Source organism: Pinus tabuliformis, chromosome X, assembly GCF_031772625.1.
Source record: "Pinus tabuliformis cultivar Carrire ecotype Pingquan chromosome X, CPIR1, whole genome shotgun sequence".
Lineage (NCBI taxonomy): Eukaryota > Viridiplantae > Streptophyta > Pinopsida > Pinales > Pinaceae > Pinus > Pinus tabuliformis.
This window is the reverse complement of record NC_142308.1, coordinates 674,812,649-675,101,006: the sequence shown is the minus strand read 5'-3', so window position 1 is coordinate 675,101,006 and position 288,358 is coordinate 674,812,649. Positions and strand designations below refer to the sequence as shown.

At 39.0% G+C, this 288,358-nt stretch overlaps 1 protein-coding gene across 1 annotated transcript; it reads left to right on the top strand.

The window, feature by feature from the left end:
- Positions 1-80,803: 80,803 nt before the first annotated feature.
- On the top strand, positions 80,804-242,099 carry LOC149141783 (adenine phosphoribosyltransferase 3-like). The gene is made up of 6 exons (XM_089446205.1): positions 80,804-81,357; positions 82,254-82,364; positions 160,566-160,658; positions 187,323-187,472; positions 240,344-240,402; positions 241,780-242,099. The coding sequence occupies exons 1-6, from the start codon at positions 81,276-81,278 to the stop codon at positions 241,831-241,833; spliced, it is 549 nt and encodes a 182-aa protein (XP_089302331.1). The 5' UTR covers positions 80,804-81,275; the 3' UTR covers positions 241,834-242,099.
- Positions 242,100-288,358: the final 46,259 nt, after the last annotated feature.

Here is a 288,358-nt window from a genome sequence, read left to right as displayed (position 1 = left end):
CCTTCGTAATCTCTATGTAATTTACGATAAATATCCACAAGAAGTTATCTTTTCCTTCGAGACTTTGAAGTTGATGTCTGTTGGATGGGGGAGGCAATTGAAGTATTACCTCAACCTTAAGAGGATCAAGTATGATCCTTTCGTTCGATACAAAGAATCCCAAAAGTTTACCAAAACTCACAGTGAAAATGCACTTGTCAAGATTCAACTGGATCTTATAATATCGACATCGCTAAAAAATGTATCGAAGATGACTTGGGAAATCCACTCTCATTTGAGAGAAAGAAACAAGTGCATCCAAATCTGTGAGAAATTCTTGATGAGCCTCCTGTAATAACCTGCCAATCCCATGAAGGATCTCACCTGATCTACATTTCTAGGAGTTTCCCACTCCATGATAGCTCTTTTTTTTTTCTGGATATACTCCTATGCCCTCCTTGGAGACAACATGTCCCAAGTAATGTACCTCAGTATGAAAGAAACTGCACTTGCTAAGCTTAGCATACAACTGATGCTCTCTTAACAACCTCAACACTGCTGCCAAATGCTCGACATGCTCTTCCTCATTTTTAGAATATACCAATATGTCATCAATGAACAAAATAAAAAACTTATCCAAATATGGATGCAACACACTATTCATCAAGCACGTAAAGGTAGTTGGAGCATTAATCAAACCGAATGGAACTACAACAAACTCATAATGCCCATACTTGGTCCGAAAAGTTGTCTTGTAAATGTCCTCCTCTTTAATGCATACCTGATGATGTCTGAATCTCAGATCAATCTTCGAGAACATTGTTACTCCCTTCATCTCACCAAACAAGTCATCAATCCTCGACAATGGATACCTATTATTGATGGTCACTTTATTCAACTGCATGTGGTTAATGCAAAATATGAGAGTACCATCCTTATTCTTTACAAACAATACTGGTGCGCCCCAAGGCGATACACTTGGCCTAATGTATCCCTTGTTAAGCATCTCTTTTAGCTACAATTTTAACTCTACCAACTCAGGTGTGCTCATCCTGTAAGGCGCCCTTGATGTTGGTGCTTCCCCTGGTACCAACTCCATAGAAAAGTCTACTTCTCTGTGAGGTGGAAACTCTAAAACCTTTGTGGGAAACACATCCTGAAACTGTTGTAGAACTAGGTAACTTCTTAAAACATTTGCATCCTCAACTTCCTTACCTTTATCATTAGATATATGCACTACAAATAACACAAACCCTTTTCTGCAACCGCGCTTGGCCTGCATAGTTTCCCCCATCCTAACTGATGTGGATTTCTTCTTTCCTTGTAAGACTCTAGGTTCCCCATTGTCATCCAAGCAATCAATAGCTTGTCATAAAAATCCACCTTGGTCATGTGAAGGTCTATCCATTCCATACCCAATAGCATACTATATGATCCCAATAGCAATATGTTCAACTGCACTGTTGTAGACATGTCATTCAACTCAAATGCACAAACTCTTAACCAATGATGAACTATTTTATTTGTACCTAAAGCCAACTGCACTAACCAAGATTTTGCATGCACATAATTCAGGACTAACATAACTATAGTTAGATCCAGGGTCAATTAAAATATAAATAACTTGATCACAAAGCTTATCATCCATCTCAATGATAGATGCTTGATGGTCTGCCTTCCTATTATCCAGTGCTGCATAGATATGAGGACACTCTGACCAACATCCCCAACAGTCTGTGCCTCCTGTGCAGTATATATATAAGACCTGCCACCCTGATTCTATGGACAATCTCTCTTAAGGTGTTCCTTACTGCATGTCCAACATTCCAACCATCCAGTACCATCACCTCTATGTTGTTGTTATGATCCATGTCCCTGTTTAGCTGCATTGAACTTCTTTTGTGGTGCCACATTTTATTTCTCTTCTGCATTCTGAGGCCTTGTTCTTTTCGACTGCCATTTACCTTTACCTTTATCTTTCCCTTTCCATCCTTGCTAAGATTCATTCTTACGCTTCGACTACTAATAGAAGTGCTTTAATTTCCCAATAACTTCCTCAAGTGACCGAGGCTCATCATACTCAATATGATCTCTAAATGCTAATGGAAAACCACTGAAAAATCACTGAACTTTAGCCTTCTCATATTTAAGATATGGTACATATCTCAATAGCTCCAGAAACTTGGTCGTGTATTCTTCATCTATCATTGATCCCATATTTAGCTCATAGAATTATTTGGCCTTACTATTGTAGTACCTTTCTGACAAGTACTTCTTCCTAAAAAGCCTCTTGAAATCATGTCAATTCAAGTCCTCTATCCTAATGTCTCTGACCCACTTCACATCTTCCCACCAGATATTTGCTTTACCTTTCAGGCTGAAGATAGAAATTATGGCCTTCATGTTTTTTGTGTACTCATGCAACTCAAAGAACTTGTTCATCCAAAGTATCCAAGCCTATGCATCTTCTAGTTTCTTCAAGTCTCCATCAAAAGTAGGTTTCATTTCTTTCTTAAACTCATCTGGCAAGTATGCCTTATCACCCCTCCTGTAAGGATGATAATGGTGATGGTCATGATGCCTATCAAAACCATAACTAGAATAATACCTGTATCCATCACCTCTCCTATCTGGAGTATCCAAAAATCTTTCATCTCTAACTGTTTCATCTCTTTCTGACTTGTGACCACCATGATACCTACTGCCATATGCCCCATTAGTTTTATCCTCCTTTCCGTGGTTGATTTGAAGTGGCCTCTGTCGCTACAATTCTAACAAACTCTAAAGGAGTGTTGCATTAACCTCTACTTGTTTCTCTTGTGCATGTATTATTTTTCATTGTCTGCCTTACAACTCCTTATTTCTTCCTTTAAGCTTCTCAATGTGTCTGCTAAATCAGAAGAGTGCCCAACACCACGCTGCTCATATGATTCATAGCGAGAATCTTTGATGTCTACCATCTTGCTAGTCATTTTGAACCACAATAAACCAACATACCTTAGCAAAATTCGGGGAGGATATCTCATCTGCAAGATCAACCAATCAACGTAGTACATGTATAAGATAACCATGACAACAACATATATACATTTAATACATAAGCATATAACCATGTGACCATCATTCTAGCTAGACTCCAATCATCAATGCATGACAATATCAACTACACATACCATGACCTTGTGCATGGAAACAACAACCATACCAATGTAAACTGACAATACGCAAGCATAAACAACATGTAAGCACAGACACACATAGCAATTCATAACCAATCATAGACTCATGATGACACACTTCACAACAACAACATCCTCTTTCACAGGGCGACATCACTACAATCAGGACTGACACCATGCATATGCAACAACCATATAGACCACAAGGATGATTAACACACATGCAACATACATGAATGCATAACCAAGACACACCACCCATCTAGTCCAAGGCGTGAACCATGCTCTGATACCACTCTGTAACACCCTCCTCCCACATCTACCTAAGTATTCGACAAACCAAGGAAAACATGTGATGAGAGGCTACTATGATTGGATTCAACCTCCTAGGTGACCTTAAGAAAGTGGAATCGATGGAAACACACTATACAGACCTTCCACATCAGCAACAGAACTCCCAAGGGAAATCCCAACCACTGAGTTAACCAACCCCTAATACCAACTGAAGTTTTAGACCATCAAACCCCCGGAAACTCCCTTGATATGGCCATGCATGTGTCCGAGAGGCTCTAGAAGCTCCCACAACATGGGTATGCATGCATTCAGGGACTTTTCTGCCCAATGTTGTGTCTACGTCTCCAGGATTTGAGCCACTTTTTTAGGCCCAAAGCCTAGGGCACTGCCCAAAACTCAATGACACTTTCGGAAATGAATTTACACAACATAACAATGATGCATTTGCAAAAACAAGGACAAGGTCTAGACTGGATCCCTACTAGCCATGACAGGAATTTTGTCAAACATGTCACAAATATGTAATCTACAAATTTAAGCAATAGACATGAGCATATAGGTCTCATACTTATCTAAGAATCATTGAGAATAATTGTTCCCTTATATCATTAGATGCATTATCATCTATTAGGTCATAGATACATTGTTCATTCATTTATAGATCAAAACATAATGAGAGCCATACATAGCCACTATCATAATACATATTCATAACTATCATAATACCAACATAAATACCAAGGATACATCAGCCATAAAAATCAAATATAAACCAATGCATTTACACATAAGATGTCAAGGAAAGAACCTCTTGTTAATTAATGAAAAATCCAACCTCATATGGGACTAACATGTTCCACCTGACCATAGAATGGTTGAGCTAATTCTCTCTTCAGCCATTCACCCCTGTGCCATATTCCAAGCATGAATGTGGGACTCAAACCAAAAGAACCAACCAGGGCATCCCGAGGCTAAACCACCTCACCCTCATCAATAGAAACCAAGATTTACCACAATCCATCCAAGATCACTAGGCCAACCAATAAACATGTAATAACAGGTTTTACCATGATCTCCACTAGATCACTAGGCAAAAGCAAGCATGGATGCCATTAGATTTCTCCACCTACACCGTGAGGAATTTTCCTGTCTCTCAAGATTTACCTCAATCCACAGTCTGATCCAGGGATCACTAGGCCCTAAACTGATACTCCTCCCTCTAGGCTTTGAGGTATATCCCTCCATTAACCGACAAGGATTGCTAGGCCTAATCAAGGGCAACCACCTCTAGGCTTTACCATATATCCCACCATTCAGTGGTCGAGGATTCCTAGGTCCACTGAGGCAACACAAAATCCACCTTTACTGCAACCCACAATTCGGTTCAGGGGTTACTAGGCCATGTGTTCTATTATTCATAGATCCACCTCACTCAGCTTCAAATCCATCTGAAAATCCAAGTCAACCAAAATAGGAGAACCCCATCACACCATGGCTATCTGGAAATGGAAAGGCTAGGCTGAAAACACTGTCACACCTACAAAGATTCATGTTGTAGCTACTTGATCCTGATCTTCCTCGCTTAATCCTTCCTTCCTCTTGCCTTCTTTTACTTTTTTGATCCAATACCAAAGTTCTCCTAGCAAAAACTAAGTGTCCAAGAATGAGAGAGAGAGAGAGAGAGAGAGAGAGAGAATAATGAAAGAGCTCTAAAACTGAACTAAAAAAAGGTTACAAACTGATCCTCATAAGACTTTTTATCAATTGAGCCTCTATTTTATTCATTTTCCATTATTTTCCTTCATTTTCCTCCTCACATGCAACTTGTGACCTTTCGCCTTCCTTTTCTCCTAATTTCCATTATTTTCATAAATAAATGTGCCAAAAATGCCATTTTTCCTATTCAAAGCCTTAGCCATTTCCTTTTCCAATTTCCTTAGCCATAATAATCGAAATGAACAGCCACTATGATGTTTTTCCCAACATTTGTCTTGGAATAAGTGTCCCATTATCCGTGGTCATTATCTTTGCCTTTATTAACTTTTATTACACAGAATTTTCACCAAGGATATTACACACAAGTTCCCTTGATGAGATCCTTTTGACAACGACAGCCAACCTTCTACTCCTTCCCTTTTCTCAACTTCTCTTCCACTTCAACCTCCTTTTGCTTCAAATATTTGGCTTCCTTGAATTAGGTCTGCAATCCTAATTCATAAACCATATCTCATGCACAAGACCTTATCCTATGCTTTCACTTTCTTCGGTTTGGATAGGATCTTGTTCTAGCTTTCCTCGACCTCCCTTATGACTTGAACTTATCCCAATTCGGTTACCTTGAATCTCGACCTTATTGTAGCTTCTTATTCGCACATGTGACATAAAAAGAACCCTATAAGCAAACCTAAATATGAAGCTAAGAACTTCGCTCTACCTCCTTCCTTCGTTGATGATTAGGCTTCCTTCTAGGTGATTTTCGCACTTATAGATTTCATAACTGCTTGATTGAAAATATGATCCTGAAATGATGTTGAGTTTCCCTATTTATAGTTGTTTCCCATGCTAATTATCTGACATGACATGTAGGTGAGCCGACATGTCCTTTGGTGATGATATTATTTTCCTTCTTGAAGCTGACTTGTAGGAGGAGACTTTGCTTGGTCTTGGAGGGCCTTCCTATACATTTAATGACTTATACAAAAATGTAACATGCCCAAGAAGGATCCTTCATACATGAAATTTACTCTCTTTGACTTTATGACCAATCCTAAGGGCCCACAATTGGAGCCGTTACTAAAAATAAAATTCCTTGCTCATGAAACCCATAAGACAAGCCTTACAAAAATAGTTTTATTTTTCTTCTTTACATCAATTACATAAAATCACATTTACACATGTCATTATGGAGACCAAAACTAGTTACACTTTTCAACAAATGGCGGAAAGTGTTAAAGGCCCCTCCTATCACTACCAGATTGATATAGGAAACAAGTTATAAGGAGGAGAATACCTCATCATGAGAACAACCTATATCTCAACAAATTCCATTGCACCCTGAAAGGCTAGATACCTAGAAGACCTACGAAGGTGTTTAAATAATCTATTAGGAGAGATTTAAGAATCTATGTGTCAAAATCCATCTCCTTTAAGACATGAAGAATGTTCCTATATATAGCAAATTTATCAATGAGGAATACCTTAGGAAACCTAGAAGGAAGAAAAAGGACTCTCCTGTAATCAATGTGATAGGCCAACTAGTAGACCTCATGCTAGGTAGAATGTTTTTCCCTAAGTACTTGGATCCAAGTAGCCTATCACGAATGTCTACATAAACGAAATTATCATCCAAAACACTTTGATAGAACTAAGGTTTTCCATCAATTTTATTACAAAGGATACCATGGTTAGATTAAAATTTCAAGGATTGTTAAGACATATGCCTATTATACTCTAACTAGCAATTATACACTATGAACCTTGAAGGAGTATTGGAGGATTTAATGGTCTCTATTGATTCATGGGAGTACCTAATTGATTTCTTAGTCTCTCAAACAAAGTCCAAATTGAATGGATACCCTCTCATCCTAGGAAGACCATGGTTGGATATAACAAACTGATATATTAGCTATATGATAAGAAATGAATATTAAAATATCCAATCTCAAAAATAGCTTGTCTAATACCCCCCTACCAAGACATTAATTGAAGAAAAAATTCCTATGTAGGTAGAAGAAGAAGAAGACATACTTGAAACCTATTCTTAGCCTTTCCTAGCTATTAAAACAACCTTCATATCCAATTGTATACAAAATCTATACCCTATGTCTGTAAAAAAAAAAATTATGGTTTTGATGAACAAAATCAATTGTAATAAATTGAAAATTATACTAGTTTAAAAGATAAATTTTGGATATAATCATTCATTTCTAATATCCACAAAAAAAAATCAAGATAATATATCTCTACCCTTTGAAGACACTAAAAATTAGCACCAGTTTGACTAAATAACAAGTGCAAAATTTGATGGTTGTCCTTAAATATCATACTACAACTTTTGTGTGGGATTAGTGAGACATAAAAGGAACCCATCTAGGCATTTTTGTTCATCATAACTACATTAAGGATTAATATATACCCATTAGGAAACCTCAAAGGAGAATGAATCCTTCTTTAAAGGCTTTGAAAGTTACAAGAACTATTAGATGTATGATTCATTTATCATATTTCTGATAACGAATGGGTCTCACCTTTGGTTATTGTGCCTAAGAAGAATGAAAAGTGGAGAGTATGTGTGCATTACAGAGAGCTCAACAAAGCAAATAGGAAATGCCATTTCCCATACCTTTCGTTAACTAAGTACTAGATGTCCTATCAAGTAAAAGTACTTCTCATTCTCATATGGGTTTAGTGAATACAATCATATTCAAATCATCCCTAAGGAATAAGATAAAATTGCCTTCACTTATCCTTGGGGTATATTTTCCTACAATTCCCTTCCCTTTGCCCCTTGTAATACTCCTTCACCCTTCCAAGGAGTTGTGTTAATCTTCTTTTCAAATTTATCCATGAAATTATAGAAATTTACATGGATGACTTTACACTCTATGGAAATTCCTTTCAAAAATCCTTGAACAACTTTGAAAAAGTGTTGAATAGGTGTGAAGAAACGATATTCTCACACATTTGTGAGAAATTCAACATCGTTATGAGTGAATGTGTTACCTTGGGCCACCATATCTCCTCCCGGGAGATTGAAGTGAACCAAATCAAAGTGAACATTAAGTACATGCCTCCACTCTGAAAGAAAAAGGATAAAAGGAATTCCCTTTTCCATGCAAGATATTGTAGGAAATTCATAAAGGACTTCATCAAACTAGCCTCCCATTTGTTCACTTTGTTTTCTAAGGACCTTGAATTTTGTTGGACAATAGAATTCCAAAAATCATTTGAATGTATCAACTACAAGCTCATAACAACCCCTATTTTGCAACACCCTGGGTGTAACACTCACTTCAACCCCCTTGAATGATCTCAGGCCATGGGAAGTGTTACTTTATAATTTAACCCTACCTCCAAGTATGCTATAAAGATTGGGTTAAAAAATTCCTTTTTTCAACTTCTTTAAACTCAAACATAATATTACCATCACATTTAGATCATGGAGAGTTTCCAGTGATATAAATTTCATCTCAATTTGACCCCCAAATCAAAAGTTATGACCATTTGAAATTTGATCCATTAAATTTTGCACATCAGCAAGGAATTGCCACATGGCATCCACATAGACATTGTCTTAACCTATCATCACTTACCACGTAAACTTAGGGTTATGGGTCCCACTAAGGCCTACCCCATCATGTTTTATGACTACTCTCCATTATATCTAGTTCCAAGGGAAATATGGGGTGCACACAAAAATTACCTTATTGACACACCCCTAGATCCCATGGACCTTTGGATCTCCTGCAACTCCATAGAATATTTGGTCCCATTCTAATCGAAGACTTGGAAAATGTTAATAACTAAAACTCTACCCGACATCTCAAATTCCAGATACAACATCCGCTTATGTGGAAATCCAACCTCGATCAAGTATTCACCTAAGTGGATCCCACCCTGGATAAAATGCACTTTCCGCGAAGTATGAATCAATAGAAATCTGGCTCAATTCTAAAGTGCACAAGCCTCTATCTACCATAGGTCCCGAAATATTGAATACATCTGCGAGATAACTTGACATTCGAACCTTCGTGCATCTGGATGAAATGGATTCTTAAGAAATAAAAAGGGTATCTAACCCAAATATAATGTTCATGAAGAAGTAAATATGAACCTAGATACAAAATTCATCAAGGGACCATCCGGTCCTGGATACAAGCCAATACTTTTTTCAAACTATAAGAAGGGAAAATTCAAAGAGTTTTAATAGAATTCCTTAAGCAAAGCTCTTGCCCGAAATACTAAATTGCAGGGACAAGAACCTAGATTCTAAAACTTGACCTCCAAAGGTATTGTTCCATAACCATAGAAGAGTTTGATAGCACTAAAAAACCTAACTTACACCAGATATTAAGAAAAGGATTAAATGGCTCCAAAGGTCAAATTTCTCAGGAAACACCGTAGACCTTGCTTACTTTATGAAGCTCCAAACATTGCAACATTATACAAGTGTGCATAGCCATGCCATTCCCACATTTCTCTCAAAACGAGTAACTATCAGTTTTTAAGTTTATTCAACATACAGGTCATGGATTATCTCCTTATCCCGTGAAATAGTTTACAATCTTAACAAGGTAGTGGACCACCAAATTTATAACATATCAGATAATTGAGATCACATGATAGAACAGATTAACAGGGGACTTCAAATAACCATTCATATTCATGTAAATATCTTTGTAGTTCATGAAGATAATAACAAACACATAGATACATAAGTTCAACATAACCATGAAGGCATATAAAGCAAATCATTCACCATGAACATACAAGAATCTCAACAACATTCCATAGTTAGTGTTGATCCATACATTTACATACCACGTATCAGACATCTTCATCATCCATGGTTCAAATAGATATAAGTAATTTCACTTCTTTGTTTAACTTGAAATGATTGGCAACTAAAGGAGGGAGTTCAACTATCCACCCAACCATAGGCCAACTACATTGCAATCTTTCCTGCAATTGACCATCCCCAAGCTAGATTCAAGTCAAAGGAGTCACTTGCTTAAGGGAATTTCACATTGAGATTCATTTAAATTAAAAAACAAGAGAGGGAGTCCATTATGCAGATGGTTTGTCAAATTCTCTTTGGAAGTAAGAACCACAATGACTCTCTGCCTCTCAGAAATCAATCACAGGGATTCACCCAAGGCTCAGTTGAAGCACTACTCAGTTCCAAGAGATTGAATACATTATAAAGGTGGTTTATCAAGTGGATTTTCAATGAATGCACTATAGGAATCTATATCCCACTATCCAGGTGGTTTATCAACTTACTTAGCAAGCACAAATTAGTTTATCAGTAGCCTCAACAAACACTTAGTGGTTTATCAACTATTTTCTGCAAGCACCACAAGGGATCAACTCACCTTCCGACTAGTTTACCAACTTTCCAAAAAACACCCAAGTGGTTTATTAGCCCATTCAACAAGCACTAAGTGGTTTATCAACTTATGTAACAAGCACTTAGTGGTTTATCAGCTTTCTCGACAAGCACTAAGGGATTCAAATCTCCGCCAAGTCTTCAATGGCCAATCAAACGTAAGCACACAACCCAGACCTCAACATAGTCACAAGGAACACTTTCCCTAATCACATAGAACTAGATCTAGAATATTTCTCCTTCCTCCGCAACCGCTCAAGCATCTTTCTCCTGTGTGCATTTTTCTCCTAGTTGCATATTTTTTCTCTTCACGTCCACTTGCATTTTCCCTTCATGTTCTCCTGTTGCATTCTACATGTCCTACTTCTTTTCTTCCCCCCTATTTGCATGTTGATTTCCTCCTTTATGGGTTTTCGTCCTCTCTCCATCACGTCTCATGAAGAAGGGGATAGTATGGGCACCATGCTCCTCTCAAGATTCCCACGCCAAAACTTTACTTCATGTTTATGTGAGGCATTCAATTCGTTAGGGTGATAGGTAGAATGAAAATAAATGAGGTGGGTGTGGCATTCATTTTAACACATCACTAGAAACCTATCCTCCTCAAATCTATGAATATGTGTCCTTTCTTTCAGTTCATCGATCAATTTCATTTTTACATGATTTACATAAACTATTCACATATTGATATTTACATGGGGTGTAGCAAAAAGGGTTGTTACACTAGTTGGGACATCCATTTTCAAATTCATATTTATGTATATGACAAGGTCAATGTTATGAATAATGCACCTTAAAAATGATAAGAAGCTAATATTTATATTCCACTTCATGAGGGAAACTGATCCAGGTGGATATTGGTGGCCACCTGCCAGGTCCACCTGGACCCCCACCATGGTCTTTCTCAGCACTTTCAGTTTCCTTAATTGTAGCACAGTTTACTATTTTTAGCAGTTTTTCGGGTCCTGAACTTCCGGAGCCGTTTTGAGGCCATAAACGACATTTTTTTGGAATTCTGGGGCGACCGAGCCCTATGTTGCCTCCCAAAGTGGTAGTACTCGGATAGATCTTTCTAACGAGCTATTGTACGCGTCAAACGGAGATCGTATGCCAAAGTTACGACCCCGAGAAATTGATGTACCAATTTACCCAAACGGGGCCCACAATTTGGCGTTTCATCTTCTAGGGTTAGGTTTCGGTATGTGAAGGGTTTTCCATTGTTTCTCAACAATAAATAGGCCTTTGAGCCTCATTGTAATAGAGTTCAGAACAGTTCAGAGGCATGTAGCCATCACATCTCTTCTCAGAGATAAGCTACCATCGCCCTAGCTAGTTTATTGCCATTTCTGTTTGTAAGCATATGTCAGTATTTTCCATTAATGAAATGAAGTATTATTTCCGCTGCATCTTTGTGTATATGGTTATCTCTGTAATTTGTTGCGTTCCTGTTTAAATCTGGATCAGTGGTATCAGAGCGGTCTGCTTTTTCTCTGTTTTTCTTTGCATGTCCCCAACAAGGTCGGGATATAAGGAGTTAGGGCTTGAACTGGTTGAACCTTTGCAAGACCAGCCTCGCAAATCCCGACGGCCTCCCATGGCGGACGAGAAGAAAGACGAGGGGGCAGGAGATCCCATCAAAATCTTGCTCGAAGAAGCGCTCGAGCGACAACGGAACGCGATGATGGACAGCTTTGCGCAGATCCTTCAGCGGCTACCCAGAAGCGGCGCATCGGCTTCCAGCAGCTCCTCTGGAAACGCCACACCCTTTAAGGTACAAGTTAATTTTGAAATCCCCATATTCGAGGGTCAGATAGACGCCGATGCCGTAGATAAATGGTTAAATCTGCTAGAGGGTTATTTTTCTGTTCATGAATTTTCGAGTCGGGAAAAGATTGTTTTTGCTCTTCTCAAAGCAGCCCCCCACGTCAAGGACTGGTGGGAAACCTACTGCGAGCAGAAGGATGAAAGTACTGGCTCACTATTTTCAGCCGCACCCACCTGGGATTCGTTCCGGGATGCCATCAAGGAGCAGTACTACCCTGTCGGAAGCTATGAGGATGAATACATCAAGTGGACCACGCTGCGGCAGGGAAGGGACCAAGATGTGCCGGAGTTCACCAATATTTTCCATACCCTTCGCACAAAGTTGGGTATCAAGGATTCGGAGCAACATTTGATACTCAAATACCGTGGCTACCTGCACAAGTACATCCAGGAAGAAATACAGTTCCTAAACATCCCCTCGCTCGGCGCAGCATACCGGTATGCCGTCAAAGTCGAGCAGAAGTTTAAACAAAATAAGCGAGACTTTGGATCTGCGAATCCAAAGCAGGGGAAAGGTGCCCCTAAACCACAGAACAAAGGACAAAGCCAAGGCGGGACAGCCCAAGACAACCAGCTGAAGCTGCAAGCAAAGAGCAACGCCGCGAAGCCGAGAAAGGACACTGGAAAATGGTGCGAGTTCCATAAGAGCTCCACTCACAACACAAGTGAGTGTCGGGCCAAACAGTCACTGGTGGCTGAGCTAAAGGTTTCAGAATCAGATGCATGTTCCGACTCTGAGTCAGAACCCGATAAGGGGTATGAAAAAGGGAAGCAGATCATTGATGCGGATCCCAGCGCCACTGTTGCTACCGCAAAGATCCAGAAAAATGAACCCGAAGATCCAGAGGAGGAGGAGCGTCTCTTCCACTCCCAGATGTGGGTCAAGGGCTCCCCGATACAGTTCATTGTTGATAGCGGGAGTCAAAAGAACCTCATTTCGGCAGAGGTCGTGAAGCGGTTGGGCTTACCGACCACAGCACATCCACAACCATACACCATTGGGTGGCTTTACCAAGGGCGAGATCTTCGCGTGAGCCAGCAGTGTCGCCTTCCATACAACATCAAGCCCTTCACGGATGAGGTATTGTGTGACATTGCTCCCCTTGAAGTTTGTGATGTATTACTAGGACAACCATACTTGTGGAAGTGACATGCTGTGTATGAATCAAGGCCCCGTGCTGTTATTATTACATTGGGAAATAAGTTGTTCAGGATACCAGAGGTACCACCACCTGCCGCCATCTCTTTGATTACTGCAAAACAATGCAGTAAGATCATTTCCAAAACCAAGAAATTTGTTTTCCTGATGATACGCCCTCAAGGGAAGAAGAAGACAGTGGCCGCGGCCTCCAAACGAGGTCCCTCGGCACGGCAGCTACAAATGGACAAGATTGTGGAGGAGTACAAAGACATCTTCACCTCCCCGGCAGGGGTTCCTCTGCACTGTCAAGTCAAGCACTCCATTGATCTGACCCCAGGTGCGCCGCTACCCAATGGACCAATTTATCGGCGCTCCGTTCTGGAGAACAATGAAATCAAGAGGCAGATTCAGGAGCTCCTACAGAAAGGTCACATCCGTCCGAGTTCTTCGCCCTGTGGGAGCCCGATAGTGTTGGTACAGAAGAAGGATGGGACGTGGAGACTCTGTATTGACTATCGGGCGCTGAACAAGATCACTGTCCGTAATAGGTACCCGATCTCGCGGATTGATGACCTCCTAGACCAACTAAAGGGGGCGAAATATTTCAGCAAGATCGATCTGAAGTCAGGATATCACCAGGTACCAATTGAACCCTCAGATGTGTGGAAGACTGCCTTCAAATCCAAGGAGGGCCTCTTCGAATGGTTGGTCATGCCTTTCGGATTGACGAATGCTCCTGCAACCTTTATGAGGCTAATGGATGACATCTTGCGGCCATTCACCAACTCCTTTGTAGTAGTATACTTGGATGACATTCTGATCTTCAGCCAGAGTTGGGAAGAGCACCTCCACCACATCCGACAGGTTCTCCAAACACTGCGGCAACACAAGCTATGTGCCAATTTGGAGAAATGCACTTTTGGCATGACCGAGGTCCAGTATCTGGGATACATCATTGATGAACAGGGGGTGCATGTCGATCCAGCCAAGGTCCAAGTCATTCGGGATTGGCCCTCTCCAACCACTCTAACAGAGCTCCGCAGCTTTCTAGGTCTTGCCAACTTCTACCGCAGGTTTGTGTTGGGATTTTCTCATATTTCTTGGCCCTTGAGTCAAGTCACCAAGGGCGGGGCGAAAGCAAAATTCTTTTGGTCTGAATCTCAACAGAAGGCATTCAGGGAGTTGAAGGATCGCCTCTGCACGGCACCAGTGCTCGCGTTACCAGATTTACAACAACCATTTGAGGTCGAGACAGATGCCTCTGACTATGCTATTGGGGCAGTCCTTACTCAACATGGACATCCAGTGGCATATCACAGTGAAACACTTTCAGACACAGTCCGGAAGTACCCCACTTATGATAAAGAGATGTATTCCATTGTACAGGCCTGCCGACAATGGAAGCATTACATTTTGGGGAAGGAAACGGTCATCCACACAGACCACCGACCTCTGCAATTCATACAGACCCAAGGGAAATTGCAGAATGATCGCCATCAGAAGTGGTCTACATACCTGCAACAGTTTCACTTGAATATCAAGTATAAAAAGGGCAGCACCAATAATGTTGCAGATTGCCTCAGTCGACCACCGATCATGGCGCTAACCACCGTGCTCAACTCTTGCGGGCACGAGACTTCTGATTGGCCACTTCTCTACAAAAGCGACCCAGAATTCGGCCACACATACCAGACACTCTTGGAGGGTCGGCAGGTTGCAGATTTTCACCTCCAGGATGCCCTATTATGCCACCTCGGTCACCTTTGTGTTCCTTCAAGCGAGCGTGCCAAGATGATTTGGGAAGCACACTACAGTCGGGCTGCTGGGCATTTCGGGGTCGAGAAAACAGTGGCAGTACTGCAAAACTATTTCTATTGGCCGAATCTTCGACAGGATGTTGGGAAGTACATCCGATCATGTACTGCCTGTGCCATTGCCAAACCGACCATTAAGAAGCAAGGCCTCTATACCCCGTTGCCTACCCCTAGTCGACCTTGGGAATCCATCTCCATGGATTACATGTCAGGCCTTCCTTCCACTAAGCATGGAAATGACTGTGTTTTTGTGGTCGTCGACAGGTTCTCAAAGATGGCCATTATGATGGCCTGCGAGAAGAATATCACAGCAGAAGCCACTGCTAAACTCTTCTTTGAACGAGTGTGGGTGCACTTTGGGATCCCACAGTCTATCATCTCAGATCCCAGATTATAAAAGGAGAACATATAATGAAAAAAATTGCAATTGCACCATGGTGTCCATTTTTTATCAAGTTTGTCATGCTAATAGAGGTTATCACTTTAGATGTCTTCCCTTGGATACCTCTAAGGTAATATTCCTTTCCTTCTGAGGGAGATCTTATAAAAATATCTTTAGAATTAAGGGCCATTGTTCACAATGATTATAACCATTGGATCCTTAATAAAACATCAAAAACACCCATTTGGATTGCAATAATGGGACCATCCAATAAGTACTCCCCCATATTCAAATTAATATTATGGCACTTCCTTAAACTATTTATGGTATCTCCATGTGCAATCATTACTTCAAATTTTGATGCTGGATATACAAAGAAGTTAAGAAGTTTTGTCGATTTGTAATGAATTTATGGGTAATACCTACATCAATAAATAATATTACCTTTTTCTTTTTTTATACGTCCTTCTATCTTGAGGGTTTGTGGAGTATTTACACTAGCCAATGCATGAAAATATATCGATGGAGTGACCTCTTCTATCTCTAGATCGTGTGATAATTCCAATTCTTGATCTTCTTCATCTTCATAGTCTATGTAGAATAATTTATTCTCACCACATTTATGGCCCTTAATATACTTGTTGTTGCAGTTGAAAAATAGTCCCTCTGCTCTTGTTTCATCCATTTGTTGAGGTGTCAACCTTATCGATTTAGGAGAGGGAGCACGATGTTCTCTATGGTTATTGGTGACTAATTTTCTAGTAGCTATATTTTTACTTTCAATTTTCCTTGCTAGACTAAAAGGATGCTTTAGAGATTTAGGTTCAAAGAGATGCACCTAATGTTGGAAACTTTCCTTTAGCCCATAAAGGGGTCTAACAAATTATCTTGTAAACCAATTTACTAATGAATGTATTTCTCTTAATATCCCCATAAGTTTCTATTAATCCCTACACTAAAATAGACCAAGATACAAAATAATCCTTTTTCTTTTCACATTGCCATTGATACCATACAAATTGATCTTGTTTTAAATACAAAAATGCCTTATTTACCTTTTGTAAGGCAACCACTAGTTGTAGATCAAAGTATTGCTCCATTTCGAATATCCATGTTATACGATCATTAAAATCAAACTTCTTCATATCAATCTTTGAAATTTTGTAGTTCCTTATTGTTGAAATGAAGCCTTGATGATGCAGACATTGGATTGAAAATTCATCATTATGGTTTTTTAATTCAATGTTTTTCCTCTCCAATTGTGTTAAAATACTCCACATATATGATTGAGTTCAACACAACTTTTATCCTTATTTTCATGATTTGCTTGGATCTCTATATCAATTTTTGGAAGCTTCTCTAAGAGAAGCTTTTCGATGGAACTTATCAATTTTTCTATTTCTCTCTTCGATTTTTGTATTTCTTCATCGACAATTTTTGTATTTTTTCCTTAACATATTTTTGCATTTCTTCCTTGACAAAGTTTCATATCTCTTCTTTGATGGATTTTTGTATTTCTTCCTTGTTTCCTCCATATTTTGTTCCATGTTTTTTTAATGATCCCTACAATTGTGACAACTAACTCTCCAACTTGGTAACCTAGTCGTGTACATATTCTACTGCTTCATAAGTCACGTATCGACTTTATGGAGGTTTGATTGATGTAGTAGTTTTTCGATATTTCTTTGGACCCTTGTGAAAAAATAATAATAATACTACTCTTTATCAAAAGTTCCAATCACCCAAAAAAAATTGATCTTATAATCAAAATTTATGTCACTTGTAAGTTACACACCTTGAAAACCTTAAATTGGAGAGTATATGGATGGCCAACTTTTGTCTTGATATATCTCTGATATTTGAGTCCTGATGAATCTGAAAATGTAACCTGTAATACTCTAATATGTCTTCTCTATAGTTGTTCAAGTTTGACCAAAATTTGATGTGCCAAGTGAAAGTTATTGTAATTTTCCCAAAACTTCTTTAAATTTTACCTTTTCCCAAAAGTGAACCCGTAAGGTGTGCCACGTGTCCAATTCTTCAAATCTGATTATGAAATTTTTACTAAAGTACCTAGGTATCTCTCCTTAGATAATTGAAAATTTCACATTCTAAACTTCCCTAGAAAAAATTATAGTGAAAATGCCAAAATCACTTGTTCGAAATTGAATTCAAGATCATTAACAAACCCTATGTTCCATAAGGAATATCTACAAAACTATAGAAAGCTAGAATATAAATTTTTTACAAGATGTACCTTGAGATGATTTTTCAATATGCTCGAACTTTCACATGTTGAATCCATCTACTTATTTAATTAAAAAATAAAATAAAATATACTAAAAATTCTAAAATCACTTGTTTGAAACTGATTTCAAGGCCATTCACAAACCTTAGCAGAGTATATCTTGGAAAACATAGCAAACTAAAATCTAATTTTTTTAGAAAATGTACCATATTATGTATTCTTTGTTTTATCAATATTTCATTGTCTAAAACATTCTCGAAAAAAGTTATAGAAAAATTCCAAGATGATTCGTGAAAAAACAAAGCTCTAGGATCATAGTTCTAATACCAAATGTTATGAACCATGCACCTTTAAAATGATAAGAAGCTAATAATTACATTCCACTTTGAGGGGTAAACCTAGTTAAGCCGAAGGCTTTTTATGATGAGGCTTTTCCTCACGACACTATAGCTAGATTCGTCGGCCACCAGAATCTAGCTATAATGTCGATGCAGATGCATAGCAAGATATATAAAGATTTATTTTTAATTTGAAAAGAGGTGACAATCGTGATACAATGAATACATATAGTCCATATATTTCTTGTCCGTCAGAGTCTTGTGTTGGGGACAACATCGATACTTATATCACATGCACACGTCGACAGGAAGAGATTTGTACAGAGGAAGAGGCATGCTTTGGATTTTCTTTTCATGCATATGTGAAAATACTAGTTTTACAATCAATACAATGTATAAGACAAGATTTGATGACCATAAGGTTAGATATACTTAGTATATATATATGAGACAAAGGGTACAATTATAATAAAGTAGTAGAATGAAAGGTTCTAGCTAACATAACAACAGAAATGTCATAATTCAATATCTAGGGATCAATAGAGGGTTTTAGGGTTAACATGGAGCTTATATATGGATTAAAAACCATGAGGTTGTTTTGGGTTAGTAAGAAGATAAAAAATTATTTGCAATTTTCTTTATTAGAAAAAAATTGTTTGGTTTAGAGATAAACTATATAACCATAGAGAAACATTTCCTTAAATTACTTTTTGTTGTTAATAACTTTAAGAATTGTGTCATTGGATATGTAGTCTTTGTGCATATAGATCATGTTTTCATTTGGTATTTAATGAACAAACATGAAATCAATGATAGAATTATTCGATCTCTTTTATTGTCGCAAGAATTTGATCTCACCATACTTTGACAAGCTTGGCAAATAGAATGTTATTGCAATTTTTTTTATCAAGGCTAATGAATATTGTAGATGATTAAGTGGTTGATGACAACTTTCTAGATAAGCATATCTTTGCGATATCAGTGGAAACCCATTGAATTGTTAAGATAGCCAACTATCTAGCAACAAGGAGGTTTTCTCAACATTTCTCCTACAAAAAATTGTATGAGATAGTCAAGAAAAGTTCCACCTAGACTTGGATCAATGGTTACTTGTTAAAATTTGGGCTTGATAAAATATTGAGAAGATCCATGAGACGAGACAATATTCATGGCATCTTACATGCATGCCATGATGAGTCCTTGTGGAGGTCACAATGCAACAAAGAGGATAGCTTATAAAATCTTGCAAGTTGGCTACTATTATCCTACCCGCCATATGGCTGTTGAGCAATATGTCTCTTACTAGGATTGCATAAAGCATAAAAAAAAACATACCAAAAGATATGCAATGCCATTACAAACTCAAATTTCACTAGAAACCATTAACAAGTGGGGCGTATATTTTGTAGGGCCCATTGACCCTCCTTTGGACCAAAAGAAGAACATCATGGTGTGCACTAATTATTTAACTGAATGGTTGAAGAAAAGCTAATGAAGGTTGCAAGAGAAGAAAAAGTAGCTCAATTCAAGGTTTGGAGTTCTAAGGGAAATAGTCACATATAAAGGAACAAGTTTCACCTCAAATCTCACTAAAAATCTCATGTGGTTGAACAAGATACACCATAAAAAAAAATATATGCTACATACGATCCTTGAACAAATGGATTGGTAGAAGTGACAAACAAGGAGTTACCAAGATGATCACCATGCATAAAAAGGATTGGTAAAATAGGTTGATGAAACTTGTATGGGCATACAAAACCACTTGCAAGACCACCATAATATTTACACCCTATGAGTAGGTCTATGGTAAGAAAACTATGTTCCTTATATAGTTTTAAATTACCACACTTGGGATAGATTCTAGCCTTAACCTAGACCATTTTGTTGAAAATGTAGTGAGAAAGGTCTTATGGCTTGTGCCTTAGTTAGTGAAGACCTTGAATTGTCTTCATGAGTTAGAATTAAGTGATGGTGAGCTTATTTCCAGTTTATGAGAATAATCATCAAGATTTCATGCATGGTGTTGGAAGTCTAATTAAGTGGAATTCTTCATTAGTTTGACTACAAGATTGGTTGGAAGTTAGCAGTTCAGTTAGAGCGAGTTAGTCTTCAATCTTGATTGAAGGAATAGAAATTTGGATCTCTAGTGTTGATTGGATACATAATGAGTTAACAACTCCATTGTTCATTGGAAGGATAGTGAGTAACACTCCCAGTTAACTTGCTATCATAGCACGAGTTCTAAATTTGAACTAGCCTAATTTAGCATGGATCAAATCTATAAAGGTAGGACAATGCCACAAGTAATTTCAATTGATTTCAACACGAGGTTGTGAGGCAAATCAAGCTCAAGATATTGTGAGAGATAGATCCTTGATTGTGGAGCATAGGAATTTTGTCTTAAAGAATAGGACCACAAGTGCGCTATAATTTAGGAGCATTTATTGTGCGCAGGTGTGTGGAGTTGGGGTCCTAAATAATAGGATTTGAAGTGAGCATAAAAATAGGGTTCAAGTGCACTACAAAATAGGATATTTTGTGTGCAAGGAGATAGGCCCAAGTGCACTAAGAAATAGGGCAAGAAATGCATTAGAGAATATGAGATTAGTGCAAGGATTAAGGAGGTTCAAGTGCACAAGGAAGGAGGAGCAGAATTGAAGCAAGACAACAGGGTTTGCAGAGCAAGTCAAGTAGGCAACAGAGGATCAATTGTGTGCAGGAACCAAGATCAAGTAGTGATCAAGGAAGGAAAACATCAGTTGCATTAGCTGAGATTTGTGTGAGAAGCAAAACACTTACTTAAGAGAGACGCATTTCTATGTAATATATTCAATTGCTCCAAGGAAAATAATTAAAATAACCATATTAAGCAAGCAGGTTTTCCGTGTTGGGTTCCTGAGAAAAGTGTGTCAATTTGTGCATGTGTTTTTATTCTGGTGCATATGAATTTTTAAGAAACTTTGTATCTTGGTGAAAGTAAACTAGTTTTAGTTTTCAGTTATTCATCTAAGTAGTTGCAGTGTTTCATAGAAGTTTAACACATTCATCAAATACAAGAGGAAATATTGCAATAGTTAGATGCCTTGGATGAGTATAGACAGTAAGCCTTGTTCCATATATAGGTGGTTCAACTATAGAGGAATAGATGGCATGACAAGTTGATCAAGCCTATAAATTTTGAAGAAGAGGATTAGGAACTTTTATGTCTCAAGATTCAAATATTTCAAGGGGAATTTGAGAACTAGATGCCTAAGCTCTTATAAGATTGAAACATGTTATGATAATGGCTTAGTGAATATCAAAACAATACATGAGGAAAGCATTCCCCTCCTAGTTAATGGTTTTCTGCTCAAGATATACAAAAGACCTTTGTCCAAAGAAGAACTCACACCCACATTCAAGATACAATAGCTAAATGTAATAGATAGTAGCAGTGCTCTCAAACCATCCTAATGAGAAAATATCTTTAAAAAAAAAAGGGAAAAAACATAAATAATAAATATCCAATTGAAAACCTCACTAAGGAACATGGCTAAAAATCCTTCTCAAAAGAAACCTTAAGTTTGCAGTAAAACATCCCCCAGCATGAAAAAATCAATACGCTTGATGGTGCAAAGCATTGATGAAAACTAGAAATGGCACCAATGCTTTAAGTTGGAGATAAAAATAAATAAATAATAGTGTTTCTTTAGGCGTTTCCAGGTATATAGGATCAACAATTCACATTAGCTTGAGCATTCCAAGTATCTTCAACAAGAAAAAGTTCAACATGTTTACCCAGAAAGCCACATGAGATATCAATGGGCACACTATTACAAAGCCCATTCAAAATGATCAAAATCATTATCATCGTATCTCAACGCCTCAATATATCTTCATATCTTCATTTTTTTCGTGTTTTTCACTTCATCCTCATCCTTACCTAGTACCATACCACACCATTAGTTTTTAACTTTACCTTCATCAACCATGCATAAAAAATTCACATCTTCATTCAAAGTTTACTAACCCGCAAGAACAAATATTTCATGTTTCTATTCGAATTTTGAAATTGGCATGTTGTCTATGGAAAACAAGCAAAGAATTTTACAATGGAAAGTAACATTTCGAAACATCTCCAAACAACTACTAGGATGTAAGTTTCCACACAAAATACAAATCCCACAACATCTTAAGTTAAGCAATCAACATGTAAATGCTCTAACCAAAGGTTTGGACTCATCAATCTAAAGAAATAATACTTCTACTGAGCATTAAAAACTTCAACCAAAACAAGGATCAAAATGTAAATCTTAGTTTGTCTAGGAATCTCTTGTTTTACAACCATTAAGAAGCTCAATTTCATTACAACATTCTCTAATGGTCAACTTGAATAATTACTCATATGAGAGGATTTCACTAACAAATTTTGCAACATGCAAATATCGTTATACATCAGCCTATGTATCCTTATAGAAACAAGGAGATCAACATCAATTGCATGCAAAACAACATGGTTTTCTACATACTTTTTTCAAAATGATACTACTACATGTTTAAAGGTACCAACATTAAAAGCTCCAAAATAACAACATTATTATGTGTCTTAGAATACTTCAACACAAGAAATAAAGAGCAACCTTTTGGCCTTATTCCACTAGTGACAACAACACCATTAACATATTTAGACAAAAACACCTTCAACATATTCAAATAACATTAGGTCATAAAGAATGTTTATGAACAAGTCTTCAACACTAGGGATACATAATATTCCCAGGTACAATAATTAGGCATTCTACAACAATTATGAGTTATTACATGCAATGTACAACAATTATGCATTAGATTGTTTGTGTTTTTGTAGGTCTACATTGGTGAAGGTTGGAATCCTACATGGGAGTTAAGCAATCTTGGAACTCCTCATGATGATGGGTTGTGATACTTAGCGCAAAATGTTGATTACATAACTCCCGCACAATATTCCAACCTTTGTCAATTATGCATTATTTAACAATAAATATAGGTTATTCTACATAAATTGTGCAAGAAAATTTTTCCTCAAACAACCACTTATGCAAAAGAAAAACAAGTCCCAACACTATCTAAACGATGATAAAACAACTTGCACAGCTATGAGAAGAGGAGATTCCATGCCCATAAACCAACCAACAAAGGGTAAGATAGTAAAGTTCAAAAATGCAACCTATATGTATTTGTATGGAAATAAAGATTTTACAATTTATTGCCATCATTTTCAAGATTTTCATGGGTTAGAAGATGATAGATTTGGAAAACTATAAAACATACAAAAGTTGATACGTGATCAATTTTAGACTTCAAATCATACCTTTCATGTCATGTCCCTTCTCAAACACATTTGTAACAGGGTGTTGCTACACAACTTTGCACAATTTTGGCTAAGGAAGAGAGCCCATCATTTTCAACTTAGGGACATAGGAGGCAATTCGACTTAATTTGGTTGATAATGGAATGTGGGGGCCACCCACATGGGAATCCGAATTGTCCCATTCCAATAGCTTGGAGGAAAGCCGAATAGTTGGATGGACGAGCCCACATGAGGCAAGGGAGGCCTAAGGAGTTATAAGGAGGGAACAAATTTCATTTTTGGATTCATTCATACATCTTGCAAACAAAATCACTTGATTGTTCACTCTGTTGTTTAGCTAAGTCAACTGGCTGTTTAGACACGAATCTCTCAAGCTGGAGATTCAACCTCTACTTCGGGGGCCCATCCGTGTCCGCCCTAGAGAGGTCGTTCTACAAGGATTTCAGGAGTTCCGGGGCAGAGACATAGCACTACCAAACAATGCAAAGCATGGAGTGCGTATTTTTGGGCAGCCAGTGAATACCTAGAGGGAGAGAGAGGCCAGCAGAGATCATATTTTTTTGCGAGGGAGTTAGAGAGTTGAGATAGCAGCAACAGACCAACATTCTTGCTGAGTTTTACAGCCACTAGAGCCAACATTCCATCAGTTCGAATTGCTAGGCTAGGGGACAACGCAAATGCCACTCAGCAGTTTTTCGTGGAGCTTAGGAGCAGGTGTCTTAGGCCAAGAGCTCACCCGAGAAGTCGGGGATTGGATAGAAAGGGTCAGCGCAGCACTTTGTGGGCATTTCTGGGAGGATTTACAGGCAGTTTCCAGCAAGCCGAGTTTTGCAGTTGCAACTAAGATTGGGCTCCAAGGGGATCAAATTTCAAAAGTATAAACCAGATAAAACCCTTTTTGGGTTTATCTAGGTTTTTGACAAGGATCACAAATATGAAGTTTCATTATTTTTTGAGCACGGGAGGTGGGGTTTTAAGCCGTATCTTTGCAGCAGACAATGTAGAATTATTGGGGATTGAATATTGCCTTTGGAGGTCGATTTTGGGAAGTCCAAATCGGGCCAAACCATTTTTGGGTTTTTGTGGGTTTTGGCCAAAGAGTTTGTGGCTGAAATTTCCTCATTTTATGAGCACCGAAGGAGGATTTTCTTGCAGTCCCTTTCCTAGTAGCAGTAAAGTTTTATGGGTAGCGCAAAGCATTAGAGGAGCAAACATTTCCAGCATTTGAGATCATTATATTATCACCTAGGTTCTGTCACGCTTGCCATTGAGGAAGCCCGGGTGCATTCCTCCAAACTATTGGAATTGCTCCATTGATTAATAAAATGGCCCAGTTGGTTCTTAATTCCAGAGTTTTTATGAGCATTTGTTGATTGTTTAAAAATTTTGTGTTGTAAATCGTTTTTGTTTTGCATATCACTATTTATTTAAGTTTGGAACATTAGAGTGGCATTAGAGCATGATCTTAGCCCAGCTATGGGAAATTAGCCAAAAGATCATGGAAGCTTTGTTTATGAGTGCACAGTGACAGGTGAAACCGGAGACAAACCCATGGCTCAAGGGAAATCCAGTATGCAGAAATTTTGGGGTATAATTCATTGGGATGATGATAGGTTGGCCCAGTTGAGGAGGGTGACAAACCAAACCCATCCTCACCCTTACAACAAAGACGTAAGAGGTGAGAAGGTCGTGGAGGTGCAGCCATCTACATTGTGTGGGAAAAGTCAACCAGATGAGGGCACTAGATCTCCTTAAAAGGCGCAGACAGGACAAAGATGATTAGAGGGCGAGACCAGGGGGCGCTTTTGCAGGTGGAGACATGGCTTTATATATCAGGATCCTGAGGAGGAGGTTGAGCATGATGCTAAGAGCCCACAGGATGGTGAGGAGCACATCGATATACTCGGTGTGGCGCGGGAGTCACCTTTATTAGAGACCTCTTTGATAGCCCCAGTTGACACCCTGGTGGAGAGGATAGAGCCTAATCGCATAGAGCCATTTGTTGAGGGGTGTCATCCCTGGACGAGATGCCAGTAGTTGCTGAGGTATCTGGAGTCGTGACCGAGTTTACAGGTGATAGATGCCCACGACAGTTCCATCAATCTTAGGCCGACCTTCTTGCATTAAAAACGAAGGTTGCTTTAGTGCGAGAGGCGATTCGCAGCAGAATGAGGAGCTGGAGGGCATGAGAGTGGTTTGTCCCGACTCCACGGCCAAATTGACTCACTTTGGGGAGCAGTTGGATTCCTTACTGGTGCAAATAGAGTGCAATTTGGAGCGTAATAGTAGCCCTCTTCGAGCATACATAGACGGGCTTAGCAGCACTATTAGGTTACCTTGGCCCATTGGACAGAGGGAGACAAAGCTACCTAGTCAAATTGTATGTATTGACCAGGATAGCGAAATGAGACGACCTGAGTTGCACAGGGTGCAACACCCGCATGCTAGGGTTGTTCTATGTGTGGGAGTTCATGCATTTGATCCCTCTCTTGGGGTTGGGTGGCGAGAGATTCTGAGTTGGTACCCGGTGGAGTGGACTATGGAGATGGTAGTGGACCCAGGTGGAGCTCAGCAGGAGTTTCCAGGCACTGGGGATGCTGGAAGCCCCAACTGGCATTGGGATCTGGGAGGGACTACCTATCATTTCCCATGTATGTTGGTTGACTACAACCGGGATGGTGCAGTTGACCTAGCAATTGAGCATGCACTTTCGCTAGGGGAGTCTTGGTCAGCACCAGTGGCCGACCAGTTTATGGACAAACTCTTTTGGTTTTCTTGGTATGGCATTTGTACACGGGATCACTGGGTGATCAACATACTCTGGTAGGAGTTTGTCGGAGGAGGTGGCATTGGCAGGCCACCAGATGGTGCCTTGCATGGAGCTGGGGGCTCTTCACTTTTATGCAGGGCATAGAGGATGCAGAGGAGCAGAGAAATGGTGGCATCACTGTTGACACATAGGGAGTGTCACTTGTCGGATCCCTTAAGGGGGATTTGGAGGGAAGATCCATTCATCGACGTGGATAATGATGTGATGGTGGAGGTGATGATACTGATCGGATGTGGCCTAACATGTAGAGACATAGCTCTAGGCCATCATATCCAAGGATGTGTGGGAGCATCTAGCGTTGAGCAATGGTCTACAGGTGGGCATGGAGATGCATGGTGGTGTGTTGTAGTGTGTTGGACTGCATTGCGGAGTGGGAGTGCCTCACATTGCAATGAGTACATGCGGGGAGTGATAGGTGCAGTGACACAGGTAGGAAGCAGGACGGTACATGATGGCATAGTTGTAGCCGAGGGTATCCAGTAGTGTACAGGGGTAGGCCGTGGTGTACAGTGGCATGTCCAGGAGTACTGGGATGATCGGTGGTATGCAGAGGCATATGGTGTTGCACAACGAGGTCTTGGAGTGTTGCCTCCAAGGACACCCATGGATGGAGATACCAGGCATACCTTTGGGTGTAGTTCACCTAAGATTGATGGGGACACAAATGAGCAATACTTAATGGTATTTGTGGGGACTTACACTCCTGACCCTCTTCTACATCACTTACAAGAACTGGCGATCTAGTTGTTGTCCTTTGATACTCTAGGCACGAGCAGAAGGGGATGGGGAGCTCACCCAATATATTTGGATGACACTTGGTGTGATAGAGGGGAGAATTCTCAGCGGGGACATCGATTCGATACGCGAGTTGACAACCACAAGTCGAGGGATGAGGTGATCACCGGCAGGGATGGCATATCATTCATCACTGATCCTATGCCTGGGGAGTTGGTCACAGGGGAGACATGTTTCAGTCTTTCAACAGGGCATGTCTGGACCATGCATGAGCAAAGGATATCGTGTACAACTGAGATAGTTATCCAATGTGTATTCAAGTTCCCGACATTCTATCAACACATTCTTCAGGGGGCGGGTAGCAAAACCAGTGGCAATGGTTGGAAGGAGCAAGATGGATCCACATACACTTAGTCGATTGCACGTATCAAATACCCATCTATTGGTTGCATTCAGGGGGTAGATATTTGGCACACGTGGTTTCCAGTGGTCATCAGTACTACATAGTGGTAAGCACCAGACAGTTCATGATGTATGGAGCCTATATATGGGTGGCATGCAGGGACTAGAGATGAGGGCCAAAGGGATTCCATCAGTTGTCAGGGTTATGCCATAGCAAGTCTGCCTATGGGATGCAGGGATTTAGTTGATCGATAGATCACTCGTGATGAGCTGAGTCATGGCAGAGAGTGATATAGTTCGCTCTTGGGATGACACATGGGGGTTCACAAAGGGTTACATCATATGGGGAGGAAGACATTCTCTATTGTTGCACATGTTCAGATTTAGATTTGGATGGGTAGGCCTTGGTTCCATGGAGATACCCAAGCAGGATATGTCTCGCCTCTTTCAATATTCCACCATCAAGTTCCAGGAGAGAAGGATATTGTCTGCGCATGATGGGGAGTATTTCATAGTTAGTGTAGTGTAGCGCCAGCATGGTTGCACCACTCTAGGACTAGCAGGGAACTGGGGCATTATAGCTCTTTACATCATAATAACCTTTATGGATGCGTCGGCTACTGTAGGAGGAGATCATACAGATCTTCCATTGGGATTTAGCGAGTCACTGATGGAGCAAGGGACTTCTAGTACTTGCACCGGACAAGATAGTGAGTGGAGCAAGGGGAGCTTCATGTTGGAAAGGATGGCCTGGGATCCTGGTATTGAAGGATTCATTCATATTAAGACAGTGTTGAGGTCAAGGATGATTCAGTGGCAAATTTGGGACCTTGACACATGTTGCAGTGATAGTGGGGAGCAATAGTTAGAGAGGATGCTTGTTCAGGAATTGCTTAAGGACAAGTGAGTTTTAGAGCGTTGGAAGAACTTGTCGGATGAAGATGCCACCTAGGAGGGTGAGCACATATTGGAGCACCCAACTTTGAGGTTGCTTGAGGGCAATGAACATTTGGGAGGGGAGGGTTGTCATGTCCCTTCTCAAACACATTTGTAACATGGTGTTGTTACACAATTTTTCACAATTTTGGCTAAGGAAGAGAACCCATCATTTTTTACTTAGGGACTTAGAAGGCAATTTGACTTAATTTGGTTGCTAGTGGAATGTGGGGGCCACCCACATGGGAATTCGAATTGGTGAATTCCAATAGCTTGGAGGGAAAGTTGAATAGGTAGATGGAGGGGCCCACATGAGGAAAGGGAGGCCCAAGGAGTTATAAGGAGGGAGGAACTTTCATTTTGGGATTCATTCATACATCTTGCAAACAAAATCACTTGACTGTTCACTTTGTAGTTTAGTTGAGTCAACTGGTTGTTTAGCCACGAATCTCTCAAGTGGAAGATTCAACCTCTACTTCGGGGGACCATCTGTGCCCGCCCTAGAGAAGCAGTTCTACAAGGATTTCAGGAGTTTTGGGGCAGTGACATAGCACCACCAACCAGCGCAGAGTAGGGAGTGTGTATTTCTGGGCAGCCAGAGAATACGCAGAGGGAGATAGAGGCCAACAAAGATCAGATTGTTTGTCGAAGAGTTAGAGAGTTGAGATAGCAGCAATAGACCAGCATTCTTGCTAAGTTTTACAGCCAGCAGAGCCAACATTCCAGCAGTTTGAATTGATGGGCTAGGGGAAAATATAGTAGCAATAGACCAGCATTCTTGCTGATTTTTACAGCTAAGAGAGCCAACATTCCAGCAGTTCGAATTGCTGGGCTAGGGGACAGTGCAGAGGCCACTCAACAGTTTTTCGTGGAGCTTAGGAGCAAGTGTCTTAGGCCAAGATCTCACCCAGGAAGTCAGGGATTGGATAGCAAGGGTCATCCCAGCACTTTGGGGGCATTTCCGAGAGGATTTACAGGCAGTTTCTAGCAGGCTAAGTTTTGCAGTTGCGGCTGAGGTTGGGCTCCAAGGGGGTTGAATTTCAGAAGTCTAAACCAGCCAAATCCTTTCTGGGTTTTTCTGGGTTTTTGATAGGGATCACAAATATAAAGTTTCATAATGTTTTGAGCACCAGAGGTGGGGTTTTAAACCGTATCTTTTCATAAGACATTGTAGAATTGTCAGGGATTGAATAATGCCTTTGGGGGTCGATTTTGGAAGTCCAAATCGGGCCAAACAATTTGTGGGTTTTTGTGGGTTTTGGCCAAGGAGTTTGTGGCTGAAGTTTCATCATTTTCTAAGCACCGAAGGAGTAGTTTCTTGCAGTCCCTTTCCAGACAACAGTGAAGTTTTTTGGAAAGCGTAGAGCATTAGAGGAGCAGTTATTTCCAGCATTTGAGATCATTGTATTATCACCTGGGTTCTGTCACGCTTGTCATTGAGGCAAGCCCAGGTGCATTCCTCCATACTATTGTACTTACTCCATTGATTAATAAAATGGTAGCTGGTTCAGAATTCCAAAGTTTTTATGAGCATTTGTTGATTGTTTAAATTTTTTGCGTTGTAAATCGTTTTTGCTTTGCATATCACTATTTATTTAAGTTTGGAACATTACATTTCACGACAGTTTCCATCATATTAAACATAAACCTTATCATTCTTGCAAAAACCTAGAATCCACCCAATGTTCAGACTTCATACATTACATTCCATCTCATTTTAACAACCACTTGATATTTTCTACATAATTTCATACCATTAACATTTATTCTAATGCACTAAGAAAATTCAAAACTCAAAAGTGTGCATGCCATTATTGTGTACCCCTTCCCCTTTATATTCATGGCTCTTAAACTTGGTGCTTTGAATGGTTTATGGTTCATGGGAGATGACACAGTTTAGGATTCCCCCCCATCAATTCTTGACAATCCTACATGGAGAATGATCACTTCATTATCTTTTTCATCTACTAGTATGTTGTTGTATATCTGAGATTGATAGAATTAATGGAGTTGAAGCTTTCTACTAACTTTTGAGCTCTATGATTAGTCTTTTCAATTGAGAATCATGAGGCGATGGGAGGTAATGCATATGTCAAATAATTATGGATAAGCCACTAATCACTGTGACCTTCCTTATTTCCTTTTGTTTTGATTCAAGATTTGGAGAATTTAAATTAATTCTAGCACTTCAACTTCATTGTTTGTGGCCTCACCTAACCCTAAGCAAAGTCAAATCCTTGTTATCCTTTAGGAGCAAGAATGAGCCTCATACACCTACCGCCTCACATTTTATTTAAGAAAAACAGAAAGAACAACAATGACAAACACATACTACACGAATATTTATCTTGAAAATCCTTCATCAAAAAAACCAACAAACTTTAGAGTCAAACTTTTATCTTCTTCATCTTATTAGCTTGACTATACATAATATAATATCTATATATCCTGCAACATTTAAAACCTTAATCCATTAACCCAAATTAAATTATAATCATAATCTATGTTCTCTTAATTAAAATTAGATTACAATAAACTCAAAAACATCTAAAAAAAACCTTTTTTTTTCCAAAAACATAACTAAACACAATATATATAAAAAATAAAAATAAAATAAAAACATTCCTATCCATTATTTTAACAAAAATCACTAAATTTATTAAAAGTAACTTTGACCATATTTTAATTTATTAAATATTAGATAATTTCATTTATAAATAACCAAAAAAACCATTTGTATTCTTTCTTCATTAAAAGTAACATTTTTAATAAATTGAAAAAAAAATCATAATTAAAACATTATTTCTAATCATCATTTAGAAATCAAAAGATGTTTGATTCACAATGTACAAATAATAAACCTAAGGGAACCCCAAGAAGTAATTATTCCACTGCATATAAAATTAGTTATGAAAAATGGATTATTTAATTCAATTCGTTATGGTAAGTGAGTTATAAAACTGGTTACTCTAAGTGGTTATGATAAGCAAATTATTTACTTTTCAAAACTTTTAGAAAAAGTATCATAATTAAAACTTTATTTTAGATCTGTTTTTAGATATGAAATGATGGTTGATTGATAATGAGACAATAATGAGGTTAATATTTATTCTTTAAACCTACCCTCATCCTCACAAGCATGGTTGTGGATCAAATTGTAAAAAAGGTTCATAATTATTTCAGGAAATAGATGGTCCTTTAGTCATCACCGAGGGGACAAGCCTAAGTTTCCGAGGCGGCGGGTCTTTTCTTTAATACCTTACCATTGAGTATTTATCACTCATTATGAAGTGAGACATGGTTTACAATGTGAGGCGTAAGCTTATTTTATTTTATTTAATGATTTGGTGCATTTACCATTTTTGGAGAAAACTTACATATAACATCCCACTTTTACCAAGTTGGTTTTTTCAATTATATGACTTCTTATAAATAATTAATAAAAATGGGATTTATAGTTTTTATGTTATGGGAATATAGATTTTTTTTAAATGTAATTTGATTTTTATTTTTGGAATTATATAATGATCTTTGATTCTTCAAATGAATTTTAAAAATTTTGTTTTAGATGTAATTTTGAGTGGGAAAAAATTTATTCATTATTTTAATGGATATGAATAACTTAGTTTTTATTTTTATTTCAAGATTTTGTATATAATTTCATGATGAATGTTTTTATGAGTATAATGTGCAATGTTGTTTGCAATATTTAATATCTTTTTTTCCCTTTTTTCCTCAGATTAAAAGTCTGATAAAAGATAAGTCCATCATTGTCACATAGAAAAACATCATAGAGAGGTGAATATATGTAATTTCACACCATATCTAAATTACAAATCATTGATAATTAGATTGTGGTCTTTGGTTATGTTTTGATCCATTTTTATATTTGTTATGATTTCAATTGCCAATTGAACGGCATTACTCAAAATCTCTTTTTGCTAGATCCGTAAGCATTTTAATTTGATTGTTGACACATGTGATATGTGTGTATGTGTACGCACAAGTATATATATTTTTTGTGAAAAGAAAAGATAAAGATCGTAACATTATTTAGAAAAAAAACAAATGAACATTTTGTAGAATGCTTGAAAACATTTCAATCTCCTTTCATGATTACAACTAGAATCCAATTCCACAAGAAAGTACACTCAAAATATAATCCATAAATGTTCCAATTATTTATTGACTAACCCATACTAACAACTTAAGTCTTTTAGATATCATGATATAAACAATATAGTGAAACTTGTAAATTGTTTTCCTAACATCCAATGTCAAAAGTAATTTATTACATCAATCTTGTCGCAAATCGATCACCATAAAATTAGTAGTAACTTGATGACATAAAGAAAAAAGATGTTAAAATAAATAAAGTGTGAATAAATAAATCTCTCACTATTTTTTATTAATCCAAGTATAAGCTTAAATAGCTATACAAAAATAAAACAAAATCAACAAATATAGGAGAGAAATACTCACTAGGTCATAAGAACTAAAAATAAATCACAAGAATTGAAATAGTTGGAGAAATGCTTTCAACTACTCCATGGACTAGTAAATTGAAGGGATTTGTCACACAAATCCACAACAATAATCTTCTAATATCGATAATAATATGATGTGTGTGTGTATGCGTGTCTTCATTATGTTAAGACTAAGTAATAATATCCCTATCATTCCTCCCCATAACAGGAGCATTGGCCTCCAAATATTTCAGAAGAGAGGGATAATGTTGTAGTGGATTTTAAATGGGCATGATGTGAATTTTAACGTTATGTAGTAATAAAGTAGCTACTGGTATATTTTAATAAATCTAATGAGATAAAGACCTACAAGAGAAATTGTGGAAACCAAACTCTATCTTGATGACGTGGATCAACATGATTGAACCCAAATTTGAATAGTATTAGAAGGATGCTCAAATCCTGTTAAATTCTCCTAGGAAACAAGATACTAAACAACTATAACACCATACAAAATGGTGTAATCCAAAATACAAAGTGATCTAAATAGAAAATGGCATCAACCCATGGTATTCTTTCACCCATAGAATTTACCCATGGTATTGTAAGTGGCATCCACCCATGGTATTGTAAGTGACATCCAATGATCCGAATAGAAAATGGCATCAACCCATGGTATTCATCCACCCGTGGAATTTACCCATGGTATTGTAAGTGGCATCCAATGATCTGAATAGAAAATGACATCAACCCATGGTATTCATCCACCCTTGGAATTTACCCATGGTACTGTAAGTGGCATCCATCCATGGTATTGTAAGTGACATCCACCCATGGTATTCATTCACCCATCGTATTTTCCCATGGTATTGTGACATCCACCCATGGTATTCATTCACCCATCGTATTTTCCCATGGTATTGTAACTAAAAAATACTATAAGTAACAAGTCACATTTTGTAAAAGGACATATTGTCCACCACAATGTAGCTTTCACAGTTATTCTTCGTTTTAATAAAAAGTTTCTTGTGGTTTTATTTACTATGTTCTCTCATTTTCTTTCTGGCATTATTACATTTTTTCAAATCTTGGGGGCTCGCCCCCAAGATCCATTTCAATTTTTAGATCTTGGGGCTTCCCACCAAGATCTGGATCAGTGGGATCGAAGCAGGTTATGGTTCCATGGGAATGAGGGTTTGATGCATATTTCAATTTCAAAATTTTCAGCAATATTCAACAAAATTCAAGCATGTGCTACGTCCTCCACAAAGCATTTTCTTGGGCCAAGCGGGAAGAATTTTTCTTTTTTCATTTTTTTGCAGGAATGTTTTTGGGCAGCGAGTTTGCAAATCAGATCTGAAAATTTTGGTGCAAAATTTACAAAAACAAATAACAGATCTGGATTCCTTGTGAAAAAAATACCCAAATTCAAAAAAAAATCGGCCGAATCGGAGTCCGAATGAGGGAGATATTGCTGATTTAAAATCAGCTACGTTGCCAAAATGTTTTTTACGGCAATTCGTGGATGGCAGCTATCCTACCTTTGTTTTCAATTGTGGTGAATAATTTTAGAAAATTGATTGTAGAACTGAGCTCCTCTCGAAAAATCACTCAATTTCAAAAAAAAATGGGTCGAATCAGAGTTCGGATGTGGGAGATATCACTGATTTAAAATCAGCTATTGTTTCATAACTTGTGTGACGACGGAAAAGTTGCAGTGTGAATATGAGATTCTAGAGTGTCGAGATAAAGATTTCCAACACATGGGAAGATGCAAAATGGTCCTTTTGTTTCCAAAAACAGGTTATAATAAATATTCTGAGTTATGTCCATTTTAATTCTGGAGCAGCATTCAGAGCGGGTTTGCTTTGGAGACATGCCCTCCCACCCCGCTTAGTCGGCACCTACTTCACATTCATCAGTTTCAACATAGCAGCATTTGATGTGGGTTCTTTGGAGACGTGCCCTCCTACCCCACGCTATGTAGGCACTTGCTACTTCATCAACAACCAACATCACGATTATGGGTCAACTGCATAAAATCCTTGTCATTGAATTCCATTTGCTAGGCTGCACACTGTTAGTATCACAGTTGGTCACAAACATTACAGGGTATCTCTACCCTCGGATCTTCGTTTGTCATGGTTATGGGTCATCCACAATCCCACACTTCATCGAAGTCCATTTCCTAGGCCACACACTGTTAGTATCACAGTTGGTCACAAGCATTACAACGTATCTATATCCTCGGATCTTCATTCATCATGGTTATGGGTCATCCACAAACCCACAATTCATCGAAGTCCATTTGCTAGGCCGCACACTGTCAGTATCACAGTTGGTCACAATTACATAGTATCTCTATCATTAGATCTCCGTTCATCATGGTTATGGGTTAACCACATAAAACCCTTCTCTTTAGTGGCTCTTCATATTCAACAAAGGCTTTGCAGGAGGGAACTTCACGCCATGGGGGCCATTGCTTCTTAAGGAGGGAGGAATGATTCGAATAGAAAATGGCATCCACCCATGTTATTCATCCACCCATTGTATTCATCCACCCATGTAATTTACCTATGGTATTGTAAGTGGCATGCACCCATGGTATTGTAAGTGACATCCAATGATCCAAATAGAAAATAGCATCAACCCATGGTATTCATCCACCCATGGAATTTACCCATGGTATTGTAAGTGGCATGCACCCATGGTATTGTAAGTGACATCCACCCATGGTATTCATTCACCCATGGAATTGACTCGTGGTATTGTAACTATAAAATACTATAAGTAACAAGTCACATTTTGTAAAAGGATAGATTGTCAACCACAATGTAGCTTTGACAGTTATTCTCCATTTTAATAAAAAGTTTCTTGTGGTTTTATTTACTGTGTTCTCTCATTTTCTTTCTGGCATTATTACATTTTTCAGATCTTGGGGGCCTGCCCCCAAGACCCATTTCAATTTTTTAGATCTTGGGGGCCTGCCCCCAAGACCCATTTCAATTTTTTAGATCTCGGGGGCCTCCCAGCAAGATCTGGATCACAAAGTTATCGAAGTGGAACAAAGTGATTGCAAGCCTCCAAAAGATACTCTAATGAAAACTTGGTATGCAGGGTTTGAGTCCTTAAGTAACTAACAAAATGAGGCACATAAACTCACAGTGTCACAAATACAAAAGCATGTTTTTGGAAAATTCATAAAGGAGTGGAAAATCTCATCACCCATGGAAATGTTACAAAGAATCCAAAAATCTTAATTTTGAATAAAATTAACAATGCCAAGTTTTAAATAGAAATCTTCAAATATCAACATTGAAACTATGGGTTGGATTGAAGTTAGTTGAAAGAAAACTAAACTATCTATTTTATCTTAAACTAATATAAAGGTACTCTATTTCGGTAAATATAATACCACCCACCCCCTTAATACCTTTTAAGGGAACTAGGTGTCTAGATGCAACCTTGAAGTTAATTTTTTGAGATGGGGTTATCGAAATTCCTCTTCCTTCAACCAATTTAAAGCACTTATTTTAGATCATTGCCATCTTCAGTTCATCGAGAGATTTCAAGTGATATACATTTCAACCAAATCTAAGCTCTGGACACAAAATTATGCCCATTTGAATATTTTCCCTTCCAAGCACCACAGCAGTATCTCTACCATTGACACGTGGAAATCATTTTACCTACATGTATCCATCATACAATGGCACATCATCTAACATGTGGCAAATATGTGACAATCCTTTCCCACATGTCACCACTACATAGGACCATGTGCTCACATGACATTTCAACGTACCACTCACATCCAAATTTAGGATTCCATAAATCCTTATTACATTGATTTTTTTTTTCCAATTCAAATTTAAAATCTCTCGGTTGCATCTAGAGCTTCACAAACTTTCAAATTCATTTGAATTAGGGAAAAATTCTCGGTCGACTAGGTTAACATTTGGATCTAGGAAAATTTAAAAGGAAATATTCTATTTTTAGATTTAGGCTAACTAAAACATCTATCATCCATGTCATTTCCATGGGGTTTCCACCTAGCCTTCGCCTCAATTCCCCTACATCACTCTAATCCACATCACCTCATGCCTCATCATGACCAATTAGTGTGGCAAAACCTATGGTCATCTGAAATATCTAAGTTTCTAACTTTTTTGGATTCATCTAGATCTATGTGAATCTAGAAAACCCCAAAAAGCCTCATTTCACAAACTCTATATTTTCAGACTTATGAATTCCATGTCACTTTCCATGATAGGTGACATGTCAACCACCATACCAACTATTTTGTAACCCTTGCCACACCATCATCCACATAAATATGTCATGTAAGTGATACATTGAGATGACACATCACCAAAAACTATATTATGTGCCACATAAACATGAAATGTCAACACCTTCCTACCCGTAGGGTCTATGAGTGCCCACATGGGATTCATGTGACATCCACATGGCCTATTGAATTGGCATCCAGATACAAGTGTTTTTTAATAACTTCCTATCTTTAATTTTTCTTGATGCTCGAACTTTCGCCCTTTGACAGACTCTAATGCCTATCTTTGTCACTCGACATATCTCGGTTCCCATCTTATCCACTAAATAAAATGTGGATGGCATCCCTTTTTTTTGGTCTAGTTGATGAATCACTAGGCCACCAAAAAATCTAAAGAAGTGTCTCCAATGACCTAAGCCATAATTGTTAGCAGACCATTAGGCCACTAGAAGAACTAAGAATGCCTCTGATGACTTACAGTTGGTCTGGTTAATGAATCTCCATGCTACGCACCCTTTTACAACGAAGCACTTGGTCACAACATCCACCAACCTATTTGACTAGAGGCTAAGGCTAAAAGCCTCCATTCCCCAAATTTCAAACTCTATCCCCATTTTTTTCCAAATAAAAACATGCGTTCAAAAGAGATTTTCTCAGCCCATCCCAAGCATTGAAAAATGACTTCGACAGGATAGATATCTACTCAAAATACTTATGAATATACAAATGCCTTTACCAATGTATAAAGGAATCCAAAACACTACCCACGATTAAGCATATGCTTAGAAAAAGGACACACAAAAGTCTAATGGCCAAATCCACAACTTCACCCAAGTAAAATGAGATTCTCTCGCTCCTTTGTGATGCAAAATTCAAACTCCAAAACCTTACAAATAGAGATGCTAGCATTTTTGCTTATCCATTGAGGAAACATGGTCTCTCATCACTGAACAACTATCAAGTCTTCTCATTTTAAATACAAGTATGACATAGGTATTATATCCCATAATTGGCCTAGTAAAGGTAATTCACGTTACATAATGAAAGAAGAGACTTAGGTTCAAATCAACATAGGCATCATCCTTCACAAACCATACATCACATATTTATTAGAGGTATTATATTTTAATAAATGTTCTCTATTTATAGAGTTCTTTTCTGAAAGAGATATAAGCTAGAAATTAAACATAATCTAGCTTTACTTTTAACTCATTGTCCATGCATACTCAGTAACCAACCATGACAACATTCACAAAGCTTTGAATCAAATCAATCCACTTCATTAAAATGAATATATACACTTATTTGAGTCATGTAAGCCTTATTAGAAATTGAAGAAGTGAAAGCCACTCTCCACCCATCCATAGGCTTAGCTACACTAAATGTTTTCTTTTAGTTGGCCACCCCAATCTAGATTCAATGTCTAGAGAGGAGGTTCACTAAGGGAATTAACAGGGTTCAAACATGGTAGAGAACATGAATGACACTCTCCTTTGCATATAGGAATCACTATTCTACCTTTCAACCACTGAACTGGGGCTTGTTAAACTCATGGTATAGCTACCATGGATATGCATAGCACAAAGGGAGTCCTTCACTTATCCAATAGTTCTTCGGTATTTCCTTTGTCTTAGTTCCTTCCATGCTTAGTTAAGATAAAATATTTGGATAATTGTGTTGACCCTCCAACTCTTGTTGAAGGCTTCCACACTAACTTCCATATCTAAATTCAATTAAAATCATTATTCCTAAAAGGATTGTTGTGACTCAGAATGAATTTTGTCTCCTTCTATTTTGAGTCATAGCCTCAGCACACGTGTGATTCTATTTCATTCCATAGGTTTTCTTTGGTTCACACACCCTTCTCTACAATCATTCTACTCATTTGCATGCCACCACATTGCACAACTACCTACATGATAATTCAAGGTCTCTCTTGGGATTTGTCGTGAATTCAAAAGTTTTCAAATTGTGTACATTGCCCATACCTCTGAAGAAATTCAATGCCACTCTCAATTCCTTCCTATAACTACTAGTAGTTAGGTAGTTTATAGCTTCCTCTTAGATATCAGGATTTCTATTGTTTGCTCCTTTCGTCATCTTTTAGCAATCTATTAAATAAAATGCATATTACATCAACTAAAGTATGTCAAGATATACATGATGGCCCCAACATTATAAGTCTTGATTACAACTACAAAACTTAGGGTTTTAAAAATCAATGTTATGGTAAAGCATATTTCACAACCTCTTGTAAAGTGAAAATAAGTAATTCGAAATCAAGCAATGAACGTAGTATTCTAACCTAGGTCAAAACCCACATTAGATCCATTCAATGGGTGAAATGGAATATAAAACTGAATAACATCGTAAAAGTACCTATATGTTGGTTCCTCCAAATATGTTGGAGGCATTTCAAGACCAATGATATAACCTCCATCTCCTCGAATATTGCACACATGTCTCTATTTGCAATATGTCACAACCCTTGAAGATGTTTATTATACTCAAAATGATAAAATAATACCCAATAGATTAATGGTATACATTCCAATATTTCCGAAACTTCTAGCCCTTATTTGATCACAAAAATAGTGTAGATACTTGCAAAGTTCTAAGGAAAAGCAATACAATCTAAATTCTCTTGTGCAATTTTTGCTTAACACCTAGAGAATTGCTCCCGATTTAAAACTAGTTGCCTAACCAAATGCCCTAAGAATATAAAATGAGGATTGACAAAAGGCATGCAGGTAAAATCATGCAAGGTCCATAGGTTCAAATATTCTCAAATATCTAGCAATCATCACTTCAATAGGAATCACTATGCCCAAACCCACAACATTAATTACGTTGTGCCTATCTTTCAAAGTCTCGTGAAAAAAAAAAACACTACCCAAATATACTCAAGCTTTGAAACCTATTATTGTGGCACTCTTCAAATTAGGTATATTAAAGGTTTGGGCCCGAGGAATCAAGCTACTCATTGCACTACTAACTTGGTACACGTGGTTGACAATGGTTTCATTTAAAGGAAGCATGAATGTTGTAAATGTTGTGATATGACTGGTGCTCTCATATATGGAAATCTTGTTGCTCACTATGATGCTAATAATATAGGGTCATCGAGCACTTGGAGATGCAACATCATAAGTATCAACTACTATTGCATCATTGTCGGCTTTGAAGGAAGTCAAATCTCGTGTGCTCACAATTTTTGAACCATTCAGTTTGTGCCTCCACCCACCCATTCAACATTGGTTTTGAAGGTGATGTTGATTAACCCATTCACATAAAAATAATTCCATGAGAGAGAAGCATTTAATGTAGATGGATCATTTCAACTAATATATGATTTAGTCATGCTCACACTTATGAAATATTTAAGGAAAGTATGTGCCAATGCTTCCCCAACCAAGCCTTAATGATAGTCTACTTGTATGCTCTGGTAACCAATCACAACGAATAGTAGTATTCTAACCAATTAATGAAAAATACCCAAATTTGATTTAGACAGAAAAGTAAAAAAATAAAGAGTGAATACTTAGACTCAAAGGATAAAAAAATTTGCTCTAATACCAATGATGTAAGATTTCCTAACAAGATACAAGAATCCTACTCATGAGAAACATTTTACATTGAAGTGTAAGTAAACCAATCTTTGACTAATTTTTATTAATCCAAATAGGAGATTAATTAGCTTTACAAAAAGAAAACTAAATAAAGAAATCCAGGAGAGAACTACATATTGGATCTTAAGAACTAGCAATAAATCAAAAGAATAGAGATAATTGGAGAAATGATCTCAACTACTCCATGAGACTAGGAAACCCAAAGGATTCATCACACAAACCCTTAATATTAATCTCCTAATATGAATAATAATGTGATATGCATATGCTCATTATGCTAAGGCTAAGTAGTAACATCCTCATTATTAAGATGCGAGAAATCCCACTTGTGACTAGAGTTCTACACTGAAGTGTGAATAAACAAGTCTCCAACTATTTTTTATTAAGCCAAACAAAATCTTAAATATCTTTATCGAAAAAACCAAATCAACAAATCTAGGAGAGAATATTTACTAGATTATAAGAAGTAACAACAAATCACAAGAATAGAGGTAGTTGGAAAAATTCCATCGGCTACTCCATGAGACTAGGAAACCAAAAGGATTTGCCACACAAATCCATAATTATAATCTCCTAATATGAATATAATTTGATATACATATGCACATTGTGTTAATACTAAGTAGTAACATCCCTATCATGTACCCAAGCCTCAATGTATACACTCGAGATGGGTTTAAAGACCCAATTAAACTCTTGTTCTCATCCCTCAACACCACATGGCTCATTCTAATTTTTTCAGTGTATAGATCCCATAAGCTAGATTGCAAATCTTTGAATCCTATATCCTCATCTAAAATCCAAGCTTGTACCTAGATGGTGGCATTTTCTTGGTCTACATCTTAATTAAGATTAAAAAATCCTCTCGCTCTCAAATGTTGCAACATAATCTTATATAGTTAATTTAAATTTGTAAAACCCATATAGGGATCTTCTCCAAATATCAACTCATTCCCCTTCCCAACTTTCCATACCAAATGTTCACAGATAACTGGAAAATACCATAATACAACTTTCCATGTGGCTAAGATATTATCACTGTATGCTTTCTACTTTTTTATCCAATCCTCAATTGATTCATACATAATATATTTTTGAGCGATAGCTTTACACTAAAGACCTTTATCCCTAATTTGTGTCCATACACTCTTTGCAACAATATCTTTTGAAAAGAGAAATGGATTCTTCCAACCTAGCCTCCTATATCCTTTGGCCTTGCTAATCTTTGGCATTTAACCAAGTGGATGCCTCTCTTCTTCTTGCAACCCAACCATAAAAATCTATGCCTAAGCCTTATAATCCATTCAAGCACTCCTTTTGGAATCCAAGACAATGGCATCTAGTGAATTGGAGATGCCTTAATCACATATTTTACCAAAACCAACATCCCTTCTTCAGAGAGCTACCTATTACACCAAACACAGAGCCTTTGCTTAATTTTTTGAGCTAACCAAACTTAATCCTTCTTTTGATAATCATTTGCTTTAAGAACAAACCCTAAGTATTTAATATTATCTTCCAAATCTACCTAAATACGGGGAAATATTTGAGCAAAATAAAATTTATCACCAACATAAAATATTGTAAAAGAAATAGAGGGCTTTCCTAAATTAATGATCATCCAAATGGATAAACAACAGAGATAAAAAATTCCCTTCAACTTGTCCACATCACTTCTTGAGCTAATACATGAAATGAAAATATCATCAACAAATAACAAATGTATAAGAAAAAAGGAGTTATCAATTTTTATCCCTCTAAAAGACCCATCCCTTTTGCTTCCACTATCACTTTTCTCAATCATTTTGCAACAATTAAGAAGAAAAGCGGGGGAGAGCACACCCTTGCCTCAATCCTTTCTATAGTTTGAAGAGCTCAATAACAAATTTATTAATCTAGACTGAAATATGACGAAGTTACAAAGTTACGACCCCGTTTAAAAAATGAACATAGGAACCTAAATGGATGAGTAGAAACCTCAAATAGAACTAGTTGACCATGTTAGAAGCTTTGGATAAATCAAGCTTAGCCACCATGCATTTTAATTTCTTATCTTGATTTAGTGAATACCCTCCCAAATCACTCCAAAATCTTCATGAATTTGCCTTTCTTCCATAAAGCTAAACAGTTTACTAGATATTGTGGAGGAGAGTAGCCATTTTACCCTTCTTGCACTCACTTTTGCAATTATCTTATAAATGCAATTACATAGTGATATGGGTCTATATTCCTCAAAAGTGTTGGGATTTTTATTTTTAGGGATTAGAGCTATAAATGTAGCATTGAAAGTAGTTTTTTTCCTCTGATATAATCTAGAGTTCTCTACCACTCAAAGTAGGTCTTCCATAATAATATTAATCGAGCCTAAGATGAATTATATTAGCCAAACATCAATGTTAGTCTTATCTTTTTTAAATATATTAAGGACTACAAATAATTCTTCTTTAGACACCTCTTCCATCAACACAACATTCTCATCATCTTCTACAAACATGGGAAAAAAGGAGATCATTTTTCAACTTCTATAACTATCAACTTTATAGTTCCCTTCAAAGTGGGCCACCGTCAACCTGATAATGTCTTCAAATCTTATAGCCTCTGAAACATCATCCATTTGGAAGTTCCATACAATATTATAGATTTTCCTAAATTTAGCGTGCTAATGAAATTTTTTTGAGTTCTCATCCCCGCTAGAGAACCATGAACTTTGCTTTTTAATATTTGAGCCTATTCCCTTTTAGTTAAAAGTTTTCTCTTCCTATCCTCTAACAAATTCACTTCCAACTTTGAATATTAGTTTAAACGAACCAAAACCATCTATGTTATACCAATAATCCAACTTTTCCTCAACCTCCAACAAAGATTTTCATCATTTAACTTATTTTCATGTACCCATCCTATAGTGGCTCATTTGAGCCTTTTTAGGTTGTAATGTAGTTGACACCCTTAAATTCTCCTCCAAAGGTACCTGAATATTTTTACCATATTAATGTAAGCTTCCTTAGGAAACCACCTATGATTAAATTTGTATGGACTACGTGGTCTTTTTGCAATTTAAAACAATTGCAAAACCATAAGAAAATGATTAGAGTCCCCTTTGGAACTCACCCATTTCCTAACTCAAAAAGAGTCATTAAGATTATAAAATTAGCAATATATCCAATTGTTTGGAAATTTTATAAGTAAAAACTATTTATTTCTCCAAGTTGGTTTCAACTTAATTGGAGCTACATCTTAAAGCCCTACATCTCCAAGCTAAGTGAACCTACTTGTGCAACAGGTCCCCAAATTTTTGAACTATTTGTTGACAAGTTCAAATCCTCCCCTAGAATAATGTTAATTTGACTCATCTAAACCCACCTAAAAATCTTCTCCTAATACTCTAACGTATTCTAATATGACCCACAAATTTTTAAAAAGGTGTTCTTTTTCCCAAAGTCTTGAGATTAAAGTTCAACTTTGAAACTTGAGTCAAAATATCCATAGCTTATTAGAAACAAATATTTAGCCTTCCAACTAGTTATAAGCTCCCCAAACCTTACAACAGAGTCAAATTAGGTAAATTCCCAACTCCTAAAGATATTTTCTAGCTCAGTAACTATCCTCCAACCCGCACACATTAGTTTTATAAGCGTCAAAATACTAAGATTATGGACCTCCATAACGCTCTCAAGGGTCTATTTCTTTGCAGGTGACTCCAACCCATGACAATACAACCATTAACCTTCCTCCCTTGGTGTTAATCCTACTTTAAGAACCCCTAAAAATTAGAGTTGTCTCCTCTTCTTCACTTTATTTTTAGATCTCCCCTAAGCCTTAGAAATATGGGATTTTTTACCTCTCTCCCCACGTCTAGAAACCTTCCCTTCATTCCATCCAAGGCCCCATAAAGTCCCCCCAACTTCGTTGCAAGAGCCTTCCTTCCAAGGCCTTAGGTTGTACCTACTAGAGCTTTCTCCTTCATCAACAAGTAGGTTGTTCTCCTTTAAGGTGTCACAAAAATCTCAAGTAAAATTATTTCCACCCAACCCATGGGTGTATCTAAATCAATTAGAGGAAGTTAATAGTTCTCATTAAATCCAAACAATCCATAGAGAAAGTCCCTACCCAACCAATCACATTTAGATGATATTGTCACAATGGGCCAAGAACCAAAACCCACTAATTTATGAAAAAGGGACATTGAATGTAAAGGTAGAACATGATCCAAGACCTTATGTGAAGATGACTTTCTAAGGGTGAGTTGGTTATTACATATCCATTGTAGGAACAACCTCTTTCTCTGGCACAAATACCTCTAGCCTCAAATCTCCATTACTGCATAAGATCATATCAGTCTCCAGTGGATATTTATAATGAGCGTTCACTTCATCTTGCTTCTTATAACTAAGAATCATATCATCAAAAGTTCCCTCTCCTTTTCCAATAACTCGTGCTTATTTTTCTTCTATCCATGCCTTTTTTCTTGAAGGGGAGTCTAGAGTGAATGGCCAGGTGGCCATACTTAGGACAACACAAACATTTGAAGGGTATACTTGCATAATAAAGGATTTTTTTAGTGACAACAATACCTCAATTAAGTATAATTTCCTTTACTAGACCTTTGCAAAGATCCAACTCCCATTAGAGGAATTTTCAACCTAAAAGTGCCCATGAATTTTTCATGTAATTTCCATGTCATAATATATAAACCAATCAAAATCATTTAAATTGAAAATGAGATACATGTAAATATTTTGGAGGGAAAAGAATAAAACTAATTTTTTTAATTGTATTTTTGGTGTATCTCCTTACATGTTTACTCAAATTTCAAGTGTAGATGCTCGTTGGATGCAAAAATAAATTCCACCAAATTTCAAGTGTAAACACTCATTGAATGCAGAATTAAATTCCACATCCAACGAGTACCCATTACACATAATTTTGAGATGACCCACATTGCTAAAAGTTGAAGATACATTAAAAAAGTGTGTCAATCAAAATCCTTTAAATTTAAAAAGAGATACATGTAAATATTTTGGAGGGAAAAGAAAAACTACTTTTTTTAATTGTATTTTTGGCTTATCTCCTTGTAGGCTTATACAAATTTAGAGTGTAAACACTCTTTGGATGTGGAATTAAATTCCACATCCAACGAGTACCCATTATGCATACTTTTGAGAAGACTCACATTGTTGCACTAAAAAAATGTGTTTGAACATGTTTTTTTAATGTATCTTCATTTTTTAACAATGTGGGTATTCTCAAAAGTATGCATCCAACGAGTGTGTACACTCGAAATTTGAGTAAACCTATAAGGATACAAGCCAAAGATACAATTAAAAAAAAAAACATTTTTTTCTTTTCCCTCTAAAATTCATAACTCTTATTTTATTATTTTAACTATTATTTTATTATTTTTTCTTAGGAGGCCACTTTTAGGCTGAAATTCCCTCTAATGACCAAGATGCACCCAATAATCATATTTTCTAATTCACATAAAGACATGTTTGCATCTAGAAAATGGCTCAAGATATTTTCAATAGTCTTGAATATACCAAAGGAATGATATTCAAAGGGTAGACTAGGGCACCTCACCCAAGTTGGTGTGAGCTCCACCTTCTCCATCCTTGCATCAAAGGAGGTTGTATAGAGCTTTAGATATATTAGAGAAGATTCACACCTCTAGTGAGAGCTAGGATGCCCCCTCGTATCCTCCCCTAACCATATAACAAAATCCATACAATCTTGATAGAGGATGAATTGCCAAGGAGAGTAACCAAGCTTAGGTTCCTAGTAAAATTTTGTCTAATCCTTTAACAAGGTTTGTCTCATGGAACCTCCTTTCCATAACATTTTGGACATGATTTATGACCTCATTCATTTTTACTTCCTTTCCAAGGACTAGATTCATCAAACCCACTATCTTTTTATGTACTTCTTGATCTTTTAGTACGAGAAGGAAGTTCCAGCACCAGTGGACATCTCTAGTGTTGTATTCTCCTTTCATTCTTCATACGTTCTTCTATACCCTGGGTTTCCATATATAAAACTTACCTGAACCCCATTACCCACCAAACAAAGGAAACTAAGAACTTTGAATGTTAACTGGGTTCATAATGCCACCTTTGTAAAGGGTTTCAAGATCCAAGATTCGTACACTAAATCCAACATTTGAATCACTTCAACCACCAAACAAAGGAAACTATGGACATAGAATGAATTTGGGATACTTGACTTGGGAAACAACTCTTCAATCAAGGGATCAACACCTAAATTCCTTTTTACTTGATAAATGGAGGCTTGTTCATTGATAGGTTGACTCTTTTGTGTACCCTCGATCATCATCTTCCCTCCTTGAAATGTCAATCTAATAAAATCCTTCTTTCCTTAACAAGTTGACTTGTCATTTATTTGCAAAACAATGATTAATGAAGCCTTCTTATCTCGAAAGTCCCTTATCATCTATATTCTTTCGTACTTCTACCAAGATTTATAATATCTCCTTCTCCAAAAGAAATGCCCCTAGAAGAGCTATACTTGGAGGAAAGACCCAAATTGAAGCCCCTTCCATTGGATCTAGTGACTAGTCCAACAACCTTCCCTCGTGATTGTCTCTCTCTACTTCTCTCTCTCATGCACACACACCAACCTTCCCTCTTGATTTTATCTCTCTCTCTCAAGCACACACACGAACCTTCGCTCGTGATTTTCTCTCTCTCTCTCTCACGCACACGCACCAACCTTCCCTCATGATTATCTCTCTTTATCTCTCTCTCACACACACACACACCAACCATTATTAAATTGACAATTAATCAAATTTCTTAAGTTGTCTGTACAAACCAACAATTCTAATTCTTAACACTAAATGAATTTGCAATGGTAGCATTCTCATGCAATTTCTTTTGAATGTTTATTGGATCAATCTTACAATAAAGACAACAATCAAGTGATGGTTATTTGTAAGTGAAGTGGGATGCAAGAATGTTTCTTTAGAGTATGGAAGTGAGACATAACAAAATTGTCATATTAGAAATGTATTAAAGAGAAGTGAATGGATACAACATTATGTTGGTTGTAATGCACTTGTAGTGTTACATTTCCTATAGAATTCCTATTGGAAGGCATGAGAAAAATAACCGAATAAAAAATGAACTATATCACTTTAGCATCAATGAAGTTAACCAACGGTTTCCATAATGTTATGCTACTCAACTTTAACAAATGTATCTTCAAATATAGAGCAACAAACTAACTAGTAAACCACTCTTTAGGTGTACTAATAGAGGGATGTTTCAATCTAACGTCAAGACAATTTTCTTTACTGTAATTTCTTGCCATCCCCTACAACATAGTATTGTAAACATGTTCATACATTTTGAATTGTCTGTGTATGGCTATAGCATGAAAGAATTAGTGACCAATATGGGTTTCCTTGACCACATGAATAATTAAAGAGAATGAAAAAATGATTAAACCATTGCACCATATTCCCAATGTAATTCACCATAGAATACCAAGCATCCAAAAGGTTGAGAGGTTAACTTATCCATTAAAGGCATCAAAGGGGCCATGGAACCAAAATTGACAGTTTCACTAAGGAATAACAACTGTAAAAACAATTGTTTTACCTCAACCCTTGATCTCATTACTCAATTAGAATAATTGTTTGAGTCTTTCATCTATTGTAATTAACCAAGTAGTTGATAGGATCTGAATTCAAACAAGAATTAAAAATCATAAATTACATTATTGATACATACACAAATTACGTAGTTATAAGCAATGAGTTATTTAACTCAATGAATAAAGGAATTGATTTAAATTGATGATGAATTAAAATGTCTAATTAATTTAGCATACAAGTAGATTGATTAATAACATGGAAATGTCAAAATGCATAAAAATCAATCTAAAAATCACACATTAGAAACAACATTTTATTATTTTTTTAAAACTAAAATTGAAATTTTTATTCATTCAAAAGATGGTTGTGTCAAATCTAGCAGTGATTACATTTAATAGAGTTGAGAAATTACACCAAAACTATACAATTTTTTATATATATAATTATAATGAGTGATTCCTTCTCCAAATAGGAGTTCCATGTATCTCTACTAGTGGCCTACTTAACATATTGACACAAAATGCAAACAACTCGAAAGAACATTCAAACTCAGTTAGAATTAGGCATTGTCTTGTGCTTCTTACCCCTCTCTTAGATGAGGGCAGTTTGGGTCTCCAATGTTTGTAGGACCACAATTTTGGTGAATTGTTTCATCTTCCAATAACCCTACATGAAGTGAATTCCCAATGCCATGGTTGTTGGAGGTAAAGGAGAGAGAGTCGATATATTAGGACATAATTAAAGAGCATTTTGTTGCAGTTAACCTCTAGAGGATAATTTTTTTGTTTATGAAGAAGAAGAAGACTCGTAATATTGCATTATGAGTGGCATTGGCCTACTCAATCTTTGTAGTTTTGGAGGAAATTAGCATAAGAGAAACATTGTTGGCTTGGTTTATATCTTTGTTCCAATAGAAGACCCATCTAACTTCTCTAATATCACTATTATCCATGATAAACATGATGATTCCTTCTACACTTACTCAACCAAGGAATAAATTGGATGGGCTAGATAAGACAACTAACCAAATAATCAATGTAACCAAAAAACCAATTCCCAAACCACTAAAAGAAAAGAAACTCCAAATTTGCTTTCCTTCAACTATTCCATATTATAACTCCACAGACACTAACGATAATTAAAAATTAAAGAGAAAGATTGAATTATTGGGGCTTTCTTGGCCATTATTAGCACAAGAAGTTACTAACATTAGAGGCTCAATGCAATCCAAAACTACTATGCTCAAACAACTATATATAGAATTTAGCCAACCAAGAGTCTTGTTGCATCCACACTAATACTCCTAATGTGCCATTATTACAACATTGAACTTGCCTCCAATTCCTAAATATGGAAAAACCCAATATGAATTGCCTAGAAAACATCCCAAGGTGGGTTGCAAGGTTAGCATAGTCCCACATCTCATGCAAGGGTTCATACCTATGCATTAAATTAACGAAGGCGAGACAAACCAAAGCTTATGGTAATGAGGAGAAGACGACCTTACATCATCCTTCCCAAATCACCTACCATTATTGATTAATGATTCATGCATATTAGTTTGGGTGTTAATAAATATCCACTAACAAAATAATTCATGGATTAAGGTATAACTTAATACCTCATTTCACTTAGGACACCGAAACCTAAGGAGGTGGTGACCTTTACCATATCGTTCGCGTCTCCATTCATTCCCTCTTTATGCATGATTAAATGAGACTTGTCAAAATGTGGATGGCTTTGTTTGATTTGATAGATGATAGATTTCAACTTGCCCCCCACCCCCCAAGCTAGCTAGATTAACCAATGCTTTCATAATCAACATTAAGTCCCCAAACACTATCATAATCCTAAAACCTTTGACCTTTACAATGGAGAGACCTTGCCATAATGCGTAAGCCTTTAAGTAAATTGTTTAAGATGCTCCCAATCCCTTACGAATAATAGACAACCTTGTTTCCTCCAAGATCATGGAGACTCCATCCCATACCTTCCACCACTTCAATAAACACAACATTTAACCACATTGAATAACATAGATGTTACATTGGAAACCCAAATAGGAAAACTAGCTATGAATAATTGCTCAATATTTATTTGTGACAATTTCAGGATTACAATGCAGGCTTGTGGATCTTTGGGTGATTCAACAATTTAGAAATATAGCTTCTTCTTTGCATTCTATTCTCTTGATTGAAATGTCAATTTTGGGTTGATTTACAAGAAGATATACATGAATTTGGGGTAAAGGGAAGGACCAACATCCTTAACCTTTCATTTATTGTTTCCCAACATTCTCCTCTCCTATTTTGTCCCTTTTCTCATTCATTTTGTTTTCCTTATGTTTGATTTAATTTGTAATGCAAAGATTGTCCTTTCTTTGTTCCAACTCTCAATTATTGTTAATTACTTGTGTGTCCTAAGTCTCCTAACATTTATTTTGTTTTGGATCACACCTTCCCATTGATGATCTCCAAAAGCTACTATGAGACGTCTCATGATCAATGTGCCTCCTATTTTATTCTCTGCAAGATGCTTCTCAAATTTCCCTCTTAGATATATCTCTAACTTTGTCTTTGGCTCTAGCTCTTTGCTTTCGTTCCAAATTTGGTTTCTTGCATTACTTGTTCACAAGAAACAAGTTTGCTCATTGTTATGAAACTAGCTCACAAAAATATCGAAAATATAGATGAACGCCTTAGAAATAAGCCTCTTCAAGGGGGCAACCTCCTTTATATTACACAAATGAACAATTATTGGATGATTCAAATGACAAAACCTCCTTTCTATATATAGGAGTCTAAGGGGTCACAATATAACCAAGCCGACCTAACAATAATAGTATAAAGGCACAAAAATAACAACAGAGGGATTCTATGTGGCACAATAGTAACAATATGGGGACAATAGGGGCACAACAATAATAATAAGGGATACAACAACAATAGTAATGGGGGAATCAGTAGTATTATAGGGACCTAACATGCCCCTATCCTTCAAAAAATTGTTGTCCTCAACACTTGAGTAGTTCTGGATGCTTGTGTATAAAATTCTCGTCCTCCCATGTGGAATTTTCAACGGGTAAGTTCTTCCACTTGATGAGATACTCTGGAATTGATCAATTTTGTAGCTGTTGATTTCTTGTTTCTTTGACTGCTTCAGGTTCTAATATGATTTTCCCTTCCTCATCAAGTTATGGCAATATTGTTTGAACTGGAAGCTTGTCACCTATAACCTTCTTTAAGCATGAAACATGGAAAACTGGGTGCACTCGGGAAGCTGCAGGAAGCTCCAATTTGTATGCCATAGTACCTATATTTTGCAACACCTTATACGGACCATAATACTTTGGTGATAATTTATTATCCTTCTTAGCTTGCTTGAGGGACATTTGTTTATATGGTTGTAGCCATAGGAATACCCAATCACCTACATAAAAACTTCTTTCGCTGCGATGTTGATCCCCCTGCTGTTTCATTCTATTATGTGCCAGGGTGAGGTTATCCTTTAAGAGTTGGAGAACTTGTTGTTGGTGCTCGATGTGATCTTCCACTGCTTGAACTTTAAAATTTTCTCTTAAATATGATGTGATGGATGGTAGATGATATCCATAAAGTGCCATAAATGGGGTCATTTTTGTTGCAGTATGGAAGGAAGTGTTATACCACCATTCAGCCAGAGGCAACCATTTGACTCATTGTGCCTGTTTATCAGATACAAAGCAACGAAGATATCCTTCCAAACATTTGTTTACTATCTCAGTTTGCCCATCAAATTGAGGATGATAACATGAGCTATGAGCTAACTGAGTACCAAGACAAGAAAATAATTCTGTCAAAATATTTCCTGTGAAAATGGGATCTCTGTCACTTACAATAATCTTTGGGTTTCCATGTAGCTTTTGAATTGTTTCCATAAATGCAGTAGAAACTGTACTCGCTTTAAATGGATGAGATAATGCACAAAAGTGTGCATACTTGGTAAGTCTGTCAACTACCACCATGATAACACTCTTTCCTTCGGACTTGGGTAAACCTATGATAAAATCCATTGAAACCTCCTCCCAACGTTGGCTTGGAATGGATAAAGGTTGTAATAGTCCTGGGATCTTAATTGTTTCAACTTTATTTTGTTGGAAAACCAAACATTCCGCCACAAACTTTTGAATATCCGATTTAAGGCCATCCCAAAAAAAATCCTTCTTAACCCTGTGGTAGGTTTTTAGAAATCCTGAGTGCCCTCCTAAGGGAGAGGTGTGCAATTCCCTAAGAATCTTTTGTTTGAGTTGGGAATTCTTACATAGGTATAACCGATCCTTGTACCATAACGAATCATTTTTCCAGCTAAATGTATCAGATGTACTGGTATCTTGTTATATCTTTTGAATGAGTGCCCACACTCCCTCGTCATTCTTCTATTCATTCTTTGCTCCGTTTATCCAATCTGGTTGGATAATAGAAATGGCGCAAAGAAATGCTTCCACATCCTCATCCTTTCTTGAGAGTGCATCTGCCACAACATTTTGCTTCTCTTTTTTGTAGATGATTTCAAAGTCATAACCCAACATCTTTGTGACCCATTTTTGTTGCTCTTTTGAAGATAATCTTTGTTCTAAAAAGTATTTAAGACTATCATGATCTGTTTTTACCTTGAAGTGTCTTCCCATTAGGTAGGGTCATCATTTCTTAAGTGCATGTAGTATTGCCAACATTTCCTTCTCATAAATAGCTTTGTGTAAATACTTTCCTTTGATTGGACGACTTTCGAAAGCAATGGGTCTTTCTTCTTGCATTAAAACAGCACCAATTCCATTTCTCGAGGCATCACATTACACAATAAAGGTTTTTGTGAAGTCCGATGTAGCTAAGACTAGTGCTTGGCACATTCCCTGCTTAAGATGTTCAAAGACCTTCGTTGCTTCTGGAATCCATGAAAATGCATCTTTCTTCAATAATGTTGTTAGAGGTGCTGCTATCCTTCCATAATTCTTAACAAACTTGCGATAATACCCTGTCAACCTGAGAAATCCTCGTAGATGCTTTATTGATGTGGGGATTTTCCATTCCTTAATGGTTTTAATTTTGCTAGGGTCTACCTTAACACCTTCATGAGATACAATATGACTCAAATATTCCACCTATTGTACTCCAAAGAAACATTTGGAGATTTTTGCATATAATTGTTTTTCCTCCAATAGTTTGAGCACCATGTCAACATGTTGGAAATGATCCTTCCAAGACTTGATGTAGATTAGTATATCATCAAAAAATACTAACACAAATTTTCTAAGGAAGGGTTTGAAAATGGAATTCATCAAACCTTGAAATGTAGAAGGTGCATTAGTAAGGCCAAAAGGCATGACCAAAAATTTATAATGACTCTCATGAGTTCTAAATGTTGTTTTTGGAATGCCTTCAGTCTTCATTCTGATTTGATGATATCCTAAATGAAGATCCAACTTGGTGAAGTAAATTGATCTATGCAATTCATCCAATAATTCATCAATGACAGGAATGGGAAATTTATCTTTAATAGTGAGCTTGTTGAGCTCCCTATAATCTGGACACATGCGCCATGATCCATCCTTCTTGTGAACCAATACTACTAGAGCAGAGAAAGAATTTTGACTAGGTTGAATTATACCAACCCCTAGCATTTCTGCAACCATATGTTCAATTTCACTCTTTTGGACATAGGGATATCTATACGGCCTGATGTTTGGAAGAACACTTCCTGGAATCAAATTAATAGCATGATCATGATTACGAATAGGTGGGAGACCTTTGGGAGTCTCAAATACCTTGGAATGATTGTCCAAGACTTTTTGGAGATATGGAGAAATGGATGATTTTGATGTGGGAACCTCTAGTGAACATTATTGTGCAATTATGCCTCGTTTTTATTTCTTTAGAAGCTTTGTCATTCTGTTAGAGCTAATTATCTTTCCTGGTTTCTCTGCAATACCCCTTAATTCAACTTCCTTTCCTTCTGAAGAGAATTTCGTGAAAAGTTCTTGAAAATTAAAAGCTATTGTACCCAAAGATTGTAGCCATTGAACTCCTACTACAACCTCAACACCACCCATTGGAATGGAAAGCATGGGGCTATTCAATACATATTCTCCCATGGATAGCTTGATATTATGGCACTTTCCTGAGCAATTTATGGTTCCTCCACTTGCAACCATCACTTGACACTCTGGTGCTGGATATAGGAATCAATTCAATTCCTTGGCTATCTTACAATGAATAAAATTATGGGTACTTCCTGAATCAATCAACACTATTACCTTTTTATTCTTGATATGCCCTTCTATCTTGATAGTTTGAGGAGTGGTAATTTCAGCCAATGCATTACAAGATATGGTCGAATTCATTTCTTCTTTTGCTAAGGTTTGTTCCTGGTGTATATCTTCTTCTTTTGACATTTCTTATTCATTTTCTTCCTCCTCTTCACAATCTATGTAAAATAATTTATTCTCTGCACACTTATGACCTTTAGTGTATTTGCTATCACAACTGTAACAAAGCCCTTTTGCTCTTTTTTCTTCCAATTGTTGTGGTGTCAACCTTGTAGGTTGTGGATGGCTAGGGGCAGTAGCACTTCCATCTTTATGATTGTGAGTGGTAGGCTTCCTTGTTGCCATAATTTTGCTTTCCATTTTTCTTGCCAACCTGAATGCCTTCTCTAATGAATCTAGTTCCCAAAGGCGGACCTCATGTTGGATGTTATCTTTTAAAGTCCCTATGAACACATCAATCCTATGCTCCTCTAGAATATCTTTTACCCTTATATTCAATTTTTTGAAGTCCTCAATGTGCTCCATCATTGAACCCTTTTGTTTGAGATTTATCAACTGGCTAAAAAAATTGTTGCTTTTTGTATCCTCATAATGTGCTAACATTTCATCTATAAAAATAGCCCAAGTGACAATTTGTTTACGACAGCAAAGCCATCGATACCATACAAACTGATTTGGTTCCAAATGTAAAGTTGCAATGCGTACCTTTTGTGTGTTTTGCACATTATGGAGATCGAAAAATTGCTCCATCTGTAGTATCCATGTTCCAGGGTCCTTGCCATCAAACTTCCTCATATCGATCTTTGGAACATGGTGGTTCTTCGATCCAACTTTAGAGTCTATGAAATCATTATTAACATTTATTTTGTTCTCATCATGAGTTCCCTTTCCTACCCTTTTCCCATTAGTAAGCATTTCTTGTAGAAAATTTGTCAAATCTGTCTTCAAATTTGTCTGCAAATCTTCCATAGCTTTCTTTAAATCGTCCATCTTAGCTTCCACGCCGTCCATCTTAGCTTCCATGTCCTTCATCTTAGCTTCTATGTTAGGCCCCTATACTACTAGTGTAACCCCTTATTGTTATTATTACAACCCACTTATTATATTGATGTACCCATGTAGTGCCCATATTGTTACTATTGTGCCACATAGAAGCCCACTATTGTTACTGTTGTGCCCTACAATATTATTGTTATGTAGGCTTTGATTGTATTGGGACCACTTAGACTCCTATATATAAAAGGAGGTATTTTCATTTGTATCATCCAAGAATTGTTCATTTATGTAATGTAAAGGAGGTTGCCCCCTTGAAGAGGCTGAATTCTAAGGCGTTGATCTTTTTTTTCTATCTTTTCTTGAGCTGGTTTCATAACATTTGGTATCAGAGCTTTGGATTCTAGGGTTTCGCTGCTACAAACAGGTCATCGTGGAATTTTCGCTATAACTTTTTTTCTGTGATGTTTCAGAAGTCGCAAAAAAAAACCCATTTGAGAAGAAATCGCGTTGAACCTTGGGTCCGAATTTCAGAGCTTTTCGCGCGATATTTTCGGAGATATGATCTGAGGAAGTTGGTCTTTTTGCAGACTCCTGAATTACACTCAAAACAGGGAACCTGGGGAAAATCGTCATAACTTTCTTTCTGAGCATCGGATTGAAATTTCGTAAAAAGGTACAAAAAGAGGACAAACTGTAGTTTTAGTTTATATATTTTTCAGAGTGAAAGGTGGAAACAGTGGCACGTGGCACTTCGTACAAGTTCGCTCTTCTGAACTAGTCTATAATCAGGGCACTGCGGGAGATTGTGCATAACTCTTTCTTGGAGAATTCAATTTGGATCAGACTAGTGGCATTGGAAAGAGGACATAGAAGGCTACTACAGGTCAAAATTTCAGAAATGGATGATTCGAAATTACAGAGATACATTAGATTCAATATCAGGCTTCTACAAAGAAAAAAAAGGTGTGTAGTTTTTTTTTAAATTTTTGCATAAGCTTGGTTTGAAGGAATTCAAAGGGCATAGTAAAGCATTATTATCGGTAACTGATGCCCCGAGGAAAGAAAATGCAAACACCTAGTAAGGAACCTGAAAGCTCTAGCATGACTCATGAAGAAGAGGAAGAAATGCTACATGATATATCAAAATTACAAGAACAAGTGCAACAAATGTCACGCTCACAAAAGCTAACAGATGCTAAGATAAGTGGCGTGGAATCTAAGATAAAGGGCATGGAAGCTAAGATGGATGGCATGGAAGCTAAGGTGAATGGAATGGATGGTAAAATTGATGGCATGGATGATAAGATGGAAGAATTGAAGATAAATATGAATAAGTTGCTACAAGAAATGGTCACTAAGGGTGAAAGAAATGTTAATCATGATTACATAGACTCCAATGTTGGATCGAAGACTCACCATGTTCCAAAGGAAACTCATGATGAGAACAAAAGAAATGTTAATCATGATTCCATAGACTCTAATGTGGGATCGAAGACTCACCATGTTCCAAAAATTGATATGAGGAAGTTTGATGGCAAGGATCCTGCCACATGGATATTACAGATGGAGCAATTCTTCGATCTCAATAATGTGCAAAACACACAAAAGGTACGCATGGCAACTTTATATTTGGAACCAAATTAGTTTGTATGGTATCAATGGCTTTGTTCTCGTAAACAGTTTATCACTTGGGCAATTTTTACGGAAGAATTGATAGCACATTATGAGGATACAAAAAGCAACACTTTTTTTAGCCAATTGATAAGTCTCAAACAAAAGGGTTCAATAATGGAGCACATTGAGGAGTTCCAAAAATTGAACATAAGGGTAAAAGATATTCCAGAGGAGCATAGGATTGATGTGTTCATAGGGTCTTTAAAGGATAATATCCAACATGATGTGCGCCTTTGGGAACCTGATTCATTAGAGAAGGCATTCAGGTTAGCAAGAAAAATGGAAAGCAAAATTATGGCAACTAGGAAGCATACCATTCACAACTATAAAGACGGAAGTGTTTTTGCCCATAGTCTTCCACAACCTACAAGGTTGACACCACAACAATTGGAAGAAAAAAGAGCAAAAGGGCTTTGTTACAATTGTGATAGCAAATACACAAAAGGTCATAAGTGTGCTGAGAAGAAATTATTCTACATAGATTGTGAAGAGGAAGAAGAAAAGGAGCAAGAAAGGTCCAAAGAAGAGGATATATTCCAGGAACAAAGCCTAGATGAAGAAAAAATAAATCCGACCATATCTTGTAATGCATTGGCGGGAATTACCACTCCTCAAACCATCAAGATAGAAGGACAAATCAAGAAGAAAAAGGTAATAGTGTTGATTGATTCAGGAAGCACCCACAATTTTATTCATTGTAGGGTAGCAAAAGAATTGAATTGCTTCCTATATCCAGCACCAGAATGTCAAGTGATGATTGCAAATGGAGGAACAATAAATTGTTCTGGAAAGTGCCATAATATCAAGCTATCCATGGGAGAATATGTATTGACTAGCCCAATGCTTTCCATTCCAATGGGAGGTGCAGATGTTGTACTAGGAGTCCAATGGCTACAATCCTTGGGTACAATAGCTTTTAATTTTCAAGAACTTTTCATGAAATTTTCTGTGGAAGGAAAGGAATTTGAATTAAGGGGTATTGTAGGGAAACCAGGAAAGATAATCAGCTCTAATGGCATGACAAAGCTTCTAAAAAAGGAGCAAAGAGGTGTAATTGCACAATTATGTTCGCTAGATGTTTCCACATTGGAATCATCTATTTCTACAGATCTCCAAAAAGTCCTGGACAATCATTCCAAGGTATTTGAGACTCCCAAAGGTCTCCCACCTATGCGTGATCATGATCATGCTATTCATCTGATTCCAGGAAGTGTTCCTCCAAACATCAGGCCATACAGATATCCATATGTCCAAAAAAGTGAAATTGAACGTATGGTTGCAGAAATGCTAGAGGCTGGTATAATTCAACCAAGTCAAAGTTCTTTCTCTGCTCTAGTAGTATTGGTGCACAAGAGGGATGGATCATGGCACATGTGTCTGGATTATAGGGAGCTCAACAAGCTCACTATTAAAGATAAATTCCCCATTCCTGTCATTGATGAATTACTGGATGAATTGCATGGATCAATTTACTTCACCAAGTTGGATCTTCGTTCAGGATATCATCAAATCAGAATGAAGATTGAAGACATTCCGAAAACGGAATTTAGAACTCATGAGGGTCATTATGAATTTTTGGTCATGCCTTTTGGCCTTACCAATGCACCTTCAACATTTCAAGGTTTGATGAATTCAATTTTCAAACCATTCCTTAGAAAATTTGTGTTAGTATTTTTTGATGATATACTTATCTACAGCAAGTCTTGGAAGGATCATGTTGAACATGTTGACAGGGTGCTACAACTATTAGAGGAGAAACAATTATATGCCAAAAGATCCAAATGTTCTTTTGGAGTCCAGGAGGTGGAATATTTGGGTCATATTGTATCTCATGAAGGAGTTAAGGTAGACCCTAGCAAAATTAAAGCCATTAAGGAATGGAAAATCCCCACATCCATAAAGCATTTGCGCAGATTTCTTGGGTTGACAGGGTATTATCGCAAGTTTGTTAAGAATTATGGGAGAATAGCAGCACCTCTAACGACATTATTGAAGAAAGATGCATTTTCATGGACTCTGGAAGCAACAAAGGCCTTTGAACATCTTAAAGAGGCAATGTGCCAAGCACCGGTCTTAGCTACACCAGACTTCACAAAAACCTTTATTGTGGAATGTGATGCTTCAGGAAATGGAATTGGTGTTGTTCTAATGCAAGATGAAAGACCCATTGCTTTTGAAAGTCGTCCAATCAAGGGAAAGTTTCTAAGAAAAGCTATTTATGAGAAGGAAATGTTGGCAATACTCCATGCACTTAAGAAATGACGACCCTACCTAATGGGGAGACACTTCAAGGTAAAAACGGATCATGATAGCCTTAAATACTTTTTAGAACAAAGATTATCCTCTGAAGAGCAACAAAAGTGGGTCACAAAGATGTTGGGTTATGACTTTGAAATCATATACAAAAAAGGGAAGCAAAATGTGGTGGCAGATGCACTCTCAAGAAAGGATGAGGATGTGGAAGCATTGTTGTGCGCTATTTCTATCATCCAACCAGATTGGATAAATGAAGCAAGGGAGGAATGGAAGAATGACGAAGAAGTGTGGGCTCTTATTCGAAAGCTACAACAAGATTACAGTACGTCTGATACATTTAGCTGGAAAAATGATTCGTTATGGTACAAAGATCGCTTATACCTCTGTAAGAATTCCCAGCTAAAACAAAAGATTCTTATGGAATTGCACACTTCTCCCTTAGGAGGGCACTCAGGATTTTTAAAAACTTACCACAGGGTTAAGAAGGAATTTTTTTGGGATGGCCTTAAATCAGATATTCAAAAGTTTGTGGCAGAATGTTTGGTTTGCCAACAAAATAAAGTTGAAACAATTAAGACACCAGGTCTATTACAACCTTTATCCATTCCAAGCCAACGTTGGGAGGAGGTATCAATGGATTTTATCACAGGTTTACCCAAGTCTGAGGGAAAGAGTGTCATCATGGTGGTAGTTGACAGACTTACCAAGTATGCACACTTTTGTGCATTATCACATCCATTTAGAGCCAGTACAGTTTCTACTGCATTTATGGAAACAATTCAAAAGCTACATGGAAACCCAAAGATTATTGTAAGTGACAGAGATCCCATTTTCACTGGAAATTTTTGGACAAAATTATTTTCTCGTCTTGGTACTCAGTTAGCTCATAGCTCATCTTATCATCCTCAATCTGATGGGCAAACTGAGATAGTAAACAAATGTTTGGAAGGATATCTTCGTTGCTTTGTATCTGATAAACAGACACAATGGGTCAAATGGTTGCCTCTGGCTGAATGGTGGTATAACACTTCCTTTCATACAGCAACAAAAATGACCCCATTTATGGCACTTTATGGGTATCAACCAGCATCCATCACATCATATTTAAGAGAAAATTCTAAGGTTCGGGCAGTGGAACATCACATCGAACATCAACAACAAGTCCTCCAACTCTTAAAGGATAACCTTGTGTTGGCACAGAATAGAATGAAACAACAGGCAGATCAACATCGCAGTGAAAGAAGTTTTGATATAGGTGATTGGGTATTCCTACGACTACAACCATATAAGCAAATGTCCCTCAAGCAAGCTAAGAAGGATAATAAATTATCACCAAAGTATTATGGTCCGTACAAGGTGTTGCAAAAGATTGGTACTATGGCATACAAATTGGAGCTTCCTGCAGCTTCTCGATTGCACCCAGTTTTCCATGTTTCATGCTTAAAGAAGGTTATAGGCGACAAGCTCCCAGTTCAAACAATATTGCCAGAACTTGACGAGGAAGGAAAAATTATATTGGAACCAGAAGCAGTTATAGAAACAAGAACTCGACAGCTACGAAATCGATCAATTTCAGAGTACCTTATCAAGTGGAAGAACTTATCCGCTGAAGATTCCACATGGGAGGATGAGAATTTTATGCAGAAATATCCAGAACTACTCAAGCGTTGAGGACAACTCTTTTTGAAGGAGAGGGGCATGTTAGGCCCCTATATACTAGTGTAACCCCTTATTGTTATTAGTACAACCCACTTATTATATTGATGTACCCATGTAGTGCCCATATTGTTACTATTGTGCCACATAGAAGCCCACTATTGTTACTGTTGTGCCCTACAATATTATTGTTATGTAGGCTTTGATTGTATTGGGACCACTTAGACTCCTATATATAAAAGGAGGTATTTTCATTTGTATCATCCAAGAATTGTTCATTTATGTAATGTAAAGGAGGTTGCCCCCTCGAAGAGGCTGAATTCTAAGGCGTTGATCTTTCTTTTCTATCTTTTCTTGAGCTGGTTTCATAACATTCTACGCCTTTCTTTAAACCATCCATCATAGCTTCTACGCCCTTCTTTAAACCATTCATCTTAGCTTCTACGCCTTTCTTTAAACCATCCATCTTATTTTCTGTTACTTTTTGTGCGAGTGAAATTTGTTGCACTTGGCCTTATAATTTTGATATATCATGTTGCATTTCTTCCTCTTCTTTATGAGTCATGCTAGAGCTTTTAGGTTGCTTACTAGGTGTTTCCATTTTCTTTCTTCAGGGCATCAATTACCGATAATAATGCTTTAATATTCCCTTTGATTTCCTTCAAACTAAATTTTCAAACCAAGCTTATGCAAAAATTAAAAAAAAAAACTACACACATTTTTTCACTTTGTAGGAGCTCGATATTGAATTTGATGTATCTGTTATGAAACCAGCTCAAGAAAAAGATAGAAAAGATAGATCAACGCCTTAAAATTCAGCCTCTTCGAGGGGGCAACCCCCTTTACATTACATAAATGAACAATTCTTGGATGATACAAATGACAAAACCTCCTTTCTATATATAGGAGTCTAAGGAGTCACAATATAATCCAGCCGACCTAACAATAATAATATAAAGCCACAAAAATAACAATAGAGGGATTCTATGGGGCACAGTAATAGCAATATGGGGGCAATAGGGGCACAACAATATCAATAAGGGGTATAACTACAATAGTAATGGGGTAATCACTAGTATTATAGGGACCCAACATGCCCCTCTCCTTCAAAAAAGTGTTGTCCTCAACGCTTGAGTAGTTCTGGATACTTCTGCATAAAATTCTCATCCTCCCATGTGGAATCTTCAGCGGATAAGTTCTTCCACTTGATAAGATACTCTGAAATTGATCGATTTCGTAGCTGTTGAGTTCTTGTTTCTGTGACTGCTTCCGGTTCCAATATAATTTTTCCTTCCTCGTCAAGTTTTGGCAATATTGTTTGAAATGGGAGCTTGTCGCCTATAACCTTCTTTAAACATGAAACATGGAAAACTGGGTGCAATCGAGAAGCTGCAGGAAGCTCCAATTTGTATGCCATAGTACCAATCTTTTGCAACACCTTGTACGGACCATAATACTTTGGTGATAATTTATTATCCTTCTTAGCTTGATTGAGGGACATTTGCTTATATGGTTGTAGCCGTAGGAATACCCAATCACCTACATCAAAACTTCTTTCACTGCGATGTTGATCTGCCTGTTGTTTCATTCTATTATGTGCCAACACGAGGTTATCCTTTAAGAGTTGGAGGACTTGTTGTTGATGTTCGATGTGATGTTCCACTGCCTGAACCTTAGAATTTTCTCTTAAATATGATGTGATGGATGGTGGTTGATACCCATAAAGTGCCATAAATGGGGTCATTTTTGTTGCTGTATGGAAGGAAGTGTTATACCACCATTCAGCCAAAGGCAACCATTTGACCCATTGTGTCTGTTTATCAGATACAAAGCAACGAAGATATCCTTCCAAACATTTGTTTACTATCTCAGTTTGCCCATCAGATTGAGGATGATAAGATGAGCTATGAGCTAACTGAGTACCAAGACAAGAAAATAATTCTGTCCAAAAATTTCCAGTGAAAATGGGATCTCTGTCACTTACAATAATCTTTGGGTTTCCATGTAGCTTTTGAATTGTTTCCATAAATGCAGTAGAAACTGTACTGGCTTTAAATGGATGTGATAATGCACAAAAGTGTGCATACTTGGTAAGTCTGTCAACTACCACCATGATGACACTCTTTCCCTCAGACTTTGGTAAACCTGTGATAAAATCCATTGAAACCTCCTCCCAACGTTGGCTTGGAATGGATAAAGGTTGTAATAGACCTGGTGTCTTAATTGTTTCAACTTTATTTTGTTGGCAAACCAAACATTCCGCCACAAACTTTTGAATATCTGATTTAAGGCCATCCCAAAAAAATTCCTTCTTAACCCTGTGGTAAGTTTTTAAAAATCCTGAGTGCCCTCCTAAGGGAGAAGTGTGCAATTCCATAAGAATCTTTTGTTTTAGCTGGGAATTCTTACAGAGGTATAAGCGATCTTTGTACCATAACGAATCATTTTGCCAGCTAAATGTATCAGACATACTGGAATCTTGTTGTAACTTTCGAATAAGTGCCCACACTTCTTCGTCATTCTTCCATTCCTCCCTTGCTTCGTTTATCCAATCTGGTTGGATAATAGAAATGGCGCACAACAATGCTTCCACATCCTCATCCTTTCTTGAGAGTGCATCTGCCACCACATTTTGCTTCCCTTTTTTGTAGATGATTTCAAAGTCATAACCCAACATCTTTGTGACCCACTTTTGTTGCTCTTCAGAGGATAATCTTTGTTCTAAAAAGTATTTAAGGCTATCATGATCCGTTTTTACCTTGAAGTGTCTTCCCATTAGGTAGGGTCGCCATTTCTTAAGTGCATGGAGTATTGCCAACATTTCCTTCTCATAAATAGCTTTGTGTAAAAACTTTCCCTTGATTGGACGACTTTCAAAAGCAATGGGTCTTTCATCTTGCATTAAACAGCACCAATTCCATTTCCTGAAGCATCACATTCCACAATAAAGGTTTTTGTGAAGTTCGGTGTAGCTAAGACCGGTGCTTGGCACATTGCCTCTTTAAGATGTTCAAAGGCCTTTGTTGCTTCTGGAGTCCATGAAAATGCATCTTTCTTCAATAATGTTGTTAGAGGTGCTGCTATTCTCCCATAATTCTTAACAAACTTGCGATAATACCCTGTCAACCCAAGAAATCCTCGCAGATGCTTTATGGATGTGGGGATTTTCCATTCCTTAATGGCTTTAATTTTTCTAGGGTCTACCTTAACTCCTTCATGAGATACAATATGACCCAGATATTCCACTCCAAAGAAACATTTGGATCTTTTTGCATATAATTGTTTCTCCTCCAATAGTTGTAGCACCCTGTCAACATGTTCAACATGATCCTTCCAAGACTTGCTGTAGATTAGTATATCATCAAAAAATACTAACACAAATTTTCTAAGGAATGGTTTGAAAATTGAATTCATCAAACCTTGAAATGTTGAAGGTGCATTGGTAAGGCCAAAAGGCATGACCAAAAATTCATAATGACCCTCATGAGTTCTAAATGCTGTTTTCGGAATGTCTTCAATCTTCATTCTGATTTGATGATATCCCGAACGAAGATCCAACTTGGTGAAGTAAATTGATCCATGCAATTCATCCAGTAATTCATCAATGACAGGAATGGGAAACTTATCTTTAATAGTGAGCTTGTTGAGCTCCCTATAATCCGGACACATGCGCCATGATCCATCCTTCTTGTGCACCAATACTACTGGAGCAGAGAAAGAACTTTGACTTGGTTGAATTATACCAGCCTCTAGCATTTCTGCAACCATACGTTCAATTTCACTCTTTTGGACATAGGGATATCTGTACGGCCTGATGTTTGGAGGAACACTTCCTGGAATCAGATGAATAGCATGATCATGATCACGAATAGGTGGGAGACCTTTGGGAGTCTCAAATACCTTGGAATGATTGTCCAAGACTTTTTGGAGATCTGGAGAAATAGATGATTCCAATGTGGAAACATCTAGCGAACATAATTGTGCAATTACACCTCTTTGTTCCTTTTTTAGAAGCTTTGTCATACCATTAGAGCTGATTATCTTTCCTGGTTTCCCTGCAATACCCCTTAATTCAACTTCCTTTCCTTCCACAGAAAATTTCATGAAAAGTTCTTGAAAATTAAAAGCTATTGTACCCAAGGATTGTAGCCATTGGACTCCTAGTACAACATCAGCACCTCCCATTGGAATGGAAAGCATTGGGCTAGTCAATACATATTCTCCCATGGATAGCTTGATATTATGGCACTTTCCAGAGCAATTTATTGTTCCTCCATTTGCAACCATCACTTGACACTCTGGTGCTGGATATAGGAAGCAATTCAATTCTTTTGCTACCTTACAATGAATAAAATTGTGGGTACTTCCTGAATCAATCAACACTATTACCTTTTTCTTCTTGATTTGTCCTTCTATCTTGATGGTTTGAGGAGTGGTAATTCCCGCCAATGCATTACAAGATATGGTCGGATTTCATTTCTTCTTCATCTAGGCTTTGTTCCTGGAGTATATCCTCTTCTTTTGACCTTTCTTGCTCCTTTTCTTCTTCCTCTTCACAATCTATGTAGAATAATTTCTTCTCAGCACACTTATGACCTTTAGTGTATTTGCTATCACAACTGTAACAAAGCCCTTTTGCTCTTTTTTCTTCCAATTGTTGTGGTGTCAACCTTATAGGTTGTGGAAGACTAGGGGCAACAACACTTCCGTCTTTATAGTTGTGAGTGGTATGCTTCCTGGTTGCCATAATTTTGCTTTCCATTTTTCTTGCTAACCTGAATGCCTTCTCTAATGAATCAGGTTCCCAAAGGCGAACATCATGTTGGATATTATCCTTTAAAGACCCTATGAACACATCAATCCTATGCTCCTCTGGAATATCTTTTACCCTTATGTTCAATTTTTGGAACTCCTCAATGTGCTCCATTATTGAACCCTTTTGTTTGAGACTTATCAATTGGCTAAAAAAAGTGTTGCTTTTTGTATCCTCATAATGTGCTATCAATTCTTCCGTAAAAATTGCCCAAGTGATAAATTGTTTACGAGAGCAAAGCCATTGATACCATACAAACTGATTTGGTTCCAAATATAAAGTTGCCATACGTACCTTTTGTGTGTTTTGCACATTATTGAGATCGAAGAATTGCTCCATCTGTAATATCCATGTGGCGGGATCCTTGCCATCAAACTTCCTCATATCGATTTTTGGAATATGGTGAGTCTTCGATCCAAAATTAGAGTCTATGGAATCATGATTAACATTTCTTTTGTTCTCATCATGAGTTTCCTTTAGTACCCTTTCACCATTAGTGACCATTTCTTGTAGCAACTTATTCATATTTATCTTCAATTCTTCCATCTTATCATCCATGCCATCAATTTTAGCGTCCATGCCATTCACCTTAGCTTCCATGCCATCCATCTTAGCTTCTACGCCTTTCTTTAAACAATCCATCTTAGCTTCTACACCCTTCTTTAAACCATCCATCTTAGCTTCTACATCTTTCCTTAAACCATCCATCTTAGATTCTGTTGCTTTTTGTGCAAGTGACACTTGTTGCACTTGTTCTTGTAATTTTGATATATCATATAGCATTTCCTTCTTCTTCTTCATGAGTCATGCTAGAGCTTTCAGGTTCCTTACTAGGTGTTTGCATTTTCTTTCCTCGGGGCATCAGTTACCGATAATAATTCTCTAATATGCCCTTTGAATTCCTTCAAAATAAATTTTCAAACCAAGCTTAAGCAAAAATTAAAGAAAATCTACACACCTTTTTTCACTTTGTAGGAGCTCGATATTGCCTCTGATGTATCTCTGTACTTTCCGATTATCTAGTTCTGAATTTATGACCTGTAGTAGCCCTTTGTGTCCTCTTTCCAATGCCACAAGTCTGACCCAAATTGGATTCTCCAAGGAAGAGTTATGCGAAATCTCCCACAGTGACTTGATTATAGACTAGTTCAGTAGAGCGAACTTGTACGACGTGCTACGAGTCACTGTTTAACCCTTTGGATCTGAAAAACACCCACAAAAAACTACAGTCCGTCCTCTTTCTGTACCTTCTTACGAAACTTCAATCTGATCCCCAGAGAGAAAGTTATGACGATTTTCCCCAGGTCACCTGTTTTGAATGTAATTCAGGAGTCTGCAAAAAGACCAACTTCTTCAGATCATATCTCCGCAAATATCGAGTGAAAAGCTCTGAAATTTGGACCCAAGGTTCAGCGCGATTTCTTCTCAAATGGGTTTTTTTTGCGACTTCTGAAACGTCACAAAAAAAAAGTTATAGCGAGAATGCCACGATGACCTGTTTGGAGTAGCGAAACCCTAGAATCCAAAGCTCTGATACCAAATGTTATGAAACCAACTCAAGAAAAAGATAGAAAAGATAGATCAACGCCTTAAAATTCAGCCTCTTCGAGGGGGCAACCTCCTTTACATTACATAAATGAACAATTCTTGGATGATACAAATGACAAAACCTCCTTTACATTACATAAATGAACAATTCTTGGATGATACAAATGACAAAACCTCCTTTCTATATATAGGAGTCTAAGGAGTCACAATATAATCCAGCCGACCTAACAATAATAATATAAAGCCACAAAAATAACAATAGAGGGATTCTATGGGGCACAGTAATAACAATATGGGGGCAATAGGGGCACAACAATATCAATAAGGGGTATAACTACAATAGTAATGGGGTAATCACTAGTATTATAGGGACCCAACAGTATCTCTGTAATTTTGGATCTCCCAGGTCTGAAATTTCTTCTTGTCGTAACCCTTTGAGTAATCTTTCTAACCCCGCAAGTTTGATCAAGATTGGATTCTCCAATGAAGAGTTATGCCAAATCTCCCACGATGACCTGAGTATAGACTGGTTCAATAGAGCGAACTTGTATGACGTGCCGCGGGTCACTGTTTCAAACTTAGGTTTTGAAAATAATACCCAAAAAAGCTATAGTTCGTCCTCTTTCTGTAACTTCTTACGAAAACTCAATCTGATGCTCAGAGCGAAAGTTATGATGATTTTCCCAAGGTGACCTGTTTGGCATGTAATTAGGAGATTTGAAAAAACCCTAATTTCCTCAGATTATATCTCCGAAAATATAGCGAGACAAGATCTGAAATTCGGACCAAGGTTTCGCGTGATTTCGTCTCAAATGGATTTTTTTTAGCTTCTGAAACGTCGCAGAAAAAAGTTATAGCAAAAATGCCATGATGACCTGTTTGGAGCAGCGAAACCCTAGAATCCAAAGCTCTGATACCAAATGTTATGAAACCTGCTCACAAAAAGATAGATGAATGCCTTATAAATAAGCCTCTTTGGGGGCAACCTCCTTTACATTACACAAATGAACAATTCTTGGATGATTCAAATGACAAAACCTCCTTTCTATATATAGGAGTCTAAGGGGTCACAATATAACCAAGTCGACCTAACAATAATAATAGAAAGGCACAAAAATAACAATAGAGGGATTCTATGGGGCACAATAGTAACAATATGGGGGCAATAGGGGCACAACAATAATAATAAGGGATACAATGACAATAGTAATGGGGGAATCACTAGTATTATAGGGACCTAACACTCATTGATTTAATGCTTTGAGTATCATACTTTGCAATTTCAATAACAAGTATAGTACATCAATATTAATCTATTACCATTTCAACTTGTAAGTACCTTTCATTCTTGGACTTGGAGACTATTTTTCCTAGCAGCCAATGCAAGGCAAGTTGAGTTTTTGTCTTGCTTGTTATTACTAAATGCATAAAACATTCATTCAACAATGAGATCCCAACAATCACATGCCATCACACAAGAAATAAAGAAAAGGAAGTGTGAGTTGACTTCTCTTGTTGAGATCCATTGGTTTCCAGCATGAAAATAACTCTTTTTGTTTTTTTCCACGTGCTTACACCAATCTATATTTGCAGCAATGTCAAATAAATGATCTCTATTTTCTGTCGACACAACATCTTCTTCTATCTAAAATAATTTACAATTCCTAAACTTGTATTATTATTGGTTACAATCATCAATAGGCTATTTTGTGGCTTAAAATAACATTCAAATAAAAATAATGAATGCAAAAACTAGTTATCTCACTAGTATTGTAGCTACAACTCCACACAACTCTCAAGAATTCATTCAACAAATTCATGAAAAGAACCAAGCACATGATATAATGATTATTTCATTGCCTATAATGGAGTTTTATGGAACCACCAATTTCATTAACCTCTAAGCACCAATCCTCGACACATCTCTAAGAGGGGATTCTCCTATTGCAATATTGAAGGTAACAACTTGATCATGGTTGTATTTGATATTAACATCAACCCATTGTCTAATTCATTAATGCAACTGACCTCCCATGCCACTGTGACTCCTTGGACAATCTCTTCTCCTTAGGTCAGAGATCAGGGAGTTATTCATTCCATTTATACTCCACTCTTGACACTCTTCTCTTAGTTGTTTGGTTCCATAGGATGAAGCCTATGACACTTGGCTTCCTAAAGTTTGCTCGATTTGCAATGTTGGAAAAAATTGTTGGTGTTGTATGGATTGCATGACATTCTTCTTTCCTCCACATGCATTTGAGTTTCTTATTGTACTGAGAAAGCCTTATTTCCATTATTCCTTTGAAACCAATTGAGCTCATGCATGTTGGTTTCTTCTCCTAGCAAAATGCCTCAAGACAACCTTTCTTCCCATAAAAGGAAGATAGCTTGGAATACTGATAATTAATAGCTTTGTGGCCTTTCTTTTCACAACAATAACAAATAAGGGATGTCCTTCCTGGTGCATACCTATTGCTATTTTTTATATTGTCCTATATGATCTTCTAACCACTTCTTATGAGTCCTAATTTAAACCAAGTCTTTGAACTTGCCTCATTGTTGTCCTTCTGCAATCTACCATGAGAAGGATGGAGTGGAGTGCTACCATCTTCATTTATGAATTTTTTTTATGAGAAGGGTAGCTCTACAACACTTCTTACCTTCACAAATGTGATCTTGGTGGTTACCATAGAATCTTGACCCTTCATGCTTGATCTTTTGTTCAACTATAATGGGGCTTATGATTCCTTGACTCCTCTTGCCTAGTCCTTGACCATTGTAGCCCATGTATCTTAATATATTGGGACTAATTCCTCTATCATGCTTTTCAAAATCACCCAAGTGCTCTTGAGAAAAGTCTAAAAAATGTGAACTTACCATGCTTGTCTTTCCCATGGTTTTTTCTTCTTCAAAAACAATGATTTGTTTCCTTGGTCTCTTGGATAACTTCTTATAACTTGGTCAATGCCTCCTTCTCTGCCAAATCTTGGTGCAACTAAGCCATTATTTAAGTGAACCTCTACTCTTGTCAATTATCTATCTAATTACCTTCTCTCCTAATTGCACCAATTGAAATTTGCTCTTGTCCCAATTTGCCATCACAATGATGTGGGAGTCTTGATATTCAACAAAACAACTCTTTAATTAGGACATAACTTTTGTAGCTATCTCAAGGTCCTTTTCTAACTTTCTTATCATCTAGTCAAACATTTGTACCTTCTCCTTCAAGTGATTTTTCTCTTCTTGAATTTACAAATTGATGGCCCTTACTTTCTCCTAATATCTCTCTTTTTAATGCTCCACCCATGCTAGGCCCACTTATCTTCAAAGTAATGGAAACTTCTTTAAGGTTTATGATTCATTTGCTTCGTGACCAATACGATTCATAAATGTTGGACTTATATCCCTTTGGTCTCACCAACATAAATCCTCCGCGAAAATGTAATTTGGTCTTTGTTCTTTAAAATGAATTCCAAGGTCCTTTATTCCTTGTGTATTATTGAGTGCAAATGTCTCTACTCACTATTCTGTAATAGAAATAGATGGCTTGGTTCTTTAAGACTTGATATATAGTGGCAAGAACGATGTTCCTTTGTGGAGATTGTGTTTTGCAATATTCAATATGTATAGAGAAATGGATATATGCGACTTTACACTACACCCATATTATATATCATTGCATTATGATTTTTGGTCATTATTAGGTCAATTTTCAATTGTTCTTTGATCTTAATTGCCAATTAAATGACACACTTTCTAAATTTGTCTGTGGAAGATTTGTTAAGCAATTTAATTCAATTGCCTGCACATTTAACACATACATACACACATATTTATGAGCACTATTTAATTGACAATTAATCAAGCCACTTATACCCTCCATATAGTTCAATAATTCTAATTGTCAACAATAAATGAATGAGTAGTGATGATCTCATGCAATTGCTTCCTAACATTTATTGGATAAAATCCTACAAACTCTAAATTGATTTCATGACATTCGAGATGACAATCAATTGATAGTTATTCATAAATGAACTAGGATGTAAGAGCCACAACATGGTCTATGTAGGCAAAACTAGCGTAGTTACCATCTTAGCAATGTGTTAAAATGAAGTGAAGGGTAATACCACTACATTAGTTGTAGAACTCCTATTGGAACATATGAGACAAATAACCCAACAATAAATAAATTATATTGCTTCAATATAAATGAAAACCAACCATTGTTTTCCATAATGCTAGATTGTCAATATTAACACCTCGATCTTCGAATGCATGATAGAAAACTAAATGATAAGGTAAAACACTCTTCACATTTATCAATAAAGAATGTTTAAATCTCACCTCAAGACAAAGTTCTTTAAGGCCACTCATTGTCATTGCTTACAACATAGTATTGAAAATATATTCAAACATTTAAAATGTCTATGTATTAAGATAGGATGGAAGAATTAGTGGTGACAGTGGGCTTTCTTGACCACACAAACTATCAAAGGGAATGGAAAAATGCTTAGACCATTACACCATATTCCCAATTCAATTTACCATAGATTACTAAGTATTTGAAGGATTAAGAGGTTAACTTGTCCATTGAAAGAATCAAAGGGGCCAAGAAAATCAAAATTGGTTATATCGTTGAGGAGTAACAACTATGACATCAACACTTTTACTAAGTCCCTTATCTCATTTACTTATTTTGATGATTGCTTATAGTATTTTCTTTGTTGCAACTAATAAAGTGGTTGACATGAATATAATTCATGTAGGAATTAAGAATCACATATTGATACATATGTGAATTACGTGGTGTGAGACAATGAATTATCTAACTCAATAGCTATAATCATTGTTTTGGATATACCAATAATTAAAAGACTCATTAATACATAATTATCATATACTGAGTATTTAATAGAATGAACAACATATATTTATCCTAAAAGTCCAAATGGGGAAACCAACTTCTAATAGTTGTTTAATTTTTATTTTTAACAATTACATAGTTACAATATAGTCTCATGGTTTTATGCACTATTTAACAATTTACATAGCTTTTACGTCGTCTCCTCTTCGCCAAAAGCCTCTCCATAAATTGAAAGAAAGAAAGAAAGAAAGAAAATTATTTTAAGGTGCATGAGGCTAAAGATAGCCCATGGGACATATTTCTTCTTCATCTGGTTGATGTATTCGACCCTCTTCCTATGAAACACTCCCAGCTTCTCGACAAACCCTTTGCTAAATAGATTATCCCAAGAGCTAGCTGCTAGAATATCTGCATAACTTTCCCTGTTGTCTTTGAAGGCCTCACATTATAAAATTAAGTGCTTTTTTGTTTCCACTTTTCCAAAAGAACATAAAATACATACTCTTTCCTCCCACACTTCATTTGGCCTTTTCCAATGCCCTGTTTCACAACAGAGTTGATGATAATTAGTCCTTAATTAAGCAATAAGAATTTTGGCTCTCCAAGAAATATTGGCCTCTATGTACGCTTTTTGTTGATGATTATGAGTGGGATTAAACACTTTTATATAGTATTTTTTCTTTCTCCCTAGCTCCTTATCCCAAGTACGCTTATGGAACTTATCCATAACAAAATATTTTATCTCTTTACTGTTTATGGGACACATGTTCAAGAAAATACCCCATTTACTAAACTATTTGTTATTTTGCTACATCCAAGTCTTCTTTCTTTTGCACAATATGTCATTAAAGACAACCTTAGGCCATCTGTCCTCTTCCATTTGCTCATTTTTTTTTAAATACCTTATGACTCGCACCATAGCAATTGCTTCAATAGGAACAACCCATGTTTCACTTAACAAGATAACATAAAGAACTGCACTTTTAATTTTGAATTTCTTTGTAATCAAACGCTTCTAAATTTTCTCAATTTGTTTCCACTGCATGTCAGATGTATTGTTGGCCCATTGTTCACAACCATAAAGAATCACCAGAATCACTAGAAGCCCAAAAAGAGTTTGAGTGGTTTTCCAGTCCCATAACTCTGCCTCTCTACACCTATTTTGAAAAGCATAAAATGCTTTCCAATCCCCCAAAGTTATTTTCTTTCTACAACCATCCCAACTTAGATTTTTTGTTGAAGTCAATTCCAAGGTATTTGTAATCCACAACTTCTTCCAAAATCTTGCCTTCAAAATAGAGCTTATGTTGGTTATGTTTTCTTTTTTTAGAGAAAACCACAACTTTGATTTTGCTAATATTAACTTGCATCCCCACCCTTCTACAAAAATGCTCAAGGGAGAGTAAGTGCTCTTGCAAACCAAGAGAAAATTTAACAATTAGAATAAGGTCATCTGCATACAAAAGAATCCTTATAACAAACTTGCCCAAATGGATACCATCACCCCCTTGCGAATTTAACCACTCCTCAAGCTTGTCGATATATAAACCAAAAAGGGTAGGAGACAATGGGCAACCTTGCTTGACCCCGATATCGCTTCTAAAACTTTCAGAAATGCCTGCTGAAGTTCTAATTTTGAATTTCACCTTTTCATACAGCCTATGCACAACTGCTCTCAAATGTTTAGGAACCCCAAGTTCCTCCATTCTGTGCCAAAGCTTATCCCTAGGAACTGTGTCAAACACTTTTCTAAAATCAACAAAGAAACAAAAAACTTCTTCCTTTTTCTCCCAAAATTTTTCAATGACGTGCCTTAAAATTATACAATGATCAACTGTGGAATGTTTAGGTCTAAAACCTGCTTGCCCTTTAGCACGCTTATCTCTTTCTTTTGCCCACTTGCTGATTTTATTTTCTAGCATGCTTCCAAATAACTTTGCAAACAAGGGGTTTATCATTATGGTCCTATAATTGGAGGGATTATTGACGCCACCACTCTTGAAACGAGGTATTTCCAGACTAGTTGTCCAATCTGTGGGGAGCCCCTATTGTATGATGTTATTGAAAATTTCTTTAATGTGACGTGCAACAATATTTGAGCCCCACTTTAGATACTTTGCTTGGAGTTCAGCTAAGTCTTTTTCTTTTCCAACACCCAACTTCTTGATACCCATCTCTACCTCTTGCACCGTGAAGCGTTTATTAGTGTTGACCAAGAGGTGAGGGTCAACCTTGGGATCCTGCTCATAGAGTTTTCTTGCATAGTCAAACCACTTAGAAGCTGTAATATTATTTTCAGTTTTCATCTTTCTCGGTTAGAGCTCCTTCCAAAATAATTTGGGATTATTTTTCCCAAGGAAGATTAGTTCTTCCCTCCTTGAAACCATGAAATCGACCTTTTTCTTTCTTAAGATATTCTTGTAAGCTTTGATATTTATGTTATCCTTGTTTGACTCTTTCCACATTCTCCTTGCCTTTTTGCATTCCTTGTCAAACCAAGCATTAACCAGAAAGAAATTTGTTTTAGACTTCTTAATTTTTTCTCTTTTGCACTCTGCAAGTGCGTTTTGAATTAAATGTATTAATTCGTGGCTATAAAGGTCGTGAATGGGATTTTCTCCTTCCCGAAGATCCTCTCTAGCTTCATTTTGAAGGTATTGCAATTTTCTAGAGTCAAAAGAATTCTTCCATTTGGAATATTTTGTTGAACACACTTTGTTTTTTACTCTAATTGCTTCTTTCCAGTCCAAGAGAAACTTAAATAAATTGGCTTGTGATCTGATTTAAAATCCCAAAGCTGATCTCCAATCAAAACTTCCTCCATTTTCTCACACAAACCATGCGAGCACATTACATAATTTAGTACACTTGCTCCATTGTAAGTATTGCAAGTGAAATTACCAGACTTTTCCCATCTAGTCAAGCCATTACAAATGACTAAATCGAAGGCCCCACATAAAGTAAACAATTTTTCACCAAAGAGGTTGCAACCCTTGTCCTCTGAAATTCTTTCTCACTGATGATTACTCCCTTTTGTAAGCCAGATAGGGTCACAATCTTCTTTACAACAAAGAATGCTAGCTTGCTCACTTGCAGTCCTAGCATTGAAATCACCCACTATAAGCACTTCACCTAGCTGAGAATATGTTGCAATATCTGCTTTTAAGGCTGCAAAGGGATCTTTGTGGTCAAGCCCTCTACTTTTGTAGATTTTTTAAACTTGCGGCGCAAAATAACATGTTGCAATTCTGATGTGATTTCCATTTTCTGATATTTTAAACCAAATGAATTGTTTATTTGAGTCTTCTTTTTCTAACTGAATGAGACGACCTTCTTTTTCCTTTGCCATTCCTTGCTGCCTTGTTCCACACTGCCATCTCAAAATATCCTTCAAACAAAGGTGTTTTCACTCGTCCATGCTCATGTGTTTCTATGTGGAAAATTATGTCTTTATCTTCCGCAATAGGCCCTAACCCAGGTCCTCGTCTCCATGGGTAACCTTTGCAATTCCAACAAACTAATCTCAAGGAAACCTAGGTATGACTTGATTGCTATTTATTTTGACATGCAAGACTCACAATTGAGTCTTTGTCCCTGTTTTCCCATACTGACCTTGCTTCCTAATTTCCTGTTGAAGAGTTTGTCGCTTCTTCTTTATTACAACTTTACCTTTATAAATCCATGCTCTCTTGCCTTCATCGCTTGCTACCCTAACCTTTGACATTTCCTCCCTGCTTTCCTCCTGTTGTCTTATAGTTAAATCTTGTTCTAGAAAAAAGTGAGAACTCCTCAAGAGATGCTTTTTGCTTAGAATGATATATTTATCAAGTAAGCTAGGCATTATGAATGTTACGGGCCTTGCTTTTTCACCGTTAAACTTGCCCACCCTCCATGCTTGGCATGCTTGTCCTTGCCATAGTAACTTGTTTTTCAAGAAGTCCCTTGCAAGGTCAAAAGTACATTCATTTTTCCCAGTCTTTCACCCCTTTAATAATTATGTTAGCTGCTCTATTTTGTCTTTCCTTGCTTTCTCTATCTTACATGTTGTCAACCTGAATGTTTGTTTCTCCTTCCCTATTAGCAGAATTGCTAATAACTTGAGCTCAAGTTTTGAAAACTTCTTGGAATCTCCTTTCCTTTATTCTATGGCTTTCTCTTCATGGTTGTTTATTTGGGCAACTGCTTTCCCTTTATCCTGGGATGGTTTCACCTTCACCACCTTTGTACTGTACACTATAGATTTCTTTATGTTTTTCACATCTGCATTCATGTGCTGCCATTTTGTCTTCCCTATCAGAAGAGCTTCCTGTAGCAATGTCACTCGTTCTTTCAAAAATTTATTGCTTTCTGCTAAAACCTTCTTTTTAGCTGTTATTATATGAATTTTATGATCTCTTTCCTGCTCTTTAGCTTCTAAAACCTCTAACCTTTGTTTTGCATTTAACAATTCTTTCACATAAAGATTAGATGACCAAGTGAGAGGTGTGGATGTGGGACTATAGAAGGCTGAATAATCAATGACTTTTCCTCTAGACTTCTTGTTGCCACATGCTTGCATAGGGGGCTTGTTTGAATGCTTATTGCGAAGGGCTCGAGTACTTTCCCTTTGAGACCGTTTTTTCCTTGTTTGCTCCCATTTTAGATGGGCTAGTCTTTGTTTTAAAATGCCCCGATATTGTTTGGCATTGACCCAAACCCACTTCCCAAATTTGGCGGATGAGACAATTTTCACTTGTCCTAGATCATTTGTTTCCACAGGTTCTGAAATTTCTTGCCCCGTTGTCCCTTGTTTGTTCACTTGTCCATAAAACGTGAGTTTCTTCATGTTAAAAATTCAAAAAACCGTCATTCCAAAACCCTATGGACCCAATCAAACTCAATGATGCCCCTGGGCTCCATGTTTCCTTCGGTCTCGAGCGGTGAAAGGGAGAAAATTAAATTGATTGCCAAAGAGATTGCAACCTCAAATAACAAACCCTCGAAGTTGCTTTGGTTTCCTATGGATTCAATAACAAACCCTCGAAGTTGCTTTGGTTCTTTAACACGACCTGGACTGGACTTCTTAAAGGAGTGGGCTGAAAAACACATTTTTTCAAGAAGATACAAGAGTAAATGGAAGGCCAAACATCGTTGTGCTTCCATTTCTCATTCCTTTACATTGTTCTTTCCTATTTCTTCTTATTGTTCATTCATTTATTTACTTCTTGTTTTATTTAATTTTTAATGCTTACATTGTTCGCTTAAGTGTAATTTAATTTTTAATGGTTACATTGTTTGTTTAAGTGTACTGAGTCTCATTACAATTTGTTTTGGATCCATTTAAGATCAATAACTTCCAAAACTTCATTCTTCTTTTTATTCTATTTATCATAATTTGGTTGTCAAACCAATAGTGGGGACATCCAATGCATGTGACTCATCATGGTTCCTAAAGGAAAAGCACACCAGCGATCCCTAAGGAAGTAGTCTCTTGGGTAGTTAACTTGTTTACTTAAGTCTGAAGAAGACAAGCTCAAGCTCTTAGGCAAATAAAAGTGGTTTATCAGTGTCTTGGGTAGTTAACTTGTTTACTTAAGTTTGAAGAAGACAAGCTCAAGCTCTTAGGCAAATAAAAGTGGTTTATCATTGTCTTGGGCAGTTAACTTGTTTACTTAAGTTTGAAGAAGACAAGCTCTTAGGCAAATAAAAGTGGTTTTAGAATATACTCCACACATGCTTGTATTCAAAACTTTCTTATTAGAAAAAAATTCATTGCTAACTAACTATGATAAAACTTTTTTTTAATTGAAAGTGTTTTAAAAGTTAAGGTTTTAATTGAAAGTGTTTTAAAAGTAAAGGTTTTAATTGAAAGTGTTTTAAAAGTAAAGGCTGCATGAAAGAAGGGGACTTTTGTTAATTCCAATAAATATATATTTTAAATGAAAATATTCAAAAATCAAATAAATTATAATTTTTGCTTGTTTGTTTGAGTTTTCCAGAGATTACATCAGGCTTGATTTGTGTCTTGAAAAACTGTGACTCAGGGAAGTCTAAGCTGTCAAAATCACTCGAGGATCACACCTGGGGTGAGCCACACCAACCCTTAACATCGCTAGATTTTTGCCTACTAAGTTTTGAACCGTTGTTTATGTATTTTTTTTTAATAAATTATTTTGTTAATATTTTTTATATTAATGATTAAATATTTGTGAAACATATTATATATTAATTGTTATATTTTTTTTCAATTGAAGAAATCTCACTGAGTAGCTCTATACATTTTTGTCAGGGACTGGAGTGTAGGACTTGTGGGGACCAAACCTCCACACGTAACCATAGTCTTGTCAGGGATTGGAGTGTAGGACTTGTGGGGACCAAACAAACCTCCACACGTAACCATAGTCTTGTCAAGGATTGGAGTTTGTCTTGTCAGGGATTAGGAATTGGAGTGTAAGACTTGTGGGACCAAACCTCCATACGTAACCATAATCTTGTCATGGATTGGAGTGTCGAACTTGTGGGGACCAAATCTCCACCACTAAAATTTCCTTAAAAAATATATTTAAAAAATAATAAAACTTTATTAAATTACTAGTATATTTTCTTTTTAAATTATTAATAAACATTGTAAACTTTTCAGAGGTTATAGTTTTATAATAAATATGTAATTCTGGCATATTTTCCTTTTAAATTATTAATAAACAATGTAAACTTTTCACGGTTATTTTTTATAATAAATATGTAATTGAGGTGAAATCATGGAAAAAGGTGTGATTAGTTAATAAAGGTTATTGTTGTAGTTAAGCATAAGAGATATGATCACGGGATGATGAGGTATTTATTTGTCTGTTTAGGGGAAAAAAGAGAAATAAATGATGGAGGAGGAACTGTTTAGGGATAATAAAGTGGAATCATATCATGCGTAACATAATGGAATGATAAGGGCACAGTGTTGCATGTACATAAAATGTTGAAAATGTGACCTCTTTGACTTGTTCCACACGATACATTAATATGGTTGTACAATAAAGTGAAAAGATTTTGTGATCTTTGATGGTTGTTGGAGGGTAAAAGAGATTTTGTAATCTTTCATGCTTCTTGGAGTGCATTATTTATAATGTTAATTACAAGCAGATATGATTTGAGAGAGGAGAGGGAATCACATTAACATCAACTCCAAGGTGTGGCCAAGGTTGAGAAAAGTGCAGCATGCATGTTCTGTGGGGGAGCCCGGATCTCTCGACGACAAACGAAAAAGATCTCCTTATCATTTCACAAACTTGGTTTTGGTTATTTTCTCATGTGTATATCCTCTTTTCCATAATATATGTGTGTGTATATCCTCTTTTTGAAATAATATACCCAATGTCAATTGGAAAAGGTAAAGTTGGAGGAGTGATTTAGGCACAAGAAAGTCAGGGAGTCACTCATGAGGGGGGAAGGGTAAGGTGTGGTGTCATGTCATGATGAAGGGGACGACGACGTAGGTAGTGCCAAAAAGAAAGTTATTTCACTTGACAAAATACAAGGACGGGATAATGTCACATCATAATCATAATCAGTTTTTAGCACCAGAGCGGGAAGGCGGGATTGGAAATCCCAAATTCCCCATTTATTTATATTATCCGTTGTTTTAAAACGGAAAATACGCATCTGATTATTTTATTATAAGGAGCCTCCCCGCCGCAAAAGCCCCCTGGAACCCCACCTGGCGATGGTAAACCATGCCCCTCTGTTGCCCACACCATCCAATCCCCGTCACAACCGTACGGAGGAGGATACCAATTGTGATCTCGTGAAATCCAGGCCGTCTACGTAGGCCGACTATAAAAACAAAGTACCTCGGAACACGTGGCAGGATGCGGTAGCGTGTTCCAGATGTAGAGGTGCCAGTAGTGGCGGCGGTAGTAGGGAAATGCTATAAATACAACGCCGCTGCTGGTAACTTCCGGCTAAATTCGAGTGGGCTTTTTAGCGGAGGTCCCTTTCGCAAGGACAGACCACTAAAATTTGCAAGGGATTCGCCTCGCAGTGGTCCCCACACTGCATCGGACTCAACGCGTCTATTCAAATCCGATTTATATACATCCGGTGTTGTTCTTTTTCCCTTTTTTGGTTTTTTCGGTTCTTGAAAAAAAAAAAAAACATTAAATACTCTATATTAGATGCACGCCCCTTTCCATTTTCGAGCATGGAGGGGCTGAGCGGGGTATTCGAAAGGTAGCAGAGCACGCGCTGAAGATTTGGAGGTGGCACCATCGATCCCATTGGCTGTGTAAGGAATCCCGATCCTACTTGTGCCAGGACGATATCCTCCATTTCTCGGGCCAAATTCATGCTTCTGCCTCTGCCTTCGCCCTCGCCCTTCTGCTGTCCCCCGTCTCGTGCAGAGCGCACTGTTCCGTGCCCCGGCCCCTGCCCCTGCCAAGCCACCATATAATAACCAGAACAAGGAAAAGAAAGAAAGAACAAGAAGATATTATGCATGTGATAATATCTCCTGTTGGCGCAAGCAATTAAATTCTTTTCTGCTGATTACCTCAACCCCAACCCCTGCAGCCCCTTCAATGCTGAACGCTGAGGCCAGGAAGAAGTAAAGATCATCAATAATATACACAGTTCGTGTTGCAGGTGTATTGTATTGTATAATGGCCGCATGTAAAGATGGCGATCTTCGAGTCCGCGGCATCTCCTCGGCCATCCGAGTGGTGCCAAATTTCCCCAAGCCTGGTTAGTACTTCCGCTTCTGCAATATTATCCCCTTTCTTTACTCCCTATCCAGCATTATTTACTCTCAGTGCTCTACGTTACCATCGGAATGTCGTTAGCCGTGTCCAGTTTAAATTATCAAGGTAACTGGTTTACTTTAAATTATCGCGTTACCGTATTGAGTCGGCTCTTTTATTTATTTATTACCTCCATGCTGAACCGTATAGTGATAAGTCGTCCGGATGTTTTTCTTGGGATGGGCTCATACTTTGGTGACGCTTGCAGTCCCTCATCCCTCATTCTATATAGCCACTTGTTAAAATAAAGAATCTAAAGAGTCCTTATTATAAGGCATATTTTCCTTGACAATGCTTATCGTCATTTAATGCATTTTTCATAAATTATTAGTACTGACGTAAAGAACTGTTCCTGCAATTAAATTCCGCTTCTTGTTCCGAAAGTTGGAACTCGCGAGTTTCGTGTCTAACGCGTATTTGTTTATTAAGATTAAGAAGAGAAAAATCACCCCATCCGTGCATTTCGTTTTTATTTACTGAAACATTTAAGAGTCAGGCACAACCGTTCAGAGCAAAAATAAAATGGAAAGACGTACTGACTCTTTCTATTTCACGCAAAAAATGCGTTGGCGTGAAAACTGCTCTGTATGACCTGCGAAAGTTACGGATGCAGTAAAAAAGTAAGCGTTGATAATTTTGGTGACATAAACTCTCAGCGGACCATAGCAGATGGAATTTCATGGATGTTAGCTTTAAATTTTACAAATGTTGAAGGTTTTAAAGGGTTAGCTACCGTATGTGTGTTTGCGTAGGAGACAAGTGTTGTTTAATGTTATTCTGATTAAATTAAAGGTAAGGCAAACGAAGTGCGAAGCTTATCTAACTCAGGCATGTGGACAGGAATTATGTTTCAAGATGTAACGACGCTACTTCTTGACCCCAAGGCATTCCGGGACGCCATTGACATATTCGTCGACAGATACAAGGACAAGGAAATTTCAGTTGTGGCAGGTAATCACTTCTGCATTATTCGGTTGAACCGTCATCATTTCTTTACACCAATGGCGGGGGAATGCATTTATCATTGATGTGCTGCTACTGCAGAATTAAACTGGTTGTCAGAGTTTCAATTAAATAGATTTATCTTTAGCCCATGTTTTTCTGGTATATTAATCACTTGCGCTTTATACCCTAACCTTCTAATTCATGGGTTTTCTCATAAATATAAGAAAATGATTTCCTTTGTCCAACTTTTAAATTAAAATACTCGAGTATAATAATGTGAAATGTTTATTTCTTAAATTAAAATATTGGGTAAGGTTGCTTATTTCGAACTGAAAATTTCGATTTTTTTAATTGACTTATTTATAACCGAAGATAACTTAGTGACTGAAATTTCTCCCAAATTCAGACAAATTTCTAGAACCTATCACCTTTCTTAGCATTGGCATTCCCAAGCCTATGCCAGAATCCAAAACAGGTACAAATAGTATTCATTTACTTCCATTGTCAGCACATCACCTAAAATCCGAACATAGAAAACTTTACTTTCTTTTAAAGTTGTAGCCTCGTGGAGACTTCATTTCCCTGTATTGGTTTTTAACTCCCGGCTTGAGGCTATTTTGATCACTATAGGCCAGCGATTGTGCACGTCAACATGACATCGCAATGGATTCATCATCGCCGTGTAATGAACGGCTAGTATCACGGCTTTTAATAAGCGAGCCGATGCGGTCTAAAACCCCATCATTCTCTTCTCTCGTCAAAATTAGTTTGCCATTGGGCGACTAGTTCAATCCTTTCACCAGTGATTTCTTCGAGTTGGGGAAGATATTTTCGTTGATTGAGAGTATTTGGGCAGGGCAGTATTTCCTTTGCCTTGGTTGACTATAAAATTACTGAATCGGTCCTGAGAGTGGATTCTATCTTGCATCTCTACCGAAGCTTTGGTTCTTGGGCAGAGACTGTTATCGGTCCTGAGAGTGGATTCTATGTCGCATCTCTACCGAAGCTTTGGTTCGTGGGCAGACTGTTCTGTTCTCCCCTGCTTTAAGAGTGTTGACCATAAAATTATTGCATCGGTCTCAAGACTGGATTCCTTTCCGCATTTTTGTCGAAGCTTTGGCCCGTGGGCAAACTGTTCTCCCCTGCTTTTAGAGTTCCGTCGGCTTGTACTATGCTGCCCAAGTCCCGTGTGTAATGACGTGAAGCGTCATTGATTCCTCGGTGGATTCCACGTTTCCATTCAACATTACCATAATAAAATGGCCAATGAGGCCACAATTTCGCCTTAATGGCTATTTTTTACCAGTTAATTTTTTTTGAGAAATAATCTTTAACATTTAATTTTTTGAAGAAATTTACTAGTGTTTAAATTGTTATTTTTGAAGAACATGGATTTAACATTATCAAAAATCCGCGGCGTTCAAAATTTTAAAAACTTGGGGCGTTTAAAATTTTGAAAACTCGGGGCGTTCAAAATTTTGAAAACTTGGACCTTTCAAAATTTTGAAATATAATAATCGTAGCTTTTATTTTTTCTAAAATTTTTTTTTTTTTTTTTTTTTCTGTTATTTTTAAAACAAAATTTTGAACTTAATAGGGTTTGTTCGCTCTCTTGGAAGGTTCCCATCCTAGGGGATTTGTTTACCTCTTTTGAAAGGTTAGTAAATTTAATATGAACAGTTTGCTAAATATATTGATTGCATTTTGTTATTAATATTTAATAATGCGAAGGTTCCCATCCTAGGGATTTGTTTTACCTCTTTTGAAAGTTTAGTAAATTTAATATGAACAGTTTACTAAATATATTGATTGCATTTTGTTATTAATATTTAATAATGCTTAGGATTTTATTTATTATCATAATTTTAAAAAAGTTTACCAACTCTATTAATTGCATTACGTTATTAACATTTAATAATATTTAGTATTGAACGCTCACTAAGGCTTTTATTTATTATGTTAATTTTACGTTGATTAGATATTTCATTCCTCATCAGTTTGATATCACGATTGTATTGCATATTTACACTATTTACACTAGCCATACCTTGAACACATTTCATAGATAATATTTAATAATACTCAGCCTTGAATACTCACGAAGTCTTTTATTTATTCTGTTAATTTTATGTTGATTAGATATTTTATTTTACATCAGTTTGATATCATGTTTGGATTGCATATTTACACGAGCCATATCTTGAACAAATTTCTAGCAAAATGGTTTTATTGAAAGGGTTTTGTTGGTTATTTTTAATTATGGGGAATGGGATATTGTTTGTTTGTTTTTTTCAATGGCGGTGAAGGGTAATTCATTATTAGTAATTTGTGTTAAGTTTGAGATTAAGATTATACGCTGTGAGGGTGAGGAGTCTAAATTTTAAGTTTTATTACACGGAAAAATATTTATGAAATTTTATTTGAATATAACATTTTATTTTATCAATATTATGTTGTTTTATTAAAAATAGTTAAAAATATTATTAAATAAAAATTAAGCAACCTAACTCTTCCATTTAAATTGAAAAAATAAATTATACATGATTGCAAAAAGAGATCAAAAAAATTCAAGGATTTTTTTTTTAGAGATACTAGTTCAAAATTTTGATGTGCACAAACTCACTCACCCAAAAAAAAAAATATATATATATATATTCAAAAAAATACACTGTTTCCCCCACAAAAAAAAATAAAACGAAAAAACATTTTATACTATCAATTACATAACACATTTATATTACTCACACCAATATCATATCATATCAATTGCGTCATATCATATCATATAAATTGCGTGGAATTTCCCGGGGAAAATTTTATGTACATATATTTGTATCATTTTAGTAATGGATAATGTGTACATAAAGCAACTTCAAGCACATTCTCCACCGAGATCTTAGTAATGGATAATGTGTACATAAAGCAACTTCAAGCACATTCTCCACCGAGATCGTCGGGCAATAGTATATTTTTTTCATAAAAACCAAAATTTTGATATTATGTTACGAATATAAATAATTATGTTTTAAATTTATTAAATTCAATTAATTAATTAAATAAGTTATGGTTTAAAAAATAATTTATGTGTATAAATTTATTTAAAAAATAATTTGTGTATAAATTTATATTATTTTAGCAATAAATAATGTATAGTTTTAGTAAATTTAATGGTTAAAAATACGATATATTTTTTAAAAAGTTATAGATTCAAATCAAAAAAGAGTAAAGTAGAGTGTATTTTTAAGTTGACTTTAAAATTTAATTATTATTGTTATCATTTACTTTATAATTAAATTATTATTATTATCTCCAACATTACAATTAGATTACAATTAATACATTAAATATAAAATCATAAACAATATATTTGTATGATTTGAGTCAAGTACAATAATGAGACTTAGGACTCTATAAGATGGTATTAGGGTGAGGTGTGGTATTCCAATGGGTATCCACAACACCATTATGGTCTATAATCAGCCACTAATGGTGGATAATGAGTGATGTTTAGGGGCCATTTTGGTCACAAGTCAAAATTAGTCAACATGTTTCCAACATATTATTGAATTACACATGAAAAAACTTCTTAAACAAAATTTTGTCTTTTAATCTTTTTGGTATAGTTGTTTTGCAATCCATTCTATGGGAGCTAAGGCATGATAGTGAAAAGCTATTGATGGAAGCCTTTCTTTTATATATATTTTAATTCCCAAATTGGATAGTTTATTTATGTTGGATCAAAACATATGACTAATTTGATTCACTACTAAAATGTAATTTTTAACACTTTGGCTACAATTCACAAAACTAGTGAGGGTTTAGTCTATGGGAACAACAACTAAAGTAGCTTGCACCTTTGTGCCTTGAGGGACAACTTGGGGATCTATGTCCTTGAAAAATCACATGTTCTTTAAAGTCACATCCTTCAAGGAAGCATGCTTATCAACCAGATGACTCTAAAGTGATGATCATGATATGATATATGGTGAGTTAAGGGGTCAAATATAGCTTAGAGGAGGGACACACTAGATATTGGGGGTCAAGAACATGAAGGAGAGTAAGCACCCTAGCTTAGAGGATGCTTAGAACATGATAGGTGACAAAGGAGCTAATGAGGAATGTGCTAGGTTGGAGCACTATTTTGGTTAAAGGATGTTACTTGAGGCCTTTTCCACATATTTGGAGGCATGTTTCACCCTTGAGACATTTGATTTAAGGCGTGTTCTATGATTCCTTTGCATGAAGAATTGACATGTGGCATCATTGACTTGGTCCAAGCTCTTAAATAAAGAATTAATGCATAGACTAAAGAAATGCAAAGATGATAAGTGGGAAGGTGTCTTCCACTGAAATTGTCCTTTAATGTTTGTTGAGAATGGTGTAAGCTTCACTTTTAGCCATGATCGATCTTGCAATATTAATATATTTTTAGTTTTGGTTTAGGTTAGTCAAGTCAACCCTCCTTTATCATATTTCTAAGTTGGCTAAGTTTTACCTAGTCATTGTGGGCCCATAACCCTCTCTGGGTAAAGTGTTTTGCCTTTAGAGATGTGTATAAATACATACCCAACTATCATTTGTAACATTAACTTGATATATTGATCTTATTATTCAAGAGATTCATTCTTTAGCCTAAGGGTGCTTATACTCTATTGAATATATGTGTGTGTGTGTGTATGCGTGCATTCATGTGAATCCAAACTGTTTTGCACAAATATGCAAAGTTTCTCTTGTATATAGCAAGGATGCATATAATCAAAATAGCACGTAGTACAATCCATATTTGAACCAAAAAACTTCAACAAAGAGGATGTAAATGTCTTCTAGAGTTTAAAAATAAGCATAATACTAATTATTTAGTTCAACTTTTTAATTAACTCTCCAAATTAGCCTAAGAACTCAATTGAAAAATTCCAAATTGTTCAAATGAATTGTGAGTCAATTGGAGGGTGAGGACCTTTTTACATTGCATTATGGGAGGTCTAGAGTTAGGTTTAGTGTTTACTTTTATTTATTTTGTTTTATTGATCTTTGTTTTAAAATCAGTTTAAGTGGTCCCCATTATTTGTTGTATGGTTTTGTATGAAATTGGTCAGTTTTCATTGATTCGCAATGGATCATTATATAATTTGTTATCATTGTATTTTCTGGTTGGAAAAAATGGAGAAATTGGCTTGCATGACCCATTTTAGTGGTAGGCCCCAATTTGGAAGTTTGAGGTACAAAACCTTCTCAAGCCATTTAAAGCCATAAAACAAGAAATTTTGGGGTCAAAACTTTGCAGACATAGCTCTTAGCCCATCAATGTTGTTCTACACATTGAGACCTTTCTAATGGTGCAAAATCCCCTCAACTGGAGCTTGTATGCAAAAGTTATGTCTCTCATAAGTTGACCTATCTTGTTGACCACAATGGTACATGTGGGTGCCATGATAGTCCCCATTACTCACACATGTGGGGCTAGCCAGAGTTATACCTTTCACAAGTTGACCTATCTTGTTGATCACCATGGTACACATGGATGCCACGATAGCCCCCATTACTCGGGCTAGCCAAGCATGGACTGCTAAGAAGATTCTAGAAGCTCCAAAACCTTACCACTAATTGAGGGTTGAGGATGCAAAAATCTTAACCCTAGATGGCTATTGGGCTATGCTAAATACAAAGTTGTTAGGAAGAGAGGTGATTATCTATTTATCATTGTGCTTGTTCCACAATTGAGCTGAGCATCTAGGAGTTGGATATAAGAATATAATAAAGGAGTAAGTAGATTCTATAGAATCCATTTAGGCCATAGTGTCAAAGATAACTCCATTAGAAGTACCGCTTTCTTTCTACTTGCATCTCATAACTTAAGAAAAGAGAGCAGAGCACTTGCCTCACCTTCTAGCTGGTTTTCTACCATATTTGGTTTTCCAGGCATGTTGTGTCCATTTGTGTGGATGATGTGTTCTTTTGCTCATTCTTTCATTTTCATATTTCATTTATTTTCATAACTATGAGCAATAACCCAATAATAATTAATCTAAGATCTAAGGAAATAAATTGCATAATCTAAGATTTTAGATTGTTGTAAGATCTGTTGTGATGAATTGTTCCAATGGAATATATGTTGTAGTTCACAAATCATATAGGTATCAGAGCAATTTTCTTTAGGGTGCTTGTGGAAATTTTAAAGATCTAGGAATTTATTTTAAAAAGAATTTGTAGAACGCATGGCGGGTGAGTGCAACACCATGTTTTCTCCTAGTCTGTAATCATAATTATGACCTAGTGTTTCTATAAAAAATGACACAGATGCTTTGGTGATTTTTTAATTACTATGGACACATTTTTAAGTATGCAAGTATATTTCACAAAGTAATGGAGAATCATTGTCTAACTGATTAAAGGGTGGAACATTGGTACTAAAAATGATACAACGAGCAAGAATCAGTGCGGGGATTGTGAAATCACCTCACCTATTAAGAAAATAGCCATAGCAAAAAATCCATGTTTCCAAAATGCCAAATTTTGAATTTGAAATTATTTCCTTCCCATTTCCCTAAAAATCATTTATTGAAAAAAGTTGAGTAGTTGAGCAACCAACCACCCACAATTATGGAAGCATGGATATGGAGTGGGTAGTTGAAAATGGCTAGAGATGGGTAGTTGTTGGAAATTTTTAGTAGATAGAACTTCCTAGGGTAGCTGAAATACATGCCCAAATGGTGTTGAATCCAATTGGGGACCATTCTCGAGTGCTTTGGCATGTTAAATCTCAAATTTGATTGCCAATTCGGGGCAAGAAAACCTAACTCGAGTTGGGAAAAAGGGGGTTGTGAATTCGATGTTGGTTAGGTTGTATAGCAAACATTGAGAGGGGAGGCTACTGAGGGACTGCATTGGCATAGAAGGGAATACCTCATATAATAACAACTATTTGGTAAGGCATCTGGGCATTTTGTGGAAGTCTTGGCCTAGTGGGTAGAGGGTGATTGCTTGAGTTACCTTGGTGGTATCATGGGTTGGACTAGTCCAGTTGAGCCTATGGTTAGGTTGAAAGGCGCACACCCTTCTTAAGTTACGAGAAAAATATTTCATATAATTCTATGCACTTGTTTTTAATTTGAAGTCCTTTAGTTGTAAATGTATAGGGTATATTATGTGGAAGTTTCACTACTGAGATCCTATTGCAACAACTAGAATTATTTCTTCTAAATGTAAATTAATTTAACAGTTTATTGCTATGGCAACAACGAAATAATCACACTGCAATCTTCACAAAAATACCGTGGAAAATAAAAGCGCTGGAAATTGAGAAATACTAGCACATGCACAAAAATTGAGACAATTATTTTTGGACAAAAGTCCTTGGAAAAACCCAACTTGGGAAAATTGGTGCAATCACTGAGGGATTTTATTATTAAATAGTAGTGGGAAATTCTGAGTACAATTTATTGATGCCCAACTGGCTATCCAATCAACAAGTATTTGAAAAAGTTAATTAGAGAGAAAATTCTCTCATTCCACGAGCAATCCCCGCATTGGTTCGTCTAGAAAAATTGCCTATCCAAACCCTTGAGTAGGCCTTCTGCATAGTCCTCGCGCTACCTCTCACACGTGTGGCTCTGTTCAGCCTCTGATCAAGCCGTCCTGCCTGTCTCTGCTGCTGGAAGTGACTCTCTGGGCCTCTAGAAGACTCTCCTAGCCTCTGGAAGTTGAATCAACTTCCTCTCCAGCTAAATCAAACTGCTTTGTTGAAGCTTTTGTGCAACTCTAGTGCAACTTCTACGTGGAATACTTCTGTCACTTGTTGTTGCCTCTCTGGATTTGGAAAATGCCATTTGGATTACTGTCCCTGCCCCTCTCTATCTCTGCTTCCCTTCTCTGGCTCGAACTCTTTCGACTGCTGCTCTCTAAAAAGTCAAACCACCTAAGGAAATCGATCTCTTGTGCCTCAAGTGTGTATCCTTTATCTACCCATCGACCTCCTCTTATAATCTCCTGTTGGGACTCCAATGATCGAGATTAAAACATAATCGATTGTTGAGATCATTTTTGGATAGATCTATGTGAGTTTCTAGATGATTCACACCTTTCTCAATTAATATTGATTAATTAACCCCTTTTCTTAAGTTTAGACTTAGGAAGTATTTAAAAATAGGCTAATCATCTAATTGAGACACTTCTAGGTGGAATTTCCAGAAACGATTTATGGGTTATGAAGAACTCATGTCTTAGCCTCTCCACAAAGTTTCGAGACTAGAACACCTCCAATGCTACAAAAACTAACACTCTCTCTTAACGAGGAAGGTGTTCGAGTGTTGCACTACTGCTACAATGCCCTGTCTTTGTATCACCCTCTGTACGCTGCTAATGTCTGGCCACTGTGACTGCCTGCCGCTACCCACCAACCCCTGTACAACTCTGATGTGGCATCTGTGTTGTTTCTGACACTGCTATATTGCTACCAACTTTGCATCGGCATTGCAATTCCCTCTCATCTAATGTAATTGCAACTGTAACCACTGCAATTGAGAATCATCCAAAACACTGAATCAATTGTCTCTATGCTACATCAGTCTCTTGAGCATCTGATTGCTACTAGTCTCTGCATTATCCATAGAAGAATTTGCGCTGAGCCATTTGCTTTGTTGTCAACACTGCATTTTCACTCCTCAGCACTTGATTGCAACTAGTTTGCAACTGTCACTCCAGAATCTGACTACATCAACTGATACTAATCCATCCTGCTACTGAATATTGTGGTCCCCTGTATCAAGTTAATGATCCATGAGGAGGGCACCTCAATGGACCTTTCCCAATCCTCTGCGTTGCTCTGGGACTATAACTTCATATTGTCCCACCACTCTCTTGGAGGTATAGCTGCAAACATGGCGAAGTCTTCCTCTAGCTTGGAGGACAACTTGTTTATCTCTACGAACGCTGTCGCCTGGTCACGTTTCTCTTGCTTGTCCTTCTTCATGAGAGGACATTGTGTACTGTAGTGGCCAAACTCGCCACCCCTTAAGGACTTGACCTTAGATAGGTCCTCCTTCTTCTTCTCTTGTCCCTGATTGGGACCCTTTGATACAAGGGCCACATTATCTTCTTCCTTCTTACCCTTCGAGCCCTTGTTTCTCCTTTTGCAAATGGAGCTCTTTATTAGAGCTCACCTCATCTCCTCCTGCTACAGGTCTGACCACATCCTATCCATCTAGGCAATGTATCTCGGCCCAAGATACTCTAGACGAAGACTTGCCACTCCTCTGAGACACTGTTCAGTGCCAAACACACAAGCTTTGTTTATTGAGGTGCCTCCCTAATAGCTGCAAGTTGATCCCAGATTTCCTGAATCTTGGTGAGGAAGGGATCTATGCCTTCACCCTTCTGCATCTTGATGTTTCTCAGCTTATCCTGTAGGGACATCTTCCGTTGCTCGGAAGAACTTTGATATAGTTGGTCAAGAACATCTCACATTTCCTTGGCAGTGTTCTTGCTAGATATATCCGATACTATATGGTCTCAAACACCATACAAGATCATCCGCTTTGCCTTTTCCATCTCTTTCCTATACTCTCAGAGTTGATCCGCGTTAGTTGGTATTGCCACCACATTTTCTGCATAAGTATTTAGACCAAATTCATTTAGCAGGAAGGACATCTTGGCCTTCCAGATGACAAAGTTGGAGGCTCCCTCCAACCTATCATGACCTTTGAGCCCAACTGTGGCCATTTGAATCTGAACGAAAATCACCCTCTTCCCTCTACTTGGCTGTTGAATCTGCTACTCACGCTCCCTTCTCGAGTGCGAAACTCTGCTTGCAACTACTGCCAACTGCAATTGGAACAATCATATTTCTAAACTAGAACCCTTTGCGAGATATTTCCCTCTATGTGTCCTCTTCCTTTTCCACCTGACGTTGATTCTGTTGGTGCAAAACCCTTCTGTGCCCAAACAAGGAACTTCCTCAGCGAAAATATGAGATACAACTTCCCTTCTGCTTGATGGAATCACTTGAACTGGCAAGCCGAATTTTTCTGCCAACCTGCACTGAAAAACCTAACTTGCTCAAGCAACTCACACTGCCTGGCTTAGGCTATGCGCAACCACTAGAAATTCCTGTTGCTCCTCTGAATAGGGAATTTCTTCTTCCGCTTTTGAGCTTCCCCGTCTGGTCAAAATCGCTCTGATACCATGTGAAATTTTCACTACTGAAATCCTACTGCAACAACTAGAATTATTTCTTCTCGCTGTAAATTAATTTAACAGTCTATTGCCTACGAAAACAACGGAATAATCACTGCAATCTTCACAAAAATATTGCGGAAAATAAAAGCGCTGGAAACTGATAAATACTAGCACACACAAAAAATTTAACATGGTTATTTTTTGACAAAAGTCATCGGAAAAAACGAACTTGGGAAAATCGATGTAGCAACTGAGGGTTTTTATTATCAAGTAGTGAGAAATTATGAGTACAATCTATGGATGCCCTACTGGCTATCCAATCAGCAAGTATCTGACAAAAGTAATAGAGAGAAAATTCTTTCACTCCACAAGCAATCCCATGATTGGCTCCTCAAAAAAACTGGTCGTCCAAACCCTTGTGCAGTCTCTGTGCTGCCTCTCGCACGTGTGGCTCTATTCAGCCTCAGATCAAGCCATCCTACCTGTCTCTGCTGTTGGAAGTGACTCTTTGGGCCTTTGGAAGAATTTCCTGGCCTTAGGACGTTGAATCGACTTCCTCTCCAGCTAAATTGAACTGTTCTGTTGAAGCTTCTGCGCAGCCCTTGCTCAACTTTTGCATGGAATACTTCTATCACTTGCTTTTGCCTCTCCGGATCTGGAAAACTTCCTCCGGATTACTGCCCCTGCACCTTTCTGTCTTTGCTTCCCTTCTCTAGATCTAACTTTTCTGGCTTCTGCTCTTTGGAAAGTCAAACTGCCCAAGGAAATCGATCTCTTGTGCCTCAAATTTGTGTCGTCCATCTACCTATCAACCTCCTTTTATAATCTCCTGTTGGGACTCTAATGATCAAGATTAAAACATAATCGATGATTGAGATCATTTCTAGATTGATCCGTGTGAGTTTCTAGATTCACACCTTTCTCAATTAATAATGATTAATTAACCCCTTTTCCTAAGTTTAGACTTGGGAAATATTTAAAAATAGGCTAATAATCTAATTGAGACACTTCTAGGTGGAATTCCAAAAACGATTTCTAGTTTATGGACAACTTTTGTGTTTTAGCCTCTCCACAAAGTTTCGAGACTAGAACACCTTTGATGCTACAAAAATTAACATATTATCTATGTGAAAGTCACATGTGCATAAGTATTTGTTGATGATTTTTATAGAATGTTTGAATGAATTAGGTCATTAAAGATTGTTTCTGAAAAGCCATTGAAAGCCTAGACACTTGGCTTGTTGGCAGGCATCACAACTAAGTTTGGCTTGACCTAGCTTGATGACAAACCTCATAGATAGCATAATAAGTCTTTATGAAAGAACTCAACAAGCCCGAGTCTCTATAGAACATTTGGTGATATGATGACAAATGCTCACCAATATCCTTGTTTTCTTGGCAACTTTGCTTTGAGGTGTGAGCTTAGGCATAGTATAATTATGCGCATAAGAGCTATGGTGACATACTTGGAAGCTAAAACTAATGATTTGTAGTTCCCTTTGTATTCATGGAAATGCTCAAGAAAATATACCCAAATTTGTTAACAACAAAAGAAAATTCATTAGCCTCTTGGTTCACTTTGTAATGAGACATCATGACCTTACATGATGCTCAATGGTCTTTGCTTACAATGTGAGTGAACATATTTAAGTATGAACTTAGCTTGTAGTTGAGACAGTCTTCCAGGGTTGTTTGGGTCATGTTGTTTACTATATATATATATATATAGAGAGAGAGAGAGAGAAAGAGAGAGAGAGAGGGAGAGGGAGAGAGAGAGAGAGAGATGACGTAATTGTTGTAATTAGTTTACCCTATCGAGAGTGTAACTTCCCTAAATGTTGAAAGGAGTGCATGGCCATTCAAATGACCAAATAGGTATAAGCTCGTAATAATTTTTGTGGGTAACTGGAATTCCATTGGAATATCTGAATAAATCAGTGCCTTAGCAGTTTGGTCATTGAGACATTGATCAAATAGTAGATATAATTCATCCTATAAGAGTAGTATTGTTTGTAGTTTTGGAATCGCTAGTATTAAGGCCAATTTCATATCGCATGGAACCTGGTTTCTTGTGATATAAAGAGTGTGTGTTCAAATCCCATATTCTGCAAAGAGTCTTTATGTTTGTGATAAGGGAAAAGTCCATGATCTTAATTGGATCATTATATTGTTTGTCATCCATCTCGATGCATTCAGAGTGGGAAAAGTGGAGGAATCACCTCATGGGATCGTTTTTACCGGCGGGACCTAGTTTGGCGAAATGGGGTCTGAAACCTTCTGGGAGCATTTTGAGGCATCAAACAATGTTTTTTGGGGGTAAAACTTGTCACTCATACGTTGACCTTCCTATTTTCCTACCTATAATTCGGGAGAATGTCGCGTCAACCCCCATTATTCATGGAAAAGGGATTATCTATGTGTTTTTGATGTAAAAGACTCTAGAAGAGTCTATATTGTAACTCTAGTTAACAGTTGATGTAGTCTAATTAACCACTAGTAGGCTATCAGGCCACTAGGAGGAAGAGGCATTCCATTCTTTCGAGAGCAATTTGTTCCATAATTGAACAAAGATAGCTAGGAGAGATAGGAGGTAGAGCACATAGAGAGGATCTGTGCATTGTAGCAACGCAAGGTCCACAAACATTACTTCTTTGTACCTGCAGCGTTATTTTCTAGACAGAGAAAGAGAGAGAAGCGACCTCACCTTCCAGCTAGGTTTTCTCCTAAAAGGGTTTCTCAGAGCATATCTTGTGTCTTATGTGTGTATGTGTGAGCTTATTTTGTTGTTTTCTACTTTTTTGCATAATTTCCATTCGCAATCATGCACTAATTATAGTTAAATTTACAGATCTAGAAGTTTAATTAAATTGTAATAGTGTAAAAATTCATAATTTTAGTATATATTATTATCAGGTCTACTGTGACGAGTTGTCCAAACAATTTATAGATCATTTGGTATTAGAGAGGGTTTCTTTGGGTATTTTGTGGAGATTGCAAGGATCCAAATCGGTGGGGCCGAAAATTGTAAAACCTTAATCATGGCCGACGAATCTGTAAATGGAACTTCGTGATCTTGTAGAGGTGAGGTTTATGCGGTTGGAACAATAAGTCGTAGATATCAACCGCAATGTAAGCCTCCTCATGGCGGACTTGAATAGCAAGCTGGGGATATTTGGAGAAGATGGGGGTTCAAATACAGAGAACAAATTTGAAGGAGGGTCAAAATATTCGGGAGAAACAAAGAACCAGTCGAAGAAAGAATCTTGGAAAGATCAACCAAGTTCGAGTGCTGTGAATCACTCTGTGTTTAAACCGGAAGTAAAAGTTGATATCAAGCCATACCACGACGAGATCGATGCTATGAATCTGAACCGTTGGTTGCAACAACTGGAAGTTTATTTCAGCGTCCATCAGATTGAGGAATGACAAAAAATCTCATTTGTGCGGTTGAAATTGGAGGGCCATTAAGTGGGAAGATTTCAAAACCCTCATTAAATCACAGTTTTATCCCATTGGGTACGTGGAGGACCACTGGATTTGATGGCATTACTTTAGACAAAAGCCAGACCAAAGCATGCAAGAGTACACCACAAAATTCAGGAAGATGGCTATAATGTTGGGTATTGTTGTCGCTCATATTGTGCAAGCACCACGACAACGACTCAGGGCTGCCCACTCTGTTCTATCTGTCTCCCAACAACAGGCTATGGGTGGTAGTCCCTATGTAAGTGAGATAATGAAAGACAAGTTGGGAACCAACTTATCCGGGAGACACAGTTGAGTGGCCTAGCTACTCGGTTTAATTTAGCAAGACTTAAGGATTCGATTAGATTTAGAAATGAGACCAGTGCCTTATGGAGTCAAAATTCTTGCTTATTACAAATCAAGACCAAGTAACCGGATGGACAACTGCTGCTTAAATGATCAACTAACCTATATGAGATGCAAGTCCTAGAAACTAGGTGTAATGCAAGGATCTTGGTTAATTTTAAATTATATGCCTAGTCTAAATGGAACCTCCCTCTTAACTGTTTTGAGATCAATCTTTAGAGTAGGTTGTGGGATGGAAGCCAACAAGAAGCAAGTAGAGGCTTGATTAACAATACCCCCCCTGTGTTCCAACCACCCAGTGCCTTCGGCGCTGCAGACACTGTGGCTCTGACGATTGCAAGATCATTGTGTTAACCATTAGAAAGGTGTTGAATCCCTCAAGCTAGGTGAGAGAGGATTGTTTTAGGAGTTTTGAGATCAATCTTTAAAGTAGGTTGTGGGATGGAAGCCAACAAGAAGCAAGTAGAGGCTTGATTAACAATACCCCCCCTGTGTTCCAACCACCCAGTGCCTTCGGCGCTGCAGACACTGTGGCTCTGACGATTGCAAGATCATTGTGTTAACCATTAGAAAGGTGTTGAATTCCTCAAGCTAGGTGAGAGAGGATTGTTTTAGGAGTCTATCAACCAAGCTTATGATTGGAGATAAAATATTAATGCAAATTAAACCTAGAATGCTTATGCAGAGATGATGAGTGAAATTCTTAGTCAAGATCGCTTAAGGTTTAAGTACTTAAGTTATGATATTTATGACAAGAGTACTTGCAAATCAAATGCAATCTTACAACCAAGAAAGTGCCAATGTCAAAATCCACAAGATGCCAATTACTCAAGATATATTCAATCAACAATGGTTATGCGATGCTCACTTTGAATAGAAGCCTTCAAATAAAGAATAATTAGGTGCCACAAGATCACAATTTGCTCTTAACCAATATTCTTCAATGATCACCCAACAATAGAATACAAATTCACTTAAGAGATTTAATTATGGATTAAGTGCTTGAGTGAGTGAATTTAATAAATGTGAGATTATGAGATCTTTAAAAAAGAGAACCCAACTATCAAATCAACTTTGCCAACTCAATAATTTAGATGTATTCTTCCTTCTTATGACGAGGTTACAACAGTTATATCAAATCTGAAATGTTATTACAATAGTAAGAAAAGTAACAAACAATGAGCTATTGATGCATTAACATGTGCCCAAAAATTGCCCAATGCTAGAGTAAGTTTGCCCAATTGAAAAATTAGATTTTTAAGCCTTCAAAGATGTGATATTTAGAAAATATCAGATCTGATTTCTTAGTTATGTAGAGATATTCCAACAAGCTAATAAGTAGATCTAGGCTAGCTATTCAATGCCCAAGTGCATTTAGAAAAAAATTATTATGCAATTTTTGAGGTGTTTAGACCACTTAGATGTGTTTTTAGGGCCTTTAATTTACTATTATGAATCATTTATCACAGCTATAACAAAACAGAGATAAAATGAGGGTTTAGAGAGCAAACCCTAGGCCTAAGGCCTTGTAGATCTCTTGTCCAAATTTGCCAAAATTTCTCCAATAATTTTGCCACCTGAAAACACCAACTTAGGGCCAATTTTTTTGCAAAACGCAGCAAGCTTCAGTCCCAAAATTAACTTACCCACAAAGATGGATGATAGGGCAAAATAGGGCCAAGAGAGGGCAAGGAAGATGACAAAAATGAATGGAAAAAGCCTAAATAGGCTTGCGGCTAGGGTAAAGAGGCCTACTAGGCGTCATAGCAAGCCCAAAAAGGTTGCCATTGGGCTTAGGAGGGGCCAAAAAGGCCATTAGGGGTTGTAGCCTAGGGTTTTGAGGCCCTAAGGCTTGCGACACCCTAGAGGAATCCTCAAAGAGGCAGTCGCAAGCCCTTTAGGGTTGCAACCTAAGGGATAGAGGGGGGTTGAGGGTAAGGGAAGGCCCAAAAGGAGTCACGACAAGGAGAAGAAGGGAGGCCAAGGGGAAAGGGAGGAGGACAGAGGTTGAGGAGAGAGGAGGACGGAGGTCGAAGAGGGAGGAGGAAAGACTGCAGATGATGAAAGAGGCTGAGAGGAGGGGGAGAACGACATCGACAGGCCTAGGAGGGGAGGCCGAGGCCGTAAAGGCTAACGACCTGGCCTGAAAAGGCCTAAAAGGCTTGATGCAGGGCTGAAGAGGGAAGGTTGAGAGGCTTGGAGGCAAGGTTACTTGGGAGCGGGAGCAGGAGCGACATTTTCAGAAGCTCTCGGTTTGGGAGTGATTTTTTATGTAATATATTTTTTTTTATATTTTGATGCATATATGTCAACAAAAACATTTAGAATGATGAATTAGATATAAAAAGCATAAAATACCTATATCGAACCATATAACAACAATCATCTAGAAGTTTTAATCTTCATCAACCACGTCCACAAGTTAGTAACATAGTAACATACAACATATTGAGTCTCATGATTCATCAATCTTAAAGTTTCAAACTTTCAAAATTCAATATATAACATTTATCATCATTGATCACCAAAGTTGTACTTGTAAGAAAGTGTAACCATTACAACAAATAAATCTAACATGACATGAAATGTTATAAAATGAAATGAAATGAAACAACTTTCAACTTTCACAAAGCATCATATTCATAATTCATTACTAATGAGTTATAATTGCCAACTTCAAACTTCAAACTTAAAGTGTCATATATTGTTTATAAAAAGATATCATAATAAATATGAAAGGGGCAACATTTATAAAAACTACTAGAAACTAGAAAAGACAAATAAATCTATTATCTATTGCTAATGCTTGGGCCTCTTGCTACCACAAGAAATGTCTAATTTTTTAGTCTTGTTGGAAAATCAGGATTATCACCCTCTAAGCATTAATATCTAGAGGTATTTTTGTCATTACCTCTGGAGCTGTATATGGATCTTTGTCATCAATATCACCCTCTAAGCATTAACATAAGATATAAAAAACATAGCATGTCTAAGTCAAGATTTTGTTTGAGTGATGGGTACATTTTTAGTAGGGTCATGATAGAGGAGTTTGACAACCAATGTCACTAACATCAAGGTACATAGAGGGATTGGTGCTCTTGATTAAATACGAGTTCCATACCCTAATACATGAAAAATCCAATGGAAACATTGCAATCCCCCCAATCTTGAAATCATGAAAAACTGATAAGTCTGTTGGATTTTGAATGAGATCTAAAATTCTACTTTCTCCATATGAAATCCAGTGAGGTTGGAACCACTCTCAAACATCTCGAGTCATTTCATTATAATGTTAAAAATTTAAGTAAAAAGATGAAAATGAAGATTAAGGAAAATGCCACTTTTCCTTTAAGAATTTAATATTACCATGAATCGCATATCAATACTAGGGCCATAGGCTTGATCATTAGGTTGCCCCACTCAAAAGTTATTTGCTCCTTTGAAAAAAATTGCATTTGGAATGTTACTACATTTTTTTTTTGCAAAAAAGACTACAGAGCTCCCCTAATCGCTCCCTAAAAACCAAGAAGTATTTTTTTTAAAGGGAGTGTGCTCCTGAGTGGAGCGCGAATTGGGAGTGGGTTCGTGGGAGGGGGAAGGGCGCTCCCTTGCAACCCTGCCTGGAGGCCACGATTAGCCCCAGAAAGGCTGGAAACCCTGATGCAAAGGGCTGGAAGGGTGACACAAGGGAAGGAGAGGAGGATGCTTGTCTTGAGAAGGTTAGATCTTGGCTTAGGAGCCCCAAAACTCGAAACCCTAGCTCTGAAAAATTTAATTTGTTTAAGATTTGAATTTTATTGCAAATTCTTCAATGACTGGCCTTGTAAAAAATTTTAGAGGCTAGATCTTACCCTTTAGGGCCTAGATCTAGCTCTATTCCAGCTCTTCTTGCTTGATCACAGCTGCAAAAATAAATTCACAAGTGGCCAAAACCCCAGTATATATAAAAATTCTCAAAACCCCAAAACCCCAATATATACAAACATTCTCAAAAACCCAAACCCCCAATTAAAAAAAATAATTTGCAAAATTATTGTATAAAATTATTTACAAATGTACAAATATACAAGGTCTTTTTGAAAGAAATTTTGAGAAGTAATTTATTTTTAGATTTTTTTTGATAAATGGCTAAGTGTATTTCTAAGAATAGATGCAAGCTACAACCTTAGCGAAATTAAATAAACCATATAAATATTCAGAGTCCAAACAAGGTTAGCCTACATCCACAGTTTGTGAACTTGGAGCCCAAGGACTAGGGAACCTGCAAACACTATATATTTTCCTCAAGAAAGCTTGTTAGACATATGGTGAATCAGAGCACCTAAGATAGATAAAAAATCTACCAATAGAATGTTTTTATCCCCATTTAATGAAAAACAAACTTTAAAAATATTAAGCACAATATAAGAAAGCCCGTACCCAGTACGTATTACAAATCAGTAGACAATAAACACCATGAAACACACCCCAAAGTCTTTATTATGATTCAAATAATGTTCCCAACGGGACAATAGTATTACATCAACAAAATATCCTTAGCGAAACATTTGATGGCTTGAGACTCAAATGACTCTGTAATTTATAGATGAATTCTCCAAGTGGAAAAATAACAGCTAGTTGGCTTGATCCTCGTCAACATAATTTTTGTCGTCGATAAATCTTTGATCAATTTTTAAATCTTTGAGATAATTATTTTTGAGGAATTTTCGAATTTCTCATTTAACCCATTTTTTATTAGCTCAAAATTAATTATTTTGAGCTAATTTCCTAAAAAATTTGACTTTGATTTAACCACCAAGCTCCAAGGGGCCAATTTTTCTTGAAATTTCCAATATTTTCTTGGTGGATGACCTCCAAAAATGAACTTCTTTGAGACCCATGAATTTTTCCACTTGGAGAATTTAATTTTTCTGGACATTTAATTGACTCTAATTAATTAAATTTATGGCTAAGGATTTTAATTTATATTTATCAGAAAATTTAATTAATTGACACTTGAGGGGATTAATAATTTTTCCGCCTTCTAATAATTTAGGCATGGTGTCTAAGTATGAAGGATTATGCACTAAAATTTTACTTACATAAGGATTTTACAATTCAACCCTCAAACGGGGAACACCCGTTTGGTATAGACCCTCAAATTACACACCCAATTTTGCGACACAATACGATCTAGTAGGCCAAGTGATTTGTGATAAGATAATTTAGCCAATTAGCCTAAATTATTCCCAAATTACTTTTACATAAGACTCGACTAAAACACTAGGACTCACCTAAGACTTTGACTAAGAATTCCACCTTAGTTTTGGGGTGAGGTTGGAAGGAAAAACTCTGTAGACCATCCATGTTTAGAAATACAAATGGAATAGTGAGACTAAAAACCTTCTAGAATGAAACCCTTGCCAAAATAATAGGCTTACCTAGGTTGTTGCATACACATATGGTCTTACTAGCATCATCTACATTATAAATTTGCAAAATGGGTTTGCAATGACTCAATAAACTACTGAAAGATGATCCAATCATTTGAATTTTCTTGGCAAATCCGCCTTCTTGGAACTTTGACAAAAAGTGTGCAACAAATATCTATCCAAAGAACTCAGATGTACTCCTCAAGTATTTGGGGGTTTTGCACCGCCATTTACATGAGCAAGTGATGTTGTTCAAGCCCAAATCGGTGGACGAGGCTTGTGTACAAGCACAATACTTGGAGAACATATGCTTGGAAAGAGCACAATCAAGTGGATCAAAGCAGAAGGAGCAACAAGAAGGTTCTAAGGATGGGCAGAAGAAGCAAAAAGGGGGGGAAGATAAAAGATGATAGCCATAGCACACCAGTGCAAAGATCCTAGCAACCACTGCAACCACCGCAACATTGATGGCCATACAAAGGAGAAGTGTTGGAAGTTGCATCTAGAGCTAAACCTAATGAACAAGAAGAAAGATAATAATAAGAAGAAGCTCATGGCCGCGGATTCGAGCAACCAAGTTGAAAGTAACTCGGACGTGGATGAGAAGATCGTCTGTACATTAGTGCAGAAGGAGGTGAATCCGAGTAGTCTTCAACAACTGGAAGAGAAAGAAATGACCAAACTCTTCCATATAAAGATGCAGGTCAAGAAGACAAAGATTGATTTTTTGTTTTACTCAGGATCGCAGGTGAATCTCATTACAACAGAGCTGGTCAAGAAGTTGGTGCTAGAAGTTCGTGATCATCCAAACCCATATCCACTGGGATGGGTAAATAAGGATGCAGAGCTGAAGGTAACAAAACAGTGTAAAATTAGATTTGCTATCAGTGCTGATTTTATTGATGAAGTAGATCTAGATGTGGTTCCCCTTGATGTATGTGGAGTCGTGTTTGGGAGTCTATACATGTACATGCGAGATGCAATATTCATGCGGAGAGGTAATTGGTATCGGCTCGTCAAGGATGGCAAATCGTTTACCATCAACACGCATAAAGGCAAGTCAAAAATTTCACTGGTAAGTGCCAACCAAGCCAAGAAATTGATCGGTTCCAACAAGAAGTATGTTTTATTGTTTGTTAGAGAAAGTCTGTCTTAAGAGGAGTCAATAAGAGGAAAGGCATCCCTGGAGGAGTGTACGAAGAAACAAAAAGAACAATTGGAGGAGTTGTTACATGCATACATGGATTTGTTTCGAGAACCTAAAGGGTTACCACCTAAGAGAGAAGTGGAGCATGAAATCCAGCTATTGTCGGACTCTTGATTGCTGAATATTGGGTTGTACAGATAGTTTGTTATACAAGCAATTGAGGTGAAGAAACTGTTGCAACAATTGTTGGAACAAGGTGTCATTAGATCGAGAACATGACCATGTGGGTCACCCATCATTATTGTGTCGAAGAAGGATGAGACTTGGCAGATGTGTATAGATTATAGGCCATTGAACAAAATCACGCTCCAGAACAGATACCCCTTGCCTAGGATAGATGATTTGTTGGATCAGTTGCAATAGAAAAATACTTCACCAAGTTGGACTTGAAGTTTGGATATCATCAGGTTCGAGTCAAAGAAGAATATACCTGGAAGACATCCTTCAAAACTAGGCAAGGTTTGTATGAGTGGTTAGTCATGCCATTTGGCCTATGTAATGCACCAACTATATTTATGATATTAATGAATGATGTACTTCGCCCTTTTATAGATTCATTTGTTATTGTCTATTTGGATGATATACTGGTATATAGTGCTACTTGGGAGGAGCATATTTCACATTTCACATAGGTGTTGGAAACATTGAAAAAACACCAGTTGCTAGCAAATCTCAAGGAGTGTGGGTTTGCGCTGGAGTCGTTGGTGTGTTTGGGGTATGTGGTCGGTGGAGGAGAGCTAAAGATAGATCATTCCAAGATGGGGGCCATCATGAATTGGCATGTTCCTACTAATGTTTCTGAGGTCAGGAGTTTCATTGGGGCAACATGGTATTTGACGAAATTCATAGCTTCATTTTTAGCGGTAGCAACACCGCTCTACACCAAAACAAGAAGTGGCAAGAGTTTCTGGGGAGGAAAAGGTCAGTAGAGGGCTTTCAAGGAGTTAAAGAAGAAGATCATTCAAGCACCAATTCTGGGATTACCAAACTTGCAACAACCCTTTGAAGTGGGGACAGGTGCGAGTGGGTATGCTATGGGAGCTGTCTTGATGCAAGGAGGAAGGCCTGCATGCTACCATTTTGAAGTATTTCATGGGGTAGTCCTTAACTAGCCTACCTACGATAAGGAGCTCTATGCCATGGTGCAAGCTGTGAAGAAGTAGAAGCACTATCTAATGGGAAAGGAGACAGTAATCTACACATATCACCATCTGTTACAGTACTTGCAGGCCCAGAGTAAGCTGCAACAGACCAGGCAGTACAAGTGGATGGGGTTTTACAGCAGTTTCATTTGGTGATCAAGTATAAGAAGGGAAACACAAACAAGTTGGCTGACATGCTTTCAAGGCTACCCACATCGGAGATTACAACATTGGGGACTCTTATGCACATGGAGCCATTCACCAGTGATGCATACATAGAGGCATATTCAGAGTATGGGGACTTCAAGGAGGTGTATTAGCAGTTGCAGAGTCATAGTCATGTGCACGATGGCGATAACACTGTTGACTACCATCTCCAGGATGGGTTACTCTACAAGCTAGATAAGCTATGTGTTCCTAAAGGTGGGCGATGGCAGTTGATTAGAGAGGCTCACACCTCCAAGGTTGCAGGGCACTTTGGTGTAGGGAAGACCGTGGCTAACTTGCATGGGTGTGTGTATTAGCCCAATATGCAAGAGCAGGTAGCTAGGTTCATAAGAGGATTCATGCTTTGTTGTACCAACAAGCCTAGCAAAAGGAAACAAGGTCTATATCATCCCTCACCTGCACCTACTCATCCTTGGGAAAACATTTCTACAGATTTTGTGGGAGGTTTATCGACAACTAGGAAGGTACATGACTACTTGTTCGTGGTAGTTGACAGGTTCAACAAGATGTGTTTTCCGATGCCTTGTAAAAAGACCATCAGTGGACAAGAAACATCAAACTTGTGAAGAATTTCAACCCCCGCTCTGGTTATCAGTTTTCTTTATCACTCCATGCATTTAGTTTTAAATCCAAGCATGATAAAAAATTCTAAAATTTGGAAATGACAATATTTTCTGAAAACAGAAATTTAGAGATTTCACAACTGTTGAAATTGCAGAAATAAAACACAGCGAAATTATGACAGCCACACACAGAAAATAACACAGTGATTTTTGGTCAATGCGACCTTGGAAAAACCCACTACAACTCTTGGGGAAAACCAGTTTGAGAGCTCTTCTTTATTTTTGAACATGCTTTTACAGAGACACTGAAATACACAATGAAAATTTTAGTAACCACAAATTACAACTTATCTCAATTTTTGTGCTTGAATTACACCTTGAAAATCGTGCCAATCACCAAACAACCAAAACAAATTTTTTACATCAATAAAACAACATTAAATGTTGTGCGACTTGCCTCGAAAAATGTGCCTAGAACTTCTTGTACGGATTTTAGCAGTACGCTTACCTCAAATTCATGCCCAAATCTGCCTCAAAATTCGTGCCCTTGCTACTGTTCCTCTTCCTTGATTTTTGTGCCTTTCTCTTGCTTTACAGTGTTGCCTTGGGATGCATGCCAATAAATGTTGTTGTCCAGATTTGCTGAAATGTATTTTTGCTGCTCTCTTTCACTTCTCACTGCTTTGAAATTTTCTCCTTGCTCTCTTTTCTCTTTTTTTCAAATGCTCATGAAAGAATGAATGATCTTTTCTTTTTCTCTTCTCCTTTTATTCTCTAAATGACTTTTTGGGTTACTCTAAGATCTAATGGTTGAGATTCATTTAGATCTAGGGATGAGAATAAATGTGCATTTAATTTTCACCTTCTATTTTTTAACTCACCCACTTAAATACAAACCCACGTAGCCTTTTATTTCCATAGTCACTTTTTCACTTTCTATTTCTTCAGGCTTTAATAAAGTCACCTTTAAATTAGAATGTAACTTTACCACTTATAAAGTCACTTTTAAAGTAGAATGTAACTTTACCACTTATAAAGTCACTTTTAAATTATAATGTAACTTTACTACTTATAAAGTCACTTTTAAATTAAATTGACTTTACCACTTATAAAGTCACTTTAGGAGAAAAGTAAAAAATAAATTTGGACACTTTTCCTTAGGCCAAAGATCAAAGCCTTAGGGAACCACTTGTCCTCTGGTACCCAAATTTTAACAACTTATTCTTTAGACAGGTGTGGGTGCACTTTAGGATACCAAGGAGCATCATTTTAGACAGGGATACAAGATTTCCTAGTGCATTTTGGACTACATTGTGGGAGAAGATGGACACGAAGTTGAAGAGATCTACAACATTCCATCTACCGATAGATGGGCAGACATAAGTAGTCAATAAGACTTTGGTGCAACTTCTAAGGGGATACAAGGAGAAGCATTCAAAGACCTGGGATGAAAATATGGTTTATATACAACATTTTTACAATAGAGCAGTCCACACTTCTACAAGAAAGTCCCTATTTGAAACTTGTTTTGGATATTTGCTGCCTTCACCATTGGACATTGCATATGGGCAACAAGGAGTGAGGGAAGATCTTATAGGAGATGCTTTGAGGGCTTAAAAATCTATAGAGAAGATCAGACATATCCATTTATGGGTACATGAAACACAGTAGAAGTCACAGGAGAAGTATAAGGCCAAACATGATCAACACAGAACAAAGAAATCATTCAAGGTGGGAGACAAAGTATGGTTACAATTGAACAAGGAAAGGTTGCAGGGGCCTGGTAAGAAAATCAAGGCTCTGAGGTATGGTCCCTTTGAGATACTGCAAAAGGTGGGTGATAATGCTTATCGACTCAGTTTACCACCATACATGCACGTTTACTCAGTTGTGAATGTAGAGAATTTGAAACTCTATGAGCCTTCCATGCTAGATCAAGAAGAGTAACAAGTCTTGCCTTTTGTGGAGGATTTGGCACCAAATGCTTAGCCAAAGTTGATAAAAGATACAGTTTTACAAAAGAGGTCCAGAACTACAAGCCAGGGGCAATATGACCTTCGGCAGATTGTGTTGAAGGGACAACTTCCAGGCAAAGCTAAATGGTACCCCAGATAGAAGGTGGAGGAAAAATTTCCTCACCTCATTTAGTAGAAGCTTTTGGGGACCAAAATCCTCTCAAAATGGGGTGGTGTGATATGGATTGAATCATTATATTGTTTGTCATCCATATCAATGCATTCAGAGTGGGAAAAGTGGAGGAATCAACTCATGGGACTGTTTTTACCGACGGGACCTAGTTTGGCGAACCGGGGTCTAAAATCTTCTAAGAGTGTTTTGAGGCATCAAATGACATTTTTTTGGGGTAAAAATTTGGCGTTTTAGCGCAGCACTTTTTCATGTTGTTCTGCACACAAAGATCTTTCCAATGGCGCAAGAAGCACGTCAATCGAAGTATGTATGCAAAAGTCATGCCACTTAGAAGTAGACCTTCTTGTTTTCACACCTATAATTCGGGAGGATGCTACATCAGCCCCCATTATTCATGGAAAAAGGGCTAGCCACGTGTTTTTGATGTAAAAGAATCTAGAAGAGTTTATATTGTAACTCTTGTTAAGAGTTGATGTAGTCAAACTTAACCACTAGTAGGCTATCGGGTTGTGTTATAATCGAGCCGCTAGGAGGAAGAGGCATTCCATTCTTTCAAGAGCATTTTGTTCCATAGTTGAGCGAAGATAGCCATGAGAGGAGGTAGAGCACACAAAGAGGATTTGTGCACTGTAGTAGCCCACGGGCCACAGACATTACTTTCTTTGTACTTGCAACCTTATTTTCGAAACAGAGAAAGAGAGTGAAGCAATCTCACCTTCCAACTGGGTTTTCTTCTGAAAGGGTTTCTCAGAGCATATATTGTGTCTTATGTGAGTGTGTGAGCTTATTTTGGCGTTCTCTACTTTTCTGAATAATTTCCATTCGCATGCATGCACTAATTACAATTAAATTTACAGATCTAGAAGTTTAATAAAATTGTAATAGTTTAAAAATTCAGCATTTTAATATATATTATTATCATATCTGTTGTGATGAAATTTCTAGTGGAATATCCACGACAGTTTACGGATTAGTCCATGCCCATCTCTTACAAGAAGAATCCTTGTCAGCGACATAAGAAAAACTCAATCTTATTCTTGTCCTCGGAGAACATTGTTATCAAATGTTATCACTCAAATTTCCAACTAAAAAAAAATAAATCTTTACCACACAAGATTAAAATTCTCGTGCTAGACAAGTGGTTTTCTAGTGTGACACTGGGGTATGTATTGCCAAAAAATCTTACTTTGTGTGTGATACACAACTGTGTGTCGTTGAGAATGTGATATTTTGAGCAATGCAACTGAAGGGTATACTTGGGAACCATGCCATACGTAATCTATGTCACAAGCTTGATAATGCTTGGCTTCATGCTATGTGTAGATATATACATATTTCATATCGTCAATTAAAAACCCTTAGATCCACATGATACTTGGCCCAAATCGTAGAGGTTAAAATTGGTGCCCTAGTGCCACATAGTTTGGGTTACATGATTTAAAACTAGCATTGGTGCTGAGTGAAGCATCCCACTACCATGTTTATGTTGCTTGTGGGCTTGGTAGAATTATACATTTGAAAACAACCTGAACATAATTGTTACCAGGTCAAGCTTTAATGCGTGATGATCTCTCCTAGTTAAACTCTCTGCTAGATGCAATACATATGTGTATTACATGCATGAGGATGCATTGGATGTAATCTCATGCCACTTGGTTGATTGCCTTAAGTTGATATGTTTTCTTTGTTGAGACTCGAGGATCATTATTAAACAAGAGCCTAAAGGGTTACCTCCTAAAAGGAAAGTGGAGCACAAGATACAATTGTTGCTAGACTCACCATGACCAAATATTGGGTTGTGCACAGTTTGTTCTAGACACAGGCTAAGTGAAGAAACAATTTTAACAATGGTTGGAGCAGGGATTAATTTATTATTGTACCAAGCACTTCATCTTGCGGGTCACCTATCATCATAGTGCCCAAGAAATATGGGACTTGGCGAATGTGTATCGAGTGTAGAGTTTTGAACACGATTCAACTCAAGAATTGGCTACCTTTTCCAAGGATTGAGGATTTGTTAGATTAGTTGGAGCATGCCAAGTACTTCACTAATTTGAATCTTAACACTCACCCTACAAGTGGCAATGTGGCCCTCTGGAGCGCCAAGACCCCGTATAGGGAGACCAAGCCCTAAATGGAGACCTGCCTACAATCCTGCATAAGATCCAATGCGTCCACTTGCCCTCCAAGAGAATAGGATCAATGGACTATTTTTCTTTTGAAATACAAATGCAATAACCCAAGTGAGGACACTAACCCAAATCAATCTAGGGCAAAAGATAGTCACGGGAATAGGGCTTGCTATATCTTGGGGTTCTACCGTCGAAATTGCTTAAAATTTGGAGGACCCCTTGAGAAAACTACAATGCAGTAGTGAACCAATTTTCAAGGTGTTTGGATGGCTACAAAGAGATTTGTTTGATACCCTAGGTGACCTTCTAGGGTTAGGCCTAGAAATTGGAAAAGTGAAGGAAAGAGAGGTAAATTTTACCACCAAAGGATACGAGGATCAGTGCCTTATTGCTTGGCTTAATAGAGTCAAGATACACATAGATCATTATTTTTCGTGAGATAAGGAGCCCTAATTGACCTTTGCTAGCCTCTCCAAGGGCAACAACTAGATCAATAGAGATTTATACTTCAAATTCGCGAAGGCGACAAAGTTTCGAGGTCTTTATTCTAAGAGTTGCCTCTAGGAACATTCGCCCAATCTCTCAAAGGTCAACGCATGCATTTAATTACTTATTCAAGGTCCTAGAAGAATTTCGCATTACATGTAACTCATACAAGAATAAATATAACAACATACATGCAATTAACTAATAAGATGATAAGAATAGCATCAAAATTTCGACTTACATGAGAGAGAGTATATCCATTTATCAATTTCGGATTAGAGAAGCTCCAACGACAATAGCGAAATCCAAACATCATAGTGCATCAAGAAAAGCTCCAAAAATTCATCTCAACAAAAAGTGCGAAAATCTCATAAGAGATACTAATCGAATCCAATTGATGATGAGAAAATGAATAACCTCTCATCTATTTATACAATGTCTAATGAGTTCAATTTGCCTAATTTGGCCTAATTGAGCCCCAAATAATAAAATAATGTGCAATAATAGCATCCCTTGGTGACAAGCCTACCAAGATAACTCAATAACATAAGAAAAAACCTCTCAAGTGGGTAGAATGATCAATAAAGTGAGTCGTTGGGCCTTTGTGGAGGCCTGATGAAGTCTTGAGTGTGCAATGATGCATGAATGGACCTCAAACATAGTGGACAGGGGGTTGGCTCCTTGTTTTTCAAGCAAATCCCCGTGGTGCCCCCAAGTGGGTGTGAGGGGCACAAGGACACCTCATTGGTCTCCAAAAGGATCGAAAACACCTGTAGACCATCTGTAAGGGCTAGGATGATGACATAACCCTCATCTAGACCGTGGATCATCTGCCAAGTGTATGGTGCAATTGTGGCGTTGAATGGGCACGGTGAACTGGGTGCATCATCCTCATCCAAAAGGTGAAACACGAGCAATCAATAAGTGGTGTTGGAGATCTATGAAGTACTCTTTGCTATGGTGGAGGCCCATGGCTCTCAACGCTCACCCTACAAGTGCTAATGTGGCCCTCTAGAGGGCCAGGACCACATATGGGGAGACCAAGCCCCAAATGGAGACCCGCCTGCAATCCTACATAAGATCCAATGCATCCCCTTGCCCTCCAATACAATAAGTTAGTAGAATAATCAAGTAAAAGGGCTTACAGGTCATGTTACCAATGGGGCACTTCATGGTGGCATGCCCTTCTATAGTGGGCTTTGGCATGTACAAATGTCTCCATGCTCAATAAGGGGGTTAATCAAGGACCCTAGTAGGGGTTTCCAACCTCTAAAGGGAGTGACATGTCCATGGTACATCCTCCAAGTGGTAGGTGGAAAATGATATAATAATGGAACAAAGTGGGGATTAAGGGAAACATCTAGACCACATGTCATGGTACAAGGGTAGCTATAATAAGGGAAACCCACACTTGGGTACATGAATGTAGAGGGAGCAAATCGTGGTACATGAGTTACCACGACATTTGTTTTTCCACTGATCTTCATATTCCTTTTGCCTTTGATTGATTTTTCTTCATAACTGCGCGGGTCTCCAGGGGATGAGAGTATGATGTGTAATATATAGCAATGTATATCACCTTAAGGTGGGGGCAGTTCATCGCCCACCAGGGTTGCGACAATCATGGGTTCCTTAATGATGGAGGGGGCTCATCTAGGGCCCATAGGAACTAGGGTGATGGCCATCGATGAGGGGTAAATATCATGTTTAGCTTTTGCCCACGTGCTAAATTTGTATGTCCCAACCATCTTTTGCATTTTGTGGCACATTTCTTGTTGAGAGTGGCTGAATTATGCCTTTTCTTTTCTTTTAGCTGCATCAACCTCTGGGGCATCGTTTTAGGGCCGACCCAAGGTGTGGAGAAAAAAATGGGGAGGCTAACCCTATGTGGACCTAGTCGACACATGTGGACCTGAATGGGAAAAGAGATGAATGGAGCTAAAATGAGTGGAAGGGGGGAATGTATGTGGTGTTGGGGAGCGGGACCACACAATGAAAGTTGGGGTTTCCCAAGTAGTGCCAACCTTGAAGCTAGGGGCTAGTAAAGAAGATCCCATGGGACTAGGATACAAGGCTAACCATGAAATCAGGCATTGGAGACAAGAGTACAAACCTAGCCCACTCTTTGCGCCGAATTCCCCCCTAATCCATGCTGAAAGTGCCAATGACAAGTAAGGAAAATTATTCAACTATACCAATTAAAAGTCATACCTTCAGGGTCGGGAGAACCACCTTCAAACAAACGATCATAACAAGTGGGCAAGGGACCACATTGTTGGCTCAGGTGGCAGAGGTAATGGAACATCGAGCTATTCAGTGGCTACAAGGGGATGCTCTCTGAGGACTATCTAGGAGAAAAATAATTCTCCTATATATACTACCCATAGGTGGTTGGTAACAGTGCCAAGGAAAAATCAACATTTCATCCTTTCATTAAAATAATACTTTTTGACTTGTGATCCACGATTAATTTGGAGACTATGTTGACTCAAGAGAAGAAATAATGTTTTATTACATGGAGTTTGCCCATTAAGTATGTCGAATATCCTTCACTCTCAAAGAATCCAATGTTTCATAAAGAAAGGGTTGTGAAGTCAAAATCATGAAGAATAGTGCTCATCCTCTTTTAACATCCATTTAGAAGCCTCCAACGTTCCACTTATACAACTCCACTTATGCTAGAAATTGAGTTTATCATCCTTGGTAGTTCGCTACACTTGAGTAGACTAACAATTTAATTTGCAACAACTGCATTTTTGTCTAGAAAGCTATCTTCTTGGAAATAGTAACCTCTAACAACTATTTTGACTTTTCCAATGGTTGTTTTTCGATTGACTTGACATTTTCATGAATTAGTAAATTGAATTACTCCACCTTGTCCATATCTCCAATGCCCTAGCCTAGTTGGCCAAGTGTTTCATGCTTTCTTGTGCTATTTTCTACCTAGTGCCACATCATATGCTCTTTAATTTTGAAAAGTCCAAGTCGTTGGCAAATAAGCTTGGTCAATCACCTTGAATCATGGTCAAATTAGGGAGCTCCAATGCCCTTGTGGAACAAAATATTTGAGACATGGGTTTTGTTCCTCTTACCGAGTAGATCATTTTGGACGTAATGCATGTCCAAAATATTGCAATGCTCCACCTCTTATGCCCCTAGACGGTTATGCACCCTTGTTGACTTGCTTTGACCAACTATATCTTGAGAATGCCTCATTTGAATGGAGCAATTCCACATGTCATGTCATCCTCTCACTTAGTTCTACAATTTGACAACTTGTCGACTTTTTGACTTTTGGTACTACTTTGCATTGGGAAACGTGAACTTAGAAGTGTGAAAATATCATTGATTGTTAGACTGCAAGGTTTGAGAAACATCTGAGAGATACGAAACCAAACCTAAGACCACCTATAAACTTTATGGACTCATAACCATGTGGAAAGATAGGGTCACTTAGCATGCGCTATATTGACCTCTATATTGGTGATCACCTCTACATAAGCAAGGCTTCCGTAAAACCATGAGTCCTCATATAAGGCCATCCAAAGCTATCCAATCCTATCAAGGACAAAAGGAATGCGAGATGAACTCAAAGGGATAGGTCATGGTCTGACCAAAAACAAACTAACTCACTATGACACTAGGTCTAAGATGCTTAAAGGGCCTCACATGGTTGTTACATGGTTTTGACTTTGTGACCTTGCGCTTACAATGGTGTTTAAGAATGTTGCAATAGATATAGATGCCCTTGTTGTAATATGAGTAATAGGTCCTGTTACCCACCAAAAGTTGGTGACCGCATAGGAGAAAATTTTCTCCTAGATCTCTCTTCAACCGGTAGCCCTTGACAACTGCCAGTGTAGCTGATACATTGTGCCATTTGATCTCCACTCCTTGCATCATATATCCCCTTGCCCATTTGTCGACAATGTATTTTAGTAGGTGGGAAATCCAACCCAAAAGTTATGTTTTTCATTGTGTAATCGTGTGGTTATGCTTGTTTATCGTTGGGCATGGATTATTTGGTGACTTAGAGGAAGGAAGGGTTTTGAACGTGATTTTGTTCCCTCACCTTAAAAGGGGATTTAATCCTTAATCCTAGTCCTGTGGGATCTCCCCTATTGGCTTATGGCTTTAGGAAGGGCACTACTTGGGAAACCTCGATTTAGGTAGCATGGTCTTGTTTTACTGTTCCACTTTTTTCACTCCCCTCCACACACTACAAGCCCTATTTCATCATCTTCCTTCTCTAGGTCCAAATGACTATTGGGTCCACAAGGCATTAACATACCTCTTTCCCTTGTCCACGTGTTTGGGTTAGGCCTAGAAACATCGCCTTGGAGGTTGATGCAACTAAAAGAACGTTAAAAGCATATCATGGCTACAAGAAAGAAACAAAGAAAATAATATTATAAAAGTGCAAAAGATGGCTGAGACATTAATATAACACGTGGGCAAGAGCCAAGCATGATCTCTACCCCTTATAATGGTCATCACTATGGTTCCTATGGCCCATGAGTGCCCCTACATCATTAAGGAACCCATGCAAGTCCCAACCCTTGGTGGGCGATGAATTACCCCACCTTAAGGGGGTAATAACTGCTTACATCATTCACAACATGCTCTCATCTCCTGGAGCCCCGAGGAGTAATACAAAGAAAAAATCAATAAAAGGCAAAAGGAAAATAAAGATGGGTGGAAAAACAAAGGTTTGCGTAACTCATGTATTCATGACTGCTCCCTCCTACATCTATACACCCAATATATAGATATCCCTCATCATTACCACCCTTGGACCCATGTCATTTGGCCTTGAGACCTTGTTGTCCCCATCCATTCATCATTATTCATGTGGCCCCTATCAAATGAAGGATGTACTAGGGAACTGTCTTTCCCTCGAGGGGATGGGAACACTTAATAAGGGTTTTTATTAGCCACCCCTACTGAGGGAGGTAACACTATTACGAGCTTGAACCCTCAATTTGGAAGGGAAGCCCACTATGAAGTCTCAATGTGCCCTTGATAAATAAGCTTGGTTCACTTAGATGCACTAATGAATTATGGTACCTAATGGTAAGGATGAAGCACCAGACATTATATGTAATTGGTGGGTGGCTTCATCATGGGTTGGAGAACTTAATTGGGGCCCAAGTCCACCAGAGGATCATATTGACAACCCTAAGTGAAGTGTTGAGAGCCATGTGACTCCCATCATGCGTAGAGCATCATTTCATGCCATGGGCACCCTCAACACCTTCAACAATCTGCTCATTGCCCCACTTTGTTCACAAGATGACTCACTTGGACCAGTTTGCCCCAACAGGCTTAGTCATGATCACATGGTTTGGCAGTTGATCCAAGGCCCATAGGAGGTTTGTTTCACCCCTTGAGACATGGGAGGGCAAGCACCATTGTCAGAGTCCTCACATTGGAGCATTACAGGCTATTCCATCATCAGAAGAGCCACGAGACCAACTTTTGTGCCCCAAACACAAATTGGGGCCCCACATGATGGATTTGCATGGAAAGTTATGGGCCATCACCTAGTTTGAGATTTATGGAGCCTTCTCACACATTTTGGCACCTAGAGAATTCAACGTGGCACTCCAATGGCCCTACATGAGCATGACAGAATCATTTCGACTAACATTTGGATCGCTAATTTATAAATTTGTAATACTTGGTCGGCTTATGACCAAGGGATGTATCTTTCCCATTTTTATATTGTTAGGGGGCTTAGGCTAATAATTCGACCTAGTGGGACTCATATAACAAGAACATAACCTCATTTGTATTGGATCGTCATCACACTTGGATTCTTTCTCTTGTAAAGAACTCACACTTGTTTCTTTGGTTATTGGAGACTCTTTGGATGCATTTTGATGTATGGAGATGATTCACACTTCTTCTTTGGAGCTATTTTCTTGAGTAATGGATGGATATATTGCATGCCTTCTTGTAAGTGCCTAATGTTGATGAAATTTCTCTTGAATTTGTTTAATGTATGGAATTGCTGCTCTAGAATATGCTAAATTCGTGCCCTAATTGTTGAAGATTGATTTTGGAAAGCTTTCTAGTAGAGTATTGCATATGTTATCCAATGTATGGCATGTAATGAATGTTCCTAGTGGATGAATATCTTTGAATTCTCCATGAAACTCCATTATTTCTTGAAGTAGGTAAATGTTCAAAATTGGTATCTAGGGCATCAATTTTGAGCCTCCTTAGGGATATTTTATCTCATCTTGAACATCCCAAGACTCCATATGCCCAAAGGACAAGGCACTAGTCCAAGTCCTTGGTGGTCAAACTTCTTTCTCCATAATTTTTCCTCTTAAAACTCAGTCCTTTAAGGCTAGGGAGAAAATCTAGGGCTTGCAGCAAAATTTTAGGGAGGAGATTTTTTTGGAATTCAAGAGCCTAAACATCAAGCTTAGGGTCTAGGCTACCTATGCTCCAAGTTTGGTGGGCATCCACTCAAGTTTAATCCATAAAATATCTTGCCCTAGGCGCTACTCCAAGAGGGAAACCCTAGGTTCTTCTCCTTCAACTTGAGGACTTCCTTGAAGGTTGTATGAGCTTATTACTTGTTGAAGTAAAACACAAGAATCCTTTTCTCTTGGGCCTTGACCTTGTGAATACCTATTACCATCGAAAAACCTCAAAACCCTAGGTCTTGTGCCTTTTTTTCTAGGGATTTTCTTAGAGAGTGATTTGCTTCTTTGAAGCTTTGTACCTTTATTGAGTCTCTCTTTCGAATGAGCTCTAGCTTGATCACTTTGTGCCCTATACCTAGCATATCTACTCTAGGTGATCAAAATCATATCAGGACTCCTCCCATCGATGAAAGTCCATAAAGAGCATGGGACTTTGGCTATGGTGACAGTGGGCCACTGTCCCATTGTTATCACTTGGTCCATTTTCATGTCTTATAGGCTTTCCCTCCTTAGGGCCTGCTAGACTTTGTGGTAATAGGTCTATTTTGGGTGCACTACACTTCAATGCTCCATTCGTAGGGACATTGTGTGCCAACCTTTGTACCTTCATCCAACCAACATGATTTAGTAGATCCTTCTTCTATAGCTTACCAAAAATCACCTTTACCACTTTGTGGAGTCATACTATTATGGGTGATACATAATTCAATAGGGATTATATGTAATAACTTTGCTATATGACCCTTGTTGAGCATTTAGGTGGAATGTTGTGATGTAGTAACTTCTCCTTAAGGTCCCTTGTTAAGATTAAGGGGGTTGTTGAAATTAGTGCTGGTAATATATTAAGATGGGTATCCATAGACCCACCCTTGTTCTTATTTGTATTGAGTTGGATATCTATAAACCGTAGAGAGATTATGGCTCACATGTGTGGGCTAATTAGGGCATATTTGCATAAAGTTAGTTGGTTGGTTTGTAACCCAAGTACATTGTGGCATCAAACTTGTTTTAGGGGTGTTATTAGGCTAATTAGTAGTCATCCTCCTCATATAAATAGTGGAGAGGGTCATTGTATCTCATCATCATCACATGTGACCTAATCTCGACCTCTTAGAGATTTTGACCTTCTTGGATTCTTATGGAGATGTGACTCTATGGTGTATTTTGGCATATTGGAGCTATTTCTTGGCATTGGAGATGTTACTTTAGATCAATAAAGGATTGTTCATGCATTTGTCTTGTAAGTAAGCCTTGTATTTGAGAAATCTTTGTTCTTGTGTCTAATGTATGGAATGCATTGTTATCTAGGGTTTTTCTATTGTGCCATTTATTATTGAAGATCAATTGTATAGAATCTAGATAATGTCATTATATGCATTACTCATGTATGAAATGTGAGTGGCAATCCCCTTGGTGTATCTCTGGAATAATTCTCCCATGTCACCTTGATCCCTCACAAAAGTAATAGTCAAAGTTTTAAATTTCCCTTACTCTTTACTCCTTAACAAGATTTAGCAAATATTCACCTTCATAGACTCCATCATCCCAAGGACTAGACATTGGCCTTGTCATTTTGGTGATCACACACAAATTTAACCTTAAACCTCAATTTTGCTCTTCTTTTTTTATTTTTGGCCCCTTTAAGGTCAAGCTGCTCTCTAGGGCTAAGGTGTGAATTGACCTAGAGAGGGAATTTGACCTTGTGGAAGGATTCAACGATAGGAGGAGTCTTGATATCTCAAAACCAACTCCCTTTAGTGGCCAATCTATCCATTTCAAGGCTGATTTCTCTTGCCGTAGAAAACCCTTGTTTTCCCTAGGCTTCAACTTAGGGGCTTGTTGAAGGTTTCTTGGTCCATTTGATTGCTAGTATTCATTATTGGGAAACCTTGTCTTTGGCCTCATGATTTTAGGCTAGTCCATTTGGCTTGCTATCTCTCGAGCCCTAGATCAATTGTGTGCTAATGAGGCCTTGTTAGAGGATGCAAGTTGCCCTTTCTTTGTTTGATTGAGCCTTTTACTTTGGAAGAGCCATCCTCTATAAGCCTCTCTAGTCACCTTGATCCTCGAACCTAGCACACCTATCAGAGGTGACTTATCTTAAGGGAAGCCTCCCATTGGTGAAAGTCCATAAAGAGCAGGAGGTAGTGGCTGTGGTGACAGTGGGCCACACCTCATTGTTGTCCCTTAGTCTAGTTTTTGCCTTGTAGGTTACCCTCTACAAGACTTGCTAGATTTTGAGGCAATAAAGCCTAAGAACTGTCACTTCCCTTAAGGGTTGGAAGAACCTAATAGGGTTTCCCATTAACCATCCCTACCAAGGGAGAAAACACCTTTGCGAGGACTTGGTATTGATATTAGAAGGTGATCTTTGTTTGAAGTATTAATTTTCCCTTAACATTCAAGTTTGGTCCACAGATGCATTATTGATCATAGTCTATGATGGATGGTTGCTTTCACTAGAATCCATGTTGTTTTTATCAAGTGATTACAACAACCCAGGCCTTGAGGTTACCCACTCCGCAAGTACGTAGGCCTTTCAGAGAGGTACATGGCCTTAGCAGATGCAGCGTTGAGAGATTGGAGCCTCTTGATAGCATGAGCAGATGTTACATGTCCCAAAGTACCTTCAAGACCTAGGACATGGCCAACTTTGACCTAGCTTTGAATATTCTTCATGATGACACCACTGGACCCAGTATGCCCCAAGGTTGGCCTTGATACAACGTGTTGGGTAGGAGCTGTTTCAAAGCCCAGATGAGGATAATCTCCTATTGAGAGACTGGGGAGGGCTTGTTGCACCAGAGGAAGCCCTAACGCTAGAAGGAAGGAGGCCTTATTTGATAGATGGAAACCCATGTCGACCACTTGATGACATCACAATTGCACTTGGGACCTAGAAGGAAGATTTGAGGACTATCCCTCAAATTTTGGATCATCCAGGCATCTTCACACATTTTGACACCTCAACACTCCTTGGCATGGCATTTGGAGCCCTAATAGGCCATGATGTTAGCATTTAGAGAGGCTACGACTCACATGTGTGGGAAAATTATGTGTATTTTGTCATTGGCTAGTGAGTTGGCTTGTAACCCAACCCTATTTTATGTCAAAATTGTTATTAGGGCCTTCGTTAGGCTAATTTTTTTGAGATAAGCCTTATATACGTAGAGGATACTCTCTTTTCATTTGGATCATCACTTGTGGATTAATTCAACCCTCTTAGAGATATCGACCGAGCTGAAATTTGTCTTATATCTTGTGGAGATGTGATTTATTTTGAATTTTCGCTAATGGAGCTATACTTTGGTATTGGAGATGTCATTTTGGAGCAATAAAGGATTTGATCATGCATTCTATCTTGTAAATGCTCCTAGTATTTGATATATCTTTATATTTTGTGGTTATTGGATGGAAGGGTTATTGCCTATGGTTTTTATATGCTAGTTATTATTGAAGATTTTTTTATGGAATCTTAGGAATGGTATTGTATGCATTACCCATTGTAGAATTTGTGTGACAATCCCATGAGTGAATCTTTCAACTAGCTCTCCTCATTGACTTTGCTCCCTCATAAAATGATAGCTAGGGTTTGGAACTAGGGTTTCATATTCCCTTAGTCGTTGCTATGGTTTAGTATTTTCTCATAAGTAGAGCTCCCTTAGACTACATCACCCAACGTTAAGGCACTAGCCTTGTTCACCAAAAAATATCATTCATTCACACTTCTTCCCCAACCCTGATTTTCAAGCTTCTTAAGGAAAGCCGCTAGCTAGGGTTAGGGATTTATTTCAACCAGGGTTGATTGTATTGCCTTGTGGAGGGATTCAACACTTGGTTGTAAGGTTCTTTCCTCAAAATCAACTTTTACTTTTGGCTAGTTTCTCCATTTGGGGGCCGATGTCCTTTACCCTAGGTAAATTTTTCCCTAACAATGCCCTAGTTTAGCCCTAGGGGTCAACTTGGGGCTTGTTGAAGGCTTGTTGTGCCATAAATTGATTATGTACATCTATTCCAAGCCTTTTCTTGGCCTTATGATCCTAGATAAGCTTGTTGACCTTGCTTACTCATAAATTGTAGGTTACTTTGTGCCCTAATTAGGCCTTTTGGAGAATGTGTGTTTCCTTGTTGTGCTAGCTAAGTCGTATCCTTAAGTGGAGTATCACTCCTTGGCTTGTTTTAGTCACATTTACTCTTGTTCAACTTGATATATTATTTAGGTTACCTAATATAGGGAAGCCTCTGTTGTGGTGAAAGTCCACTAAAGTGTAGGATGTAGTGGTTGTGGTGATAGTGGGCCACACCTCATAGCGTTGTCACTTAATCTAGTTCTTGCCTTGTTAGTTCCCCTCACAAGCCTTGCTAGATTTTGAGGTAGGAGGATGTTCACCACGCTTATCTTGAATGATGTCTTGTGGAATAGTTTGCTTATAATGTTTCATGCATTGTAGCAAAAGTGATTTGACTCTCTCAACATTGGCCTTGTAATTAGAGCGATCAGTAAAACACCATGGAACCACAATATTGGGTCAACCATGGTGAAAAGAGAGGATGGAGGGAATGGATTTGGCACTTGGTTATTGAGGGAAATTGAGAACATCGGGGGAAGGTGAGGCAAGAGGATAAAAGAGTCATTTTATGTAGGAATTTATAGGGTAAGTTCCTTAGATAGAACACCAGAGGACACCGCTCACAAACAAGTCACAGATCAATACACCAGTATTCTTGGCGTGGTTAAAACCCTCAAAGAGGGAAACAGTCCACGCCCTGAGCCAAGGCGGCCACTTCAGGGAATTTATTAATAAAAGAATGAAAATTTACATAAGCTTATCTTATGAACGGTCACCTTACAAATGACCCTCCATGCTCTTTAAATAGAGATCATGGACCAATCGGTGTTAAGCCACAGATCAAGTGTCGATAATACCGAGGAGAGAATGAGCCGTCGGATCATTTCATGTCTAGAACATATCGTGACCGTCAGATTGTAAGTTACAAAAGTACATAGTAAAGAAACACACTTTACCTAAATCTATACTAGACCAAGTTATACTTAACTATTTCCTATGTGTCGGAATATCCTAACATCCCCCCTTAAGAACAACTTGGGATAGGATTGAAGGATGTACAAATATGACACAATAGGAGAAGGAAGGAGGCATTAGAGCCTATACCCCCTTAGTGACAACTTCCTGAACTCCAACCATAAATCAAAGTTTAGTAAATTTTGCCTCTGTGAGAGCCTTTGTAAAGATGTCTGCAACTTGATCATCTGTTGAACAATATTGCACTTCAAGAACATGGTCATGAATGAGCTTTCTGATGAAGTGCATATGTAGTTCAATGTGTTTGTTGCGCTGATGTTGGACTGGATCTTTGCATAGTTGAATGGCACTTTGATTATCACACCAAAGTGTAGTCGGATGCTGCTGCTGAAAGCCAAACTCTGACAGGATTTGACGAAGCCACAGGGCTTCCTTACTAGCTTCTATGACGCCACGATACTCTGCTTCTGCTGAAGAAAGAGAAATAGCACTTTGTTTCTTGCAAGCCCATGTAATAGGTCCAGAACCAAGAGTGAAGACATAACCTGCAGTAGACTTCCGATCATTAGGGTCACCAGCCCAATTAGAATTAGTGAACCAACCAATAGAGAAGATGCTTCTGCACTGTAATGAATCCCAAACTGAACTGTACCTCGAACATAATGAAATATTCTTTTAGCTTCTTTCCAATGACTTTCATGTGGGTTTTGCATAAACCGAGCAATAAGGCCAACAACAAAGGAAAGGTCAGGACAAGTATGGGTCAGATACAAAAGTTTTCCTAAACAAAATTTTTCCTACAAGCTAACGGCATAAGGTAGCATCAACTTCAGGGGAAGTGCAAGTGATTGAAAGTTTGGCTCCAGACCGAAAGGGAGAAGGGGCTGGCTTATAGTCTTCCATGTGAAAGTGTTGTAGAAGATCATAGGCATACTTGGATTGGGAAAGGGAAATGCCTTCTTTGGATTGCAAGACTTGAAGACCAAGAAAATAATGCTAGTGTCCTAAGTCTGTCATTTCAAACTGCGTTTTAAGGCTGAACTTCACATGGTTTATAAGGTTGGGATCACTACCAGTAAAGATAAGGTCATCAACATAAAGAACAAGATTGATAAGAGACTTACCCACTTTCTTGGTGTAGACAGTATTGTCAGAATGACACATAGAAAAACCAGTATCTAAAAGAAAGTTATCCATTTTGGCATACCAAGCCCGCGGGGCTTGCTCGAGACCATAAAGGGATTTCTTAAGACGACATACAAGGCTGGAGTTTGTTTGTATAAAGCTAGGAGGTTGTTCTATATAGATTTCTTCATGTAAGTCCCCATGCAAGAAGGCAGATTTAACATCCATCTGATGGAATTCCCATTTGAAAGAGGCAGCAAGGGAAAGAACAAGGCAGATAGAGTTCATTTTGGCAATAGGGGAGAAGGTTTCAGTATAGTCAATGCCTTCAACTTGTGAAAAACCCTTAGCAACAAGACGAGCTTTATGTTTATCAACTTTTCCATCTGGTCCAAACTTGGTTCTGTAAACCCATTTGCATCTAACAAGTCTTCGTCCCTTTGGAAGAGGAACAAGGTCCCGTGTATCATTTTCCAATAATGAATAGTATTCTCCATTCACAGCTGCGTCCCAATCTGGATGGCTTGAAGCTTCTGCAAAGGTGTCAGGATCACAATTTGCAGAAGCTTGAGCCAGTAAAGAAGAGGCTCTATTGAACTGAGAACGTGTACATCGCTGATCTGCCACAGCACCTGCTGCATCTTGAGTAGCACAGACCCATTTTGGAAGCTGAGGAGATGAAGGAGGAGCTTGAGAAGGTGGGGGAGGATTGTCATCCTCGCTGTCATCATCTGAAGAAGAAATATTTTCAAAAGTAGAAGGGATAGAGAGAGGTGGAACATTCACTGAACTAGGCTCGTAGGCCAATATATTTTCAGCAAAATTTACATCTCTTCTAATGATAAAATTTTTGGACTTAAGTGGAATAAGTCTATATCCTTTGACATCTTCAGAGTATCCAACAAAAAGAAATTTTTCACTCTTAGGTTCTAAATCTTTATGTTTCTCATCTGGAATATGGGCCCATGCTTCACTTCCAAAAACACGAAAGTGACTTACATCTGGTTTAATTGAGCTCCATGCTTCTTTAGGAGTGATATTCTTTAAATCCTTAGTAGGAGTGCGATTTACTATGTAATTTGCATAATTAATTGCTTTTGCCCAAAAATTAAGACTAAGTCCTTTAGATTGAAGCATACAATTAGCCATTTCCTTTAAGGTGCGATTCTTCCTTTCAGCTACACCATTTTGTTGTGGAGTGTATGGAACAGTATGTTGCATTTGAATTCCATACTCGGTGCAAAAGTTGATGAATTTGTTGTTAACATATTCTCCGCCATTATCAGATCTTAGCTTAAGAATTTGATGTCCAGATTGTTTTTCAACAAAGGCCTTAAAAGCCAAGAACATGTTAAATACTTCACTATTGAGTTTTAAGAAGTATACCCAAGTGCGTCTGGAGAAATCATCAATGAAAGTTAAGAAATACTTGTAGCCAGAAAATGAAACAATTGGAAGTGGACCACATAAATCACTATGCACAAGCTGTAAAGGGGCCGAGGCATGCCAGGAGGCACGTTTTACAAAGCTATATCGATGATGTTTTCAGAGTACACATCCGGAGCAAACACCATCTCTGCAAGATACTATAGGAAGACCTATCACCATATTTTCTTTACATAGATTTTGAAGGGAGCGATAGTTTAAGTGACCAAATCACTCATGCCAAAGTTTGCTCACTTCATCATTATGAGCAACAAATACCGAGGGAAGAGTTGATGACCCAAAGTTGTTAAACTTTATAACCTTGTAGAATCATCAGCAATGCCAGTAGCTAAAATCTGTTTAGGATCTCTTAGGTCCTTAAATTCAACGGTTTTACCTTCACCTCAATGAGTTATCTGATATACAGATAAAAGGTTGCAGGAAAAGGTTGGAACACATAATACATCATTAAATTGACCATTGTCTAGATGAACAGTTCTAGTCCCTACAACACTAAGAGATCTATCATCACCAACATATATATTTTGGTGTTACAATCATTTAAAGAAGAAAACATGGCTTTGTTTTTGTCCATGTGATAAAAAGCTCTAGAATCAATGAGATACTCATGAGAATGAGAAGAAAAAGATACATTTAGTGCATAATCAGACCGAGATGCTTGACAACCACATGCAAAAAGTGCTATTCTTGAAGATGAAGTTGAAGTTGAAGAGTGCTCCAAATGGATGTTATGCTTTTTCAATGCTGCTTCCAAGGCTTCCATCTTCTTAAAGCATTTGGATTCTAAGTGGCCATCCCGATTACAAAAGTGGCAATGTCTATCAGTCTTCTTCCCTTTGTTTTTATTTGTCTTATCATTTTTTTGAAGTGATTTTTCATTTTGAGACTGAAATTGCATAGGACCCTTGTTTGGTTTAGGACCATTCTTTTTAGGATACTGCTTCTTAGGATTATTTGAATTTGGTTGTTGCTGGGCGGTTAAGGCTTTCTTAGAAGCTTTTCCAAGATTAAGAAGACCAAGATGTAAGAGTTTTTCTTGTTCTCTTATTAAAGAATCACAAAAGGCATCAAAAGAGGGGGACTTGTAGTCTTGTCCTTGAGAAACAAAGGCTTCTCTAGTAGAATGGAAGGTGGAAACAAACACAGAGTAGGGCTGGTCCCAACTTGGTAAGAATGGAATAGATAAGGCTACCATCTTCTTTCTTAACCTTAACACCTTCCAAGAGAAGTCTAAGGGTCTTGAACTTGGACAAAAAATCTTCAATGGAAGAAAAATTATTGGGGTCCAACGTAAACAACTCATTTTTGAGTTGATGGGCTCTAATTTCATTTTTAAATCCAAAAACTTTAATGAGTTGTTTCATTGCTTCATTAGGGGTATCAAGTTCTGCGATATGGAATCTAAGGTCCGGAGGAATAGACATCCCTATCAACCCACATGCTTGGTCTTGCCTATTATCTCATTTCACTGCCTTATCTTCATCTTTAGGTTTAGTTTCTTGGCCTGAGGCTATTTTGTAAAAACCTTTACTTCTAAGTAAATCCACAATGTAGACCACCATTGTCAAGAATAACTTGGCATGGACTTTTCATTTTAACAGAAACTGAAGTTGTAGATGCTGAAACTAAGTGTTCCAATGGAAAGATCTAGAAAAATTACGCTAATTAAAAAAAACAGCTCTGAAAACGGTTTCCGGATGAAGAAGTTATGGCTTTTTGAAGATGCCGACGAAGTGCGTGAATGTGCAGAAGTGAATGGTAATGTTATAATTAAAAAAAAAATCCCCTCCTTTCCAAGCTTAATCTAATTAGCTCACTTTAAAAAAAAAATTATGTGACCCACTTTCATAAGTAAATAAAAATCACTTTTACAATGGTACTTTATGAGCTACCCACTAAATTGTAACTTAAATGAAAGATAAAGAGACTTTAGAATTATAAGTGATTCACTTTTTATAATGGGTGAGAACACTTTTACATAAAGTAACTTTAGAACATAAGTTACATGTGCTTTTTGAAAAAGTAACTCAACGAAAAGAAAGATTTGAACTCAAGACCTCTGTTCCCATAAAGTAACTTTGGACCAAGTGAGCTAGTTTAAAAGGTTAGTAATTTTTGGAAAAGAGGAAGGGGGTTTTTTTTTTTTTTTCAAGTCACTGAAGCTTTGGGGTGCGTGCTTACTTGAAAAAGCTCTTTTTGCTTGCAAAACAAAAAACCACACAACCCAACACGGACATACAAAAAAAACCCAAACCTTATGGCTTGAACTTAGCTTTTGCCAGAACCTAAATATTTTCCTCAATGTTTTTGATTTTCCGAGATCACACTAAGGCGCGGCGAAAAAGAGCATGCGCATGGAAAAATCCTTCCTCTCTGTTTTTGATTTGCCCAGATCGCACAGAGTCGTAGGGCAAAGAGAATACACAGAAATGAAAGGTATAGATCTGGTAATAAAAATACAGAGAGCTAAATAAACCGAAATAAACAGAGAGATGAATAACTAAAATTGCAAATAAAGACTGTATACCTCCAGATCTTAAAAATGACGTGGCTATTGGAAACCTTTTCGCGTGAAATGAAAGGGGTTCCTGACTAGAACAGATGCTCCCAATACAATGGAGTAGTGCTCTCGGCCCGAAAGCAGTCAGAAACAGTAGATCTAGGACACAATAGTCGGATGCAGTTGTACCGGCTTCGAATTTGGATCACCAATGGATGTGGCCCTCAAATAGCTCTGATACCATGTAGGAATTTACAGGGTAAGTTCCTCAGATAGAACACTAAAGGACACCGCTCACAAACAGATCACAGATCAATACACTAGTATTCTTGACGTGGTTAAAACCCTCAAAGAGGGAAACAATCCACGGCCTAAGCTAACGCGGCCACTTCATGGAATTTATAAATAAAAGAATGAAAATTTACATAAGCTTCTCTCATGAACGGTCACCTTACGAATGACCCTCCATGTTCTTTAAATAGAGATCATGGACCAATCGGGTGTTAAGCCATGGATCAAGTGTTAGTAATACTGAGGAGAGAATGAACCGTCGGATCACTTCATGTCTAGAACATATCGTGACTGTCGGATTGTAAGTTACAAAAGTACATAGTAAAGAAACACACTTTACCTAACTCCATACTAGACCAAGTTATACTTAACTACTTCCTTTGTGTCGGAATATCCTAACATTTTATTACTTAGTAATTTTATTTGAGTTCTCACTTAGGGTTGAGTTAATTTTATGTACTACACTTTGGTTTCAATGGTTTCTATCCACTAGGAAAACAATAAAGAAATGGAGAAACAAGTAAGTTTTCCCCTAGTTATTTATGTGGTCTAGCTATTGAAATAGAAAGAAACCTATCAAAAATGAAAGGGGAAAAGGTGGATGCTACTGGGGCTAAAGAAGATTTGAAAACACTTATAGAAGAACTGCCAAGAGTTGAGTCTCTTGTTGCACTCCAAGATGCGAAAATCTCTTGCAAAACAATTTGAGCAACCATCTTCCAAACCAAGAAACATGAATTCAATGCTATATCTATCAAACAATAACAAGAAATATATTATCAAATGAGATGGATCAAGTGTGCCTTAGTGGCGAGGTGCTCTCCTTATATCTGGTGTGCTAGCTCTCCTTGAGTTGAGATTGAAAATTATCCAAAGAAACCCTATATCCAAACCAATTGATGCGACGAGAGGAAGAAGGGAAAGCAATGGAGAGCATAAACCTATGAGGGAAGGTCTCTAATGGAGGAGAGTTGAGGTAGTCAACAGGTCCAAGTATCATAGGAGCTTGAGAAGGAAGTTAGGAAGCTTTTAATTTTAATCACAAGTTCAACAAAGCTTTGACACTTCAGAGAGAGAAAGTATTGGCATAACAATATGAAAGAAGGATATTTGTTCAAGGAAATGACATAAGGGATTTAAGGGAATAACAAATAATTATTAGAGAAAATCCTCATTTTTGTGCTACTCATCCACGAGTTTGGTTGTTAACAACAATTTTCCAATCAGTTTGTTGCTTTGATTGAGGAAACTTAAATTTTCTAAAGTATCTTAAAGTTTTTTGCCCAAAATGTTGTCTTTGATTGGTGGGTTATGTATATCCATGGTTGATAGTGGTGGATCGACCATACGACCCATGGATTCTGCACTACAAGTAAATCACGAAAAGAGGAAATCATTTTTGACCTTGTAAACTCTTGTGTGTGCCCTCAAACATATTTGAGAATTGTTGAATTGTAACTATGGTCAGTCTTCATAATGAACATTTGGTCACTTGATGTAATTGTATTTATCATTGTAAAGCATATTTATAAATGCTTGAGTCAAAGAAAAAATTATTTTGAGTAAAAGATGAAAATTAAAATTTTTGAAATGTAAATTTTTGCTCCAAAAGTGACAAGTCGGCTTCCCTCCAAGTCAAGTCGGCCCTAGCCAAGAGACACATCCATTCACCTAATACAAACTACTATATAAAGGTAGCTCAATCTACTCCATTGGGACATTTGCATTCCCTGACACAAGATATTTTTGGGCAAGTGAGCGAAGGACAAGAAGGTCGAAGAAGGATGAAAAAGGTTGAGTTTTCTCTCTCCTCTCTATCTAGCAGCTCGCATGTGTGGAGTAATCCTCTCTCTATGTGGGTTGCATTTTTCTAGGCCCTAGGGCAACTGTTGCAAGGGGCCAAAATTTACGAGTTACTGGGGTAGCTGTTGCAGGGCTGAAATTTTGGGGCAATTGGCTATTGCAGGAGGGTCGAAATTTTGGAAGCGCAGGATAAAGAGCAAAGTGCAAGATGAGATTGGGTGACTTGACTTGACTTGGAGGAGAAGACCAGGTTTGACCATAGGTCTAGGTGTGTCTCTCATTAAACAAGAAGAATTTCTATATTGAAAGGGTTGCTAGGTTTTTCCCCGTAGTGGGTTTTCCCAAGGTAAATCTTGTGTGTTGTAACTTGTGATCTCTACTATTCTACTATTTTTCATGGTTGAATTTCTGAAGTATAATTGCTGAATGATATATTGGAATAAGCTAAAAGAAGATCTACATCAAAAGTAATTATCAAAATTTCAAAACTATTGTGCTAACCCTAATTGCAATAAGAAAATCAACAAGAATGTTGGAAACCTCTTGAATGTATATTTAACTAACCAAGTAATCAAATCAAGCATGTCTCCCAAGATTGATTGAAATAGAAGAGAATGTCCAAGTGAAAAACCTAAAAAGGGATAAACAACATCAAATGGTGATTTAGCATAAAAGACCAAGGAAACATACCTAGCACTAAACATCCAAAGGGGTGATATAAATTCATATATGTAGGCTAAGGCAAAGGGCCACATAAAGAAGGAACACCAACATGTGTAAAACCATCATGGAAAGTTCGGGGGCTCATGTCATTCCTAGGTGTTTGTATGAAAGCACAATGTGAAATCCATAAACTACAACCCTAGATGGGGGAAAGAAGCCTTAGTTCCTAGTGCTTGGAAGGATGTAATATTGTGGGCTAGAAAATTGGGTTAAAATTTTAGAATTTGTCATCTTAGGAATGAAAGATTTTTCCAAAAACCTAAGGACCACCTTTAGACTTTGAAAACAAAACAACCCTTTGGATTATTGAAATATTACCGTCTAAACATATAAACCAAAATCTTGAAATTGAATCTAACGTTGATTTTCTAGAATTGTATAGGTTGGGCCACAAATCAAATATGCAATTGAAGTCAATCACAAAGAACATATAGTTTTTAATCAAGTTTGTCTCCAAACTACTCTAAAATGTTAGATTAATTTCTTTCGGAAAACCTTTTGTTAGCAAAAGTAAAATTGTATTATCATTGGAACATCACCCATTGTTCTAGTAATATTTGTAGATAATTAGAGAATTGTAAGCCTCAATATCTTGGTCTTGGATTGTGATATGAAAATAATTTTCCATAACCATAACAAGATAGAATTATAATGAAAGCAATTTATTGTTGTTGCTTACTTAGCTTTGACTTTGAATAGTTAATTTGTTAATAGTTTACTATTCTAGTATTTTTTGGAACCTTATTGGTTGGTATTAGTACCCACCACTACTGGGTGACCCGATACGAGAATTTTTCTCCTAGATTTGTCTTCAATTGGCAGCTAACAACCCCTTGACAACCACAAGTGTAGCCGATGTTGTGCCAGATGTTTGAGCTCCTTGAGCCAGTCATATGCCCCCTGTCGAGATCGTATGTTTGAAGGTGGGCTATCCAATCCTAAAGGTATGACTTTTCATTATGCAATTGAGTGCTTATGCTTGTTTTTCTTGGGCACACTTGGGTATGGATTATTGGGTGACATGGAAGGAGGAAGGGTTTTGATTGTAGTCTTGTTCTTGTACCTTAACTAGGGGGTTAATCCTCAACCCTTGTCCCATGGGATCTCCCATACTAGCTTACAACTTTAGGATGGGCACTACTTGGGAAACCTCGATTTTGGTAGCATGGTCCTATTTTCCTCTTCCATGATTTTTCACTCCCCTTTGCACAATGCATGCCCTATTTCATCATCTTCCCTCTCTGGGTCACATGACCACTAGGCCCACAAGGCTCTGGTACTCCCCTCCCCTTGTCCACATGTCTGGATCGGGCCTGGAATGATGCCCGAGAGGTTCATGCAACTAAAAAAAAGAAGATAAAAGCATAATATGGTCACACACAAAATGAAATAATACCACTAATTGCAAAAGATTATCAGGACAATAAAATTCAGCACATGGGCAAAAGCCAAACATGAGATCTACCCCTTATCATTATGGCCATAACCTTGGTTCCTAGGGCCTCTATGAGTGCCCCTTGCATCATTAAGAAACCCACGTATGTCCCAACCCTTGGTGGGCGATGAATTTCCCCACCTTAAGGGTGTAATCACTGCTATATCATACACATCATGCTCTCATCCTCTGGAGCCCCAAGCAGTAAAATAAAAGAAAACCAATAAAAGGAAAAAGGCAAATGGAGAAGGGTGGAGAAACAAAGGCCATGGTAACTCATGTACCACGATTGGTCCCTCGTGAGGGGAAGCGTTGAGAGCCATGGGTTTCCATCATGTGAAAAACATTATTTCATTCCATGGGCAGCCTGAGCACCTTCAACAACTTGTTCATTGCCCCACATTATATGTGAGATGATGCACTTGGACCAGTAGTGCCTCCAGCTGGCTTAGCATTGTATATAAGGTTTGCTAGCTGATCTGCGGCCAATTAGAGGTTTATCTCATCCTTGAGACATGGGAGGCTAATCACCATCTCCCGTGCCCTCATTTGGAATAGTCTATAGGCATATTTTACACTAGGAGACCCATGAGACCATTACTTGTGCCCCAGAGCCATTTGTAGCACGACATGATGTTTTACTTGGAGATCAAGGGGCCACCCCCTTGACCGTCATTCATGGAGCACTCTTCTTCATCGTGTCACTTTGAGGACTTGATTAGGCCTTCCAACGACCCTCCTACACCATGTTTTATCATTTCAACTTCATTTGGATGTCTTATCTTACACTTTATGAGCTATTTGGTGGGCTTGTCACCAAAGTGATGTTATTTTGCACATTAAAATATTTTTAGGGGCATCTTAGGCTAATTCGAACTCTTAGAGGCTCATATAAATAAAGTTAAGCCTCATTTGTATCAAACATCATCATCACACTTGGATATCTCTCTCTTGAGAAATTCACACTTTTTCTTAGATGTCTATTGGAACTCTTTTGATGCATTTAGTTATTTTTGGGAGCTAAAGTCTTGTTCTTTCTTGGAGCCGCTATCTTGATCTTGGATTGGATATATTTCTTGCTATCTTGTAAGTACTTTTTGTTGAAAATTTTTCATATAATAATGTCTAATGTGTGGAAATATTGCAACTAGCTAGTTCTTTTGTGCCCTAATTATTGAATATCATTGAAAATATTGTTAGATTGCAAATTTGTGCATGTTACTCATTAAATGGCAAGAAAATGAATGCTGCCATTGGATTAAAACTTGTTTTTCTTCTATAAAAGTCCATTGATCTTGGGTGGGTAAATGCTAAAGAGTGATTGCTGGGGCATTACAGTGTAGTTGCCTTGAAGACAAAATTTAGCCGGATTTCAAATCACATAGACTCCATAGCCCAAGGGTAAGGCACTAGTCCAAGAAATTTTGGTGTTCACCCTTCTTTTACCTCTCTTTTTCTCCTAAAAATTCCAGCCTAGCTAGGGATGCATGCAAATTCCATTAGAAGAGGACTTTTTCTATTCTTATTGGACAAGGTGTCGTGCTAGTGTCTCCTCTAGGAATCCTTAAATTTTCATGCAATGCCCACAGTTTATTTGAGAGAAAACTGAAGACCTAGCTTGGACTTTGAATTCCCATCTTGAATGTCATAGTGAGAGGTCTTCTTGAGGGCTTTTGTGCATATTATTCGGTGGCATAAATCACTTTAAAACCCTTTCCATACACTACCTTGACCTAGCAAGCTCCTTGGAGGGTCTCCTCCCACGACTATTCATAAACCCTAGGACTCGTGTTGTCCCATTCTAGGCTTCTCAAGAATAGTGAAAGCCTATTTAAAGGCATATAATCATCATACAAAGTTCTTGAGCAATCTTAATCCTCTTTGGAGCCTTGACCTTAGGCATCCTTGCCATTATTGAATATCCTTAACCCTAGGTCTAGGTCTTTCTTAGAGAGCCCCTAGCTTCTCTTGAAGCATTAAACCCTAATTGAGCCTCTCCTTGAATGGGCCTTGGAAATCATTTTATACCTTGTCATTGATCTCATCATTTTATGTGATTTCCCTCATACCGAGATTCCTCCTATCAGTGAAAGTCGTAAAGAGCAGGTGACATTGTCTAAGGTGACAATGGGTTTTTGTCCCATTGTTGTCATTTGGTCTAGTGGTTATTCCTTAGGTACCCCTCCTAGGACCCTTGCTAGATTGTGTGGCAATAGGTACTATTTTTTATTTTGGTACAATTAGTGTTAAATATTCTCTCGATACTTCCTTGGGATGCAATAACTTGTTTGAATTATATGTACTTCATTTTTGGATTCCTCAATTCATGGATCACAAGATGATCCTATTGCATCTTGTGGATTTTGTGATTTATCTTTCAAAATAGTTGTTCTTTTATTTCCCTTCTCTTCGCTTTTTTGAATTTGTTGAGGTTTACCTCTTTATAGTTTGCATTTGTCTTTGTTTCTTCTTTTTAACAAACATTTCTTGTGCATAACATTGACCAATAGGTTATATTCTCATAACTTAGTGGTAGAGTCCATTGAAATTCTTCATGGTGAATGATAATTTGTTTAGTAGTCCTTCTTCTCTTAGGTCCAATTCTACACAAATTCTCGCAAAGGTAAAACTTGTTTCCCCTAGGTTTTTATTTGATTTAATGGATTTTCCCAAGGAACTCCCAATTGTTTTTCAAACACCCTCCTCCCACAAATAGGGTGCCAAATTTAACAATTTCATTTATAATAGGGTCAAGGAGAATGCTACTGAAGTAGGATTAATTTTTTAAAACCATTATTCGTAGAAATGCCTAGCTTTGTCTTAAATTATGATCCTTCTTCTATGTCTTTACATTATTGAGATTATTGAAGTACATTGTGAAAAAACCTCTTGAAAAAAATCTCGGAACATAATTCCTCTCAATCCATTTTATGAGAGGTGGGGATAACTCTTGCAAGTTGTTGAAGTTGTAGATCAAAGACATCCACTTGTATATGTTGTTGTAGTCTTTATGTTGTTTCTTAATAACTACTAAAACTAGTGATGATTCAACCATTTTTTACAATGAAACATCCAACTAAAGAATTTTGTATTACTTGGTTCTTTGAGGGATATCTCGGTGATTTTATGTCCTTGAAAGATGTTGGTTTTGTAGAGTCACATATCAAACTAAAGGTCTTGTTCAAAAGCCATGGATGCATTCTTTCTAGCAATGTCTTAAGAGATCAGTAATGGCTTGAAAATAACAGTTGTAACTAGCTTGTCCATGTGCAATGGTATTGTAGATTACCCACTTTATAGAGAAAACCCTAGCTCAAGAGCAAGAGCATGAAAAGCCTTATTTAGTCACTATTTAAATTCAAAAGATTATATATTTTAATGGGATTATGCTTCTTTGGGAAAGCCTTTAGTAAAATATCTTATTTAGTAAAATTACAACTAGCTAGAGGTTTGGTGTTTTGTTTGTTTGAAATAGAGAGATTAAGGTTATAGATATTTGTCAAGAAATCTATCACTCTAACTTGGAAAGGAAGATTTTGGAAGCTTTTCTCATATTATAGTACGATAAATGATGTAAGTAGTTCAGCGAAAACTTTAATAGTGATGGTTTTCAGAATGAAAGATTATTTTCCCAAAAACAACGACCACCATTAGAATTTGATAGCAATAGAACCATAAAAAATGTAGAAATATTACTTTTGTGAATTTTTGGGTACCTAGAAGGTGCTATTAACCCAATTAATTATTCCCTGTTACTTATTCATGACAAATTAATTCTTCTCCGGGAAGTAATGAATAATAACATAAGCAACACCAATCACAAAACATAATTACAGGAAATATACTAGAAACCAATCACATAATTTACATCAATATTTTTCTACAAAATGTCCTTGGAAAAACCCCATTGTGGGGAAAACCAATTTTAATATCTGAGGGTTTATATTATAATCTTCAACAGAAACTACTATTGAGAAATTAGAACTACTTTCCTGACATTGGCTAAGCTTCGACAATATTTTTATCTTCAATTTTGAACAAATCGAATTGGGAAACTACAGTATCTCCCTCTACAGATCAGTTTGGCCCTTTCCTACAATTCACACTGGTTAACTGGAAACTCGCACTGGCCTTCCTAGAAATTCGCACTGCCTCTGAGAAATCGATGTAGCAAGTTATATTGCATCCAACAACTTGCATAAGCCAGTCACACTACCTCTAACAATTTGCACTGGCAACTGACAACTCAGTGTGGACCTCTGGCAACTAGCACTAGTAAAATGGCAAACTCACATTGCCAATCTCGATAAACTCCCCCTAGAACTCAGAAACTGGAAATCTATCCGATGAAGAATATTCTCGAAAATATCTCTCCTCAATCATTGTTGCTGAAACCCTCTGTGACGTCTGAAAATCACCCACTCCAATGATATGATCTGTCTCCAATGTTGCCCATTGACATCCCTTTATAATCTCTAATTCATAAATGAATGGCCACGATTAGAAGTTCATTTTATCCAAACAATGGCTAAGATCATCTTAGAAACTTTCTACAAGCTTCTAGAGGAAAATCGATCCTATACCAGCTAATGTCAATTAATTATTCATTTTCCCTAAGTTAGACTTAGCAAATAATTAAAAAATCACTAATTAACATCAATAAGATATTTCCCTCAGGGAAAATGACATTGGATTGGAGATAGCTAATTCCTTCGTGTTCTTAACCTTAATGACATCTCTCAAGACTAGAACACCTGCATGAGATACAAATTCTGACACTCCCTCTTAGGGAGGAAGGTGTTCTCCACAACACCCAACTTGTCCCTGAAAAAAACTTTCCTTTACCCAAGGTCTTTGTTAAAATCTCTGCAACTTGATGATCCGTGGGAACATATTGTAGTCGAACTGATCCATGCTGTACACATTCATTGATGAAATGGTTTTTGATGTCGATGTGCTTCGATCTATCATGAAACACTGAATTCTCAGATAGCTTAAGACAACTCTGACTATCACAGTAGACACTGCTCGATTCCATCTTTTGACCAAGCAATGCCACTAGCAGCTTTTGAAGCCATATGGCCTCACTTGTAGCCATGCTTGCTACCATGTATTTTGCTTCTGCATAACTTAATGCAACTGACTTCTGCTTCATGTTGTACCTAGAGACAACCCCTGATCCCATGTTAAAAGAACACCCTAAAGTGCTTTTCTTGTCTATTGCATTACCTACCCAATTTGCATTAGTATATCCCATCAACTTGAAACCATCACCCTTAGTATATCTCAACCCATACTCAACTGTACCTCGTAGATATTGCAACACATGCTTCACTGTCGTCCAATGCACCCTCTTTGGCTCCACCATGAACTGACTGAGAGTGTTGATTGCAAAACAATGTCCAACCTTGTGTTGACTAGATACATGGGAGAGCCAATAACTTGTCTATATAAGGTGGGGTCTACTACCTCCTGCTTACATGCATCAATCTTCTTCTAGTCAGTTATCATATGTGTAGACATGGGTTTATAGCTTAACATCTTGAATTTCTTCAAAATATCCATAGCATATCTCCGTTGACCAAGGATGATTTCCTCATTTGTCTACCACACCTTGAGTCCTAGAAAATAAGGCATGAACCCCAAATCTTTCATCTCGAACTCTGTTGCTAAGTCCCCCTTGCAGTTCTCTATGAGCCTTAGTGACCCACTCAAAAATAGATCATCCACATATAACACGAGGATGAGTGGCTCACCTCCAACCATAAGATAATAGAGGTTTGAATTTTCCTCACTCTTCAAAAAGTCCATTTCTTGCAAGTAGTTGTCAATCTGACCATACCATGCCCTAGGAGCTTGCTTGAGTCCATATAGTGCTCTCTTCAACCTACATACATGGGTGTCCCTCCCATGTGTCTCAAAACCCTTTGGTTGTTCGATGTACACCTCCTCATCTATAACTTCGTTCAAAAATGCCATCTTGATATCTATCTGATGGATTTTCCACCCCATCCGTGTTGCAAGTGAGATCACGACCCTATTGGAAGTATACCTGACCACTGAAGCAAACATCTCCTCATAATATATTCCCTCCTTCTGAGAGAACCCCTTTACCACGAATCTTGCCTTGAACTTTTCTACATTGCCATATGTAGCATGATTGATCTTGTAGATCCAGCGAGAACCAACCACTACCCTATCCAATGGTTTAGGCATCACCTCCCAAACATCGTTTTGCATGATAGAGTTGTAATCCTCCACCATTACATCCTATCGCACCTGGTGCCGTGTAGTGTTCTAATAGTTGGAAGGCTCACTATCAATGAGCTCACTCATCAGCGCCTTGTGCCCTGAATATCTCATTCGCAGTCTCCTATCCCCGGTGCTCGATTTAGAAGCTCCCACAAACTCTTGTGCATCTCTCAATGTCTAAAGCACCTCTTTATTCCTTCTCCAACTAGTGGGGAGTGGAGCTTCAAGTTCCTCATCTTGTTGCTGCTTCACATGCTATGAATTCTCCTCTGCACCTATACTTGTGCCCGTATTAGTCACTGTACTCATACTAGTGCCTTGAGCCTGAGATTCTTATTCAAATTTTGGAGTTTTTACTGGCTGACTTTGATCAACTGTTGGCAACTTGCGGGATCTCCTTAAGGCTTCATGCTATTGGAACTTTATGTCTTGTCTCACAATGATCTTCCTACTCAGAATATAGATCATGTATGCCTTGGATGTTTTGCTCTACCCAACGAAATATCCCTTCTTTGTCGTTGCATCTAGCTTGGTGCGCGTCTCATCTAGAATGTGACAATATGCGATACCGCAAAAAATTCTGAAGTGTTTGACTTCTAGCTTCTTTCCTGTAAATGCCTCCTTGGGTGTCATCTTTCCTAACAGCATGTGTGAGACCCTATTCTGAATGTACACTGTTGTACTACATTCCTTTGCTAAGAGTTATCCAACGATGTCCGGGTCATATAGTAGGGCGATCGCTGCTCCAAGTATTGTCTTGTTCTTTCTTTCTGTCGCCCCATTCCGTTGTGAGTTGTACGGAGTTGTCCATTCCCTATTTGATTCCTTCCTTTGTGTAAAAATCCTTGAAGGCTTTCTCGATGTTCTCACCTCCATTATCTGTCCGAAGAACCTTTATCTTCCTGCCTGTCGAGTTCTCCACGAGAACCTTAAACTCTTGGAAGTGACTGAAGAATTCATCTCCCTTGTCTTCAAAAAGTGAATTGAGGTCTTCCTGGAGAAGTCATCAAGAAAGGTCACCAAGTACTCGTAACCTCTAAGAGACTTAGTGGACAATGGACCACAAATATCAAAATGTATCATATCTAGCACACCCTTGGCTCTACTGTCACTCCTTGGAAATGTTGCCTTTACAAACTTCCCAAGTATGCATCCTCTGCAAACATCATCAAGTTACGTACTTACTTCCGGAACACTTGTCAAGGTCTCTTTAAGCAACTTAAGTGCTCCTTGATGGATATGACCCATCCTCCTATGCCATAAGTCTCCCATATCTCTGTTACTGTTGTTGCTAATTGGTGTCTTTGGAGTGTCTAACTGCCAACCTATACAACTTGTTGCTTCTTACTCCAATTTCCTTCACCAACTTCCAATATTGGTGTTTTATCTACACCTTATATCTTTGAAAGTACACCTCATACCCTTTATCTTGAAGAGCTGAAAGTGAAATTAGGTTCATTCCTAAACATGGCACATGCAACACATCTACAGCAAGAGTACCCTTGCTGACTCCCTTGGAATGTAACTATCCCTCTCCCAGGTGGAGCACACTTGGACTTATTTCCCATTTATATTTGGAAGCCTATCTCCTGTGCTTTGTAGCTGGAGAAGCATTCTCTAACCCCTATTATATGATATGACGTCCTATTGTCAATATACCCGACTCATGTGGTGGTTGAGCTAGATAAACAAGCTATCAGAGTGAACTCATCTTACGGTCTTGAAGATAACTTGCCAATATCCGTTGAAGCTGCGGTCTGCTGCTTTTTCTTTTTTTCACCCTTCTTCCTGTTCATGCATTGGTTGACATAGTGTCCATGTTGACCGCATCCAAAACACTTGATTTTACTCAAGTCATTTTTCTTCTCTCCCTTAGAGTTAGGCCCTTTAGCTTAAGTGCTTCTTGAATTTGCGTCTTCCCGCAAGAGCAAAATTCTTGCCACCTTCACACTTTTTCTTTTTACTACTATTGCCACTGATAAGGCTCAACGTAAGATCTTACTGAGTGAAATCGCTCCACAAAAAATCCCAATTAGGTAGGTCCTGTCGTCTATTGATCACTTGGACAAACACGTCCCATTGCTTTGAGAACCCATTTAAAGTAGTTCTCATGAGCTCATCATCATCTATCTTCTCTCGATAACTACTAACTCGTCCTTAACAAGTATGATCTTGGTGAGGTAACTGACTATGCCTTATCCCTTGTTCTTTTTGATGTTTCTTAGCTTCTCTCTGAGGATCAACTTGTTTACAATATCATTCTAGAACAACTTCAGGATGGCATCCCATATCTTCTTTGTTGTATCTAATTCTGCGATATAGGGAACAATGTGATCTTTAACCCTATCTTGAATAATATGCCTAGGCTCGGCATCCTCCTTGCAGTAGTTCTCTAACTGTGTTGGATCTTTTAGTACGACAACAACTGCCGTAGCATACTCCTTCAGTCCATGCTCGAACAATAATAAAATTTTGGATTTCCAATACCAAAGTTCGTGTAATGTCCCTTTCTAAATTATTTTGGAACAAGATTAATTTCTACTTTTTGGGGCGATTTTGTAGGTGATGGGGCCCATTTGATTTTCTTAGGAGGCTAGACTTAGTAGAAGTTATTTTGATGTGGTTAATTTATACGTGAGGGCCACCCACACTGGAGAATACACATTCCCTAGTTCGATTTGCATCGAGGGGGAAGTGATGGTGAAATGAGGGACCCACGATGGAGGGAAAATGGAGGGAAAAGTGCTCCACGAAATCTATATAAGGAAGGCAACTCTCCTCATTTTATCATCTTATCTTTTGACATATTGAACTCAACCTTAGTTGCTTGAGTTGCTTAACCAGGTTACTGTGCTGTTTAGCACATGAGTGTCTCCGAGCAGAGATCTCAACCCTTGCTTCGGTGGACTTCGAGTGCCACCCTAGGAAGGCAATTCGTACTACCTTGGAGGAGAGCTAGTGGAGTTTCAAAGTCATATCATTCAGTATTTGTCTCAGCCAGTGTGTGTTTCTGGAGGACGCAGAAGGGGAACACGCCGGTGTTGCTTGTGGGTTCATCTGGATGGCAACTGTCGGGAGAGTTTGGGCATTGAAACTACAATGGTGGATCAACCTTCCAGGAGAGTTTTGGAGCAGGAGGTTGCTGCATTGGAGCAGTTTGATCTACAATCACCTGGGCCTGTGCAAAGAACCATCACTGGGCTCATGTGGGAGTCAGAGGAAGGAATTGTAGAGATGGAGTTGGCTGAGAGAAGTAGGAGATCACTTGGAGGGCTCTGAAGAGGATTGTTTGAGTTGGGAGAGCAAAGATTTATAGGATCAGTCACAACAACAAAATTCGAAATTGGAGGAGGGCCAAGCTGTGAAGGGTCAATTTTTGAAGGTTGGAACTGTAAGCCTTGTTGGCAAATGGCACAAAAATGGATCCAAATATGCTCAAAACACTCCCGAAGTCCTCAAAATTTGCTTAAGGATCATCCAAAGATTGAAACAATCACATGCCAAGAACCCTTAACATAGCGGAAATGCACTATCGGGAGGCAAAAACTAGGAAAAACAGTGAAAAAACAAAGTATAGGAGGCATAGACAGTGCAATGCATAGCAACCGTCAGATTTGGCTGAACAACGGCCCAGATCTAAGCGGAAAATCGCAAATCGGCTAAAACAGAGGACTTGAGGTTTGGTGGAAGACACCCCTGATCAGTGATCTCTGATGATCTGATCGACGGATCGCAATCGGCTGATCTGATCGGTGGGTCGCAATCGGCGGATCGCGGTCGCAATCGGCACAAGCAGACAGTCGCAATCGGTGCAGACCATGTGGGCATTGCGATGGCGATCGATGATTCAACGTGGACTGTCGATCAAGCGCGCAAATCGATGGCCCATGTTACATCGGGATTTCGCTATCGGAGTTTCATAAAGGCACGATTAACCGGACTTGACGATTATATATATGATATTTCATAAAATTTGAGGTTCGCGGGAAAGCCATTTTCAATGCATTTTTCGTGTATTTCTTTATTTAACGAAATACAAAGGGAACCTTGGACTTGTGATATGCGACAAGACCCGGACCCGAAAGGGTTCAGGAAGGGAAATATATGATATTTGAAGTCCGAAGGGAGCCATTTTCATGTGATTTTCTCGATTTTTGTATTTCTGGAATACAAAGCAAATACAAAGGGAACAAGCCACTAGCGACTTGCGATAGTAACCCTAAGGGCGGACCCGATAGATGAATAGGCCATATTTGAGGACTTTTGAAGTCCGAAATGTTGAGAGCTGGGTAGGATTTCTCATTTGTTGCAGCGTTTTCTATATTAAACAGAAAACAGTCATTGTTCACATTTAAAAGGATAACAGAGGCCCAAAGACCCATTCTATCACAAAACAGAGGCCGGGAAATAATTGCTGGGAGACAGAGGCCGAGAAATGATCATGGAGCAGACAACGCAGCTCATCCAAAACAACAGAAGTGATTGTGGGGCATCTTTGGCACGAGAGAGCTCCCAGACAGTGCAACAAACTAATAGAATGCAGTTACTTTGCTGTCAGAAGAAGAAACCTCTGAGCCCACGCTTGCCTAGTTAGGGCATCAAACAGTTAAAGGGAAAGAGAGGATAGATTAAGACACTTCGAGCCTTTGAGAGCTCAGGAGCATTGTAAGGGCCTATAAATGGCTGAAAGTTAAATGTAACAAGGGTTAAACTTCTGGAGACTATTGATACTTTGCTACTGAAGCTTCTCATCTTCATTCTAGCAATATAAGCTTCTTTTGCTATTATATGTTCAATGGCCATTTTCTCTTTTGTTTTAAGCTTGCACTTGAACAGGTTGTTCATGTTTCTTCTGTGTCTAATGCCAGATAACTATCATCTTATCTTTGCGTTGATAAATTAGATTTGCAAGCTTCTTTTACTTCCTGTAGCTGGCCATTCATATGTGTTTATATATGCATCTGGTTGTATAGTCGTTATTCTCCATCTATTCATTGAATCTACAAACTATTGAGCATTAGTGGTCTTGTAAAGCTGAGGGTGTTCATGCATGTCTTGAGTAAAAACAGAGTTGAAATGGTTATCTGGCTTGATCCAAACCATCATTCATTCCAATACTTCAGAGAACAATATTGAAGATTATATGTTACTAGGCATTTTCAAGCTGCAACCTAGGAGAGTTTCCTGGAGTGATAACATAATTGGCGCCATTGCCGGGGAGAGGAGACTGAAGCTCAGCGTCCCTGGGAAACGACACAGATCCAGCTTTGATGATAGATAAAGTCTGGGCACTTTTTTGGTTGTAATCATCTATCTGGCAACTCTACTGAAGGACGAACCTCTTGGCGACTCCACTTCATAGTTCTGGCTCAGTTTGTGAGGCATACTTAGAGAAATCCTCAGAAGTCACACGCTGACCCAGTACTTGACCCTGAAAAAATCATTAAAGAGAGAAAGGTATTGCAAAAAGGAGCATCAAGTCAAGGTAAATCTAAACAATATTCCATAGCTTTGCAAGAGAATCCTGTAATAGAACAAATACATGTTGAGAGTATAGCTTCTAATACTAGCAGCAAAGAAAAAATCTCAGAGATTCATAAAGCTCCTTATTTTTAGGTTTTCCTTTTGATGTAAGCCGAAAGGAAACCTCACCTCCTATCCATCATACTCCTTTAGTCCTATCAATCACTCCTCAGCCCTCTGTCATTCAGACTTCAGGTACCCTTATAGCCACCACAACTATGGCAGGCCCACAAGCACCCACCAAAATGGAAAGAACCATAGCTGCTAGGTATGGACCGCTAGTGGTGCCCACTCCTTTGAATGCCATGCCTACTGGAGAATATCAGAAGTATATGCCTAAGTTCACTGGGACTGAAGGTGTTACAACCAAAAAACATCTTGAATCATTCTATAGCTTTGCTAATAACCTGGACATTAGTGAAGATGATGTCTGGATGAGAGTCTTTGTCCAAAGCCTAGATGGAGAGGCTAGAAAATGGTTCAGAGAACTGACCCCAAGATCCATAGCAGATATTGAGGCTTTAGATGATGCATTCCTAAAGCATTGGGGGGATAAGAAGGATCTCCTCTACTACCACACTGAGTTGGCAACTTAAAGAGGGAAAATGGTGAGTTTCTCTCTGACTTTAATAAGAGGTTTAATCGCATGTACAACAAGATACCAGCTGAAGTAAAACCCACCACTACCTCTGCTAGACTCATCTATGCAGTCCCTTTGATTCTGACTTCTGTTTATTGTTGAGGGAGAGGGATGTGCTACTTTGGCTGATATGCAGGATGAAGCCTTGGAAGTAGAATCAAACATCATGGCTGTAGAAAAGCTCAAAGGTAATGTTGATAGAAGAAGACAGAGGGGCGAGTCTTCATCATCTTCAGATCGCAAGATAGATAAAATGACTAATATGATAGTCATTAGCCTCTGAAATCTCCAAATTAAAAGTTGAGTAGCACTTTGGGAAAGGAAAGGTTCCTAATACCTTTGCTCCTAGAAATCCAAATCCAAATCCATATACAAGAGCTAATGAGCAGTTGCAGATTTTGCAAAGAAGCAAAGATGCCAATGAAGACCAAAGGGTGAAAACCCCTTTCCAGAACGTAGTTATGGAAGAGGAGCAGTTTGATGAGATGATGAGATCAAAGGCAATGCCCCCTTTTTGACCTTAGTTGCCTATGAAAAGTCATTATTCAATGACCAGATCAGGCAAGAGTGGGATGGTGAAGCTGTTCTACAAATTGAAGATTAGCAAAGATATAATCTGAGGTCGAAGATGAATAATGCCAAGGAAACCCCTGTTCAAAGATCTGTTGCCCCTACAGTACAACAAGCTAATAAGCAGAAGCGACCAACAGTTGATCCTATCATCCTCAAAGCTCCAGCCCACGAGGTAAGAGGCCCTGACAAGTCTCCTTCTCCTTTCAGTTTTGAATCAGAAATCCAGAAGCTAAGAATACCTATACCTCTGATTGAACTAGTGAAGAATGAGTCCTTCAAAAGATCCATCCTCGAGGCCCTTGAGCCTAATGCCATCCAAGCTTCCACCGATTATGTAAATCTGCAAGATGACCAACCAACTGTTATTCTCAGCCCAATGGTTGAAAATTGTGAAGACAACTCTCCATCATTCTATGTCTCTCTGACTATTCATGACAAAACCCTTCACAATTGCCTTTTGGACACTGGAGCCAGCCATAATCTAATGCCCAAGGTTGTCATGGATAAATTGGGTCTTGACATTACCAAGCCTTATCATGACCTGTTTTCTTTTGACTCTAGAAAGGTGAAATGTCTAGGATTAATCAAGGACCTAGCCATCACTTTGTCTCAGCTGCCCATGAAGAGCATGATGATGGATATTGTGGTAGCAGATGTACCCCCCAAGTTTGGCATGTTGCTTTCTAGAGGTTGGATCAAGAGATTAGGTGGAACATTGCAAAATGATCTATCCTATGCTACTGTCCCAGTTTTTGGAGGTGAAAATAGGAGATTGTACAGAGAAGCTCAGTTGGCTTATATTATCAGCGATGAAAGGAATCCCACTAATCATCCCATCTATGTTGTCGACACTGATTTTGGAGCTTGTTTTCTTTAGATTGAACAATCTCAGTTGGCCTCCACACAACTTAAAAAACCAATTTTCCAGATCACAGAGGAAGCAGACCCACAAATTTGGGACATGTTCTTTGATGGAGCTTGCTCTAAAGAAGTTGCAGGGGCAGGTGTAGTCCTTGTGTCCCCCACACAGGAATGCATTCATTTACCTTTCATATTAACTTTTCAGGTCAACAAAACTTTCCAAGCAAAGCATCCAAGGCTGAAAGCATACAAAGATGAGGTGAAATATGGACCATCTCTTTGTGACAATGTCAAATATTGGAAAGTTTTTGAAAAGGATGATGAAATTAATAGGCTTTTACAAGTCTTTGATGAATTTGCTGATATGCACATTGACCAAGAAAAAGAAACCTTTGACAGAAAGGCAAAAAGGGACAATTTTCAGTTTGGTGACTATGTTCTTAAATGGGATGCGTTGAAGGAAAAGAAGGGCAACCATGAGGCCTTATAGACAGGTCCGTTTGTCATCGCTCAAGTTCAGATGAGCAACATTTTCATTCTGCGCAGTTTGGAAGGAGGAGATGTGTTTGATGGACTAGTTAATGGGCGTTTTTTGAAACTTTATTTCATTTAGGGCTTTAAAGCCTTAGTATTGTAAATATGTTTTTTTAGTTTTATTTTATTGCAAAATAGACTCCATGCCCAATGGAACACTAGGAAGAAGATTTGATTTTGTTTTTACAGGAAAGGCATTGTTCTGTGATTCTGGAAACCTCACAAGGAGGATTTCATCTCCAGAAGGAGCCAGTGTTAGCCTTGTTGGCAAATGGCCCAAAAATGGATTCAAATATTCTCAAAACACTCTCGAAGTCTTCAAAATTTGTTTAAGGATCATCTAAAGATCGAAACAATCACATGCCAAGAACACTTAACATGGCAGAAATGCACTATCGGGAGACAAAAACCAGGAAAAACAGTGAAAAAACCAAGTATAGGAGGCATAGACAATGCAATGCACAACAGCCGTCAGATCTGGCCGATCAACGACCCAGATCTAAGCGGAAAATCGCAAATCAGCCAACACAGAGAACTTAAGGTTCGGCGGAAGACACCCCAATCAGCAATCTCTGATGATCGGATTGGTGGGTCGCAATCGGCGGTCGCAATAGGCATAGGCAGACAGTCGCAATCTGTGCAGACCATGTGGGCATTGCGACGGCGATAGACGATTCAACGTGGACCGTCAATCAAGTGTGCAGATCGACGGCTCACGTTACATTGGGGTTTCGCTATCGGAGTTTCATAGAGGCGTGATTAACCGGACCCGACGGTTATATATATGATATTTCATAAAATTTGAGGTCCGCTGGAAAGCCATTTTTAATGCTTTTTTCATGTATTTCGTTAGTTAACGAAATACAAAGGGAACTTTAGACTTGCGATATGCGACAAGACCCGGACCCGAAAGGGTTCGTGAAGGGAAATATATGATATTTGAAGTTTGGAGAGAGCCATTTTCATGTGATTTTCACGATTTTTGTATTTTTTGAATACAAAGCAAATACATAGGGAATAGGCCACTAGCGACTTGCGATAGCAACCCTAAGGGCGGATTCGATAAATGAATAGGCCATATCTGAGGACTTTTGAAGTCCGAAATGTTGAGAGCTGGGTGGGATTTCTCATTTGTTGCAACGTTTTTTGTATTAAACAGAAAACAATCATTGTTCACATTTAAAAGGATAACAGAGGCCCGAAGACCCATTCTATCACAAAACAAAGGTCGGGAAATAATTGTCGAGAGACAGAGGTCGAGAAACAATCATGGAGCAGACTACATAGCTCATCCAAAACAACATAAGTGATTGTGGGGCATCTTTGGCACGAGAGAGCTTCCATACATCGCAACAAACTAACAGAATGCAGTTACTCTGTTGTCAGAAGAAGAAACCTCTGAGCCCACGCTTGCCTAGTCAGGGCATCAAACAGTTAAAGGGACAGAGAGGATAGATTAAGACACTCCGAGCCTTTGAGAGCTCAGGAGCATTGTAAAGGGCCTATAAATGGCTGAAAGTTAAATGTAACAAGGGTTCAACTTCTGGAGACTATTGATACTTTTCTACTCAAGCTTCTCATCTTCATTCTAGCAATATAAGCTTCTTTTGCTATTATATGTTCAATGTCCATTTTCTCTTTTGTTCTAAGCTTGCACTTGAACAGGTTGTTCATGTTTCTTCTGTGTCTAATGCCAAATAACTGTCATCTTATCTCTGCGTTGATAAATTAGATTTGCAAGCTTCTTTTACTTCCTGTAGCTGGCCATTCATATGTGTTTATATATGCATCTGCTGGTATAGTCAATATTCTCCATCTATTCATTGAATCTACAAACTATTGAGCATTAGTGGTCTAAAGCCTTGTAAAGCTGAGGGTGTTCATGCATGTCTTGAGTAAAAACAGAGTTGAAATGGTTATCTGGCTTGATCCAAACCATCATTCATTCCAATAGTTCAGAGAACAATATTGAAGATTATATGTTACCAGGCATCTCCGAGCTGCAACCTAGGAGAGTTTCCTGGAGTGATAACTGGAACTAAGGGAAACCCTTTTTGGGTTTTCCTGGGTTTTGGGCAAGGATCACAGTCCTAATTTTATAGAACTTTCTAGGCAGATCTAAAGGGTCAAACATGGGTCCCAACTCAGTGAGCAGCTAGAGGAGCTAAGGGGAATTTGGGCCAAAATTCTGAGGTCAACATTTGGCCAATTCCTTTGTGGGTTATTTTGGGTATTTGGTGGAGAGGCCAAGGTTAATTTTCCATAATTTTTTGAGCATTGGAGGTGGGTTTTCCAACAGCATCCTTGCAGCAGACAAGATAGTTTCATAGGGGCAGAGTAGGGCATTATTGCAGCAGTTATTGTGCCATCTGGGCTTGACATATTACCACCTAAGTTTGATCACAGTTGCCATTGAGGCAAGCCCAGGTGCACCATTTCCACATTATTGTACTTTTCTTCCAGATTATAATAAAATGGCTCAATTGTTGGATATTCTTGGACATTTTATGGGTGTGCACTGAATGCTTCAATTTTATGGTGTTGTTTTTATTTTTTGCTTTGAATAACACTATTTTCCTTAGTTGGAACATTACAGTGGTATCAGAGCATGATTTTGGCCCAGCTGTGGGAAACTAGCGAGAAGATCATGGAAGCTTTGGGTATGAGTGCATAGTGACAGGTGAAACCAGAGATAAACCCATGGCTGAAACGAAATCTAGTATGCAGAAATTTTGGGGTAGAATTCATTGGGACGATGAGAGGTTGGCCCAGTGGAGGAGGGTGAAAGACCAAACCCATCCTCACCCTTGCAACAAAGACGTTAGAGGTGAGGAGGTTGTGGGGTTGCAACCATCTACATTGTGTGGGGAAAGTCGACGAGATCAGGGCTCCAGATCTCCTGAAAAGGAGTAGACAAGGCAAAGATGGTTAGAGAGTGAGACCAGGAGGCACTTTTGCTGGTGGAGACCTAACTTTAGATATCAAGAGCTTGAGGAGGAGGTTGAGCATGATGTTGAGAGCCCACAGGATGGTGAGGAGCACATTGATATACCCGACGTGGCGCATGAGTCACTTTTATTAGAGACCTCTTTGATAGCCCCACTTAACACCTTGGTGGAGAGGATAAAGCCTACTCGCATAGAGCCATTTGTTGAGGGGGTGCCACCCATGGACGAGACGCTGACAATTGCTGAGGTATCTGGAGCCATGACCAAGTTTATAGGTGATAGTTGCCCACGACAGTTCCATCAGTTTTAGGCAAACCTTCTAGCCTTAGAAAGGAAGACCGCGTTAGTGCGAGGGGGAGCAGGTTGATTCCCTACTGGTGTAGCTAGAGTGCACATTGGAGGATGTGAGTAGCCCTCTTCGGGCATACATAGATGGGGCTGGAAGCACTGATAGGTTACCTTGGCCCATTGGATAGAGGGAGACAGAGCTACCTAGTTAGATTGTATGTATTGACCAGGATAACGAGATGAGATGATCTGATTTTCACAGGGTGCAACACCTGCATGTTGGGGTTGTTCTATGTAGTGCATTCGATCCATCTCTTGGGGTAGGGTGGCGAGATATTTTGAGTTGGTACCCAGTGGAGTGGACTATGGAGATGGTAGTGAACCCAGCTGGAGCTCAGCAGGAGTTTCGAGGCATTGGGGATGCCTGAAGCCCCGACTGGCATTGGGATCCAGGAGGGACCACCTATTATTTGCAAAGTATACCAGTTGATTGCGACCTAGAGGGTATAGTTGACCTAGCAGTCGAGCATTTAGCTCCGCTAGGAGAGTTTCGGTCAGCACTAGTGGACAACCAGTTTTTGGGCACTCTCCTTAGATTGTCTTGGTATGACAATTGTACACGGGGTCTCAGGATGGTCAACATACTTTGGCAGGAGTTTTTCGAAGGAGGTGGATTGGCAGGCCACTAGACAGTGCCTTCTATGGAGCTGAGGATTCTTCGCATTTGTGTGAGACATAGAGGAGCAAAGTAGTGGTGGCATCGCTGTTGAGACCTGGGGAGGTTCACTTCTTGGATCCCTTGGGGAGGACTTGGAGGGGAGGTCCCCTCATCGGAGAGCACGGTGATGCATAGTGGAGGTGATGATTGGGTTGGATGCGGGCCGACGCATATGGACACAGCTTTAGGCCATCTCATTCAGGGATGGGTAGGAGCATCTAGTGTGGAGCAGTGGTTTGTAGATGGGCATGGAGACGCATGGGGGTGTGTCGTAGTATGTTGGATTGCACTGTGGAGTGGGAGTGCCTCACATCGCACTGAGTACATGCGGGGAGTGATAGGTACAATGACATAGGCGGGACACAGGACGGTATAGGATGGCATCGCCATAGCCGAGGGTATCCAGCAGTGTACAAGGGTAGGCCGCGGTGTACAGTGGCATGTCCAGGAGTACTGGGATGATCGGTGGTATGCAAGGGTGTATAGTACTACACAACGAGGTCTTGGAGTGTTGCCTCCAGAAGACCCTTGGACGAAAACACCGAGCATACCTTTGGGCGTAGTTCACCTAGGATCAACGACGACAAAGATGAGTGATACTTGATGGTATTCGTAAGGACTCACATGCTTGACTCTCTTCTACATCCCTCCCGGGCGTAGTCGATTTTGCTGTCGACTTTCTCCACTTTGGGCATAAGTAGCAGGAGACGAGGAGCTCACTCGAGATATTTGGGTGACACTCAGCGCACTAGGGGGAGACTTTTCAGCAGTGGCATTGGATTGGTGTGCTAGTTGACAACCACAGGTTGGGGAATGAGGTGATCATTTGTAGGGTTGGCATATCATTCATCACTGAGCCTACGTCTAGGGAGCTAGTCTCGAGGGAGACATGTGTCACCCTTTTCTCAGGGCATGTCAGGACTATGCATGAGCAGAGGATATTGGGTACGACTGAGTTAGTTTCCTAGTATGTGTCTGGGCTCCATACCTTATATTAGCACATTATCAAAAGGCCAGATGGCAGACCCAGGGGAGATGGTTGGCAAGGGCAAGAGGGATCCACATACCCAGAGTCGATTACGAGTATCACATAACCATCTTTTTGTTGCATTCAGGGGGTAGCTCTTTGGCACATGTGGCTTCCAGCGATCATCGGTACTACATAGTGGTAGGCATAGGGCAGATTAGCATGCATCAGATTAGCCCACGCTATATGAAGCCTATATGGTGATCACATGCAGGGACTAGAGATGAGGGCGAGAGGGATTCCATTGGTTGATAGGGCTATGTGGCAGCAGGTTTGGCTATGGGATGTTGGGATTTAGTTGATCGATAGATCACCGTGATGAGTAGAGTTGTGGTAGAGAGTGATATAGTTCGCTCTTGGGATGACACATGGGGGTTCACAGAGGGTTTCATCATATGGGGAGGCAGACATTCTCTGTTGCTGCATAGATTCAGAGTTAGATTTGGATGGGTAGGCCTTGGCGCCAATGAGATGCCTAGGTAGGATGTGTCTCAACTCTTTTAGTATTCCACCATCGAGTTCCAATAGAGGAGGATACTGACTGCGCATGATGGGGAGTATGACATAGTCAGAGTAGTGCAGCGTCAACATGGTGGCACCACTTTGGGACAACTCTTCACAGCTCAATAACCTTTAGGGATGCGTTGGTTACTGCAAGGGGAGATCATATAGATCTTCCATTGGGCTTTAGCGAGTTACTGATGGAGCAGGGGACTTCTGGTACTTTCACCAGGCAAGATAGTGAGTGGAGCGAGGGGAGCTTCATGTTGGACAGGATTGCCTGGGATCCTAGTATTGAAGGATTCTTTCATATCAAGACATTGCAGAGGTCAGACACGATCCAGTGGCACATCTGGGACCCTGGCACATTTTGTAGTGACAATGGGGAGAAACAATTAGAGAGGATGGTTGCTCAGGCATTGCTTGAGGACAAGCGATTTTTGGTGCATTGGAGGAGCTTGCCAGATGAGGATGCTACTTGGGAGGGCGAGCACATACTTGAGCATCCAGCATTGAAGTTGCTTGAGGACAAACAACATTTGGGAGGGGAGGATTGTAATGTCCCTTCTTAAATTATTTTGGAACAGGATTAATTTCTACATTTTGGGGCCGATTTTGTAGGTGATGGGGCCCATTCAATTTTATTAGGAGGCTAGACTTAGTAGAAGTTATTTTGATGTGGTTAATTTGTACATGGGGGTCACCCACACTAGGAGAATACACATTCCCTAGTTCGATTTGCATGGAGGTGAAAGTGATGGTTAAGTGAGGGACCCATGATGGAGGGAAAATGGAGGGAAAAGTGCTCCACAAAATCTATATAAGGAAGGCAACTCTCCTCATTTCAACATCTTATCTTTTGACATATTGAACTCAACCTTAGTTGCTCGAGCTGCTTAGCCGGGTTACTGTGCCGTTTAGCACGAGTGTCTTTGAGCAGAGATCTCAACCCTTGCTTCGATGGGCTTCGAGTGCCACCCTAGGAAGGCAATTCGTACTACTTCGGAGGAGAGTTGGTGGAGTTTCAGTCATATCATTCATTATTTGTCTCAGCCAGTGCGTGTTTCTGGAGGATGCAGAAGGGGAATAAACAGGGGGTGCTTGCGGGTTCATCCGGGCAGCAACTGCCGTGGGAGTTTGGGCATTGAAGATACAGTGGTGGATCAACCTTTCGGGAGAGTTTTGGAGCAGGAGGTTGTTGCATTGGAGCAGTTCGATTTACAGTCACATGGGCTTGTGTAGAGAACCATCACTGGGCTCACATGGGAGTCAGAGGAAGGAATTGTAGAGCTGGAGCTAGTCGAGAGAAGTAGGAGATCACTTGGAGGGCCATTTGAGGAGGATTGTTGGAGTTGGGAGAGCAGAGATTGACAGGATCAGTCACAGCGACAAAATTCGAAATTGGAGGACGACCAAGCTGTGGAGGGTCAAGTTTTTAAGGTTGGAACCAAGGGAAACCCTTTCTGGGCTTTTCTCGATTTTGGGCTAGGATCACACTCCTATTTTATAGAATTGTCTGGGCAGATCTAAGGGGTCAAATAGGGGTCCCAACTCAGCTAACAGCCAGAGGAGTTGAGGGGAATTTGGGCCAAAATTCCGAGGTTAACATTTGGCCAATTCCTTCGTGGGTTATTTTGGGTATTTGGTGAAGAGGTCGGGGTTAATTTTCTGTAATTTTCTGAGCACCAGAGGTGGGTTTACCAACAACGTCCTTGCAACAGAGAACATAGTTTCACAGTGGCAGCACAGGGCATCATTGCAATAATTATTGTGCCATTTGGGCTTGACATCTTACCACCTGAGTTTGATCACGCTTTCCATTGAGGCAAGCCCAGGTGTATCACTTCCACATTATTGTACTTTTCTCCCAGATTATAATAAAATGGCTCAACCATTAGATATTCCTAGACTTTTTATGGGTGTGCACTGAATGTTTCAATTTTATGGTGTTGTTTTTATTATTTGCTTTACATAACACTATTTTCCTTAGTTTGGAACATTACAGTTCGATGCACCATCAAGTTTGTATTGATCCCTCAATCCAGCTAAAGCCATTTATGAAACCCTCCAACAATAAATGCCAATGTATTTGAATAGATCTAAAGAGAAAATCTGTGTGATAAATCCTTTGATTTCTCCTTCGAAACCCTCGCGCTTAGATCACCATTAATATGAGCGCTTCACTGTGAGATTTCCATGAATGTAGTAATTGGATATTTATTTTTTAACTTATGTAGTTTATTTGTCTTCTTTAAATTACTTTACGACAAATAGAGATAAATTCACAACTATACTTCTTCATTGTAATATTCTTAATGCAAATATTAAGTGATAATAGTAGTGAAATCATAAACGTGCAATAAAATTATCCACATGCAGAAATACCAGATTACACCAGAAATAACACCCAAAACGCTGAGCCTCTTTATTAAATTAATCCAATGGAGAACAGTGAGTAGGAACAGAAGAACCTGGGCTTACTACAACAAGCAAGGCAAGATCCCAGGTGAATATGATGGTACCCAAATGCTAGAAATGACTCTACCGCCAAATTTGTGTCCACCCAGAAAAATGATGTTGCCACTGGAAAGGAACTGTTGATTTAGCCCTCCAGTGTGCTCCAAAATTTCGAGAAATTAGCCATAGGCACTACTCCATCAGCGTAACAAAAACCCATAAAATATCTAGCGAACCCAAGTGGTGGAAATGGTACCCGAAATAACTGTGTCCTCCAATAATTTCTGTTTCTCACAACTGAATGCAAATAGGAATTTTTCCCTCAAGATTGCTTAGAAAATTGTGCAAAACTAATCCTAGCCTCCTCTCATAAAACCCACAAAAACCTAGAAAGGGGTTGGGCGGAGTCTAACGTGCCCTGGTGGGTCCAATTTGTGCGTGGACCTCTAACTCGCTGTAGATGAAATTCGCTACAAAATGCTCCAAATATCTCCTTTAAAATCTCCTTCCCAAAATTTCCCTTATTCCTTTGTAGCGACACCATAGATTCTCCTTGCCCAAGTGATTGCGTAACAATGCTCAGTGAGCCCCAGTGCAAGCCAAGAATTGGAGCAATTCAACTCTCCAAACCTCTCACCAACAGACCTACAAATTGGCAAGAAACTTCAACCCTCTCTGTGGAAGGATTCTCTGCTAATTGGTTGGCCCAAATTCCCCTTTTTGCTGGCCCTCCCAAGAGCCACAATTTCTCTTTTGCGTCCAAGGGAAACTCGCTCCAGTTGAAGGAAATGACTGTAAATGTGCCCAATGGAAACTCTTAATTGAGCTCCCCAATTGCCTCACTAGGGAGACACTCGAAGTTCTCCAAAATGAGGGTGGAATTCTCGCTCGGGAATTCCTTCTGCTGAACAACACAGTTGTCTTGGCTAAGCAGCTTAAGAGAACTGATGTTAAATTGCCAAATGATCAAAAGTACCAAATGGAGACCTCCAAGCTCTATTTATAATTTTTGGCTTTCTCTCCCTTGGTGGTCCCCACCTTCCACTAATTCACACCCCTTCCTTTCTCTCTCTCTCTTGTCACTAGTGCGCATTGCTCCATTGGGTCAAATTTCCTTTTATTGTGGCCCCCACATTCCACTAGAGCTATAATTTTCAACTTCTCCTAAGACCCATACGCCAAAAATACCTCCAATACCCACATTACAAAATTGTGATATGCTAAGAACCTCCCCAATAAACTCCATTAATTCCCTCAAATAAAAAATCAAAATTGGGGATATTATAGTCCTCCCCACCAAAAATTTCTTGTCCTCAAGCAATTCTTGAACAAGCGTCCTGTTTGACTGTGGATCCCCATTGTCACTGCAAACTATACCAGGCTCCCAAATGTGCCACTGGATCGTCCCTGATCTCTGCATTGTCCTATAGTGAAGGAGTCCCTCGATACCAGGATCCCAAGCCAACCTGATCAATGTGAAGTATCCCTTGCTCCATTCACTATTCGAGTAGTCCATCTCATGCACTCTGATGGTGGGCCCCTGAAGATATGACCCAATCCCTATGCAAATATAGTCTCCCTTGCATGAGCTACTCATGATATCCTCTCTCTAACCAACCTGTCGTGTTGATGAAGTCCCCCACGCCATCAGTGAGTCAATAAATCCCAATGGAATATCTGAGTGACCTCCCTCTGTAGTAGCGAACTCATTCCTAAAGGTCGCTGAGTTGTTAAGTACTATGATGCCTGGGTTCCATGCTACTCTTAGAAGGAAATTGTCTTGTCGACCCTGCAACACTCTGGTCATCACTGACCACCTAATATGCTCATACCAAAACCTCCTCTCTTGTAACTCTCGGCCATAATATATGTGATGATCAAGGCTATGCCCAACCTGCCAAGGTGACTCAACAATGCTCGTGCCTATCACTCCATGGATGGCCCCAATCCTGAACAACCACCTACCTCGCCATATAATGAAGACCTCGGTGATCCCCCATATGTCAACCTGATAATGAACTAGATAACTTACTATCTTCATCGTGCTCACTAAGTGGTGGAGTGTCCCACTGATCAACTGGATCCCTGGATCCCATACCCATGTTGGAGGTCCACGACTCCCCATCCTCATTGCCTGCTGTTGTGACATGTTGCTGGCTGTTGGGACCCCCTTGTGCCTCGTCCTTGACCCCTATATGTATCCAATGGATGGGCACCCAACATCAAGGATCTGTCTCACATATGACAAACTACTCTGCTCCTGCCAGACCACACAACGAAATCTGCTATCCCAACTCCTGATGATGTACCCAGACACTGCCTAGAGCCTAGGCATCCTCCTGCTAATGAGGACTACCATCCCCTGTACCTCGTGCTCACATAACACCTCGGGCTGTCCTGCCAATAGTGCACCCTGCAGCTCACTCACAGTCACCTCCCTAAGCCTGCACCCGTTAGCTCGTGCCTTGACCAAATACCACCACTGAGAAGTCTCCCCCTGGATACTCTATGTCCCAACTAACTGTCTCGAGCGAGCCTCTCGTGTCCTTCTCGTGATGAAGGTATCAAGGGACAACATCCAACTCTTTTGCACCTCCAAACAATGTAGAAGTGAGAGAGGCACATGAGTCCCCATGGATATCATCAAAGGATGCTCATCCGTATCCTCATCGATCTTGGGTGATTGATACCCAATGGCATGTTTGTCATCTCTATCAGGCGGTTTCCCTTGTGGTAATGCTCCAAAATCCCAATGGGAAGCATCACACATCACTACATATGGCCAAGCATCTCTGCGCTCCCCTGCATAAGAACATGTATGTTTGTGCCCCTTTGTACATGAATGCACCCAGTTACACACCTCTGTGCACTACTGGACACCACTACTAGCTACCATATCATCCTGAATCGTTTTGTATCCCTCATGTGACGAAGTAGTTGTCACTCCATGCAAAACCTCGAGGTGGTGTGAATTGCTCCTCCTACTCCACGGTGCAAGCCCATGCAACCCGAAACTCCTTTGTGCACCTCTGTGCTCCTCTGCAGAATACTGAACTCTGTGGCATGACTTTGTGCACCACTGAACTCCTACACCAACTGTCGCACCACCCTCCATCCTCAACCATCCCACTTGTGTCAATGCATCTGCTATTCTGATAGTGAATCCACTGCATGCTAACTGAAATGATACTACTGTGCCTAGCCTTAGTAGTTCTTGCATCCAATATGCCAATAAGAGAGCACTGTCTCCATACAATGCCCTGATTGATGACCTGCTGATGGCACCTCCTCCGACTAGCCCCTACCCATAAGAACTACATGCCTCTGCCCATAAGAACTCGGGGATATCTTGGTCATACAACATAGCGTTTGTTGCCCCAACAATCGTCTTGTTCTTCTGCTCCACTATCCATTCTGTTGTGGATTGTATGGCGCTGTCCACTCCCTCCTAATGCCCTCCTTCACAAAGAACCCCATGAAGTCACTATTTGTGTACTTTCCTCCATTGTTTGTACGAAGCACCTTGATCATTTTTCCTGTCATGTTCTCCGCAAGAGCCTTAAACTCTTTGAAGCGACTGAAGACTTCATCCTTTTTCTTCAAGAAGTAGATCCAGGACTTCTTGGAGTAGTCATCTATGAAGGTCATGAAGTATTCATACCCTTTGAGAGATTTGGTGGACATTGGGCCGCAAATATCTGAATGTACAAGCTACAACACACCATCTGCTCTACTGTCACTTCTTGGGAACTTTGCCTTAGCAAATTTCCCAAGTATGCACCCCCTGCACATGTCATCATGTTCCATGCTTAATTTTGGAACACAACTCACAGTCTTGTTGAGCATCTTTAGTGCTCCATGGTGTAAATGTCCCATTTTACTATGCCACAACTCTCCCAAGTTTCTACCACTGTTATTGCTTTTGCTAACTAGCGCCTTTTGAGAATCGAGCTGCAACCTGTAAAGCTTGTTGCTTCGAACTCCAATCTGCTTCACCTTCTTTTCAACACTTGTGTTTAATGAACACCTTCTGCCCTACAAAGTGGACATCATATCCCTCATTCTGTAGTGTAGAAACTGAAATTAGGTTCATGCCTAAACTTGGCACATGCAACACATCTGTAACACTGGTGTTCTTGCCTGACTCCCTCTGAATGTTGATGGTAGCTCTCCCAACTGGAGTATACACTTCGTCTTGTTTCCCATATGAGTTTGGATGTCCATCTCCTCCTCCTTGTAGCGGGAGCAGTAGTCTTTAAACCCTGTCATATGTGATGATGCTTCGTTGTCTATGTACCAAACACTTGTGGTCCTGGAGCTAGAGAGGCAAGCTATGTGATCGGATTCATCTTCCAACTTGGAAGACAAAGCCAAATTATCCTGATTTTTGAATGCTTCTGTGGCCATCTCTCGAAAATCTACGAACTCAAATACACCAGAGAAATTAATAAACTGGATTATAAAACCAAGTGTGCTTTCTCTCCCTGTGCCATGTGCTGGTCTGCTCCTACAAAACCCTTTTGCCGAAAGCTCTTTGCGCTGATTTACCCTGCAAACTCTTACAACAAACCCTCTGCGCTAGATCTGCTCTTTAGTGCACTGATCTCTTTGATCTGCACCAGACTTGTGCTGATACCATGTGAAATTTCCACGAATGCAGTAATTGGATATTTATCTCTTAAGTTACACAGTTTATTTTTCTTATATAAACTAATTTACAACAAATAATAATAGATTCACTATTGGAATTCTTGATAAATAAAAAAGTTGCGGAAAATAAAATTCAGGAATTGAAAAATAATCCACAATAATTTTGACACAATTATTTTTGGACAATTGTTCTTGAAAAAACCCTAAAGGGAAATCTAGTGCAGCAAATGAGGGTTTTATTATATTAATTCTTCAACAAAATAGAGAATACAACTGCTTTCCTATTCAATGGAAAATTTTCTGATAAATTTATCTCACTAGCAAAATAATTGGGAAATCCATTTTCCCTCTAACAATCAATTTGGTCTCCTCCTAGCCACTCGCACTCCTCTCTAACACTCACACTGTTTAACTGGACTATGTAGATCTGCTGCTAAGGAACTCACACTGCCTTCTGCTGCTCTTTGAGACAACTCCCGCTTCCTCGGGATCACCTCCCTAGACTGGAAATCAAATTGCTACCTTTGTAATACGCACTGGAAAATCACACTGCTTATGTTGGTCTCCTCTTCTGGAAATATCGGCCTCCCTTCCTCACATTGGAATGCTGGAAACCTCTTGAGAATTTCACCTGAAATTCTCGCTGTTGAAAACCTTGTTGCTGGTGTCCTCCTTTGCTTCAACTGCGCCCTTGTGGAATCATTGCAACTGGGTAAGTCAAATTTCTTGAATCTCTTGTGTGTCTTGTATGTCTACTCCAAACCCCATCGACTTACTCTTATAATCTTCTATTGGATTCTCGACGACCATGATCACATCTCAATCGATGGCTAAGATCATCTTGACTCCATCAAACGACTTTCTTGGAAGTCTCTAGGACAAAATCGATTTTGCTCAATTAATCTGATTTAACTAACTAATTTTCCTAAGTTAGACTTAGGAAATATTTAATTATTGTCTAATTAATATAATTGAGGCGTTTCTAAGGCTTTTCCTATAAAACATTTTCTACGTTTTGGAGATCTCGTGTTCCTTAGCATCTTAGTCGCCATACAGACTAGAACACCTGTCCGTTTTTACCAAAAACTAACATTCACTGCTATGATACCATGTGAAATTTCTAGCTACTCAAAAGGTGCTATTAACCCAATTAATTATTTCCTGTTACTTATTCACAACAAATTAATTCTTTTGCGGGGAGTACGAATAATAACATAGACAACACCAGTCACAAAATAAAATTACAGGAAATATATGAGAAACCAATCACACATTTTACACCAGTATTTTTGGACAAAACGTCCTTGGAAAAACGCCAATGTGTCCAATTTTTAGATTTGAGGGTTTATATTATTATCTTCAACAAAAAACTACTATTGAGAAGTTAAAACTGCTTTCTTGACACTAGCTAAGCTCCAACAATATTTTTATCCTCCCTCTGTAGATCAACTCAACCCTTTCCTGCAATTTTCACTCCCTCCCTGCAATTGCACTGGCTAACTGGAAATTCTCATTGCCCTTCCTCGAAAATTCGCATTGCCTTTGGGAAATTGATCTAGCAAGTTATACTACCTCCAACAACTTGCACAAGTCACTGGCACTACCTCTAGCGATCTGCACTTGCAATTGGCAACTCGATCTAGACCTTTGGTAACTTGCATTGGTAAACTGACAAACTCACACTGCTAAACTCAACCTCCTCCTATATAAATAATTCGGACCTGATAAACTCCCTCTAGAACTCAGAAATTGGAAATCTATCTGATGAAGAATTATCTCGGAAATATCTCTCAAACGCTGTTGCTGAAACCCTCTGGTGTCTTCGGAAAATAACCCACTCCAATGATCTCTATGATTTGATCTGTCTCCAATGTTTCCCATTGAACTCCCTTTATAATCTCTCATTCGTGAATGAATGACCATGATTAGAGGTTCACTTGATCCAATTGATGGCTTAAGATCATCTTAGAAACTTTCTACAAGCTTCTAGAGGCAAGTTAATTGTATCTCAACTAATGTCAATTTATTATTCATTTTCCCTAAGTTAGACTTAACAAATAATTAAAAGATCACTAATTGACATAATTAAGACATTTCTCTTGGGAAAAATTACAGAGGCTTGGAGATAGTTAATTCCTCCATGTTCTTAACTTTAGTGACAACTCTCAAGACTAGAACTCCAGTTTGAGCTTCAAAATCTAACAACTTTCTAGATATCTATACCAAGGTATCGAAATTCCACCTAACACTCTTTTGTTACAGTTGATAGGTTGGTCTAAATACCAAATTTCCATACATGTTCATATGACAAAGAAGAATTGGTTTATTGTGAACTAAAGTAGAGGCAATCTTTAGTGGAGACTAAGCAATTTTTTGGATATGTAAGGATGGCTTATGAACAATATTGGTGGTCATTGAATACTCTCTATAATGTCCTTGAAGAAGAGAGTAGGCCTAAAGGAACTTGACTGTGTATTATTTAGATTCAGCCACCATTAAATTCTCTCCCTTGAATGTTCCCTTCAAAGGCATGGACTTTATATTTCGTTCTAGATATACATTCTCATCTTAAAAGGTTGAGCTAGAAGTCTCCTTACGTCAATTTGTGGAAACGGTTGGCTTGTCATTTTGGAGAGTTATTAGCTTGTTTTTTGAATATGTGCAGAAGATATCCTTTTTTTTGCATGCAGTATTGTAGGCTCCCTCTAAATATAAATAAGAGTATGTGCAAGGTACAAGTTTAATGATGGTCACGAAGCATAGTAAGTCTCATTTACATTCCCTTAACCCATTGATAAAATTTTCTTTTAATATTTCATATCAAAATAAACAAAAATAAATGCCCTTTAATACACAACATCTTGTTTGATCAATGGTTTTTGAAAACGTAATGTCATTTTTATTAGGATGTTTGAGAAGATTTGACCTCCTTGCTATTTCCATATTTTGAAGGCAAAAGCTTTTGCATCGTATCTACGTTATAGCTTGTAGATGAATGTTTCAATCTTTAGGTTTATTTAATTTGATTATTTTCTTGCCTCTAAAATGTTGTACATTGCTGAATATATAGGTCCAAGAAACTACCTCTCACTATTAGAATATTTTGCAGGAATAGAAGCTAGAGGCTTCCTTTTCGGCCCTCCAATTGCATTAGCAATAGGTGCCAAATTTGTTCCAATGAGAAAACCAAGGAAATTACCAGGTGAGATCAATACTTTGCCATTGGTTTCCCTTGACTATAACTTTCTATGAATCATACTATCTTATGCTTGCGTGTGAGTTGTCTCTCATTAATGATGAAACTCATTTTAGGATCTTTAGTCTTTAGTGATGCACTGAAGTTTAGATGACTTGATATGTATGCTTTTTTACTCTACTTTCATTAGTGTTGTAACCCTCATGCCATTAAAACATGATGTAGATTGACTAAATAAGCTTCCAGACTTTATTTCCTAGAATGATTTCTATCCAAACAATATTGCTTATGAATGGAAATTTATGTAGTTAATAATACTAAGGCTTGTGAACTTGTTTAGTATAGCACTAAGGCTTGGTTAGTGCTATACTAAACAAGTTCCAGGAGATGAAAGATTTAGTTAGCCAAGAGATACATCAATCATCGAATTACATGATTGCAATATATCATTTGAAACATGTAAATACTTCAACAAGTAAATGAGATCACCATGAGCATGTAGAGATAAACGAATATAAAGCAATGATATCAATAAGAAAGATACCTTTGGAGAAATAAATAATAAGACCAGTGTTAAATATGTAAACTTGCAAGATCAAATGTTCAAGGAAAGAAATAATACTTGTAATACACTTGAAAGTAAAGTTGCATCAAATGGAATTGAAGGTACTTCACGATAAACAAGTGAACTTCAAATGAAATGTTCAAAGTACAAGAATGTAAATGCTTGTAAAAGTAAATTTGAGATGCTTTCCATTGTAAGATGCTACTTGAAAAGTAAACAATGATTAAAAATGAAACTTGATCAATGAGATGACCTTAAAGATAGCATGGACATGAAATATATTGCAAGGAAAGTAATGTGTGATGTAGAGTGCTGTTGGTTTATTTTATTAATCCTACTCTAGGGTGAAACTTCCTCTCTAGGCTTTTTCTCTTGTAAGGATAGGGATGGTTGCAAGGGGCCTCAAGTGGAGATTATGCATGCGTAGCCAAAAACCAGTCACTATGCATGCATAGCCAAAACCTCCATGATCTTGCAAGCTCCCCCACAACTGGCCAAGATCATGCTCTGGTACCACTGTAATATTCCTAATGGAAAATTTACAGTGATATCAAAAGCATGCAAGACAATTCAACATAAAATCTTTTAGTAAAAACCAATAAACTAGAAATGCTCCCAAACATGCCAAAATGGGTAGTTTTATTATATATAATTGCTGGAGTACAATGTGAAATAGAAAGAGTGCACCTGGGCTTGCACAAGGCAAGATACAAGCCTTAGGTGGTCGATATATCAATACCCAACTGCTACAGGGGTTTATCTTCCAGAAATCTATGCTGGCCCTTGTAAATCTGCACTGCTGGCTGTGTGAAGACCCTGATTTGACCCCTCAAATCTGCCCGAAAAATTCTGCAAAATCAGATATGAGATCCTTGTCAAAAACCCAGAAAAACCTAGAAAGAGTTTTCTTAATTTTTGACACTGCAAAATTGACCCCAAATTCCCAACACTTCTCCACTACCAATGAATTTTGGTTTGCAGGAATTTCTGTATTTACAACCCTCCAAAATAGTGGAAAATCTCCCCTTGGCTCACTTCTAACTCCCACACAACAACCCAACTCCAAATACCTCTAACCAAAACCACCCACAACAACTCCCTCTCAATCACTGTGCAAGCATGGGTAGTAACTGCGTAGGATCAGCAAGAGAAATTCGTACTGGTGAGACGGGCTCACTTCTGCTTTGTAATTCTCTCCTCTCCTCTAGCAAATTTTGCAAGTAGTGTTTAACAAATGGTGTGGCTTCTAATTTTTGACACTAACTCCCTAAAGGATAACGTAGCTTTTATTCTGCGTCCTAGTTTAGCTCAGAAAATTTGTGGCACCTATGTTATGCCTCTCCTTACCTGCACAAGACAATGGTGAAACCTTCCTAGGGTGGCACTTGTAGTCCACCAAAGAGAAGGGCGAGTTTCCTCCTTGGGAAACTCTGGTGCTCAACAACACTTGTGACTCTGCTGAACAACTTGAGCAACAACAAAGTTTGTCAAATGATCAAAAGCCCCTAAAATGAGAGACTCCCCTCCAATTTATAGCTAGCCATCCCTCATGCTCCTTGTGGGCTCCACCCATCAAATTCCCTCTCTCACCCAATTCAAATTCCTTGAAGGATTGCGTATTCCCTTGGAGTGACCCCCACTCTCCACTTCCCATTGAATTCCTTGGCTTTTCTAATGTTTGGGGGTGGAACCTTTATAAATTTTCTTTTTTTTCACCTGCTTTTCCTAAGTTGATATGCCAAATATTTATTAACTGCCAAAAATTGCAAAATTGAGAATTCCCTTAGCAAAATTATTAATTGGGGACATGAAAAAATTTTAAATAATTTTTATTGTTCTTGGACGTTGTGTTATGTTGTTTTCTCTTGGAGTATGACCTGACTGGCCTAGTGAACACAAGTACCACTTAGTGCAGTTCATGCCAGCAAGGAAAACCTCTTTCCTTGAACAACAAACAATTTATGGATGATTCAAGGGCCATTTCACTTCTTTTATGGATCTTTTTTGGGATTTTCTCTCTTTGTCATTGCCTAGGTCGACTCATGGCTTCACTTTAGTTCCCCAACAATGGCTTCTTGGCTGAAATATCACTCTTTTGCTACAATAAAACACAAGAAATTGCTTGCCGTAGCCCAAGAATGCTCAACCATAGATTTTCCTCATGACACTTGGGCTTTTTCTTCGAAGTACCTAGGGTTTCTTTTCATGGAGTTGTTTTCATGTTTCTAGTTCAGTTATTTGCCATAATTTTTAACCAACTTTTGTTTTTTGAGTTGGATACATGAGTAAACCTCTTTTCCCCAGAAACCCTAGATACCTCCCAAGGCTCTCAACGAACTTTTCCATGAAGAAAGGACTCAACCATCATGGTAAAATAGTGAACCTAGCGGTTTTTTTTCTTGCTCACCACTAAAAGTGCTTTTTTTGCTTAGACTCAACTATCCTTGAAACCTAAAAACCCCAATCATTTGCCTTTTGTTTTTTAAGATAAATTTTATAATGGGTGCTTTTTGTTTTTTTGGGTTTTGCAGGAGAACTATGTCTGCATTGAGCAGATAAGAGGGCAAGGCTCCAATGGTCGAACCCTTTGATGATGAATAACCTAGTAACTCATCTGGACTAGAATTTTGGAATACTCTGTCGTTCATAGAAAAGTTCACTACTTATACATGGTCGGAGGCCTACTAGAAATTCCATAGAGATGACTTGCCTATTCGTGATCTTAATACAAAAGTCTACAAGACAGTAAGAAGATCCTAGTTGCCAAAGGTGGCAGCTCACTCGCTAGTTTTTCTGTGTTGCAAAGGAGTTGTGTGGTTGATGCAACATTTACCTAGATGAGGCTATGATCAGAGACAACACTGGAAAGCCTCTAGCCTCAGTCATTGCTTCAAATATAGAGTTATATTACGGGTCACCTAGACAAGAGGTGTCCTTGGATGAAGAATGGTTGAGGAACTTCAAGATCTTGCCTAGGGAGATCTTCAAGAAATGGTGGACAAACAGAGGAACATTTAGGACATGAGCCAATAGGGAATACCTTATAAACGTGTTGAAGACTCCATTCTAGGTTGTGGCTATTATGTTATGCGGATCATATGGTTTTGCAAATGCTGAAATTTTTCTCAATGGTTGGGTTCCACTGATGTGTAATGTTCCAAATTAGGGAAAATAGTGCTATGCAAAGTGGACAATAAAAATAACACCATAAAATTAAATCAGACCATGAGACTACAAAATTGGCAACCAAAATGCGTTGTCTACTCATTTTATTAAATGGGAAGAGGTGTACAACAAGGTGCTGGAATGTGTGCACCTGGGCTTGCTCTAGGCAAGCTAGCAAAACCCAAAATGAACAATGGAACAACTTCCTCAAACCTACTGGTAATCTGGCCCAAGAGCTGTGTTGTTACTGTCGAGAAAGGTGTTGCTACCTGAAATGATCTGCTGTTAGAGACTTCCGTGTTGCTCAGAAAATTTTGGGAAATTAATCCTAGCCTGTATGCAAAAAACCCAAAATCCCCTTAGCTCCTCTAGCTGCTGGCTGAGTTGGGACCCCTGTTTGACCCCTCAGATTTGCCCAGAAAATTCTATAAAATTAGGAGTCTGATCCTCGTCCAAAACCCAACAAAACCTAGAAAGGGTTTCCCTTGGTTCCAACCATAAAAAATTTACCCTTCACAGCGTGACTAATCTTGTTAATCTTTGCTCTCCCAACTCCAACAATCCTCCTCAAATGACCCTCCAAATGATCTCCTAGCAACCCAGCTCCAAACTCCCTTGGATGGTGCTGCCCCATAGAGTCTCACTCCAATGACTGCACAATAATGAAGGAGATGATGCAGTCTTGCATGTGATGAAATGAGAGTTGCATGTAAGATGGCCTCTTGTCTGTAGTTGTCCTCTATACCCTTGAAAATGATGAAAGGATGCTCCTGTCTCCCCAACTTGCCGGAGTGCCTCACGCTGTGACTGCGCAATCCCTATGTTGTTGTAACTCCCCCTGCTGCTGGTACTCTACTCACAGCTGCTGTAACTCATCTCCCTACTGCTGCTACGAACTGAGATGAAGAAGAACTCCCTCTCGGATCCCAATGCGAGTCGGGGCTTCCCGCATCCTTAGTGCCTGGAAACTCCTGCTGAGCTCCACCTGGGTCCACTACCCTCTCCATAGCCCACTCCACTGGGTAACAACTCAGAATCTCTCGCCACCGAGCTCCAAGAGAGGGATCGAATGCGCGAACACCCGCACATAGAACAACCCCAGCATGCGAGTGGTGCACCCTATGCAACTCAGGTCGTCTCATCTCGCTATCCTTGTCAATACATAAAATCTGACTAGGTAGCTCTATCTCTCTCTGTCCAATAGGCCAAGGTAACCTAACAGTGCTGCTAGCCCCGTCTATGTATGCCCGAAGAGGGCTGCTCTCACGCTCCAACATGCACTCTAGCTGCACCAATAGGGAATCCAACCGCTCTCCAACGTGAGTCAATTTGGCCGTGGACTTGGCACAAACTGCTCTCATGCCCTCTAGCTCCTCGTTCTGCTGCAGAATAGCCGTACACACTAATGCGACCTTCCTTTTCAATGCTAGAAGGTCGACTTGAAATTGGTGGAATTTTCGTGGGCATATCGCCTGTAAACTCGGTCACAGCTCTAGATACGTCAGCAACTGTTGGCATCTCGTCCATGGGTGGCTCCTCGTCAACAGATGGCTCTATGTGTGTAGGCTCTATCTTCTCCACTAAGGTGTCAACTGGGGCTATCAAAGAGGTCTCTAATAAAGGTGACTCCTATGACACACTGGGTATATCGATGTGTTCCTCACCATCTTGTGGGCTCTCAGTGTCATGCTCAACCTCCTCGTCAAGCCCCTGATATCTCAAGGCAGACCTCCATCAGCAAAAGCGCCCTTTGGTCTCACCCTCTAACTATCTCTATCTTGCCTGCTCCTTTTCAAGAGGTCTGGTGCCCTGCTTTGGTCGACTTTCCCCACATGAGGTAGATGGCTGCACCCCCACGACCTGCTCACCTTTAGGCTCTAACGTCTCTGTTGTAAGGGTGAGGATGGGTTTGGTTTGTCACCCTCAATTGGGCCAACTGCTCATCGTCCCAATGAATTCTACCCCAGAATTTCTGCATATTGGATTTCCCTTGAGCCATGGGTTTGTCTCCGGTTTCACCCGTCACTGTGCACTCATACCCAAAGCTTCCATGATCTTTTGGCTAGTTTCGCACAACTGGGCCAAGATCATGCTCTGAAACCACTGTAATGTTCCAAACTAGGGAAAATAGTGCTATGCAAAGCAGGCAATAAAAATAACACCATAAAATTAAATCAAACCATCAGACCACAAAATTGGCAACCAAACTGCGCTGTTTACTCATTTTATTAAATGAGAAGGGGTGTACAACAAGGTGCTGGAATGTGTGCACTTGGGCTTGCTCTAGGCAAACTAGCAAAGCCCAAAATGAATAATGGAACACCCTCCTTAAATCTGCTGGTAATTCGGCCCCAAGAGTTGCACTGTTACAACTTACTGCCAAGAAAGTTGTTGCCTTAAATGATCTTCTGTAAGACTTCCCTATTGCTCAAAAAATTCTGGGAAATTAATCCCAGTCTCTACGCAAGAAACCCAGAATAACCCACAGAGGAATGGGCCAAATGTTGACCTCAAAATTTTGGCCGAAATTCCCCTTAGCACTTCTAGCTGCTGGCTGAGTTGGGACCCCTATTTGACCCCTCAGAATTGCCCAGAAAATTCTATAAAATTAGGAGTGTGATCTTTGCCCAAAACCCAGCAAAACCTAGAATGGGTTTCCCTTGGTTCCAACCTTCAGAAATTAACCCTTCACAGCTTGGCCCTCCTCCAATTTCGATTTTTGTTGCTGTGAGTGATCATGTCAATCTCTGCTCTCCCAACTCCAACAATCTTCCTCAAATGGCCCTCCAAATGATCTCCAAGCACTCGAGCTCCAAACACCCCTAGATGGTGCTGCCCCAAAGAGTCTTATTCCAATGACTGTGCAGTCATGGAGGAGATGACGCAATCTTGCGAGTGATGAATCATGAAATGAGAGCTACGTGTAGGATGGCCCTCTTGTCTGTAGCTGCCCTCTATACTCCTAAAAATGATGAAAGAATGCTCATGTCTCCCCAACTTCCAGGAGTGCCTTACGCTGTGATTGCGCAATCCCTGCGCTGCTGTAACTCCCCCTGCTGCTAGTACTCTACTCGCAACTGCTGTAACTCGTCTCTCTGCTGCTGCTACGAACTGAGATGAAGAAGAACTCCCTCCTAGTGTTGGCACTCGAAGTCCACCGAAGCAAGGGTTGAGATCTCCACTCGAAGACACTCGTGTGTTAAACAACACAGTAACTCGGCTAAGCAACTCGAGCAACTATGATTGAGTTCAATATGTCAAAAGATAAGATGCCAAAATGAGGAGAGTTGCCTTATATAGATTCTGTGGAGCACTTTTCACTCCATTTTCCCTCCATCGTGGGTCCATCACTTAACCATCTATTTCCCCTCCATGCAAATTGAACTAGGGAATGCGTATTCTCCTATTGTGGGTGGCCGTCACGTACAAATGAACCACATCAAAATAACTTCTACTAAGTCTAGCCTCCTAATATAATCGAATGGGCCCCATCACCTTCAAAATCGGCCCCAAAATGTAGAAATTAATTCTGTTCCAAAATAATTTAGGAAAGGACATTACATGATGTATAATGTGGCCATTGAGGGCAAAATCTTTAATTTGGAAGATATCTTAGTAAGCAATTTGAAGCAGTGAAGATAATATCGACGAAATATCGCCGAATATCATAAATATCGCGATATTTTCGGCGAGCCGAAATATTGCCGAGAAAATATCGCGATATTTCCGAGATATCGGCGATATATTGGCAAAATATCGTGAGACGATATAAAATATCGTCGGGCGTGTTTTGCTGCGGCTACAAAAAGGAAAAATCGTATTTTTTTCTTCATTTTTGTTTCTGAGTGTTGGAGAAGGAAGGGAAAGAGTTTTGTGGTGGTTGTCAAGGAGGGTTTGAGGATCAAACAACGATTATCACCACCAACTAAGATTTTTTTGTGGATCAAAGATTGAAGAATAGTGAGACAAACTTCATTTCTTCCATTAACAGGTATGTTCTTAAAAACCCCTATGTTAATGATTTTTTCATAGATTTAGGGTTATGCTTGCTTGCCTCTTTGCCTACCAACATTTTGTTTCTTTGTTTTTTTCCATTTGCTATGATTTTCATGCCCATGAACCAATGCAAGGGTTTTCTCCATATTTGGATAGCAAGCTTCATTTTTTTTTCAACTTTCTTATGCACCCTCTTATTGCTATTTTTCATTCACATTGCAAAATGCAAATAATGTAGTAATTTTTTTTGAATGAGGTGGTTATTACTTATTATTTTTTCATTTTGTGTTGGGGTTTTAATGCCAATTTTTTTGTTTTTTTTGTGCCCTAGGTTTGAATTAGTTCACTACAAATGTCAAATATGCCAAAAGCCTTGGACCCATTTTGGGAGTATGGGGAGGCTGTTGGTGGGGCAAATCAGGAATATATATCATGCAACTTGTGTGGGACCAAGATTTCAGGAGGGGTTACACAATTGAAATACCATCTGGCTAGACTCTGCATATGATGCAGATGTAATGACTTGTATGGTTTCTAGTGCAGAGGTTATACAAAAAGCTCGTTAAACAATCGCTGAACAAGACAGAAAGAAAGCTGCTAGGGAGAGGCCAATGGTCTCAGATAGATAGCTGCTAGTTTTATTTGTTTTGCAACTTTTGCTACATATAAGTTTATAACTCATGATGATGAAATACTTTTAAAGTTTTATATATGTGATGTTAATTTGTTTGAGTCCTTGACTGGACAATTATCACTATCAGGGATCAACAAGATATGTGATGTTATTTTGTTTGAGTCCTTGATTGGACAATTATCAGGGATCAACAGGATTTGGTATCACCTTTGAAGTTTGATGTATCATTCTATTTGACATCATATATATTAGTGCCTTCTTCATATTTATGTGCCAATGTGTTTAGTTCATGTTGTTATTGCTTTATATGTTTAGAAATCTGAAAAAATGAACATATTATGCATTTTTTATGCTTGCCGATATTTGTCGATATTTTTGCCGATATTGCCGATAAGATATTTTCTGAACCCTCGCCGATATTTTGCCGATACCAATATTTTCAAAACTGATTTGAAGGATAGCATTGAAAGTGCTCAGTATCTCAGATAAGGCCAACAACCCTAGTTCTACATGGCTTCATACTTATTGGATGCATTTATGCTATATGACATTCCTAGACATGAATTGGAGATGGACAATCTAGGAGGAGCTAGTGGAAATTTATTGCAAAATCCATTAGGAATATTACCATATATGGGCTTCCATGCAGATATGCCATGATTTATTGATCCCTTTGTATAAAATCCTCTTTACTGAATCTGTTCCCTATATGCTTGAAAGGGTTAGGCAGTCAGTTTCTACAGTTGATGATAGGCTTGTGGAATAGGATGGTAATTTCATTATAGTATTTGGAGCAAAAAAGCCTCTACACCTTCTCCCTAGATTTGTGACTGATCATGTCTTACAAGAAATAGCCTACCGGGTTTACACAACAGTAGGTGGCACACTTTCAAGAACCAAGAAACATCCTTGGCTACACTAGCCATTCCACTGGGGAACATATTAGTTGAAAGATATTGATCAGGCCAAAGAGGATTTAGATGCACTAGCACATTTTCGTTTTGGGGATCTGAAGTTTCACAAATATGATCCCAGATCCACATTGAAGGATCATTAGAGGTCTTGGAAATTTAGATGGGAATATGAGTCAGAGACCTGCGCTGAGGTAGAGGAGAAAAGGAATGCCTTGAACTTTGCAATAGTTATTTCAAGGATTGGATACACCTTTGCCACTACAAAAGCAGAAGAAACTCAAAATCATATAGAAACATTGGGTCATTAGCAAACAACCTAGAGGATGCTGGAAGAAGAGGAAGAGAAGAGAAAATAGGTAGAAGAACAAAAGAAATTATAGGATGTAGTAGAAGCCAAAGCAAAGGAAGAAGATTTCCAAACTCAACAATCAGAGCCAGAGTCAGAAGCTCCAACCAAACGTAGTTGTAGTGGAGATTGGTCCAACACCACTAACAATTGCAAAAATCACAAGAGGCCATCTTCCAGTAACAGACGCGAGCACAACACCAACATAGAGGAAGAAGGTGGTCAACTTGTATAAGTTCAGGTTTGGTCATAACCTTAATATTATTATGGAGGACATGAAGAAGACCTATGTCACACCACTCCTACTGTCGGTGAAGATCACCATTGAGAGGCTTGTAGTACTTGATACGTGGAAGGATCCTCATGCGAGCAAAGGACATAGCTTGGTTGGTGGTCCAGTATGAACATCACTACTTTCTAGAAAGAATTTTCAAGATGAACAGGTTGCCTTCCATTGGGAATCAAGGACATGCCAAAGTAGATGAAGTGGAGAGGGAACTAGATGAGACACTGAATTCAAAAGAATTGTCCCTTGGTGTGTTCATCGGTAAATTCCATAAGGACATTGTTAGACAACATTTGGTGGACCCTGCTAAGTAGCACAGAATGTTAAAATTCATTCCTAGTTTTTTTAAGAAGGATGTCCCAGTCATCTCCCAAAACACAACATAATACTATGTCACTATGGAGAGCTTGCTTCCCAACAGGATCATGATGATATCATCTTACTATCAAATCTAGGTAGCATACGTTCAGGAAATCCCGAAGATCTCACTAGAAGATCTAGTTAGAATTTAACAGTTGTCAACCTCATTGCTGAGATGTATTAAGAATTTTCTATTATTTGTAATTTAGGAGGAGCTGAAGAGTTGTAACTGTCTTGACAAGAAAGTGAAACTGTACAATCACGAGTGGCAGTTACTAATTTAGGTTTATAAATATTGTAAAGTCCTCAATAAAAAAGGTTAAAATCTTTGAGTTTTTGTTCCCATTTGCTGAATTTGTTGTAGTTGCAATTTTCTGTTTTTGTTGATATACCTGTAGAACAAAGCTAGGAGGCTTGTACTTTTGCATTCATCGCTTTAATATCAAGAAACCTTGAAAAGCCATCGTTGGAGTTGTATGATTGCATCCATCTTGTTCTTGTTTTTTACTATTCTTAAACAGTTCATGTATGTATGTACTTTGTACTTTGTGGGATGTATACTACTAGATGATGAATGATTATATGAATTAGATGGTTTCTCTCACATGCTTACTACTTCTAGTCTTGTAACTTTCATTTTATGACTACTTATTAGATCAATACATTGACTATTTTTGAGTTGTTCTAGCAAGTTCGATAGTCATTGTTATCCTAAATTTCAGGTAACTATTTCCTTAAATGTGCAACTATGTGTTTACTTGCTCATTGCTTCCTATTTCTTCTCTATCTTCCATTTCTAGCTAGATTACTCTTTTCATCATAGTGCATTAGTTAGTTTTTAGAATCTACATACCCCCTACTTTGATGATTACCTATATCTCAAAACATTCTTGAGAAAACCAAGAATGGTTACCAAGCTAGAATCCGGATGGTTCTCTCGTCCCAAATGGTGTGAGGTATAATTGGGACCTCATACCATAGAGAACCCCTTCATTGTTGTTGGGTCATTTACCCTTGTCAACACAATCCAATAGAAATGATGAGAATCAAACTTGCTGCTTAGTGTTAGATCCAAAAGATGGGCAAGTTGACAAGATGAGCACCCTTGCTTATGCTAACTTAAAAGATGTAGCAAGAGACAGAGTTAGCATAAATGATATCTAGGCTAGGTGTGATAAAGAAATTTAAGATCCAAGTTAGATCTAGCAATCTACTTCAAATTTAACCCTTCTAACCCTAGATTGCTTGTAAAACGAAAAGGGAAAAGGGGAAAATTAAAATTTGAGATGGTTGGAGAATAAAGGAGAAAAACCAAATGTTACCATTGGGCATGGAATCTTATCCATCCCTTCAGCGGGTGCTCTTTTCTTCTTTGATGTTGAAGTTGCCATACATCTCCTAGAGAATGCTTGATGAGCATCAAGCTAGGTTACTTGGACTATACAAAACTCATAAAAAGACTAAACTAATTCTAGATCTAGCCCAAGTAATGGAAACACTAAAATTATTAACATAAATCAAAGTAAGGAGGTAAAACTCTCAAATATTCATCCCTAATACTAAGTTCTAGTCTAGAATTTCTAGCTGCCACATTTAAAGGAATTTTCACAGATAGACGCCTCCTCAATACCATTCATAAAAAACCATGAGCTCATACTATGTGCTAGGTAAAAACCATGAGCTCAATAACATGTTCCCAAGTCAAACTATTGGAAAATATCTCAATTTGTGACAACAAACACTCATAAGTGAGGCGTCCTCCTTATGAACAGAAAATGCTTAACTAATTGCAAATGTTTGACTTGTGAAATTTTGCCTAATTTTCTATTATAACCCCATTTGGGAAATCTCGTGGCCATTCTTCATCCAATGGCATTAACCTTATAGAAATTGGGGCACTCTATCAAAATATGAGCGCTCCTGAAGTTGGTCACCTTCGAAATGTGTTAAAATTACCTCGTAAGCCACCTTTAACTGCCCACACATGTGAGAATATTCCTCTAAGTGGCTCATGCATGACCCATATATTCACAAATGAACAAAATGTTGATGTGGGTGCCCCATTGATGATGTTGCATCGTTGTTATTGCTCACTTCATTGTTACAAGTATCAATGTACTTGCACGGATCCCAACAACAATGGCATGGATCCCAATGTAGTTAGTGTTAATTTTAGGCAACAATGGTATGTTCTATGCTTTAGAGCAAATTTTACTTCAATTTCTTTATTAGCCCAGTATCAATATTTAGATTAGCAATCACATCAACATGATAGTAAAATGCAGATAGAACATGAACATAAACAATAGAAGACAAGCCAAGACAAGAGGACACAAGATGTGGCACCAGCCAGGGACAAACCCCAATGTGGGGAAACCCTTGATCAAATCTTCGTTTAGTCTTCAATAGTTTAGCAGAGAGAGAGTACAATTTACAAATCTGATAATTTATAACGGCAGCAAAAGAGCCCTAACCAGAAAAATCAACATTGGTTAATAGGGCAGATTTGACCCTTGGCAAATTGGTCAACTTCAGTCAACTTTGGCCTCCAAACAACAAGATAAAACAACCTTCAAAACAGTGAAATTCAGCCTAGTCAAAGTTTGGTCAAACAGCCCACCTGCGGTTAGGCCTAGTTGTAGTCAACACTGGTTAATAGTCAACGTTTAGCCTCGATTTCTGTGCCTAGAAATGTGGCCTGCCCAAACACAGATAGCCCTCACAAAAATGTAGTCAAAGGAGGTCAACGCATGCTAGTCAACGCTTGGTCAAACTGTCCATAAATTCGGTCTCTTGAAGTTTCGGCCTCCTAATTGCCATAGTTCAGATTGTAGAGATGTGTTGCACGTCATGCCTCCTAGTGGACTTCCTCCAACTTGATACAAAGTGTTAACCTTGAACCTAAGAGTAAAAGCATCTTTAAAATTTCTTTTCCAGACACGTACCTTTCCATCGATGAATGCCACCTTGAATCCTTTGTCCTCCATGGTTGAAATGGATACTAGGTTCTTCTTGAGCTCAGGTACATATAGTACTTCTTGCAAATGAATAGTGTTACCTTGATTGAATTGAAGGGTAACATTCCCTACTCCCTTCACGAGATAGGTGGCATCGTCTTCAAGGATGATCTCCAAGTTTGTCTCCTTTTCTATCAGATTGGAGAGGGTTTCCTTGTACCTAGGGAAGTGCCTTGAGGCACCACTACCAATAGCCAATTTCCCAAAGTGTCCGGATGAGAGGCAGTGGAGAGGGCCGATATAAGATAATACTCTTTTTGCTTATTGTTAACAACATTTGATTCTCCATACATGGAGTTCCTTGATTTCTTGGAGGGTCGACCATTTCCTTGATGTTCTGCATTCCTGTTTCCTTGCCATTGGACCTGCCATTCCTTTGATTGTTGTTGTTGAAGTTGCCCCTAGAATGATTGTGATCATCATGCGATGTGCCCCTTCTATTTGGACACTCCCTTGCATAGTGGCCAAACTTATTGCAAACAAATCTCTTGCCTTTCCTTCCTCCCATAGATCCAGGCTTTCCATGGAAATGACCTTTAGACCCTGCATTATTTCTCCTTTTGTCATGAGCAGAGAATGCAATGGGGTTGCTTCTATTAGAAGGCATTTCTTGCTCCACCATTCTTGTTTCTTCTTGAATGCATCTCGACAATTTTTCAAACCCTCGAATTCGATCATTGTTGAGGACGGTGGTTCTAAATACATACCACTCAGATGGGAGTCCTCCAAGGGTGGTGAGAGTAAGTTCCCGGTCAGGAATGACTTCTCCATTCGAGAGTAGATCATTCTTGATCTCAGTAATCCTCAAGAAATAGGATTGAATATCCTCGTCCTTGCCCTTCTTAATATCCTTCAGCTTATTCTTGAGAAATAGAATTTGATTAACATTACTAACCTTGAACATGTTGACCAACCTGTCGTAGATCTCCTTGGAGGTCTTCAATTCGGAGATGTAGGCCACCAGATGCTTGTCAATGGAATCCTTGATAATCCTCTTTGCTTTGACTTCAACCCTATTGTACTTGGTCTTCGTAGCAGCTGGTGAATTTGAAGGAGGTTCAGGGATTTTATTCTGCACAATGTCCATCACTCCTTTTTCTTCCAAGGCCAAATCAAGAGACATCTTCCATCCATGATAGTCAGATTTATCATGGAGCTTGTCTTTAGCCGGGAAGTAGGATGAGGAACCCATTGAACCTTTTGTCCTTGTCCAACTGTCTTTGGTGATTGCTCTTTCACTCTTGCTTGGGCTTTGTCTTCACTTCACCTCTAATACCATGTTAATTTTAGGCAGCAATGGTATGTTCTATGCTTTATAACAATTTTACTTCAATTTCTTTATCAGCCTAGTATCAATATTCATATTAGCAATCACATCAAGATGATAGTAAAATGCAGATAGAACATAAACATAAACAGTAGACGACAAGCCAAGAAGGGAGGACACAAGATGTTGCACTAGCTAGGGACAAACCCCAATGTGGGGAAACCCTTGATCAAATCTTCATTTAGTCTTCAATAGTTCAGCAGAGAGATATAGTACAATTTACAAATATAATACTTTATAACAGCAACAAAAGAGCCCTAACTAGAAAAGTCAACGTTGGTCAACATGGCAGATTTGACCCTTAGCAAATCTGTCAACTTTATTCAACTTCAACCTCCAAACAGCAAGATAAAACAATCCTCAAAACAGTGAAATTCAGCCCAGTCAAAGTTTGGTCAAACAACCCACTTGCAGTTAGCCTTAGTTGCATTGGACGCTGGTTAACAATCAACATTTAGCCTCGATTTTTGTACCCAAAAATGCAGCGTGCTCAAACAGAGATAGCTCTCAAAAAAACACAGTCAAAGGAGGTCAACGCATGTTGGTCAACGCTTGGTGAAACTGTCTAGAAATTCGGTCTCCTGAAATTTCGGTCTCCTGGAATTTCAGCCTCTTGAAATTTCGTTCTCCTGAAATTTCGAACATGTGGAGAGAGGGAGGCCCAAAAATCCATACCTAATCAACGAGGAGAGAGAGAGAGAAGTGTAAAGATGAGTGTGTCCAAATGAGGCTAAGTCACCTTCTATTTATATGCAACGTTGAGGATGAATAGATGTGACTGTTGGGCTTTTGAGCCTACATAAGTTTGCTGGCTGACCTTGACAATTTGACCATAATCAAAATAAATTCATAACTTCATTTGTACATGTCAGAATCGGATGATTTTTATATCAATCCTACACCTCTTAGAGAGAGGAATCCAAATAAAATATCAGCTGTCATAAATAATATGACCCATGTGGAGTTTGGCCCTAGTTGCCAATTTTGATAGTTAGATATGGTTTCATATAGGTAATGGATCCCAATGTAGGTACATGGATCTAGAGGCATAAAGCACAAATTCCAATGTGGGTGCCCCATCCATAATGATGAGTTAAGCTTCAAAAGAAGTCATTAGGAAATGCACATTAAATGATCTCCTCTAACAACATCATAAGTTAATTTTATAGGTTGCCCGAGTTTACAATGGCGTGACACTCTCAGCGTCATTATATGTGTTAATTTCTACGACATAAAGTATTTCTTAGGTCACTTGGTTAAAGATTGGTAAAAGTGGTGATTAATTATGGGAAAAAGGGAATGGAACCTTATGTTTTGACCCTCAAAGTTATTTTTAATGATGTATAAGGTCTTTTATCGGTCCATCTAGCTTTAAAAATCTATGAATCCTCAATTTGTTCATGTAAACCTTTTGGGAGGCAGACTATTCTTTGAATTATCACTTTGATTGCTTATTTCTTACCCTTTGTTATATTTTTCTTTGATTTTTTTAGTCCATTTTCTTTATATATATATATATATATATATATATTTAGCATAGGAGTTTAGCGGGTGGGCCTTTCTATTGTAGTGGTATATGTTTAACTTGATTATTTGCCATTTTTTCTTTTACATGCTTTTCACCTCTAGCTTTTTTTAGTTTTATTTGACTTTGGCTTACATTTTGTTTTATTGACCTTGTTGGATGAGATTTGATAAATCTAACATAAGTAGTGATAATATTTTTATGAATAAGATGGTAGTGTAAGGGAAATGATGGAAAGTGTTAAGTATGGTCTATATCACTAGTAGTACAATCTGGCATGAGTCAAGACACTTATTTAAGGACAATTTTGTGCCCCATGTCACACAAGACAAATGATAAAATCTTCTCAGTTAAGACATGTTATCAGATCATACCTAAAGTTTATTACTTTCACGACGAGGTTAGAAACCACACCAATTCTAGATAAGAAGTTCGTGCTTGAAATCCTTTCACATTGACTGAAATAAAGAGGAAGTACCCTATGTGGGAACACATATCATTTAAGTCGAAAAGGCATAGGAGTTGATATGCCATTGTAGGGTCATTTGAAAGAACTCGTGGATGATGTAAGATTGGATGATTTGATAGATGATGGAAGAACTAGAAGATCAAGTGTGAATAGGTAGATATGAACAAGCAAGCTCATTTGAGGTGCAACATTACACCTTGAAGAGGGTGGTTTGGAAGTAGTTCCCTTTAGAGGGAAAAGGGTTATATTAGCATGCTGATGTTTAGCCACATGTCTTCTTAAGAATCACATCGATCTCTGAGGTTGATATGACTTAAGATACACAAGTCATAAGACTTGGATGTAGGAATAAAATATTATTATTTTTGTTTAGGTCCCTAAGACAACTTTCTTTTCTCTCGTGTGGAATCATAGCATCCCATGTATTTCATCCTTCTCCATTTGTTGCCTTTGATGTATCTTTATTATCGGTTAATGTGGAATTTATATATTACATCATTGTTTGACAATTATCCCTTCATCATATGCACATATCTATATTTCCATTATGGGGGTCAAATTGGAGGTATTACAGAGTGTTTGGTCAGTTTGGCTTTTATACAGGTTGAGAATTTTTGCTTGGTTGGTGATGTATTAGGGGGAGTCGTAAAAGTGGCCAAGAGTGAGTTCTTCAATGGCCTTTGTTCATGTTGTTATCATCTACAAATAGCTAAGCACATGTTTTGGGAGTGTTAGCTTGTCAAGTAGTGTTAGAAGTCTTTTGAGGATTAGTATTAAGGTTTGTTTTAGGGTTAAGATTCATTGGCAGTCTGCATTGTTTGAGAATTGTTGCTATTAGTTTCATCTTGTGGTTTATGGAGTTTGGCATTGTTTGACTATCTTTGCGTTATTTTATTCATTGGAGGATTAGATGCAAATTTGCTTTTTCCTTTGAGGTTAGTTGTCTTGCTTCCTTTTGTTCTATGTGGTGGGATGAGGCTCGCCATCAACTCCTCAATGAAGAGGCTCTTTTGATAAAAGTTAGTCATGCATTCGATCCAATTTAGTATTTTGCTTTTATTTTTGCTCTAGTTGCTTTAAGGAAGAGGTTATGATTTGCGTCGTATATACCCTTGCCTCTTTTGTACAACACACACACACACACATATATAGACTAATATAATTTATATTATACAGTTCCACCTTTTGTACAACTTTTTGTAAATATACGATGTGTGTGTATATTGCTATAATTTATATTATACCGTTGCATCTTCTGTACAATTTTTGTATATATATATATATATATTGCTATAATTTATATTTCAGATTCATCCATGTTACCACAAAATCTAGTAGTGCCTAAGGAGTGAAGCTTATAGGACATAAAGCTAGACCAAGTGATAACAATGGGATAATGGCTCACTGTTACCACAGCTAATGTTCCTTGCCCTTTTCGGACTTTCATTGATGGGAGGATTCCAGGTAGGATGATAATCACCTTTTGATGGATTTTCTAAGGTTTAAGGTGCTAGGGGATAGTGTAGGACCTCTCAAGGGAAGCCTAGGGTGATAATAGGAGGCTTTCAAGGGTACTTCGCTCCGTCTAAGAGATCTAAAAGAAACTTGTGCAGTACCGAGGGTTTGATGAATAATCATGGAAAGTAGTGCTTCTAAGGTCAAGGCAAGGAGGAAAAAGGGCTTCTTGTGATTTAATCCAATGAGTGTTGGGCTCATGCAACCCTCAAGGAAGTCCCCAAGTCAAGGAAATAAATGTTAGGGTTTCCCTTCTAGGGCACACCTATGACATGAGATTTTATGGATGAAAACCCATGGGATGCTTGTCAAACTTCGAGGTCTTTTAGATAAGACCCTAGGCTTAAGGTATGTGCTCTTGGAATCGACGAATTCTTTAATGCAATTCGCTTTATGCCCTAACCTAGTCGTCCAATTCAAGGTGACTGAAATTTAGAAGAAGAAAAATATGGGGAAGATTTGAATTCCTATCACCAAAGGCTTGGACTCGTGCCTTGACCTTTTTTTTTCCACTCGTCTTTATTTGCCTTTTGCTTTTTCTTGATTTTTTCTTTGTATTATTGCTTAGGGCTCTGGGAAATTAGAGCATGTTGTTTATGATGTGAAACAATTATTACCTCCTTAAGGTGGGGTAGTTCATTGCCCACTAGGGGTTGGGACGTGTATGGGTTCCTTAATGATGTGGGGGGACTCATGGGAACCTAGGAACTAGGGTGATGGCCATGATAAAGGGTAGAGCTCATCTTTGGCTTTTGCCCATGTGCTATATTTAATGTCCTGGCCATCTTTTGCATTTTATAAAATTCTCTTCTTTTGTTTCTTGCTTGTGGCCATGATATACTTTTAACGTTCTTTTAGCTGAATCAACCTTTGCGGCAACATTTCCAGGCTCGATTCAAGTATGTGGACAAGGAGAGGGGGAGTACCTTGTGGACCCAGAGAAGGAAAATAATGAAATAGGGCTTGTAATGTGTGGAGGGGAGTGAAAATTGTGGAACGTGAAAATGGGACCACGCTACCAAAATCGGGGTTTCCCAAGTAGTGCCCTTCCTAAAACCATAGGTCAATAGGGGAGATCCCACGGTATTAGGATTAAGGATTTACCCCCTTTTAAGGTGAGGGAACAAAAACACAGTCAAACCCATTCCTTTTGCCCAAAAAAAACATGCATAAGCACCCAATTGCACAATGAAAAAAATACCTTTTGGGTTGGATTCCCACCTTCTAACATATGCTCTCGATAGATGGGCAAGGGGACATGTGATTGCTGTAGAGAGTGAAGATTAAATGGCACAATATATCGGCTACATTGGTGGCTCTCAAGGGCTTTTGGCTGCCATCTGAAGAGATATCTTGGAAACAAATTCTTCTATGGGGTCACCTACTTTAAGTGGGCAACATTTGGCTCCAACTGGGACTTGAGCTCTCTCTAGAATGTATGATCAATGTACTCAAATGGGGAGGTCATAAGAACACCAACAATCCTTTGGGACCACAAACCTGTATCCTGCACATCACAAACAATGTTGGAAGCATGTGTCCTAGGTGTACTTTTATCGCCCATGTTTTCATCAAAATAATAAACCATACAAAAAGGAAAATCTAATCTAAGATGCAAATCTATTCTAAATGCACCTATTCTAGCATGAGAACATGATATGATGATAGTAACTATGCAAAATCAATATGCAATGCATCCTACTCTAACATGCATAATATACAATGTCAAGTATCTAGGAAAGGGGTGATGTGACTAGCCTTGACGAGGTTAGGCCAAAGCTCATCATCAAGTCTAACTATGTAATAGTATCCCTCACCAACCTTACCATGGATCTTGATAGGCACGAGGTTTTTATCAACTAACATTACTTCCCTAACCTTAAATTCCTTCTTTGGCTTATGCACCCACTTCTTTTAAGCTTATTCTCTTTAGGGTTAGGCCTTTTAAGGAGACACACTCCTTGGGGAGGAGAATAGGTATCCAAATTCTTAAGTTTAGGGGGGGTATTAAGATATGGGAGAAGCCCAAGATCCTCAACATGAATTAGAAATTGAAGTTCCCTATAAAGAATGAATGGGGTCCCATCAGGTTGGGGAATGGTAGCATATGATAAATCCATTTGAATTTGTCCACCTATAGAAGCGCCCCACTTTCTAGACAACAACATTCCCCATACGCCCAGTATGTCAATAACAACAATGTCCATGAGCATAGAGATATCTTCATTAACAACCAAGGCTAATTTATGGTCTTTGATAAGGCCATGGACAGGAATGGATCTAGAATCGAAACCACACATTCTTATAAGGTCGAGTAATATATAATTTGAGCTGATTCATGACCTTTATTAGCATAATATTTGAAGAAGTCCCTAAATCTAACATACGATTATGAAGAAGTCCCTAAATCTAACATAGCTAGAGTCACCAAGAATGGGTCATGGTCAGGATTGTTCCTAGTGCAATGAATATTTTGCAACCGAATAGGTGGGTCTTCATCATGAAGTCTTAGGGCTTTCTTCACTTGTCTTCTTTGGGATGGGATCTTTACAATCTCCTTAATAGGAACTTGCATACTCATCTTACTAATGGCAACGCCTGCATCAATGTCTAGCTCAAGTTCTTTGTTCTTTGCTTTGTGCTTGGGCTCCCTTTTAGTAGTATCCTTTTTGGTGTGATCCCTTTTGGGGGAATCCTTCGTTGGGGGTTCCCATTATGGAGGATCCTTCTCCTTTGATGGCTTAGAACTTGATGAAGCTTCTTTATCTTTCTTCCAAGAGTATTGCACTCCTTTGAATCTCCCACAATTCTTTGCATTCAACACAACTTCATGTGATTCCCCTTTAAGCTTTTCCTCGTTGATTTGTGGATGGGAGTATGTACCACCTAATATGATGTTGAAATAATGAGATTTACCAACCAACAATGCCTAGCAACAACGGCAAAAATGTTACCACTGTTGATTTGGGGTAGCATCAGATGTGCTCTAAGCCTCAAATTTTGCAGAGAGGCTTGGGCACATGTATTCCAAAGAACCTAGAAAGTGTTTTGGGAAATTCCACCCAGAAGTCATTTTATTAAAATAATTAATATTTTTAATGGGGTTCCTAAGTCTAAACTTAGGATAATTATAATATTAATGGGTATTAATCTAATCAGGGGTGAATCTATTAGAAAAAGCCATGGATCAAGACAAATGATATGAGCCTTTCATTATGTTTTAATCTAGGCCGTTTGTTGTCCATCAGGAAGATATAAGAAGGGGCTTGAGGTCATTTGGAAAACACAGAGAGAGATTGAAAAAATCGCTTTTCTGAAATGAGAAGTTCTTAGGGGGAAAATCAATTGAGGAGATCTTGCAGCAGAGGGGCAGTGAGAATCCGAGAGAAGGAATTTCCGGAGAGTATCAGGCACAGGGAGAACAAAAAGACGTCCAGAGGAAGGCTAGCGTTGGCCTACACAGTTTTGATACAGAGGTAGCACAATCATTGAGGAGAAGTCGAATTCTTGCTGAGGGAAGTTGAAGTTCAGTTGCCAGAAGCCGGGGTGTGAGTCTGGGAGGCAGAAGGTCGATTTCTCAACCAACAGAGGATCCAGAGGAGAGGCAGCGTAATACCCAGGAGGGGTGACGCAGAAGCTGCCTAGGGTGACGCAGTTCTGCGCAGAGGCCACGCAGAGGGTGACGCAGAGCCTCCAGAGTAGCAGGATCAATCACTGATTCTCTAATGACAGGGTGAGATCATTTCACCAGTCTTTTGTTCAATATTCTCTCTGTATCGGATTGCTAGTTGAGCATCCTAGAATTGTACTTAGAATTTCTCCTGCATAATAATAAACCCTTAGAGCTGCTGCATTGGTTTTCCCGCTTTGGGTTTTTTCGAGGGCTATTTGTCCAAAAATCACTGTGTCCTATGTGTTGTATTGTTCTTTCTTGGTCAGTATTTTGTTTCCGCATAAATGTTAATTAAGTGAAGGTTGCATATGTATTTGCTTTGATATTTACCGTAGAACACAGTAAATAACTTGCATGATTTAATCAAGTAGGAGAAGTAACATCAGTTTGTTGTAGTAGGAATTTCGTCTTAGGAATTTCCACAAGCACAAAATCTAGCAGGGCCTACGGAGGGGAATCTTATAGGACATAGAGCTAGACCAAGTGATAACAATGGGAGAATGGCCTGCTGTCACCACCGTCGACGTCTCCTGCTCTTTACGGACTTTTATCGATGGAAGGTGTCTCGGTAGGATGATAATCACCTTTTGATGGACTTTCTAAGGTTCAAGGTGCTAGGTGATATTGTTGGACCTCTTAAGGAAAGCCTAGGGAGATAATATGAGGCTTTCAAAGGAATTTCGCTTCCTCTAACAGACCTAGAAGAAACTTGTGCAAGACCTAGGGTTTGATGAATAATCGTGGAAAGTAGCACTTCTAAGGTCAAGGCAAGGAGGATAAAAGGCTTCTTGTGATTTACTCTAATGAGTACTAGGCTCATACAACCCTCAAGGAAGTCCCCAATTCAAGGAAATATAAGCTAGGGTTTCCCATCTAGGGCACACCTAGGGCACGAGATTTTTGGATGAAAACCTAGGGGATGCTTGTCAAAATTTAAGGTCTTGTAGATAAGACCCTAGGCTTGAGGTATTTGTTCTCAGAATCCACCAGTTCTTCCTATAATGCAATTTTCTCTATGCTTTAGCCTAACTGTCCAATTCAAGGGGACTGGAATTTAGAACAAGAAAAGTATGGAGAAGATTTGAAGTTGACACCAACGGCTTCGATTAGTGTCTTGTTGTTTTTTTTCCACCCCTCTTTATTTACCTTTTGCATTTTCTTGATTTTTTCTTTGTATTGCTGCTTGGGGCTTCGGGGAATTAAAGCATGTTGTGTATGATGTGAAGCAGTTATTACCCCCTTAAGGTGGGGCAATCCATCACCCTCTAGGGTTGGGATGTGCATGGGTTCCTTAATGATGTGGGGGGACTCATGGGTCCTTAGGAACCAGGGTGATGGCCATGATAAGGGGTAGAGTTCATGTTTGGTTTTTCCCACATGTTATATTTAATGTCTTGACCATCTTTTGCATTTTATAATATTCCCTTATTTTGTTTCTTGCTCGTGGCCATGATATGCTTTTAATGTTCTTTTAGTTGCGTCAACTTCCGAGGCAACATTTCCAGGCTTGACCCAGATATCTGGATAAGGGGAGGGGGACTGCCTTGTGGACCTAGAGAAGGAAAATGATGAAATAGGGCTTGTAATGTGCGGAGGGGAGTGAAAATTGTGGAACGAGAAAACGAGACCATGCTATGTAAATCTGGGTTTCTCAAGTAGTGCCTTTCCTAAAACCACAGGCCAATAGGGGAGATCCCATTGGACTAAGATTGAGAATTAACCGCCTATTTAAGGTGAGGGAACAAAACCGTGGTCAAAGTCTATCCTTCTTCCAAGTCATGCAATAATCCACGCCCAAGATGCCCAAGAAAAACAAGCATAAGCACCCGATTGCACAATGAAAAACATACCTTTTGGGTTGGATTGCCCCCCTTCTAACATATGCTTTCAACAAATGGGCAGGGGGACATATGACTGATGCAGGGAGCAAAGATCAAATAGCAGAATAGGCTATATTGGTGGTTGTCAGAGGCTGTTGGCTGAAGAGATATCTAGGAGAAAAATTCTTCCATGAGATCACCCACTTTTAGCGAGTAACAATACCTATGGTTGAAAGTTCATAAAAAATGAATCCAAAGAATTGCAGTGTTGATGAGAAATTTCTGAATTTGCTTTGAGCGGTGATCATTAAATTTTTCACTTTAGCCCATTGGTTTTTTCATTATTCAGGGAAGTTGGTTCTTTCAATATATCGAGCAAATTTAGGGAATCATTCTAATCGTTTGTAATTCTGAAACAAACATTTTCTTTTAATAAGTACAATGGATGTTTGTTGTATAACAACCACTGGATAATAGACAATGTGTAATATTCCCAATTCTGTGCGTGCAAAATTGCTAAGGGGTTTGCCCAGTTTTGGTAAAATGGGGGGTGCCCGGGGGGAGGGGAGGAAGTGTGGCAAAATAATATTTTATTGGACAATGCTAACAAAATAATAATTTATTAAAATGAGAAAAAATAGTTTATTAAAGAAAGACAAATTATTATTTTATTAAAATGACGACAAAAGTCACTAAGTGGAAAATGCCCCACTAATAAAATAATATTAAAAGAGAGTCTAGAAGGATTGAGAGAAAATATAAAAGGATAATGGACTCATTTTGTGGATAATGTTCGATTATTACACTTTACATTTCATCTTCTAGTGGAGTTTAGCACCAGGAATTCAAAGCAAAATTTGACCCTCATGTCAGAGAATTTCAAGTGTTTCCCTAGTGAGGAATTTGAGGAGTCCAATTCAAATTTCCATAGAGCTTATTGCAGGTGTTCACCCAGTTCTGGGTACTCCTTAGGAACAGAGGCAGTTCAATTTATACATTGGAGGATCAACTATTGTGGGTTGGAACTCCGACTATTTTGCAAGTGGTTTGCTCTTTTCATGCGGGTGACTTTGCAGTGGATTAGCAGGGCAGGAGATTAGCATTATTTTTGTGGCCGGATTCTTTTTTCTGGCAATGCGCAAAGCTCACTGGTGAAAGCTTGCGCAGGGACAGAGGGAGGCTAGTTTCAGGAGGAGATTGGACTGTTGAAAAAGGTAGTTTCTGGAGGGGATTTTGTGTGGGATTTCCATGGTACTTTAACAGAGGATTTGGGTACAGCATAGTAGATATTTTCCTGTAGAGCGCATAACCAGCCTGGGCAGATAATTCACACTATTTGGGGCTTTCAGGTTAGCTGGAATCAACCGAATATTTTTTTGGGTTTTTGTGGGTAGTTGAAGGAGAGGCCATAAGGCAAAATTCTAGTAGAATATATAGCCCAGCCGAGAGCCAGTTGCACCCTTTTGGAGAGGGCTTCTTCATCATCTAGATTAAGCCCAAACCATTTTTGGGTTTTTGTGGGTTTGGTGAGGAGTCCATGGCTAAAATTTCAGAGCATTCCGAGGAGTATTTGGTCCTGAGATCAGCTTTTCGGCGAGCAGCCAACAACAAATTATTTCTGGGTAGTGCACAGATCACTCCGAGGACACTTCCACACTTGGGTTTGAGCTATCTTTTCTGGGTTTTGCTCAGCTGGCCTAGCAAGCCCAGCTTCTATCATTTCAGCTCAATATATGTACTCTCTCCCAGCTTCTATCATTTCAGCTCAATATATGTACTCTCTCCCAGGAATTTAATAAAATGGCTCAGTTTAGTCTGATGGTTTCATTGTGTGTTTAATTTGTGTTCGTGGCTTGGATTCATTTTTCTGTTCATAGTTCATTGCTTGGTATTTACTATTTACTGTTGATTTCCATTAGGAATATTACACAATGTTAAGATGCACTTTCTTTCAAGTAGGCCTAAAATCATCTTACTAATGTGGTAATGGGAACAAATTCCATATTCAAGTGTAATATCATTTAATGAACTAGCAACAACCATAACTCTATCACGGTTTGAACTTGTAAGGCTACAGGATAAATAAATGATGTTATAAAGCTCTTCTAATCAAGTGGGCCTATGTTTTCTAAAAACTGCGAGACTATTACCCTGTTATGGTTTGTACCTTTTATTGATTTTAGGCATAGATAATGCTTGTTTTAGTAATTTAAATGACCCACTGTAAAAGTATATGCACCCATGGCATCAGTGATTAAATATCCAATATAGATTCAAATGTTTGATATTCAATTTGATTTCTGTATTCTGATTGATTGTAAAATTTCTGAGTCTGTACTGTAGTCTGTCATTTACATAAAGTATATAATTTCATGTTAAAATAGCTATTACATAGTTTATTGAAGTTGAATCACTACAGATCCCTTACATAAGTACTGTAGCCTTTGAAGCATAGTAAATTACAGAAATTAGAATAATTTAATATCTTTGTTTACTTCCCAATATCCATCGTGTACTGGCATGAAACTTCTGGAAAGACCCGGATAACACTTGGAAACGAGTTAAGTTAATGGATAAGCTTTTCGTATGATATCAATGCAAAAATAAACCTACTCATATCTCTTGATATCAAATGCTATTGGGCCATGTTCCTAACCAATGCGGATAATATTTTCCGTCACTCGGAACCCATAGCATCCACCTATTCTGCTGATGCTGCTTTTTGACAAAAACTGCTTCACAGAGCTCCCAAGTCTGCAAAGAAAGCTTTCATGAATCTTAGGTCAATGGTGCAATGGCAGTGACATGATGTTTGTTGCCCAACTGATTTAAATTTTAAATTGATCATCATGCACGCCAAGCTTTACTATAATTTATTCTCACATAACGGAAGGATAGCTCTAGACTTCTGTTTGTTTTTTATCTCAAAGAACACGATAATGTTTTCTCAGTTTTCGTCTTTGTCTAATTTTTGTAGAGTGATTATGCAATGTAAATCGTTGGATACATGATTCATGGATATATGGTGATCCTATTGTTGCTCGTGTACAATCTTTAGGTGAGGTCATTGCTGAAGAGTATGTTTTAGAGTACGGGGCAGATCGACTTGAGATGCATGTTGGGGCAGTCCAGCCTGGTGAACGGGCCCTTATTGTTGATGATGTGATTGCGACGGGGGGAACACTATGCGCAGCGATCAAGTTACTGGGTTAGAATTCTTCTTATATATGTATTTTGTTAAACTAGAATACTATGGACACATATACATGTGAAACAACGTACTTTGTTAAACAAGTATTACATGGACACATACACATTAAAAACAACTTTCATTTTTAAAACTTAATAGTTTCTTTTTCGAATTTAGGCTTCTGTGATCTATACTTGAATAATTGAGAGAACATTCTGCAATAATCGGAGATGTCTCGTTGACCCGTTTTGAACCATTCCCTGTTGTTTTTCATCAGGATAAGATGGAGAATCAGATCTGAGCATACGATTAAATAGAGAGAGCAATGTAGAGACGGTTCTATTTAATTATATGCTCAGAATCTGATTTTCCATCTTGTCCTGATGATGAACCATATTGGATAGTTCAAAATGCATCAACAAAACATCTCCTATGTCATTATTGCTAAAAGTTTTCTGAATTAGCCACGTTTTCTTCAACTGAGATATTTTTTGCAGAATGGAAAACGCTATGCAATGATTATGCAGATACACTTTCTTATACACTCCCTCCATTATAAAACATGGTTCTTGCAGAATGGAAAACGCTATGTCATGATTATGCAGATACACTTTCTTATACACTCCCTCCCTTATAAAACATGGTTCTTATGTATTATATTGCATGCCTGACGCCACTATTGCATCCATTGGTAAAAACACTGATGGACAGACGAGGAAAAGCACACTGCTACAGCAGCTACATACACATAAATCTTTCACAATTCTCACAAAATACTAACACAAAAGAACTGCGGCTCAGGAATTTGTATCGATTGAATTTCTTGGGAACAAAAGAATAAATAGACACAAATTCTTATGGAGAGATCCTCTAGAAGGATCTTTGGTATGTTAACAATAGGCACACTAATTTTAGCTCTTGCATCCTAATCTTTTCCTTAAATTTAGACTCTACATGCAACACATGCAAACTCCAGAAAAATTGCAAGTAATTAACATGTTCCATATTTCCCCCCTAATTATAACCTCTATTTCTTGTTGATCTATATCTCAGCTAGGCTTAGAATACTTGAAATCAATTCAAAAAGTTGTTTTGTTTCTGCATGCTTGTGCAAGTGTCCTCAACTCTATATTGTACAAGCTGTTTCTTCCTTTTGCTCCAATCTTTATATTCTGCTTATTTTTTATTTATTCTAGTCTTCTTCTTCAATAATTTTCTCATTTACTTTGTTTTCTCGATTGAGTTCTTTTTCTACATTAGCGTAGTTCTTTTTGTACATTAGCGTGTATTCCAGCTATTGTTGATTGAACTTTTCTATCAACCTCTGTAGGATCGAAAAGAACATATTAATTTACGATTAGATATGCAAAATATCAACTGGATACAAGTGTAAAATATATCATATAAAACATGCATCTCCCTTTGGATTTAGATCTATCAATAAATTAAATTTCTCCGGGATTTTTTAGCTTGGTTGCAAGATAAATCAATTAAAATAAGCAAGTACATACAATCCTAAACTAATGTAGAAAAATAAAAAGGTTTGGAACTTTTTAAAGAATAGAATGTTTGTTGGATTAATACCTTGTGTCCAACTTACCTCACTCTTGGTGGAGTGTGAAATCTAGAACACCTGAAATCGATCTTGCTGATAAATCAATGAGCGGGTTTTGTCTCTACGAGAAGCTGCCCCACTATTGACTTAATAACTTCATTATGGTTGAAACGGAACAAGGAGTGGCCCCCTTTGATGTGGCGTCTTCGGTCTTTAGATTGAGTGTGTGATGAATAAGTTGCACGGTTTGAAGCTCCCCTTTGGAACGGTCCAGTCGCTTGGAGTGGTCCACCCGCAAAACAAGAAATCCAAGCAGGGTTTTCCCCTAGTTTTCCCACTCCATGTGACTAAGTAGCCCCTCGATAGCTCAACCTATTAACAGCTCTGTGGTTTTACTTATTATTGAAATTATTAGATTAAAATCACGAGAGCAATATGATCAAGAAAGAAAATACAAATTAAATCTATTACACACAATGAACATAAAAATATATGCAAAAAAGTTCACAAAAAATGAGCTCTTTATTAAAATGATGGCACTAATCTCATGTGACAACAACCACAATACAAAGAAGGGAGGCTAGCCTTTCAACGACTAGATAACGGCTAGCTAATGTCTAATTGGACTCTTCTCAAAGGAATTTTTTACTAGTCATCCACATGTTGGAGACAGAAATTTTTTTCTTCTAAAATATTTCATTACAATATTTTTTTGACCTCCAAGGGGTTAGCTGGACTAAATTTTCCAATTTGGTCCGTGAATCTCTTTGCTCATAGCCTGATGTGGTTAAAAAAAATACATAATAATAGTTAAAGATTCCACTTATTTGCCTCGGAAGAAATTCTTAGTCACTAAGAGAAATAATTTGTCTTATAATGGCTACTTTTGTCATGTCCCTTTCTAAAGAATTTTGTTACAGGTTTTAATCTCCCACAATTTTGGATAATTTTGGATAATTTTTGGTGACTTTGGAACCCATCTAGTTTTGACTTAGGGACTTAGGAGAAAAGAGGCCAAATTACATCATTAGTGGAATGTGGGGGCCACCCATGTGGGGAAAAATGCACTTGGTCCATTGAGAAATTCAAATTGCCTTGGAGGGGAAGTCGAATGGTTAGGGAGAGGGGCCCACATGGGAAAGGAAGGCCCACAAAGTTATAAGTAAGAGGAGCTCCCCCAACTCAAGGCATCATTTGTCTATCGAACTCATTTGTGTTGCTCGAGTTGCTTAGCCAAGTTACCAGTTGTTTAGCACCGAGTTTTCTAGGCGGGAGACTCAACCTTTCTTTGGGGGACTTCGAGTGCCACCCTAGGAAGGCAATTCGTACTATCTTGGAGGAGAGCTGAAGGAGTTTCATAATCACATTACTCAGCGTTTGGCTCAACCAGTGCGTGTTTTTGGAGGATGCAGGAGTTGTTTGGAGGTTTTTCCGGGCAACATTTGCAAGGAGAGTTTGGGCGTTGGAGCTTCAGTGGAGGATCAACCTTTGGGGAGAGTTTTGGCGCAGGAGATTGCAACATTTGGGTAGTTCGATTTGCAGTCACTTGGCCTTGCGCAGGGAGCCATTATTGGGCACACGTGGGAATTGGTGGAAGGAGTTTTAGAGCTGGAATTTGTCGGGAAAAGTAGAGGAAGCCTTAGAGGGGAACATCTCAGCATCTTGGGGTGATTTGGAGGGCTTTTCCAGCAAGTTATAGGCAGGTTGTACTTCCCAACGTTTTGAGGAGGACGTGGGGCTTGGAGGCCGAATTTTGAGGTGTGGACTTAGGCCAAACCCTTTTTGGGTTTTGGTTGAGGAGCCGGAGGCTAAAATTGCAACATTTTATAAGCATCGGAAGAGGAGTTTCCAACCATTCCTTTCCAGTAGGTAGTGTAGTTTCTAGGCATCGCAGAACATCTTTGGAGCAATAGTTGTGTAGCATTTGGGGCTGATATTTGCTCACCTGGGTTTTTTCATGCTTTCCAATTGGGGCGAGTCCAAGTGCACTTTCCATCACCATTGTACTGTCTCCAAGAAAAATTAATAATATGGCTCAGACGGTTCTTATCTATGGTGTTTTTCATGGATGAATGTTGATTGTTTTCCCATTTCTGGTGTTGAATGTGTTCATTTCTTGTATATCACTGTTTTTCCTAGTTAGGAACATTACAACTTGCTTGGTCCATTACTGAACTACTTGGTCCATGGTGTCTCAAATGACTAGCTTGAATTGAACTTTTATTTACTAGCTTGAATTTGATTTCCTTTTTCTAGTGCTCCAACGCTTTGACATATTTGCCTATTTTTCCACCTGGGTTTGTTGTTAGTCTACTTGATTTCTAGGCATCGCAGAACATCTTTGGAGCAATAGTTGTGTAGCATTTGGGGCTGATATTTGCTCACCTGGGTTTTTTCATGCTTTCCAATTGGGGCGAGTCCAAGTGCACTTTCCATCACCATTGTACTGTCTCCAAGAAAAATTAATAATATGGCTCAGACGGTTCTTATCTATGGTGTTTTTCATGGATGAATGTTGATTGTTTTCCCATTTCTGGTGTTGAATGTGTTCATTTCTTGTATATCACTGTTTTTCCTAGTTAGGAACATTACAACTTGCTTGGTCCATTACTGAACTACTTGATCCATGGTGTCTCAAATGACTAGCTTGAATTGAACTTTTATTTACTAGCTTGAATTTGATTTCCTTTTTCTAGTGCTCCAACGCTTTGACATATTTGCCTATTTTTCCACCTGGGTTTGTTGTTAGTCTACTTGATTTCTAGGCATCGCAGAACATCTTTGGAGCAATAGTTGTGTAGCATTTGGGGCTGATATTTGCTCACCTGGGTTTTTTCATGCTTTCCAATTGGGGCGAGTCCAAGTGCACTTTCCATCACCATTGTACTGTCTCCAAGAAAAATTAATAATATGGCTCAGACGGTTCTTATCTATGGTGTTTTTCATGGATGAATGTTGATTGTTTTCCCATTTCTGGTGTTGAATGTGTTCATTTCTTGTATATCACTGTTTTTCCTAGTTAGGAACATTACAACTTGCTTGGTCCATTACTGAACTACTTGATCCATGGTGTCTCAAATGACTAGCTTGAATTGAACTTTTATTTACTAGCTTGAATTTGATTTCCTTTTTCTAGTGCTCCAACGCTTTGACATATTTGCCTATTTTTCCACCTGGGTTTGTTGTTAGTCTACTTGATTTCGTTTGGGTTTTTGCTATGATTGACCAAATTATGCCTTGCGTTGCCATACCATCATTGTCTGCCATGTCATCATGCCTTTTACTGGATCTCTAATGTCCTTGGGAATTTGGAGAAATCGAGAAATGATTATTTTTCCTCATGTTATTTAGATAAATTTGACATACATATCAAATTTTGACAAAATTTCCCCTTGTTATGCCCCTTGGAAAATTGGCTTGCCACATCATCACACCAAAGTGGATTATCTCTAATGCCCTTGAGGATTTGGAAAATCTAACATATGGGTTTGTTTCCTCTCATTGAGTAGACTAATTTTGACTTGATACGTGCATCATATTACCCAATGCTGCCCCTTAAAAACCTGCTTGACCTATTGACCAAGTTTGACCACGCTGTAACTACACATTGTCACATTTGATTAGAAAAATTCAACATGGCATGGGCTCCTCTCATCAAATTGAACATTTTGAGAGCAAGTTGACTTTTTGACCACCAGGGCCACTTTTTGTTGGGCAATGTGTACAACCTCAGGAAATGTGAAAGTTGTCAAAAATGATTGCCATGCATGATAGTTGTTTGAGAGATACTGCACCAAAGCCAAGGACATCGACAAACTCTATATACTAGAACAATGTGGTGAAGGCAGGTGCACCTTGATCTGGACTAGACCAATGCATACATAGATGATCAACCCTAGAAAAACAGGGTCCCTTAAAACCTCGATGTTGGCATTATGGCTTTGGTTTTGTCCTTGATGGCAACCTACATTGATGCCAAACTAACATTGATGTTTGCTAGTGTAGAGTGCAAAAAGAAGAGAGTAGGATTGTATGGAGGATTATTTGATCATTTGTTCATGTCTTGTTTATATGTCAATAGTTGTCTATGAAGGATTGATGTGTTAGTTAATGTGCAAGTTTGGTATGTGTTGACCACTACGTGCCAATGACCCATAGCAGTACACCTCCTTTTTTCGCAAAAGGGATAGCATTTGATCGATGTGTTTGTGTCGTTCAACTACCATCATCAGCTTGATTTCGAAAATGTTATGTAAACCGTTTTTGCATGTGTATAATGTAAATAATCTCAGTAGATCTGTGTCATGTATGTAACAACCTAGGTAAACCTTCTTTTCTAGTGACAATCTCTATTATGGGAGGTGTTTTGTCTCACCGGTCCATTCTTGGATGGTCGGAAGAGTTTTCCTCCATTCTTACCCCAAAGCTAGAATGGATTTTGTTGTTAAGATCTTAGGCAAGTCCTAGTGTTTAGATAGAGTCTATGTAAAGGTGATTTGGGAATAATCCTAACTATTTGGTTAGGTTATTTTATTACAAATTGCTTGGTCTGCTGGATTATATTTGTGTCACAAAAATGGGTGGTTCGTGAGGGCCTGTTACAAATGGGTTTTTCTCCTTATGATTTAAAAATTTTGAAAATCATGATGTAAAGTGTCTAAAGGGTTGGAAAAATAATTTATCCCCCCATAGGTTAATTAATTAAATTTTTTGGCCAAAAACTTAATTTAAATCCTAAGCTAGAAATTTAATTAATTTTATGTCCAAGGTGAATTTAAATTCTCGAAAGGCGAAATTCGTCGGTCCTAAAAAATTAAATTTTAAAAAGTCTCGGGACTAAGTTAAATTAATTATTTTGCCAGATTTTAAACCTTTGATCCTTGGGGGTTAAGTCAAAGTCAAATTATTGGGGAAATTAACTCAATTTTTTTTAATTTTTGAGTTAATTAAAATGCATTTAATTGAAAAAATTCGAATTTCCTCAAGAATTAAATATTTCGACTGATGAGATTAAAAGAAATTTTAATCTTCATCAACTGTTGAGATTGCTTTGATGAGGATCACTAGAACTAGCCGTTGGAGGATTTATCTTTAAATAGGAAGTCATTTCTCAGTCGATGGATCTGACCTTTGAGTCGTGTACTTAGCAAGAAGCTCTCGTGTAATCTTTTTATGGATAATAAAGAAAGACTTTGGGGTTAAGTTTTGCTGGTGTTACTCTTCATGGGAATGCTGTAAAATGTTTTTTATTTCATGCATAATTTTTTCTAAATCCATTGATGATAGCTTCTGAAGAGTGATTTGAGTACAGGTATCTTGCTCAGTTGCTGGTGTTTGAATAATAATTTAAATTTTGAACGTAATAGCAGGTATCTCTATTTGTCTAAGTTTTATTATTATTTTCTTGCTCTATTTTTAATGGCTGGGTTGAGTTTTGCAAGGAAATCTAGAGTTAAATCCTCGGGCGTTAGGGGAAGTTTTCAGTTGGACCAGCCAACTCCTGATCCATGTTTTCTGAAGAGCCCAACGAAATTAATCACGGGCTTATCATAAGATTTTTTGCTTTATTGATGCATGAGGGTTTCGAGTTAGCAGTTTTAAAATTTAAAAATCTTTTAAGTTATGTGCAGCATAATGATAGATCTGGTTGATTAGGGCCTGCGGTTTGTAAATTTTGTAATTATTTTTCTAATGTAGCTTTTTCATTGTATATATCATTTGGGTGTTTTCTTGTTGTCGTGCAGCTACAGAACTGAGGAATAAATTTGTGTAGAGTCCAGATCTAGGCCCTGGAGGGTAAGATCTGGATCTCTGGGGTTTATCAACATAATTTTTTAGGGATATTATTCAAATTGTTTGCAGTCCAAGGGTTTAAAATTTCCTGGATATGGAAATTTTCACGAAGGGTTTTGAATTAGCACTTCCTTTAAAATTTAAAAATTTAATTTTTTGTGTGGAAAATTGATAGATCTGGCTATTCAAAGCCTTAGATTATCAGATCTAGGAGCGGAGTTGGACTCATACGCTTCAGATTTGATAGATCTACAATTTTTGTGCATAGATCTATATTTTTTTTGGTTTTCTGACTTGGGTTTTTGGGATTTAATTGCTAGAATATATTGCAGTTTTGGGCGTTTACATTTAATCATCATGATTGTCAATTTCACCATATTTATAAATTGCTTGGGATAACTTGTTTCTTTTTAGTCTATGGTTAATTGAATATAAAAGATTGATCTATAATCATTTCTATCTTGTGGTTGTGTCTTGGTTGTACTAGTGTTTAATCTATTCATCTCAGTTAACCAGGACCCATTTACATTCGTCAAGTTGTCCATCTTTTAGTCTCCTAGAGCATGTGTTCCACAGACTATTCTTATTTATTCACCTTAGGGACTATCCCCCTTTGACTTGTCTAGGAGAGAGTCTAAACGGAATTGGTAAGGATTAGAGTGACAACCTTTACTCTGAGCGTTATCGTGGTGCCTAGACACTTTGTGTGAGAACAATATGCATACCTAAGGTTTGTATGAGTTTGAATAAGGTTCATAGGGTAATATAGAGGCTACAAACAAGTGTGCAAGTCTTATAGAAAAACAGGAAGAAGTTTTGGCAAGTTCTGGTATTAGAAGAGAGGGTTTGTCCTATGCTTTTCCCCAGCTGCATGGAGGAAGGCTTGATGGTGTGGCTAGAAGCTTTCAGCCGCATGGAGGAAGGATAGTGGGTGTGACTACAACTTAGAATGCCATGAGTTGAGCGTGTGGTCGTGCTTGTAAGTAAAGAAAATTAAAAAAATTCATGTGCACGTGGGCTAGATTGACATCAACAAATTACTTTGGTTCCTTGCTTGTGGTATTCGCAATACAATAGTAATTGCCCAAGGTATTGATGGGATCAAAATCCTATATAAGGAGGATTGGTTAAGAGCTTTCTATGTGCACATTTAATGAGTTTCTCTTGGATTGTTTAAAGAGTGCACCAGGGCTAGGTGATAATTTCAAGGGGATTTTGTTGCTAGGTGGATGGTCCAAGTGTGGACATAATTGTAGCAGCCTGTGGGAGCCATTTGGAGGAATTTTCTTGGTGGTTGAAAGTCCCTACTAGGAGCAGATCTTGTAGTGAAGTGTTGGGCATCATTGGACTGATGGAGGGCAGCATGTTGATAGCCCAAAGTAGCCCTCGACAAGCAGTCATAGTGAGAACTTGAGAGCTAAAGGTTGGGTGAAGGATTGAGCCTAATGTGTAGCTCTTTGATGGACGAAAGAGGCTACTAGATTGGCAAATTGGAGCTCAAGCGTTGGCTAGCCTAGAAGCGCAGATTGGATTAACCCGCGTTCATTGAAGCAGAAGCGACTTTCAACAGTGATAGGTGGGTACCCTCCTAGAGACACTATGTGTTGTTCTTTGACTGACTAAGGGGCAACTAGAGAGCAGAACGAGAGCGAAGGACTGACAGGACAAGATATCACATAGAGCTTATGACATGATTGTCATTGTATCTTGTATTCCATAGACTGTTGTATTATTCAGATTTTGGTTTAATATAACGAAGATTGGGTTGTACATATTTGTACAATATTTTGAAAAAAATTGCCTATACTTGTGCAGTGTAATTTATTGCTTTATATTTTCCATTGTGCAAAGTAGCTTTTGTTGAGATTCTTGGTTTGGTAGTGTCAGAGATTTTAAGATTCTATCCTAGACCCAAGATCATGGAAATTCAACATGGTATCAAAGCGTGTCTGAGCTACTTTGGAAGACAGTGAATGATCAGAGTGCACAATGAAAGTACAACTTAAGAGGGAGTTGGTCACGTTGTAGGTAAAAGGCTCACTACAATGTCGAAGTTACATGCTAGTCTCTGATACGAGGACAGGTTGGAAGGGTTGTCCAACTATAGTCCATGGAAGGACATGATCAAGTTGGTCTTACAGGTCAACATGATTTGGGAGTTTGCCGAGAAAGTCGTCAAGAAGCCAACTGACCCAAAGGAGTTGGAAATGTACGAAGATTTGGATACAAGGGCGAGATTGATCATCCTTGATGGTGTGAAGGATCCCCTAATACCTCATTTATCCGGGAAGAACATTGCACATGAGATGTGGATGACTCTTCAGAATTTGTTCCAGAATAAGAATGAGAACCGGGTACTGGTATTGGAGGATAAGTTGAAGTCAACCAAGATGATACAGGGTGAAGGAGTGACGTCGTATTTGACGAGATTGTCTAAGGTCAAATATGATCTTGCTGTCGTTAGTGTGACTATTTCAGATTCTGATATGGTGAGGATTGCCTTGAAAGGATTCACCAAGGAATGGAAGCCCTTCATCAAAGTGATCGTTGCTAGACAGGAATAGGCTCTGGGACGATTTCAATCAGGAAGAGACGAGGATCTTCATTCGAAGAAGAGAGCTTCAGATGATGACATAGCACTTGCAGCGCGAATGAAGGATAAGCAGAAGGACTCGAGTAAAGTGAAGTGTTTCAACTGTGGCAAGATGGGTCATTTTTTGTCGAGATGTCCGATGAAGAAGATGAGAGATGACGAGAAGAAGAAAGGGAAGCTAGTCATCGTGTTGCCACTTCTGCTGAGATAGATGCTCTCACCAGAAGATTGGAGGAGGAGGACCTTGCCATGATCTCTCATTTCTCACTTGATATTATCAATGAGGATGGATGGTACGTGGACAATGGTGCGTTGAAACATATGGCAGGGTTACATGAGGTTTTCAAGACTGTAGCTGAATGGGACTCGGAGTTGCACATGGTGTTGGGTGACAAGAGTTACAAGGAGATCCGAGGATTGGGAGTTGTGCCATTCAGGATGGAGACAAGACAGGTGATGCGGGTCCAAGATGTACTCTTTGTACGAGGACTTAGATATAGCGTGATCTCTGTCTCGATGCTCGAGAAGAAGGGGTTTGAGGTCTTGTTCCAGGATGGAAAGGCAAGACTCGAGCCTAGAGGCTCTAGCTCCGCGGTGATTGTACTTGGAGTTAGAGAGCATCGTCTATACAGGCTGACGGGCAAGCTTATGGATCATGGGAAGAAGAAGTAGGTGGAGCAGGTGCAGGTTCTAGAGAAGTAGTTGCAGGTACAGGCTTAAGAGGTACAGGTTCCAGAGAAAAAGGTCCAGGTTCCAGAGGCTAAGAGGGAGTCGAGTTCTAGCCGGAGCTTGCAGATTCAGAGGGACACTTTACAACCCAAAAAGAGTGTGTGGTCATTGGGAAGCAAGGGTGCTTCCACATCTTCCAATAAGGAATCATGGAGGGATTGGAAAGCGATACAAGAGAAGAAGAAGAAGCAGGATGCTTCTAGTGACAGCGACACTTCCAAGAGGGGCATAGTTCATGCTTAGGGATTGCTACAGTGGTGAGCGCATGATGATGAATTACTTCCTAGTCTTGGAAGTACCTCCCTCGCTAAGAGGGAGTGTTGATTTTTGAATAGCTTGGGAGGTACTCCAAGCCTTAGGGTTCAGGGTTTGGAGGGTGGAGCACCACAAGAGTCACTTGTGGGCTTGGAACCCAAGGTTGGGGTTTTTGTACCCAAAGTAGTTGGGCCAAAACCATGAAGAATTTGAGCATGAGAAAATTTGAGGTGATAGAGGATGACGAGACAAAACCAATGCATCAAGAATCACTCAAATCAAAGCTCTAGAACTTGAGTTATAATTTTCTGAATGTCATTGTCATGATTTGGGCAAGTCGGCTTGGGTTTAGTAAGACTTGTTGACAATTGGCATAAGTTTGTTGGAGCCACATGTGTGAGCTTATTTACATCAATCCCAAGTGCAACAAATCATAGAGATTATCTTCCGAGAAAGAGAGATGTTTGGGTCTATTTTGGTGCTTTCCCAAGGGCCGAGTAAGAGTAGAGGCTGGTTGAGGCCTCAAGGAGTGAATCTGGGCGGGTTTTAGGTTGTTTGTGGCATGGTTAGTTGATGTTTGGCGCTGCATATGGTACTGGTGTTGATTTGGGGTAGCATCGGATGTGCTCTAGCCATGAAAATTGGTGGAGAGGCTAAAGCACATGAGATCTCCAAGACCCACAAATGGTTTGGGCAGATTCTAATCGGTTTAGGAGATATTAAAATAATTAATATTTTTAATGGAGTTCTTAAGTCTAACCTTAGGAAAAATAAAATATTAATGGGTATTAATATAAAAATGTGTTAGAAGGTTCCAAATGACATGGATCAAGCCAAATTTAATCTTAGCTCGTTGATTAGAGATGTAATCTCGACTGTTGAAGGACCAACAGGAAAAGTATAAGAGGAGGCTTGAGGGTCAGTTGGAGAACACACTAGAGTGATTAGCCATTCGATTTACTAGAGCGGGGTGTGCTAAGTAAAGTGGAATTAGTGATCAAGCAGCGAGGGGCAGTGAGTACTGGACAAAGAGGCAGAGATAGTGTCGAGAGACCAACGCAGAGGCAGAGATAGTGCCGAAAGACCAGCGCAGAGGCAGATGCAGAAGCCAGAGCAGGCCACGCAGAGCCCAGTAGAGATAGCGCAGAGGCCACAGGGCCTGCATCATCCACGCAAAGGGCAGAAAAAGTGATGCAAAGGGTCCTAGAGGCTGCGCAGTGCTTCAGAGGGTTGACGCAGAGGCCAGGAGGGATGACGCAATGCTTCGGTGTTGCTGGAGAGGGTTTCGTGGGACATGCTTTTTGAATACCTGTTTCCGAATAGAGAGGTATTATTGCCGGTTATTTTCTCTGTTGGATGAGTGAGTTTGGCACCTAGTTGTACTGAAGAATATACTGAATAATAATAAACCCTTAGAATTGCTGCATCGATTTTCCCGCATTCGGTTTTTCACAACTCAAAAATAATGGTGTCACTTGTGTGTTTGTTTTCTTTCAGTTGTTGATCTGTAGATGGTTGAGACTGTATTGTGCTTATTTCGTTATTTATACGTTTTAAGTAACTTGTTCGTAATTAACAAGTAGAAGAAATAAACTAGAAGAATACAGATTAAATTTTTAATGGGTAATACTTAGAAATTTCAACATGGTATCAGAGCGTGGTTGTAGATCACATGAGAGTTGAAGGCATCAGCTGAAGCGGAGCATTTGCAGCAGAATCAACTGTCCCGAGTGACAAAAGCTGATCCTTGCAAAAAGCGATAGAAGAAGGGTTGACGCATAGGGACTGCGTCATTAGTCCAAGCGAGAGAGAAGCTAGCGCAGAGGCCGAGGAGGGCAGAAAAAGGCTCACGCAGAGACCAGGAGGGTTGACGCAATTGGCTGAGGGAGCATTTTTGCCAGTGCCGGGTTTTCGCGGAGCCTAGAGGCTCAATCCTTCAGTTGCTGGGGAATAGGAAGCTATGGGCAGTTTGCGAGAGCGAAGCTGTTGGTGTACTGTGGGTAGAACAATACCTAACAGGGCAAAACAAAGGTAGAGGGAGTTGCTACTGAGGCAGATTTCTAGCCAAAGAATATGGATCAATATTGCAGGGGCACAGAAGATCAGAGAGGTACGACTTGACGATTGGCAGAAGGATTTCTAAGAGGGGAATTGAGACTTAGAGGGAATCTAGCAGAGAACTTCCAGTCGGGACATAGAGAGACTCAGCAGGAGTCAAAAGGAGAACTTCTAGAGGGAAGTAGATAGACTTGGAGGAGTCAACAAGAAGAGCATAGAGATGGCCATGAATGGGTTAAGGGATCGAGACAGGCTGGATGAGGCGTCCAACTTCGTGGTCTGGAAGGCCACGATCCTGTCCATTCTAGTTAGACATTGCATCAAGGCCTTCGCCTTGAGAACAGTGGTGATCCCAGTTGACCTGATTGATAATGAGAAATACGAGGAGGCAATGACCAAGGCAAAATGCATCATCCTTGATGGTGTCAAGGATCATGTGGTCCAACATATTGTCGAGAAGGAGACGACAAAGGAAATGTGGGACGCCTTGAAGAAGTTGTACCAACATACTTCCGTGTAGAGGAAGATGTTACTTGAGAATCAACTGCGGTCATACCAGAGGCAAAAGGGGGAGCAGATGATCACTTCTTTGATCGGTTGAAGGAAATCTGGGATCAACTGACTTCCATGGGGGCCACGCCGGATGAGGAGATGTTGGTGAGGACTGCTCTAAACGCAGTCTTTGAGGAGTGGGAGACATTTGTCCAAAGCATTCTGGGCAGGGCAAATCTTCCAGATTAGGAAGAATTGTGGGCGGCTCTCCGTCAAGAAGAGATCAGAAGGCTGAGCAAGATAGGAAGTAGCAGTAAAGGAGTCTGGATCAAGAAGGAAGAGGAAGAGGACGCAGCTCTGGCATCTGCGGAAAAGTAGGAGAAGTGGAAGAAAAAGGACCTCTCCAAGGTTAAATGCTTCAACTGTGGGGAACTGGGTCATTATACGAATCAGTGTCCGAAGAAGAAGAGTAAGGGAGAGGCGTCTGACTTTAAGGTAGCGCCAACGAAGGCAGAGAAGGAGGTCGAGGAGGATGATGATTATGCCATGAGTGCTCATGTACCTCTAGAGAAGAGGTGGGGAGACATCAAGTTGTAGTCAGGAGGACTACAGGCAATGAGGGGTAGGATCCTTGAGGTACCCAACCTCTTGGATTATACCTTTCTACGGGAGCCCCAAAGAGAGAGTAGCAGGATTGGTGGATGTCAGTAGAGACGGATGCGGATGAAGCGGTAGAGAGTGCTACAGTGTAGGAGTCACTGGGCAGCTCAAGGCTAGCAGGCTGCAGCAGTGCGAGAGGCACAGAGAGTGTTGCAACAGTGCAGGATGGCACAAAGAGGATTGCAGTGGTGCGAGATGCAGGGAGTTGTTGCAGTAGCGTAGAGGGAGCACTTGATAGCAGCAGAGAGAGCTTCAGAATCGGGAGTGTTTCTAGCTTGACAGGGATGTCAGTAGTTGGGTGGATCAGTTACTTACTTCTCAGTAACTGAGTTACAGTGCAACAACGATTAATAGTAGCATGATGCAGCATGATGAGAGGGGGTTGCAGTGTAGATGTCGTGTTGGGAGAAAGGACCAACAGTAGCACAGATGCAGAGGGAGTTGTCGTACGGATGCAGCAGTGGCAGTGGCAGGTCCATGGGTAGCAGTACATGATCCAACAGTGCAGAGGATGTTGGGCAGGGAGGCCTAGCATCAACATAGGTACCAGTGCCATATAATCAGGGTGATGCTTAGTGTGGAGTATTACTAAAGCATAGTCCTCACTAAGAGGGAGTGTTGATTTGGGGTAGCATCGGATGTGCTCTAGCCATGAAAATTGGTGGAGAGGATAAAGCGCATGAGATATCCAAGACCCAGAAATGGTTTGGGCAGATTCTAACCAGTGTAGGAGATATTAAACTAATTAATATTTTTAATGGAGTTCTTAAGTCTAAACTTAGGAAAAATAAAATATTAATGGGTATTAATATAAAATTGGGTTAGAAGGTTCCAAACAACATGGATCAAGCCAAATCTAATCTTAGCTGTTGATTAGAGATGTAGTCTCGATCGTTGAAGGACCAATAGGAAAAGTATAAGAAGAGGCTTGAGGGTCAGTTGGAGATCTCACTAGAGTGATTAGTCATTCGGTTTACTAGAGCGGGGTTTGCTAACTAAAATCGAATTAATGGTTAGGCAACGAGGGGCAGTGAGTACTGGACAGAGGGGCAGAGAAGTGCCGAGAGCTAGCGCTGAGGCAGATGCAGAAGCCAGAGCAGGCCAAGCAGAGGCTAGTAGAGACAGCGCAGAGGCCAAAGGACCTGCGTCATCCACGCAGAGGGTAGCAGGAGGGACGCAGAGGGTCCCAGAGGCCATGCAGTGCCTCAGAGGGTTTTGAGGTTGACGCAGAGGCCAAGAGGGCTGACACAATGCTTCAGTGTTGCTAGAGAGGGTTTCGTGGGACATGTTTTCTGAATACTTGTTTCCAAATAGAGAGATATTACTGTCGGTTAATTTTCTCTATTAGGTGAGCTAGTTTGGCACCTAGTTGTACTCGAGGATATACTGCATAATAATAAACCCTCAGAATTGCTGCACCGGTTTTCTCGCATTGGGTTTTTCTGGGATGAGTTGTCCAAAAATAACGGTGTCGCTTGTGTGTTTGTTTTATTTCAGTTGTTGATCTGTAGGTGGTTGAGATTGTATTGTGTTTATTTCATTATTTATATGTTTTAAATAACTTGTTCATAATTAACAAGTAGAAGAAATAAACTAGAAGAATACAGATTAACTTTCTAATGGGTGATACTTAGAAATTTCAACAACAGGTATATGTATAGAGAATTCATGCCCTAAACAGAGGGTTGTTAGCTGAGAACAGGGGCAGAAATTTAGCCCTATAGTTCAGCGAGTTACTTCAGCAAGCAAAGGAAGACATGCCACAACTGTAGGAGATTGTTTGGAGGTCGAAAAGAGGGCTAAATGGTGTTTGTTAGAAGCCCTAACCAGGCAGCCTCAACAACAACAATATACTCCAGTTCATAGGTATGTTGTGTTGATAATTTCAAGGTGATTTTGTTCCTAAGTGGATGGTCCAAGTGTGGACAGAATTGTAGCAGCTTGTGGGAGCCATTTGGAAGACTTTTCTTGATGGTTGAAAGTCCCTCCTAGGAGAAGATCTTATAGTGAAGTGTTGGGCATCATTAGACTGGTGGAGGGCAGCGTGTTGATAGCGCAAAGTAGCCCTCAACAAACAGTGATAACGAGAGCTTGACAGCTGAAGGTTGGGTGAAGGATTGAGCTTAATGTGTAGCTTGCTCATTGATGGACAAAAGAGGCTACTAGATTGGAAGAATGGAGATCACGTGTTGGCCAGCCTAGAAGAGCAGATTGGATTATTTCCATGTTCATTTAAGCATGAGAAACTTGCAACATTAATAGGTGGCATCCCTCCTGGAGATTCTATGTGTTGTCTTTGGATGGACAAAGGGGTAGCTAGAGAGTAGAATGGGAGCAAAGGACCAACAGGACAACATGTGACATAGTCTGCAACATGATTGGCATTGTATCTTGTATTCCATAGATTTTTGTATTATTCAGATTGGTTTAATATAACGAAGATTGGGTTGTACATATTTGTACAATATTTTGTATAAAGTTGTCAATACTTGTGCATGTGTGATTTACTGCTTTATATTTTCCACTATGCAAAGTAGCTATTGTTGAGATTCCTGGTTTGGTAGCGTCAGAGATTCTAAGTTTCTATCCTAGACCCAAGATCATGGAAATTCAACACGTCTTTGAGCATAATTCAATTGCAAACTCAAAAGAGGGATTCCTAATATACAAATCTATGAATGTTGCAGTTTAATGCTACCTCCACAATGATATTTGATACAAATAATACGAGCTCCTAGTGGCCTATACTAATCCGAGTTTTTGAAGAAGCTATAATCTTGAAAAACTAATCTGTGATCTGTCCTTCTATGATGCGATCATTTTTCATCATAAGGAAACTTGGCGAGGAGTCTCAAACCTCAAAGAGTTTGAGCTAGGAGGAAGAAGGACAAATGATCTTTCTATTCGTATGTTCTGGCAGATCGAATTCATGGAGGCCTACAGTGAGGTTCTTGGCGTGTAATTCTCTATGGTATCTTTGTGTGTAGGCCGTGACAAATTTGGGATCTGTAGTGAGGGTCGAGACCCTGTTTTGTGTTGGTTAGAAGGTCACAAGGTCTGTAATAAGAAAAGCACAAAGGGGCGTGGTCTTGCGCAAAAATTTAGGGCTAGAAAAGAGGTGACCACAGGCTTGAAATTGACCAAGGTAACCCTAATTTTGGGGCCACAAATATCTAAAGGTTAGGCCGAATACTTCAGTCAAAAGTGTATCTTAGACCATGGAGCTTTGGAGACTATGTTGTGCATCTAAGGAGGTATGATGACTAGTTTCAAATTAATGAATTTACTATCGTCGTAGGGTCTATCCTAAGGGTTTAGGACAAAGGTTTGAATTTCCTAGTTAGGGCTTCTTCCTATGCCTAACTGTCAAGCAAATTTTCCCTAGTAAGTTTGTGATATCTTGCTCAAGTGCATGTCCAGTGAAGAGGAACTAGCGCTAGAAGACCTCTGTGAAAAGGCGGATAAACTACAGTGATTTGACACTGTGATTGACCTGTGTATAGACCAAAGTTTATCTCAGGTATGGTACTGTGTTTAGGCTGCAAATCTTAGGAGTAAAAGAAGGCCAATGTCTGTGATCAAGTGGGCAAAAGAGCACGAAGAAGGCAGTGTAGAAGTGGACTGTTACAATGGAAGAAGAAGGGGATTGAAGGGTTTGTTCATAGGTGATGAACAACTATTTGTTGGTTGCCCAGTTCAATCACTTATGTGGAGTTTAAGGGGCTATGTATGGGTTGCAATGTAAGACCTATGTTCTTTAGAATTTATAGATGTGTGGGCTGGACTGTGATGTCCTAGATCAGTCAATTTGAAGGGTTCAAAGGGACTGTGTGAGAGTTGTTATGTGTGCCTTTAGTTCAATGAATTCAGTAAGGAATTCATTGGAGTGAGGGCAGTTGATAATGTGCTCTAGTTCGAGGCTCCTTCAATGGCGTGTTGCCCTTAAAGGACTGTCCTAATCTCTATGTTAAATCGCTCTAGAACAATGCATAAAATGGGAGGCTGAGATCCTAAGTGAAGAGAGGTATGGCCACATTGTTTTGAGGGTATCTTGATCTTCAAGTGCTTAACAGTGAAGCCTAGCAGTCAAGCAAATCTTCCCTAGTAAGTTTGTGATCTATTACTCAAGTGCATGTCCAGTGAATAGGAACTAGTGCTAGAAGACCTCTGTGAAAAGGCGGATAAACTACATTGATTTGAGACTATGATTAACTTGTATTTAGGCCAAAGTTTATCTCAGGTATGGTACTGTGTTTAGGCTGCAGATCTTAGGAGTAAAAGAAGGCCAATGTCTGTTATCAAGTGGGCAAGAAGAGCATGAAGAAGGCAGGGTAGAAGTGGACTGTTACAGTGGAAGAAGAAGGGGATTGAAGGGTTTGTTCATAGGTGATGAACAACAGTTTGTTGGTTTCCCTAGTTCAATCACTTACGTGGAGTTTAAGGGGCTATGTCTGGGTTGCAATGAAAGACCTAAGTTCTGTAGAATTTGCAGATGTGTAATATGAACAATGATGTCCTAGATCAATCAATTTGAAGGGTTTAAAGGGACTGTGTGAGAGTTGTTATGTGTGCCGTTAGTTCAATGAATTCAGTAAGGGATTCATAGTAAGGGCAGTCGATAATGTGCTCTAGTTTGGGCTTCTTCAATGGTGCGTTGCGCTTAAAGGATTGTCCTAAACTCTATGTTAAATCACTCTAGAACAATGCATAAAATGGGAAGCTGAGACCTTAAGTGAAGAGAGGTATGGCCACATTGTTTTGAGAGTATCTTGATCTTCAAGTTGGCCATATTCATCCTCAAAGAATGCACAATAGTAAGAATAGATGGGCCTATCAATAGAGAAGTAGCCTATGTACAGTTGTTAGAGGATTGTTGGTGGCTGCTTAGGAAGCCCCAAGTATTGTGGACGAGTGGAAGAATTGTCACAATAAATGGGTTGTACCAATGTTACTTGGGAGCGGGAGCGGGAGCGACCATTTTCAGAAGCTCCCGGTTTGGGAGCGAATCCGGGAGCGATTTTTTAAAATTATATATATTTTTTATATTTTTTAATTTTTGATACATATATGTCAACAAAAACATGTAGAATGATGAAATAGACATAAAAAAACATAAAAAAACATAAATTGATCATTGAACCATATCACATCAATCATCTAGAAATTATAATCGTCATCAACCATGTCCACAAGTTAGTAAAATACATATTACAACTGCAACATATTGAGTCTTATAAATCATGATTCATCAAATTCAATATTAAAGTTTCAACTTCAAGCTTTCAGAATTGAAAATTCAATAACATTTATCATCATTGATCACCAAAGTTGTACTTGTAAGCTAAGTTTAACCATTACAAGAAGTAATATCGAAGATATTTCTAAGTCCTAACTTCTAACTGTTAACATGATATGAAATGTTAAAAATTTATAAAATGAAACATGAATAATGAGATGAAATGAAACAACTTTAGTCTTTCACAAAGCATCATATTCATAATTCACAATCAGTACCAATGAGTTATAATTGCCAAGGCCCAACTTCAAACTTCAAATTTTCATTGTCACAGTGATATAATGTTTACAAAAAAATATCATAATGATATGAAAGAGTCAAGAGTCAAGAGTCAAGGACTCAAAACTCAACAGTTATGAAAACTAAAGTCTAATAGAAACTAAAAAAGACAAGTAAACTGTAAATCTACATGTGGCCCTTGCCACGAGAGTCTCCAGGAGTATAAGTAGGTCGTGGTGGTCTTATAGGAGTCTCCTGCACGGACCGACGACCAGAACTAGAACCTCCACGCGAGGGTGTAGATGGAGGTGGCGACAGCAAAGGAACAAGACTCTGACCTCAAGCACTGCTACTGGATGGTGGAGGTGGAGGTGGCATGGCTGCTGCTTCATTTTCATCCCTTACAAGTTCCTCTTCTAGTTCTTCAATATGTACAATGCCATCCTCCAAATTGTCATCCTCTAGGTGATTGTCCCAAATTTTATATGTGGGATCCTCATTAGCCCGATCACAGTAATGACTCAACAACCTCAAGTTGTAGTGCACATAAACCAAGCTTTCTGCTCGGTTTTCGTTGAGTCTGTTTCTTTTCACATTATGTATATAACTGTAGGTGCTCCAACACCTCTCTGCAGAAGAAGAATTTACAACCTGTGAAAGAACTTTTTTTGCCAATTTTGGCAAAAGTCCGTGGCCGCCATATGTTTCCCACCATGTGAGAGAATCAAATTTATCTTTGTCGTCCATTGCATGGAAGTTACCATACAAACCAGTGCCACTGAAGTATCTGCCTATTTCAAGGCACACAGCTGCACATTCCTCCCTGTCAGGCACCAACTTTTCTAATGCTTCCAGATATCCTTTAGTTACCTCTTGATCTAAATGGGGTTTGGTCCTAACCCCACCCCCTGCTGCAGGTTGGCCCAACCAAGATGTAGAGTAGTATTTTGGCGTAAGGATATACGCCAAGCAATGTAGTGGAAGGTTAAGCCTATTCCACCGTTCACACACACAATCATGAATCAGTTTGTACAAGTTGGGATCTCTATTATGAACAATGTCTTTTATTTCCCCCAACATGGTATCCATTTGCTCATACACCTCGTCAATCACTGGTTTGTCTGTATCTGCAAACCAAATCATGTGATAAATTGGCTTGGTGAAATCCAATACTTGCCTCACAGTTGTCCAAAACTACCCATCAAGAGCGGCCTCCTCCACCATTTCAAAACCTGCCATGTCAGCTACATTTGTAGCCCTTTCCTTTAACACCTGCCAATGTGGACTTGATACCATGCTAGCTAATGCCTCTCTTACCTTCAAAAGGCGCCTGAAGGTGAGGTAATAGCTACCAAATCTAGTCCTCGCAATCTTCAGCAACTCCAATCTCGAGTGACTGCGGAAAAGGCCATGGGTATTGCTATGATTTGTAATAAATTTTATCATTTGTTTTCCTTTCTTGTACAAATTACCAATCCATTGGTATTGTTCATTTTTGTTTTTGACAATATCATGCAACAGAAGGTTCAATGTGTGAACCAAACATCCAGACCAAAATATGTTCGGGTATTTATCCTCAATAATTGCTCCCACTGCCTTACAATTAGGAGCATTATCAGTGATGACTTGGATGACATTGTATGGGCCAATACGCTCAATTGTTTCAAGTAATGCTTCTGCAATGTTGATAGCGGTCTTGAACTTGTCTGAGTAATCATGTGTAGCTAGAAAGATGGGACCACTAACAGACACAGCAAGAACACTTATCAATGGCTTGCCTTTTACATTTGTCCATCCATCAGATACAATGGACACCCCATTGTCAGTCCAAGAACTTGTCATTTTATTCAAAGAATGTGATATTTTTGCTTTTTCATGATCAAGGCCAACAGTTCTTGCCTTGTCATACCCAGGGCTCTTGTATCCTTTAGGGGCATCATTTATGGCAGAAACCATTTCGTGCCAATAAGGTGAGCGTAGAACATTGAATGGTATCCCACATGCATAGAGGAACCTGTAAACTTTTGAATCCACATCATTCCTACACCCCTCATCAAGGAAATCTGATATGGTTCTACGCCTTAAAGATGATGACCCTGTGCCTCCATGTCCATATCCACTGCCTTGGGAGGATGATGAAGGAGTTCTTTGTGATTGTGAGCTTGGTTCAAAGAAACCCCTTGATCTTTTTGTTCTGTATTGGGCTTCCTCCTCTTCCTTTATGTATTTGGCTCTATCTGCTATTAACACCGCTGCACAAGTTTTGATTCCTATTTGTTTCTCTCCATCCCATGGCCTTTTCCCGCAGAGGTGTCTTCTAGCACGGGTGTATGAACCTGTGTAATCAGTGTTGCAATGGGGGCAATGAAATTTAGTGGTTCCACCCCCTCTCCCTGTTTCAGCCCTGTGAACATATTTCCACAATGGAGTTTGGTCTTGTTTAGTTTTTTGAGGGTCATGTTCACCCTCCTCCACCTCCTCCTCACTGGGGTTTTCACCCATTTGACTTTCTCCGGCTTCTTCATCCCTCTCTTCAGTTTGTGGCCCCCTCCGTTTCCTACTCTTCAGCACCATAATAACCATAAAAGGGACCAGGAAGAGGAAAATGCCAATAAATATCGCCAGGTCCATGGTGTTTGATGTTTGTAGGGTTTTGATTCTTGAATCTGCAAATTAATTTAATTTATTGGGATTAATTAATTTAATTTATTAATTTAATTTAAATACATGATTTTTAAACAGTTAAACTCAAACAACTAAATTAACTACCTAACCAGCTAAACTAACTAGATTACTAAGTTATTTACCTCTGCAGGCTTGCTCCTCGCTCCTTGGCACTTGCTCCTCGCTCCTCAGCACTTGCTCTTCGCTCTAAACCTTGCTCTATGAAGTTATAATGAATGTTTTTTGGCCCATTGGGCTTATAAAACAAAAAAAAAATTCTAAATTTTTTTATTTTTTCGGGTCCGGCGGATTTTTTTTCCGCCGAACCGCTCCCGGCCCGGCTCGAATCGCTCCCGGAGCGATTTTTAATGTCCGGGAGCGATCAGGGAGCGATCGCTCCCCAATCGCTCCCGGGCATTAAAAATCGCTCCGGGAGCGCGGGAGCGATCGCTCCCTAACAGACCAGGGAGCGCAAATTTTTTTAAGGGAGCGCGCTCCTGTCCGGGAGCGATTTTGGGAGCGCGCTCCCGAGCCGCTCCCGCCCGGAGCGCGCTTCGGGAGCGGGTTCGAAGGGGGGGGGGGGGGGCGCTCCCCCGCAACATGGGGTTGTACGTTAATGCCCTAAAGATTGACTTTTGTGAAAGCCGTAAGGAGAGTGACAAGAGCAATTAAGTTGTCACAAAGTTGGGGCAGTTTTCGTAGCCCTAGGAGGAGTCTTCTGAAATGACTAAAAGAATGGCAAGTGGGCAAATCTGGAGAATGGAAATAAGTCTAGGACGTAGTGTCGGATGTAGTAGGTGAAGACCTCAAGTAGAGTATCATGCATTATTAAGAGGCATGTTTGGAGCCCTAGTTCAAGAATATGTTAGATGAGCAAACTTAGTGGTAAGAGTTTGTTAAGGAAGCTACAATTATAACAGGTAGTTGATGTAAGGGAAGTATGAGTACTTTTGACACAAGTTGAGGCTTGTTTATGAATTCTCCTGTTTGAGAGGGAGTGAACATGGGTTTCTCCTCTCAAGTTGAGAGGGAGTAAGGTTGGACACTGGTTCTCCCTGTGTCATATACTAGGCTAGGACTAACTGTCGTAAGTCTAGTGCATGCATCATGGATAGGGAGAATGATGGATTGAATTAGCATGGTTCCCATTGTGTCAGGTATTGTGACAGATTAGGATTGATAGCATTGTGCTTTGATCTTGTGGAAAGATAGGGTGTACTTGTCAAGGCCTTGGTAATGTGACAACGTTGGCTGTGATGATACTATGATGCTTATCAATTTGGATCCCTTCTTATGAGAAAATTTCAACTTGAGATAGACCTGTTGAGTCGTTATGAATACCTCCTTAGTTAACAGGGAGTGTTGGAAAAGTAATTAGGTTTGGTCTTGTTGTTGTCACCTTGCACACACCTAAGTTAGTGAGAAAAAAACTATTAACCCAACAAGGTGTGGTTGGTGGCAAAACTAAGAGATGGGGTTGTTACCTATTCCCAACTCTATCTATTAAAGCTCTCTCCTGGGTAAGTTAAGGGAGGTGGTCCCTATTGAAAACTTATATGATATGAGTTTCTAGGAGATTAAATTAAGTGGAGTGTTTGTCAAAAACAACTTGTTTTCAAGATTTAAGCAAGCATTTGAATAAATGAGCGATTCTCAAAGATATATTCGAAGCATAGACCAATGCCTTCAAATAAATAACAATAGTGTGCCCAAATCAAGATACAATGATAGAAAATCTCACAAGATCAAATGTTAGACCAAGATGAACATATAAATATCAATTACAACTATAAAGGAGATAGTACTTGAAAGTAAATGCTCAAATGACAAGAGAATGATATCAACTACTCATGAGAAAAATGATCATCAAAGAAACAAATATATGAAATAACTTGAAATAGAGTTGCAACAATGAAGGATATTCCACGTACAAGAAAGCTAATTGTTGCAATAGTAAAAGATCTGTTAGGATATTCCAACACATAGGAAATAATTAAGTATAACTTGGTCTAGTGTATAGTTAGGTAAAGTGTGTTTCTTTAGTATGCACTTTTTGTAACTTACAATCCGACGGTCACAATATGTTCTAGACATGAAATGATCCGATGGTTCATTCTCTCCTCGATATTATCAACACTTGATTCGTGGCTTAACACCCGATTGGTCCATGATCTATATTTAAAGAGCATGGAGGGTCATTTGTTAGGTGACCGTGCATGAGAGAAGCTTATGTAATTTTTTATTTTTATTTTTACATCAATAAATTTCCTGAAGTGGCCGCATTGGCTTAGGCTGTGGACTGTTTCCCTCTTTGAGGGTTTTAACCATGTCAAGAATACTAGTGTACTGATCTGTGATTTGTTTGTGAGCAGTGTCCTTTGGTGTTCTATCTAAGGAACTTACCTTGTAAATTCCTACATGGTATCAGAGCTATTCGATGGCCGCATCTGTTGGTGATTCAAATATGAAGTCGGAACAACTGCATCCGACTGTCGTTTCCTAGATCTACTATTTCTGACCACTTTTGGGTTGAGAGGACTGCTCTATTGTGTTAGGAGCATCTATTTTAGTTAGGAACCCCTTTCATTTCAAGCGAAAAGGTTCCCGGTAGCCTTAGCTACGTCATTTTTAAGATTTGGAGGTATACGGTCTTTATTTGCAGTTATAGTTATTTATATCTCTGTTTATTTCGGTTTATAGTCCTGTATTTTTTTTTTTTATTACTAGATCTATACCTTTCATTTTTGCATATGTTGTTTGTACTGCAACTCTGTGCGATCTAGGTAAACCAGAAATAGAAGGAAATGATTTTTCTCATGCGCATACTTTTTTCCGCTGCGCCTTAGTGTGATCTCGGAAATTCAGAAACATTGAGGAAAATATTTATTTTCTAACCAAGTTTAACTCTAAGCCGTAAGACTTGTATTACTTTTGCTTGTTTGTTTGATTTGTGTGGTTTAATTTTTTTTTTTTGCACGCAAAAAGGGGTTTTTCAAGCCAGCATGCACTCCAAAGCTTAAAAGAGCAAAAAAAACCCTTTCCTCCTTTCAAAAATTTACTAAATTTTTAAACCAGCTCACTTGGTCTAAAGTTACTTTATGATAATAGAGGTCTTGGGTTCAAATCTTTTTTTCTGTGGAATTACTTTTTCTAAAAACACATGTAACTTATGTTTTAAAGTTATTTTATGTAAAAGTGTTCTCACCCATTATAAAAAGTGAGCCACTTATCACTTTATTTTTTTATTTAAGTTACAATTTAGTGGATAGTTCATAAAGTACCATTGTAAAAGTGACTTTCACTTATTTATAAAAGTGGGTCACACAATGTAATATATTTTTTTAAAGTAAGCTAATTAGATTAAGTTTGGAAAGGGGTAGATTTTTTTTTATATGACATTATCATTCACTTCTCAACATTCATGTGGTTCGTCCGCATCTTCAACAACTTTTCTTCAAAAAGCCATAACTTTTTCATCTGGAAGCCGTTTTCATAGCCGTTTTTTTTAATCGCCCTAATTTTTCAAGATCTTTCCATTGGAACACTTAGTTTCAGCATCTACAACTTCATTTTATTTTAAAATGTAAAGTCCATGCCTAGTTATTCTTGACAGCACCAACTACTTCCAATGATTATCCTACATTGTGGATTTACTTAGAAGTAAAGGCCTTTATAGAATAACCTTAGGCCAAGAGTCTGTTGACGGTGCTGGACCTGCCAATATGTCAAGGGGATCTCCGGGTAAGAAGTCCCAATTAGACCTCAGATCGTTTGGTGTAGGAGTCCAAGTAGTGGGTCATAAGGTAATGCCTTGACCGCGGTGTCGCACAGAGGTAAGTAGAATAACTCTGTTAGCAGCAAGGGTGTGACTGATGCAATGAGTCAAGGAAGGTGTATGAGGTTCCAACACTTTAAGAGGGGAAGGAGGTGAAGGTGAGTTTCAGGTTGAAAGGGATCAGTCCCAACTCGGCTACGAACACACAACACAAAGGACATGCACAGCTTCCGGCGGAGTGGTCCACTCGGATGCAGTAGTCACATCATACAAAGTAAGATAACAGGTACAACATTCACGGATCAGTTCGAGACTAGTGTGACGGTTGTTATAGCAAGGTTTAAGTGAAAGGTTTATCTGATGTTCGGCAGAGCAGTGGACACGGACGGCGACAACATTAACAACAAGATTCATATAATTGCATGTGAATCAGTTCATAGAACTTCATACACAAGTATGTAAGTTAAACAACACATATAATTAAAGCAACCGGAGCAGTCCAACTACAATAACAATATATGCATGAAAATGTGTTGGCTCTTATTATATAAAGAAGTGTAAGTCACAATCATACAATACATCCATGTAAACCTGCTAGCCCCAACAATGGAAAGTTACAACCACATCCGCCTATTCCTCCAAAGAGATTTACTAGCTCCGTGTAGTGGAGAAGCCAAGGCGCGTTACAATACTGTCCAAGCCTTCTTCAAAATAGTCTTAGTAGAAACTTGGCTGACCGAAAGCCTATACAATGAATTATGAGGGACTATTTATAACAAAGGGTGGGTGACCTTTGACATCCCCTTTGTGACAATTCAACTACCCTCATGACTCTTCACCTACTCTATGACTGTTACGTCCAACTATTGACACTTGACTTACATTTGACATGAGTCAACGTTACAATGCACATGTACTCATGTGAGACAACATGGCTTGAGAGAGCCAAGCAAGACATCATTGACACTCGGTCCACTGTGGTGATACCAACTCTTTGACATGTTTGTGATGGTGAAGGTGGTGAGCTAATGCTAGGCTTGGTCGTCCACGCATGCACCTCATGGTGACATCTTGCTGAAGCGAACTCTTGCCTCGGTTGCATCCGGTGCATTGGTACGGCCCTTTCATCCAACTCTTCTGCTATCATGCACATGGTCTTCTTGGGTGCGGCTGAAACGACAACACATTGATGCATAGCGTCCGTGCTGATCTTCAAGTTTGTGCTGATGGTCATGCGCATCAACTTGCCAAAGTACATGTTCAACTCCAGTTGGACTTGCTTCTTATCTTCGCCTTGGTGAGTGTGCTAAATGGGTTGGATTGCATGCGTTCCCTCAACGACATGCATGTTTTGAATCCATCGCATGCGATCAACAACACTCTTCACCATGTCTGCTCTGTGTCAATTGCTAGGATGGATCCTTAACTTGTAAGGGCGTAGTTTCATCCGTGAGTGCATGTTGCGCCCATTGCTGTTCCTGTTCCTATTGCAACTCATTCGTCTGTCTATGCAGCATCATGCTCTTCCAGAGTTGCTGCTTCAACACATGCAACTCCTTTGTTCCACCTTCTGCCTTCGCGCGATCTTCATGTCGCGGAGTCACTTCATAGCCGAGGTCCCCAAATTTGCTTTCATCATCAATGGACTTGCTTGAGCTTGCAACCTTGTTCTGCCTCCGTGTTGTCAACAACCCTCCTCTTGCATTCGTTGCATTTGGTATGTTGTCTTCAGCTGTTATTCATGATGCTACTCGTTGTTATGCTACTGTTGTCATATCTTGATGTCCTTGTCTACGAACAACTTGATGTCTTCGTGGATAGGCAAGTCCATGGACACTTGATCGACTGCATCTCCAAATGTGTTCTGAACGATGTCTTCATCTATACTCTCCTGGAAACCATTGTACCTGTACTACTGAGAGGCAGATGAACACCTGGGATACCTGGAGACATGGCAACACTCATGGCAAGCAATCTGTCAGTCAAAAACCAAAATGAACATGAGAACTGACTTGCAACATACCTGGGTGCATGATCATGAAGGTTGCGCAATTTCGGCCGGGAGGTTGGGAGACCAACTGCCAAGACTGCACAAGGCACAGTCTGGGTTGTTGGGAGACTGGCTACTGTTGGAACTGCGCAATGCACAATCTAGTTTGGCTGCTAACTGTTGGGATTGCGCAATGCGCAATTCCAGTTGGGAAGGACTGCTGGCCTAGGGACAAATGTGCGCAATTTCTTGGGCCAAGCAACCACTGTCCTCTAGAAATGCACAAAACAATCTTGGAGGTCAGTGCTGGGCAGGAATGCGCAAATCTGGAGAGGAAGGTGAGCCGTCCTACCCCAGATTGCATAATGCAGCCTTGGTGAAGGCAAAGTTTGGGCCAAGGTTGGCCCAACTCGCCGACGAGCAACTGAAAGCAACTAAGACAGTAAATGCATGGCGACACTAAGTGATATCAGAAGTGATTGATAGTGCATGCAAAACATGGATGAAAGATTCAACAAACAGATCAACATGCATGTGGATGAGGTAGTTCGCTGGTTGGGTGCATGTCCGTGCAAAACAGTTTCATGCATGCGACAATAGTGAGATAGCAGCGAAAACTGTAACAGAGCTAGGACAAGTTAGCATATATATGTAAACGACAACAAGCGCTCAAGGAAATAAAGCAAATAGTACTCCCACAAGCGAAAAAACAAAAAGCGATAGAAATGCAGCATAAGGCATGGGAAGCGGGCTTACCCCCAAAACAGCTGCACTAAATGTGCTAACTGCTCCTAGATGTCATGTGGGAGTCAGGGCTGCAAGGTTGATGTGAAAAATGAGCTCTGCAGCGTTTGGTTGATGAGTTTTGATAACATCGAGGTTGTGACGCGCATGTCTTAAATCTTGGGGAAGCGACACTTGGTGGGAGGTTTCGAAATTGCTCCTTGTATGTAACCTCCAACTGCTAAACATAGATCCCTGAAACAAGGGATGCCTTTGCATGCTGCCTTGGGATAAGTTGCCCATGCATGCAAGTCTGTTTTGCTCAGTCCCGGAGGGAACCGGTCAACTCAGTTGCACATGCAAGAGACTACTCGACTGCTAGAGAAAAATGTGCATTTCTAGTTGGGAGCTGGGCTAGCTGCCCAGGAGATTTGTGCAATTTCTGGGTAGAGCAATTGATTGCTGTCTAGATTTGCTCAAATTCTGGGCTGAGCAACCTTGCTGGGGAAATTTGCGCAAATCTTTTTGGGAGTGTTGGCAGGGAAGATTGCACAATCTTGGAGCCCAGCAGGCTGCCATAGAGGATTGTGCAATTTCTGGAGGGAAGGCTGGTTTCCCTCCAAAAATGCGCAATTTTCAAGGGGAAGCTGCTTAGCCTGCAGCTGGACCAAGTCTGGGTGAACAACCTGTGAGGGGAATGGATCAAGCTGTGACCGAGAGGTTGCCTTTGTGCAAAAAAGACATTGAAGTTTATGAACTTGACGAAGCAAGGCAAGTCGCTGTGAAGGTTGGAAGGGAGGCTCCAAAACGAGGCTAAGGCAAAATTTTGGAGTGTGGTTGTAGCCGCTACAACACTTGGTGACACACTGGTAGAACTCTAGCTCTTTGAATGGACTTTCTTCGTGAAAAGCAAGTCTAACATCTCAGGAAGTATTGTTCAGTTCTCAGCTCATCTTCGTTTCACACTAATGTGATTGTAAGATGTAGCATTTGCCAAGCCCTCGGTCAATCGATACACATTCCAAGCCAAGGCAACACAATTGTTTCGATTGGGGTTGAGGGGTATATAGGTGCACAAGCAATATAGTCATTAGAGTCTTAGTTTCATCTCTGGTGTTGCTCCACTTCCAGCAGGCCTGGACAGTACCCCAATGGAGTCACATAGGAACACAAGCATGGCTCCGCTGCGAGCGAGCCTGGTCTGTACCCCGACGGAGTTACTTGCATCACCTCCTTGCGCAGGAATCCTTTCTCTTATTTTGCGTTATTTATTTTTCATTTTTCATTTTTTTTCAACTTTTCATTTTTTCATTTTTCACTGTGCATAACACTTATTCATTTCAGAGGCGGAAGAGGGATCCCGACTTATTGAGAGCAGAGGAGGTTGTTCCAGCAAAGAATTAGTTTATTATACCTCTGACGTGCCTGTTAAGGTTTTCTCCCTCACCTTACTCTACTTGACTGAGTCGACAAGGGTTAACCCAAAAAAATCGACTAGAGAAGGTGACACTAGTTAGCGCACAAGCGTTGTGTTTACACCAAGGTTCACATCGAGCAATACATATTTTCCTTCGATGTATCATGGACTAAGAGTAACAAGCTCATCATATAGAGGCAAGATAACAGATAACCAAGTAGTGATAGTTGTACAAGTCCTCTTGTATTTTACCCAACTCGCTTAAAGAGTCATACATAGCTTCATGCAAGGCTAACCTACGAACGAAACAAACGAACCAACAAACATCAAAGCAAAGCGAAAGAAAAAGCGAAAGTGAAAGCAAAGCAGGTAAGTAAACAAGCAAGCAAACAAAGCATATAAGCAAACAAGAATGCAAGCAAACAACTGAAAGCAAACACTACTCCTACTCCTATACTAATGGTGCATGGGCCTAATCACGTGAAGTGATACTCCCAATGCAGCCATGGGCGCATTGGTAGACCCATGTTGGTGAAGGCTTGGTCCACGAGCAACCCAGTGGTGCGAACTAGCAAGCAAGAAAGATATAACAATGAAGACAACCACACTTTGTGTTTCAAAGTTCCCACATGACATAAGTGAGTGAAAGTGCATGACGGACAGTTCGTGGACTTCTCATGGTGCTGTGTGACACTACGTGCAACTTTGAAGCATAAACACACTCTTGACTGTGACATGCAAGCAAACGAAAGAAACAAAGATAACTTGCATCACGAACGAGTGCTTGCAATGTAAGACTCCTCCAGTGCATGAGCAATGGAATCGTGTAGTTTGAGTGGAGGAAGTGTGATCTGTGAGTGAGATGGATCTTCAATGCATACAGATGAGTGATGAGGAGGCTTGGGTGATTGAATAGTTTCGTGATCAGAAGTGAGACTAACCCCACGAGAGCGAGGGCTTGACATAAGCATCAGCTTGGGCTAAAGTGCCTCAACAGTCTTGGGTGTATCAACTTCATCATCAGGTAGATCATCATACACTGGTGGCTTCGAAAGATCGACTGTGATAAATTCATGATCGTGATCAAAATTGGAAGCAAGTGGATCACGACCACCACGATCATAAAAGTCAATTAATTCTTCGACATCCTCATGATCAGATGAATCAAACAGAGGGGTAGATGAAAAGCGAATGGACTCATCCTCTGTGTTTCCGGAAAAGACAGAGGAAGGATCAAGTGGATCTTCAATGAATAACTTATCATCTCCGTTGTCGAATGATGGATTAACATCCGGTGAGTCCCGCGAGTGATCAACAATGGGTGCATTCGTGGATGAAGACACATGCAAAATCATGGATGGAAGGTTCACCAAAGAGGCTAGGAAATAACGGAGGGGGCTCAGACGAAAGGGAGTCATGCTTTGCTAAGTGTTGATGTTCAAGCTCCCACTCATACTCTTCATGAATGACATCACATGTTGGTTGTGCAATACGAACTCCGTCAGTGGGTTGTTCCTCGTGCACAACAAGTGAAGAGTCCGGAATGGACGAACACAAGACAACATCATGCGGAGGAACACTGGAGTGCGAAGACGGAGGTTGAAGAAAATGATGCATACAGGAACTCGAAGGACTCATAACCAAATTTGCGCGAAAATGGAGTGGAGTGATGTTGGGAGAGTGTGAAGGATGAATAGGTGTGCAAACATGGTCCCTAGCATCACTGGGCGATGGTGGAACTGTTGAATGATAGGGAGGCGGACAGTTCATTGAGACAGTGCTTGCTCCCACACGAGATTGCGTAGTTCCATCTGAAGAAGGTTGAGCGAGGCTTGACATCAATCTTTCTCTTGGGCCAGGAAAATTTCTTAAGACAGTACTTGAACCGGTCCCAAGGATAAGCGAACTTCCTCTGGCTCCTCGGAGCTTGAAACTGTAAGTCACGAAAGTGCCTGCCAAAATCAATGACTGATTCATGTGGAGCCCTCCGTTGTTGTAACAGTTTCTGGGCAAGATGGTCTGGGTCAAAATGATAGAACATGTCTTCAATAAGATAACGTAAGTGTTCAAATGAGTGCACGATGTCAGCCGGTAGGCTGAGCACTCAACGAAATGGAGATTCGCTAAGTGTGAATGCAAGCAGCAAACTAGCCTGTTCGTTAGTAAACTCATCTTCCCCATGAATCATGGAAAGAAAGTTATGTAAGTACTCAGGCCAGGCCACTTTTCCTTCACCATCATATGTGTGAGTGGACAAGAGATCAAAAAGCTTCCACGAGATGGAGACATCTTCACGATTCAAAAAACACCTCGGGGGAAGAAGAATGCAAGACTCCATGAAAGATATGCACAGGTTCAAAAATGGATGAGAGGACACTGCTTGTCATCAGGCCCTCCTAGCGCCATAAATGTGAATGGTGTTGGACCCACCAACATGTCAAGGGGATCTCCCCAGTAAGAAGTCCCAACTAGACCTCAAACTGTTTGGTGGAGGAGTCCCAGCTGTGGGTTGTAAGGTAATGCCTTGATCGCAGTGTCGCACAGAGGCAAGTAGAATAACTTTGTCAGCAGCAAGGGTGTGACTGATGTTGCGAGTCAAGGAAGGTGTATGAGAGGTTCCTACACCTTAAGAGGAGAAGGAGGTGAAGGTGAGTTCCAGGTTGAAAGGGATCAGTCCCAACTCAGCTAGGAATACACAACACAAAGGACATGCATAACTTCCAGCGGAGCAGTCCACTCAGATGCGACAGTCACATCATACAAGGTAAGATAACACGTACAACGCTCACGGATCAGTGTGAGACGAGTGCGATGGTTGTTATAACAAGGTTCAAGTGAAAGGTTTGTCTAATGTCTGGCAGAGCAGTCGACACGGACAATGATAGCGTTAACAACATATGCAACACTTAATAACAAGATTCATATAATTGCATGTGAATCAATTCATACACAAGTACGTAAGTTAAACAACACATATCGTTAAAGCTACCAGAGTAGTCCAACTACAATAACAACATATGCATGAAAATGTGTTGGCTCTTATTATATAAAGAAGTGTAAGTCACACTCATATAATACATCCATGTAAACCTGTTAGCCCCAACAGTGGAACATTACAACCACATCCGCCTGCTCCTCCAAAGAGATGTACTAGCTCCGTGTAGTGGACAAGTTAAAGCGCGTTACAATACTGCCCAAGCCTTCTTCAAAATAGTCTTAATAGAAGCTTGGCTGACCAAAAGCCTATACAATGAGTTATGAGGGACTATTTATAACAAAGGGTGGGGTGACCCTTGACATTCCCCTTTGTGACAGTTCAACTACCCTCATGACTCTTGACCTACTCTATGACTGTTACATCCAACTATTGACACTTTACTTACACTTGACATGACTCAATGTTACAATGCACATGTACTCATGTGAGACAACATGGCTTGAGCAAGCCAAGCAAGACATCACTAACACTCGGTCCACTGTGGTGAGACCAACTCTTTGACATGCTTGTGATGGTGAAGGTGGTGAGTTGATGCCAAGCTTGGTCGTCCATGATGGTGTGCATGCACCTCATGGTGACATCTTGCTGAAGCGAACTCTTGGCTCTGTTGCAGCCCCTTCATCCAACTCGTCTGCTATCATGCGCATGGTCTACTTGGGTGCGGCTGAACCGGCAACACACTGATGCATATTGTCCGTGTTGATTTTCAAGTGTGTGCTGGTGGTCATGCTCCTCAATTTGCCGAAATAAGTGTTCAACTCTAGTTGGACTTGCTTCCTGTCTTCGCCTTAGTGAGTGTGTTGAGTGGGTTGCATTGCATGCGTGCGCTCAACAACATGCATGTTGCTGAATCCCTCACATGCGATCAACAACACTGCTCACCATGTTTGCTCTGTGTCAACTGCTGGGATGGATCCTTAACTTGTATGAGTGCAATTTCATCTGTGAGTGCATGTTGCGCCCACCGCTGTTCCTGTTCCTGTTGCAACTCATTCGTCTGCCTATGCAGTGTCATGTTCTTCCTGAGTTGTTGCTTGAGCACATGCAACTCCTTCTTTGTTCCAGCTTTTGCCTTCGCGCGAACTTCATGTCACGGAGTCACTTCATCGCTGGAGTTTCCAAAGTTGCTTTCATCCTCAATGGACCTGCTTGACCTTGCAACCTTGTTTCGCCTCTGTGTTGTCAACAACCCTCCTCTTGCATTCGTTGCATTTGGTATGTTGTCTTCAGCTGCTATTCATGATGCTGCTTGCTGTTATGCTGCTACTGTCATATCTTGGTGTATTGTCTACGAACAACTTGATGTCTTTGTGGGTAGGCAAGTCCATGGACACTTGATCGACTATATCTCCAAGTGTGCTCTGAACGGTGTCTTCGTCTCTGCTCTCCTGGAAACCATTGTACCTGTACTGCTGAGAGGCAGATGAACCCCTAGGATACGCGGAGACATGGAAACACTTATGGCAAGCAATATGTGAGTCAAAAACCGAAACGAACATGAGAAATGACTTGCAACATGCCTAGGTGCATGATCATGAAGGTCGCGCAATTTCAGCTGGGGGTTGGGAGACCGATTGCCAAGACTGCACAAGGCATAGTCTGGGTTGTTGGAAGACTGGCTGGCTGCTGGAGCTGCGCAATGCACAATCTAGTCTGGCTGCTGGCTGTTGGGATTGCGCAATGCGCAATTCCAACTGGGAAGGACTGCTGGCCTAGGGACAAATGTGGGCAATTTCTTGGGCCAATCAACCACTGTCCTCCAAAAATGCGCAAAACAGTCCTAGAGGCCAGTGCTGACCAGGAATGCGCAAATCTGGAGAGGAAGGAGGTGAGCCTTCCTTCCCCAGATTGCATAATGCAGCCTTGGTGAAGGCAGAGTCTCAGCCAAGGTTGGCCCAACTCGCCGACGGGAAACTAAAAGCAATTAAGACAAATGCATGGTGACATTAAGCATTAGCAGAAGTGATTGACAGTGCATGAAAAACATGGATGAAAGATTCAACAAACAGATCAACATGCATGTGGGTGAGGTAGTTCGCTGGTTGGGCGAACGTTTGTGCAAAATAGTTTCATGCATGCGACAACAGTGAGATAGCAACGAAAACTGAAACAGAGCTAGGACAAGCTAGTATATATGTAAATGACAGCAAGTGCTCAAAGAAATCAAGCAAACAATACTCCCACAAGCGAAAACACAAAAAGTGACAGAAATGCAGCGCAAGGCATGGGAAGCGGGCTTACCCCCAAAACAGCTGAATTGAATGTGCCGATTGCTCCTAGATGTGATGTGGGATGTTAGAGATGCAAGATTGATGTGAGGAATGAGCTCTATAGCGTCTGGTTGATGAGTTTTGATAACATCGAGGTTGTGACGCGCATGCCACAAATCTATGGGAAACGACACTTGATGGGAGGTTTTGGAATTGCTCCTTGCATGTAACCTCCAATTTCTAAACATAGATCCTTGAAACAAGGGATGCCTTTGCATGCTTTCTTGGGAGAAGCAGCCCATGCATGCAAATCTGTTTTGCTTAGTCCTAGAGGGAACCGGTCAAGTCAACTGCACATGTAAGAAACTGCTTGTATGCTGGAGAAAAATGCTTATTTTTGGTTGGGAGCTGGGCTGGCCCAAGAGATTTGCGCAATTTCTGGGCAGAGCAGTTGACTGCTGCTCAGACTTGCACAAATTCTGGGTTGAGCAGCCTCGCTAGAGAAATTTGCGCAAATCCTGCTGGGAGTGTTGGTAGGCAAGATTGCGCAATCTTGGAGCCCAACAGGCTTCCACAGAGGATTGCGCAATTTCTGGAGGGAAGGCTTGTTGCCCTTTAGAAATGCACAATTTTCAAGGGGAAGCTGCTCAGCGTGCAGCTGGACCAAGTCCGGATGAACAGCGTGCAAGGGTAATGGATCAAGTTGTTACCGACACGCTGCCTTTGTGCAAAAAAGACACTGAAGCTTGGGAACTTGACGAAGCAAGGCAAGTTGCTGTGAAGGTTGGAAGGGAGGCTCCAAAATGAGGCTGATGCAAAATTTTGGAGGGTGGTTTATCTTCATCTAAACCTAAAGATGAAGATAAACAAGCCAAATGGGAAAATAAACAAGATCAAGCACGTGGGTGATAGAGATGTCTATTTCTTTTGACCTTAGATTCCATATTGATTAAATTGATACCCTCTATGAAACAATGAAACAACTCAATAAAATTTTTGGAATTAAAAATGAAATTAGAGCCCATCAACTCGAAAATGAGTTTCTTATGTTGGACCCCAATAATTGTTCTTCCATTGAATATTTTTAGTCCAAGTTCAAGACCCTTAGGCGCCTCTTGGAAGGTGTTAAGGTTAAGAAAGAAGATGGTATCCTTATCTATTCCATTCTTACTAAGGTAGGACCAACCTACTCTGTGTTTGTTTACACCTTCCATTCTACTAGAAAAGCCTTTATTTTTCAAGGACAAGACTACAAATACGTCTATATTGATGTCTTTTTGTGATTATTTAATAAGAGAGCAAGAAAAACTCTTACATCTTGGTCTTTTTAATATTGGAAACTCTTCTAAGAAAGTCTTAGCATTCTAGTAGCTACCAAATTCAAAGGATCCTAAGAAGCAACATCCTAAAAAGAATGGTTCTAAACCAAACAAGGGTCTTAAGCAATTTCAGTCTCACAACGAAAAATCAACTCAACGAAATGATAAGGCAACTAAAAACAAAGGGAAGAAGACTAATAGACATTGCAACTTTTGTAATTGTGATGGCCACTTAGAATCCAAATGCTTTAAGAAGATGGACACCTTGGAAGTAGCAATGAAGAAGCATAACATCGATTTGGAGCATTCTTTAACGTCAAATTCATCTTCAGGAATAACACTTTCTGCATGTGGTTGTGAAGCATCTCGGTCTGGTTATGCACTAAATGTATCTTCTTCTTCTCATTCTCATGAGTGGCTCATTGATTCTGGAGCTTCTCATCACATGGAAAAAAATAAAGCCATGTTTTTTTCTTTAAATGATTGTAACACCAAAAATATATATGTTGGTGATGATAGATCTCTTATTGTTGTAGAGACTGGAACTATTCATCTAGACGATGGTCAATTTAATGATGTATTATGTTTTCCTACCTTATCCTGCAACCTTCTATCTGTATATCAGATAAGTGATTCAGGGGAAGGCAAAACCGTTGAATTTTCACCTCATGATGTTGTAATTAAGGACGTAAGAGATCCTAGACATATTTTAGCTATACTCGCATTGCTGATGATTCTACAAGGTTGTATAAGTTTAACAACTTTGGATCATCAACTCTTCCCTCGGTATTGTTGTTCATAATGATGAAGTGAGTAAACTTTGGCATGAGCGATTTGGTCACTTAAATTACCGCTCCCTTCAAAATCTATGTAAAGAAAATATGATGACAGGTCTTCCTAAGGTATCTTGCCGAGATGGGGTTTGTTCCGGATGTGTACTCATAAAACATCATCGGGATAGTTTTGAAAAACATGCGTCTTGGCACGCCTCAACCCCTTTACAGCTTGTACATAGTGATTTATGTGGTCCACTTCTAGTTGTTTCATTCTCTGGCTACAAATATTTCTTAACTTTCATTGATGATTTCTCCAGACGCACTTGGGTATACTTATTAAAACTCAAGAGTGAAGTCTTTAACATGTAGTTGGCATTTAATGCCTTTGTCGAGAAACAATCTGGATATCAAATTCTTAAGCTAAGATCTGATAATGGGGAGAATATGTTAACAACAAATTCATCAACTTTTGCACTGAGCATGGAATTCAATTGCAACATACTGTTGCATATACTCCACAACAAAATGTTGTCGCTGAAAGGAAGAATTGCACCTTAAAGGAAATTGCTAATTGTATGCTTCAATCTAAAGGACTTAGTCTTAATTTTTGGGAAGAAGCAATTAATTGTGCAAATTAAATAGCTGAAAGGAAGAATTGCACCTTAAAGGAAATTGCTAATTGTATGCTTCAATCTAAAGGACTTAGTCTTAATTTTTGGGAAGAAGCAATTAATTGTGCAAATTAAATAGTAAATCACACTCTTACTAAGGTTTTAAAGAATATCACTCCAGAAGAAGCATGGAGCTCAATTAACCCAGATCTAAGTCACTTTCGTGTTTTTGGAAGTGAAGCATGGGCCCATATTCCAGATGAGAAACATAAAGCCTTAGAACCTAAGAGTGAAAAAATGTATTTTTGTTTGATATTTTGAAGATGTCAAAGGATATAGACTTCTTCAATCTAAATCCAAATTGTTATCATTAGAAGAGATGTAAAGTTTGTTGAAAATATATCGGCCTACGAGCCTAGTTCGACAAATGTGCCACCTCTCTCTTTCCCTTCTACTTCTGAAAATATTCCTTCTTCAGATGATTACAACGAGGATGACAATCCTCCCCCTCCTTCTAGGGATGCTCCTTCAGCTCCTCAACTTCCAAAATGGGTCCGCGCTACTCGGGATGTAGCAGGTGCTCTTACAAGTGATCCTACAGATTAGCACCGTACACGTTCTCAGTTTGATAGAGTATCATCTTTACTAGCTCAAGCTTCAACGAATTATGATCTTGACACCATTGTAGAAGCTTCAGGCCATCTAGATCGGGACACAACTATGAATGAAGAATATCATTCATTATTGGCAAATGATTTATGGGACCTTGTTCCTCTTCCAAAGGGACGAAAACTTGTTAGATGCAAATGGGTTTACAGAACCAAGTTTGGACCAGGTGGAAAAGTTGATAAACATAAAGCTCGTCTTGTTGCTAAGGGTTTTCCACAAGTTGAAGTTATTGACTATACTGAAACCTTCTTCCGTATTTCCAAAATGAACTCTATCCACCTTGTTCCTTCCCTTGCTGCCTCTTTCAAATGGGAAGTCCATCAGATGGATGTTAAATCTGCCTTCTTGCGTGGAGACTTGCATGAAGAAATCTATATAGAACAACCTCCTGGATTTATACAAACAGACTTTAGCCTTGTATGTCAGCTTAAGAAATCCGTTTATGGTCTCAATCAAGCCCCTTGGGCTTGGTATACCAAAATGGATAGCTTTCTTTTATATACTGGCTTTTCTAAGTATCATTCTGACAATACTATCTACACCAAGAAAGTGGGTAAGTCTCTTATCATTCTTGTTCTTTATGTTGATGATCTTATCCTTACTGGTAGTGATCCCAACCTTATAAACCATGTGAAGTCCAGCCTTAAAAAGCAGTTTGAAATGACAGACTTAGGACACTTGCATTATTTTCTTGGTCTTCAAGTCTTGCAATCTAAAGAAGGTATTTCCCTTTCCTAGTCCAAGTATGCTTGTGATATTCTATGCCACTTTCACATGGAAGACTGTAAGCCAACCCCTTCTCCCTTTTAGTCTAGAGCCAAACTTTCAGTCACTTGTACTTCCCTTGAAGTTGATGCTACCTTATACCATTAGCTTGTTGGAAAACTTTTGTATTTGACCCATACCCTTCTTGACCTTTCCTTTGTTATTGGCCTTGTTGCTTGGTTTATGAAAAACCCACATGAAAGTCATTGGAAAGCAGCTAAAAGAATACTTCATTATGTTCAAGGTATAGTTCAGTTTGGGATTCATTATAGTGTAGAAGCATCTCCTCTATTGGTTGGTTTCACTAATTTTGATTGGGCTAGTGACCCTGATGATTTGAAGTCTACTGCAAGCTATGTTTTCACTCTTGGTTATGGACCTATTACATGGGCTTGCAAGAAACGGAGTATCATGGTGTCGTTGAAGCTAGTAAGGAAGTCCTGTGGCTTCATCAGATCCTGTCAGAGTTTGGCTTTCAGCAGCAGTGTCCAATTACACTTTGGTGTGATATTCAAAGTGCCATTAAACTATGCAAAGATCCAGTCCAAAATCAGCGCAACAAACACATTGAACTACACAAGCACTTCATTCAAAACGCTGATTCATGACCATGTTCTTGAAGTGCAATATTGTTCCACTGATGATCAAGTTGTAGAAATTTTTACAAAGGCTCTCACAGGGGCAAAGTTTACTAAACTTCGATTTATGGTTGGAGTTCAGGTAGCTGTCACTAAGGGGGTATAGGCTCTAATGCCTCTTTCCTTCTCCTATTATGTCATCTTTGTACATCCTTCAATCCTATCCCAAGTTGTTCTTGGGGGGATGTTAGGGTATTCTGACACATAGGAAATAATTAAGTATAACTTGGTCTAGTGTATAGTTAGGTAAAATGTGTTTCTTTAGTATGTACTTTTTGTAACTTACAATTCGACAGTCACAATATGTTCTAGACATGAAGTGATTCAATGGTTCATTCTCTCCTCGGTATTACTGACACTTGATCTGTGGTTTAACACCCTATGTGTCCATGATCTATATTTAAAGAGCATGGAGGGTCATTTGTTAGGTGACTGTTCATGAAGAAAGCTTATGTAAATTTTCTTTCTTTTACATTAATAAATTGCTGGAAGTGGCCGCATTGGCTCATGTCGTGGACCGTTTGCCTCTTTATGGGTTTTAACCACATCAAGAATACTGGTGTATTGATCTGTGATCTGTTTGTGAGTGGTGTCCTATCTAAAGAACTTACCCTGTAAATTCCTACAAGATTCAAGTACTTGCACTATAAAGCAAATGTTTCTTTAGAAAAAAGATAATATTTGCAAATAAAACTCAAATAAATTCAAGATAGCATACATAAGAGAGTTGTATTGCAAGTAAACATAAAATTTAATGTAGAGATGCTCTTGGTTTATTTTATTAGTTGTATTCTAAAGCAAAGTTTCAATTGAACTCTGGTCCCTAGATCTCATTCTCGCTCGGAAATACGGATCTCACAATGAGGAGTCAATAGGGGTGGAGGGTCCCTAAATTCTATACAGCGAACTTAAGTTGAACGTTAATTTTAGAAATGCCAATTAGCAATAAAATGTGCCTAAGTGAGATGCATGTAAGTTACTTGCTCTCCAAATTTGAAATCTTGATAGCAATGCTTCCATAAATGAGGAAATACCCAAAGTAAAATTGCACCAACGACTTCAAAGTAAAAAAAAAGGTAGCTTAATGTGAGCAAGTGAATTAAAGTGATTTAAGTTACTTGAAATATAATTTGTTTCAAGTAGACAATGACAATATAATGCTCCAAGGAAATATCAACAATACTTAAACTAACAATGTAGCAAAAGTTGACGAAATTGAAGCATGTACTCAAGTAGTCATGAAACAATTTACCAAGATTAATGGAAATGAATTAATAAACTATATCAAATCTTGCCAAGAATGTAAATGGCTTGCATGTAAAAAACGATGCTCAAAGTAAAATGTTAACTTGTAGCTCAAAGCAACAATGAAATGAAGGATGCAAAGCTCAAGTAAAAATGTAGCAAATTTAATTTAGTAAATGAAATTGAGTTTTGAGGTTGTGTTAATTCCCAAAAATTACCATGTGTGAATTAGTATTAGCAAATGGAAAGTGCATACAAGAGAAACTAAATTGTGAAAGTTAAGAATGCAAATCAATCCACTCACAAGAGTCCTCCTTCTAAATGAGGAGGTGGGATACCATAAGATGAATCCCAAGCTCCCTCAAGCCCAAGATGATTATTTTATTAGAGGCATTAAAATTAGGAGAAGACTTTAAAAAGCTGCCCAAAAGATCAAGGAGAAACTTTTACACAATTGGATCTATAGGAGCTAGATTCTCCTTCTTGTACAATGTGAAAATTTGGCAACCAAAGTAGCTAATGAGACCTCTTCGAAATCTAAAAACTGCAAGGGAAAATCAGCCTTAAGAAGCCCATGGCCTAACTTTATATGCAACTCTCAAATGAACTTGGCCTTGCAAAAAATAAGGGACTCCAAATGCTCACGACTTCCTTGGGAAATGATCCAATCATGCACCAATGGGTCCTGCAAATACTTGTTTTGAGTTTGACGAAAATGTCTGTCAAAAATATGCTCCAAATGAGTTATCAAATCCTCCAAATATGGATTGCAAAACATGAAAAATATTAGTGGACAAAGATCAGCTAGATGAAGTATATATGTACAATTATAATTTACAAATGACTAAGCTAAAAAGTGTGAGTAAACTCTCTTCTTTGATTAGTCATTTTAAGTTCTTCATCAGATCTCGAAACCCCTGCAAAACCACTTTGTAAGATAAGAATATGAAGGCTCAAAGAACAAATGAGAGCTCCTTTGAGAATATATCAAGAGTGGGTTGGTCTCTCTAAAGACTTCTCCTCATGCTTGATTCTCTGACCCCCCAACAAGATGTTCCCTCTACAAAACTTCAATAAAAAATTAGTTCCATGTAGATTTAGCAATAAGCAATGTTAAGAAAGTTTAAAGATTTGTTTGAAATCAACTAGGGCATTCTATACCTAAAACATACTTTAAATTAAATGTCAATGCAAGATAGCTCTACATTAACAAATATACAAGAGCATATGGAAACAAATTAGATCAAAACATGGGTAAAAAGTATTATACCAATGATCAACAATTCGTCACACTTCAAATGGAGAAATGTCTCATGAATGAAACCCTAAAGTCTTTATTGATATTTCTTAAAGTGTACAAGGCAACAACGTTTCTGCAAGCACAATAGCTAGTAATAATCATTACATAGTGAGAGCCCATAGCTCTATTATATATAAGCTTGAAAGCCATTTCCAAGGAAAATTGTGACAATCCCAAGACAAATAGGTGACAATCCCAATGCTCCTTCATGAAAATTTGAATTTCCCAAGTGACAATTTGATTTCTTCCTTAGAGGCCCACACAATCCTTGATGAGGGAGCTCGAATTAGATGAGAGGACATGTGGGAGAGTGAAGTGGAGTGGTAGGAGACCACTCTCCACCTCACCCAAGTAAAATCTAATCCAATCTCAAGTCAACTCATGATATCTCCTTAAAGGTCAAGTTAACTTCCTCAAATCATGGATTTTGTCACTGGAACTCCTTGTCTTCTCCACAAAAATTTTGATTTGCTTGATTTGTGGCTTATGTGGAGTCCACATCACTTGGTAACTCAAATTTGATCTTTAGATGATTTTCCACCTCATTTCCACATCATTTGAGCACGCGTGGATATTTATTTTTCTCCATTTATTTAATTGTTGGGGTAATTTATTGCCATGTTTTTCACAAAACCTAAAAAAAATTGGTTTTGAGGGTCTAGACTTATTTTTTACCCCTCAAAGTGTGTCATAGTAAAAAGTTGAGGGTGAAAGGTGTAATTTTGAACATACATTCCTTGTACAACTTCTCTAGACATCACTTATTACATTTTACATTCAGATTTCCATCCTGCGAGAAATTAAAAAATTGACTTTTAGACCTAATCAAATTCCATGAAATTTTACGAGTGATCTAATATGGTAATATACAATGACTCTTGACACTAGGACTCACCCAAGGCATAGTCATCAACTCACACTTCGGCTTTGGGGTTATGCTTGGATGAAAAAACTCAATTAATTATTAACTCCTCGTAAACACCTAATTATTAACCAAGTGAAAAAAACATCCTAGAGTAAACTCACTCAATGACAAGGTCTCAAGTTATCTAGGCCTGTTACATGACTCAACTCATCACATTAGCATCACTTTACATCATCCCCGTAGGGCTTGTGGAATCTGAGTATAGCACGAGGAAAAAAAATGAAAAGAAGTAGAGTTAAAATACTCTGATGATATAGTGAACTCTCATAGTACATAAAGCCTCTGATATATCTTTGGGCATGGAGACTTCAAAATTTTTCTTTAGGTACGCTTCAGTGGTCAACAGGTCTTCATATTTGTCTTTGTACTTGTATCAATTTGTATTTTATAAAAGAAGAAAAAGAAATTTATATTATTATTATTTCTTCAGTCAAGCATGTTCTTCATGCTTCTAAGATTTGTTGAGTAGATTTGAAGTAGAGTCAAAATCGACTTGGACTCTTTTCTAAAGGAAAAGAAACATTTTTTTTGTTAAGTCAAAGAAAGTCAAATTGTCCTCCACAAAGCCAAGTCGACCCTCCAAATGGTCAATTCAGTTCACTCAAACGGACATGCTTGTTCACATGTAAGAACAACTATATATAGGCATGAATTCTCCACTAAAACAAAAGTATAATCTTGAATATTCTACGATAGTCTCCGTGGTAGAGAAAGTGAGTTTTTTGTGACAAAAGATGCAAGTTTCCCAATGTTGAAGACTTGAAGTGGATGCTAGTTTCCTGAGATTATAATTTCTGAAAAAGATGCGAATTTTTGAGGAGATGTATGAGCTACTAAGACTATTTTGAGTGATGACATTGAGCTAATAATGGCTATGGTGTGCGAGTTGATGAAGGACCTTAATGATTGTGATTTGTGAGTTAAAGGAGGACTACAAAGTCTATAAAATACAATCTATAGGAAGGATGAAGGATCATTGTGGGACAAGGCACCTTGTGACAGATTAGCTATCTTATTGAAGATGAATCATGACAGAGGGAGGGTTGACTTGGAGCACTTGTGGAGGTATTTGTCTTGGTCTTGGGTCTTGATATCTCATTTGATTTGATTCTATAAGAAGAGGATTGTTTGGGTTTTCCCCAATTGTGGGGTTTTTCCCTGGCGTGGAGCTTATATCTTGTGTTTATTGTCTCTTGTGATCTTCATGTTTATATTTTGTTAATTTTTTGATGAAGTAAAACAACACAAATAAGTTAATGAGAAGCCAACAAAGTTCACAAGTCATTATCAAGAAAGGAAAATCATCCTATATCTTGATTTTCCAACACATCCAACCTGCCTTGATCTCTTAGTCCTACAACGATCATATTTGAGAAAACCTTGCAAAACTCAATAAACTAGGAAATCTCCTTCTCCTTAAGTCGACCTTCTCCTTAAAATTCGTACTCCCCTCTAGACTGCACAGTTATGCTCTAGGTAACTCGCACTTGCCTCCATATTCCCGGTACTCACATTGTCTGTTACTTCTCTCCTAGGCAACTCGCTATATGTCTGGAACCTTTTTTGCCACTGGCACATGCATTGCTGACGCCAAAGTATGCACTGACTCGATTGGCAAGCTTGCACCGACAATTCGCAGTGTCTGCTGCAACCTTCTCTTGCTGGGAAATCATGACCTCCTTTCTTGTCACTGGAATGTTGGAAAACCTTTGAGAATTTTCTGGAAATTCCCACTACTGAACGCTATGTGTGCTTTCTCTTCCTTGTGTTGTGTTGATCTGCTACTGAAAAACCCTTATGTTGCAAATCTCTGATATGCTCGGAAACCCTTTCCGACAACCTTACTTCCTGCTGTTGCAACTAAGACAAATTGATTTTCCTTTGAATCACCTCCCTAGAACTGGAAATCAAACTCCTGCACCTGCAATTCGCATTGCCTGGATAGGCTTGCGTAGATCTGGTTCTTTGTGCTTCAGATCTCCTTGTGAACTGCACAACCCTCGCTCCCTTCACTCTAGAGCCTCTCTGATCCGATCTGCTCTGATGCCATGTGAAATTTCAACAATTGCAATTACTGAATATTATTCTCTTAACTTGTGCATTTTATTTGTCTTTTGTAAATTAATATTACGATAAATAATGAATAATTCATAATCACAATCTTCACAAATAAAACGTTGCGGAATATAAAATACGAAACTAAGAAAATATGCACACACATAAAAATATGACACCATTATTTTTGGACAATTGTCTCTGGAGAAAAACTTGAAAGGAAAACTAGTGAAGTAGATGAGGGTTTTATTATTATTATTCAGCAGTCTGAGAAATTACAATTGGTTGCCTTTCACTGACAAACCTCTATTAAACATTGATTTCCACTGACAACATTTATTGGAGACTAACTGTCTCCCTCGGCAACTGATCTGCCCCTCTCTCTTCAACTTGTACTCCCAGGCTATTCGCACTGCCTTTGGAAAATGCACATTGTTGCTTCCAGAAATTCGATCGGCCATTGGGAACTCTTCCTAGCTAGTTGTCCTGCTGCCCTTTGCCTCTAGAATCCACTCGTGCCACCTCTGGAATCCACTCTGTCCACCTTTGGAAAATAGATCTGGCCTTTAGCAACTAAAACGTGGTCTCCTTCGACAACTAGCACTGGGAAATTTGGCTACTCGCACTAGCTGATGAAGCCCCCTCTACAGATGAATTCGACCTCCTCTTCTTATCTCCCTGACACTGGAAAATACTAAGGGAAGCTCCTCCAGACTCTTGCTCCAAATCTCTCCGAAACCCGTGCCTCTGATGCTTCACTAGCTCCAACTGCACCTTTGTTGAATACCTGCAATTGGGTAGTCGAACTGCTCAAATGATACTTGATCTGATGTCTTCCTCCAAGCCCTTCGACCTGCTCTTTTAATCTCTCATTGGAGTCTCAACTACCATGATCACATCTCAACCTATGGTTAAAATCATTTTGACTTCGTTAATTAACTTTTCCAGAAGTCTTTATAGCAAAATTGAACTTCCTCAATTAATTCACTTTAATTAACCAATTTTTCAATTTTAGAATTAGGAAATATTTAATTATTGGCTAATTAATTTAATTGAGGGGTCTCCAATTCTTTTCTTATGAAACCTTTTAGGGGTTTTGGAGATCTCATGTTCCTTAGCGTCTTAGACATCATAGAGACTAGAACACCTGGTTGCTACCATAATCTAACACATAGCACATCAGCTAAAAAAAATATGCATTAAGTACCATTTGCAAGTGCACATAATATCTGAGGTGTAAGAATAGAAGCTGATATACATGGTAAGGGTCATCTATAGAAATCATGGATAATGTAAGACTGGATGATCATATATCTTATGGAAGAATTGGAAGAACAAGTCTGAATCAGTAGGTATGAGTAGGACATCTCATCAAAGCAAGCATTATAGTACTCTTGAGAGGTTGCTTTGGAAGTAGTTATCCTAGAGGGCAACAAACCCTAAGGTTTTTTGCAGGGTTCTGTTTCAGTTTAGCATTTAAAGGGCTGTGGTTTAAGGTTCACTTGCAGGCTGCAATGAAGGCTCTCAGAGAGTCAGTAATAGGCAACAACTTGGTTAAACCTTTGCAAAAAATATGGAAGAAAATAGAATCTTAATAACTATAAAAAAATCCAAAAGACCCATAAAACATTCCCAACTATTAAAAAGCAGTCAGGAAATGATGAAAGCAGCCTGTAGGGGGTACCTCAAAGAGTAAAACCGATGCCAAAACAGGCATGTAACAGTCAATTGGTGAGTAAAACCTTGTTGTTTTTGATGTCTTAGATATCCAATAGCATCTGTGGATGGTCATTGACGGATTACTTTGCCCGCCTTGTACCTTTGTTTGTCGGGGGTGAAACGAGCTCAACTAGGTAGGAAAAAATGATTGAAAATCCAAAAAACTGCTTTATAAAGATAAACTGAGACCGATATGATTTGAATCGTGAATCGAAGTGCCCGAGCTGATTTCCAATCATGGCTTTGACTTGATCGGTTTAAATTGGCTCGTTTAACGATACACTGAGGTCGATTCGATGTGAATCATGAGTCAAAGTAGCCGAGCTTATTTCAAATCATGATTTTGACGTGCAAGGTTTGAATTAGCTCATTTAATGGCAAATCCGAGTGAAAATCGCGATTTTTTGGTTGATGTCGCAATTCTTGTTTCATTGATCTTTAGTATGTACTCTTTAGTAGGAAGAAGCTGCTAGGTGTGATACAAAAAGAGATAGCTATTACACAAAATACAAATCACACTGTATTGATCATATAAAGCAATTACATATATAATATTTAGATCACTGACTTCGAAAAATTATGACTTAGAGATGAAAAGACTCCAATTCATAACTTAGGAATCAAAACTTCTAGATTGACTCCTCGTAACTGATAATGACAACTATACATAATATGGAAGCATTACTTCCAACACCCTCCCTTAATGCTTACATGTAACAAATATAAAAACACATATTAGAACAACAGATGAATCTTTGTCAGATTTGTCTGATATGGCCATTAGTAGCACTCATACCCACTCTGAGATCTCATGGTTTCCGCTCTTTTCTTCACCACACTTTCGAGCTTCCCACTTGATCCATTTAAGACATAACCGCTTCAGACCATCATTGACGTGCTTTGCAGAATTGACGCTTCTCAACCTCCCGGAGTGCAACGGGTCAGTCTCGATACTAAACCATCCTATGGAAGTGCCACCATCTGTGAATCCACGACCCTTTGTAGCCGTCATCATTTATCTAGGATAGCATTTCGGGTACAGATTTCCGTTCTTTTCTTCACCACACTTTTGAGCTTCCCACTTGATCCATTTAATACATAACCGCTTCAGACCATCATTGATGTGCTTTGCAGAATTGACGCTTCTCAACCTCCCGGAGTGCAACGGGTCAGTCTCGATACTAAACCATCCTATGGAAGTGCCACCATCTGTGAATCCATCACCCTCTGTAGCCGTCGTCATTTATCTAGGATAGCATTTTGGGTACAGAATGTCTTCAACAGACAATTCTACAACTTGACCTTATATAAAATAACCTCTACTGCTCTCGGAGAACGACAGGTCACACCAGCTTGACCTTATTAAGAATTACCTGTGACTAGTGATCCCAAAGCACGACAGGTCACATTAATCTATTAAATAATTGACCCATTCTTTGTAGTTCTTTTTTTTATTTCTTTTTTTTCATACAATTCCCTTTCACCATTAAAATTCCTAAGCATAAATTTTCCCCTTTTTATTTTATAAAACTCCTCTCACCAATAAATAAAAGGTACTACTCTCACCAATAAATAAAAGGTAGACCAACCAATATTAAAATAACCTTAAAGTATAAGGTTCAAAACTAAATAACATGCCCAATATGGCTGAACCATTCCGACATTCAACCATATCACTTGGTTAGAAAGTGCATGCTTCCATTTCCGGAATTGTTCAACGAAGATCAATGGAGCGATTGCAGATTTTCCATTGAACAAGAAAACTTTGCAGCGAACAATCCCGCCCAAAATACGATGAAATCCTGGTATTGCAAAAACAATCGTATTTCGGTGGCATCAAATTACAATCGTGCTATATCAAAGTGCTTGCAACAAAACATCAAATCCCCCTCTTTGCCTATTGTAGCGTAGATACAATGTACCTTGCCCAACAATTTGGAGGTGGGCTTTGCTCCTTCATTAACAATCCGTTCATTACCACGATCGTCCATTTCATGACCTTTAAAGCACTGCCACTCTTGGTCACAGAGCTAATGGAATTCACTCACAGCAACACACAATTGGATATATTTCTTTGAATAGGGTTCCAAGTGTAACCGTGATGTCATGTTCCGTTCTGCTATTGTGGATGGCCCGGTTTCAATTCTTCTCAACGGTCATGGTGCCCCAATTTCATGGGAAGAACAATCTCCTATAGGCCATGGAGAATCCTACATCTTGTAAGTGACAAGAAAGAAAGAAAGAAAGAAAGTATTTTAACGTCTATGAGGCTAAAGATAGCCTATGGGGCAGATTGCTTCTTCATCTGCTTTATGTATTCAACCCTTTTTTTGTGAAGCTTCAAAATAAATGCTCCCATATTCCAGACAAAACCCTCGCTAAATAGATTATCCCAAGCGCTGGCTGCCAGCATATCTGCATAACTTTCCCTATTGTTTGTGAAAGCCTCACTTTCTAAAATGAAATGTTTTTCTGTTTCCACTTTTTCGGAAGAACAAAAAATGCATTATTTTTCCTCCCACACTTCCTTTGGCCTTTTCCAGCGCCTTATTTCATAATGGAGTTGATGAGAATTAGTCCTTAACTAAGCAATAAGAATTTTGGCTCTCCAAGAGATATTGACCTTTATGTATGCTTTTGGTTGATAACTATGAGTGGGATTAAACACTTCAATATAGTAAATTTTCTTTCTTCCTAGCTCCTTATCCCAAGTATGCTTGTGGAACTTTTCCATAACAAAAGCTTTTATCTCTTTGTTGTTTATGGGACACTGGTTCAAGCAAATACCCATTTACTAAACCATTTGTTATTTTGTTGCATCCAAATTTTTTTGTTCTTGCACAATCTATTATTAAAGACAACCTTAAGCCATCTACCCTCTTCCATTTGCTCATTTTTTTTTAAATACCTTATGACTCGCACCATATCAATTGCTTCAATAGGAGCAATCCCTGTTTCACTCAACAAAATATCATAAGGAACTGCACTTTTAATCTTAAATTTGTTTGTAATCAAACGCTTCTGAATTTTCTCAATTTGTCTCCATTGCATGTCGGATGTACTGCCGGCCCATAGTTCACAACCATAGAGAATTACCAGAAGCCCAAAAAGAGTTTGAGTGGTTTTCCAATCCCATAACTCTGCCTCTCTACATCTATTTTGAAAAGCATAAAATGCTTTCCAACTCCCCAAAGTTCTTTTCTTTCTACAACCATTCCAGCTTAGATTTTTGTTGAAGTCAATTCCTAGGTATTTGTAATCCGCAACTTTTTTCATAATATTGCCTTCAAAGTAGAACTTATGTTGGTTATGTTTTCTTTTCTTAGAGAAGACCACTACTTTCGTTTCGCTGATGTTGACTTGCATCTCCACACTTCTACAAAAATGCTCAAGGGATAGTAAGTGCTCTTGCAAACCAAGCGCTGATTTAGCAATCAGAGTAAGGTCATTTGCTTATAAAAGAAGCCTTATAACAAACTTGCCCAAATAGATACCGTCACCCCCTTGCGAATTTAACCACTCCTCAAGCTTTGTCGATATATAAACCAAAAAGAGTAGGAGACAGTGGGCAACCTTGTTTGACCCCGATATTGCTTCTAAAACTTTCAGAAATGCGTGCGGAAGTTCTAATTTTGACTTTCACCTCTTCATATAGCGTATGCACCGCTGCTCTCAAATGTTTAGGAACCCCAAGTTCCTCCATTCTGTGCCAAAGCTTATCCCTAGGAACCTTGTCAAACGCTTTTCTGAAATCAACAAAGCAGCAAAAGACTTCTTCCTTTTTTTCCCAAACTTTTTCAATGATGTGCCTTAAAGTTATACAATGATCAACTGTGGAATGTTTAGGTTTAAAACTTGCTTGCCCTTTAGCACGCTTATCTCTTTCTTCTGCCTACTTTCTAATTTTGTTTTCTAGCATGCTTCCAAATAGCTTTGCAAACAAAGGGTTTATCATGATGGTCCTATAATGGGAGGGATTATTGATGTCACCGCTCTTGAAAAAAGAACCTATTACAACCTTAAACAGAAACTTTTCTAGGGGCACAGGCGCATCAATGGCAGCAACCACTGCCTCACAACGTCCTCACATTGTTCATTCTAACGCTTATTTGCCAGATCAATTTCTTTGCTCGGAAGACGTAGCCCAACTTTGTCCAATATATTCACACAATACTCAGATCTAGACAGTGGGGTAATTTACAAACCAACACACAAAACACAACAATATTTTCTACTACACCATAAACCTTCATGCACACATATAAGCTACAACTATAATTATAAAGCAATAAAACTCAATGCTCTCTCACATCTTCCTGGCCCTCCCTTGAGGGAGTCAAGCCAGTACCCGCTCTGACCCTCCCTTGAGGGAGTCAAGCTAGTACTCACTCTGATACCATGATAGAAAAATAGAAGAGAGCAGAGATAGCTATTACACACAACACAAATCACACTATATTGTATTGATCACATAAAGTAATTACATATATAAGACTCAGATCACTGACTTCGACAAATTATGACCTATACATGACAAGATTTCAGCCTGGATGTACTTGTGTAGACATCCATGGTATTTGAGCACCAAATGCTGCTTAGTATCCTTGATACTTAGCTTCGTGCGAAGGGTAAGGAAAATATTTGTGAACTATGGCACATCTTGGTCCCTTCTCTTCTGTAGCGTGGTCCACTTTATGTATTTATCTTCATAGCTCTCGACAAGGTAATATTGTTCCTTGATGGCGTCTTGGAAAGAATCCCAAGTGGGTGCAGTTGAAAACAGCGAGGGTTCACTCTCATCTTTTTGTTCACAATAGGTTTCTTGTGGGGTGATTTTGAGAAGTGCAAAAGTAATCTTTTCCAATTGGAAAAGTCATGAACTGAAAAATATCCTTCCAACACATTTAACTCATAACTCATAGCTTAGTAATCAACACCTATTAGATTGACTCATCGTAATTCATAATAACAACTATACATAACATGGAAGCATTACTTTCAACATCGTGCAATCAAGGTCAACTAAAGTATCATAAAATACAAAGTTATAATTTAAATTAGCAAGAAAAGGAGGCGGGAATCATATTTTTCATTCTTAACCACATGATTGTGCAGAATTCATATGTAAGTTAAATACATTAAATGTTAACGAGGCATTTGATCTTAATATCCATATTAGTTACTAGTTGTTATAGTAGTTTCCTTGTAAAGACAGGCTAATCTATTGTTTGAAGTGGAGAGTTGAGTGCAAGACGAGAGATAATCCATTGACTATGTTTTGATTTGAAGTGGAAAGTAGTGCATAAGAATTGTGTAGTTTTTAGGAAGCTTTGGAATCATATTGTTGTCCATTTGATGCATTTTAACTATATACCGAATGTTTTTTGGTTTTTCATGTCATGATCTTTTATTCCATTCTAATTCGGTCTTGCATCTACAGAGCGTGCTGGTGCTGAGGTGGTAGAATGTGCATGTGTCATTGAGTTGCCTGCATTAAAGGTTGGTTTGCCAAACTTTTGTGGGTTTTCTTTCATCTTTTTTTTTTCATATTCGGTTTTATGAAGCATTGGAATGCGATAACTTGAGCGGATTTGTTCTGAAAATTCTACAAGTATTAGGAGTTTTGAACGAGTCTTTGTTCATGTTTGCTAACTTATACACGGAGTATTGCTTTCCACATTGTTTATTCCGGCTTTCATTCAAATCTCAAAGAAGGTTCGAGTACTGTCATGCATTAATTTCTACCTCTATACAAATATTCTACATCTGCCTATTTCTGTTATTTTCTGTTTCTGTTGCGCCTAAAATAAAGGAATTTCAATTCGGCTCTGAGATATATTTTAGGTCTACTCGGAAATGTGATTGGATGCATCGGTAGTATGAACGTGTTATTATCATGTAATTGTGTTGCAGTACGAGTAATATCAAATTTCGTGGCTTTGGGGTACAAAACACAAGTAGTTTTCGTCTTTTTAAATTGACGATTCTCGCTCAGGAAAACAATATGGAAATGCTTTTTTATTAACTCTACCTTGTGTTCAAGTTAGCATCGACAAGTAGACTTTAGATAGTTCTCTATTTTAACTGTATGTTGTATTCAAGTTAGCATCGACCAGCCGTCCTTAGGAAGTTTTTCTATTTTGTCTCCCAAACCCAATTCTGAAAGCTGGATATTTTACTTTATCGTAATATGATTTTTTTAAACGGAGCGGGAGAAATTGGTAACTGGTTGGGTGGAATCACTTCCTTTATGCTGTGATTATAAACTCCAGCTTTTTATGCAAAGGTGATAATCGTGTACAGAATTTGAATTGAAGAGAATTTTAGCCCATAGTTTATTGGTTATATGTTTTGGAAGGTTATATAGTTTAGTTGGGATTACGAATTTAAGTGCGAACTCTTTATAATTAGTGATCAATGTTTTTAGGGGTGCAGAATTCTGGTTACAAACTGATTTTAAATAACAAATCTAACTAAAAAAATTCTGCCAAATTCCAAAAACACTCCAAAAGATATAAAATTTAAAAAACGCAAAAATTTTAACACAATTCTCTTTAGATGAATTCCAATTACTCTGTTTACTTTTGATGCAGCTTTCATGCAATGTCCAATCGCGTGCCTATATTAAACAAAATCCCCAACTCCCCAGCATTCCATGTAGCCCATATGAATTTCAAGCACTCCATCTACCCTAATGCAGTTCTTTCATGCAATGTCCCTATTCATGTGCCTAGTTTAAACAAAAATCCCAGTCACTTCATCTACCCCATATGAACCTCAACCACTTGATCACCTTGACCAGTTTTGTAACATCATTTTAGATGTCTTTTTTTCAATTATTATTTGATATTTATTGTAATATGAATACGTGTGCAGGGTCGGGGAAAGTTGGATGGGAAGGCACTCTACATTTTAGTAGAGTCTCGCTAATAGACAGTGCACGACAGGCATTTGGTGGTTGAGGAGGAAGAGGATTTTATTTGTATTCAATTTTTTTTCCACTGCAAGAGTGCATGAGTTGTGGCGAGCGAGACAGACCTTAATAGTAAGGTCACCTGTATATTATACATTAATTCATCTCATCATTTGAGTATGAGTAGCGTTAATTTATTTGGAAATTGTAGTCAGATTCATATTACACATAGAATACATACAGATAGATATTTATAATTTCATTTTGACTTTTCAAAGGATTATTATCGTAGCGATTTGCAATTCTCATATGCAAAATCATTTCCATTTTCTGTCATAATGGACTCGATTTTTTTTTTGGTTACAAGCCTGACTGACTATAAGACTGAAAGATGAAAGTGGTCCTTATATAACAGATTAATTACAGCCAGTACACACTAATCGTGGTTTCTATCTACAACGTATTAGAAGATTAATATGTTGAGAAGCTTTTATATATCTTTAAGATCTCCCCTTTATATTCCATTTTATGATCAGCAAGCGATGTGACGGAGGCATTCCTATGCTAGATTCATCTTTCGTCAGAATTGGCAGATGCCAGCGAGGGAATCGTTTTATAGGGACCTCCATTCCATCCCCAGGTGAAGGGGTGTGAGTGAGCAAGTGTAAAAGATAATAAAAGCTCTTAGTTCTGTCTACCTGCACAGGCAGGGGATACATACGTATTGCATATCAAGGTTCTTGGAATGAATGAGTGGCTTGCTTTCATTTTGGAAACTCATATTGACAGCTCCAGCCTCCATCAGAAGTACACTCTTTCCAATCGTTTGGTATGCATGCAAACAAAAATTATGAGTGCTTACTTTGCATGAAAGTAGAGGAAAAGGTAAATGGTCAATGTTTGTAACTTCTGGTTAGAAAATTAAGAACGGCGTGCAGAGTTTGGGACTCGTAGGTATGCGTAGGCTTACGACATTGATGCCATGCTTCATGTTAGAATCTAAACCCTCTAAGGTTCTAATTCTACAAAAGCTAGTTTTGTATTAATAGATTTATATGGGAAAACTTTGTGCAATATTTGGAATTGAGAGGTTTTTTTTTTCTAAGTTAAGACTAATCTAAGTACCCACGGGGGATTTGAACCGGTGACCTATCGCAAGGAGTGCCTTAACAGCGCATCCATTCACCGTCAATCTAAAGCCCGTGGGCATTCGGAATTGAGAGTTACACACACAAATGCCATCCCAAATTTGGTAGTCAATTCATTATTTGATAAGTTGGCAGAGGTTTCAGTCTCTGGAAGTTTCAATTAACAATTTTCTTTGTTGCAAAATTGGTATAAAACTCGTCCAAAAATCTTGTAAAAGTTATGTTTGATGTTCAACCAATCAACAAACATAGCCTATGTTTAATGGTTCTGGTATTCTGTTATTGTTGTAAGTTACAATTGTTTAATTTGGTATTTTCATCGTTACAAAATGTTTACATTAAAATTGTCAAAGACTTAGGAAGCCAGTATTTTTGGTTTTTTGGTCACGAATACTGTGAATATAGATGAAATGTGCTTCAGTAGTAATAAAATAATCCACTAGGAAATGATCAATTAAAGTTGAAGGAAGTTTTATGAAAAAAAATTGCATGGTTAATTAAAGTCGAAGGAAGTTTTATGAAAAATAATTGCATGGTCAATTAAAGTTAGAGGAAGTTTTATGAAAACAAATTGCATTTAAGACTTTTGTAGCATATGAAGATGTAAATTGTATAAAAGAGTGGACTATGTATTAAAAATGCTGTTTAAAATGATGGGTAATAGAGTATATTAATCCTGGTAAAAAAATAGTTTTATTTAAGATAGATTTTAAAGTATATAAAAAAAAAGTAAACACACATTTAAGAAGAGATGATTTTATAATAATTTTTAATGAGTGTTGATTTGATATTTTGAATGAAATTTATTTCAATATATTTTTTTTATTAAAAAAAATGGTTAGGAATTTGTATTATTAAAAAAAATTGGTTACTAGGCCAGAACTTTTATATATTTTAATATTCTTTTGAAGCTTGAAATTGAGTACTAGCTTCAATCAAAACACTCAAACGAATTTCCCATGATGAAAATATTGTAGACTTTTTCCGACTAAAAGTTCTCCAAAAAACTCTCAATATCCAGGTATAATTACATTCCATTATTCGCTATTTTTTTTTCTTTGTCTAACTTATTGTTTTTCTTGGTGAAATGTCTTTTTCCTTTCTTCCCAACTTCAATCCAACCTATGTTTTCTTTAAGGCACATCATTCTTTGGCAAGTGAAATTTGGCTGCATTCTCATATGCCTAATATGTCCAAAAATATACTTTTCTAGTAAGAATCCTAGTGGATTTAGGAGGGGATGTGTTTTCTGCTAGGGTTTGTGCTTTTCTACTTTTGTTGACTCTAGAAGATTTTGTTGCCGCTGATGTTCTTTGGTCGTATTTGCTTCCTTATATTCAATTTCTTTTTTTTTTAATTATTATTATTATTATCTTGAAGTACGTCTTATTTAAATATCATATAGTGAATATTGTGAGCTCCTTCCCACCATTAGGGCCTTCAAATATTTTCTTGGTCTTTGCTGTTTTGTAAATGCTTGGGGCTTGGTTTTGTAAACGCTTGGGGCATTGTCTTATTTAAAATATCATATAGTGAATATTGTGAGCTCCTTCCCACCATTAGGGCCTTCAAATATTTTCTTGGTCTTTGCTGTTTTGTAAATGCTTGGGGCTTGGTTTTGTAAACGCTTGGGGCATTGTCTTATTTAAATATCATATAGTGAATATTGTGAGCTCCTTCCCACCATTAGGGCGTTCAAATATTTTCTTGGTCTTCGCTGTTTTGTAAATGCTTGGGGCTTGGTTTTGTAAATGCTTGGGGCATTGTTTAATTACGTGCCCTGTTTCATAGCATGCTTTACACTGGAAATAAATGTTCTCATAATTGAGCTTTTGGACCCAAACATAGTTTGGAGCCGTCAAATTAATTTATGTGGGAAAACCCTTGTTAAAGTCCATCTCCACACATTCGGGGATAAGTACTCTTGAAAAAAATTGCAGTTTCAAGACAACAATGATAAAACTTTTCCAACGCATTCCTAATAGAGGAAAATGATGGAAGATTTCAGAATTGCAAGGGAAGGTTTGGAAGCCTTACCCAAATTAGAGTAGTAGAGATTGACGTCGTTACTAAATCAAAAGTGAGATTCTAGGGTTGCATGAAGAGATTGGCACTAGTCCAAAACCATGACCCAACTTTGCAAATGGTCTTCTAGTCCTCTAAATAATAAAAAACCACAACGAAAAATCTCGAGCCAAAGGGTAAATATTTATTTCATCCATCAAAGGGGGCTTACATACCTTAGAGATCCATTTATGTAAATCAACTAGTTGCGACTAAAACCCATTAAACTTGCCAACCAAATCTTGCTTCTTTTTTTTTCACAATTGATAGCTTCCTCATCCATGGGAACATTGAGGGAAGCAATTTCCTGCACCACTAGAAGACTAGAACCAAATTTCAACATAGAACTGTACGAAACTGAAAAAGAGCTTGTTAGATCGACAACCATACTTACAAAAGAAGCTTTTTTTTTTGCTGAATCACTGGAATTCGCCATTGTAGAAAAGATTTGCAAAATATTCATGCAAACTAAGCATAGAATGGTTGGTTAGGGAAAAATGCTAATCATTGTGAGGGTCCGCACAACTTCTGGAATTCGCCATTGCAGAAAATATTTGCGAAATATTCATGCAAACTAAGGATAGAATGGTTGGCTAGGGCAAAACCCTAATTGTTGTGAGGGTTTGCACAAGTTCGACCATCTTATAGCCCCAAGAGTTAGCTCAATCGGTCAAATCAGTGCCTCACCAATCGGGAGGTCACAGGGTCAATCCCTAAAAGCTCTTGGGATCAGGTCAGTAAATAGGCTGAGGGGTGTTGATCCCCTTCGGTGGGGTCCACTCAATGTTAAACAACCCTGGACATAGCGGCTACCCAGTAAAAAACCAAAATTTATAATGAATAAATTAAAATAATTTATTTTCATGATAATCATGGCAAGGGACCCTTTCCATCCCAATTTGGAAAAGATGTAAGATTATATTATGTGATGTGATGTTATGTTAGGTAAGTATAAATTAAATATATAAATTAAAATTAAAAGATAAAATAAATAATTGTAATGATCAATTATTAATAATAAACTAGCTTAGATTCATCTCGAGTCTGGATCTAAAGTGTCGAGAGGGATCAAATCTCTTGAGGACTTAAAGAGGTTTGCACCTCAAGATATTTGATCCATCTGAGCGCTTGATAGATCCAGAGTTAAGACGGATCTAGGCTTATATATACATATACACACACACACATGCTTTTAAACCCCTTTTAAAATGAATTTACAATATTTTTTGAAAGCCATTTAATAAACATTTTTATATGTTTTTTTTTTTTTTTTACACCAATATGTATGAATATAACTATTTTTTTTTAATGCAATATATGCATTTACATTGAATTTAGCACATGTTATGATTTCACTATATATAAAAGATAAGTATAATAGAAATAATGACTTTGTTACAACTAGGTTTTAAGAGTTTTATGAAATAAGAGATTTTATATTTTTGGATTTTATTAATATTATTAAATATGATATTTAAAAAAGAATAATATTTGCAATGCAATATAGTCTCCGCTTCTATCGTTAATTAATAGATTAAAAATTGTGTGGAGTGTAGAGAAAACTTTGCATAATGAAAGCTCTCCGCACAATGAAATCTCTCTACACAATGAAAAATCTTTGCACAAAGCTCCCCACACAATGAAAGCTCTGTGCACGAGTTTCAATGATAGCTTAAAGGCTAATGAATATGCAGCAACGAAGTTCGGAGCTGAACTTGGAATAATGGATTCAGTGAATTGACATTTGTTTTTATTGCTAGCATAAAGCTAATCCACCAAAATACAATACAATATAATTAATATAATATGCTTGCATTAGTTGTGGACATCCAATATTAACTTCTATTATAGTAGCAGATTGGCTTTACTAACATTATCTATTTGATTAATACAATTACATATTTGCATTTTTATTAGGTTTAATTAATAAGAATAGTCAATTAATTCATTTTAATATCGAAATATTCCACAACTTATATTGTTCTCTTGCTACTTTAGTCTTGTGGTTTCGTTCACTGTGTGTATTTCATTGCTTTTTATTGATTTGTATACTATTTCTTGGCATAACTCTATTAACTCTATTGATGTTAGATCTGAGACTTTTGTGATCCATATTGTAGATAAATGTCTTTTGGAACTCTATTGATGTTTTTTGTAAATAAGATAAAATATATTACATGGTAAACTGACAGATTACAAAATTTGAGTTGTGTGGGAGAGAGAACCCGACACAAGACATAATTGAATTCCTTGTAATGGCCATAGAATTGTGTTTTTTAGAGTACAACCATGACATAAGAGGGTTCTGAGACATAGGTGGAAATCGAGAGGTGCCCTCTTTACAACATTCTCAAAATTGAGAGTATAGAAGCCAAGAAAAGAGAAGAAAACCTTATCGTGGATGACCAAGCAGCTGTTGTTTTCCTTCGCGACAGAAAGCCTTTCGCGGAGGAAGAAGAGCATAAACAAAGAAAGAAAAACAAGGAAGTCGGCAACATCACTCTTGGTTGGTGGTGACCAGATCCTCATCAAGACGAATGGGAGTCCCCTAAGAGCTTCCCTCCTACTGCGCGGTGGTGATATGTCGACTTGTGGAGGCCCTAATGTCCTTTTTCTTGATGTTAGAGGATCCTTTAGTAGTTGAATGAACATTTGTTGCCAACTTCTTCTTGATAACAGTGTAATGCGGAGCATCCCGAGTGATGAATTTGCAGTGGTGGATGGCTTTTACATACATCACGAAATTCTCAGTAAGTCGGTCAATCTTTGTTTCCAGAGCCTTGGTGTGCTCCTCTTGTTCCTACATTGCTAGCCCCATGATGGTTTTCATTTGCCACCATGTTTCAATAGTACGCGTGTAGAGGTTTTCGCGCACCGGATGAAAGCAGGGTCTAGAATCCAGGCAAAGTCGGTGTCGACCTCCTCAGTGGAGACCTCTCTATGGAGAACATTTGCTTGGGATTTTAAATTTGAATTCGTTGTCGAGTTTCCGGATTAACGGCCGCCGCGTAGCACAGAGTTGCGTGCCTAGAAGAAGTCTCCATGCGAGTGGTAGGGGCCGGGCCCAAGACTGCCAGCGGGAGGTTGTGCGACTGCGCGCACCTCCCCGACTTGAACCAGGGGTGGAGCAATTCTTTGGGGCCATTAGAGAAGCGGAAGGGATGGAGAGCGAGGGGAAACGGAGAGCGAAGGAACAACGGAGAGGGATAATGGCAGAGAGAAGAATGAAGGGGAGAGGGGAGGGGTAAATTTATAGAAGCCAGGTGATGGAGGGAGGCCAGAATAAGGGAGAGGGGGTAGGAAGGGGAAGCATGCGAAGATATAATGACGGGTGGTGGAGGAATGACATAGCAGAGAGGATGTGACTGTGAGGTTGTAGTCACACATGGGAGAGGGGAGGTGGCATCGCGGGTTCTAGAATCAGGCGAGCCAAGGATGAGTCTGTACTCTAGCGCCATCTACTTGTCCTTCCAACTGAGCAGAGAATCGACCTTGAAATGATGATTGGTACGCAGACAATTATTGTTCGGTAGAGTGGTTATCTTTGTCATTGATTGATGCGCAATGCTGACGGAGTTCACATTCCTCCAGTTCTTGCCATGCTCGGGACTTCAGGCACAGGGTACTAGCCATACCCTCATTCGGTAGTCTATTTGCGAGTTTATTTCCCTTCCTTCTGATTTCTTGAAAGTGGAGGCATGCCATGCTGTCAATTCCCTACTTAATCCATTGTATTATTTTATTTAGGCGCCAATTTTCTGAGATTTTGTCCACCTCGATGCCCTGTTGAAGTCTTTTGTTGATTTGGGTGGCCAGCGCGGAATCTCCTTCAACTATTAGAGGACCGAGCTTTAGGTTGTGCACTGTGGTGATTCCATTTTCCAGGGCATGAAGTTCTGTAGCATTGTTTGTGGTTGAACCTATATTGCCCTCATAAATCCAGATTATCTCTGTTTATAATTTCTAAAGACTCCTCCAAAACTGGCTAGACCTGGATTCCCTTTAGCTGTGTCATCGTAGTTGAGCTTGAAGGTCCCCTTCTCTGGCAGCTGCTGGGTGTTATTATTATTTTCGAGCCTGGGGAGGGGGGTGACATCGCAGACCTTGATCTGAAGGAGATCTAGCATTAAGAGAATTCTCAGTTCGAAGAAGGTGGGAGGGGCTTTGACAATTTGAGTGGGTAGATAGGTCACTATTTCCTGGAGCTTGCTTTTGATCTTCGAGATAATGATTTCCTCTTGGGTAAAAGATTCTTTCATTGAGCTCCGTGGATCAGGCCAGGAATTAAATTCCATGTGTGGTTAACTAGAGGATGTGGGGAGAAGACAGTTCTCCAGTTCACGATGGTACTTTGAATAGAAGAGGGGTCCCGATCAGAGCTATTAAAGGCAAGAGAGATCCAATTCCATAAATTGGACGTGAAACGGTAGACATTTAACATATGATTGGGGGTTTCTTCTTCTTGCTAGCAGAGTGGGCATCTTGAAGGGACAATAAAGCCTTTTCTTCTTAGATTTTCCCACGTTAAAACTTTTTTATGCATGACTAATCATAGAAAGATAGAAATTTTCAGCGAGTGCTTCTTGTCCCAGATTGCGGTCCACATCGGTTCTGGTTGAAGTTGATCGTGCTTGGCTATGTATCTATAGGATTCTCTTAATATGAAGTCTCCATCTAAGTTTTTCCCCCATGTGAGTTTGTTCTCAGCAAAGTCAAGGAGGATTTATCTTTTTTGTAATTCTGAAGAGAGGTCCGACCAGGCTTGGGGGTTCATATGGGGAGTCCATTCCTCTTGTTTCATCAAAATTCTCCATTTGTCATTTTCTTCACTTTTTTTCTAGTATTGTCTGACTTTGATCTTCCCTTTGTTTTGAATTTTACCCTTTATTTGGTGATAATGATCTTGATCAAGTTCCTGCCTTTGTTTCCAGGCATTCTCCTAGAAAAGAGCCCTTTTCCCGTTGCTTATTTCCCATAAACTATGTTTTTGAATGATGTCCCTGTTCTCCCACGCTTGATTCTAGATGACTAAACCTTTGATATTTCCATTGAGCCTGATGATTTGCTCTTGCGTTAGGGAGGGGGTGTACTTTGCTTTCCATAGGATTCCCTAAGGGGAATTGGGGTTTGCAATCCATCTCCATAAGTTTTTGGCTCCCAAGGCCTTTCCCAGGAGGTCTATGTCTCTAAGACCGAGGCCACCATCTTTTTTGGGCTTGTAGATTTTTTCCCATGCTACCAGAGCCCATTTCTGTTTGACCTCTGCACCTCTCCATAAGAAGTTCCTTTGAAGGTTTCTAATTTTATTTGAAATCACTTTTGGGGCTGCCAGAGCCGAGTACAAGTAAAGCATGATGGCATGTAAAACAAATTTAACGAGGATAAGATGGCTTGCCAAATTGAGAGATCTGAAGGTGCAGTTGGCAATTCTTTTCTCCATCTAGTTAATCAGGTTCTCCCAAGTGGCCCGTGAGAGAGGTTTGTCTGTAAGGGGAACACCAAGGTAAGTGGAGGGAAGGGAACTAATGGGAATGGATAGGAGTATGGCGATGTTCTTGCAAATGGGATGCAAAGTGTTAAACAAGAACAACTTGGATTTCAGGGGGTCGTTGGAGGTACCAGAAGCAGCAGAGAAGTCTGAAAGGATGGACATGAAAGAGGTGGCCTCTTTGATAGAGGGGAGGCCCATGAGAAGGGTGTCATCCACAAATTGTTGGTGCGTTGAAGGGGGGCAGAGGCATGGGGCTGGAGACCAGAGAGCTTATTTTCATGTAGGGCAGCAGAGATAGAGCGACTTATCCCTTCCACCATTATAACAAAGAGGAAGGGAGAGATTGGATCCCCTTGCCTGATACCCTTGGAAGGATTAAAGGGTTGCAAAGGTGATCCATTCACGAGGATGGAGAAGAAAGCTCCTGACACCATAGCCATGATCCACTTTATGCTTTCCTTGTGGAACTCAAACACATCCAGGACCTGTCTCATATAGTTCCAACTAATTTTGTCAAAGGATTTGGACATGTCTAGCTGAATCATCATACCAGGTTTTTCTGGGATTTAAGAGAGTGGATAAGCTCATGAGAGAGGATGATACTATCCATTATTTTCTTTCCTTCCACATAGCCAGACTGTTGGTGGGAGATGAGGAGAGGGAGGATGAATTTAATTTGATTGGCGATAACTTTGGAGATTATTTCGTATATGACATTGTAGAGGACTATGGGCCTAAATTTGTCTGGGGAATCCGCAGAGATTCCTTTAGGAATCCGAGTTAGGAAAGTAGAGTTAAGGGCTTTAAGGACAAACTTCTGAATTTGAGATTCCTCCACCAGAGCATGTACTTCCAAATTGATGATAGGCCAACAAGCTTTGTAGAAATCAATGGTGAAACCATTCGGACTTGGAGCATTTCCATTGGGCATTCCCATGACTACATCTTCCACTTCCTGGAGGGAAACTTTCCTTAGGAGCATTTTGTTATGGTCCTCCATGAGGATTTTGGGGATATTCTTGGTGATCTTTTTGATGTCCTGGTCCTGGCCATTCCTTGGCTCTTTGAGAAGAGAGCTGAAATAGTGGTTGAGCTCTGTTTCCAACTGCTCTTGAGAGTGAATGAGATGACCATCTTGGTTCTTCAAAACCAGAATCTTGTTGTTCCTCCTGTGCTGTATCATTGTTTTATGGAAAAACGCTGTGTTCCTTTCCCCACATTTCAGCAAATTTATTCTAGATTTTTGTTGCCACAACTTTTCTTCTTGAATGGTTCTTTCCACCCATATTTGTTTTAGTCGTTGTTCCTCTTGCTTACTGTTCTCCGTTCGTCATTCTTCAATTATGTTTTGTTGGAGAAGTTCCAGTTGGTGTTCTAGGTATTTTTATCTGTGATGATATTGCCAAATGTTTCTCTATTCCATTTTTTGATTTCCTCTTTCATATGTTTTAACTTTTGTTGGAAAGTATACATTTTGTTTCCAATTCTGATGGGAATGTAAGTCCACCATTGTTTAATTTTTTCCATGAAGCCCTGGTGATCCAACCAGAAGGCCTCAAATCTAAAAGGCTTATTTTTCAGACCAATGGAAATTTGAATCTTGAGAGAGATTGGCTAGTGATTAGAGCCTGTTTGCGGTAGGATTCTCGCCTATGTTTCCCAGGAGGTAAGATAAGTTTCCTCAGATAGAAGGAAGTTGCCTAAACAGGAGGCTATTTGACGGTCTCCTCTTATGTTATTCCAGGTGAATAAGCCATTGCTAGTGGGAATGTCGATGACGGAATTAAATTTTAATTCACAGTTTAATTCAAGGACAAATTAAAATGGAATTTCTTTTTGCCATTTCTCAACACTCCCTCTCAACAAGGAAGGGATTATCAGCTACCCCGATTTTGTCTCTATGAAACTCGAATTTACATATTGACAATGCCTTTGTCAAAATGTTAGCATCTTGCTCCTCCATGGGAATGTACTCCAACAACATAATCTACCTCAATACACAATTTCTGAGATGATGATATTGGATAACAATATGCTTGGACCAATCATGAAAAACTAGATTTTCAAAGAGTTTGATACAACTCTAATTGTCGCAGTAAATCACAGTTGGATCCATTTGTTGATTAAACAAACCAATCAGAATCTTCCTCATCCAACTAGCCTCACATGTTTCCTGACTTGCAAGCATGTACTCTCCCTCAGCCGAAATGAATGCAACCGACCTCTGTTTCCTGTTGTACCAAGAAAATGCTGCTGACTCAATACTGAAGATCCCTCCTGATGTGCTCTTCCTATCATATGGATTCCCTGCCCAATTTTCATCGGTGAAGTCTTGAAGCTTCACTCCCTCTATCTGTCTATACCATAATCCATACTGAGTAGTGCCCTCGAGGTCTCTCAACACATGCTTTTCCGCCTTCCAATACAACTTGGTAGGCCTAACCATCGCTCGACTAATTTGATTAAATGCATAACACATATCCAGTCATGTGTTCACTAGATAAATGAGCGAAACCACAAGCTACTTGTAAACAATAGCTTCCACTACTTCCCCTGAAGTAGCATCATACTCTTTCCTCCAGTTAATTGTTAGAGGAGTCTCCATGGGTTTGTTTCTCTCCATGCGGAACCTCCTGAGTATCTCGTTGGCATGCTTTCCCTGAGATATAAACAAATCCCTATCACCCTGCCATACTTCCATGCCCATAAAGTAATGCACGAGCCCCATGTCCTTCATCTCAAACTCTCTTACAAGGTCCTCCTTGTAAGACTTGATCAGTTGATTATCGCCTGTCAAAATCAAATCGTCGACATATGAGACAATGATCAATAATTTTCCTTCCACCACTATGTAGTACAGGTTCGCATCTGCTTCACTCTTGGTGAAGCCCAACCAAGTGAAGTAGCTATCGATCCTGGTGCACCAAGCATAGGATGCTTGCTTCATCCGATACAATGCCCTCTTAAGATGGCACACATGCGACTCATAGTCGAAGGTCTCAAAACCTTAAGGCTACTCTATGTACACCTCTTCTTCAATTGTGCCATTAAAGAAGGTTGGCTTTACATCCATTTGATGTATCTTCCAACCCATCTGCGTTGATAATGTCAATATAGATCTGATCGATGAGTACCTTGCAACAGGGGAAAAGGTCTCATCATAGTCAATCCCCTCTACCTGTGAAAAGCCATGAGCCACAAACCTAGCCTTATGCTTCTCCACACTACCATCTGCAGCTTTCTTTACCTTGTAAAGCCATCAGGAGCTCACCACTGACTTGTCCTTCGGTCTCAGGACCACATCCCAAACACTATTACGAACTATGGAGCCATACTCCTCCACCATGGCATCAACCCAAATTGGTTGCCGCACTGCCTCCTCAAAGGAAGACGGTTCTATCTCAACACATCTGCTCATAAGAGCCATGTATTTAGTGTACCTATCAGGTGACCTCCTCTTCCTATGCTGAGATGTGGGTGCTCCTACATTCTCCATTGCATCATGAAATAACTTGTCAGCTTCTCTTGTTCACTTTCTTCCATCTCTAGAAGACTCTGCCTGAGTGGATGTCTCCACTCCCAGATCCTCTACATGTGGCTGCTCCACATCAATCTCAGGCTTCTCAATCTTAGGAGCTAAGAGCTCCTCAACCGCATGTAGCTCAAGCTCCCTCTCAAGGGAACATCACATGGCCTTCTCCTCATCGAATTTGACATCCCTCCGAACCACTGTCATCTTGTTGGTTGGAAAGTACACCCGATAGTTGTGAGGTGTATTAGTGTACCCCACAAATATCCCGATCTTTTTTTCCGGCTCAAGCTTCTTCCATGCATCTTTGGTTGCATGGCAATATACCGATGACCCAAAAATCTTGAAGTGACCAACATTTGGTCTCTTACCGGAATAAGCCTCCTCTGGTGTCTTCATCCCAAGAATCCAATGTGGGCTACAGTTATGCAAATAAATTGTTGTGTTTCATGCCTCAACCCACAAGTGTAGTGGTAGGCCCTGATCATGCAACATCACCCATGTTGTCCCTACAATTCTTTTGTTACTCCTCTCGGCCACCCCATTCTTTTGTGGGTTATGGGGTTCCGTCAACTCCCGTTTAATCCCTTCTGTTGCACAAAAGTTCTTAAACTCATTTGAGACATACTCACCATCATTATCACTCCCCAGAGATTTAACCTTCTTATCAGACTCTTTCTCGACCAATGCTTTGAATTCACAAATTTTTTTGAAAGTTTGTTCCTTCTTCTGCATGAAAAATATCTAGCATTTACGAGAAAAGTCGTCAACAAATATAACATAATACCTGTGTTTGGTCATGGATGTTGTCGAGAATGGTCCACACACATCTGAATGGATTCACTCTAGAATCACCTATGCTCAAATTTATTTGTTGTGAAAGGGAGCCTTGGTGTATTTTCCCAAAGTACACCCCTTACATGTATCAACTTTCTCTAACATATATTTGGGAAGACCAGTAGAGATATGCTGCATGATTTTCAAAGCCCCATGATAGAAGTGACCCAATCGCCTATTCCACAACTCGCCAATGTCTCGGCTCTGCACTTTCTCTGCTTTCATTCTCAAAGAAACATAATCCTCTACCTCCAACTTATATAGATTCTTAACTCGAATCCTTATCTAATTTACTTGTCCCGTGGCTATGTGTCGAAGGAACACCTTTCCTTTTAAGAAAATAACATCATAGCCTCTATCCTCAAGCATGACAATGGATACTAAGTTCTTCTTCAACCCAGGTACGTACATAACATCTCTGAAGGTGAGGGGAGCACCTTGCTCCCTCTGAAAAGTAATCGTGCCCAATCCAGTAGCACTATACATCCCTTTGTCACCCATCTCGATATGCATCTAGAGATCCTTCTCCTCCAGGTCACTGAACAACTCTTTATCACCAGTGATGTGGAATGAAGCTCCACTGTCAAGGTATGATACACTACCCATCATTGATGACACCATGCATGCAATGAGGGTAAAGTCCAAATTTTTGATTCGAAACGCCAAAGCCTCACCTGCCAATCCTCCTGAGGACTTCTTGAGCATACAATTTGCAACAAAATGGCCCATCTCATGACAATGAAAACACTTAAATTTTGTCATGTCTTTCTTCTTACTTCCATGGAAATAATTTGATTTGGTATGGGACACCTTCCCTTTCCCTTTCCTTGCCTTACTCACTAAGGAACAATTTTTCTCATCATTAGTATTTGGTAAGGAACCATCTTTGGTGTTTCTTATGATCTCCTCCTGCATCAAATCTGACCACAATTGTTCCCAATTTGGCAGATTCTCCTTCCCATTGACGGAGTCCTGATATCTATTCCAACTCATGGGACAACCTAGGAGAGTTGGGCTCACCATATCATCCTCGGTAACGGTTATTCCAACATTTCCAAGCTCATCATGATAGTGAGTGAACTTGGTCAAGTATTTTGGAATGGTCTTCCCTTTCTCCAATTTGATTTTTTGAAGTTTGTCTTTCAGTGCCAAATTCCTATGGTCACTATTGTTTTGGAATAGGTCCGTCAATGCTTTCCACATAGCATACAGATTTTCTTTCCCATGGAGACTTGAGACAATGTGGTCTCGAACTCCCTCAAGGATTATCCACCTTGCCTTCACCACACACTTCTTCCATTCAGCTAGATTATTTGCATTCGATGCTACTGTCTTAGGAATGTTTTAATCAATGGATTCCTTCCAGCCATTATCTTGCAACACAACCTCCATTTTTTCCTTCCGGCCTATATAATTCAAGTTGCCTTCCAAGGCATACTCAAGCTGCAAACTGTAGAATGTTATCTTCTGATCCTGAAGTATGTATTGCAAATTCGAATTTCACTTGTAACCCAAAACTTAAAACCTCGAAATATCCTCTAGTATACTGTCTTCAGCTCCGATACCATGTATATTTTCCTGTAGATTCACAACTCATGTAATGTACTATAACATAAAACAAGAATCTACTCTACTCATTAATAGCAGAAACCAATAGATCAATGAAAATAATAATCGACAATAGGAAGATAATCAAAGACACATAACACAATTGTTTCTCTAGGGAAAGACATTGCTCGAAACCCTAACTATCTATTGCATTAATCAGAAATTTGAGTGATAATACAAAGCTTTTTCTCACAAGAACAATTCTTGCACAAGTATGATCAACTCTCTGCCTCACAAGCTCGCACTGACCAACACTTAGCCAGTGTTTGTTCCTTGTTGAGCCCCTAATTCCTTGCACAATTCCTAAGAGGAATAGCCCATATTTAATTGGGAATTCCTTCTTCCATAATTGTCAAATACAAAACTAGGCCCTTCTCTGATTGCAGGCATGACTTGTACAACTCAGATCATTCTACAACTGATAGTACATTGTTCCTACACTCTAGTTTCAACTGGGTCTTTCTATGAATTGACATGCATGAGTTTCTCATGAGGGAATCTCGAGTTAGATGGAGTAGCACTGAGGATGCACCAATGCACCTCTACTAGTTCCACAAACAGTTAGAACTAGTTTAACAGACCATGACTCAGTGAAACTGAGTTATCTAATTACAACTCAAACAAACTCATCCTCGACCCCTAAAATTTAGGGAGAACATATACTTGACTACATAAATACTTACAACTCTAAATTCATAAGCTAATTAAGTTAATTAAACTTAATTAACTATTTACAAGTTACTATGAGAATACAATTCAATTTTAATTCACAGTTTAATTCAAGGACAAATTAAACTGGAATTTCTTGTTGTCATTTCTCAACACCAACAATAAAGGAAAGTATGGTCAAAGGTGGTCCACATTGAACATTGGGTGCGGGCTAAGGAAGTGGGTGATACTTAGCTCAAAAGTGTTGTCGCCCATATCCTTGGTGATGGTGTAAGGTCCATAGCGGAGTCACCGAAGCTTATAATGGGCCCCTAGAAGGTGTTCCTTCTACAAATGCAACCACACCTTATCTCCCACTTGAAACTTGCACGGAACCAGGTGTTCATCATGGTGTTGTTTGTACTTAGTATTGTTTTTTTTTTCAAATATCATGGACCTACTGGTGGATGTGTTGAATTCATTCAATAAACTTGGTAACTTTTTTGACTTTAGAGTGAACATGTGCAAATTATACTTGTGTAGTTGCAAGGGGAAATGGGACATCAAGGGGACCCAATGGTTGAAATCTCATGCCCGTCTAAAAGAGGTTGTAGCCAATTGGTATATGGAGAGATATGTTGTAGTTGTTTTGAATATAAGGGATATTGTCATCCTGTGTGTGGATTCTGAGAGTTGTACATGCGCATAATGTGCATGATCATCTTGTTGATGACCTCTATCTAGCCATCCATTTGGGGGTGGAAGGTAGTTGATTTAGGGAGCTTGGTGTCTCACAATGACCAAAACCTCAACTAGGACGTGGAACCTGTTATCCCAATTTTATATGATGGTATGTGGGATCCCAAAATGTACCCACCAATTCGAAAAAGAGCTTGGCAGTGGCTTCTGTTGTGATACTCTTCTTGTAGGTAGTTAGAATGGAAAAATTAGTAAATATATCAACAAACACACACAAAAAGTCATTACCATGCTTGGTAGAAGGGAGGCCAAAGATACAGTCCATCGAGATGGATTCCCAAGGCTGGTTAGTGTGAAATTTCCTTAAATGCACCATTTGGAAATTATTCTCCTAACTAATGAGCAATTTATTTGTTTAAGACAAATAACAAAAAACTCACTGGTGCATTCTTCACAAATAGACTATGATGTGGAAGTAAAATAAGGAAATGAGAAATAGAAGCACACACATAAAAAATTGAAACCAATATTTCTAGACTAAATGTCCCCGAAAAAACCTCGAAGGGAAAATCGATGCACCAAATGAGGGTTTATTTTATTATTATGCAGCAAATCTATGAGTATAATAATATGGATGCTCAACTAGAAATCCTCTAGCAAATATATTGGACAAATATTTGGAGATAACAGATCTCGTTTGTTAAATAACTCGAACTATTGGCTCTGGATCATTCACATTGCCTAGAAATTGGCTCCAAGTGAGCTATCCTGCCTCCCTCTCCCTCTGGAAGTGACTCACTCTGCCTCCTAGAAGCTAATATAGCCTTTGGAAATTGAAACCTCTCTCGTCTGACAACTCGCTCAAGGGTTTCTAGTTATTCGCACTAACTTCTTCGACTCTCTCTCCAAATAATTTGGCCTCGTATATCCTGCCTTTCTGAATGTAGAAAATATGGTGATAGAATTGCAACTTACCAGGAACTTTTAATCTAAATAAAGATACACAATTATACTCTAATGATCTACAGAATTTAATTCACAATTCGAAACAACATTCACAAACATGCAATAAGAAAAATCAAACATGCACAATATTTTTTCTAGGGGAACCCAACTGGGAAAAACTCCTAAAGCCTCTTTGCATTAATCACATGAATAAAGATGTATTACAATTTCTTGCCCGCTCTAAGCACAACCTACAAGTGAATAACCTATCTCTCTACTCAATGAGAAGCTCTGATCGAGACTTAGTCAATTTATGCCTCTTCTTGAGCCCTTATTTCCTTGCACAAATATTGAGGAATTAACCCCTATTTTTTAGGAAATTTCCTCCAATTGATTACACAATTCCCAAGGATTGGTCATTTGACTGCATGAAAAACCTGTACACTCAAACTAGTTTACAACTGCTTGCTACACTTGTTAGAAAATCAGAAAGGCAGAAATATTTTCTTATTCTTGATAATTACTTGTGATGTTTTTTATTATTACGATTCTTTATATATTCTTTCCTTTAGTTCATCAAGCAATTACCAAAGAAATAACACATAAAATAATAGATACCAGATGTAGGCACTATGCAAGGGAAAAACCCCCCTCAAGGGGAAAAACCCAGTCAAGAAATTCTTCCTTTCAATAGTATTCTTTGAGACTCTTCACCCTATACCAAGATAAGACCTTGCCTCCACACCAAGTCAAATTCAATAATTTTGACCCCTTTCCAGCAACTTTGACTAGGTCGCAGCTTCTGAGACCTGATAGCTTCTGACAACAGAGAAACTTGGAAGACTTCAATCTCCCAATCCAGGACATGAAATAGAGAGAGAGAGAGAGGCACAAAAATTTCGATTTTTCCTTTCTCCTTAGACTTCCCCAAAGTTGCATTCACTTCGGCTTCCCAGCAATAGACTTCACACCTTTTCCCAGCTATAAGAGAACTTCACACTTCTTCCCAGCTGCAAGAGATATTGAACCTATGTGAGATAATGATTCTCCAAATGAATTCGATGTGCTTGTACTTATAGGCTCCATGTGAGGTTGAATAAGGTCCTTATGCCGACTTGATCCTCTTCTAGGCCAACATGCTGTGGAGGATACATAAATCATATTTGACTCAATACTTAACATTTTTAGATCATTCAAAAGCCCAAGAAGGGCCTCTTTAAAAGTGAAATGATGAAGCAGAAAACTTCTGGTACGCAGAATAGATATATAAATATTTTATTAATAAGATGAATTTATAGATGATGGTTGATTACAATGGGGTTTCTGGCTTATATACCGCCATGGCACCCTTTGGGAAAGGGAATGATCTTATGATCGTGCCCTTTCGTCTAACTAAACCTAAAAATTAAACAATAAACCTAAAATTAACTAGCTTTTTTACATAACATTGCCTTCCTCTCGAAAGAATGCTTTGTCCTCAAAGCACATGTAACGACGGATGTTGTTGACAAAATGCTTCATTCTCCAAAGAAGCGTTTTCTTTAGGTAAGTTCTTCCACTTGATCAGATACTCCAAGATGATCAAAGTCACACACTTTAAAAGATCTTGGATTAATCTCTCAATTTCCGCTTTTTGGAGATGTGGATATTGGTATGGCTTGATGTTGACGGGTTCTGATCTTGCCTTGACATCTATTGTATGTTCAATTCCCTTATTAGGCGGCATCTTCATAGGTAGGTCTTGAATTGCTTTTTCATGCTCCCGAATGAAATCTTGTATCTCCGGTGCCTCTTCTCTGGTCATATTTGTAGATAATATTTCTAATTGGTGACATTGTACTACATAAGTAGGTGCTCCTTTTCGACTCAACTTCATCATCTGAGATGATGATACAACTTGATTTTATGGTGCTTGGAATCCGTGTAGTTTGTACTTCTGACATTCCCATTTGAATTTTATAAATTGTACTTGATGGTTAGCGGCATAAGTACCTAAAGTTCGTAGCCATTGGATACCTAAGACTACATCTACTCCTCCTAACGGTACCGTGAAGAACGAAGACTCTAGATTAAAGTCTTGAATCTGCAAATTGACCTTATGGCATTTTCCCACCTTTTCAATCTTCTTACCGTTAGCTACCATCACTTTCATGTTTGGCAAGGGAAATGAAAAGATATTGAGTCTCTTTGCCACGGTTGCATCTAAAAAATTGTGTGTGCTACCTGAGTCGATGAGAACCACTACGTTGTTCTTCTTTATGTGTCCTTTTAACTTTAAGGTCTGAGGTTGTGATATACTTGTCATAGCTGATAATGACACTTGCGGAATACTTCCGTCATCTAATTCTGGTGAGAATTCTGGGGCGTCTTCTGTGTCTTCTATGTCATAATCTTCACTGTTTGAATCATTGGTTGCTTCACAATTATATAGGTTCTTTAGTTCTTTTCCTTTAGCACATCTATGTTTGGGGTCCCATTTCTCACCACAGCGTTTACATTTTCCCTCTTTTATCCTTTGTATTTCCACATTAGACTTTTCATCTTCACGACGATGTGGTGGAACATATCTTGTATTATTGGAGTCCACATACTGGGGTATCCTTCGTCTTGCATAAGTTTTTTCTGCTTTTGACCAAAATATTGGTTCGGATTTCTTTTCGGCTGTTTTTGCTTTTCGTCTTGCTACTTCTATAGATGTAATGTTATGCATCTCAAGTTCTGCTTGTAAATGGGTTTTGAGTCCCGAGATGTATGACTGAATTAGACGAGATTTTGATAACCCAGGTACTCGTGTTACTAAGGTCTCCCATTCTTGAGTGTATTCGTCCACACTTCCTTTTTGTCGTAACTTGATGAGTTTTGAAAAGAACTCTTCTTCCTTTACACCTTGGAATCTTTTGAAGAATGCATCTTTAAATTTCCTCCAGCTAATGATGTGTGTTGTCTTTTTCCACCACATATACCAGTTATATGCTTCTCCCTCCATTTTCATGGATGCATGCCTGAGATTTTCGTCATCGTCATTGATGTCATATATCTCAAAGTATTCTTCTGCTTTATTTATCCATGCAACATTGTTTTTTTCATTTCCATCGAATTTAGGCATCTCAACTTTGGCCCTTCGTTGGTATGTTGCTAATGGTTGAGCGAAAAAAGGGTGTTGATTGGCAAAGTTATCCCAGAGTTGCTTGTTTGTAAAGGCTGTGTTACTCGCTTCTTGGTGGGGTGTCAATGATTTTTTTGGGGATTCAACTTTTTCATGAGAGTCTGTTGACTTCGTTGAATCTGACGAGATGTGTTCTTGATTCTCTTCACCTTCTTTTAGTAGTTGTTCGGGTGTACAATTCGACCTTTTACACAGAATTTTCAGCATTGTTAAGACCTCTCTGATGCCTGCTTCTGTCTGAACATGGTAATTTTCCATCTTTATTTCTATTCGATTTGTCGTATCGTGAAGATTTTTTATTTCATCAGCTTGCTCCCCAAGCTTGATCTGGAATTCATTTAATCTTTTATTGACCTCATCGTGGTTGCTATTTATCTTATGCTCTGCATCCAACAATTTTTTTTGGAAATCCGCCATTGTCATTGTCGACATTGAGCGGGTTTGCGGGGGCGTGTATTTATTTGCCAGCGAAAATATTTTTCCTCTTTTTTTTTTTATTAGCTAAAATAAATTTTATACATATAAATTTTAATTAATTAAAATAAATTTAATTAATTAAATTAACTTTATATATATATATATATATATATATATATATATATATATATATATATATATATATATATAACTTATAACTAAATTAAATTATGTATTATATATAACATAAAATATAATTATATATATATATATATATATATATAAATTAACGTTATATAAATGTTATGTATTTTTCACGTTATATGTCACGTTATTCACGTTAATAAACGGTTAGGTATGAAAAGTCACGTTCGAATGTATGAACAGTGACGTCAATTAAAGACACGTTATTGTTGACCGCACGACCATCCACCCTTGTGCGGATATCACTGCAGAGCCCACCACAGGTCAGCGGAGATGGTTCGATTTATCACCGAGCGTATCACCTCCCGATGTTGCGGTGTGGTTAGCTGGTGTGAAATTGTCCGTACGCGGTTAGCTGTACGCCCTGTAAAAAAACCTGCGCTTGGCTGTTGTTTAGCCGCAAAGCCTATAACAACCACACTCCAGACAGAGCACGAATAGCCCACACGCACTGTTATTTTATGAAAACTCGTAGGGCCTGATGGCCAGCAGAATTTGTGGGTGTCACCAGTCTCGTGTTGGCTCTGATACCAGATGAAGCAGAAAACTTCTGATACGCAGAATAGATATATAAATATTTTATTAATAAGATGAATTTACAGATGATGATTGATTACAATGGGGTTTCTGGCTTATATGCCGCCATGGCACCCTTTGGGAAAGGGCATGATCTTATGATCGTGCCCTTTCGTCTAACTAAACCTAAAATTAAACAATAAACCTAAAATTAACTAGTCTTTTTACATAACAAATGACTCTATTGACTTAGAATAAATCCTAGAAGTCCTCAATGGGGACTTTGACATAAAACAAGGTGACCTAAGCATAAAACCCATGCTTTAATAATTCACAATAATAATAATAATAATAATAATAATTTTCTTAATTCTTTTGACAAGTACATTACATGATGACTCAAGTACATTAATGAAGATCGAACATAGTTACATTTTCCAACACTCCCTCTTAACTAGGGTTGTATTCATAATTTACAAATACAATGGAAGATCTCAAACTATATGAACCATGAAGAGCTTTAGGCACCGCAATGCCATGGACTAGATTCCTGACCAGGGCAATCTATCCAAGTGGTCTCTCAACAATTTAGGCACTGCAATGCCATGGACTAGATTCCTGACCAGGGAAATCTATTCATGTGGGAATAAGATGGACTCAAGCTTTCATCCACTCTAGGTACCATCAGGCTTACTTGCTAACCACAAACCCAAAAATCCAAGTGTGTATCCAAAACAGAGCTTAATTACCAACACCACCTTTTCAACTTTGGGACCCAGACATCAACATAAAGTATCGGCCAAATTTCTTCCTAGGAAGTGCTTCTTTCACAAAGCCTCAACACCCCTTGATCCACAAAATCAAGGATGACCAATCTCTCCAAATCAAATTGATTGGTAACCAACATGCTATCAAAACCTTCGAGAAATTCACCTGTATAGTCACAACCACAATCAATAATATACTTTCACATGTACATAATTAAATACAAACCTTTGGGGTCTTCTAGACATTTTGATGTTGCTTCTCAACTTTTCATAGTAGGTCTATCAACCAAATATTTGTCATAATATTCCTCAAGCATATTCCTTCCTAATTCTCATGCAACAACATATCCTCTGAAATTCTTTAATCAAAACCAAGTTATACCCTCCCTCTCAACCAGGAAGAATCTCTTCATCTAGACTCCCTCTTAATCTTAGGGAGATCTCTTCTATGAAGGCTTCCTCTAGGAGATCAACTTCTTCTTTTCACCATCAGAGAATATTTCGTGGATTCCAACCATATCATCAGAGTTATAATCATCATGCTTATCATATCAATAGGCATCTTCACCATATTGAAGATTGTGTACTTGTAGAACTTCGATAACAAGTAAAACCAAGTCTATAGAAGCATGAAGTTAGCCGTATTAGAATCACAGAAGCATTTCAAATTTATACACATCGTATACCCATACTTAATTACAAAGAAGAGACATATACTATTCAACATCTTGTTAGGGACTTTGTCATAAACCCTAGACTACTTCATAACAACTTTAATTCCATCTAGGGTTTCAATGTTTCTTCCAAAGGTATGATATACCTTATTACAACATAAAGAAAATCCTAGAAACAATTCAAACAAAAATAAAGCATCCAACAATCTTTCAAAATTCATATGTTAGACTTATCACTAGGGTTTCATACAAATCCTATATTTCATATAGAAGAATCGATCAAAGTCAATCACAACTTAGTCATTAACAAGACCAACTTCCACTAGGGTTATTTGCAAACCCTAGATTTCTAAAAAACCATCAATCCCAACCAGAACTCACATTTCAATTATCTTACACAAATATCAAATTATCATATTGTCATCATACATCAAAGATTTTACTTTGACTAAGGTTCAACTCCAAAACCCTAGAATTCCATTTTCACAATCATTAAATAAATAGATCTCATATTGTTATATCACACATGCTAGACAATGTAACTACTACTAGGATTTAGTTGCAAACCCTAGATTTCCAAATACCATCATCTTAGAATCTTCAGATAAGGACTTCCATTAAATCATAAGACTTATGACCATCAATAAGTAGGTCAACATACATATCTAGGAATTCATAATCACTCATAAGCATATCATACGTCCGACAAAATTAATACATCTGACATAGACCATTCTAGGGTTTCAATCAAAAGGAAATATCTATATATGCCTAGATTTCATCATCATGCAAATATATTTCATATCATGTGTTAGTCAAACCCAAATTCTAAAATAAGAGTAATACATACAAAATTGATTGGACTAGAGCTTGACTAGAAAAATACACACATACCAAGGAAATCATTTCTAAGAATTTATAAGGGCCTTGCTCACACATTCCACTAAACCCTAATGAGCTAGGGTTTCAATGTAGAAACATAGAAAACCTAACATTACCAAAAATTCAAAGGTTTGAGATTTTAGACTTTATCATTCAACCCTAACAAGTTAGGTTTTCCTGATCATACCAAAATCCCAAACATGACATCATCAATAAAACTTCAAATAACATTTCACAATGTCCCTAAGTAGCTTTAGGGTTTCAAACATTCACATTATCACACCCTTAGTTTAGGGTTTTCTACAACTTGTCTAGGGTTCTACATAATTAGTTAAGAATATGAGTGGGGTGGGTAGATTTATCAAGTGATGAATCATCTAAAACAAGAATCACTATGCTTCAATATAGCTAGACATAACAATGTTAGTAATATATTGTCAAATTAATAATCATTTCAATATAAATAAATCAACATACCTCTACTCCTTGATCAACCTTGTCTTGAGAGGTCCTCCTTCATACTTCTTGCAGATCCTTTTCCTAATCAAGACAATAGAGGGAGAATGGTGATTAGTATTTAATACAATCAAAACTAAATGAATACATGAAACCAAAAACTGAAAGGAAATGAGATACTTATCTTAGGGAGTTGTTGGGGGCTCCCTCAAAAGCTTGAGGGATACCTACAAACTTATAAAAACAATAAAAAAGTCTTTTCCAAATATGTTAAAAACCTATAAATTCTAAATCATATAAAACAAGATATCTAAAGCTACAAGAAAAGGACGTAGTAGTGTAATTATCTAATGTCAGATTCTTTGGGATTGAATTTCTTTGAGTCTCCTTCCTCAACAAAGTTAGCATGATCTCTATCTCTCTTCTTATTCTTTGGATTGTCGGGATAGTCACTCTTGTAGTGACCCTTCTTATGGCATTGATAACATTCTATCTTGGACATGTCAACTTTCTTCCTTGGTCCTTTTGATTTCTTTCCTTTATGTTGAGCAATGTAGGAATTTGATACTCCTTCAGGAATGACAACTAATGAGATCCTTAATTATTCCTGACTACAGTAATTCCATAGTTCTTCAAAAGTGGGAGCTTCCTTCCAACTATTAATACCTATAGCAAATGCACCTCAAAAGGATGGCAATCCTAATATTGGATCATGAGTTCTTTGTCTAGAACAATTTCATCAATGACTAGGAGATCATCCCTAATTCTAACTATCTTCACAAAGAAGGATTCCATAGTGTCTTCTTTAGTCATCTTTGTATTCCTAAGCTCATTCTTCAAACTTGCTACTTGACCGGTGTTCTTAATAGTAAATAACTTTGACAAGGGTTCATACATTTCCTGAGCATGACCGATGTTAGCTATGAATGGGACAAGGTTGTATTTTACTTTTACTATCAGAGTCATTGCCACCAATTCTAATACCCTATATTTCACTTTGTCAGCATCACTGGAATCCTCTATAGGCTTCTTTACTTTTCCTTTGACCAAGTCCAATACCTTGTTCTTTTCAAGGATTAGGTCAATCCTCTTCTTCCAGGACCTGTAGTTAGAGGCCCCTTCAAGTTTTTTCTCTCCCTTAATTGTGTAAGTCATCTTCCTTGAGTATAGTAGACTTATTCTGTGAGATAGTCCTTTTGAATGGTTCCCTGATCAAGTGCTTGAGACTGCCTTTTACTTCTTTTCTCACCAAAACTCTAATACCATGTTAGAAAATCAGAAAGGCGGAAATATTTTCTTATTCTTGATAATTACTTGTGATGTTTCTTATTATTACGATTCTTTATATATTATTTCCTTTAGTTCATCAACAAATTACCAAAGCAACAACACATAAAACAATAGACACCAGATGTAGGCACTATGCTAAGGAAAAACCTCCCTCGAGGGGAAAACCCAGTCAATAACTTCTTCCTTTTAATAGTATTCTTTGAGAATCTCCCCCCTAGACCAAGAAAAAACCTTCCCTCCACACCAAGTCAGACTCCATAATTTCAACCCCTTTCCAACACCTTCGACTAGGAAGCATCTTCCGACAATATAGAAACTTGGAAGATTTCGATCTCCCAATCTAGGACACGAAATAGAGAGACAAAGGCAAATTTTGATTTTTCCTTTCTCCTTAGACTTACCCAAACTCGCATTCACTTCAGCTTCCTGGTAATAGACTTTGTACCTTTTCCTAGATACAAGAGAACTTCACACTTTTTCCCAGCTACCAGAGATATCGAACTTGTGTGAGAGAATGATCCTCCAAATGAATTCAATGTGTTTATTTTTATAGGCTCCATGTGAGATCGAATAGGGTCCTTAGGCTGACTTGATCTTCTTCTAGGCCGACATAATGTGGAGGATACATAAATCATATTTGACTCAATACTTAACCTTTTACATGATTCAAAATCCCTCCTTTAAAAGTACAATGACTCTATTGAATCAAAATAAATCCTAGAAGTCCTCAATGGGGACTTTGACCTAAAACAAGGTGACCCAAGCATGAAACCCATGCTTTAATAAGTCAAAATAATAATAATAATAATAATAATAATAATAATTTTCTTTATTCTTTTGACAAGTACATTACATGATGACTCAAGTACATTAATGGAGACTGAACATATTTACATTTTCCAAAAAAACTTCCTTGGAATCTCCACCACAGCGAAGGAACTCAAATTCCTTACATGCACTAGTTATTTTGAGTTTATTGATTAGTCAACTGGATGATCAATAAGTTAGATTTTTGTCCCACTGCAGAAATGAACTTCCACTAATTCCATTAACTATTAGAACTAGTTTGAATGAACTCAATTGGATATATCTGAACTAGATTACTAAAATTTAGCAATCACACATGCTTAACTGAACTCCAAGCCCTCTAACTTGAATTTATTGAGCTAACTGAGTGACAAGATTCATGTCACACACGTTAACTTCCTCCAAGTTGTTTTTTGATGTGGAAATTTGAATTTTCTCAATTTGACCAAGGTAAAGTCAAATTGAGCTTTTCTTGCTATACTTCTCAATGCTCCCTCTTAGTAAGAAAGGGATTATCAACCATCCTTATCCTGCACCTATGTAATTAGAACTTCCCTCTTAACAAAGCCTTTGTCAGGATATCAACATCTTGTTTCTCAGTCAGAACGTATTGTAGAAATATTATCAGCCTCTGCACACAGTCCCGTAAATTATGATACCAGATATCTATATGGTTGGATTGATCGTGAAATAGCAGATTCTTAGAGAGATTAAAGCAGCTCAGATTATCAAAGTAGATCACAATTAGATCCATCATGAAACTAATTAGTACCACAAGTATCTTTATCATCTAGATTGCCTCACATGTTGCTTGACTTGCAACCGTGTATTCTGCTTCTACCGATCTAAGCGTCAAATATCTCTGCTTCCTACTATACCAGGAAACGGTTGTAGACTCAACACTGAAAATTAAACCAGATGTACTCTTTTGGTCCGATGGAATCCCTACCCAATTTGAATCTGTGAAGCCACACAACTTTACTCCCTTTTTCCATCTATACCATAATCCATATTAGGTAGTTCCTTTGAGGTACCGTAAGACATGCTTAGCTTCCTTCCAATACAATTTGGTCAGCCTAAACATAGCTTAGCTCAATTGGTTAACTACATATCACATATATGGTCATGTTTTCATGAGATACGTGAGTAAACCCACTAGGTTCCGGTAAATAGTAGCATTAAACTCTTCACCTGAAGTGACATTCTCCTTCCTCTAGTTGGTCGCTAGATTTGTCTCCATGGGCTTACAAATATCCATGAAAAATCTTTGTATTATCTCGTTGGAATACTTGTCTTGATACAAAAACAATTCCCCATCTCCTTTCCATACTTCCAACCCGAGGAATTAGTGCATGAGACCCATGTCTTTCATCTCAAATTCCCTTGCAAGGTCCTCCTTACAAGAGCTAATCAATTTCTCATCACCTGTTAATATTAAATCATCAACATATAAAAAAAGTAATACGTATTTTACATTCTACAAAAATATGATAGAGTTTCGCATTGACTTCACTTTTGGTGAAGCCTAAACCAATGAGATAATTGTCGATCATGGTGTACTAAGGTCAGGGTGCCTGTTTGAAACCTTACAACACTCGCCTGAGTCTGCACATGAGACTCCCGATCAAATGTGTCAAAACCTTCTAGTTTCTTGATGTACACCTCTTCCTCAATAACACCATTGAGAAATGTTGTTTTTACATCCATTTGGTGGATCTTCCACCCCATCTGTGCAACCAGTGCAAGAATTGATCTAATGGATGAATACCTTGTTATAGGAGCAAAGGTTTCCTCATAGTCAATTCCCTCAACTTGGGAGAATCCTTTGGCCAAAAATATGGCCTTATACTTCTTTATGCTTTTGTCTGTTGCATGCTTAACCTTGAAGATCCATCTGGAATCCACAACTAATTTATTTGTTGGTCTTGGGACCACTTCCCAAACACTATTCTTCATCATGGATTTGTATTCTTCCACCATTTCAACAACCCAAACATGTTTCTCTATTGATTCCTCAAAAGAGGATGGCTCAGTCTCTACAAGCTCATTCATTAGATACATGTAGCTAGTGTACCTCTCAGGTGACCTCCTTTTCTTGCCCAGATTTGAAGAAGCTCCCACATTCTCCCTCGCATCCTGCATTAATCTATCAACTTCACTGTTTATTTTTCTCCCTTCTCTATATGGTTCTGCTTGAGTGGATGTCTCCACTTCTCCTCCTCTTTGACTCTCCATTTGTGGCTACTCCACAAATTCCCGAGCCTGCTCTTTTGGAGCTAAAATATCCTGTTCTGGTGAGATATGAAGCTCCCTCTCTAGAGAGAACCACATTGCTTTCTCCTCGTCAAACTTTACATCCCTTCACACAACTGTCATTCTGAGGGAAGATAAGTAAACATGTTAATTGTGTGGAATTTCATTGTAACCCACAAAAACTCCCAACTTTGTTTTCGGCTCAAGTTTCTTCCTTGAATCTTTGGAGACATGGCAGTAAACAGAGGCTCCAAAAATTTTGAAGTGAGACACATCTGTCTTTCTCCCCAAGAAGGCCTCCTCCAATGTAATCATACCAAGAATCTGATGAGGACTTTGGTTCTGCAAGTAGATTGTTGTGTTACATGCCTCTGCCCACAAATGTAGTGGTAGGCCTTGGTCATGTAGCATATATCTCATAGCTCCAACAATGATCTAGTTCTTTCTCTCAGCTACCCCATTCTATTGTGGGTTGTGGGGCAATGTCGTCTCTCTTCGAATGCCTTCCTTCGCAAAAAAATACTTGAAGTCATCCGAAACTTACTCACCTCCATTTTTGCTCCTGAGAGCCTTCACCTTCTTGTTGGTCTCTTTCTCAACTAGTGCCTGGAATTCTACAAACTTTGAGAATATCTCATCCTTATTTAGCATGAAGAAGATGTAGAACTTCCTTGATAAATCTTCAATAAAAATAAAATAAAATATTTATGTATGGTAGTGGAGGCTATTGAGAAAGTTCCACAAACATCAATGTGGACTCTTTACAAGACTACATGTGCTTTTCTATCTTGATCATGGAATGTGGATTTCACATACTTGCCCAAGGTACAACCTTTATAGACATCCTATTGCTAAAGTGCTCTTTTAGGGAGGCCAGTGGTTAGTTGCATAATATTCAAGGCACCATGATGCAAATGGCCCAATCTCACGTGCCAAAGTTCACTGACATCGCAGCTCTGTAATTTATTTTCCTTACTTCTTAATGTAGTACAGTGTTCCACATCAAGTTTATACAAGTTATTCACCCAAACCCCGATCTACTTCCCCTGTCTAGTGGCTATGTGTCTCAGGAATGCTTTCCCTTTGTTGAAGATCACATCATAACCACAGTCTTCCAAAAATTCTACAAATATGAGATTCTTCTTTAGGCTTGGAACAAACATGACATCTTTGAGGCGAAGAGGAGATCTAAACTCCCTCTTAAAGGTTATTGTACCAATCCAGGTAGCATTGTACCTTCTGTCATCCGCAAGCTCAATATGCATCTGGAGATATTTCTCCTCTAGGTCACTGAAAAAGTCTCTACACACTGTCATGTGGAACGAGGCACCAAACTCCAAGTACCACACGCTCCCCATCACAATGATGGCCATACATGCGATAATGGTGAATTCTTGCTCAAACTGTGAAGCCAATGCTTCACCTCTTACTCCTCTTGAGTTCTTCTTGCTAAAATTTTTGAATGGAAACTTTGTAGCATAGTGCTTGAATTCATGACAATTAAAGCATTTCATTTTGGACAAGTCTCTCTTCTTTCCCTCTTGGCTGGATTCTAGTTTGGTTTGAGATTTATTCCTTTTTCCCTTCTTGCCCTTTTCAACCAATGCAAAATTTTCTTCATCCTCTCTCCTTGATGAGGTTCCATCTTTGATATTCTGCCTAATTTATTATTGTATCAAATTAGACCATACATGTTCCCAATTTGGTAGCTATTCCTCCCATTCACTGACTCCTGGTACCTATGCCAACTTTTTATTGAAAATGCAGCAAGAAAAATCTCAGTTTGATTTTCCTTGGTCAAACTAGAGAAAATTTGAATTCCTATTGCAGCAGACAACTTGGATGAGTTAACTTGAGTGACATGGCTTGTGTTTCCCTATTAGCTTACTCAATTCGAGTTGGAAGACTTGAGTTCAATTAAGCATGAGTGATTTCTAGTTTGTAGCAATCTAATTCAGTTAAATTGAGTTATTGTCATTAAACTAGTTCTAATTGTTAGAGGAACTAGTGGAAGGTCAACTTGTGCAGTGTGACTTCAGTCATACTCAATGATCATATAGTTAATTAGTCAATTAGCCCAAAATAATTGTTGCATGCAGAGAATTCGAGTTACCCATTTGAGTTGGAGGTTCCAAGGCAGTGTACTATCAAATGTAGGTTATTCCAATGTGTACAGGTGGTGCATGTTGTCATAGGACCATGTTAATTTTAGGTATGTTCTATGCTGAGATAAATTTACTTCAATTTTTCACATTAACTCAATATCAATTCCAGATTAGCAATCACATTTAGCATGATAGTAAAATGCAGATAGAACATAAGCATAAATCGCAGAAGACAAGCCAAGACAAGAGGACACAAGATGTGGCGCTAGCCAGGGACAAACCCCAATGTGGGGAAACCATTGATCAATTCTTCTTATGTTCTCCAATAATTTAGCATAGAGAGAGAGATAGTACATATACATCAAAAGTCAACATTTTGAATTGTAAAAATAAGAGTAGAGATCTTCTCTAAGAAGATGACACATGAGATAGTAGATCTGAACTTAGGTGATTCTATCGCCATATTGTACCTATCACTGTGTTGCACCATGCTGCACCCATATGTAGAAATTTTGAATAATAAACACATATTCAACAGAGATTATCCCAATTATACACTATTTTGGAATACATGCATAATACATAACCTCCTCTACGTTGATCATCAATTTGCAGAAGCAGAAACAATAACATGCGCACATAGAAGCATCAATCACACATATCAACACAGTATTTCCCCGGGGAAAGCATCTCGCTAAAAACCCCAACTATCTGTATATTATATTGATTGAGAACATGTAACAAACATAGTACAATACTCCTCCCAAGTATCTCAGTACTATCTCCACCTGTTACACACAATACAGCTTAGATTTGATCTCTAAATCTCCCCCGCTGCTTGCCTGCCTCCACTGCACAATCCTGCAAGAGAATGAATGAGAATGGCTGATCCAAACTCCTATTTACCTTGTGAAAATCACCCACACTGTAAATCATGTGAGCGCAAGCTATATTTCACTTGGTATTGGCCCACACTACGCAGAGATCATTGGCATAACTCAATCCCATGCATGTGCACAATCTCATGCACAATTGATAGCAATCTCAACCTCTAACACCTGTCTCCACTGAACTGTACATGCATTGAGTTAACTGATGTATTCTTTAGTTGCATTATGAGTTAATAATTAGTGAATTAATTAATAACTAATTCACACAACTCATGACTTAGTCTATTGATCAGTTAGACTAAATACAACTAGTTCAACTAAGTCAAACTGAACACAACTCCATTAACTGCTCATCCAACTCCACAGAACTCAACCACATGAGTTCTAACTGATGTCCTGCATGCAATAGCTCAACTAACACATAAGAAAATGTATTTCCTTCTGTCAGCTACATGTGGCACATCTGTAGCTCAAACTGAAGTGCTCCAAGAGAATAAGATAAAGTTTATAGTCTAAATATTATTATGAGACAATAATATTTGACTTTTCTATTTTTGACTAGCAGTGTAAAAATAGACTCTGATCACTCCTGCTGTGATCCAAAAATAGACTTTGTGCCATAATTTTCCTACGGGCCCACTTAGTGAAGGCGACTCCTTTCCACTGAGCTCCATCATCTTGTTGCATTCTCAACAAGCATTTCTTGTTGCACACTTTTCAACACTCCCTCTCAACAAGAAAGGCTTCCTCTCAAACCTGATCCTGTAACTCTGGAATGTTCTGCATGCAACACATCTACCCGGTCCACTTTGCTCCAACAACACTTCGAACAAAAACTCTCCCAACTGACCACTCTGCTGGGCTAGGAACATACTCTGATGCTGAAGCTCTACCTGCTGCTGACAAGTGCTCCCTCTCTGACATATGCGCTATCGCAACATCTCCATGCATCTCGCACCATTGCACACCTCTCTGTGCCACCTAGCACTGTGCAAAACACTTGTGCCTCTCGCATTGCTGCAGCCTGCATGCTATGCGCTCTCCTGGGATTCCCTACACTATCGCTCTCTCTGTCGCTCCATCCGCATTTGTCTCTACCCAATCAATCAGTCCCTGCTACTCCACATCGGGGCTCTCGTAACAAGGTCTCATCCAAGAGGTTGGGTACCTCAAGGATCCTACCCCTCCTCCTTGGGACGATCAATCCACATCACCCCACATCCTACCTGGAGGTATGGATGCATGTGATCCCTCAGCCCACCTGGCTCAAATTTTTCCCCTACTAGAGGTCTCTGCATGAGTAGATGTCTCTACTCGATCTCCTCTCAGCTTCCCTTGTTGTGGCTGCTCCACAACCTCCTGAAGCTGCTGCACCAATCGTGGCTCTTCCACAATCATCTGAGACTTCTTCTAGCTCTGCATGTTGAGAGGTAATATACGCTCCCTCTCAACCACCAAGTATCCATCAGTTGCCTTACTGCTCAAGGCTTTGCATGCATCTTGAACCTCAAGAGCATACAGGTTCTTGACCCGTGAACCAATCTGCTTCACCTGTCTAGTGATGATGTGTCTAAGGAAAACCTTTCCCTTACTAAAGACTACATCATAGCCTCTGTCTTCCAGCATCGCGATCGACACCAATTTTCTCTTCAGTCCTGGTACATACTTGACATCGGTCAAGGTAAGGCGAGCTCCATGCTCCCTCTGAAAAATAACCGTGCCTCCACTTGAGACACTATACTTCTCATCATTACCCATCGCTATGAGTATCTGGAGATATTTCTCCTCCAAAGTACTGAACAAACTTTTGTCACCGGTCATGTGGAAAGAAGCTCCACTGTCAAGAAACCAACCAGTTCCCACCATGGATGAAACCATGCATGCGAAGAGTGTGAAGTATGTTAGCGCTCGAATCTGGCCTCAGGCTGAAGAAGGCAAAATCCAAGGCAACATCAAACCACTTAGCCTTGTAGCTAGCCCTACGAGGACAGGAGAGGGCTCTCTCCAGGTCTATCTCAGCAAAAGGTCTTCAAAGGGCTGAGATGACTAATAAAGAACACTGATTTTAGGCTAGTAACTGATAGGGAAAGTTTGATTTTAAATTTTTAGGGTTTTGTTGGAAAGCTGAGCACGACAATTTTGGGTGCGGGGATGAGACACAATTTTTGCAGAGGTTTTTTTGGGGCAAGGTAGGAGATTGTCTTGATGCCTTTGAAATAAGTGAATGGATAGATATGACCGGTGAGGAGCTAAGGAGAGAAAGAAACCATCGAGAGTTCTCCTTAAACAGATGAAAACATAGATATTAAGCAAACTTAAAAGCAGAGCATAGAAACCATGAATTCTACCTTAACACTTCATTTACTTAATTTGCAGAAGAGAAGAGTAGGAAAATGATACACATAACAAACTTACAAGTACATGAGAGAAACACACCATCAACACAAATCACCACAGAAATCCCAAATAGTGCTGCAAAACCCTGGTCTTTCCTTTGCCAAAATTGCAGAGATACAAAGAGTAATACAGTCTAAGCTTATCCCTCAAGAGTCCAACCATGAAAATGAATAAGAAAGTACATAATATAGGCAAGATAACACATTTCCTTGCCTCTATGGGTCGAGCTCATCATCCTAGGAGCTGTTTCAACCAATTCTAAACTGAGCACTACAATCTAGGCAATCAAAACAACTTGCCTCTATAAGTTAGGAAACCAATTCATTCATTAATTTTTTGCTATTTTATGAATGAATCTTCTAGCATAGGTAAAAAAATGTCATGTCAACATAAAATTACATCAATTACATCAAGGAGGATGAAAAATCCCACCAAAAAGTCAAAACTGGTCAAATGCTGCGTTTTCCTGAGCTGAAGGTGAAAAATTGAGAAAATGTCCTGATGCGTAGCGCGCCATTTCTCAACGCGTAGCGCGCCTTTGAGCCCACGTTTGGGGCACTTCTTAGCATCCAAATGAGGCAAAAGTGGGCTTTTTGGAAAGGTCTGGATGTCTACTCTCTAGCCCAAGTGGAATTTCTCAATTTGGTGGCCATTTGCCCCTCCAAAAATGCAATCTCCCAAGACTGCTTCCTGTGTGTCCAAAAAGTGGCAGAAGGTCATTTTTTGCTTGTTTTTTGACCTTTTGAGGGCCCAAACCTCAATGAAATGTCTTGGAAGTGGCTGAGCAAGTGTAATTTGTCATGAAAAATCCAAAAATGCTGAGTTTTTGTGAAATGGACCTCCCCAACTTCAGGGTAGCGCGCGGCGCGCTACGCGTTGAGGGCAAAAACCTGTTTTTAGCAAAAAAAAATCAAAATTGACCAAAATTGCTCCAAATTTTCTGAATTTTGAGCTGGGGGTGTATCATTGAGCACCATGCTCCTTCAAGGTGGCTTCAGCCAAAATTTGAAGTGGATCGGGCCTTTTCCTCCGTTTTAGTGCCTTGGCCAAGCGTGCTTTGAGTACCTTCATTTTTGCTTTGCACACATGCATGCGGGCCCAATAATGATTCTTCATGTGGCGGAGCATATCTTTGTCCCTGTTTGCCTTGGCTAGCAACCTCTCTAAATGAGTGTTCACCCGAATGAGCATAGACCCTTGCTCAATAGGTGTCAAATCACCGGGTCTCTTGCGAGCCAAGTTCCGGTCTTCTCGGATCCTCCGCAACTCATCAAGAGTGTGTTCATCCTCTAACTGCTTGTTGCGCTGCTCTAAGTATGTGATTGTCCAATTTGCCATTTCCAACTTTTGCTGCAACAAGTCATTTTCAGCCTTTTGTTGCTGAATGATCTCCTTTAGCTCTAAGCTAGGAGAGCTGATATCAAGGTCAACAATATCTATGTCCGGATCACCTGATGGCCCCTCATCAATCATGGGCTGCTTGCCTCTCTCCTGTACCTGTGCTGCTGTCGAAAGCGAGGCCCCTTCCACCTGGTGTGGAGATAACACTCGCTGTGCTGATGAAGAAGGCGAGACCCCTTCCACCTGGTGTGGAGATAATACTCGCCGTGCAGATGCAAATAAGGCCCTGTGGCCTCTCTGATATGTAACACATGCTGGAGTGCTGACATGCTCGGGCTCTGGAATGTGAAACTGCTGTGAAGGCCCTCCCTCATCATGGACAATCTCAGGAGGTGGCTGTGGCACCATGAAGAAGTCGCGAGAAATGAAATCCTCCCAAGCAATACCCTGCTGTGCCAACTGATGCATCACTATGATCTCGATCAGTGCATAATGATATATACTTTTGTGTTGTTGTGTGGGGTTCTTCCTTTGCACTATGGGCACCATCTTCTCTATATTTCGGCACATGAAAAATGGAATGTTCATCATTCGTACCCGGGTGAAATGCATCAACAAACGGATATGGTACGAATATAAACGTGAAAATCTGCCCTCACAAGTGAAATAGCGCATAATGAGCCTCATTAAGGGTGCATACTCATCCCTTAGGAATCTGAAAGGAAAAACAGCAGTTAGGTGTCTCATGCACCCGGGGTTGATATATGGTTGATAATGAAATCTGTCTAGCTGCTGGTGCTTGTTCCACTCCTCCCCAACATTTGGTATCCCAGTGGCTTGAGCAACAATCTCGGGTGATAGGGTGAAATCCACTCCTGCAAGGTTCACATGACCATTGTGCAAATGTAAGACAAACAAGCGGACTAGTTCTCTGTGGTGTTGAATTTGTGAGATCCTCTCACAATATCCAAAGCATGATTGGTACTGAAAACATGTCATTGCAAGTGGACAAGCTTGCAACTGAGCCAAAGAAGTGGGCTCCTCCCTGACATGCCAACCACCCTTACCACCCTTGTGATGCCTCCTTGGCACTTCTACCTCTGGTGTTGAATCACTGTCATAACTCTGCTAATAATCTGATTCGGTTTCTGACATGGTTTTGAAGGCAAGATGGCTGAAATGTATTGCTGACTTTTGCACCCAATTAACTGCTGTTTGACTTTTTCAAATGCTGTCACCAAGGGGACATAAATACAAGGGAATTGTTAGGGATAGGGGAACATGAGGGAATTAGGGACAATAAACATAAAGAAGGAATTTAGGGAAGGCAACATGGGAAATCACAAAATTGTGGGATTTTAAGGTGAAGTAGGGTTTGGGAATTTAGTAGGTTTTAGGGATTTTAGAGAGGAAAATTATGAAATTTTATTGGAAAATTTGAAGGAGAATGTTGATGAAAATAAGGGAAAAGAGGGATCACAAATGGGCAACCTTGGACAGCAAAAAAAATTTGAAACCCTAGCACCATTAAGTCTTTAAATCTTCCACAGCAATGTAGGGTTTTGACTTCTCATTTTCATGGCATTTAAACATATTAATTTCTCATTCATCTTGCAAAACCAAATCTAGCCATGGAGGAGAGGCCTACCTGCAATTTGCTTGAGAGAAAAGTGGATTTGGTAGCTTGCTGACAGTTTGTTGGGCGAAAAACCCAACGCGTAGCGCGCCTCTGACGCGTAGCGCACGAGCAATTTTGCTCTGAGAAAGGCAGCCTGATGCGTAGCGCGCCCCTGACGCATAGCGCGCCCTCCCTGATGCGTAGCGCGCCTCTGAAACTGCCCAATTTGCTCAATGACTCATAAAATCGCCTTTGCAAGGATTCACTTAGCTTGTGAGAGGCAAATGAGTTGCTAATGAAGAGTGATATGATTTTATAGGCTTCCTTTAGATTTTTATTTGCCCAAAACCCACTTTATAATGTTTGAGTGTTGACACTTTTTTTGAATTAATTGACTCTGACTTTTGGTTTCCTTTCTTTAAAAAAATGGTTGAAATGATGATTTCTTCTGAAAATTTTTGCAGGGATAGCTTCTAAGATGCTTTGGAAAAGGAGACCAAGGCTGTGCTTCGACATTTGGAGAATTTGAAATTTTGACAATTTTTACAAAAAACGAGATAATGACCTTTGTTTTTCAAAAACAGAGTTTTGAAAACAAGGTGAAAATTTAGCTGTACAATAGTGAGAATATTGAAATGATGTTTTATGAAGGACATCCCTCTGGCCTACTGGTCCTTTATGACCTCTCAAGACAAAAATTGACTCAACCCTAGACCTAAGACCTCGAAATTTAAAACAAGATTAATGACCCTTTGAAGATTTTATTTACTTAAACAAACCTGAACCAGCAGTGCCAAACAGTAGGGGAATAAAAGACACAAACTCCCTCCACCGGGATTATGGGATGCCTAATGGAATGCAACATGATCACACTGATGGGACACCTAATCATGAAATGCAAAGAGCTTTGATCTCTGGTGGAGGGCTACTAGACTGACTCTAACAAAGTCCGACTCAAACTGTGAAGCAAGTGAGGCTGCCTCACCTTCAGATCCTTCCCTGGATCCCTTCTTGGACTTCTTCTTTGGGCAATTAGTAGCATAATGGCCCAACTCATGACAACGAAAGCATCGCACATTCGACTTGTCAACCTTCTTCCCATCATTGGAAGAACTGGATTTGGAAAGAGAAACCTTCCCCTTTCCCTTCTTCGCCTTACTTTCTAAGGAACAGTTCTCCTCATCATGCATAGATGAAGAACTGTCTCTGGTGCGCCATCTAATCTCCTCTTGCACAAGATCTGACCAAAGTCTCTCCCATCCTGGCAATTTCTCCCTTCCATTCACTGAGTCCTGGTAGCTATGCCAACTCTTAGGAAGGCCAAGGAGTGCTAGACTCACCATATCCTCATCCTCAACAGTTACCCCCACACTTCCCAGCTCATCTTGGCATTGGGTGAACTTCGTGAGATACTGGGGCATACTGTCTCCATTCTCACAGTTGATGTTTCTGAGTTTATCCTTGAGCGCCATTCCACCAGCTCAAAACTCAACCGCTTCTGATCTAAAATTCGTGAGAACAAAGTATTTCTTGTACAGAGATCGACTGTATGGGCATTCACCGGATATATCACCTTCCAAAATAAGGATGAATCCAGAGGCTACCTAGCCCGATTACAGATTCTGCTTGAAGAAATAAAATGTAAACACTTTCTGAATAATAGATCTGATGATCAATCCTCGCTTTGATATCCTGTAGAACTTTTTCTACAAATCAAAGGGCTCTAATACCATGTAGAAATTTTGAATAATAAACACATCTTCAATAGAGATTATCCCAATTATACACTATTGTGGAATACATGCATAATACATAACCTCCTCTACGTTGATCATCAATTTGCAGAAGCAGAAATAATAACATGCGCACATAGAAGCATCAATCACACATATCAACACAGTGTTTTCCCGGGGAAAGCATCTCGCTAAAAACCCCAACTATCTGTATATTATATTGATTGAGAACATGTAACAAACATAGTACAATACTCCTCACAAGTATCTTAGTACTATCTCCACCTGTTACACACAATACAACTCAGATCTGATCTCCAAATCTCCCCCATTGCTTGCTTGCCTCCACTGCACAATCTTGCAAGAGAATGAATGAGAATGGCTGATCCAAACTCCTATTTACCTTGTGAAAATCACCCACAATGTAAATCACGTGAGCACAAGCTATATTTCACTTGGTATTGGCCCACATTACACAAATATCATTGGCATAACTCAATCCCATGCATGTTCAAAATCTCATGCACAACTGATAGCAATCTCAACCTCTAACACCTGTCTCCACTGAACTGTACATGCACTGAGTTAGCTGATGTATTATTCAGTTGCATTATGAGTTAATAATTAGTGAATTAATTAATAACTAATTCACACAACTCATCACTTAGTCTATTGATCAGTTAGACTAAATACAACTAGTTCAACTAAGTCAAACTGAACACAACTCCATTAACTGCTCATCCAACTCCACAGAACTCAACCACATGAGTTCTAACTGATGTCCTGCATGCAATAGCTCAACTAACACATAAGAAAACATATTTCCTTCTGTCAGCTGCATGTGCCACATCTGTAGCTCAAACTAAAGTGCTCCAAGAGAATAAGATAAAGTTTATAGTCTAAATATTATTATGAGACAATAATATTTGACTTTTCTATTTTTGACTAGCAGTCTAAAAATAGACTCTGATCACTCCTGCTGTGATCACTCCTGCTGTGATCACTCCTACTGTGATCACTCCTGCTGTGATCACTCCTGCTATGATCCAAAAATAGACTTTGCGCCATAATTTGCCTGCGGGCCCACTTAGTGAAGGCGACTCCTTTCCACTAAGCTCCATCATCTTGTTGCATTCTCAACAAGCATTTCTTGTTGCACACTTTTCAACACCATCATCACTGTGTTGCACCATGCTGCACCCATCATCACTGTGTTGCACCATGCTGCACCATCACACCATTTCCATCATCACTGTGTTGCACCATGCTACACCATCACACCATGTCCATAATCACTGTGTTGCACCATCACACCATGTCCATCATCACTGTGTTGCACCATCACACCATGTCCATCATCACTGTGCTGCACCATGATGCACCATTACTGTGTTGCACCTCATCATCATGTTGCACTTGACACAGTCTTGAACCCAATCACTGAGCTGCTCTCATCACTATGCTACTCCGATTATTGAGTAGTACCTCATCATCATGTTGTACCTATCATCAACATGCTACTGCAATGCATCGTGTTGCTGCTATACATCCATGCCCATCATCACCATACTATACCATAGTGCTGCACCATACATTGTGATGCACCATACTGCACCATGCTGCACCCATCCTCACTGCCAAATATGCTGCAAACTACAATACATCATGTTGCTGTAATACTTATGTTCTTTCTGCAAATGCATACCAGCCTTAGCTACTTGCTATGGCTTTCAGCCTAGCAGAGCAGCTAGGCTATAGTTAGCTTCTTAGCCCTCTAATCTAATGATAGCTACTCCCAACTGAACCTCATCCAAGCTTAGAACAACAATCTAGAGGCATCATATGGCTGTGGTATTTCCAGCGTACATGAATCCATCCCTCAATGATGCATGGAGCCCTTCTTTTATCGTGGAATAAGGCCGGAATTTAGAGTGCATTAGGGCATACACATAACTATGGCTAAGTATCTTTTAGATAGACCTCTCCTTATTCTGCATTAGGCCTTGAGGTCATCTCCATAGGGAACAACGTTAGACCTTTATTGATCCACAACCATGATACTTCTAGTTAGGCAGCGTCTTAGGATCTCAGCATTTAGAGCATGACAATGTTAGAACCCTTGGTCCATGACAACATTTAGGGCAACGTACTAGACTTCTTCATAGGCTGTTAGGGCTTCTCCATAAGGCAACGTATCACCTAGGGCACTCTCTCTAGATCTCATCTTCATCAAACCCAAAATAGAATGAAGAGAGATGACAAGAGTGTGTGTGTCCAAATGACTAACAAGGCACCTATTTTTATACTAAAACGTTGAACACAAGTGGGGAAAATTTGGTTGTTGTTCGACCATGTCAAATTGTCCCGTAACAAAAATAAATTCATATCTCCATGAATACATGTTAGAATCAGATGATCTTTAGATAAATCCTACACCTCTCGACGAGAAGAATCCAAGAAAAATATTAGTTTCCATAAATAAGATGACCCACATGGAGTTTAGCTATAGTTTCCAGTTTTAACACTCCCTCTCAACTAGGGAGAATTCCATATGCTAATCCATCTGCCAGACTGTACTATCTCTGCCATCAGTGCCCTACACTACTTTGCTCTGCTGAACTATGAAGAAGAAGAAGTGATAGAGAATGTATCATACCATCCTCTATTATTATAAAGTCAATCCCATGTAAAGAGAGTGTCTCATACCACTCTTACTGATCTGAAATCAGTTCAAAATAAAGAGACTGTATCATACCACTCTTACTGATCTGAAATCAGTTCTAAGAGAGAGTGATTTATATCACTCTTACTGACCCGAAGTCAATTCCATTTGATCTTAGATCAATATCATCCTAGCATAGGGAGTACGGTAGTAACACGATGCGTCCATCGATACTACTATGGTCCCTATCCTCATTTCCCTACTCATTGTCCAGATGAGAGGTACTTCTCGTGAGTCCCAGACTACATGGGTAGGATGTCTCAGTAGGAGAAGGACAAACCACTCATCCTACCTACATGTCGCCAGGGGTATCTGAGGGGAACGCTGAACCACTCACCCTATACATAACAAATCACTAGGGGAAAGCTAAACCACTCACCTTATGACTGTGTCTTAGCAGGAGAAGGATGAACCACTCATCCTGCCTACATAGCAGACCATTAGGGGAAGGCTGAACCACTTGATGGGCTCCAGTATTGTAGCAATAATGCGACAACTCCTGGAGCTTCCTTCTCTAATTTTATCAACCCGGTAGTTCATAACAAACTTGGAAGCGACGGTGTTGTATGCACAAGTACTAGCTCTTGCCGCAACTGTCACTTGGTCAGCTGGCACAAGTCCGCTAGGGGCTCAAGCCAACTTCTATGAGCTCTTAGAAGAAGCTTTTTAACCGATGAACGAAAGCTAACTCAAAGAAATTAACCTACTGCAGAAAGGAACTGAAAGCCAACAAGAAGCACAAACCCTAGCAAACCCTAATTCTACCAGCTAGTCCTACTGATGCAAAGATGGGAATGCAAACTACTGGAAGAGATGCCATTACTTCTAGGAAGGTGAGATGCATGTGTCTAGACTACTTTGATCTGAAGAGAACATATTTTTGTATTTTTGTTCAAGTTGTTGGAATTATTATGCATGTGCTTCTAACTGGATCTTTACTGTGCAGGGGTAGATCAAGGAGGGAAATGCTTGGAAGAGGTCAGGAAGGCTCAGAGAGGGTCTAAGGAGTCCCTAACATCCTTTCAGAGAAGTTCACAAAGTTTAGATGCCAAGCAACCGTGTTTATGAGCTTCTACAGGAAGTCTGCAGGGGTTCTACAGGATGTTCAAAATTTCTACAGGAAGTTCAGTAATTCCTACAGGATGTTTTACAATCAGATTTTTGGGTGATGGGTGAGTGGAAAAGGCTGCATGGATGGATAGGGAGGTAGGAGGGGAGTTTGTAATGACTCAGCGACAGAGAGATGAGATGGAGAGGGGGTGTGCTAAGCTAGGTTGTCTTAAAGAGGGTAGAAGGAATGGAAGGCAGAAGAAGGTAGAATAACGAGGGTAATAGAAGAGTTGAGAGACAAGGGGTCTAATTGGGAGATGAGTAGTTGGCCTGGGCACGGCTTAGAAAGACAAGAGAGTGAGGGAGTAGCGCTGCACAGTGTAAACGAAACAAATCATCCACGTCCTGCACACAACCGAAATATTATTAACCTATTCTAACTATTTAACAAAACCAATGAACAGCGACGTTATTCCTAAGGAGAATCATGCATGGTACTGAAACAGAGAAACATTCCAAGAGATTTGAACGCATGGACACTTCTACAAACAAGATGTTGCATCAAAGATTGCATGAACATGTAAACCGATGTTTTTGGTGGGTAGCACTGTCTACAATTCTAGCCCCTAGAAAGAGGTGAAAATGAGTGTGCAAGCAACCCTTTTCTGGAACTTTTATCAACTCCAATCTTCTTCAAATTATTCTAAACAGCTAAAGCAACTCTGTCTTCTACCAATGTCCTACTTAACCACACCAAGAAATCTAACTCAGTAAACTGTGTTTGAATGCATGTAAAGGAAAGAAAACGTAATGCTGAAAGAAAGATAACAATACAAAGGAAGGAGGCCTTAGGCTCTCAGGTTGGGCCCAACCCCGAGAGCTATGGCTCCTTTAAGAACTCAGAACTGAACTCAAATCTGCCTGCTTTCCATTAAAAGATAATAATCATAAGTCAAACAACATGCCAATAATGGCTACAAAAGAGCAAAACAGAGCTAGTAGCTCGTAATCCAGAATGTGCAACAAGGTTTCAAAAGTCCTTTTCGAAGGCTAAAGCCCTATCATTTATACATCTCGAGGCCCCAAGCTGGCCTCCTAAATCAGTGGGGCTTGGCTGACCAAACTAAGAGTGAACTGCTGTTTCCTCAAAATCCGTTTGGCTACCTTCTAGATCCGGTTGTGGTGGCTGTCAGAGCTCGGAGTTGGGGGTGAAAATCCCGAGGAAGGCCATTTAATGCTGTGGACAACCCTCCTACGAATCCTCAACCCCATCTTGGCTGTCTCCTATCCCTCATCTGCGTGGTTTTGCTCCATTAAATGTCAAAAAAACATGAAATAAGCACGTGTTAGCCACCTAGGAATAGTGACTGCCCTCATTCGTACAAATGACATAAATATACTAAAAAATGATGCATAAGTTATGAAAAATGAAGGGTTGAGCAAGGGTAGTTAGGCCAAATGAGCCCAAAATGTTACCAAATTTGGGGCTCATCATCACCCCCCAGCTAAAATGGTTGCTCATCCTTGAGCAACTAATCCAGCTCCTCGTCCTTCATTGCTTTCACTGCCACCCTCACATCCCAAGCTTCTGAAGTGGTCTCTTCCTCACTGGCATGGAACCCAGCCTTCCTTTCCACCTCCTCCCACTGCTTTTTCTCTTCTTTTTCTGTGCTGCCTTCCATCAATCCTAACAGCAGAGGTGGGCTTAGCTTGAGGCCAATCCAATTGGCTTGGAGGTTCTGTATGGATTTCTTGTAAAGGGGCACCCGTGCTAGAGCTTCCCTCATTCGAGTTGGAGTATGGTATTCTCTGATTTTAAGGCTGTGGGACAATGAGTTCCATCGGCGGGTGCAAGCATGAACACAATTGTCCCCTAATAGTCGCTCCATATCCTCGAAATGGGCTATGGCCTGTGCCTGCTGATCCATGTATTTCAATAAAGTTTGAGGGTTGGTGGCTAAGTGTTGGTGGGCCGTTATCAACGCAGTGGGATCCCCTGGCTCTGCTCTGATCAGTAGTGGCTCATGTAATTCTCGGTCCATGACCTCCTTGACTTCTGCTGCCCTCTTCTCTTCATGGTTCAACCATGAGGCAAATGCCATCAATTGCATATCCCCTACAACTGTGTTGGGATCCCATGTAGTCACGTTAGGAAGGGCCAAATTATGGAGATAGAACTCCGAGAGTTTGGCCTTATCCTCTGATGAGCTGCTATTACATAATGCTGTGAATTGCTGCGGGTCTTGGAGTTGGGAGATACCCCTTTGCGCTAATTCGTTGATTTGAAATTGCAGCCATTGGTCTCGTAGGTACAGGCCATAGGATTTGGCCGGCTTTCTGCATTGTATAGCATCCATGGCCCAACTGGCCATGCAAGCCAGTTGTGCCTCTTTTTTCTGCAACTGCTGTTTGAGAGCTTGTATCTCAATTTGTGCTTGCAGTTCCCCTTCCTGTAGATGCGAGGTTGGCTCCCCGAGACCGACTTGCAGTCTTTCTCTGCTTTGATGTTCTGCTGTAGTGTCCCCTGAGGATGTGCCCTTTTCCTTCTTCAGCTCCTGTAGCTGCAGTCTAAGCTTCTCGTTTTCTTCCTGTAAGAACACCCTCTGGCAGTTTGCCACGTGTTTAGCCATAGTTAATTCTTTTCGTGCCTCCTTGAGTTGTTCCTCCAAGGGGCCTATATCCGCCACACCTTTTGATTTGGCTATTTTCATCAACGTGTGGATTCTCACCCTTTCTTCCTCCAATGCAAAGAAAAGTGGCACAGTGAATTTCTGTGGTATAATTTTTCCAGCTTCTAAGAAGTTATAATATGAGCTTAGACTTGGCTGAGGACTAGGCTCCGGAATATGCTCTTTCTCTTCTTCTCTTGGCGGCTCTACTTCGTCTTCCCTCGGTGGTGATGAGGGTGCCTCTCCCTCCATTCTCTCTGTCTCCTTAAGCCGGGCTAAGGTTTCCTGTAGAGCAGCCTCAGCATCCTGTAGCCGGGCTTCTGAAGCCAACCTGTCCATTCTCTCTTTCCACGTGGTTGTCTTCGGGCTCCCCCGCTCATAAGTGACTGATATTTTTGAGGGGGACCTCTCCCTGGGCGAAGTAGGGGCATCCTCTATAGTAATTGGGCTGCTGGATGGAGGCTGTGGCTTGCCCGTTTTGATTCTCACACTTCTCCTGGCTTTGAAGTACAGAGGGATCTCCCTCTTTCGTTTTTCCTTCGGCTTAGGAGGTGTACTAAGGGCGGCCAGCACGGCTGCTGCCTCCCTTGCAAGAATGTCGGCTCTCTTTTCCTTTGGTTTTCCTTTCTCAGGGCTTCCTGTAGAAGGCCCTTTATCAGCTGATTTCTGGCTTCCTGTAGAAGCCGTTTTTGGTTTTCCTGTAGAAACAGGTGGCACCGTTTTAGCTTGTTTGACTGCGGGTGTTGTGCTTTTTGACTTTGCTGAAGCTGTTGTCGAGGTGCCTTTACTGACGTGGACTGGCTCAGTCCTGTCCACCCTACTTTGTAATCTTTTCTCTTTGGGTGTCAATGTAGATTTGTCATCCTTCTCTTCGGCAACCTTTTTCTCTTGTTTCCCTTTTTGTTCTTTCTTCGGTGCTTTGGCCGTGGGTTCTTGGCCTTTCCCTTTCTTCTCTGCGCGTACTGACTCCTTTTCCTCGCTGCTGGAGGAGCCAAGCTCTTCGGTCAACATTTTTATATCACCATCCTTAGTCAGATTCCGGAAGGCTTCCCACGAGAGAGGGACTTTGTATGTGTGGAGTGCATCCTCCACGAGGAGCTTAATGAGCCCATGGTGGGCTACCTGGTCTGGCGTGCCTTCCTTTAACTTGGTGGCACATTCAGTCATAGACTGCAGTAGAAAGTAGGGAATACTTAGTTTGTTTTCTGCAGGTAGGTCCATCTGATGCCTTAATTCTGTGAGTAGCCGGAAATGGTACCCATATACAATGCTAAACCGTCCTTCGCATGTGATGTATTTCATAATTTGGAGGCTGACCTCACTCCAAAGTGGCTGTAAGCTAGTTCTGCGAACCCCGTTCTTATCCTCTGAGAATTGCTCCTCTGGTGGGAAGAATTCCTTTTTAGCCTTTTGGCCTAATTTCCTCTCCTCCTTGTCCCACGGTACCCCCATTGGGAGCTCAGTGACTCGGCTGATGAACTGTGGGGTGAGTCTGAGACTCAAACCCCTGAAATTGACGGTGGCCAGCGTTTTTGATTTTGGCTTCAGAGCTCGCAAGAACTCCTCTGCCACCTCATCATCATATCCTTGAAGTTTGTCGCAGAACGACATCCATC

Excerpts from the sequence above, each read along its gene's own strand:
- LOC149141783 (XM_089446205.1), top strand. The coding sequence starts at position 81,276 with ATGGCCGCATGTAAAGATGGCGATCTTCGAGTCCGCGGCATCTCCTCG. Across the intron at positions 82,365-160,565 it reads GGAAATTTCAGTTGTGGCAG|GAATAGAAGCTAGAGGCTTC; the intron begins GTAATCACTTCT and ends AATATTTTGCAG. Across the intron at positions 187,473-240,343 it reads CGCAGCGATCAAGTTACTGG|AGCGTGCTGGTGCTGAGGTG; the intron begins GTTAGAATTCTT and ends TTGCATCTACAG.